Source organism: Triturus cristatus, chromosome 3_2 (assembly GCF_964204655.1).
Source record: "Triturus cristatus chromosome 3_2, aTriCri1.1, whole genome shotgun sequence".
Classification (NCBI taxonomy): domain Eukaryota; kingdom Metazoa; phylum Chordata; class Amphibia; order Caudata; family Salamandridae; genus Triturus; species Triturus cristatus.
In genome coordinates this window covers 843171263-843459620 of record NC_140584.1, presented here as the reverse complement: position 1 = coordinate 843459620, position 288358 = coordinate 843171263, and the positions used below count along the sequence as shown (strand labels likewise).

The following is a 288358-nucleotide window of genomic DNA, read 5'->3' as shown; positions in this document are numbered from 1 at the left end:
TAAGAACCCAAAGAAATCAATCAAAGAACCAAACTTGTGGGCGCGACCCACGAAAATACTTACCTAAGGATGTCTTCTTCCACCAACAGAGGCCCGTCTATCGTCTCGCCTTACCATACATCATCAAAGGAAGGGCCAAAGCAGGACGGCAGTCAGGGCAGCGGTCGTCAGTAGCCGTCAGGAAGGAGTAACCGCGCTGCAAAAGACCTTCGGACCACTTTCGACATACAGGGGTCGCTTAGTGTGGCTCGCGAATCCTCCGGAATTTTCTTGCGGGGTTCCTCACGACCTTCGAGCAGAACCGGTACCACTGAAGCCGCCCCACATGGGCGCCAGTTGAAGAACCAGAACCTTTTGGGCCTGGCGGCGCAGGGTACGCCCAAAGTCTCTGGAGTTCACCTGCTTCGCTACATAGAGACACGGGACACTCTGTCGGCGTTAGAAGATCAGATTTATTTAGCTGCAGCTAGTACAGTTATCCTAGAAGTACACAGAGTAGGTTCTCAGGAGACTGCCACTTCACTCTGTGGCGCACAGGGTTTTATACTGTATGAAGTTCGCACACTTTGTTCAAAAGCACTCCCAAAACACACAGAAAGAGCCAATAAGAAAAGTTAGAAAACAGAGTGGAACCAATGGGAAAGGTTGGAAAACAAAAGTGTCAGATGACTCGAAGAGACCTCTCCTCCAACTATGTTTGTCACCCCACCCTCAAACTAATTTAATAACAGATTCATAACTAACTTGCAGGTGGCGAGATACGTTTGTGTGTGTTGGAGGACAGTTGTGAAACGAGAGAATGCTAGCAGGAGACAGTGAAGGCCAGTTGATAAGATAAGGTCAGGAAAGAATAGTGTGAATCAACAGATAGTTGAGACGGGGATTAGGAAAGCCAGACAGGGATTAGTGTACTCGGCTAGTTCTAACACCAGCTTTGCAAATAGAGGCAGAAGGCGTATTTCGACACCAGGCTACAGAAAAAGCAGAATAGACTTTGTTCGCCGTGCTGCCTGAGTGATGGCAACACAAAATGGCGGCGGGCCACAAAATGGCGGGTCGATTCGATCGCGATCAAAAAACGAAGTTCCTCAACCCCAGAAGGAGGGCGACATCAGAGGCCCTGCCAAGGTTGGAAAATCCAAACGATTGACCAGGGCGGGTGCCGAACGAAAGAAGAATAATGATGGAACCTCCAAAGATACCCTGTACTCTGATGACCTGGTTTCGGACTTTGGTCATATTGGCAGTACACACATAGATACGGAATATCCAGCATGGGTGGCGAACTTGTTGGTGGGGTTACAGGACCAGATTAGATCTATGGTGACCGAAGAGCTTACCCCCCTGGTAGTACGTATAGGTAAAATGGTTGAAAGTTTTGAAAATAGGGCCGGAAAGTGTAGTGAAAGGCATGTCTTGGCCACAGCAGGGGGAATAAAAGATAGTTGCCAGACAGACAAAAGTATCACAATGTTCTCACCTTGGCGAGATTTACTATGTGCCCAAGTTAACACCCCCAACACTAACACCGACAATATTAACCATGTGGACAAGAGTTGTGTTCCAGCACAATCCAACATGGCTATCAAGAGTCATTGCACGCATTAACTTGGGCCTACGGACAGCAGGGAGGGGTTGGGGAAGGAGACAGGGGTGATCTACCCGTTATTAATTTATACCCTGCATCCTCCCTGTATGTCGTTGCACTAACAGGTATACCTGAGATTAAAGCAGGCCAGAGGGAAACTCAGTATAAATGAAATAACAAATGTTTGTTTTGGCTGGCCAGATATAGGCAGTTTGCCTTTGAAAAAGCTGTGGAGATTCTTATGACTCGTAGGGTCAGCTGGGTAGGCAATAGACAAAAAGATTTGCAAGGGGATTGTGTAGTGAATGATTCATTTCAGAAACCGAATGATTGTCCACAGCCTTTTGCACACTAATCATTTCAACCAGGATGCAGGCATGGTGATAAGGCCTCTTCCGCTCTGTTATTTTTACAAACCATGCCAAGCGATATTAACTCGGGCACATAATAGCCCTTTGAAGGGCCTGTGGAACCAAAATCATCAACACCTGGGACAGTGGCATCAACCACCTAGACCCAAGAGGTTTGGGGTTTTAGAAGAGCTAGATTGACTGACGATTTCAAAATCCCGATCAGGAGTTCAACTGCCAAGGGGAATTTAGGGTGAAGGTTACTCCAATCAGAGGGCTGCACAGTTCAAATACTACTCTTGACACGGGGAAAGAAAGAGTGAAGATACATTCTGAAATAAAACTAATAGTTATGGACAAGGGAGAAACTTGTGAAGGGCCAACAGTCAAGTATTAGTATAAAAATGATGATTTAATTGATCCATCTTTAAGATCCCTTAAACTCTGGATCAAGGTATCTCTTCAGGAGCATCGGAAGGCCTATGTCCTTTAGGTAACATCGTCTACCATAGTTGCGCCCAATTAAGGCCTGGGGAAGAGCTTTTGTGATCCGCAGAGGGAGAACCTGTCCCTTAACACTGATATCCAGATAGTTAACCTAGATAAACATAAAGCACCAACCTTGTTGAGGGTATTATCCTGGAACGTTGCTGTTCCTAAAAATAAAATGGACTCCCCTGATTGGGGGTCCTTTGTGGACCAACATAATGTATGTATGTTCCAGGAAACATGGGCGAGGGAGGTTGTACTAAGGGTGGGGTTTGCGTCTTATACAATAGCTGCCACGTCTAGGGGGAACGGGCAGGCCATATGGTGGTGTTTGTATATGGGTAGGCACACATCTGGGTTGTACGGCTAAGCTGTTGGAAGTCCTCATCCAATGACTTCCAGTGTATTTTTCTTATTTTTCCTCCAAAGTTTAAAATAGCACTGGTTAATGTCTATTCTAGACCTGTAAGTACTGGTCAAGAATCTCTGACTATTGACCAATTGGCCCTTTTTATTTCTACTATTACTGAAAACTCCCTGATGGTTATAGGTGGTGATTTCAACTGCCAATTTGAACCCCTGATTAATCTCAGTGGTGCAGCCTCTTGTGAAGAAGATCTGCTTTGGGCAATCCCTGAGCCAAACATTCAGCTAATCATGGCCTGGCTCTCCAGATTAAATCCCGCACTCTAAATCATTCACTGAGAGCCTGTAACAGACGTATGAAATCTGATTCTCCAGGGAAGCATACTGTGAGAAGTTGACCTGGTATATGCTGTCCACTAGTTATAGTGGGCACCTTGCACCAATCCAAACAACCCCTTATTGATGATAGGTTAAAGACAACCTTTATTGAAAGCTATCCTAGTGGTAGCTATGGAGAGCAGCCTTCAGGCTAAGTCTCGAAGGAATGTATAGCCGCTTGTTTTACCAGTCTATAATTTCTTGAATTACCACATGAAAGGGAACCACACCAGGTATATATATAAAATATATGTATTTATTACTAAACACACCCCTCTAGTCTCTTTATGAGGCTAGAAGCAAAAGCACATAAGTTACACTTCAAATATTACAGTAAAATAGCATAAATAGACGTTAGGCCCTAGGTGAGAGCCAGACCATGTACTAAAAAAGTGGTATAAGAACCACGACTTAACTAGACACAAGGACACATGGCCTAGAGCCTGTAGAATCGCTGGGACACCAAGGAACAACCCAAGGTAGTGACACAGGGGACCCACGGGGGCCGTGTGCAGTGTGAGAACACTGACTCGAGCTCCTGTTAGCTTCTATGGGGAAAGTCACGGTTAGATTTTTAAAGATAAAGGACACTTAGAATGGGACTAGGACCAAACCCTCTTGGACTTAGTCAGTTCTATGGTCAACACCCACGGAAGTACTGGAGTACTCGAGTTACCTCACCCAGGGAAGACGGGTGCATAGGTGTCAAGTGGTGTCGGTCGCGTTGTTGTTTTCAATGGAAGCTGGCGAAGAAGTGCTGCTGCCGGGAAGATGCGAAGTGTCCGAAGAGATCCAAGCCTGGATCAAAGATGTGAAGAACCTGAAAGCAGAGGGTACAGAGTCTGGGTCACTTGTCAGTGACTAGGGGCACGATAGACGAATTCCCACCGATGTCGGGTGTTTCAGGTGAAGAAGGTGAATATTGACTCTTCAACCACGAGGACCAGGAGGCGTTGAGGACAACCAGGAGCTGGATTCGAGCTGTCCCATAAAGGATGTCGAGTGCTGCGGTGTCAGTGCCCGGATTGGACCCAACAAGCCTTGGCAACAGCAACCCATGCAGAAAGGAATAAGATGCTTTGGTGCAGACCAGCAAGGTCTGAGGGACTCACCACATGGTGGGGAGTCAGGGCACTTCTGGAGCAACCAGGGAAGCTCAAGGAAAATCAGAGTTGCCTTCACAGGGACCCACCAGTCGACGGACCAAGGATCGCGTAGGAGCCTCAAGCGGAAATGCAAGAAGCGGGCTCACGGAACACTCGTGGAGTGTAGTTCCACAATTTTCTGTGCTGAAGTTGCTCGAGGCATTGGCTAAAAGTAACCCAAAGCACAACTTCAAGAGATGTTGAGAAGTCAATGCACTTGCAAATGAGCACGGTGTCCAGGGGTTCCGGTTCCACGTCACTCACGAGGGCTGCGGGTCTCAGCTTTGCTGGAGACTCGCGTCGGCCTCTGAGAAGTCTGGAAATCCTCTTCCTGGGCTGCAGATACTTTGGAGTCCGTCAGGAGCTTCGGAGATGCAGACCGGCAATTGCTTCATTGGTGCCGGCCAAGCAGGGGAGTCACTCCTTGACCCCAAGGGAGACTTCTTCAGTCCTCTAGTCTTGAGTAGAGCGTCGAAGTTCCAGGATTCAGTTGCAGAGTTTCGTTCAGGGATATCTGTAGTCCTGTTGCCAGGGGTTACTTACTTATACCTAAGAAAGGGGTTTGACTAACTCAGGGGACCCACCTATGGGAGGGCTTGGAAAGAGGGGTGGCTACACCCATTTCCTTTGTCCAGTTTCATGCCAGAGCAGGGGCTGGTAGCCCCTGCGGCCGGTTTGCACTGGACTATGCGCAGGGGACACCAAATGCGTCGCCAGTGCAGACTTCAAAGCACTCTTGGAGTGCTCCCAGCCAGCCCTAATACACTAAAGCCTGTCTGGGAGGTGGTTACACCTCCCTGTGACAGGAAAACTAATGTCCATGCCTCCCCTGCCTGAGTTTCGGTCAGCAGCAGGAGGCCAGACTCGTGTCTGTGGCTGCAGAATCCATTTTGTGATGCCAGGGCTCTATTAAGTTGGAACCGGGTACACTGGTGCTGTCATGTCTCTCCCTCTAGAAGGGTGGGATCATACTCCCACACCAGTTACTGGTGTGGGGGTATGATTCCAAGGTGTTTGACACCAAACACAACATGTTTCTGTGCAGCCAGACCAAAGTTAGCATTTACCGTTTAGTTATAATGCACTTATGAGTATATGGTCAGGCTGCACTACTGACAACCCCAGGGGATAGATTCTGAAGTCTGCAGAAGGGCTCAGCTCATGCCTGGGCACCCTCTCACATATAACCAAGCACCCTGCCTTCGGGATTGATAAGGCCTGCCATAGGGGTGACTGATAGGTTTCTATGTGCAGTGATAAGTGAGATATAGTGAACCTATATCTCTATAAGGGGTGCATGCACCACCTTACCCAGGCTGCAGTAACAGACCTGTGGTGCCGTTTTGGAGGCCTTCCCAGGGGTGGCATAATACATGCTTCAGCCCCTGGTAGGCCTCTGGGGTACCTATGCCCTGGGTACCAGTATACCATATACTAGGAACTTATAAGGGCACCTCAGAATCCAATCTGTGGTGTACCTAAGTTTCTAGGAATCAATTTAGAGAGGAAGCAGCTAGGCTGGGGTCCTGAATAGCAGGGCCCCAGCCGGAGTAAGGTCGCAAAACAGTGAAACATCAGCAAAAAGTGGGGGTAACCATAAGAGGCAGATCCTAATCTCCTACACATACCCTTAATAGAGTTGGCCAATCATCTATTTTAGATTACATCCTGGTAGAAATCAGGATGTGGCATAGGGTTGGTGATTTTGCTCTGATTGTGGAGGTGGAGGTGGAGCTGTCGTTTCCCTGGAAGAACTCTGTACCAAAAATACTGCCAGACGATAGATTAATACTTACTAACAAGGAGAAGAATACGGTGGCAGGTAATATAACAATCAACCTGGTAGGTTGGCTTCTTTATATGAGACCATCATCCCGATCCTATAGTAAGTGAATAAGTATATAACCTCAGTAGGTACTTTTACCTCTTTAACCTCTTTAACCGGGGTTGCAAAGTCTCATCAATCAATCAATCAATCATGCATTTGTAAAGCGCGCTACATACCTGAGATGGTCTCAAGGCGCTGGGGAGGGGGGGGGGTTCCTACTGGTCGAAGAGCCGGGTCTTGAGGAGTCTTCAGAAGGCCGGCAGGTCCTGGGTCTGATGCAGGGTGGTGGGGAGAGTGTTCCAGGTCTTGGCGGCGAGGTAGGAGAAGGATCTGCCGCCGGCGGTGGTTTTTCGGATGCGGGGGACTGTGGCGAGGGCGAGGTTGGCTGAGCGGAGGCTTCGGATGGGGGTGTGGAAGCTGAGTCGGTTGTTGAGGTAGGTGGGTCCGGTGTTGTGCAGTGCTTTGTGTGCGTGGATGAGGAGCTTGAAGGTGATCCTTTTGTTGACGGGGAGCCAGTGCAGGCCTCTCAGATGGAGTGTGATGTGGCTGCGGCGGGGGACGTCGAGGATGAGTCGGGCCGAGGCGTTCTGGATGCGTTGGAGTCGTCTCAGGAGCTTGTTTGTGGTTCCTGAGTAGGGGGCGTTCCCGTAGTCGAGTCTGTTGGTGATGAGGGCCTGGGTGACGGTTTTTCTCGTGTCGAGGGGGATCCATTTGAAGATCCTGTGGAGCATACGGAGGGTGTTGAAGCAGGACGCGGAGACAGCATTGACTTGCCTGGTCATGGAAAGAGTGGAGTCGAGGATGACCCCCAGGTTGCATGCGTGGTCCGTGGGTTCCGGGGCTGTGCCTAGCGATGTGGGCCACCAAGAGTCGTCCCAGGCTGATGGGGTGGGTCCGAGAATGAGGACCTCCGTCTTGTCTGAGTTCAGCTTCAGTCTGCTGTCCTTCATCCAGTCGGCTACGGCCTTCATTCCTTTGTGGAGGTTAGCTTTGGCGGTGTGGGGATCTTCGGTGAGAGATAAGATCAGCTGGGTGTCGTCGGTGGAGGAGATGATGTTGAGGTTGTGTTTTCGTGCGACGTGGGCGAGAGGAGCCATGTAGATATTGAACAGCGTAGGGCTGAGGGAGGATCCCTGTGGGACACCGCAGATGATCTCGGTGGTTTTGGAGCGGAAGGGTGGGAGGCGGACGCTCTGGGTTCTGCCGGAGAGGAAGGATGTGGTCCAGGCCAGGGCCTTCTCTTGGCGTCATGGAGGCCTTCTGATAGGGTGCAGTGGCAGCCCGTGTCAAAGGCTGCTGATAGGTCCAAGAGGATGAGGGCGGCTGTTTCTCCTTTGTCCATCAGAGTCCGGATGTCGTCAGTGGGGGCGATGAGGGCGGTATCGGTGCTGTGGTTGCTGTGAAAACCGGATTGGGAAGGGTCGAGGATGTTGTTGACTTCGAGGTAGCGGGTCAGCTGTTTGTTGACAATCTTCTTAGTCACTTTTGCCGGGAAAGGGATTAGGGAGATGGGCCGGAAATTCTTGAGGTCCTTGGGGTCCGCATTGGGCTTCTTTAGAAGGGCGTTGATCTCGGCGTGCTTCCAGCTTTCTGGGAAGGTTGCTGTCTCGAAGGAACAGTTGATTGTTTTCCGGAGGTGGGGCGCGATGGTTGTGCTGGCTTTGTTGAAGACGTGGTGAGGGCAGGGGTCCGATGGGGATCCGGAGTGGATGGAGTTCATGGTTTTGATGGTGTCCTCATCGCTGATGCTGGACCAGATGGTCAGGCGATTGGTGCAAGTGGTAGTCGCCGGGGTGGTGGACTCGGTGGTGGGTGCAGGGGGGCTGGAGTTGAAGCTGTCATGGATGTCGGTGATCTTGCGGTGGAAGAAGGTGGCCAGGGAGTCGCACAGGTCTTGAGATGGTGGGATGTCGTTGGTGTTGGAGCTGGGGTTGGAGAGTTCTTTCACAATGCTGAAGAGCTCTTTGGTGTTGTGTGCGTTGTTGTCTAGGCGATCCTTGAAGGCGGTCTTCTTGGCGGTCCTGATGAGTTGGTGGTGTCTACGGGTTGCGCTCTTGAGGGCTGTGTGGTTGTCTGGTGTTCGGTCATGGAGCCATTTCTTCTCCAGCTTCCGACAGGTGTGCTTGGAGATCCGGAGGTCCTCAGTGAACCAGGCGGTTTTCTTGTTGGTGTGGTTAGTTGTAGAGGTTTTGAGGGGGGCAAGGGTGTTGGCGCAGTCGTTGATCCACTGAGCGAGGTTGGTCGCGGCGGTGTCTGGGTCGGTGGGGTCGGTGGGTGGTCTCAGGGCAAGGGGGGTAGTAAGTTGGTCCTCGGTGATCTTGCCCCAGCGGCGGCGTGGTAGCTGTTGGGTGCGGTGGTGTGTGGTGAGTTTTCTGAAGGTGAAGTGGACGCATCTGTGGTCGGTCCAGTGTGGTTCGGTGGTGTGGTTGAAGGAGACGTGGGGGCTTGCGGAAAAGATGGGGTCGAGCGTGTGTCCGGCGGCGTGAGTAGGTGTCGTTACGAGCTGTTTGAGTCCGAGGTTGGCGAGGCTGTCGATCAGGGCGGTGGAGTTGGCGTCGTTGTCTCATGAAGCGTTGACTTCCAAACTGGCTGATATATTTTTCCCAACAGAATTTTTTAGTGGTACAAAAAAAGGCCAAGCATACCTGGTTTGACCATAGTTGTCGGTAGGTCAGGCTGGCACTGATAGACACCATCAAATCTAGGGATAGGAACCAAATTAAAATAAAGAGGGCAGCATGCAGAAAAACACATTGCTTTAGCAAACAAAAACATGGGAGATGGATAAATGGGATTCTCTGAGAAGGGCCCTATCAACCAATGATATGAAGGCCTTGTGGAACACAGTTAATACAGGCTGCAGTGAAGGGAGACAGGCTCTCGTGCCTAATATAGCGGCAAACATCTGGAAGGGACATTTTCAGGCTCTATACCCCATTCCGGAGGCTGTGGGCACCACTATAGTTCTAGCTAAAAGCCCACAGCAGAATACATTTAGAGAGACCCCATAGATAACCCTGAGAGAAATAGCTACTGCTATAAGCAAAATAGCCCCGTCTAAAGCACCTGGGCTAGATACCGGGGGACCTTTTTCATGCAGAACCAACAACCTCACTTGTGGGCTTTATTTAATGCTGTAATGCAGGGAATGGCGATCTCCACTACCTGTGCTGGTGCTGAAATTCTCCCAGTATATAACAAGGATTCACCTCTTTTGCCTGTTATTTACAGACCTATTAGCTTAATTGATGTAACTCAGAAAATCTTTGCCCAGGTAATGTTGGCACGTCTTCCGGACTGGACAAACATAATATCCTGAGTCCATTCCAAGCTGGTTTAAGGAAAAACACCTCCACCATTGATCAAATATTCAGGCTCCAACTTCTTTATTGGAAAACGGTGTCGATAGAGGGTGACAGTCTTTAGCTAATATTTGTCGATTTAAAAAACGCATTTGACCTAGTACCCAGGGATAAATTATGGTCTGTTTTAAGTGATATTGGGGTCCCTTCTTATCTCTGGCACATGCTTAGGAGACTGCATGAAGGCAATTATGTTCAAATCAGGTATGGGAAACATGGTGATCACACCTCACCTATTGTAGTTAATAGAGGAGTCAGACAGGTTTGTGTGCTAGCCCCTACCTTGTTTTGTTTATATATCAATGCATTGGTCCACATATTGATCGAGGAGAAAGACATCGATGCCCTGAAGATAGCAAATAGCAAAATATTGGCAATGATGTTTGCTGATGATACTCTCCTGCTCTCTAAGTCACCAATGGGCATTCAGAGAATACTTGTTTGCTATGATGCTTTTTGTAAACATAGGGGGCTGGAGATTAAGATCCAGAAGACCAAATATATGGTCTTCAATACAGTAAGAATGTATGACGTTACATCGCATACATTCACAACACGGTAGTTTACATCACACGTTACAACGCAAGTCGTTACAACTTAGGATAAGATTTACTATTCCAACTCCAGTGTGTGGAACTGTAGGGAAGATGTTGGAATAGTACACCATATTATTCCTTAGTATAGAGCACCAACCAGCGCAAGTCATTGTCACGACTTGCGTTGTAATGACCGCGTTGTAAAGCTATTGCGGTGTAACGACCGCGTTGTAAAGGTCGTTCTCCATACAGTAAGCATGACACGTCCTAATCCTTGTCTGAATGGGATCCCGCTCGAGAGGGTATCAGTATTTGAATATCTGGATGTTACCCTAACAGTAAAAATGGACTGGGGACCTCAAACAGACAAAACAAGTCTTAAGCTAGCCAGTGCTTTAAATGGGAAAAAATAAGTGTAGGTATTCACTAAAATAGAGGTGTGGCAAGTGGGCGGGGCTAGTGGTGGGTCTAAGGGCAAGATATGATTATACATTATGACTTCTGTACCATTTGCAGCACATATCAAAGCACACGACAAATGCGTTTATGTAACTAAAACAGATTAACTCATTACAAGCTCCTCGGAAGCAGAGCTGCATCTGCCCTGCACTGGAAGAGAAACCTAATCTGCGCCTGCCGTGCTGATCATGGTACCGGTACTCTCTCTGGCTACAGAGAAGTCCGGTACTGACGGCAAAATAAATCGGAGGTGCCGGTACTCAGTACCGGTGAGTACCGGCCCATTTAAAGCACTGAAGCTAGCACAGACCACGGTGGGTTGACCAAGCTATTCAGGAATTCTTTCCACAAACCTGTTGGCCCAATAACTGAGATCTACAAAGTGCAAACAAGGGATGCCACATTGTATGGGGCTGTACTCTGGGGGCACTGTCCTTTAAGAAATATTACTAAGTCGGAGAACAACTTTATTAGGCAGCTATTTGGTCTCCCTCTTAGTACTCCATTTGTTCCTCTGCATGCAGACCTAGGGGCGTGTGTCGCAGAAAAAATAGGTCTCAGACCGTTAATCTTTTGGCGTCACCTATGTGTGACCCGGGAATTGGCTGCATACAGGTCGGAGCTGAAGGAGGTAATGGGCCTACCGGGTGCTGGGAAAATAGAAAGATTGAGTCTATGGAAAAATCCAGAGGTAGCATGCTCTGCAATCAGATGACATGAACTGGCCAGGAGTTATAGGGAAGGTAAACTTGCTCCGTTACAGGAGAGCTCAACATTAGGTTCCCTAACAGTTACCTAATGAGAATCAAAGATCGTTATGTTCTTGAGTCTTTCCTGGATTATATACAGCCAGCACTAGGAAGGAAACTATATATTCAGTTTAGACATGAGACTCTTCCTCTGCGCTCATTTGCTAACAAAAGGGCTGTCACCCTTCCTTAGGGTGTCCGGCCTGTAGTAATGAGGTGGAGACCGAATTTCATATATTTTTCTCTTGTTCTGGCAATAAAAAAGCCAGACATAGATGGTTGACCCAATCGTGCAGAAATTTGGGGACCAAGCATTGTGCAGATATATTTAGGCTCCTGAAATGCAACACTAAAAAAACAATTGTTTTTGCTGTTTCGAGCTTCCTATTTTCCATGTGGTGTATGAGCAAATCGCTTTTAGGGTCAAATTTTTAGACTTAAGTCGATGCAATTATTTATATGGGATATGTCCCATTCCAATGTATAAAAACCATCCATGTCTCAATTATTTTTTTTGTTTAGTTAAATCTTATATTTGAGGGACCATTGAATACTAGCTTTATACATATATTAACAGGGGTCATTTTTACATTGCAGGTAGTCGTGGTGCATTAGAGGGTATGATGTTTTATTGTTGGTGGTGGGCAATTGCATATGTAATTACGGACTTTATTGGGCCATCTGACTGTGTACTTCGGCAGAGCCTATTCTTTTACACTGTATGTTTCTAGCATATTTTATCAGGGCTCATCTTATTTTGTGTGTTCCTTTTTGTATATTTTATAGGGCGATGGCCCACTTACAGTATTCGCTGGTTATTTGAATGTGTATTTTTATAATGATTGTTTTTATGAACTGTATGATTTTATAGCATTTGCACTTTTTTGGTCCATCGACCGAAATAAAGTATTCGAAACTAAATGACAATAACTGTTACAGCTTTTTATTAAGGAATATCAAGAACTTTGTGCTATTTAACATAAAGAACTATCAGTCTGAACTTTGCTCTCTTAATGGACACAATCTGCTCTCTTAACCCGTTCCGTGCTCATGACGGAACCACTCCGTCATGAGCCTCGGGCGCCGTGTGCTCATGACGGAGTGGTTCCGTCATGCTGCGGCTGTTGGCGGCCGCTCTGCCCACGCGGCGCTAATTCCCCGCCTGTGCGGGCGATTAGCGCAGTGGGCGGAGTCGTGACGGAACCACTCCATCATGAGCACAGCTCGCCCATGACTCATGACGGAGTGGTTCCGTCACGAGCACGGCGGCACCGCAACTGCCCCCAAACCCCCCCAGCGCCGCGGCGGAATTCCTGCCGCGGCGAAGGGGTTGATGGACACAATCAACCTTTTTCTTGTGTGAAACGTAAAAACAATTCTTCATGAAAGTAGAACTAAGAATTAGTGCAGTACCCACCCTAACTTCCCTTCCTCTCGTTTGGCCACATCGATACTCTGGTGAAATATAAAACTCAGAGTCGATGCTGCCAGAAGGAGGGCATCCTGAGAGCATCACTTCTGAGGAACCGGGCCTGACAGTGAGATGCGCGTGTCTGGAGACAATACTACTAACCAGCCTTCCAATCCTGCTGAACTATAGACTTAATGTGAGGTCTAGCAAGCCCCATTGCAACCTATGTTACTCGCTTTACACCAACAGCTGCATTTGAAGACTGGCGTAATGTGCGATGAAAAAGGAAGGGGCATGGAGCGGCAATTTAGGTTGGCATTCTCTTTTGTGAGCCATTTAACACATTCAGAGCCTCATTTATCAGATAGAATGATCTCTCATGCAATGAGATTAAATTACTGCTAGTATGGCAGTGGTTGGCCCTCCATGTGTCAGCTGTTTTGCAAATTTGTTGCTTGTCTTTGGAGTCACAATGACTGAAATGTAACAATACTTATTTCTTTTGTTTAGTCCCCTTTAGGCGGGACCCACACCAAATGTTAGAATGGTGCAACACCGAAACAAGAAAACACTTGTTTTGCTAAATATATTGGTATATTGAAAAAATCATATGTTTGAACACTCTATTAAACCAAACAAATATCCGACATACAAAACAAACATAGGTGATAATCTACATTATTAACATACACTGGTGTTAGATTGTGACTGTACACATCACGACATTAAAGAATATTACACAGACAACAGAAAATCCTCATTTGATCTATCCAAATTCACTGTAATCCTAGCAACAGGAAACACCCTATCAAAACCTCCTTTTCTTTAACGGGTCTTGTTGGGAAAAGTTGCTGGACCATTAAAGTCGACGTTTTGACCCCTGTTACATGTGTACATATCAACAACATCACTGTGAGGTCTTCTTCAGGACCAAAAACAGTTGTGTATGCCCATTCTGAGATAAGGTAAAGAAGCCCAGCCGGGCTTATCAGGAATTTTCAATAGACGGTAAAATTCTTCCTCCTTTAGACCCGTGCCGCAAGAGTTCAATAAAGGTTCCACTGTCCAAAATGAATGTTTGAAAATACAAAGGGTAACAGGGGCAACTCAACTGCTCCCAGTGAGCCTCCTTGAAAGTAGGCTCGGATAGCGAAAAAATGACAAAGCTTTTAAAAGTCCATCTTATTACAACCAGAAATATCCAGTGTCAGTCAAGACCCAATTGTTTTCGAGGTATTATCTCTGGTACCAGCTTGGAGTTCATACTCAAGATGGTTAATTGTTTGGTTCAATAGAAGTGTTCAAACATTTGATTTTTCAATATACCAATATATTTTGCAAAACAATTGTCTTTGTGTTTCAGTGTTGTGCCATTCTAACATTTAGGGCCTCATGTAGGTAAATAAATTTTACCGGTTCATAAATACCGAGCCGTACCGAATCGGTAAATTAGAACCGGTAAGTTATATGTAGGTAAAAATTCGGTAACAGTTACCGATTCGGTAACAGTCGGTAAATACGAATCGGAATTCACCGAATCGGTAAATACCGAGGTGGTATCCACCGAATCGGTAAATACCGAGGTGGTATTTAGCGAATCGGAAAATACCGAGGATACTACTACCTTCCCTTAACTAAGTAGCCAATATCACAATCATGTCATTACAGAAGGTCACTCAGGCTTGAATAGGGGACCCCATACCACAAAGATCAGCTTAGTGAAATCACATCACAGGAGCATCAGGAGTCTCCTCGCAGGAAGGCTCGTCTTCGGTCTGAATAATAAACATGATGTCTGAGCTATGAAAAGCACCAACTGTCAGGTATGTGCAGCTGCGCGTGTGCCATGGCTAAATCGTGGGTCGAACAACCTAGAGTGGAAAACATGCATTGTGTAACATTCCAGACTGTGTGTCACAGCATGTACAGACCAAGGTCGCTGCGCAGAGCTTGGGATGGGAACAACAGAATGCACTCGTCTGAAGGAAGTCTCGAGTCAGCAGTTTATTCAAGAAAGAACATGTAAACGCAGTGTCGTGTGCAAAGACACAAATATGGCTACATAACATTCAACTTGGTTATGCCAACTGAACAATGCATGTACGTATTCAGGGAGAACTCACTACACGCCCCCTTGAGCGTAGCAATATGTAATAGGCAAGAAAAGAGAGAACGCAGAGTTCAGTGTCGTCAGAGCAGAACAGGGCGTAACCAATGCAGCGCCAAAGTCCTACAGTCCAATCAATTGCAGCATACAATTCCAAAAAACACAATGCAAGTATAGTAAAAAACTCAAGCAGACCATCAGGAAGAGAAAAACGAGAAATTAAAGAAATAAATGTTGCGCCAGGGTGCTGTCCAGTAGCACAGGCGCAATGGACGACAATCCAGTTAATCCATGAATGTATAGGCAGCATATGTGGCCACGGCTTCCAACAACCAATCGTTTCCAGGGCCACTAAAAGTCTCAGCCATCCAATTGAGTAAAGAAAAGGAACATACGTGTTCTCCAACCAACGGAGCCTCCAGCACAATCAGAGGGCACCCGGAATGTTCCTCCAAATAGCTCATGGACAAGAAGTCGTAGGCTGCCGCTGAGATGTCCCAATGACCCAGGATACCATGCGCCGCTCCACACGCCATGATCCGGACACCAGAACAGGACAACTCGTGAGACACTAAGGGCCGCATCAGTCGATCGAAATCCGGCACCGGAGACACCATGTTGGTCAAGCACAAATCCAGAGGCCATTCAAAGGGACAATCCAGGCAGTGTAATACAGGTTGTACGCAGGTGAAGTAGGAATACCTGAAGGATAATCCATAAGCCAGGCTCAAAGTCGCCAATGGCAAAGTACCATAGAAGTCAAGCATCCTATCACGAAGAAGATGCAGACGGGACAGGTGCTCGTGTGGCACATAAGGAGCAGCCATTCCGGAGTATGAAGAGTAAAAGCAGCACACCTGCCACCAGCGCCAGAAGCAGCGGAACACCTCCAAAGATGCTCGAGAACAGTGAATGAACAAATGCCGGAATTACACCAAAAATAGTTTGGAAAGAGGTCACGAGACCCGAGCCCCACATGTTAAAAAAAATTGAGCCAGGCCGGTCGTGGAGGAGGCATTGATAATACTTTGGATCAAAGAGACGAAATGCAGGGGGAGGTCAGTATTCAGAGGCGCCTGTTCCTCAGTGCGCGTAGTAGCAACGTGAAGGACAAATATTTCACGAGAGGAAGTCAAAGGCATCTCTTTGTGGGACAATGGCGCTCTATTCTGCTCAACTTGTTGGACTCTGCTTTCAAGGTTGGAATCGAAGGCCAGATGGAAACATCCCGCCGCCCATGCGGGGGTGGAAAAAGAACAGTATAGCAGCAGACAACTTCATGCGAGACAGTTATGTACGGGATTACCACTCACATCCCGCAGCAGACTTCATTAATCATAATTAAATGAATACCGTTTGCAAGCACAGTGAAAGAAGGTGCAATCACAGGCACTGGGATACCTCGTAGGACGCACGCCAAAATCGGGGCTTGTACATTGCATGCGCCGTGTACTTGCATGTGCCTATTGTCTCATGTATGAATCCTAGAAGTGAGAGTGCTAGAGCTAATATCTATAACGGCTTAGGCCTTCTCCATGTTTGCTTGGTCAATAGCTCTCAGTCTGGAAGCCGCCTCACTGTGCGACAACTTGCAGACCTCGTTGTAAATAGCATACGCGCACCTTTTGGTTCTGCCACCCACGGGACCATTCACAACATCATTCCATTCGGTATGCACATTGATGGAGTGGGTGGACTTCCTGATCCTGTAGATGTGCTCTGTGTCAGCTGGTGGACAGAGTGGGATGTGTGTCCCATCAATGCAGCCAATATAATGGTGGTAGAAATTCCTGAAGGAACGGGACAGGCAACTCTGGGATACACCACCCACCGCAGCTGTCACCACCTGAGTAATGCCGGATGCCAGCAGATGTGGGCTGCAGAGCACCTGCACATGTGGGGGTATGGCGTGCGCCCTTCTTATTGGCTGGTCCAGGAGTGGGTGCGGGTCCCTGATTGAGTCCATGATGGTTTCGGGGTGTAGCCTGTGCCTCTCATGTATCTCTGCATCAGTCAGCTGGAATAGTGTGATGCGCTGTCTGTGGATGCGTTCCTTCCGTCGCCAAACCCTCAGTCCTGCTGCCTGGAGACGTAGGCGCCTTGCAATGACGTACATAGCTGCCAGGGTGTCCACGCTGTTGCATTTTGGGATTGCTTAGCTGCACTGTTGTTGGTTACCACCTGCTTTCAATCCGTGTTAATTACCGACTCTTATTTACCGATTTTCTTGGATTTCTTAATTACCGAGTGCTCCTACATGTCATTTTAATTTTTTCCACTTCATATTTACCACTTCATATTTGCCGATTCGTTAATTATGTATTCGGTAACTATGAATCGGTATTTACCGCCTCATATTTACCGAACAGTGGTTTTTGGACTCCTACATCTCACTTGTCTGAATACCGGTCGGTAACGGCATATTTACCGAAAATCGGCCGTTACCGACCGGTATTTCGCTACCTACATGAGGCCCTTAGTGTGGGTCCTGCCTAAAGGGGACAAAACAAAAGGAATAAGTGTTGAGGTAGCAGAACCACTGTTCTTATACCGTACTAATCCCCAGGTTCTGTGCATTACTGGGTTACCCCATTGAGATTAATGGTTGAAATGTAACAATAGCGGAGTCCTATGTTGAAAAATGCTTTAAATATAATCAACTGTGCCGAGGGATAAGATGGAGCACCCCAGGGCTCCTTAACCAGTGGTCTATGAAAACTACCTATGACATATGCAAAGTTGCCAGAATACACAATTGCCCGGTTCACACAACAGAAAGACAGGTAACAAAAAGCAGCCTTGAGGGAGCAGAGCCTAAATGGGCAGCAAGTTGGCTGCTCTGTAGAGAGGCTCTACTGGCCGAAACTAAAATTCGTCACCTATCCTGCACCATTGGGCTCATATACTGCAGCTACATTGCAGTCTTCCCCTTGCAACTGCAGAGTGCCTCCATACATGATTAGCAGACCCCTGCCTATATCTGAGAACCCCATATCGTGGCCAGCCTCATTTTAGTCCGTGCTGTTCCTGGGTGCTGCAGGCCAGACATGGCGGTGGGAGCCGCATTCCTTTATGCTGGCTGTGCGGAGCTGGCCCCGCTAACATTCGCTTTGCTCTAGCGTGGTTTTGCCAATGCAAGGGGGCGCGACTGGAGCACCTTTGTCACCATTTGACCCCAGAGCCTGCCGGCCGGTGACAAGGGCTTGGCGCATAGCGCCCGAGACTGCGGGCCTTGCCGAGATGCTGTGAGTTAGCTGGTGCTGCAGTCATCCCCCCGGCACACCCACTGCATGCAGTGAGGGCAGAGACAGGCTTATGGACTGATCTGGGCAGTTAAGCGGTGAGTGCATGTCATATTTTACCCCATACTGATGCTGGGGCCCAGGTCTGATGGGTGAGGAGGAGCCCCATATGAATATGTCCATCCCCATGTGCTTCCAAACCCTGGGTCTGGCTGCACGGCGAGTCTTGCTCCTTCTAATGCACATGAGCATACCACTATGCATCTACTGTCTTTGTCCAGCTCATAGATGCAAGGCACAGCTCAGGTGTGGGTGCCCCCAAGCTTCAGCTCAGCCACCATGTGAAGTGCCCCTAGGGACTAGCAGTTCTGACCAGCTTGGCTCTCACTGGAGCTCTACGCCCCTTATGCGACTATCTGGACTGAGGTTCCCTCGGACAAGCCATTTTCCAACCTTGGTCTGCTCGTGCCACCCATGACTGGCGTGCTGCATGGGGTTTAAGGGGACCTGGATGCACAATGCCTTTGCCTTTTCCTGCTGATGATTTTCCTGGCCTGACCGCCCTGCTACATCGGCCCTGTGGGACCCTTTGGTCTTGCATTGCAGTGTCTGGCCTTTATCCTCATCACATCCACAGACCTGCGGTTTGCACCACACTCAGAGACGCAATGGGCCAACAGGATACAGGCCAATTTAAGCTTTCATTTGAGGGCAAGAGACACTCTGGACAAACAGATTAGGACTCGCAGCACGATGAGCTCTCTGATTCCTCCCACTGGGCCTCCGGACACAATAGTGACCTCAAAGAAATCCTAATGGAAGTTAAATCTAGCCTGCGAGCAATTGATGCCAAATTGGAGCACATGGCAGGTTGCTTAGACCGCATGAAGGAGCAGGTCAATAAACACGAACACCGGCTGGAGCACCTTGAAACAAGAGTATCTGACATAGATGACGCTCACGCTATGACTAGTGAACACCTCCTACTGACGGCTAAAGTCCTTGACCTCATCAAAGCAAAAAACGAAGATCTTGAAGAGCACTAGTGACGCAATAACCTTCGCATTACCGGAGTTCCGGAGTCCAAGGCCATCAATAAAATGGAGGACAATGTCGAATACACCGTGCAAGAGCAATTCGGGAGGCCTCATCTCCGGTCTTCATCGTGGAATAAGCCCATCGCACCCTTGGACAACGACTACCGTTGGTCACTCCTGTCCATCCTATAGTCGCACTGCTACTTAACTACAAAGACCGGGATGCAGTCCTTCGCCAGGCCAATGAACGCCATTTAGTGCAATACCAAGGCAATGCACTCTCCTTCTACAGTGCAGGCTGCCCGGAGAAAGTTTATGCCCTCAAAGAGACTCCTGCAGAAAGCGAACATCAACTATGCTCTCCTCTATCCCGCCAAACTACGCATCCCTCACGAGAGGAAATCTTACAATTTCATTGACACAAAAGTTGCTCTCATATTTGCCAAACATATCACAGCTGGGGCGATTTTTCCTCAAGCATCCCCGCAGCACCAGGCTAGGGCCTGCCTAGATGAAAAGGATTGAGCCTGTTAGTTCTGTGGTTCACCATTGCAGTGATCTCATCCTCCCTTCCGAAAGGGTGATGTTTTTGCGCTCCAGAGAGCTGAATTTACAAACTGGCCATGCAGTATTCATCCGTTACCAGGACAACTGACTCCTCTAAACCACAGCATGCGCCCTTGGACACCAACCTGGGTACCCTCTGCCTCTTCGACCACCCAGCCAGTTCTTTACTGGGGAGTTTGCCTTGCTCGACACTGTCCTTAGGGGTGATTCCTGTGTTCTCTGGTGTTTTCTTGTCAGGGTGCAGGGGTGGGGGCCTGGATTGTTCTTCTCAACCATGTTCAGAGTGGGAGATGGGTGGGTTAGGTTAGTACATTTTTGCTTGTTGTTTGATGTTGTCTTTTTCCCTTTTCCATTCTGTGCAGCGATATGCCATCCTGATGCCACTGCACAACATGACAACCACAAAATGCCTCACTTGGAAAATTCCCGTACTCAATGACCACAGGAAAGCCTGCTTAGTCCATGCATATCTCACCAGATACAAATAGACATATGATTCCTACAGGAGCTACACCTTACCTTACACACCCATCTGCTCTGGGGCTACACACCAGATAAAGTGGTGAAACGTACACCTCAATGTACTTCAACTACTCCCGGTGAGTTGCTATTCTTTGGCGTAAGGGGCTACCCTGTCACTAGTCTTGCAACGTTGATAACAGGGATGGACGCTACATTATACTTGCTGGCACACTAGAGACAACCAGTGGTCCTAGTAGATGTTTATGGCCCGAAAACACTGATGACCCTGCCTTTTTTTTCTCCAAACTCTGGTGGCAGGTGTCTGGTCTTGGATCAGGGACTATACTATGGGGTGGGGATTACAACGTGATACTGGACGATCGGATTGATCGCTCTGGGATCTGTAGGCACCCACATCCTAGCGCAGCACTCACACAAAACACAATTATTCATGATAATTGCCTACAAGATATTTGGTGACACACTCACGCAGAAAGTCTGAGGGGTACCTGTCTCACAACACAACGCAATGCTTGGTCTAGAATCAACTACTGGCTTATTTATCTGGATGTCCAAACATGGATCACCAAAGTGTCACACCTGCCCCACACTCTCTGCCCATGCAGTAGTGGAATTAATGATTCCGCATTTGGCCACCCGAGCATTCTTCTGTCACTTACCCCCGGGAGCACTAAAAGATGTGGTGTTCCATGAGGAGGTTCTCATCGCAATTGAGGAATATTTCGCACACAATAAGGGCTCAGTGAAATCACCATCCACACTGTGGGAAGCCTTCAAGGTGGTAATACACAGGACATGCATCGCTAAACAATACGAAGTACTGAGGGACATACGTGAGAGACTGGCACAGTTATAACGAGATGTACATGTCCTGGAAATAGACTACTTTCACTCAAGTTGTGTGGCCACGCTTGTAGCCATTCACAATAAATTGTTTACCGAACAAGCTGTTCAGGAGACAAATTATATGCAATGCGACGCACAAACCTGTCATTATGGTGAGCGGGACCGTACGGGCATGACGCTTGTGGGATTGCTCTGCGTACCATGTGCAGCCACACATATGGTGGAATTGCTTGATGATGACTCAGATCTTCAGTCCACCCTCGCAGGGCTCCTGACCACAAAAACGACCTAACCACCGCCTTCTATAAAGATTTTGCAACCGTGCTGGTGCCCCACCTATTGGCTATGTTTGAGGAATTACTGGATAACGGTTTCCTGCCTCCCTCGCTTTAAGAGGCTGTCATTGTGATGTTTCTCAAGCCTGATAAACCAACCTCCCACTGTGACTCCTTCAGGCCACTCTCCCTGATTAATGTAGAGAATAGGATATTTACGAAAATACTTGCTAAACTTCCTTCTACCATTGCTACCCAAAACTTTAGGCCCTCATCAGTCCCACAACCTTTGAACTATATTTGTGGTCAGGCACCGCCTTTACCCCTATTTCTCTGCGGTTTCTGCCTCACTTGATGCCATGAAGGCATTTGACTCTCTGGAATGGGCATATCTCTTCCCACTACTTACACCCCTCGGATTCAGCTCGAACTTCACTCAGCAGATACTACTCCTTCACACACTTCCAAATGCTCAAGTGCGAATTAATGGGATGCTATCCGATCATTTTCATATCACCGACGGCACGCGACAAGGATGCCCTTTGTTACCAGTCCACTTTGCTATAGCAATGGAGCCTGTGCCACCAAGACTCAGGCAACATCAGCAAACCAAGGCATTGGCTTCACGACCAGGGGGCTAGTTGTCTCATTATATGCAGATAACTTCACACTTTATGCCTGCACCCCCTGGAAAACCTAGGCCCCATAGTGAGTGAGGTGGTACGATTCAGCAGGTACTGAGGTATCTAGATCAACTTCCGTTCTGTTCCCCCTCACCAACAGTGCACAGCGCTTCCGTACGGAATACCCTCTGAATTGGTCAGGAAGACCCTGTTTGCTATTTGAGTATATGGCTCAGCCACAATCCAGATGAACTATGGAAAGCCAACTACACACGCGCTAATATATGCCTAGAAGACAGGATACAGATATAGTCCAGGTTGCCACTGTCCTGTGCTGGTTGAATAGCGTAGTCAAAATGGTTATCCTCCTCAAATTTCTTTACTTATTCCTTAATATACCCATTCCACTCACAGCTCAGATTCTGCTGTGCCTGTGGTCCACTCTTGTGTCCCTGGTGTAGGCTGGTAAACAGCCTCGAGTATCGTGGGATCTCCTCACATTGCCTCTTAATCAGGGCAGGATGGGAGCACCAGACATGACATTATATGCCCCATGCACTCAGGCACAGTTTTTACTCTATTGGGTCCATCCGACACCCTTTCAGCCCTACATCGCTGTATAAAAAGACCGTGCAGCCCCATTGCCCCTATCCACAGCAAATTAACCTGCCATACAAAGCACCAAGGGTGGAGATAGACACTGTGCAGTGTGTACAATGGGCGTGGGATGACATGAGGAAACGTGCTAAATTACTTTGCCTGTGTGCTCTTTGAATCCCTCTTAGGCGCAACCCTCAGATTCCACATCTGCAAGACCGGGACACCGTGTTGCAGGCATGTGGCCACAACATTACCACTTTCTCTGATCTATACCCTGAGGATAGATTTATATTGCCCTTTGACACTACCACAAATCCAGCTCCCATCACACTCAACACCGTTTTATACTATCAACTTGGGGCCACTTGCAGGGCACTACACAACTCGTTCCAGGCCCCTCCACAGACACTCCAAGCACTAGAACATGTGCTCACCACCACATCGTCCCGCAAACTGATTACCTGCCTATCTTCAACAATGCAGTCCTCAGCGCCTATTAGGATGCCGATGGTATGCACTGCATGGGCATTTGAACAGCCCCCCCTCCCCCCCACCCCAGTAACAGACAAACAAAGGTCCCTCTGCAGCGGGCAGCCGAAGACACTCCAAACACTAGAACATGAGCTCAACACCACATCGTCCCGCAAACTGATTACCCGGCTATCCTCAGTCCTCAGCGCCTATAATGATGCCGACGGCATGCACTGCATGGGCAGTTGATACGGGACCCTCCCAGTAACAGACAAACAATGGACCTTCTGCTGCGGGCAGCTGGAGGCACTCTCACCCAATTACAGATTACACCTGATACACTTTAAGTTTCTACACCGCCTCTATCACACCCCCATGCAACTCTTCAGAATGGGCATGGTACTAGAACCCAGTTGCCTCAGATATGCTTCACCCCAAGCCTCATTCATCCACCTGGCATGGCAGCGCCTGAGGGTTGCGATCTTCTGGGAGGGTGTATTTTCTTCCATTCACGAGGTCATAGGATAGACACTTCCCTTCAGCCTTTTAGTGGACCTATTAGGATATGTTGGGGACATACCCGCTAGCGATCGCCGCCTCACTATGTTACTTCTCCTGGCCAAATGATGGGTAGTGGTGCATTGGGGCAGGAAACCCGCCCCAACCGTGAAGGCATGGCTGGGAACTGATACTTGGGAATCCTTCATGGCATTCCTACCTCCCTACCAACATCCGTAGCCATGAGCCCTGTGGTCGAACCTGCCCCTACTGAAAATTGAATGTCTATTCTGCTGTATAGTGTGAGGTTTCCGTAGTTGAACTTTGACAACTGTTATGTCTGCATAGGCTTGTGTGACATCCTCTGTGTCTCTATGGTATGCAGCACAATGCGGTTGTCTTGTTGCCGTTGGGTTTGAGTTGCGCCTGGCCTTTTTTTTCTTCTAGGATAACACAAATGGGAATGGCAGGCATGACAGCTCTGCTATTCTACAATACGTAACTATTGTGGCATCCCCTCCCCCACCCTTCTTTCCTATCCCCAACATCCCTTATGTACGATTAGGATCATTGTAAGGTTTTCCTTACTGGCATGTATGCCAATAAATGTTTTTAATTAAAAGCAGCCTTCAAGCAGAAGTTAGTGTCTCCGGCAACTAATAACCTTTTGAAAGCACCCAGAGGCAAGTATGATGTGGCGTCACAGAATTTTCATATTAAGTCACTACGTACCAACCTGTGGAAAAGCCGATATTTACAGCTTCCCCTGTGCCAAAGGCACGTAGTGAAATGACTGACCATATGTCGGACAGGTGAAGCGTTTATTTTGAGAAACTGAAGGCTGCAGCCATAGGGACTTTCCAATTAATAAGTAGCGGGTAGATTGAAGCAGTCTGTACAATCCAGGCGCTGGCTTCCAATTTGGTAATTACAAAGTAATTGATCACCAAAGCTGCATGATGTCTCATGGAGTAGCCATGGAATAATGTAACATTCACTTAGGCAATAAGGCCCACATTATCAATATTTCAAGCATCGCAGTACACCCCCTTGGCGCACTGCGCTGCGTGAAAGGGAGAGGGTAGGCATGCACTGTATTTAACATGATACGCCATTCCTGCTCTCTGCCTGCGCTGGTGCCCTAACTGCTGCCTAGCAAATACACAGGCACCCGTGCACTATGCTGCAAGGATCCCTGCGTTGTAGGCAGGATTGTTTTTGTGCAGAAAGGCATGAAGGGGCACCTTAATGCATTTAAAACATGCCTCAGAGGCGTTTTCCTCTTTCTATGTGTGATGCAGAATGCAGCACTCGCGATGCAGAATGCAGCACACATAGAAAGAGAAAAAAATGAGGAGAAATTCTGCAGCACACTTAGAGGAAACAACGAATAGAAATAAAGAGATTTCGCCTCGTTTCGCCTCTGCTGGGGAGGCTTACAATTCTGATGCATTCCCACGTCTACCAGTATTGGTAAATCTGGAAAAGTGTCAGAATGCATGGGTGGATGCATGGGAACACAGACACTCTACCTGTGGCACACCTCCCTGCTGTAGAGTAACACAAAGCAGCGATTCGCGTTGCCTTGCATTACTCTAGATTTATCAAGCCACGCAGGGTGACGCAACGTAGCCTTGCGTGGTAAATCTCATATTAGGTTTTTTGCCTCGCCCTTGCATCCCCTTGAGTGGTTCAAGGTTGACACTAAACCTTGATAAATGTGGGCCCAAATCTGTGAGGTCTATGGCTGCCCTGGCGGTGTCGGAAGTTCTAGCCATAGAGGACCTGTAACAGTTGTTCAACATGTTGCATTGCCAGATACTCACAGAGTAAGTGGCTTGGGTACCATAAACGTACTTGTTGCTTCCCATTTGCTTCAAGCTAATCAATGGTATGATGTCTCTTGATACTTGCTGTGGACTTTCTCCATATTGTCTATCATGGGCCTATCATCATTGATGGGTGTAATGCCAAAGCTGCCGCCCAAAAAGAGAGTCAGTTTTGGGAGTAGGTCCACTTATAAGGTAAATGTGTCACCCCTTCCCCTGTGTCACAGGATTGAGTGAAGAAATTAAGTTGACTTCTTACTGGTCCCGGCAGCGAAAACCAAGCAAGGATCATCTGCTGAAATCATCAACTAAAGAGTCAGGAAAAGGCGCCCTCTGCAATAATGCAACACAAGTCTACAGGGCTTACCATCTGCCCCATGACTGGTCCTCTGCAACCTTATTCACGCCTAAAAAAGCCAGAGTTCCCCGCTACAGGGCGGAAGCGTTGCTCAGCAGTAAAGAATAATTCGCTGACACACAAATCTGCTTCATAATGAGCTGTGAAAGTGATGACTGTGCCATTGAAGGAGGAGTTAACTACGCTTCTCAGATAAGATCACTCTGCCCTGGTGCACTTCACCCTCTCGAGCTGCAGCCCCTGGATGTAGAAGCCTGAAAGTGCTGACTCGTGCTGGGTTTTCTCACGCCCTAGTCATCACAGGAATGATGCTGTATTGCTTCATGGAAGCCTTTCACCCTCATCTCAGAAACCCTTACAATGGCTTCTTACAGCGAGACATGTTATCAGAAACTCATATATATTAGTAAACCGCCTGGAGGTGAGCGGCCAGGACCCACTTATGCTGCCTTGTGGACACAACAGAGTGCTGTCATGCATGCTTACATACATGTAAGTGGAATGAGGAAAGGAAGGCTAAAGTAAGGGGGAGGAGATAAATGCAAATTGGCGTGATTAACAGCTGCAGGTTAATGCTATCTGCCTGGTTCAGGTTAATGCTATCTGCCTGGTTCATCTTCTGAAATGGAGTCAGTGGTCTAGGAGAAGGAGCGGGTGTAGTAGGGGCAGAACAGCATTGGGGCACAATGATCCCTGTCTAGTTGCCCAAGTAGTCTTGGCTAAATCCCCTTCTGCAATTGTCATAATTTTGTCAAATGTTTTCTTCCAGATTTGGGTCCAGATTTAATATGATTTTGCATTGGGGTTGCATCATTTTTGTTCCACTGTCCTGACGCAAAAAGATTCTTTACATTTACTAAGCCTTCCGAAGCCACTTTGCTTCAGGTAGGTGCTATAGGGTGGAGCTTGGGCATTCCAAAGCATCCACCCATGTATTTTGATGCAACACCTGATTAACAAAAACGTGTAAACCTGGGTTTGCACCACAATGGTACGCCTATCCTTCAGAGGCGGAATGAGGAGAAATACCTTTATTTCTCCTTGTTACTTCCTCTTTCCATGTGTGATGCAGAATTTTGCCTGTAGCACAGGCACTCTTGCACTATGGTGGAAGGGTGGAGTATTAGTGCTAGGCAGCGCGCCAGCACAACAAGAGTAGAAATGCTTCACACCTTTGTAAATATGAAGCATTTCTGCTCTATCCCTTTCACGCAGCTTAGCACAGCCAATTTCGTGTGTGCATTAGGTTGCATGAAATAATAATTATGTCCATTGGTTTTTAGCATTTTTCTGAATGAGAGGTATTTTGAGTGATTTCTTGAGTTTGGGTTAAGGGTTTTCCAAAGGAGTTTGTACACCCTGTCTCCCGCCCCCCCCCCCCGCCCCCGCCCCCGCCCCCCTGTTTTTGTTGGCAAATGGTCTGCCTTTTTGGTTGCCTGGAGGGACTTAGCTGAGACAAAGTGTGGATTCAGGAACATGGATCCAGTGGCAGACGCTGCATTGTTTACATAAAGGGTGTAATTGGGCTTTGCATGCAAAACTTGAACTAGACACTTTTGTTCAATATTAAACGTATAACTGATGTCTCAAGAAGAGACATATGTAACAAACAAGCATGCGTAGGCAATACCTATATCTTTAGGGGTGCCAGAAAAGAAATATTGTATCTTACTGATTCCACCAGCACTGTCCTTCTATGGAGAATGTCCCGCCCCCATCTAACTGTGGCCAGCCTTCTTGTTTAAGGGAAGCTGAGGTGTCTAGTTCAGGGCGGACTGGCTATTGTGCCACAGTTTCCCTATGGGCGGCAGGTTAAGGTGTGCTTTCTGAGGTGGATGGACTGCCATAAGTCAGCCAAGAATGACCCCACAGCCCGAGTCTAGTTGCTGCTTCATGCAGCAGAGGCTCATTTGAGCCATTTTTGCCTGGGCTGTTTTGGTTTCTAGTCCAGCACTGGTATGGTTGCCTAATGGTGACGAATATGCATTGAATTTTTATATGAGCAATGATCACATCTAGCATTACTGAGCTCCATTTAAGGCTTCAAAGCCAATTACTCAGACTTGGTCAGCAGTAATAAACGCTTGCCACGGGTAATTTCATTTGCAGTGTTTCTGCCGCTCTAAATACTCGCTCTCAGCTGTATCTGTGTACTTAATATGTTTAGTGAGTGAAGAGTCATACTTCAGGTGAAGAAGGCTCAGGAAGAGATACTTGGAGCCCATTCTCCTCTACTCTACAGATGTAGACAACACCTTGGGATTAAATCCCAGCGGACCAAAGTGTAACACCTTGTGGTCTTGGCAGAGCGGTCCATAGTGAAAATCAGCAACCCAGGAGCACAAATCCCCTAATCAGCTAGATGCTGTTATGGAGACTATGGGTAAAGTCTTACAGTTTAGGAGGTGAAAAGAGGTTTGTCAGAGGCTTAAAGTGAGTCTTTTTAACAGCAGCCACAGACTGTAAAATCTTAGACCAGAAAAAGTGGCAGCAAGGCCAAACCTTCAATGGAAAACCACAGAAGGTGTTTAGAGGCAAAGAAAGCAGTAAAGGCTCCACCGCCACATGCAAAGTAGATACGTCTAGAATAAAGCCATATTCAATGAACTTCATTACCCTTACCATTGATCACTAGGAGACCTAGTGAACAATGGCAGAGAATGGCATCCATGCTTCAAGCTCTATCAGATGAGAACTTGGAGCAAAACCTAGCAAGTTGAGCATCCGCCAGAGAAACTAAAAGATCCAGGAACCCCTTCGACAGCCAGAAGAACTAGGGAGTTAGGAAAACTCAGCATAGTCTATTTACCTTCACATTGTCCTCTCTTCAGATGCGGAAAGCAGACAATAAGATCAGATGTCTTCTGCACAATGTCCAGTCTCAAAGGCTAACTTTGACAACCATCCAGCCCTTGATAGGAACTACGAATCCCTTGAAGACTGAAAGGCCCATCAGCAACTCCTTCCAATTTGATAATTGCATCCTGACTGGTGTGGACCCGAGACAATGAATTAACATGTCGCCATGGAACCACGCCCCAGCCGTAATCAGACAAATCAATCACTAGTATTAGAAGAGCAGGGACAACCACAGGAAAACCCTGCACAGCATGGGCTGTAAGCAACCACTTCCACACTGGATATGTGATTTTCTGCAGAAACTAGCTTCCGCGCCCCGTGTCTTTGTGAAGTTAAATACTGCTGCTGCCTATTGTGACCGAGAAGACCTTCTTTCCCTGATCCAGGCTGCCTAGCTACTCATGGAGCCTGTGACTCCATATGCCGAGCCACCACAGTCTTAAAGAGATATGCCTCACAGGTGTTCTCGTAGTTAACCTCAAACTCCCAGATACCCTGCTGATTAAAGACATCTCTGTATTAATTACATTGTTATGTCGAGAACATAAATCAAATATAATGCATAAAGAATTAAAAGTACGTATTGCCAATTGTTTGCGAAACCCACATTTGTTCAATGAGAACAGGCAAAACGCACATAGGGCACAGAAGTGCATTCATAATTACTGTGAAAGGGACATGCTTTAAGCATTGTGGAATAATCAGTAACAGTAACATTGGTACAAGTAAAATGGATCTCATGGGGGATGTGGTTAACACTGTGCATTATCTAGATTCAAAGTTCCGGCTGGTATGTATATAGAAATGAATTAAGTGCAGGCCAATCAGGGGCCTTTGGGAGCAATGTTATGGATTGTGTCAATGAATTTTTCATAAATGCCCTTTTTTTTGCTGCTGCATGTTTTCTTGAGGGTAAATTGGTAGTCCTCCTGATTGTATTGATCTTTTTAGGTCGAGCATTTGAGACCTCTTGTATATACTTTAGAATATACTTATTATATACTTATATGTGTATATACTTTGTGGGCTTTGGAGATCAGCCCTAGGACTTGTCTGCTTCCGCTTAGGGACTTTTTTTTCTGTTCAACTGCCTCTATTTAACTGTCTTGATGAAAAAGGACCAGCAGAGGTCAGTAAAATACCAGAATTGCTTTCTGCTGAGGGACTTTCTGTTTTTTAATTTTTCTGGCAACTGCCTCTATTTAACTTTCTTGATAGAAAACGACCAGCAGAGGTCAGTGAAATACCAGAATCACTTTAGCATTCTCTAGATTCCAGTCCATAGAAATAGTCTTCTACGAGCACCCGTAGACAATAATATTTTTTTCAAATCTTGTATTTTCTGTGATATGACCACCGAAGACCCTGGTTTTATATTAAAAACAAAGCTTTGGACTATACCATTTCCCGCTGAAAGGCAATATTTTTCTCCATGTGTTCCCATACCTGGCGTGTCACGCAGTTTGGTGCTTACTTCCCCTCCATGTTAAAGAACAGTAGATGTTTGAGCACCCAGGCTAATGTGCTGCAGAGCTAAATACCATAAAGTTCCAAAGGCAAGAATGATTGTCTTGCAAATGCTTGTTGTATTCTGACATGGGGGAATGTTTTTGGGGCCTTTGTCAGGAGAGGCCCAGAGTTCTGTAGAGTAGAGAGGTAAGTGAATGTGAAATGGCATTGAGCATCGCTACTATGAGTAGCTACTTATTTGCATTCATTTGGTACCAATATCTGGGGTTTCGACTTTTCTATGTTCAAGAGGCAAAGTGGATAAGTCAGGTGGCACGGTGGACAGGACACTTCAGTATGGGAGGCTCATGGCATTTACCAAGTGACTTGTGAATGAGCTTGAGGAACTAGGTTACTGTGTGAAAACAGACTTGGCTAACAGTCTCTGACAGGATTTTGCCCGTATTAAGATGCACAGTGGATGGAAGCGTACTTGATGTTACCTTAGATTACTTCTTATATCTCTGCAGGCAAAACATCTTCAGGGAAAGTAAAGAATTTATTTTAAACATTGTTCCGAACGCACCCGCTAAGGGTTCTTAAATCACGCACTGGTTGCGTAGAACAACCATATACCAATTGCACCCACAATCAAAGGTTAAGGCTCATCATCTTTAATTCTTTTGAGGTTGTTGCACTGTCTAAGTACGACCAGTATATAGCACTATACGCGTCATAGGGGGTGGAGTGGCAGACAAGAGAGGCTCGAGTCTTTAAATGGCTTCGTTTCAGTGCAATGAAACAGGCAGCCCTGGTTCGGAAACATAACAGAATCATTCAGTCGACACAAATCGAGCAGTCAACTTTAATTTGTTACAGTCGCGTGGACAACAGCACGTGTGTCTGACATTGGGCTATGCAGGATGGTGGTTCAATGACTGACACACTCATTTCACTCAGCGGCTTATATTTAAATGATTCATAGTCCTGAACTGTTAAAAAAAAGTATAAAAGAGTATATACTATATGCCACACACAACCTATGTTTTCAAGAATTCCCAAAAGAACAGAACTTAACCTCAAAATCAATCTTTCCCTGGCTGTAGGACAGTATGCTTCCATCTCCACTCTGCTTCCGAAAAACAAACTTTTGAAACACTATAAATAAACTTTAGTAAATAATTAGGGAATTGTTGAGTACCTCTGTTTGGATAAAGATATTTGTTTTTATCACTCATACGCCCTATCGGTTGGGGTTTAAGTCTTCTAAAATGGTTTAATAGATACAATGGTGAGATTTCAGGCAGCTGAAGGCAGTGCTTGGGTGGGTGCCGATCTGTTACCTCCCCCAGGCCTCTAGGATTCTGAAGGATGTGGTGGAACAGCCATGACAGTCTGCCTTCTTCTGCATTTATCCCCCCCTACAAACCCGAGGGAGGAGGAGGTGGGGGATCGTGACGCTCTGGTCTGTGAAAAGTTGCGGCTGATTGGGAATTTCCCGTCATGCCTTGCTCAGCGCCGAAAGAGCTGTTGCGTGAACCGTGACTGCGCACTTCGAATGATGAGAAACGGTGGGGCAGATTTATGTTTCCTGGCGCATCCCTGCAAATCAGCAAGGATGCGCCAGGAATGATGCGTCACGCAAGTTTACCCTTGCGCCACACATGATGCGCCGCATTTACAATGCGGCGCATCATGGCGCAGGAATAAACAGATGCGTGACGCATCCGATGGCGTAAGGTTGGCGCAGTGCTTCAGTTGCGTCGCAAGCGCGACGCAACTCCAGCACTGTTCCAACCTACCCTATCCCTAACATGGTGCGTCAAGCCTTACGCCTGCTTCAAGCAGGCGCAGGGTTTTGGCGCATCAGCGTTGGGAAAGTGACTCAGTCAAATCTTATAGATTTGACTGAGTCACTTTTCAGGGGCGTTCCTGCGACGGAACGCCCCCCCCCTCTGTCGACACGCCCACGTGAAACCTTTCGCAGGTTTTACGTGGCGCAGGGCTTTACATCGTGACGCATCTCCATAGATGCGTCACGATGTAAATATGGCGCAACGTGGCGCAGGGTTTACACCGCCGCTGCGTCACAAAAGTGACGCAACGGCGGCGTAAAAGTGGCGCATCTCCAATATAGATCTGCCCCGGTGTGCTGGTTCAGGGAACAAGGAGGACAGTGCCTTATCTGAAAAATAACACGTGTTGGTGACAAATCTTTTCACAGATGGCAGTAGCCGGCACTGACGAATGTTGGGATTGTATCCCATGCCTCTTTAGTCCACCACCATATACTCCCCTGCAGGTTCTTTTTCATCCCTGCAATCCCCCTTTGTCACTCTTATTCAGTTCTTCCCTTCCTGCTCCATTCCTCCCTATGGGGCAGATTTATGTTTGACTTGGTCTCATTTACGCCGCCGTTGCGTCACTTTTGTGACGCAGCAGCGGCGCAACTCCTGCGCCATGGTGCGGGGTATTTACAACGTGACGCATCTGGGAGATGCGTCACGTTGTAAAGCCCTGCGCCACATGTAGGCGTTTCAGGGCAGGTGGGGGCGTTCCGGCGCAGGAACGCCTCCTAAAAGTGGCTGAGTGAAATCTACAAGATTTCACTCAGTCACTTTTGAGCCCATGCTGCGTCAAAACCCTGCGCCTGCTTGAAGCAGGCGTAAGGATTGACGCGGCATTGTGAAGATAGTGCCCCCCAGAGCATTGCTGGAGCTGCGTCGCGCTTGCGACGCAACTCCAGCAATGCGCCACTTTTACGGCACAGATGCGTGACGCATCTGTGCCGTTTTTGCCCCATGGTGCGCCGCATTATAAATGCGGCGCATCCATGGTGGCGGAGCTGGGGCGCAAAATAACTGGCGCATCCCTGCTGATATGCAGGGATGCGTCAGTTATTATAAATATGCCCCAAAGTGTTTTGTCTTTCTTGCTCTATTTCCATGTCTGTTGAGATAAAATAGGGGCCGGTGTGCAATACCCCCCTGCAAACATTGGATCAAATTAAGCACTGACTGAGGATAAGGTGGTGGAAGATGGAAGAAAACTAATTGTCATTGTCCATTTTGTGTGGGAGGGAGGCAGGAACCCAGGCAATCAGTTTGATTGAGGTGACGGCCATTGGGAGGTGGAAGAAGTTGGCAAGATGGCAGAATTTTTTGAAATCATTTATGGAAGAAAGACGAGCACCTCAGAGGAGTGTGCGGTGCTAAGGGACAGATGTACAAAGATTTCATTTTTTTGAGTCTCTAATTTTGAGTCTCTAATTGCGATTTTTGTGGCCTCGCAATTAGAGACTGTCAAATTGAAATGTACTAATATGTCTCAGACACGTTAGCTATTCCCAACTGGGTTGCAAATGACCTGCCTCATCAATATTCATGAGGCAGGTCGCAATTTGCGACCCATTGGGAATGGGCAATAACACAGGGATAGTGGCCTGCTAGGGACAGCAGACCCCCATGTCTATGTTTGCTTATTAAGAAACCAACTTTTCTTTTTTTTTTTAAATGCAACTTGTTTTCCTTAAAGGAAAAAGGGATGCTTTCCAAAAAGAAAAAGTAAATGTTTCTGTTTCATTTTTAGATCTCTTCTAGGAAGCGCTTGTGCTGTCTCTTAGAGACATGGGGGCAGATTTACAAGCACCATGCGCCACTTTAGTGTCACTTTTAACATGGGAAAAGTGACGCAAAAGTGGTGCAAGGGGCTTGTAAATCTGCCTCATGCTGTTTTCAGGTATGGACTTGAAGCTCGCACATTTTCCACCCATCTCTTCAATTGGCTCCTGTTACTGTGGTTTGTAAATGGTGGCTTTTGATTCGTAAATAGGCTTAATGGTCCCTCCTTAGTACCTTCATCTCTCCTGTTGTTACCTCCCATGAGGACTGCCCCTGTAACATGATATATTTTAGTTGCAGTCTGTCAGCACTATTTTCTTTTTTTTTTTTTTTTTTTTTTTTAAATTTTTATTGAACAATAATTCGGTTACACGCACGGGCCTACAACCACCAGGGCCGGCCGCTAGGTACAGAATGAAATATACATTTATCATGGCTGCAGTCAAGTCCCGGGGCGCAGCCCCGTAGTGGCTCCGGATAGTTCTAAAGGAACAGGAGACTTAAGTCCAACAGACACAAAAACTAAAAAAAAAAAACAAAAGGCGAGGCATAAGGGCAAACAGTGCGGATCAGGCTTCCTCCGGGGAACTCCAGTGCAGACCATTAAGCAGCCGGCAAAAGGAAGGAGTACCGGGAGGCTGGGGACGGGGGGGGGGGTCAAGGGAGATGAACGTCCATATGTAGTTATTCCAAAAGGTGCCAGGAACCATCAGGGGTCAGGGGGACATGGCGATATCGGTGTCCACCAGGGGGGGCGTACAGATACCCCCGCGATACGCATTCCATTGCCCCCAGATTCTACCCCATGCCCCCGGCTTACCACGGGCCACATACACAGTCTTCTCCCTGAACATACAGCAGTCCATATTCTCCTTCCATACTGACACGGTGGGCGGCCGTTGGGCGCCCCAAAGCTGCGCTATATCTCTCTTGGCAATCATGTTCCCTAGGGCCGCCCACCGAGTCTGAGCCGCGCTGTAATCATTGGGCTCCCACACATTCAGGACACAGCGACGCACCTCCGGCAGCAGCACAACCCCAGCGACCTGTCCCATAACCATATGGACCCGGCGCCAGTAGTCCGCCACCTCGCGGCACTCCCACAGGATATGGAGAAAGGTGGCGCTGAGCCCACAACCCCGCTTACAGAGCCCGTCGTCGGAAAATCCCATCGAGACCAAGCGAGGACCCGTCACATACACCCGGTGAAGAATCTTGAGCTGTACCAACCGGAGACGGGCCGGAATGGCGACCTCCTTGGGGGACGACAGTGCAGACTGCCAGTCCTCGTCATCCAATTCCACCCCGTCCCCCGTCCAAGCCTCCCGGAGGCGCACAAAGAGGTCAGCCCGATGATTAATCAGTTTTTTATAAGTTAAAGAAATAGTACTGTCAGGGACATGTCCGTCAAGTATGCGGTCCTCGAGGGGCGAGGAAACCGGGATCTTGGTCCCCTCCCCAAAGACCGAGAGCAGGGCGTGTCGAACCTGGGCATAGCGGAAGAACTCCCTGTCCGTAAGCTCGTATTCGGCCTGGAGCACCGCGAAAGTCTTAACCGTGCCCTTATGCCACAGGTCTCCCACTTTGCTGATACCAATCGTATCCCACTGGTCAAACCCCTTCGTAGTCCAGAGTAGGCCTGGGCGGTAAATTCCGTTCCGTTCGCGGAATTTGCGAAATTTGGGTAATTTCGCGTTCCGCGGAGAACGCCAAATTGCCCAAAAATCTGCGTTCCGCGACTTCGCGAAATTTTTTGCTTGTTCGCGTTCTCAATATGCGTGTTCACGAGATATTTCACCCCGAGCACGCAAACAGCGATCGCGAACAGGAAAAAAGTATCGCGAACAAGCAATTCCGCGTGTTCGCGAAATTTTTGCGTGTTCGCGGAGATTTTTTACCATTTCGCGGAGATTTGCGTAACGCGATTACGCAAATTCCGCCCACCCCTAGTCCAGAGGCTGCCCAGGCGGTCGGAGGCAAACAAAGGAGTAGCACATGTTAGTCGCTCACTCCAGCCCGTGGCCGCAGTGGCAGCCCTCCAGGTCCGCACCGCAATCTTAGTAGGACCCGTAAGGGTCCGGCCAGCCGAGCGGGAGTAAAGTGCCCTGTTATAGTTCCCGCCGGGAAGCAGGAACTTGTCCATCTCATACGCCGGATTCAAGCCAGGCGCATACGTGGCATGGTTAATGGCCGCTAGCTGCGAGGCCCAATAGTACCTGCGAATGTCAGGAAGCGCGATGCCCCCGTCGTACCAGGGGAGAGTAAGCTTAGCAAGAGCAATACGCGCCCGCCCGTCCCACACCAGTCTCCTCTGCAGGCTCTCCACCTCCCGAAAGTAGGCCACTGGGATAACGTCGAAGGAGTTCTGGAGTGCATAGAGGAACCTGGGAAGGGACATCATTTTGAACAGCGCGGCCCGACCCAGCGGGGACAGGGGCAGCCTGCACCACCGGGCCGTGTCCTCCCGCAATCGCCGGAGTGGACGCAGGAGATTCTGCTCATAGCGAGCCACCGGGTCCAGCGAAACGTATATCCCCAGGTACTTAAAGCCGCTCAGAGATATTTGGATCGGAAGCCGAGGCGGCAGGAGAGGAGGACCACCAGAGATAGGATAGACGCAGGATTTAGACCAATTGATCGTGAGACCCGAATTGTACCCAAAGGAAGTCAGAACGTCAAAGAGGACGTTGAGCGACTGCCGCGGTGAGGTGAGATACAGGAGAATATCGTCCGCATACAGCGAGACCCGATCTTCGAAGCCCGGGGCCCACCGGATCCCTCTAAGCGAGGGCTCCCAGCGGAGCCAAGCAGCGAGTGGCTCCAGGGCGAGAGCAAAGAGCAAAGGGGACAACGGGCACCCCTGCCTCGTGCCCCTGCCGAGGGCAAAGGGCCGAAAGACCCGCCCATTCACCACCACCTGAGCCATGGGTCCCGTGTAAAGGAGCTTCACCCAGCCAATAAATCCTTCCCCAAAGCCAAATTTAGCCAAGACAGCCCAGAGGAATGGCCACTCGATGGTGTCAAAAGCCATCGTGGCATCCAAAGAAACCAGCACGGCCGGTTCGGAGAGGAGCTCCGCCCTGGCCAGGGCGCCGTGAAGACGCCGCAAGTTAAGAGCGGTGTTGCGATGCGGGATGAAGCCGCATTGGTCCGGATGAATAAGATCGCACACGACGCTCAACAAACGATTGGCAAGGACTTTCGCCAGAATTTTAGGCTCTGCATTTAGCAGTGAAATAGGCCGGTAAGAAGTACAACGGTCTCGCGGCTTGCCCTCCTTGGGGATCACGACTATCGTAGCCAAACGCTGGTCAGCCGGAAGGGAACCCGCCGCAAGAGACTCATGGAACATGCGACTGAGGAAGGGCGCAAGCTTATCAGGGCGCAATTTATATAGCTCAATGGGCAGACCGTTGGGACCCATAGCCTTGCCCGAGCGAAGGGAGCGGATCGCGGTCGCTATTTCATCCGCCGACAAGGGGGCGTCCAGCCGCTCACGGTCCTCAACGGACAGGCCGGGCAAGGCAATATCCCTCAGTAGAAGGCGAGAGTCGTCCTCATCTCTGTCAGTCACTGGGGAGTACACAGCCCGGAGGTGGTCGGCGAAACAGTCCACAATCTCATCCGGCTCAGTCACACACACACCATCCGCAGCACGCAACTCCGGGACCACACGATTCACTCTCTCCTTTTTGTCCAGCCACGCAATCAACTTTCCCGCCTTGTCCCCGGCGTCGTACAGTCGACCCTGCTGCTCCCTATACATAGTTTTGGCCGCGTCAGTGACCAGGGACCTATATTCAAACTGTTTCAGGCTAAGGGCATGGAGCCCGTCCGGAGTGACATTCGCCTCCAAGGCCGACTCCAGCCCCGAGATGTCAGTCTCCAGCCTCACCACTGCCTCACTCTTGACCTTCTTAGCCACCACTATCTGGGAGAGGGCGTGTCCGCGGATCACGGTTTTAAAGGCTTCCCACAGGGACATTGCAGACGACACCGACCCCTCGTTATCAAGGAAGTATTGGTCCATAGCCTTAACCAGGCTGTCGCGAGTCGTAGGGTCTCGCAGGTACCATGGGTTAATGGGAGCGATCCGCCCTGCAGACCGCGACCCGGTGTCAAAAAGAAGCCACAGCGGAGAATGGTCGGAGATACCCCGCGCCAGGTGCCTGACCTCTCTAATCCGACCAGTCTGCGCCGCGGGCATAAGGAAGTAGTCTAGCCTAGAGAGACTCCCATGCGCCCCCGAGTGAAAGGTGAACTGACATTGGGTCGGATGCATTAATCTCCAGCTATCCACCAGGCCGAAGGTCTCCAACATCCCACCCAGCCATGCCTGGGCAGCGGGGAGGGTCCTTGGTGGGTGACGATCTAGTTCACCCGAAACCACAGAGTTAAAGTCCCCGCCCATGAGCAGGAGGCCGTCCGGAAGGTCAAGCAGCATTCGACCCAAGTCAGTGAAGGTGGAGTTCTGGAGGCCCGGGGGGACGTAAACTGAAACCAGGGTAAGGGGCTGCCCCTCCCACCTCCCAATCAAACACACATAGCGCCCTCTGTCATCCGAGACTATCTTAGTGATCTCCACCGGAAGGGAGGTTCGCAGGAGAATGCCCACCCCCCTGGAACCAGTTGTGAAACCAGAATGGGCTACGAGGCGATATCCCCCCCTGTTCATTGCATGACAAACATTGCCAACCAGATGCGTCTCCTGGAGAAACACCACATCAGGAGTCAAACGACGCAAATATTGCAGCACTACACCCCGCTTGATACGGTCCCCCAACCCATTGACGTTCCATGACATAAGCCTCAACCCGTCCCCCCCCATCCCCCCCAATAAATCAAGGGTCCCCCAGCCTGCAGCACAGTTCCCAGATGTGGACAAAAATCAATACCCCGCCCTGTAAACAAAAAACACACAACAAAACAACCCCTCCTCCCCCCCAACCCCACCCCAAGTCCAACTCCCCCCACCCTGCACCCCTGCGGGCCAAAAAACCCCCCCAACTTGCAGTGTGCCTGTCGCCCCACTAACCCCATTCTACGAAAAGACCCCGGAGGAGGAAAGGGACCCGTCCCCGCCCGCCCCCCTCACAGGTCCTAATGAAACACAATATACAAAAGAAGTAAGACCCAACTGAACAGTACAAAACGGCAAAATCAAGGACCAAAAGTGATTCTAAAGGGGACCCGTCACCTGCGGTGCCCGCAGAGGGTCCGGGACGGCCACCTCCGTCCGGCAGCGAGTCTAGCCAGTCACTTGCGGCCACAGGAGAGTCAAAAAAGGCTGTCCGATCCCCATGTTCCACTCGGAGTTTTGCAGGGTAGAGCATCGAATACTTTAGGCCCAGCTCGCGGAGACGACGCTTCACCCCTTGGAATCCCATCCGCTGTTTCTGGACCAGTTGCGTGAAGTCCGGGTAAAAATTGATGGTCGAGTTCTCATGACGAACCGGGCCGTGGGTCCGTGAGGCCTGCAGAATAGCGTCGCGGTCCCTGTAGTGGAATAGTTTGGCCACGATAGGCCTCGGGGGGGCCCCCGGCCGTGGCCGACCGCCCGGAACTCGATGGGCCCGCTCCACGGCAAAGAACTTACTTAGGCCAGCCGGGGACAACTGTTGCAGGATAAGTTCCTCGACCACGAGGTCAACCGGGCGGCCGTCGGAGGACTCCGGTACACCTATGACGCGGATGTTGTTGCGTCGGGCCCGTCCCTCGAAGTCCTCAAGCCGCCGGGCCATATGATCGTTGACCACCCTGATGTCTCCAAGCGCGGCCCGCAAATCCGACACCTCCGCACCGAGGGTGGAGGTCCGTGTATCGAGGGCCTGGACCCTCTCGTTTGTTTTGGAGAGGTCGGCCCGGATCAGGGTGACATCAACCGCGACGGTGTCGATCTTACGGGCCAGGGCCTCGTATTGCGTGGCGATGGTTTCCCTGATGCCAGCAATGGCGCCCATAATGTCCTGCAGGGAAAGTTCCGTAGAGACGTTCGTGCCTCCCCCTGCAGCGTCCGGGGGGAGGCCAGCAGCGCCAGGGGACCCTCTGCCCTGGGTGTAGCGGTCCATGTTGTTGCTCTGGACCGCTCCCCCGCGGAGGGAGGCCTTGGTCTTGCGCCCCTCGGGACCCCCTTTGCCCCCCATGTGAACACGGCCACTCAAGGGGACCTCCAACCAAGAGGTGTAAGGGCGCCAGCAAGAAGACCTCAAAATGTCTGTATAGGGGGTCCGAGGCTATAGGCACTCTAGTGGCAGGTGGAGGAAAACCTCGTGCAGAGGCCCAGGAAGCACCTCTCCACCCCGAGCGCACCCGCCAGCTGGTCTCCTGAAGTCCAAAACCGAAACCGAAAGTGGTGGATCGGCAACTGGTACCGCGCTGAAGCCGCTGTTGTTCAATTGCAGCCCGGCCCCACGGGTCACCTTCACCCCGGTCACCTCCGTCGGGTGGGTCCCAAAAGTTCCGACGACGACAACTCAGGATTCCCAGGTCCGAATTGATTTTTGAAAAGAGATATGTGTTCAGCTGGTCTTCATCTCCCAGATTCCATAAACCACATCAGGATATTCTCAGGATAAATTCCGAGGAGCAGAAAGGGTCCGGGGAGCCCTGTGCTCACGCGACCATCTTGGATGCGCGCTAGGCTCCTCCTCCCAGCACTATTTTCTTAAATGAATTTCTCCTTTTGCAGGGACGACATGCTCTCCTGCAGCTCCCCTTCAGCCGCTTGTCTTTTTTTAAGCAGCGCTTCAACAATGGCAGCTGTGCCTTTAACGCCGCACACACACAAATATATTATTTTTAAAGCAGCTTGACACTTCTGGCTTACTCGTATTTTTTTTTTAAAGACGCACTTTTGTTTTCAACGATTCGGTGTCAACAATGGGGGCTACGCATTTCTTTTCTTATGCGCACCTTGCCGAGGTGCACTGCACCCTACTGACTCCTGGCCACAAAGCCCCCCTCACCCACCACCAGTAAGAGGCTGCTCAGCATTAGCAGTATGTGCAGGAGTTCCAGGCTAGGCTCTGCATGGATTCTGGTCATGGCTTTTCTGCTCGGCTATTAGAGCTAACAGCTGTTCCCCCACCCTCCTGGTGAGCAGGGCGGAAACAACCGGCACCCACACACTCGAACACCCCATTCTACAGCTAACGTGCCCCGCTAAGCTCTTTGCATGCCCGCACGTTCACTTGCTAGCTTGCCAGGATAGTAGCATAATTTCACTCAGAAGGGGGACTTGGGGGGGTAGATGACCGCAGGGAGGTCTCCCCCCGGGCAGTTTGGGAGGGGCCGGGGAGCACAATTGCACATGCTTCGAGTACTGCATGGCTGGTGACTAGAGTGTGCTGCTTTTTGAGGACGATCAAGAGATCACGACATTAGGGCACGAGGCATCCTGAACTTTTTTTATCTTTTTCTCAAAGTTGCTGGTAATATGCGTGGAGAATGCTTTGAGTGCTAGCCCTGGGGAAGTGGTGTGCTGAGGCCATTGGGACACTGCTGTATTGACACTCACGGCCCACCTGATTCGGATTACTAGCTACTGGTGCACCGGGGGACCCAGGATCGTCTGGTGTACGGCACGCTGGCAGGGGGTGTCTTGGTGTTCCTTCTGTATTGATGTCCAACCTCGATCTGGCCCTTGCTGGATTCCGGGTGCACTACCCCGTCTCCCTATTGAAACACAGGCAGTGGTGTAGACCATCAGGCCGAGAGTGCCACATCCTCGCGGCGCCATGGGCAAGTCAGATAACCGTCAACCCAAGCTGAGCTTCGAGACGGTGAAGCGGAATGCTCGGGGCCCGCAGGAAAACCAGGGGATGGACAACAGCGAGGAGGCCCAGAGCGGTGCAGGTATGCCGGCCACAGATGTGCAGAGCATTCTTCAGGAGGTCCGGCAGGGGTTCGCCACCATCGTGGACAAGGTTGACAGAATGTCATCACGTATCGACGCTATCGCGCATAAATTAGACGGACACGAAGATCGAATAAAAGAGATGGAGAGACGCATTTCGGACACTGAGGATGCTACTACTCGGGTAACTGCGCAGGTCACCCACATGGATAAATTGCTGAAAATCGTCTCCGCAAAGAACGAGGTCTTGAAAGCGCGCAGTCGGCGCAACAACATTCACGTTTTAGGTATTCTTGAGTCCACCAATACTGGGAGAATGGAGGAATATGTGGAAAAGTTGCTGTTGACCTCTGTCGGAGCGGACGCGTTCTCCAGCCAGTTCATAGTTGAACGTGCACATCGCACATTGGGGCCGCGCCCACCCCCCTGGGGCACACCTCGTCCCATTATAGCGAGACTTCTAAACTATAGGGACCAGGATGCCGCTCTTCGCACTTCGAACGTTGCAAGTTCACGGAGGTCAAGAACAAACTGCGGCTAGCTCAAATCGACTATGCGCTGCTGTATCCCGCACGCCTCCGTGTGACCCATCAGGGTAAGCAGCGATTTTTTACCAAGCCACAGCAGGTGGAGGACTTCCTTAAACATTTGAAACGGACAGGTCACAATATTGGCGCATCAGCTGCATCGCCGCGATCTTTGGCACTGGAAGCGGACGACGACTCACAGTAATGCTTCTTATTGATATATTCTTTTTTTGTTCAGGTTCGCTCTGGGCTACAGTAGGGACATTAAGACAGTTGCGATGGCTGGATAGATGGAAGTCTGATGCTCATTGAATATACTGTTCGGCTGACCGGCCACTCTAAGTCCTTTGATAGACATGCTGGACACCCTTGGCTCCATTAGGGTCCAGCCCTCACCATCTGTGGCGGACTGTCGGAGCGGGGAGTATTAGTGTTGCCGCCTAAGGAGACCCCCATGGGTATTCCCCCAAGGTTGAGCGCTGCATGGCCTGTGCCATGTGTGCTGGTCTCTTTTCTATCGAGTGTTTTTTTTTTCTCTTTTCCTTTTTTTCTGTTTTTCGCGGGAGCGGGGTGGTGATTACCTCTGGCAAATTGGGGCTGCTTCAGTGGGAGGGGGAGGGATCTCGGGCGGGATGTTCACGTTTATACTTTGATTTTACATGTACTGAAAATGACAGGTGATTTCATTTTTGAGCGCTTGGCACACGATACAGTACTGCAGTATATACACTTTCAAATTGAGGTATTCAAGTTATTATGGTATGATAGCGCAGTATATCTAATGACCGTATGCTTAGACATGGTACATTCGAAGGATCGAAATCCCCTTTTCGTTTAGCCTGACGAAAGGGCCGAGAACCAAACTGCCTCCATTTTGGATTGCGGCTCTTTCGCTTAGGAGTCACGTGGCCCTCTTACACACCATCTGCCTTTCCTTTTCACGGTAATTATTAGGAGACAGACAGAGTTGCTGAGAAGCAAGGTCACATCTGCGAAAAGGGAGTATCAAGCGAATTCCTCCAGACCTGGGACGAGAAGGGAGTCACCCTTCCGACCTTCTCTGTAAAGATAGTAACCCTTTGTATGTGTAACCGAAACTAGAAATAGGCATGAGCTCATTAGGGGCGCCAGGGCTAACTGGTACTTTTCCACATATAAGGTTTTGTATGCTGTGCTGATAATGTATAAAAGTGTGTTGCTGTCAAGGAGCCAGCAGTCTTCCTCGGCGCACCTGAAGGGTGAGGATCGACGAGGCTCCTCTATATAGAGATCTATGGTGATTAATAAACGTTTGAACCTTCCACGTTGCCAACTGCTCCTTATTTAATGGATATTGCGGGCCAATGGTAAGTGTGGCCCTTGGAATAATTATTTTGACACAACAGTTGGCGACCACGAAGGGACCCCGTGACAGGGTCAATCCCCCCCCCGTATTCGGGTGGTGGGATTGGGGGCGTCCTGGCCGGTCGACGGGAGAGGGAGCCTGGAGAGTTCTCCCACCCTGCGCGACTTTTCGGTACGTCCCCTGCTGCTAGTGACCCTTCACCGGGGTCCTACGGGCTTAACCCAGGGAATGCACTAAGTTGGTCAGGAGGAGTTGGCAGCGGAGAACGAACATTCGTATCTGGGTGCACCCGGTGAGTATAGATTGATTTGATTTGATTTGACGCACGCGTTGTAAACGGTGCATTATGTTTTGTTGAAGCACGCGTCGAGGACGGTGTGCTAATTGATTGATTTGAAAACATTCGTTGAGAACGATGCATTCGTCTTGACTTGAGCACTGGTTGCATTTGTTTGAAGCTCGCGCTGGACAGCGGTTCATTGATTCGAAGACACGCACCGGAGAGTGGTGTCTTGTTTGATTAGGTTTGCATTACAGTGGTTTGACTCGAAGTACGTACAGATGATACTGGTTTGATTAGAAATAGCGCGCCGGAGTAATATAGGCAGATTGCACGTGGAAGGACCGGTGACCTGGACTGGGTAACCACAGGCCATACTCCCGACGAGGCAAGTCCTTGTTGGAGGAGGGGTTGGTCTTAGTGGTGAGCCAGGAGGGTAACCGGAATCCCTGTGTGCAGTTTGAAGCCTGGACCCTGAACCAGAGTCGACGGGCTTGGTTCTCTGATATTGATTGTATGTTGTGTCTGATTGTTGTTTTATATGTACATGTCTAAAAACTAACCAAAATGTCTTGTTTCAGTAAATTGAATTGTTTTGGCTGCTGCTGCCGCACAAGTGACTCTAGATTAGCTGAGAGCCAACCCGCCCCACCGGAGGGCAGTCCGAGCCACTTTATGTATGTCAAGCATGGGATCTCTCCTTTACTGTTTTGCACTCTATGGCATAAGTATACTAAGGGTAATGAAGAATTACGGTGGCCCAAGACTGGTTCATTTGATGAAAAGAAAATTGCGTTCCTACAAGAACAATTGTTTTCTAGGCGAAGTAGGCAAGCCATGTTTGATGCTCTAATTGCGTGGCAGAAGGAGGCCAAACAACGGCGAATAAAAGAAGAGAAAGTGGCTAGAGCTAAGGCGGGACAGAATGTTACTCAGAAGGCTATGGCCTATGACCGAGAAAGAGTAGAGAAAGGATTGGATTGCATGAATCGCGATTTTAGACTAAAAATTGATAAAAGTTATGTGACCCGCCCAAATGCGGACGATGAAATAGAAGATCTGTTGGACACCAGGCCACCGCCCCCTTATGTGCCCCAGAAACTATACCCCGAGGTGTCAAGGGCCACAGCCCCGACACCCGATACGTCCCTGGGAGCCTCGGCTCCGGCTCCCCCGGCCAATGCTGCCTCTCCCTCCCTGCCTAACCTCTCCCAGTTGTCGGCATCTGTGTCCGACGTTATAGCCCTGTTACCTAATTTATTTCCGACAGCTGCTGCCGGGACCCCTCAGCTGCCGACGGGGTCAATGTCTTCCCCTTCTGTTCTACCCTCCTCCTCCGCTAGCACAACACCAGTAGCAGCTGTAACCACTCCGGTACATCCGGCCAGTCTAACAGAGGGAAGGAGGTTGTTCACTCGTTCTGCTTTGGGAACAGAAGAAAGGGCAGCTATTGCCACACAAGCATCCCAGTGGATGCGACATTCTATTTATACTCTTGCTGATATCTGGAGTACCATGAGGGACTACGAGCCGGTAATGCAACAGCATGCCCTGGAGCATATGGCCAACCGTCTCATCTCTATATGGGAACAGGTACACCAGGAGGGGAGAGCTCCGGCCATATTATATGATATTCTTGATCAGGCTCATAGATCCAGATTGACACCTGAAGACGTGTATGGGAAGGTGCAGACTTTGGTCTCTTATAGAACTCGTCTGGAGTCCGCCCTTCCCGCCGGATCATCCCAATTCCCTATGCGGGAGGTACACCCTATCTTCCATCCGGAAGTTGCCGCGGTGGTGGATGGTAACGGTGTCGTTACCCGTCCGGGAATAGACGCCCGGTTCCAGGAACAATGGATCTATACCCCTTGGAAGCGGAGTGAGGTATTATCCTTGAAAAGCCAGTTGCCCGACCCTCGAAAGAACCCCACTGCCTATTATAAGGAACTGACCGAAGCCGCCTCGTCAGCAGTGATGACGCTGGCGGATATCGAATTATTCTTCGCCCTACTAGTACCGGTAGATATTTGGCGCCAAGTACATGACCAGGACCATGTCACGGAATTTGGGGGGACATGGGACCAACTGAGAAACTGGGATAGAGATCGCAAACCGGGGAATAAGCCCCGAGCTGAGATATTGGCTCTACCCGAGAGAATAATAACATATATGCATTCATTGATCCCGCCCAGAAAGGTAGATTGGGACAAGTTGACGGCCTGTAAACAAAAGAAGGATGAGAGTGTATCTGATTTCTTCACAAGGTTTGAGGGAGTATTCATTGATTTCAGCGGGCAGGACCTGGCTACGGAGGGAGGTGTACGTTTATTTGTTAATAGATTTGTGACAAATTTGCTACCCGAGGTATCGGCTCGGCTACAGGCAGCCGAGAGTACCTGGACGACCACCACGCCTTCCACGATATTAAGCATGGCCCAGTATTATGAGCATCGGGAAAATGAGAGCAAGGATAAGACAGAAAGAAAGTCGAAGGATTTGAAGACACGAGTATTGTTACAGCAAGTGGAGAGGGGTAGAGGAAGAGGGAGAGGGTTGCAGAATTTCGTTCCGAGAGGGGCGGGGCCCGTGCACTCGACTGGACGAACGGATCTTGGCATAAATCAATGTGCTTTCTGCAAGGAGGAGGGGCATTGGAGAGCTCAATGCCCGTTATTGCATGAGCAGAACGCTGCTTCTAGGGGACGTGGAAGGGGTAGAGTAAGTGGACATCGAGGTGGATACACGAGGCAAGAACAGGCGGTCAGAGGTGAGAACAGTCAAAATTATTTCGATCAGAGTCAGGGTAAACAATACTACCATGACGGACGTGTGACGGATGAGGATATTGGGTACACTCAAGCATAGGATAGCCAAGGGCAGAGTAAGGGGCATGTGTCAATTCCGATAGATCAGGCTGGACCTTATGTCCATGCACAATTGCTGGAGGCATCAGGTAAGTTTTTGGTTGACACAGGGGCTATGAACAGTTCTGTTTCACGTGCCTTGGTCCCGGGGGCTGCTCTGTCTGGCCAGACTAATGTGTCCGTGGGGTTCTCTGGAACTCCGGTGGTAAGCCCCATTTCGAAACCACTTTCCCTTACTGTGGGACCAGTAACGATTGAACCACCCTTTCTCCTCACCTCTCAGTGTGGGGAAAATCTCCTGGGTATGGATATACTAAAAAGATTGCATGCACGCATCTTTTGCTCCCCCGATGGAGTTTACCTAACTATTAGGAATCCCTCTGTCCCCTCCATCCAATGTTTTGCTAAAACCGACTCCTTACCCCCTGAGCTCGCGACACTCCCGAAAGATCTTTGGGCCCTGGGGGACACTGATGTGGGGTACTTACCAATTCCACCGGTGTCCATCACTTTAAAACAGAATGCTCAGCTGCCAAGGATTCCGCAATACAAAATAGCCCCCGAAGGTGAACGTGCCTTACTGGCCATTATTTCCGACTTAATTAAAACAGGGGTGGTGGAAGAAACGGCGTCCAATACCTGTAACAGTCCGATTCTCCCGATTCTTAAACGAGCCCCTGTACCCCAGTCCCCTGATTATGCTAATACCTATCGATTTGTGGTTGACCTACGAGAAATCAATAAAATTGTGGTACCCCAGTATCCTGTGGTGCCGGACATCAATTCTATCTTAACAATGATTCCTCCCACTGCCACATTTTTTTCGGTGATTGATTTAAAGAATGCGTTCTTTAGTATTCCCATTCATCCGGATAGTAGACATTTGTTCGGTTTCTCATTAGGAGGCCGCAGTTTCAGATTCTGTCGCGCTCCCCAGGGGTACACTGAAAGTCCTAGTATTTATAGCCAAGCCCTGAAGAGGGTATTGGACTCTTTGCAATTGCCCCCAGGTAATGTCCTGCTGCAGTATGTGGATGACCTTCTTGTGGCTTCTGATACAGAACAGGGTTGCCGCGATGCCACGGTTACCCTGCTACGACATCTGGCCACTCACGGTAACAAGGTGTCACTCTCTAAATTTCAATATTGTCGACCGGAGGTGACCTATCTCGGTCATCTCCTGTCGAAGGAGGGACGACGGTTAACTGCTGAACGTATTGCAACCATAACTAACATGCCTGTTCCTCGCACGCAACGTGATGTCCGCGCTTTGCTTGGCATAACCTCCTACTGTCGCCAATGGATTGCTAACTATTCTCTCTTGACTAAACCTTTCCTGTATTTAACTACGAAGGATGTGCATGAACCTTTACCTTGGACTGACGAATGCCAGACCACTTTTTCCGCTCTGAAAACTGCTCTTTGCTCTGCTCCTGTGCTTGGCACCCCTGACTACCGGAAACCTTTTGTGCTCTATGTGCATGAGGTGGACGGTTGTTCTCTTTCAGTGTTGACACAAGACTTTGGTGGTAAGCAAAGGCCTTGTGCATATTTCTCGGCGGTTTTGGACAACGTCGCCAGAGCGCTTCCCAGTTGCCTGAGGGCTGTAGCGGCAGTTGCCATAGCCATCAGACAATCGGAAGGGCTAGTCCTGAATACGGATCTGACAGTGATGGTGCCTCATGCTGTGGACGTATTATTAAACAGGACACAGACACAGCACTTAACTAGTGCGCGTCTTACGGGGTACGAATTGACCCTGTTTTCACCTCACATAACGATCAAAAGATGTGTTTATTTGAACCCTGCCACGTTGTTACCCCTCCCTTCGGAGGGCGGTGGACAAGGCATGCATGATTGTATCTTTCGAACTGAAGAAGAAACCAAGGGTCGGATAGACCTAACTGACACCCCACTCTCTGATGCCCAAGGGGAATTATATGTAGATGGGTCATGTTTCAGATTACCGGATGGTAAGACAGCTGAGGCCTATGTGATCACTACTCTACAAACGGTAGTCGAGGCAGCGAAGATACCATACCGGTCAGCCCAGGCAGCCGAATTGGTTGCATTATTCAGGGCTTGCGAGCTAGGAAAAGGCATCAAGCTGAACGTCTACACCGACAGCCAGTATGCGTTCGGTGTAGCGCACAGCTTCGGGAGGTTGTGGGCAGAAAGAGGATTCTTGACATCTCACGGTGAGAGAATAAAGAATGGGCCACTAGTTGAACGATTATTAGCCGCGTTAACATTGCCCAAGACCCTGGCTATAGTCAAATGCAGTGCACACAAAACTATAACTGATGATGTGGGGAGGGGAAATGCCTTTGCAGACCAGATCGCAAAAGAAACAGCCCGGTCTGACACCACTTCCATGCTTGTAGTGACAAAAATGATAGAAGCAGAGGTTTTTAATAACACCATAGATAGTGTGAAAGAGCTACAGAAAGAGGCGACCTCGGAAGAACTGATATACTGGCAAGAGCAAGTGGGGAGGCTTGATGAGAATGGGTGTTGGACCGACCTGTCAGAAAGGTGCAGATGGTTGCTACCGAACGCCTTTGTTAATGCAGTGGTAACTATGGCACACGGACCTTCGCATGTAGGAGTTCAGGCCATCTGTGCCATATTGGATTCTGTCTGGTATAATGTCAATATCCCCAAGACAGCTAGGAACTTGGTCCAACATTGTATAATTTGTCTCCAGCATAATCCTGGGGTTAGTATCCCCGTCCTAGCAGGTAGTTTTGCACCACCCACCTTGCCTTTCGAAGTACTCCAAATGGATTACATACAGCTAGAACGAGTTAACAATCTGAAATATGTGCTGGTGGTGATTTGTGCCTTTAGCAAATGGGTAGAAGCGTATCCCACGAAGGAGAACACTGCATTGGCAACGGCGAAAGCCCTGGTAAAAGAGTTCTTTCCTCGATATGGGTTGCCAAGGGTGATTTGGAGTGACAATGGGACCCATTTTAATGCTAACTTAGTTAAGTATGTATGCAAGGGCCTGTCCATCCGGCAGAAGTTTCATGCCGCTCGACATCCCCAGTCAGCGGGTCTAGTTGAAAAATATAACGGAATCTTAAAACTGCGATTGGCTAAGCTCCAGGACACGACGGGATTAAAATGGCCCGATCTCCTCCCCCTGGCCCTGTTGTCCGTAAGAACTACTCCCCATTCCCGGAGTGGTATCTCCCCTTACGAAGTCATTTTTGGCAGACCTGCCAACGTATGGGGAGTACCCCGGCCCAAGTCTTTCAGGGACATTGAATATCCTATGTTGACTGATTACTTGTATGCTCTGACTAAAGATCTTCGTTCCATTCATCAACAGATATCTGCCACACTGCAGCCCTTGCCGGAGGGTCCTGGACACGGCGTAGAACCAGGACAGTGGGTCCTGGTCCGAAACTACCAACGGAAATCGAGTTTGGATCCGCGCTGGTCCCGGCCTTATCAGGTGCTCCTGGCCACGCGAACAGCGGTGAAAGTCGAAGGGAAGCAGCACTGGATCCATATCTCCCATCTTAAGCGAGTTCCTCTCCCATTGCCAAGGGAGCAACTGGACCAGGAGGAAGGTCAGCCGACTCAGGGTGAGCCCAGCGCAGAAGAGTCACTTTCCCCGGACACCCGCAGAGAGGTTGACGGGCGAGGGGAGAGTGCTGAGGGCATTGAAACCCCTTTTTGTCGCCACCCAATCGTCCAAAGTGAAGAATCTGGTTGGGAGCCCAGCTCCTCATCTGACCCCACTGTGCCCACCTTGTTCACGAATCCTGAAACCCCTGGTCGGGATCGATATCACCTGCGGCCCCGAAAATAAACGAGTCCCAGGTCTAGCCCCGGCAAGTGCAGCTGGAGGCCGCTGCAGAGACCTGAGGATTGTCGGAACACTGGACTGAACTCGTTGAGAGCATGGAACTTTAAGTAAAGCTCTGTTCAGAAGGAAGATAGAGACATTGATGAGACGAAAAGGGGAAAAGGTGGAGATCTCTTTTCAACACGAGTTGCGTCAAGAGTGACTCCAACGCGAGAAGTTTTTGCTTTTTCTTTTTTTTGTTTTTCTGAACAATAGGAGTCTGCCTGTGAGGCTCTGAACGGACACAGGAAAGAAGCACCCTCCGGCAGGTCGGACTGCTTGTAGACCCCCCTTGTTGCCCGAGATTATATTGGACTTTTAGTGAGGAAAATGTACCCCTTTGCTCGTTTTGTCCCTGAAGACGGGCGTCCCCTAGCACCCCGTGCTGTTCCCCCGCATTTGCCAATGTTCTCTTCATGGAGCTTGCGTGTCAAAGTTGTTTTCATTTTTAGACTGATGGTATCATTTGTACTATGTTTAGGTTTGTTCATATATTTGGAATTTCGTCATCCTGTGCACACCCTGATAATGTCTACTCCTGCCCCTAAAGAACATCATTTCCAGACTTTCGCTCCTCATAAAGAAAGACATCGACAGACATATGTCCATAATGCCTTTATCGAAATGCTGCACCAGACTCATAGTTCTACAAATGTTACTGATTGTTGGGTCTGTGGGCTTCTCCCGTCAGTGATGCATAAGCAAGACTTGTTTATATCAGTGCCTTTTTCTTACCTAGGTAGTTGTGAAGCCTGGTTTAAAATGTTATCCATGTTGTACGAACACTATGCTATAGATGAACGTCGATTCTCAGAGAAGGATTATGCCTTGATTTTAGCATACATAGAGACACACCAAGGTTTCACCCCTAATGCTGAGGGAACGGATGGTACCCTTGACCCCACCGCCTGTATGAACGTGTATACTGATCATGAAAATGATACCTGGTTGAGGGATGAAATACTGGATTTCATGACTTTTAACTTTACTGAATATTTCAAATACTTCCAAGAGCGAAATGTCTCAAATGAAAAAATCATTCCGGTCCCGGTGTTGAATACATCCTCCTCTTTCTGTGTGCAGGGGATGGGGCATTTGTTCGTAGGATATAGCAGATGTAATTACACTTATAAACTACAGACATACAGTAGCCCCCCTACACTTACCCCTCCCAATGTTTATTTCGTATGTGGTGAAAACGCCTATACCTGGTTGCCCAGAGGGTGGATGGGTAGGTGTTACTTGTCTTTCCTTTACCCCCCGGTGTACATAGCTCCTTCTGACTATCATAAGTCTCATACTTTAAATCGACGAAGCCTAACAGCTGTAGGCGCCAGTAATGATGCCACTGACCAAACCGACACTCCAGCGCAACATTTTGTTGATATTATAAAAGGAGCGTTGCCCATATGGGGACCCATCCTAAATAGTAAGGAGGTTAGGAGGTTATCCAGAGTGGTGGAGGGGGTGATTAACACTACGGCAGGGATATTGACTAATATCACCGTGGAGCTCCAGGCGACCCGGCTCGTGACCCTTCAAAATCGTCTTGTTTTAGACGTTATCCTAGCTGATCGAGGTGGAGCTTGTAGGGTCATCGGCAGTTCCTGTTGTGTATATATACCTGACTCCGCCCCTTCCGTTCATCTAGCTATCCAGAAACTGCATCGACTAGCCTCTGAAATTCACACCGACACTGGTACTTGGTCATTGTCCGGGTGGTTCTGGGGTTTGGTGACCGCCTGGGGATGGAAGTTATTTATGATTCTCCTGGGGGCAGTAGGATTCCTTTTTACCTGTTGCATTTGCCTGCAATGCAGGCCGGCCTGTTGTGCATATTGTGCTACTCAGGTTCGCCGATCCATTCCTAAGCCCACGTCCAACCAAACCAGGATCGATGCTCAACGGACCCAGAAAGAGACGCATGATTTAATGCAGATTGATGAGGGTATTTTCGAAGACTGACTTTGTTATTAGCTATGCTGCGCTAAAGGGCCGTTCTGAGGTATTCAAGTTATTATGGTATGATAGCGCAGTATATCTAATGACGGTATGCTTAGACATGGTACATTCGAAGGATCGAAATCCCCTTTTCGTTTAGCCTGACGAAAGGGCCGAGAACCAAACTGCCTCCATTTTGGATTGCGGCTCTTTCGCTTAGGAGTCACGTGACCCTCTTACACACCATCTGCCTTTCCTTTTCACGGTAATTATTAGGAGACAGACAGAGTTGCTGAGAAGCAAGGTCACATCTGCGAAAAGGGAGTATCAAGCGAATTCCTCCAGACCTGGGACGAGAAGGGAGTCACCCTTCCGACCTTCTCTGTAAAGATAGTAACCCTTTGTATGTGTAACCGAAACTATAAATAGGCATGAGCTCATTAGGGGCGCCAGGGCTAACTGGTACTTTTCCACATATAAGGTTTTATATGCTGTGCTGATAATGTATAAAAGTGTGTTGCTGTCAAGGAGCCAGCAGTCTTCCTCGGCGCACCTGAAGGGTGAGGATCGACGAGGCTCCTCTATATAGAGATCTATGGTGATTAATAAACGTTTGAACCTTCCACGTTGCCAACTGCTCCTTATTTAATGGATATTGCGGGCCAATGGTAAGTGTGGCCCTTGGAATAATTATTTTGACACAACAAAATCTTGAGCTGTGTTCATTGGGCACGGACCTTTTTATCATTGATGAATGCATATACACCTGATTGACATGGAGTCCGAGAAGCTGAATATTGTCACTTGGAACGTCAGAGGGTTGGGAGATGCACGTAAAAAGCAACACATACTAGCCTACCTAAACCGGCATTAGGTACACATAGCCATGTTGCAAGAGACACATTTTAATCCCCGTAGCCTTAACACCTTTGCAAGTAAATGGGCAGAACATCAAATTTTTTCCTCTTATTCCTCCTATGCACGGGGCACAGCCATACTTATAAAGAAACGCACGCCCTTTCAGCTGGCTGGGGCTACATGGGACGCACAGGGGAGGTATTGCCTGGCTTGGGGTAGGCTGGGTTCTGATTCCGTCACCCTGGCTTGCTGCTATGGCCGAATGTGGACGCCCCAGACTTTTATTCTGAATTGTGGGCTCGGATCTTTGATGTAGGCTCTAATCATATAATTTGGGGGGGGGGGCCTTCAATGTCGCATGTAACCCAGAGGTTGATAGGTCAAACCCTGCCCCTCATCATTACACAAAAGCTCGAGCTATCCTGCAAAGCACACTCAGTACTTATCATTTAATTGATGCCTGGCGGCACTCTCACCCCCACAAGCTGGAAGGCACACACTTCACAGTGCAGGCGGCGTCCTGGGCGAGACTGGATTATTTATTTGTGACCCGCGGATTGGGCCCTGCCATAACTCAGGTACAGAATCTGGCCCACATGTATTCGGACCACGCCCCAGTCAAACTTACACTATCGTTGGCAGATTATGGTCCCCCACGCAATAGCTGGCGACTCCGCGCTCCCATTCTGTTGGACCCGGTCTTTCAGGAGGAGCTAGGGGAGGAGGTGCGCGATTTCTTTGTAAGGAACAAAGACTCAGTAAAGAATGTTGAGACCATTTGGGAGGCATTCAAGGTTACGCTCAGGGGTTATTGCATATATAAGGGATCAGGAGTACTCAAAGACATTATGGGCACACTGCAGAAGCTGGATAGCGAACTCAAGGTCCTTGAGACGAAATTGGCCTCGCACCCGGATGGTCCCACCCAACTAAAATTTAGAGAGGTGCTTACAGAATATATGGAGTCGGCACGGTGAGAGGCGCACTTTCAGGGTAGATAGTGGATAGCTAGGCATTATGGTGAGGGTGAAAGGCCAGGCAAGGCGCTGGCGGACACGATTCGGAAACCACATTATTCCAACTATGTGCTGGAACTTGAGGGTCCAGGGGAGGTGGTATACAGAGATACTGCCAGTATCCCCAATGCCTTTGCCACGCATTATGCTCAATTGTATGCCACGCATAGGGTGGATGAATTGGATCTGGATAGCTATTTGAAAGATGTGACATTGGGATGGCTGAGTGACAGGCAGCGAGAGTTTCTATGTGCCCCGTTTGAGCTTGATGAAGTCAGGGACGCAATTATGCATCTGCAATCGGGGAAGGCCACTGGCACGGATGGCATACCTGTAGAATTCTATAAAATGTATTTAGATCAGATGGCCCCCATACTTCGTGAAGTCTATGAGGATGCCCTAGAGGTCGGGCACCTTCCCCCCTCAATGAGAGAGGTCCTAATTGTTTCGCTATTAAAGCCTGGGAATGCGCCTCGTCAATGAGATTCTCACAGGCCGTTGTCGCTCCTTAATTGTGACGTTAAAATACTGGCCAAGCTCATCGCCAACCGACTTCGCCTGTTGTTGGAGAACTTAATATTGCCTGATCAGTCTGGTTTTGTGCCCGGCCGCGCTACCTCTCATAATTTGAAAACTCTTTTCACGGTGTTGAATAACGTCTCTTCTGAATTGCCTTTGGCGGCAGTATTTCTCGATGCCATAAAGGCTTTTGATTCAATTGAATGGGACTATATATTTGGGGTGATGCTGCGTATGGGCTTTTCCCCCCTTTTTCTCTCATGGATTAAACTATTGTACTGCTCGCCAGTTGCTAAGGTGCTCATCAATGGTCGTACGTCCTGGGCGTTCCCGGTCACAAGGGGTACCCGGCAGGGATGCCCCCTATCCCCATTACTTTTTGCGCTAGCGGTCGAACCTCTAGCAGAGAAACTGCAGCAGCATCATAGAGGCAAAGCGCTACTGTGCAACATGAGGCAAATATTAATATCCTTATATGCGGATGATATCACTCTTTACATTCGCGACCCGCAAACTAATTTGAATCAAATCCTTAGAGAGTTCATCATGTTCGGGAAACTCACCGGGATCCAAATTAACTGGGGCAAATCCTGTATTTTCCCTTTGACGGCTGCAACTGTCCGCTTCCCGCTAGATTATCCCTTGGAGTGGTGGGAGGACAAATTGCGGTATTTGGGCGTTTGTGTCACCAGGGATAAAGATGCATTAATGTGCCTCAATTATGGAACAGCTCTGACGCGTTTAACGTTTAAGGGTTTTGGGGTAAAATTTGAAAATGTAAGTTTTTCTTGGGGTAAAATATGAAAAATGGGGTGTTTGTTGGGGTAAAATATGAAAAATCAGGTGTTTTTTGGGGGTAAAATATGAAAAATGGGGTGTTTGTTGAGGTAAAATATGAAAAATTGGGTGTTTGTGGGGGTGAAATATGAAAAATCTGGTGTTTTTCGGGGTAAATTATGTAAAATGGGGTGTGCATTTGTCTCAAATGTGATTTTTGTGTGTGTACTGGGGGCTCAAAAAAGGAATTCCAGGGTTCATGGTTGGGTTTGTGGTCCAAAGGTTAGTTTTGGGTTGCACTCACTGAAGTGGGAACAGTGATCTTTATATCTCCGCTATGCAACACCCACTCTACTGTTGCAATGTGCCTATTATTAGTATGCATTGGAATGGAATGCGAGGTGATGGCATGTGTCGCAACAACGTGTGTGCCTTTGGCACACGAGTGGTATGCCCGCTGTGCATGGGTGCACAGCGGCCACCATTCAGAAGTGTGGGGTGTGCTGGACAGCTGTGAGGTAGTAAACAACGGAAATAACACTGGATGGTGCGTGGACGCGGGGATGTTTGTGTGAACGTGTGTTGTTAAAAATTTATTGAGGAAAGTCTTACCTCGAAGCTGTGTCCAGTGTCTTTGTAGCTCCTGCTCTCCTGCGTCTGCTTCCAGGAAAAGGAAGTAGGCAGCCAGGCTCCCTCCCCTGAGTCAATCACAATGCTGCGATGCAGTGGTGGGATTGGTAATCGGCAACGGGTCAAGTCATGCAGCCAGGGGTCGGAGGGGTGGCCATGTTCTCCATGCAGACTGTAATGCAGCTTGCATTGCGAACAGGGAAGTGCGCATGACTGCTTTGGGCGGCCTGAGTGGGCCGACCAAACAGTCATTGCGCACTTGAGTGGGCATCCCAATCCGCCCATGCCCTGCTCTGTATTTTGAGCAGTCCTACCCACCCTCCCACCCCGTAGGATACATAGCATGATTACATCAGTTAGTTATCCCTTGTTTTTAACTTGTGATCTGTTTTTTTCGCTTCTCGGAGCCCACACTTCCCACTTCCTGCTGCCCCTGTGGCCCGCACCCATGTCCTAGCCCACTGCCGCCTCCCAGCTGATCGCTCCACCCCCGTTCTAAATGGCGGGCGCTGTGCGGTTGCGCAGCGGAGGTGCGCCGCTGGCGCGACTAAGCCAAGCCTGTCTGCCTCTGTCTGTGACCTGACCGTGACCAGCACCAGGAACCCAAGAGCCAGCCACTGCTACAGCTCAGCCACCCTCCACGGAAAACTCAGAGACTGACAACAGGCCTCGCCAAACAGGACCCACGGCAAGGTCTCCTGCCTACACTGCGCCAGACCTTAACCACCACCCCGGCCTCCAACACATCCGACGCGAGCTTCAACATGGATCTCCAACTGCGCCTACAAGCTCGCCCCGCTATGCAAGTCTGACAAACAATGCCCCAGGAAAGCCGCCTGGTTCACCACCGATCTCCAAGAAGCAAGACGCACCTGCAGATGCCTGGAGGAGAACTGGAGAAACACCAAGATACCTGAAATCTACACCACCTACAAGGACGCCAGGACGGACTACCACAACCAAATCCTCAACAACTCAACCAACTCCAGGGAACTCTTCAAGGTCATTCATGAATTCACCAAGCCTAGCAGCGAAGACACGAACATCATCCCTTCCCAAGACCTCTGCGATAAACTTGGAACCTACTTCCATTCAAGATCAAAAATGCTCCACAACAACTTTGCCGACTATCCACCAGACGCCACAGTCGGCCTCCCGCCCCAACACACCAGCCAGCCCACCATCTCCACCTGGTCACAGCCGAATACACCACCATGAAAGGCATCCACTCGGGGGGCCCCCACCAACCTCTGCCCTCCTCACATCTACTAAAGCACCAAGAACGCCCTACTCGCCTCCACTGACGGCATCCACACCCTCCTGGAGCAAGGCCACTCTGCAGCTCTCATCCTACTCAACCATTCAGTGTCCTTCAACACCGTCTCCCACCACACACTAGTCGCCCGACTACACGACGCTGGCATACAAGGAACAGCCCTATACTGGATCCGATCATTCCTCACCGGAATAGGCCAAAGGATCTGACTGCCACCCTTCCTCTCTGATCCCATGTAAATCACCTGCGGAGTCCAACAGGGGTCATCTCTGAGCCTGACCCTCTTCAACATCTACATGGCCCCCCTCGCCACCATCGTCCGACAACACGGCCTCAACATCGTATCCCACGCTGATGACACCCAGCTCATCCTCTCCCTCAACAAAGACCCCACCACCGCCAAACTCAACTTCCAGAAAGGAATGCATGACGGCAAAGTCTGGATGACGATCAGCTGCCTGTAGCTCAATGCCGAGAAGACATTTGCCCTCATCCTTGGAACCACCCCTTCAGCATGGGACAACAACTGGTGTCTGCTGCCCTCAGAAGCCCACCTACCCCCTCGGACCACGCCAAAAACCTCAGCATCATACTCGACCCATCCCTCAACATGAACCGACAGGTCTACGCCGTCACCTCCAGCTGCTTCAACACCCTCTGTATCCTCCGCAAGACCTTCAAATGGAGCCCCCCGGAGTCAAGGAAGACAGTCACCCAAGCACTCATCACCAGCAGACTGGACTATGGAAACGCACTCTACGCCGGCATTTACAAGTCCCTACTCCGCAAACTTCAGACATTACAGTGCACCGCCGCCAGACTCGTCCTCGGCATCCCCCGGCACGGACACATCAGCCAACACCTAGGTAGACTCCATTGGCTCCCCGTGGAGAGAAGAGTCACCTTCAAAATTCTCACTCACGCCTACAAATGCCTACACAACAACATAACCAAATACCTCAATGACAGAATCTGCTTCCACATACCCAAATGAGACATCCGATCTAACAACCTCGCACCTGCCAAAACCCCACGCATCCACAGAGCCAGAGCAGGCGGAAGATCCTTCTCCCACATTGCATCCAAGACCTGGAACGAGCTACCGGCATACATCAGAGGTGCACCCTCCCTTAACACTTTCAGGAAGACCCTCAATACCTGGCTCTTCGGCTAACAGATCTGCGGCCACTCCCTCAGTGCGTTGAGACCTTGGCGGGTAAGTAGCACGCTTAAAATTTCCATGATTGACTGATAGATTGAGTTATCATCATGTGATGATTGTTCCTCTACTGCACTGCTTGAGGCGGTGGGCAAAGCTCTTCCGTCATATCAGTAGTGCCGCTACTGGGGGTGCATCATCTACGTGTGATAGGCATGAGTGACTCACCCCCCCCCCGGCCCTCCTGCGCTACGCGTCCCACCTTCTCCTTACCTGGACATTGACCCCGTGGCGCAATCCACTGCACTCTCTCCAAATCTGTGACTCAGCCAGCAGGAGCCTGAGCCAGGTGTGATTTCACTGGGCTGGGTACATCAGTCACCGCGTAGTCCACTGGGGGACCTCCCGATGCAGTTGATGCAGCAGGGCTCACTTAGGCGTGTAGTTGCAGCACTCAGACAACACAAGTTGGGCGTAGCACAGGGGCCTCACCCTCCAGAGTGTCTGGCCATCCCAACATCATCCATCCTGTGATGCAGGGAGACGGCACCCACTATTGGTAATCCACTCTGTGCATCCCGGTGTAGTGGTAGATTGTAGTATGCGATGCGGACCTCACTACGTTGGTGCACAGCAGTGTCTCTACCATTGACTGCTCCAAGGTGCGCACGGCGGACTTCTCACATAGGTCAGCAACATGTCTCCATGCGCCCTGCCAGACTTCACCACCAGGTACGGGCGATCGTCGCACATCAATGTCTCCCGCCATGGGTCATCGACTCCACAGCTACTCCATATCCCATTCCAGGCTCCAGGCGCAAGTCCAGTGAGGCATCCAGGCGCAAGACGCAAGTCCAGCGAGGCACCCAGGCTCCAGGCGCAAGTCCAGCAGGCATCCAGGCACCAGATGCAACTCCAGAAAGGCATCCAGGAGCAAGACGCAAGTCCAGCGAGGCATCCAGGCTCCAGTCCAGAGAGGCATCCAGGCGCAAGATGCAAGTCCAGCGAGGCATCCAGGCTTCAGGCGCAAGTCCAGCGGGGCATCCAGGCTCTCATCCTGGTAAACCTGGATGTTGGGGGGCTTGAGGGGGTTGTTGATGTGTGCTGCACTTGGCCCTGGGTGCTCAAATCTGCACGTAACATTTTTTTTGTACATCTTTTCTATGGTAGGTGGACTGATAGGCTACTTTTTCAAAGTCCACACTTGCGGGTTAGTGTACGTTTTAATATCGCTAAAAGCTTATTGCTGGATTCTGCCGGCTATCGCCAGTTTACCTATCGCCATCGCACAGCAGTTAGCGGCAGTTTTCATGGAAGCTATCGCCTGCTAGCAACGTGTTGATAATACGTCGCTAACAAGGCGGATTAAAAAGGCGATAGATGGCGATAAAAAAATTAACGCTAACCTAGGTTAGTGATAGTCATCGCCAGTTCTTGATAATATCCCCCACTATCTTTATTCTTCTTCTTTATGATGTGATTTGGGGCTCCTTATTGGAAAACAACTGCATTATTGAAAGCTAAGCTTTTATAACTCTTAATATGTTTTTGATCCGGCTAATGACTGCTCTTGGGCACACACTTTACCTTAAACTGTACCCACCATCCCACCCCATGTCACGTCAACCTCACAAGTAATAACACAGGACACACACATTTTGTACAGTTTACAGTTAGGCTTTTAAGTTTATAAGGTGGTTTTGGACATCAGTTTGTCAGGATATTAAAAGTGACACAAACGTTCCTGATCGCTACCACTTATAATATTGTATATAATATACTTTAAAGGCAACTAGGAAAGATTTGTCCACCTGCTACATGAGTCGGTAGAGCAGGACTAAGAGAGAAGGTAGAAGACGACGTGTTAAAAGCACTGACTGATTCAGCAGGAAAAGAACACTGTCTGGTGCAGGATTAGCAAGCCATAGGCACAGCTTGGTGCACTTGAAGAACAGTGGGATAAGAGCACAGTCTGGTTACAAGCAGGATAAGGGCACCGTCTGGTTATCTATACACTAGTCTTTAAAAAAGCATCTAATTTGCAATAAAACAGGTATTATAAGAGAAAAACGTCTCTGCATGCTGATTCATTAGTAGTTAATCCTTTTCTGGACCTGAAAACAGTTACAGCACAAAATGGCTCCTCCCTTACCTGAGCATTGCTCAAGGTCACTGGGAGGGGAAAAGTCAGCAAATCTGAAAATTCCTTACAGGGGAGTGTGGCCTTCTCAGCGATATCTGAACTAAATGCTTTTCAATCACCTGGTTTAAATAACGCACCGTGCCAACACAGTGGCCAAGTGGACATCAAGCAGTGAACAAGGAGATATGTATTTTTGGTTCCAGAAATGAACAAACGTTTTCTGTACCTTTATTAATTCTGTGGTGCTAAAAAAAACGTCAATTGTTCCAAACATTATTTTGCCCCGCTATCTGTTTTTCTGAAAATGAAACAAATTTTCGGGAGAGGAGTTGGCCTAACAGCTAGGGCGGTCAACCTCAAATCTGCGGAACCGGGTTCGAGTCTCAGCAAGGACGGGCAACATCCTGTTATTCTTGGCAAATCACTTAAACTCCCTGTGCCTAACAAAACTGAATGTGTCCTTATGTAACGCAACTGGTGCTTGTGTAAATCGCTCTGATACCCAATACCTTCGGGTCAAGTTTGCGCTGTATAAAACTGCATAAAATTTTTTTTTGTGAATAGTTTTGTCTGACTAGAAGACAAAGGTTAGGTTAAATAAACTTTACTTATTGATGCTGCACCCTGAAGTTATTGTCAGGCAGGACGTTTTCAGATTTGCATTTTATGTCAGTGAAATATAATAACTATCACTGCATGCTATGTACCAGACATGGTAAGTGAGCTTAAGTTACTCCCTTTGTAATGAGGATTTCTGGAAGCTACACTTTTTTTCCCAGAGCTCCACCCCTTAAACCTGAGATTAAAGTAGAGGGATGGAATGGGGAGAGAGCCTCAGCTAATAATAGAGAGGTTTATGCAATTTGGGCTAACCTTTCCCAGGAAATGAATGAAGATGCAGACTTCCAAGGTCAACAGTATTATTACAGAGAACAGTAATACTGACTTCCAAAAGACACATTAAGAAACATGCAGCAGTCAATGTAGATATCTGGCATTTCACAGGTTGCACTGGACCCCAGCTAGAATGCAGACTTCTAGACTTGTTTAGTAGAAGAAAAGGTGAAACTTTAAATAAATCACTGACGATCTTGCACACAATTGGCCTGATTCACAAAGTTAACTTCTCAATAATTTACTCCCTGGAGTAATTATATTAGTTTTTGCATTTTCACAAAATTAGAGTGTAAATTACCACTAAAACATTAGTAAGCCCAGCAGCACACATGGCCAGCCACTGGCACTGCAACACTCTCAAATATTAAATAACAGCGAAAGGGAATTAAATAATAAAACCCCATCTGCAATGAGATTAAAGTCATCTATTTAAAAAAGTTAAACATATACATAAATATAACTTAATATCAAAAATATTATTCATTATTTAATTATAAAATATGTTAATATCCTATCTTGAATTTAAAAATGAATATAACAAAAAATACTCGTACATTTCAATTAATCAAAAGTATAAGTTACCTTTGTGAATTAGGCCTGATTCGCATATGTAACTTACACTTTGAGTAATTCACACTTTTGAGTAAGTTTACTACTTTTTGCTTATTCACAAAATGGAAGTGTAAGATACTACTAAAACCCACACATGGCCAACCACTGGTACTGCAATACTGTACCATTGATTAAAATAGAGGTCTGGAATTAAAATAAGACCCTGTAGGATATTTTAAATTAGAGTCAATAATTTTAAATAGTTACAAATATAAAAAAATGGTAAACAACCATTACAACAAATCTTTTACCCCGCATACCATCACCGTGCATACCATGAAAACGCAAATACCATTACTCCATTATGCCATTGCAATGCATGGCATTACATTTTATATGCTTTTACCAAGCATGCTTTTCCAACGAAATTCATTGTAAATGCATGAATGGTAAAATCATATGTTTTTTATATGTAGGTATAAGGTAAGTAAACGGTTTGGGGTTTGGGGTGTAGGGGTATATGTTTTAGGGGTTCAGGGGTAATTTTAGGGTTTAGGGTGGGTTTAAGTTTTGGGGTATTGGGATAATTTTAGGGTGGGTTTAGGGTGTTGGGGTGCTGGGGTATTTTTAGGAGGTATTTTTAGGGTTCAGGGTGCATTTAGGTTTGGGGTGTTGGGGTATTTTTAGGGGTCAGGGTGGGTTAGGTTTTTGGGGTGTTGGGGTATTTTTAGGGATCAGGGTGGGTTAGGGTTTTGGGGTGCAGAGGGAATTTTTAGGGTTTAGGGTGGCTTTAGGGTTTTGGGGTGCTGGGGTATTTTTAGGGGTCAGGATGGGTTAGGGTTTTGGGGTGCAGGGGGTATTTCTAGGGGTCAGGGAGGGTTAGGGTTTTGGCGTGCTGGGGTATTTTTAGGGGTCATGGTGGGTTAGGGTGTGTTGGGGTATTTTTAGGGATCAGGGTGGGTTTAGGTTTTGGGGTGCTGGGTTATTTTTGGGGTTCAGGGTGCGTTTAGGTTTTGGGGTGCTGGGGTATTTTTAGGGTTCAGTGTACATTTAGGTTTTGGGGTGCTGAGGTATTTTTGGGGTTCAAGGTGCGTTTAGGTTTTGGGGCGCTGAGGTTTTTTAGGGGTCAGGGTGCGATAGGGTTTTGGGTGTAGGGGGTAATTTTAGGGTTCAAGGTGTGTTTAGGTTTTGGGGTGCTGGGGTATTTTAGGGGTCAGGGTGGGATAGGGTTTTGGGGTATAGGGGTATTTTTAGGGTTCAGGGTGTGTGTAGGTTTTGGGGTGCTGGGGTATTTTTGGGGTTCAGGGTGTGTTTAGATTTTGGGGTGCCGGGGTATTTTGGAGATTCAGGGTGCGTTTAGGTTTAGGGGTGCTGGGGTATTTTTGGGGTTCAGGGAGCGTTTAGGTTTTGGGGTGCTAGGGTATTTTTAGGAATCAGGGTGGGATAGGGTTTTGGGGTGCAGGGGGTATTTTTAGAGATCAGGGTGGGTTTGGGTTTTGGGGTGTGCAGGGTAATTTTAGGGTAAAGGGTGGTTTTGGGGTGCCTCAGTTTGACCGGAATCCAGCACGGTACGTAAATGTTCCGTCATCGCAAGGAGAGCCGTCTCCGTACTGTGGCCCGCTCGAAAGCCGTTCTGTGAGGGATCTAAGATGTTAGCGGTCTGAAGATGTTGGATTAAGATACTATTAACGTGCGCCTCCGCGACCTTGGCAGCCCAAGGGAGGAGGGATATTGGACGGTAGTTTTCCAATTTAAGGGGATCCAAAGCGGCTTTTTTCAGAATGGGAGTGACATAAGCTTGTTTCCACTTGGTAGGTACCATCCCTGAGCACAATGAAAGATTAATCAGTTGGCGCACAGGGGGGAAGCAAAGGGCAGCCGACTCTCTGAACTGAGCGGGTCTGAGCGGATCTGCAGGGGTCCCGGAATTAACTCTAATTGCCAACCTATTAAACTCACCCTCTGAGATTTCCGGGAGAGTGAGTAGAACCACATTGGGGGAAGCAGAAAGTCTCTGTCCTTCACACAGAGGGGCAGTATTGGAGAAGGAGCGATAGATGGCATGCACCTTATCCAGGAAAAAATTGGCTAATTTATCACAGTGAGATGCGGAGCATACCTCAGCTGCTGAGGCTCTTTTAGCCGTCAGATCTTTAAGGACTTTAAAAATCAATTTTACGGGATTAGGACTATGTTTAAACTCCTGGGAGTAATATGCTGCGCGCGCTCTGCAGATGGCTCTATGATATGATTTAAGCTTAGCGAGATACGATCGTTTTTTCTCGGCATCATAAGTTTTGCGCCAGTCTCTTTCTGCTTGTTTACAGGATTTTTTGACACGCAGTAAAAGCTTCATCATACCATGGGCTAGGTTCAAAAGAGCGACATTTACTCCATGTGGCAGGAATCAACAAGTCAAGTGCGCGAGAGACCCAGTCGCAAAAAAGATCATAACCAGACTCTACGTCCTGAAAAAAGTCCAGAGGGTGTTTATTGAGTACCCGATGAAAGTCCTCAAGCATAAGTTTCCTCCAAGGGCGTTTGAAAACAGACCTGTCTGATTTTATACAAGGAGGATTTTTAATCACAAGGTTAAATTCCACCAGGAAATGGTCTGTCCAAGCTACCGGAACTGGAGGTAAAACCTTGGCCGCGGACAGATTCGAAAAAATGGGGTCCAGGATGTGGCCGCCAACATGTGTAGGGAGGGAGACCATCTGACTCAGTTGCAGCGCCTCCAGATCTGCAAGCGGACTATTAATGGCGGGGATGTGGCCAAGGTCGAATTGGAGGTTGAAATCGCCAAGGACTGTGAAATTAGCCGAGCCTATCGCGAGAGAGCTCACTACTTCTGGAAGAATCTTCCTAAAGGCTATATCATTGCCAGGAGGTCTGTAGATCAATAGACCCGAGAACGTAAAATGGTGATTGATAGATACACAGAAGTGCGCACTCTCGCAGCCGTTTATGGCCATAATATTCCACTTACAAGGGTAGCAGGATTTGGCTACCATTGCAATGCCCCCACCCCTGGAATTGCGGTTGTGAGTGAAAATAGAGTAATGTTGCGGGATTGCCAGATTCAAATCCGCCATGGCCTCGCCCTGAAGCCAAGTCTCTGTCATAAAAAAGATATCAGGGCCCTCAGCAGAAATAAGGTCATAGATCTCAGAATGGTGTTTGACCAGTGACCTAACATTGAGGTTCCAAATCTTAAGGGTCCGGGGGGTAGAAGACATCGTGGACCGAGATGACATGAGAGAGGGCTCATGCAGAGCTCTAATGGGGATGGGGGAACCGAGATTAAAGTGGCCACAAGGGCAACGGTACGGACCACAGAGCGGATTAAGGGGGGTATGCTCACAAGGAGTTTGGGTCGGCCGCAGGCTACATAGAACCTCTCTCGTATAGGGTCTGGTAGCGTGACGATACGACACCTTAGATCTTGTGCCTAGCGCCTCCTTAGCGCTGACGGGCGCAGACGGGCAGGACTCTGGCACGACTCCGGCGCAGATACGGTGCGTCCGCTGATAGCGTCCGCTGCGCGGAGCCATGACCGTCCCCTTAAATACGCAGCTAGAACGCGACCCAACAGTATCCCAACCCAATATGGCCGCCGTCTCCCACTCGTCCCACGAAGCCGGTCTCTCAGCGTCAATGCTCAGCTGAGAGTGGCCCGGCAACGAGGGGAGGGAGAGGTCTCTGCAGGTACCAAGGCAAGTGTCACCCAAGAGCAGTAACAAGCCCGTGCACTCACACACAACACGAGTCTCAGTGGCAGCTGAAAATGGTAGATAAAAAGCACAGTGCTAATAAAGTTAAAGGAAGGTCTCCCGGCTTCCGCCTCAGGAGAGGAAAGAGTCAGACTGCTTAGACGGATCATGAGAAACTAGCCAACAGACAGTGGGTTCACCAAATTGGTGAGCCTCAACAATTTAGAAAACAAAATGCTCTTCTAGAGTCCCTTCACTCACCCAGGGTTGCCCCTAGGTGACATGCTTCATCATTGGGGCCATCCCAAGCATCTACTGCTTGGGGGGTGCTACGACTTGCGAGATTTACGTAGGAGCACTTTTTTGTGTGAAACTATGTGTTGTGCAGTGTTGGGGGAGTGGTGTTTGTGTTAGTTAAAAATACCTAACTAGTGAGTTAACAATGTATTCCTACTCCTAGCTGGTAAGATAAAAAGGGGTTAATAACAGTAAAAATATAACTGTTATGTGGTTATATTGCCTATTATTTTGTCAACATGTTTCGAGGTATCCCCTAACCTCTTCTTCAGGACAGCATGGGATCCAGCCCCACGTATATGCAGAAACCTAAATTAAGGTGAAAAATTAGACTAATAACGTGCACCTATTGAGCGCACTTGGTTATATACATACTGTTATTGATGAACACGTAGTATTGATATGGTAGCACTAATATGCCCCATGGTCTGTCTGGGTGGAGGGGCCTGTAGGACCTGTTCTCGGCATCCCTCCGTCAGTGTGACCTGTAAGTCCCAGGCTCGACCGCATATTTGAAAGGCACCGCCGTGGGACCGCAGAGCTGACTGCCTGCCAGACTACAAAACAACTTATAATCTGGAGGCGGCGGTCTACTTTGGTGGTCTAGGAGCAAGGTGCTGGCGTGGCAGCCCGCTCTCAGACCACCAAAGTCGTAATCAGGCCCTTCATACTCTTTTGAGTATTTTTATTCATCACTTTTAATATTTATTAATGCATATTAAAATGTTTATATTTAGGTGGGAATTTATATTTTTCAATTAAACTTTAGAAAGTACGTTTCATTTATTTCCATTAATTAAAGATTTAACTATGTGGAGTTATTCTCCTAGACCATGGAGTCTCATTATCATAAAGTAAATGGAAAAATAAAAAAGTTTATTTAATTTGAAACTCATTATTAAACATATTTTTATATTAAATAATTATGTACATTCATTTTATACATGTATATATATCTATTTTAAATGTAGAACAAAATAAAAAATGTTATGGCACTATTAACTTAGGGTCTGATTACTATGTCGGGCGGACTGCCACTGACAGGCTGTCAGTCCACCTGAGAGACAGGCCATTGGTCCGATCGCTGTATTACAAAGCAGGTGGTAGGACTGCAGAGGGCAGGGGAAAGACCGGCGCCTCTGACAAGATCATCTGATCCAGACGGGGTGGTGGTCGGAATCATAGTCCTGATAAGAGGCGGTGCTGAGGCAGGCACAACCATTGAGATTATGATGTCCCCCATTCCTCATGGGCCTACACACACATTGATGCAACGTTTGCCATGCACAACATGGTGCATGGCACACAGTGCATGGATGTGCAGAAAGTGCTCATTCACACTGCCGCTTGTGCAGTGTAAATGAGCACTTTTCGACAACCACCATGGGGGTCATATGGTAAATGGGCGGTCAGACCGCCAACTGCTTGTCGGGTTGTCTCCTGACCTCCGAAATAGCAGAGGGTGGTCCGACTGCCCGATATCGTAATCGGGCCCTTCATTTCGAAATGGATCTTCAATTAATGGAAATATATTAAATTAAAGTTATTTTTCTTAAGTTAAAATAAATTTAAAAACAAACAGCCAAAGAAAAACAATTTTTTTAGAATGCATTGAAAATTATTATAAGTGATGTATAAAATGTATAGAAAAAATACAATTAATGTAGTTATATTTTTATAAGTATTGACACATTCATTTTTTAAGTGAAAATAGGGTATTACACATTGTAGATTTAAATAATAAATGTGCATAATTTTAAATAATATCATTTAATTTAACATTATTTCTTAAGGGATTTTATTTTAATTCCTTACATCCATTATTTTCCATAGGCGGATGTTGCAGTACTAGTGGTTGGCCATGTGTCGTGCTGTGTCTCGGAGGATTCCTCAAGCACCAAGATGAGCTGTGGAACATGGGGCATGTATCAGGGCAGTTTCTGAACTGAAGTGTTCAGTTTGCAAAAACAAAAGTGCTGAGGCCCAAAGTTTTGCTCAGAAGCACGCTTCCGGCGCTACAGAATGTCAGCCTTACTAATGCCAAGGCTGCACAGACTTGATTCCACTTCATGCCTCTTTAATCCACCACCACACTATCCCTGCTCCTTTATCTCACTTGTTCATGTTCCTGCTTTCCGACTTTGACGTGTTTTTCCAGCCTTTCTCTTCCTCCTTCATTCCCCGTTGTGTGTTTTTCACTCTCTTCCTCTAGGCCAAAGTCTGAGGAGGAAAAATAAGTGCTGGCCCCCACAAAAGGAGCACTGGTGGACCCCACCTGCAACTACTGTTTCAAAAAAAGCACTACTGCAGTGCGGCCAAGTGGTAGATGTGGAAGTTTCTCTGGGGAATATCTCCAAACTGAGTAAAGATGTCTAAATAAATGAGCAAATCTAGGGAATACCTGATCCCTGATATGTCTAAGGTTTCCGCTATCACTAAAGTGAGTTGTGGAAAAGGATCACTATTTCTGAAGGGTTTTTGAAATGCAGTAAGGTGGTTGAGAGTGTCAAAAAACTATTTGCAGACCGAGTAGATGCACAGAAAAGGAAAGGAGAATCTTGGAAGTTTCTGAACTGACTGGTAGACTTGGAGGTGAGTCTGGGCATCTCCAAGAGTTCAGGTGCAATATGTCTGGGGAGTTTCTAAACTGAGGGACAAGTGGTAGAATCAGAGGTGTTTTGAGTAATTCTCCAAGTATTCAAGTGATCCAGGTAAGAGGATAAGTTCATCTGGTGAGAGTCCGAACCAACGGTAGAGCAGTAGTCATGGATATATATATGGAGATTCACCAAGAATTTAGGTGAGTTGTGGAACAAGATGAGTATTTGGGGGATGTTTTAAACTGCAGACAGGTGGTAGTGAGTGTCTAGGAATTCCCTGTAGACTAAGTAAAAGTGTACTGGAGGAGATAAGAATCTGAGGAGTTTGTGAATTGAGGAGTAGACTTGAACGATTGTTTGGCTTGAACGATTGTTTGGGCACAGTATTCAGGTGAGTGGTGGAATAAAATGTGTATGTATGGACTTTTTCACCAGAGGGTACAGTAGTAGACTCGGATGTATGTCTGAGCATTTGCCATATATTTAGATAAGCTGTGGCACAGGATGAGTCTGAAGAGTTTCTGGACTGAAGCTATAGCAATAGACATGGAGGAGTGTCAATGGATTCTCTGAACATTGAGGTGAGTTGTGGAACAGGATGAATATACCTGAGGAGGTGATGGACTGCTTTCAGGTTGAGTCCCCCTCCAGTCATGTACTGGAAGGAGCAAAGAAATGAAATACTTTTTAGCTACAGCAAGAACAAAGGATCAATAATACAGTATTTCTTGTTTTATATATCTAGGTCACCTTGTCAGCCAGGAAAGGAATAGGTGTAAGGAAGAGAAATGCATCAATTTGTGGCACCCTTGAGTTTTACAGCCAGCAGCACCAATGTCCTCAACCACTACAGAAGCAGTAAGCAGTCTGAGTAGGGCTTGATCCTGCTCCTCAGACCCAGAACTTTGACAAATACAGGCCTCCTAAAGTAAAGTACAAACACTTTCAAGGGATACTGCACTTAAACTGATGCTTCTACTACAGATTTTTCAAGTCTCCTGCAGTTAGAAGCTGCATACTTTAGTATAGGTGAAGCCTGGCATGAAGTGTCACTAACTGGGCTCTATGATGCATCTCTCAAAACACCCACGCAATATCAGGGTAGCTCTGCAGGGTTAGGATTACACAAGGCCCTTCTTTTATTTCCCTTAAACCAACAATAATATTTCTTCATCTGAGTCAATGTGGTTGAGGAGAAATTGGAGGACACCGACTGCTTTATTACAGCAGGTTTTCCCTTTCTCTGAACACTGTGGCCAAAATTCTCAGACCAATGGAAAAGAAACATGTCCCTTTGCCAAAAACCATTGCCACAAGGGCCAATCATGGGTTCTTTGGGCCTCCTTAGAACATCTGCAACAGCCTAGAAACAACAGCAACGTCATTGAAACATCAAGTGACGGAAGAATGTAATCCGCTAATGTCAATCATTACATTAACCACATTCTGAGTTCTTACACTGACAGGCAGGGTGGAATTGAAGTAGAGGGGTTCTACGGATCATGTTAACCAGTTTACCACATTTCCTGTAGTCCAAGTCCTCTTTCTCATGCCTTGCATACCATGCTCAATGCACCTTTGTTCCTGCAGAGCTAAAATTAGCTACAAAGATGCAAGAGGGTCTGTGGGCCTGGAGTGACAAGAAGGTTAAGGTTCCTTCAGGAAAGAGCTATATGTACAGGGCATGCCGGAGCAGGAAGCCCAGAAGTGACTCTAGATTTGTCCAAGAGTTGGAGTGCCATCCATGCTATTTTCAGAGCCTGCTGAGGAATCACGGGAGGAGCGCCCCTGCAGGAAGCGGATGATCTTCTCGATAGTGGCATCCTGGTATTCATGGGACCATCTAGAGTACAGAACAAAAGAAAAGAAGCAAAGGTTGAGAACCAATGGTTGTGAGAAACAGAGAGGAAGCATGTGCTAAAAAAATACACAGTACCCTCGAGTCATCAGCAGAGGTCATGCAAATCTCTACAGCCTCTATGAAGATGTCAAAGAAACAGAGGGATGTCCCCTAAGCAGGCATGACCACTATTTATTCAGTCATTGTAAGTATATTCTCAAAACTTCTTCTCTCGTTCCTTATTTTCCAACTATTTTTTGCTCTATCTCCTTCTTTTCCTTTACTTCTAAAGTTTTGGAACACATGGTCTACAAACAACACTGTTTTGAAAATATTCTCTTCTGTCCACCTTTGGTGTATCTTACGGCCAGACTATTGTATGTAAAGTGCCCTCTATACAGTCATTAAACACTCATCTCTCCTTATATTTCTGGACACTTCTGATATGGTTGATCATGTGCTTTTCTATTAAGATAATTTGATTACTCCTTTTATATAGCTATCCTCGGGCCTCTCTTCATATTTGCAATTTTAACTTTCATGTTAATTTTACAAAAAATGATTCACAGGTTTTACATCTGTCTTCATGTTTCTCAACCATAAACTTGCAACCTCATAATACGGCCTCCCCTTTACCTCTGGCCTTTCAGTCTTGGATGACATTACATACCTTGCACTTAATGCCAAATATGGAAGATGTTCTTTTCTTTTCTGCTTCTTCTCCTTACACCTGCCCTCTATAGTATTCTATTTTCTTTCCCCCTACCTCTCTTCTAGTCTTTTCCTAATCATGGTGCCACCTTTAGCCCCTCTCTTTCATTTTCTACTTGTCTTAATCATCTACACCAGCTGTTATTAGTTTTTCAACATGTGTAAGATTTGATCCTTCCTAACCTTTCAGTCCACTAAAACCCTCTATTTTTCTCTTGCATTTTTCAAACTTGGCCACAGATTCTCACCTTTTGCCGGATTCTCTGAGTATGTTCTTTACCTCCTCTGACTGATCTGTAAGATTACCATTCCTCCGTTCCAGACTTTATTCTGTTGCTTCCATTACTCTGTATCATACACCTCTTCATTGGATCCCTTTTCCTGCTCAAATCTTTTCTCAGTCTTATCTACAATGTGTCCATTGTCTTCATTCCTATCTTTATTAATTCATTCTTGTTTACTCTGTTGACCTTCAGTTAGCAGCTTCATTTCTTCTTTCCATTTTTCTTCTTCCTTGCACAGCTTCTTGTTACTCAACTTGAGACTTCTCTTCTCTCCTTTCATACTGCTCCTACGCTGTCCATTATCTGTTTGGGAATGTAGGAACATCTGCGAGCATCTGCCTGATGGCTTCCTTGGTATCTTGTCTCTGTATAGTTGCCTAATTTTCTGTTATATTTCACTACTAGTTAAAGTTTTGTATAGTGATTTGGCAGAAGTGCCTTAAAATTCAACAATTGTTTTCTTATATCGCATTCTATAGACAGTATGGTTAGTAACTTTAGGAGGAGCAGTGATTTCGCATACCTTCTTTAAAAAATCCGTAATTAAGATGCTGGTCAGTTCGACACCTTAGGCTAGAATCTCCCCACTTTTTTTTGAAAGATGGCATCTACCTTTGGGGTCAATTTCTTCTCATGTATTCTAGCATGCCTTATAATTGTGCTCGCTGCCAATTTTGCTTGTTTTTGATTTTGAATTAATTTGTACATTATTTTTCTTTTAGTTCTCACCCACTGAGGTAAAGTGCAGTTAAGAGTGTTCTCTGTCCTTGCTAAGATGGCCGAGCATGCAGAATCGGTATTTCAGTGGTGTTCACCTTTGGATTATCTATAAAGGCATTTACAATTTTAAAGGACCTGTTGTTTGAAATGAAAGAGGAATGCAATGGCAAGCAGCTTTGTGATTCTTGTGGTTTTCAAGTGAGTGTTTCGTTTTACCTGACAACTCTCACTTTGGGTCAATAGGTCTGCATGCAAGGCGTGCCGCCAATGTTCTTTCTCTCAGTTAGACCCACAGTTTCTCTCAACCCCACAAAGCAAAGCTGAAGAGAAATCCAAGTGTATATACATGGCTATTTCTTTTAGCATATTTGTGGATTAAATGTAGGAACACAAAGAAATGGTAAACTGTTGACAGACTGATTCAAAACAAGCCCTGAACTGTTTTCAAAGAACCAGACCCAGCCCAGCAACTCCTTCAGGATGGAATTGCTATGGATATTTACGGCTGCTGTTAATTAGGAAGAACAGATAATAGGAGCATACATCTCTTGCTGACCTAATTTGGAAGACTACGGTGATGGCACCAACACTCATGAATGACTTGCATGCTGTGAAAGCACTGAAGCATTTTTCAGTACGAATATGTACCATGAATGTTGATATTTGAACATTTCAGGTGGCTCCATGCAGTAGCCTTAGACTTTTTCTTGAAGATATATCACTGTTGGGACAGAGAAATGTCTCCTTCATGGGTAGAAAGACCATTTGCAGCTGCCCAGAGTTCATTATATATGTATATTTAGACTACTTCAACACACAAGAGGATCATGAACGTATAGTAGGGCAAGTGTGATGTGCATTGAGAGTGGGACTTTGTACACCCCCCTCACTGTGCATGACTACTGTCAGCTCACCAGGCTGGAGAGGACTGACATTGGAGGCAGAAAAAATACTTATAGAGGTAAGGCAGGCCTTTCTACCTGATCCTGTCTGTGAGATATGCCTACTGGTCTCTCCCATATTTTTATTTTTATTTTGTTCTAAAGATTTTATTGAGATTTTTTGAGAAAATACAAAAGAACATACAAATCTAAGATTACAGTCTGGTGCAGTAGGGTGCCTGAAGAAGCATGGGAGTACCATTGTTTCCAAAGAAGTTAATACAGCAAGATAAGTTCATGTAATATTATCCATTGTAAGTAGACTTCCAATCCAATAAAATGAACTTTAGAGTGATGGTGAGCAGTCAGTCAAAAAGAGAGAGATCTTATTTATTTAGAGTTTTATAGAGCGAAAACGTAACACATTAGGGTATCAAAGCGCTTTACAGAGATAACAAGCTAAATTCAAAGATTAGGAGCAAACGATCATGAATATACTTGAGGGAGAAAATACAGACAGGAGCAAGGGAGGACTGCACAACATCGACATCTGCCCAATAAATTTACAGAGAGTTACGAATTATGCAATATGCTAAACATTGTCCATGATACCAGAATTGCGTACATTTTTTAAAACATTTTTTTTTAGAGTCTCATATAGCGCGAAACTAGACCCGAGAAATCGGGTATCAGAGCGCTTTACATGAGCACCAGTTTCGTTACAGAAGGACACATTCATTTTTGTTCGGCACGGGGAGATTAAGTGATTTACCCAGAATCACAGGATGTTTTAGCGTCGTTGATGAGACTCGAACACAGTTCCCCAGCTTTGAGGTCGACCGCTCTAGCCGTAAGTCTACATCCTCTCCCCAGTTACATCTAAGTTACATCTGCAAATTCTAGTGAAGCTTAAAACGGGTGGTGTGCATATAAATAGAAGTCCCGCATCGCCGCAAGTCTTCCTTGGTGATTTGCTGTTGGTTTCTTCTCCTGTCACCACCTAAGGAGGGGGTCGTTCGTTTCTTTGCTGCGCCTGGAGGCGCCAACGCGGGTCAAGGAACTACACGGGACTCCGTATCCCAGGAGCCCGTGTGGAGCAGCACCTGTGCTTCGTCCCGCCCACCAGCCCCTGACCGATGAAAAGACCTCGCGGAACCCGCTGGCGCGGGTCCCGCATCGCCGCAAGTCTTCCTTGGTGATTTGCTGTTGGTTTCTTCTCCTGTCACCACCTAAGGAGGGGGTCGTTTGTTTCTTTGCTGCGCCTGGAGGCGCCAACGCGGGTCAAGGAACTACACGGGACTCCGTATCCCAGGAGCCCGTGTGGAGCAGCACCTGTGCTTCGTCCCGCCCACCAGCCCCTGACCGCTGAAAAGACCTCGCGGAACCCGCTGGCGCGGGTCCCGCATCGCCGCAAGTCTTCCTTGGTGATTTGCTGTTGGTTTCTTCTCCTGTCACCACCTAAGGAGGGGGTCGTTCGTTTCTTTGCTGCGCCTGGAGGCGCCAACGCGGGTCAAGGAACTACACGGGACTCCGTATCCCAGGAGCCCGTGTGGAGCAGCACCTGTGCTTCGTCCCGCCCACCAGCCCCTGACCGCTGAAAAACGCCCTACTTAAGTGATACCGCCATCCGCTACGCGGTACGCGAGCGGGACGCGCCGGACGAAGCCCGGACAAAGGGCGGACAGTCTGTGACAGTCCGGGACTGTCTGAGGCTGGGCTGGGCCATACCCCTTACAGTCGTGCTCAGGATCATTAGGGCCGTGAAGTCATCTACTCCGGTAAATGTGTTAATTTGGTATATTGCACAGTACTGTTACCAAACTAGTGTTTAACCCGCTGCTATTGATAGTAGTAATTCTGTTTTGCTTTTAAAATGTCCATAACCCATAAGGAACTAAGTGCTTCAGGGATTGGTCCTCTCGACAATTACCTTGTGAAAAAGATTAACAAAATCAATAGTGATCGTAGGGCCTCACTGGGGATGGATAGTCCCCAAGATAGTCCCCAAAACCCTTCAAATGCAGTGACGGGTACGCCGGACAAAGGTACTTGTGACCCCCCCCCCTCCTGTCAACGCCACGGTCAAGACCACCGTTCAGGTTCATATGGATCCTTTGGCCTCAGACTTAAATATGGCGAGTGAAGATATTGACGAGGTTTCTTCTGCTTCAAGACCCGTCAGGAATTGTAGAAAGCAACAAAGTAAAAAGGGGGGAGCTTATATAAAGGACAAAAAAAAGGGTTGAGATTATGGAAAAAGTACAGACTGATTTAGACGAGCCTATAAACAGCAGCTGCACTGTAAAGACCCTATTATCCCCTGACCAAATTTCTCTATTACTCAGCTCCATTGAGGTTTTACTCGACACTAAACTAGAATTACTTATGCAACCTTTAGTACAGAAACTTGACAAGGTCGCCGATGAAGTTAAGAGGTTGGGAGTATTAATAACAAATCATTCTAATTGGGTAGACAATAATAAAAGGAAGGGCCAGAGTGTAGCAGGAAAAAAGACCATAGACAGAGCTGACTCTCAACAGTTACCATCTCAGCCCCCTATTACCAACGATACAGTCACGCCAATTCTCCCAGTGACCACTCTAGCCTCAAATCCAGTAATCCCTGTAGAAAAGGAGTCGGTCCCGATGTATAAAGATGAGGTGGAAATGAAAAGAAGAACCATAAATCTACCCCCGGCATGCTCTCCTTATGTCGTGATCCTAACCAACGTTCCACCCCAGGACAGGCATCTAGTCCCTTTGCAAAAGGAATCGCATGACTCCCTCAAGCAAAAAGCAGTCTCGTGGTTACATAGGAAGTGTGGGTTCCCTCTCAATTTTGCTAATGATATCTTAAGTACTCGAAGAGTAAATTGGATCGGGCCTTCCATAAAAACATCTATTGGTGAGTGTGTCATAGTCAATTTTAGACACACCCAACATGTGGCTACCGTCCTACTGAGGGCTGCATCCTTGCCACAAGACGCAAACAGCATCCAGGCGCGTCCTCTGGGCTACTTTTACCCCCACCCCCCACCTAGAAATAGTTTTCACCTGATAAACCAGAGAAACCACTTTCCAGTGACAGAACTGGCGCCGTTTCCCCTTCAGGGTGTAGGAGCTGATTATCAGTTTATGGGTGGGTTTAATATTCCTACGCGTAACCGATTTGAGGCACATTCTCTATTGGATACGTGTGATTGACAGGAGGTGGGTAGTAGTGGGGGGGACGTGTTATCCTCCGTTCAGGTCTCTCATGAGGATACTCAAACTCTTGTTCCCCCTGTATGTATTAATGTAAATCACTTGATTGTTGACAATTGCAGGGGGGTTCAATCAAAATGCTAACGTGGAATATTGCGGGCTTACGCTCCAAGAGAGACAATACATCCTGGTTAACTTTTTTGAAAGATTATGACATTCTGGCTTTTCAAGAGACCTGGGAAACTGAATGTGATTTTTGGTTAGACGGTTATACATCCTATTTTGTGCCAGCACTGAAATCAACAGCTGGAAGGGCTATAGGGGGTTTAATGATTTTGCTTTCGGTGACACTAAAAGGAACAGTTAGCAGGATAACTTGCTCATGTAACAATTTCTTAATTCTGGAATTTAAACTTACCAATAACACTAAGTTACTAATGGTAAACTGTTATAATTCTCAGCAAGGGGATTCGCCGAATGTTCACCTGTTATGGCTGGCGGATTTTTTAAATACTTATAATTTGAAGCAAACCACTTTCTGTCACACTATTTTGTTAGGTGATTTTAATGTACACTTATGTAGTCATGACTGTTGCTTAAACGACATTGATGGTTCAGATCTGACATCCCCCCAACATTTTGAGCACTCTAGTAAGGGGGAAGCACTGGAACAACTTTTATCCGAAAATCAGTTGTATGAGCCAGGCTTCTATGATCTAAACTCACGGGTTCCCACCTTTATAGGAAGGGACAGTAACACAATAATTGATTACATATTTCTTTCTTCCGGTCTTTTAAAATATGTTTGTTTTTATAACGCTTTACAGTCTTTATTCAGCGATCATAATCCAGTGGTAATTGAACTGTTAGATGGTTTTTCCTTTCTAAACACCTCAACCCCACATATGACGGACATTGAAGTTAAGGCAAAGGATCAGGGGAGGAGGCTAAACTGGTCTAAGGTAACTCCGGAGGAGTTTTTTGAATCACTTAGGCTTGAGGCGGCCCCGGACCTGGAAATCTGTGGTGACCAACATTCCACGGGGAAGAAAGTTATTTCCGCGTTTTAAGCTATTTGCTCCATAGTGGCTAAGGACCTGACTAGCAAAAGTAGACCAGCTCCTAAGAATGTAGTTTCTGGCTGGTTTGACCATAATTGTAGCAAAGCTCATAATAATCTCAAGATGGCGCTTCTGGCCTTCCCGAGGAATAAAACCTTGGTATCGTAGTTAAGAAGCGACTATAAAAAAGCACTGCTGGCCCGGAAAAAAGAAATTAAACAAAATGCCTGGGCCGATCTTATGGACAAAGCAACCTTAAAAGACAGTGCGAAATTCTGGTCAATTATTAACACTCCTCTTTTTTCCAACGTTAATAATAATGTGTTGGAAACTAACATTGCAGAGGAGGACTGGTTGAGTCATTTTAAAAATATATATGGTAGCCACCTCGATTTGGAAATCTTTTCTGGGCAAGCCTCGGTCTCCTCCCTGACTCCAGTCAGGTTTCACATAGGAGAGGTCACTAAAGCAATTGAAGACTCGGCTGGAAAGAAGGCTCCTGGCCCTGACGGAGTTCCCACCGATTTGTACAAGGCCAATCCGGTTTTCTGGGCCAACATACTGACTAATGTATTTAACACCTCGGCAAGCGTGGGTTTTCCTAAATCCTGGTCTCGTTCTATTATAATACCGGTATTCAAGAAAGGCCAACGAGCTGACCCTAGATGCTATAGGCCCATATCCCTGATAGACTCCTCCGTAAAAATCTTGGGGAAGGTTATACTTGCTCGGATAACGAACTGGGCTTCTGATAATAACATTCTGTCTGACGCACAATATGGGTTTAGAGCCGGAGCACGGAGGATCAATGTTTGAACCTCCTTTTAATTACAGCTAAATACACTAGGGCGACTGGGGGTTCCATTTATCTGGGATTTATGGACTTGTCCACGGCTTTTGATCTTGTCAATAGGTCAAAGCTGTGGTCAATGCTCCTAGAGATGGGACTTGACCCACCCCTTGTGTATTTTCTCTCAGAGCTCCACAACGATCTGAATGCCTCGATAAGGATGACGACCGAAGGGAAGTGTACGTCCAGCTTTAAGTCTAGCAGAGGGGTACGTCAGGGTTGCATTTTAGCTCCCATGCTGTTTACCCTGTACATAAATGCCTTGGAGCAAGACTTGCTGACAGCTACACAGGATGTTCCGCGCATGGGAGGTACCCCGATTCCAGTCCTCCTTTACGCGGATGATGCTGTCTTGTTGGCCAGGACCCCCCTGGCTTTGCAACGATTGCTGGACTCATTTGGGGACTTTATGCACAGCTTGGACTTGGTGGTTAATAACGGCAAATCCCATGTCATGTCGTTAGGACAAGCTAAAAATAAAATAAAGCCTTTTTTCTGTAGGGGAGCTGTAATCTCAAGAGTGAAGGTTTTCACCTACTTGGGAGTTGTCTTTGATGACAAAGGCTCATGGACCCCCCAGCTCTCCATTAAGGTAAACTCCGTGAGAAATTCTTCTGCGGCAGTACTTGGCTTTGCTAAAAGGCTGGGAGGAAAGCCAATAGAGGCAATAATAACAATCTATAAAGCTAAAACTATTTCTATTGTAAGGTATGGGGCGTCAATCTGGGGTTACATTAAGCACGACGTGATCCAAACGGAGGAAAACAAATTTCTGCGCTCCCTCCTTGGCCTCCCTCAATCAACCGCTTCTTATTCAGTCCATACGGAACTTGGGATTGGCTACATAGCAGACATGATTAAATTAGCCCCTTTGCTGCTATGGATTAAAATATGGCTAAACCCACACCTTACTTTAAATCATAAAATCTTAAAGGACTGTACTCGACTTGACAACATGAATAAAATTCTATGGTTGTCTAATATAGAGTCGTTATCTGCCTACATTGGGAGACCAGAAATCTTTTCAAACCCTGAAACTCTATGTAAGGCAGATCTTGAGTGGGTAAAATCCAATTTCACGAAACTCAGGGAGGCCAAGCGGGAGGAAGATGAACTCCATAAATCCTCAGTAAGGGAACATGTCCTGATATCCCAGTCTTCAGGTTTGTCAACATATCTTACAATAGTAACCAACCCTTTTCATAGATGGCTGTTGACCAAATTGCGGTTCAACCAGCTACATTTAGTTCTTAGGGATGTGGTTGGCTGGCATAGATTAGAAGACGTTGCCCCTTGTAAGTGTGACGACCTTTCTCCACAAGACACTACGTACTTTATGCTTTTTTGTCCGTTTTTTAAACCTGCCAGGAAAAAGTTTATTATTCCATTGTTAAACTGTAGGAATTTTACTCAGTATAAGCCAGCTTTACTGTTTTTACGCCTGCTTGAATGTCCATTAATCATGTTTTGTGTTGCTAGTTTTTTAGTAGCCGCTATTAGAGAGAGAAGGGCTAGACTAAAATTATCACAAGATGTGGATCTTTTTCAACTCTAGGAAACTGATTCTGCTTTTCGTAACCAAGTGGTTTATGGTCGATCATGAAATTTTATTGAAATGTTTTTAACTGCATAATTGTGATTTGTGAGATTTTATATATTTATCTGTTTTAGCATACTTTTATGATTTTAATTAATCGAATAAAGTGGTTTTGACTTGACTTGACTTGAAATAGCAGTAAAGTGTCGCTAAGCCGCTGATTCCATAAATGCTCTGAGAGAGGTTATGGCAGGAATTTGCCCATTAGAAAAGTCTTAGCTTCCTTCTTGAATCTTGACAAAGATGTTATTCTTCTGATGATTGGTGGCAGCAAGTTCCAGATTCTAGATGCAGCCCCAGAGAAACCTCTATTGTAAGTTTTCTTCTTCCGGAAGAAGGGAGGTTACAGCGTAAGATCCCTGGCACTCCAGGAGTGCATGCCTCCTCCGGATAACTACATTTTGTGAGCACGATACGAACGTGATTTAAAGTGTAGCACTTTGTGCGTAATACAGGCCAGTTTGAGTTGAATTCTGGCTTCGTAAGGAAGCCAATTCAGGGCCTTCAGGTGCGGTCGAGGTTTTTTGAGCCTGTTAAGAGTCTTGCGGAAAGCGTCGAGACAGGCTTTTAGGGGAGCCGTTGAGATCTTGGGCAGACCAGAGAGGGTTGCGCATCCGTATTCGATCCTAGAGATAACTAATGCCTGTACTGCCATTTTAAGGTCAGATGTATCGAAGAATGGTTTTAGCTTTCTAAGGTAGCTCAGGTGAAACCTGGCGTTTTTGGCCAGTGTGTTGATGTGGGCTAGCATGTTCAAATTCGTGTCCAGTGTGATTCCTGGTGATTTGGCTGAGTCCACTATAATCGGGGTGCAGTTCAGCGCGGAGATCGATCTGATCCATTCCAGTATGTCAGTGGAGCTTTTCGGAGGGGAAATTAGTAAGAATTCAGTTTTTTGTGCATTAAATTAGAGCTGGTTGCTAGATAGCCATTGCACAGTCAACTTTAGAACCTCATTCATTGTTTTGATCTCTTCTGGGTATGAAACTTTGATGTATGTCATCTGCATATGTATGGAAAGAGATGTTGGCGTTACTAAGAATTTCAGTTAAAGGTTCCAGATAGAGTTAAAAAGAGTTGGGGAGGGAGCTGAGCCTTGTGTGACTCCGATCGCAATCGGGGAAGGAGAGGATAGATTTCGATTAACTAAGAATCTTTGAGAACGGTTCAGTAAGAAGGATTTAAACCATTCGAGAACGGTTCCCCCTAAACCCATCCTGTTTTCGAGCCGATCAAGTAACTTCTCATGGCTAACTGTACTGAATGCAGATGAAAGGTTCAGAAGAATTAAGAGGCACATTTTGTTATGGTCTAGGGTTTTGAAGTGGGTATTTTATTTTAAGGACGATAGAATTTTCGAGATGTTGTGGTCATCATAACGATTGAAGGTGGTCCAGTGGGCTTCATTTTTGGGTGCTACCTGATGGGTGTGCTCATTTCCCAACGAGAGGATTTTGGCTGAGAGGAAGGAAGAGAACTCATCACAGGTTATTATGGATTTTGTTGTTTCTTTAGAGGATTTGGCCAGTTTGTTCAATTGTTGTTTTACCATTTCAAAGAGCTTACGAGGTCTGTTCTTAGAGTTCTCCAGTTCCAAACTAAAGAATTATATTTTAGATTTGGGATCGCTTATGTTGTACGTATTCCTGGTCTTTCTAAGAAGTTTTAGCTGGGGGGAGGAGGGGTTTTGTCTCCATTTCCATTCCGTTAGTCGCAGATTTCTCCTTTCATTGTTTAGGGACCCATTAAACAAGGGATTGTTATCTTTAACCTGGATTCTTTTCAGTTTTAAAAGGGCTAGAGAGTCAATTATATCACACATTGTTGCATGGTAATGCTCAACATGTTCGCTGACATTTGATAGCTTGGGGGGTGAGGGGAAATCCTTTACACAACATGCTGCCAGTTTTTCGAGGTCTAGGCTTTTTGTGTCCCTAAGCCATAGTTTCGGTTTCACTGGTTGCGCTGGTCTTTTCTTAAGTGTACCCGGTATTAGGAATGGTATAGCGTGGTGGTCTGACCAGTCACAAGGAGCAATCAAAATTAGCCTGACCGCCTTTTCCTTAGAGATAATCCAATGGAGTGTAGAGCCTTTTGTGTGAGTTGGCAGGGTGCAGGTTTGAGTGAGTGTTTGGTCATCCAGGAAATCTTTAAATATGTTGACCAGATTGTCATTAAGGTCGTTCCAATGAAGGTTAAAGTCCCATAGGAATATATCATAGGAGTGGAGGGAGACATTTGCCGTGATGATTTCCGGAGGGTGGTAGAAGAGATGCAGTTTACACAATTGGTTAGTCTTTGCTTATGGAAAGTGCGAGGTATTCGCAGGAGTCAAGAGGATCAGAGTGAAGTTGGATAATGGTGAGGTCGAAGCGGTGGATGCAAGCGATACCACCCCCTTTTTTAATTTGTCTGTCTCGCCTTAAGATGTTGTAATTTGGAGGAACCAAACAATCCATGCAGGGTGATGATGCTTCATTGAGCCATGATTCAGTTAATACTGCCACATCTACAGCTTGATTTAAGGTGAGTTCAGCTATGTCAGAGGCATGCTTCACTGCTGATCAGCATTTAAGTATAAGACGAGAGAGCTGTGACGCGTAGTTCCCCGGGAGCTTGTGTTAGGAGTTGAGGTGGGTAGGGGGACTTGTTTTAAGTTGTTGCTGTTTACCCCTCTGTTTCTGAATGAGGAGGCTATATTTGCGTTGCTTGTGATCGTATGGATTTTGTTTTCATCTTTCTTGTCGGGGGGACTGGAAGAAGCATGTGTTGACTCATAGGATAATAGAAGAGCAAGAGTTTTGTCCTTTGATAAATAGTTAAGTTGTATGCGAGGGGGATATTGTCTATTTGCCAGCGACAAGGGTTGATGGTTTGGCTTGTTTTGAATGTTGAGTACTGATTTTTTTTAATGCGTTTGATTCTAGAGAGAGTGTAATCCGTGAGGTGTAAATGCTCTTAATTTCTAGAATAGCATTATGGATGCTCTGAGATATGCTGACTGTTTGTTGCTTCAGAGATTCTAGGTCCGTTAGTGTAGACTGTGAGGCGATGGATCCCGGAGATCAGGGCTTGATTTACTGTTGCTCTCGGTGCTCCTGGTGTAGGGGCTGGATTTCAAATTCTCTGAGGTTGCTTTTCTGTACGTAGAGGTGAACACGGGAACTGATTTACTCAGAGGGGTGGCCAAAATGCCTTTTGGCGGGGGTGGGGGGGTAAGCGACGGTCTTTTGCTGACCTGTATGGATATGGGACGGGGATAATGAATGGGTGATGAGGTTGCAGGTGTTGCATTATTGAGAGGTTGAGAGAGCTGGGATGGTAGAACTCTAATAGACTTAGGGGAGATGCTGCCTGGTGCACCGTGCTGTAAGGACAACACACTGGGGAGATCAGTGTCAGTCCTGTCTAAGGAGGAGGGTGTTAGGAGGTTAAGGAGGTAGCTTCTGCCTTGGTATCTGTAAGTGGGCAGCCCTGACCCAAAGAGGTTAGCTTAGGACTGGTGTGGACACTGCTCCAATGAGTGTTAGATTGAGAAAGAGGGCTTTGGGGGTGTATTGAAGGAATGTAGCCAGGCACCTGCTCTTTTAGGGTGGTGAAGTGGTCATCGAATTTTTTAAGATCCTGTCTGTTGCTTGGATCATAAAAATGCCATTTTTATAAATTTTTACGTTAAGGTTAGCTCTTACGTTTTGTGATGGAGCAATCAGTATTTTGGTGCCATACAGAATGTTTTTAGCTTCAAGAACGTGTAATAGGTTTAAAATGGCTGCTCGTCATATTGCTATTTTCCTGGTGAAGAATATAAGTTCATTTACAATGATGCCCTTTTCCATGTTGTAGTACCGGTCGGAGATCAAAGTCTCTGGGTGTCTTCTCAGAAGTTTGAATGTTTTTGAGGCATTCTTGGATAGGTTGGGGGGGGTGTGCAAGTGTAGGAGTTACATCCTTCTGGTTTCAGGCACAAACCTGCCATAATGGTGAGAGAGAGAATGCAGGTTATGCAGAATAGAAGTTACTTATCCTTGACCTGTGACAGGGCCTTTGAATTGGAATGATGTTTTAGTGGGTGCATTAATCAGAGAGTAAAATTAGGGGTAATGTGGTTGTGATTTTGTATGTTCCCTAACCAGTGTTGCAGGACATTTCAGCGAGATCACTTAATTGTATGGAGTAAGCTCACAAGTCCAGAGAGAAAGAAAAAAATCTGAGTCTGGGAGCTCAATCGGGAGAATTGCTGCACAGGTGCCAACCCTATTCGTTGGAAAACTTAAGGACATGGAGGTGTTGAAGTTGTTTCTCCATTGAGCAGAAACCCCTTCCCAGAAGGACTTAAAACATGTACATGAGAAGAACATATGTTCTTGGTCATCTCATGCTGTTTTACATGACCAACATAGGTTGGAGTCAGTTAGCTTTATTTTAAAAAGTATAGTAGGGATCCAGTATAGAAAATGTGATGCAAAGAGATTTTGTTTAAATGACTGAAGAGATAAGTTTGTTTCAGAATAAGAGGGGGCACATTTTTGCCCATGCCTGAGCTTGTAGGGATAAGATACCTTTAGAAGAGAAGCATGACCACTTGGACTGCAAATGTGGGGGCCGAGGAGGAGTACTGCTTCCGAGTAATTTATCAATTTTGCACTCTATGTGGCACTCAGATTGCAGTTGTTTGAGGGAGGAGAAGAGAGTTGTCTTAAGGAGAAGTCCTAATTTGGAAAGTTTTACTTTGATTTTTAGGAAATCATAGAAATCTAGATTGGACAGCCCATGCGTCCTTTGAATGGTAAAGAATGTTAGAGGTTTGGAATCTTTTTTTTTAATTTTTTTTTTTAGTTTTTTAAAATCATTTTATTACAGTTTTCTGCGATTAACACAACAAACGTATAAGCATACCAAAGATACCATAGGTACATGGGATTAAGCGCACAGTCGGTCGTATTATACATCAACACGTTTCATGACCTTAAACATGCAATGAGCGGGCAACAGGCAGATGATGAGTTAGTACAAGATTTGTTACTCAGTACTCAGCTGTGTGTCTAGGCTGCCCGTTGCCTCGCCCTAGGTAAATTCCATAGTGGCTCAGCCAGGGACCCCCTATCTTGGTAAATTTTCTCGGGCACCCTCTAGTCTTATATATAACTTTCTCAGCAAGAGGTTTGGAATCTTTGATAAAATCTGCCATTATAGATGCCCCTGCTAGGCCATCTCGGACCATCGTGGGAGAAATTGCAGGCTAAAGTTTCTTATTATTCCATACCGAAAGGAAGTCGGATTTCTTTAAATTAGAGTTGTGAGCCCTGTCCACTGACAATAAGGCTGCAATTTCATCTTTAAAAATCTTGTTAGGGTAGGAGGCAAGATGGTGTCCGCAAGCTCAGACGTGTGAGCTGGTCGCTCCTGGGTTACCCCGTATCCACGCTTCTTATGGCTTTATCGTATCTTAAAGGTTGATGAAATGTGTTAGAAGCGCTGCTGAAACACTACCAGGGTGCTATATTTAAAACTTACGGTTGCACTTGGGAGTTCTGGCATCTCTGTGGACGATCCAGGGCGGCTTTGGAACACAGCGTTGATCGAAACGCTGCTGATGCCTGTATCTGATCCCCTGCTGTAATGGACCTTACTCGCTCGGCATTGCTGTTGAAGACCGCTGGTGAGCCGTTGAGAGGAAACCCAGACGCGAGGCAAGAGAGGCTTCTGAAAGCTTAGTGAGAACGAGCTCGTAGGAGGACGCAAACATTGCACACGATGGCTTCAGGGTGGCCCCTGTGGTATTCTGATTATGTGGGTTGCAACAGTATCAGCGGGATTGTGGCGACTTCAGAGGAGGTACTGGAGTATTGGACAATATCATCGTTGGAGCACTCTCACAGCATTAACAATCTACAGTGGACGGTTAAATAAGCTCTGCAGTGTTTGGGATGCCTCCCAAGGCTGCGAGAGGGTGAGTTTTCCCTCTGGTTGATTCAACCGGTACTGGTGCTGTGGTGGTGAACAGGAGAACAGGAGAATCTCTGCAAACTCGAGTCTCTGTAGCAAGATAAATAAAGTGAATATTGTGTTACCGGTTACATCTGCTGGGAAAATGTCTAAGGATTCTAAGGATTCCGGTAAGCGCACTGTTCCTCTTCTGTTTTCGGGGGTAAAGGAAAGGAAGAAGGCTTTACAATTTTCTCAAACAGAGCCTCCAGGGATTCAGGATATGAAAATTTCTGACACCACTGACGGGCAACAAGCAGGGAAAGTAGACGTTATTGATGGTAATGTCAAGCGGACATGGCACTTTCTGCATTACCCAGTCCTGATATAATGGTTGCAGGTGCTCTAGGGGTGCTTACCCAATCTGCTAGTGTGTTAAGTATATCTCCTCCTGAAGAGGGATAAAAGTAAATACAGTAAATACAGTAAACGAAAATGCAGTGAATATAGGTAATTCAGAACTGGATATAAAAAGGGGCTCACAGAGGCTAAAATCACCTCGGAAAGAAGCAGACTCTGGTGACCATTTTTATTCTCTTTCAGATCACTCTGACTCCTCCAGCAATGAGCTAGAGTTAGGCTCAAAATCTCAAAATGAACTACCTGGGGCCGGTGGCATCTGGAGGATACAGGAGGGGATACTTCGGAAGACAGTCCTCGCACGGTAAGAAAGGAACAAGATTGTAGAGAGGGTCCTGAACTATTAGATGGTTGCAATGGTGGCAATGGTGGCTATGTTCTGCAGTGGGACTATTCCTTTACAACCGATACTGACATGGGCGCTGAGGCAGCTAAAGGAGATACATCAGGTCCGCCGGAAGAGATATCACTTGCCCTGATCTACCAAACTTTAATGACTCATAGGGAGGAGACATGTTCAGACAGTCAGAGGGTACAGAGCTCTTGTCCTAAGCTTCAGAACTCGTTGTGCCACATTGCCAAGACCTACACGGAATTTACCACTAGATTTAGCAGAGCCGAGGCACAGATTTCTTCCTTAGAAGACGAACTTTTAGCAGAGAAGGCTATTACAACATTTCTGCGATCTTTAAAGAGGACACTCAGTGGAAATTAACGGACCTTGAAAATCGTTCCCATAGAAACAATCTTAGAGTACTGCAGGTCCCGGAAGGCATTGAGGGGCAAGATCCTCGCAAGTTTATCATTAAATTACTCACCGAAGCCTTCCCTGAACTGGGTCTGGCACAGAGAAGTGAAGAGGGCGCATCGCTTCCCCTTTTCTATCCGTCCTAGTCCCGGTCAAGGCACAACAAGACCCAGAGCAATTGTAATATCCCTCAATAACTTTTTGACAAGTGAAGCGGTGTACGAGCTGGCTCGCCCCGATAGAAAGAGGGCTGGCAAAGGGTTGGAGTTTTTTGTGCGCCTTGATTATTGTCACTATACTGTAGAAAAGCGCTGGCAGCTTCGCCATCTTATTTCTTCATTTCAGGCAAAAGGGGCTCAAGCTTTTTTACTTAACCCTGCAAAGCTAAAAGTGTTATATAAGGATCTTACCAGATTTTTTGTTTCTGAGGTCCAAGCCAAAGAGTATCTACAATCTTTGTAATGTCCAATAAGTAGTCTTGGAGCTATTTGGTGAAAGGGAGTTTTTTTTTTGTTTCTTTCTCCATTTTATGTCTTATAGCACCTTGGGGTTTTGTATTTGTGCATTAGTGTAGAAAATCAGCTATAGCACTGGACATTATCAAGTGCCCTGTGCTATGAAGAGTTGATGTCTTTTTCTTGCTCTACTTTATGGCAGGTCTTTAGCACATAAGGATGTATATTGGTGTGGGCGGGGTTACCTGGGTGGCGGGAGCTTATCATCACTGGGAACTTGGTTCCTATTGCCTCATTGAAGGGTGGGGGCAGGGGACAGAGGGAGGGGGGGTCTGGGGAGTTGGGTTGGTTTAGGGTTAAGGTTTCGATGGGGGAGGTAATTGGGGGTAAAAAAAGAAAAATAATGCACAGTATTGTTAAGTTTGTGAAATCTAGAGATATTAAATTCTACTCAAGAGAATCAAGCAAGGGATGGTACCCATTTCTACCTTATGGCTAAACTAGGGCTCTGAATATGTTCGCTCAATGTCTGTGGGCTTAACAACTATAATAAAAGGCAAAGAGTTACTGCAGAGGTCAGTGTGATTCACCCAGACCTAGTATGCATTCAGGAGACTCACATATTGTGGGGAAAATACAAGGTTCTTTCGGAGCTGGGTTTTGCAGTTCTAGCCACTTCACAGCAGACAACTATGAATCGGGGGTTGCTGTGTTGGCTAAATCGACTATGCAAACTTCTGGACGCATAGCTGTAGACAGCCAAGGGCGATTGGCAATCGTGGAATGCATTTCAGAGGGCTCCAGATTTACGGTATGTACAGTATATGGTTCCAATTTGGACGAAGCCCCTGTCCTTGAACATCTAAATCTCGAACTTGCATCATGGCCCACACCTCTTGTGCTATGTGGGGATTTTAATATCAATCTGGGACAGGGCGAACTACAAGCCGGCACTCAGAGTTGTAGTGGTAGGAAACCTAGGGTGTTTAAGGCCCTGAGGCCCATATTCTCAAGGAGCTATCGCCGAGTTAACAACACTTTATCCCAGCCAAAGTCGCAATAAATTTATCACCCCATTCACAAGCTGGTGTAAACAGCCCATAACACCAGTTTATCCGCGATAGCAGCCGCCAAAAACATCGCCACAGATGACCCCGGCAACTATCGCTAATGAGATGCAGAGTAGGCGTTCCCGTGCAAAAAGCCATGACAACACCACTCCTCAACATTCTCATCGACCAGCCACATTTGCGAAAAGACCACGAAACATGCGATAATGAGCATTAGCGGCAGAAAATTAACACCTGCTCTGACCTGGTGTAAATTCGGACGACAACCGGCAGCCGCCAAGGGAGCACAGCCCAAAGCCAAACATGAAGAACAACAGATGCCCCCGAGCAACTGAACATGCAGCCCAGCGCCCCAATAGGGCAACAACACCCACCGCCACCCCACCCAGGACCACAACACCCCCGGAACCTCCCACAGAAGCAGCACGGACAAAGACAGCGGACCCACAGGAAACACACCAGCCTCACAGACTTAACACCTGGGAATGTCATTGCCCACCACAGGCTCAAAAGGACAACAATCCTACGCATCCTGACCACCATTGCTCACAGGCCGACGGTACCAACACAGCGGACAACCAAAATCCCTCCGCAGACAAAGCTGCTGGCTGTGCCGCACCTGTTGGCCTCTGGGACCTGCCAACCAACAACCGCCAGAGTCCAAGGAGTCTCACAGCCAGCCACGTCCAAGAACCCCCAACTGTCTTGGATGCCATCATCATCTTGGTACCACAATACCTATCACTCCCCCACACTGCGCAGGAACAGCTATAGACCAAGCAAGGTGTCAAAGACATAGCTGGATTCCCTCACGTGTCAGAGGGCAATTGAATGCACACATGTCCTACTTGTGCCCCCTGGTGACACTGCATACAATATCTGCAACCCAAAGCACACGCATACCAATACTGTGCAGGCAATAGTAGACCACCTGGGAATCTCCACCGACCTCAACGCCAACCACCCATTCCGAGTGCATGAGTCTTACATCTTCCGACAGCCCATTATCACCCAGCGCCTCTTGGCTGGCACTAACGTAAATGCGCTGCTCGTTGGCAAGTACCAAATAAACACATCACACACCTCACCTCCACAACCATGCAACTCACAACACTGGGAATGCACATGCCACAAACTCACATACAACATGCCAAACAACATGCCCACCCACCAGACACAACAGCACAACTCACTCTGGCAACCTGGGCCAGCCATTCACATAAACCATCAACTGCATGGCACCTCAGCCCCACAATAGCAGAATGTAGGAAGAAGTGGGGACCTGGCATGTGCGAAGGAGGCAACTGACCGATGAATGACAATGTACACAATGCCAAGTGTGGCGTTGAAGCGATGGCCAGACTGAAGTATGCAGACCACACACATATTTGCTGGTGTATGGAGTGCAGTGGACAGTGGACACAACCATGTCACCCCAGGAATTGGGGAATATCCCGGCCCAGCGTATGCCAGGCCAGCATAGGGGTGTGAATAAAAAGCACATAGCTCTGGGCGTGGTTCTCTTCCGGAATGCCCAACGACTCTGCCAGGGTGGCGCCCCTCACACCGCCACGAGGCCAACGCCATTGCCTTGAGCGGTGTTGTATGTGTTCCTGTGCGCCTGCTGTACCTCAGGCCGCAGGGCCCCGTACCAATCCTGCCAGGCCCGGCGCACCCAGGCCTCAATGCACACCTGCCGACACCGGCGTGTGTCGATGAGGACCCACCACGTGCCGGTGCAAGCTCCAAGCCAGAGTGCCACAAACCTGGCAGCCTCCTCAAACCATCACGGCCTCCACGACACCAGCCCGCTGTACTCCCTTCTCGTTGACGTACTCAGCCTACATGCACAGCGGAAAAGTAGGTCACACATTTGGAACTGAGTCTTGGTTACACTATTACAGAGAACATCAAGTATGGCAGATTTAACTCACTATACTCCCTTCGATGTGGTGATACCAAGTCTGTGCATAGCATTCCATCCACAGGTGTCCGTGGGCCCACGCGGACTACTGCCCTCGGGCCACGCTGCGTTCGAGTCGTTCGCACATGTGGGACTGAGTCTCGATTTGTCAATGGCAGAGTACATATCATTGCACGCAAGGAGAGGTGTTACAGGATGATGAGTTTCAGTCCGGAGGATAAAAGGATCATCATCACGGAGATGATCGAACACTACCGACAACTGTCCTGCTGTCACTAACTCTGTGCACCATAAGACAACGACACGTGGCTCTGGGCCCTTGCTGACCGCTGCCTACGGCCTACGCTGCGGGTGAGTAGGTCACACATTTGGAGCTGAGTCTTGATCATACATTGTCCGAGAACGCACATTTATGCAGAGTTTACATCACTGTACTCCCTTTGATGTGGTGACACCAAGTATGTGCCTGGCATCCCAACCCCACGTGTCTGTGGGCCCTTGATGACTACGCCGTCGGCCTACACTGCGGTCCAGCAGGCCCCACGCCAATCCAATCCAGTCCGTACCTGGCAGTACACGTCATCCTCGCTGACTGAACACCCGTCGGCTCTGTTGCTTTTGCCTCCGTCAACCACAAGTCACCCCCAAATGTCATGTCATGTCAACGTCGTGTGTTAAGAGTTCCAGGAGGAGCTCGCGAACCGTGTCTGGCCCGTGCAGACCGCTGCCTCAGGCCTCCACCGCAGTCGAGTAGGTCACAATAGTTGAATTTAGTCTTGATTTATTTATGGCTGGCTTGATGTCATTGTACAGGCCTCAACACACACTACATCCCCTTTCAGCCCCGGTGCCACTAAGTCTGTTCCCCGAGACCCATGGACACTTTCTGGTTGAACTTAGGTGGCGACTGAGTCCATGGGGTTGTCGTCACCATCATGTTGGTGATACTGACTTTGTGGCTAAAACGATGCAGGGGCATTCCACTCCTCCATTTGCTACTTCTGGACAGCTTCCACCCTCTGCATCATGCCCTGGAGGACACCTTTGACTGTCCCCCGCAACCCTCCGCCACATACACCTCGGACATTGATGAGGACCTGCTCAGCTCACGTGGCTCATTTGACTGCACCGCAAGTCACCGTCCCGTGATGGGGTGCCTGTGCCGGCCGCAGTGCATCCGGGGCCATTAACTCTGTGCTGGTCAGGTCCAGGACCCCTTCTTCTGAGATGCTGAATGGCCTCTGAGGCGATGGCTTTAGGGACATCAACGCTATGTGTCTGTGGCCCTGCGCTGCCCGCTGCCTATGGCCTCAAATGCGGTCCACCAGGGCTCAAACATCAAATCAAGTCCTGACCGGCCCGGACGTCGCATCACCGCAGGAGGCACACGCCACCACCACCAGGACCAACTCTAACTGCCAGTGTCAAAACGGTCGTATTGGCAAACTGACAGAGTTGCCCGCATCTATAGTTGATGCCTTCTTCTGCCTGATCTCCTGCTCAGCACTCCAGGTGCCACTAGCTCCACGCACCATGAATCATCGTCCATTACTGTTTTGGTTATGTGCTGTGGAGAGCTCATGCAGCAATGTCACCTCAGGCAGTGTGTGAGACCTAGGACGGCAACGAGGAAGATGATGCAGGTGTGACACCCCACCACTGCAGCTGCATCAGGAATATCCAGAGGGGACACACTCTTAGACATTTTCTGCACATGAGCACGCTCAGCTCTGGGGACCCAACCGCAGCGCACTGCAACTCACGGACCCTCCTGTTTGTATATTGGGTGACCACTGTACTTGCTCCGGCTCCCTCCATGTTGCTCAGCGGTTGACTCTGTTATGCAGGTGTTTTCTGTTTCCATTGCACTGGTGTCCACTGTTCAAGTTGTTGCCAGCACCAAGCAATCCGTGCGGGCTGGCTTATACTCACCCCACACACATCCAGCGCAGGCGTCACTGTACATGTGGCCCTGCCAATAAAGGGGCCGAGCGCACGTGCTCGTAGCCAGTTCAACATGATATCTGCATGTGTCCCTGTCGTCTTGTTGTATGCATGAGGGCCCTAGGACATTACATTGTGCTGTGTACAGCGGATGCAGACATGTCACCGCAGGCAGTGGGTTAGAGCTTGGACATATAGCTTTGTCGTCACCCACACAATTCGTAAGGGCAGTGGACTGTGCCGTCCTACACAGAGCCAATGTGGGTGTGTGACTGATATGTGCGTGCCCCAGGGCATTGTTCTGTACTGGGAATGTGCATCTGCATGTATCTCTATGGCAGTGTGGGCCTCCTTTGTGGGGTGAAGGTGGTCCCTGAAGGGTAATAGACACCTACGTATGTGATCTAGTTCGCCTTCCATGGGTTCGGAACACGACCGCACCTGTTGGGCCACCTCCTTTTGGCGTTCTGACACCTGGCATTGGGGGGCCATGTGTGGGTCGGTGAAGTGTTGTGAGCCTGCCGTGCTTGCAGGTGCTTCATGCTGTGTGTTCTGTTGCAGGGGTGGGTTATTCTCGCAGTAGCTTGGCTGCCCTGCTTCTGGGGGTGGGTTGCGTGGGATGTCCATGGGCTGTTGTAGGGCGCCGTGTCGAAGGTATTTTGGTCCTCTCTGGCATATCACTGATGGGTTGTCTGGTCTGCCCTGCTGGAGGTGTTGTTTGTCCCTCTGCAATGTGAAGTGGAGATGCATGTTGACATTGTGTTGACATGTGTGTTGGCGCATTGTTCTTGTTTACATGCAGACTGTATGACAATGTACATTGTGACTGTTTTGGAGGTGCAGGATTTAGATGCAGGACAGTGTACATTTGGACTACATGACGGGTGTGAGGTTTTACTCATACATTTCTATTTCAACGTTTCCAGCTCTGCCAGATGTAGTAGGCCTGTTTCTGCGTGTGTGCGGAGCCAGTTGTGTCCTCTGTTCTGCAGTGTCGGGGTTGCACATTGTAACACATTGTCGTCAAAGTGGATGTGCTGTTATTGCTATGTGTGTGTGCTGCAGTGTGCCACGGGGATGAGGGACATGATCCAGGGTCATTGCGGGTGTGCAGTGTGCTCTGCTTATTTGTGCATGTGTGCCACTGTGCCCATTTCCACCCGACCCTCAGTTCCTGGTCTTTACTCACCCTGTTGATGTTGTGTCAGGTCATCCTGAGCTGTGTCCGCTCTTGTTTTGCGCTTTATATATATCCTTTCCTGGATATGCTTGTGCGGAGAGCTAGGATAAAACCATTCATAGTGGGGCAAGATCAGTTTTGTGTATTTGCATATGCCAATGATATTGCCATAGTAACATCTGATATAGTGATGGCGCTACCCGAAATAAAACATCTTGCATATAAATTCGGCTGTTTGGCTGTCTATAAACTCAATACGTCCAATACCCAGATTCTTTGTACTAATAAAATCACCAATAACGATCCTAGAATTTTTAAGGAGGTCACTTATCTGGGTATCCGGATACGAGTTTGTTTCAAAGACCTGGTTGATGCTAATTGGGGGTCCATCATTGGAAATATTAAACAAGCTCTTGAGAGATGGCAATGTCTCCATCTGTCCTTGGTTGGTTGAGCCAATGTTCTTAAAATGAATATCTTACCAAAAGTTCTATACTACTTTATATCAGTACCTTTGGAAATATCTCGCTTGCAGCTATTACAACTACAATCTCTGTGCTCTAGATTTCTGTGGGCTCCGAGGAAACCACGTAGAGCGGCACGATTCATGACTCTACCCAGAGACAGAGGGGGATGGTCTGTGCCTGATTTGATGGTATATTACTATGCTTGTATCTTAGCTAATATCTGACTTTTGTTAACTGGAGAGGAAGTTGATAATCCTGCTGAGGCCCCACCGATATATCAGATGGTGCTTGGAACTGAGGCTAAAAATTGTTTGTTTCAAAGAACTGATGGCAGCTATTACAAGAGAACACATTTTAAGATCTTAGGGGCAGTCTATAAGGTCTGGAAGGCAGTCCAAAAGAATCTGCAAATAGAGGAGCTCTCATTCTACACTCCTTTATCAGCTTTAGGGAGTCTCCCATCGATATTCCATGACTATGTGACTGGGAAATGGAGACTCTCCGGTATCACACAATTGGGACATTTTACGGAGGTAGGGGGGTTGTATCTCCCCTTCAATAATTTAGCGGATAAGTATCACCTTCCCAAAGGCCAATTTTTTATATACCTGCAGATACGTGATTTCCTAAATAAGCATGTCTTGACGTTAAAGCCGCATAAGATAGTTGAAGCTATCAGATCTCAGGAAAGGATTGGGGTTCTCTATAAAGTATTACAAGCTTCCAAAATTAACGATCTTGAGAAACACAATCTTAAGTGGGGGAATTCCGTAGGAGTGCAAGGTGTGTACTTAGAGGATTCAATCGATTTGGCAGGAAAGATCTTTATGGCTGCAAACTTAAAAACACAGCATTATAAAACAATATTTAATTTATACCACACACCCGCAAAGATGAAGAAATGGGGGGGTTTGTATGATGGCAAATGCATCCGCTATGGTGTAGACGATGCCGATATTCTAGTGCACTCAATTGGCTATGTATATACAACACATAGAGAGGTTTCTGTATCACCAGAGTGGCTATAGAGATTTCTGCCACCGTCATGTTACTGGGTATTGGGGAGAATTTGTCTCAAGAGATAGCGTTGCATAAACATAGGTATCTTATTTTTGTTGCTATGGGGGTAGCACGGTTATGTATCGCGTCCACATGGCTTCACCCAGTGCCTCCTTCCTTTGAAATGTGGCGGGGGAGGTTTTATAATATATATAACCTAGAATTTAGTCTGTACTCTGTACTCAGTTAAAGGTTCAAGAAAGCGAGAGCTGGGAATGCAAATATGGGGCTCTACGATTGATCATTTGACCTTTTGATAGTTGCTTTGCAGAACGGAATGTGTGTATCATTGGATTTTGATTTATGATTTTGTATGAAATGGTTTAATACTGTTTTTTCAATACTGTGGATTCTTCATAAATAAAAAGAACAAAAAATCTTGTTAGAGTGAGGAAAAGAGTGGTGAGACATGATCAAAATGGCTTCTATGGTAAATGGGTAAAAATATTTTGCTTAATGTCAAGACAGGCAGGCATTTTAATGGGATCCACTTCAAACCACCATGCACTCTGCTGCTATGAACGCTGTTTGATAGTTAACCCAGATTTGGAAGAGTGCAGCCACCATCAATTGAGTTAGCTATGAGTTTTTTTTAAACTGCTTCTGCGTTTCTTTCTATTCCAGAGAAAGTCAAATGTATTTTCATCAATGGTTGCAAAGAAAGTCTGTGAGAGGTGAATAGGAAGCATGCTAGCCTGAAAACTGATTAAGTGGGGACACCATCATTTTAACAGCCTCTAATCTCCACCACCAAAAAATGTGCTTAGGTGACCATGCTGACAAAAGATCTTCGATCTTCTTAATTATTTTGAATTTGTTCTGTGCTATGGATTCCAATAGATCTTTGCTAAACCACACACCTAGATACTTGATGAATTTCGATTGCCATTTAAAGTTTGAGTACCCAACACATTAGGGGTGACAATGTATATTTATTCCAGGAGTATTCCAGAAATGCTACAGGTAGGGTGTCTGGCATCTGAGTCTAGACATTGCTGCTCTTTGGTGATTTCTATGTGGGTGTTGCGTGTATTGATGGGGGAACACTGAGTTTTTCACTATCTTGAGAATTTCACTATTAAAAAAAATATTTTTTTAGATTAACTTACGCTGTCCTATGAGCTGTTTGCACATGTTTAAGTGCCCGCTCGGGTTTTTTTCTTCTTTTACCCGGCCACCATTTTTTAGGTCGAATTCTCTGCTCTGTCAGCGGTCTAGTTTTTGAGCTAATTAACAGTGCTTAGCTATAGCCACAGCGCGAGTGGGCGTGCCACCAGTGCACCAAAGGCAAGCCCGTCTGTGCCTGTTCGCGCCAAAATGGGTCCAGGGGCCTAACAAAGTCTCAAACTCAACTGAGCAGCTAAGAGTATTTTAGCCCCTATGCTTAGTGAGATGTCAAGGGTCCCTCGGCCTGCTGAGGGATTCCAACAAATGTAAAAACTGTTTGTTTTCTATCCAGCCACAGGAACGTGTGCAGTCACTTCCTAATAGTGCTACTTCTGATATCTCGCAATGTGGCAAAGTCCCCGTGCCGGACATTAGACAAGAAACTGAGTATCTCTTTTTCAATCTTAATGAATGATCACTACCATGCCCTCAACAACATCTTTTTCATTTCTTAGAAGATCATGTTCCGGATGCCCTGTTCATCATGGAAACCTGGCTTCAAGAGGCTTCTACATCGGATGTGATTGCAGCTTTTCACCCAAACTCTTCCATTGTAAGGAGGGATAGAGTAGATAGATTGGGAGGTGGAATAGCTATACTATTCAAAGACACATCTAAATGTAAAATGCAAGCCTTACCAATCCCTTCCTGCGAAGCCGTGTCCTTCACGCTGGAACTCTCACCTAAATTTACCCTTTTTAGGGCTTTGATCAACCGCCCTCCTGGTTCCGCAAGGTAGCTGCACTAAGTCATTATCTGACTTCCTAGCACCCCTAATTTTTAGATTGTCCAGTTTTGTAGTGCTGGGGGACCTGAATATCCATTTAGAGTATCTGCTAGGCAGGTCTGGCCAGACTCTTATTGAAGATTTACAGGAACTGAATCTTCATAACTATTCTGCCACTCATCAAGCAGGGCACCTGTTAGAAACAATTTCCTCTAATATAGAAAATCTCCTCTCTCTTCCTTTGGTATAACTTGAGTGATTGGATCATCTTGCTGTCCCTTTCAGTGTACCTACTTCCCCTAGCATTATCAGGGAAAGGAACATACCTCAGACTAACTCTAGGGCCTGCTCAAAGTTGAACATCCGTGTTCTTAATAGTCAACTGAGGAATTCAATCCCTAAGTTAGAGATGTTAAGCTTGACCAGCCTCGAATGGATGTGTGGCAGCGCAACTCCTTGGATCACATTCTGCCTTTAAAAATGCACTGCTCTGCCAGGCTGCATCCTCCTGACGCATTTTATCGATGAGGAACTACAGGCAATGAAAACAGGCTGTAATAGGCTGGAGAGGGTGTGGGGCCTTAGCTATGACGACACTTCTAAGCTTAAAATATAAATTTGCTCCGAAGCATTACCATACCTGTTGTAGAATGCCTCGTGCCACTTTCTTCTCGGATCAGATCATCTCAGCTCCTAACTGTCCCCAAACTCTTTTCAGAATTGTTAATGAGCTCTCTGATCATAGCAAAATCGTTTCTGCATCTCTGTTATCCCAGGTTCAATGTGAGGAACTGCAGTTTTTCTTTCTGAGTAAAGTGCAAGATAGTGAACAATCTCTGTTGAGAGGACGAGGAGATTTTTCTGACTATCACCTCAACGTCTCGCTCTGATTTCGATAATTCGGTTCCTGCTGATTCTTCTCTTATTCGCCAGGCACGGGACAAATGGGATACTTTGGATCTACCTTGGATGGATTTAGGCCCAGATCTCTGTACTGAGGGTGAGTGTTTGACATTGTTCAGCATTCTGTCCATCCTTTGTTCTTTTTGCATTTGTTGCCCTAAGTGGGACAGGTATGCCCAGACATGGGTCCCGTGCTCACCATGCCACCAGAGTCAGGCTATCCTGGCAGATGAGGGGGTGATACCCTGAAACCGATCTTAGGATGCTTATTTCTGGTCCAGGGAGGACCAGATGTGATCAGTTTGATCGCATTTAAAACTTCAGACCTCTTGATGGATTTATTTAGCGTAAGAGATTCATGCGTAGAGATGGTTTTCATAGGGAGGCTTTAAAGAAATTGTAGACATATTTCTTTAGAAATGGTTACAGAAGGGGTATGAATCCCAGTGTGGAATCTCTGAAAAGCATTGAGAATATCCTTGGTGGTGTTTAATTTTGGAAATAAGGGAGGAATTTCTTTTAAACTTCAGGAAGCTTATCTGCTATCTGCCAGTATTGTCCTGCTCTGCGGAAATAATCGATAGACCACAGTTATGTGAGATTAAGGTAATCACACCATTCTTTTTAGAAATTGCTGCAGAGCAGGATAGATCAAACACCCAGCCATTATGCAGAAATAAGGCCTATTGGTAGCCAATCCTAGTTTCTTGGTGGAAATGGAGTGGCAATATTCAGACATCTTCCTACGCTTTACTGGGTGATTAAGACCTTTAGTGTTGAAGGAAATTACTTTCAAAATTGATGCATGCTTATCATTCATTATATTAGGAGCTAGTATTCTGTATGAGGTGTAGGAGCGAGCAACCCCTCTTGCAGGAGAAAAAGTAGTGAAAGAAGTATCACATGGCTCAGAAGGAAGAAAAAGGAGGGACAGTGCAAACAGAGTAAAAAGTAAAAATATTACAAAATAACCAGACCTAGACAAGGGGAAGAAGCCTGTAAGAGGCAAGGTACAAGAAACAGGCTGTAGGAGTTAAGCACTATGTAGTATCTTGGTATAGTGTTGTTCTTGCCATTCACTTCTCCATCAGTGGAACACTGAGGAGATGATGTAATGTGGAATGTTCATCTATGAAACCCACAGTTGGAGAAGGGCTGAGCGCCTTGCTGGCTGCTCCTGGTGGGGCTGAATTACAGCTGATTTACAACTAATCTTCTGCTGAATACTACTGAACTTACATCTTGTAACCAACTTGAATAAATCTACTTGAAACTACATTCTGGATGTGAACTTGGTTACAACACACATCAAGAGGGAGAACAAGAGTCCTTCACATAGGAAGTTCATTGGTTGTAAAAAGAGCAGAGTGTAGGACTCTAAAGGGGGAGTTGGCCTACTGCAGGCAATCAAAGCGAGCAAACTAGAAACATTGGAACTTCGCATGTACCTGGCCACACCAGAATCAGATACTTGTTAGCGGGTGCTGTGAGCCACTGTAGGAGCGTATGTATGTTATACTGCAAACAAGAGGGGCTCCCTACTGTATGAGATATACTATACACTGGAAACCCGCCATACAAACAACCAGCTATCTTTGGGCAGAGAAATGCTCAGAGTGGTGATGACGCAAAGATTTGAAGATTAACTCTTGGGGAGTAGCAGTGTTCCTGGATTTGAAGGTGGGGATTCTGTGGGCATGATCAAGTTCAAAGTCTTTTGTGAGGGTAATGCCTAGATCTGCAGGGATCGAGGATTCCAGGAAGGTGACAACTAAGAGGGCCTGATCTTTGGATCCTTCTGGTAGACCGAAGATTCTAAGATTGCTATGCCGATTACGATCCTCCAGCTTGGTGACCTCATGTTTGAGCGAGGTATGCATTGAGTCGTTTTTAAGCAGGTGTTTAGATTGCACTAAAAACAATCTTCTGCCATGCTAATTCTACTTTCGGCATTCGACCTTCGACATTCTACGGTTAAGCTCTTTGAGATCTCATTTTATACTGCCCACTTCCATTTGTAGCAGGTCTGTATTTGCATTTGTGATTCGAGCAATATCATGAACAAAATTTAGTTTTTTTAGCCTTCTTATACTGGCCACTTCCACTTGTGGCAGGTCTGTATTTGTATTTGTGCTTTGCGCAATATCATGAACATCATTTAGGTTTTTGAGGATCGCTTCTAGAATGTCAGAATGATCTTGGTTTTCCTTGATATGGGAGTCAGGGTACCTTGGCTCCTGTTTTGTTCTTTTAAGATTGCCTTTCCCATATTTCCTCTTGTGTTTCTTGGATTCTGCCATCACCAGCAGCTGCAGAGAAAGCTAATAGTGTTAAGTCAGTGATACTGTAGTAACATGGGTACCTTCTTTAAACAATGTGGAGGGCCCGTGTCAGGAATCAAAAGTGATCGTAATCGTGTCCGTATGAGTCAGAGCCGTCCACAATTTACAATGTCAGGCTCTGCTACTGGAGAGCCTAAAACCCGTGGTACCCAAGAGCCGCTATAGAGAGGATACACCATCCAGAACCAACGCAGATATAAGGTGCTCAGTAATAGATGCTCAGCATGAGATGCTCCAGCTGCACAGAATCAATAATATATTAGAGATTCACCCTGCTAGGGGAGGTGACAGGCCCCAAGGTGTAGGCAATTACTCCTCTGCGACTGTCCTCAGCAGAAAAGAAGTGAGCGCAGTATTGGTTAAGAGGCATGAAATAAAATGGTGAGGTACCTGCTGGAAATATAGGTGTGATTTGGTTTTACTCCACCAACAAGCCGGCCATGTGGTTAATGGACCAAATATCTACAAGTAACCGACATTTTGCAAACTGCGTGGTGAGTCTCCAAATGAGCAACCACTTAGTGGTGGGAGCCGAGGATAGAAAGCAGTTGGCAATGTCTGTGCTGGATTCCTAGCCTTCTGAAGGCTGTAGATTAGGACAGGAGTGCCCTAGAATCATGTTTCAGAGGCTCTAAAGCTCCCAGCACAGCACCAAGGCACCACCATGTTGCCGAAGTATGGCGCTTCAGAGAGGCCACGATTGGAGGAAACGGACTTCCTCTGGGGAGCAGAACAGAGCTCTAGGTCGCAGAGGGCATTTTCAGCTTGGCCCACGGTCTCCAGGGATGAGACAGTCCCACATGGCCATTGTTAGCATGGCGCTATGCAGCAGGCTCACAGAGCTCAGCAGTGAACCACCATTTTGTGCAGATGCTAGTTACGCCCCCTCTCACCCTCACTATTTCTAAAGTGGTCTGCCAGCCCCCTACAACAGGGTCCTTCACCGATACATGTGGGACATGGATGTTGCATGTGTATACATGTATGCAATCCATAAAATCATCACACAGCACTGCGGAAGGAGGAAGCAATTGATATGCTCACAAGCTGGTAGCTGCTGTAAACACATGCACATTCGGCACAACTGCAGCAATCACAGTAAATCTATTTCAAGCATGTTACGAGTTGTTACAGAGCCGTGAATTGTAAATTTGTGACACAAGACTCATGATGTTGGGTCGCATTTTTATTTTTTGCACTGTTTATATAGCACAAACTTGGCACAAGGATATTAGAGTACTTTTCATGAGCACCAGATTACATTACACAAGGTAATTTTGTTTTTGCTTATAAGCTGTTCTGTCTCCTACACAAAGAACCTTCTTTTGTAATACCTAACCTTTCACAACTAATCATCTGGTAGGATGGGGTCAGTGAGACGTGCTGAACCCGCCCCACCCATTAACAACTTAGGGGCATATCATCAAGGCAATGCGATAATTATCGCTCAGCGCTCTTAGTGCAAGGATAATTATCGCCGGGCAACTCTGAATTTTATCGCGGAGATAGCGTGCTATCAGCAAAGCTTATCTCCAAAGCGATAAAATTCAGAGCGCAAACTGTCAATTGTGCGATTATCGCTGGAAATACAGCGATAATCGCACAAGATTTGGCGAAAGCTTGCTGATAGGGCAAGGCATTCTTAGCCATGATACCCACCTTACATAGGATATCATGGCTAAGTCAGTTTTGAAGCAGGCGTAAGGAAAGTAGTGATAACAGAGGTTATCGCTACTTTGCTTGTTGCTCTGCAGGTTAGCGTGCCCATTGATAATTGAAGAAATGTCGCTTAGCGACATTTCTCCAGTTATGTCAGGGCAGGAACGCCCACTTTGCATCTGATTAGAGATGCAAAGATGGGCGCTGGGGGAAAGGGCGATAATGCAAGGATTCACACGATAGCGTGACCTTGCTGATTAGGCGATAAAACTATCGCCGCTTTCCGTCCGAAAACGGATGCTAAAGCGGCGATAATTTTATCTCCATGGCTTGATAATATGCCCCTTAATTCCTCAGTGATTGGCATGTAGCACCGGACAGTACAGAGCAGAAGCCAGAAGGTCCAGGGCTGTCTTAGAAATCAATGCTGCTGCATGTCATCTGAGTTTGGTCCCTGAAGCCCCTCTAGAATGGCAGGCCTGGGCTGGAAATAAGTAATCCCTTAGCCTAGCAAATCCACAATGTCTGGCACATGCACATTAGCTCATGTGCCTGTGAAAAGTCTCTTCATGCCTGATGTACACTCAAGTGAGGGTCAGAAAGAAGGCACTGAATTGCCATTATTGTATTTCTAATTTTTCAATCAGTGTGATACAGGAAATAGAAGGGGTGGAACCCCAACGCCTTAAGTAACCTGCTGCCACTGTATACTTATGTAGGTTTGCAGAGGATGCGTGTGGAGTGTGTTGACACATGTGGCGATAGCCACACTGGAATCCATTTTTTATTTGCTATATTCACGTACCTACTTAGAATAAAGGTTTGGAGAGAGAGAGAGAGACAGTCGATGTGAATTGCATGATTACTTCAGGGCATTCCAGGCATCGTTTGTAATGGATCAGACTTTTGCGTGTGGAGATGAAGAGAAAAAGTGACAAGGTAAAGCTTAGTCAGTGTTCCCTGCCCTTTCCTGACCCATCCTTCAATGGAAAGGCTACCCCTGACAAGTTCACATGTAGTTAACTGGGGCAGTCTCTCAGTTTTTTGCACCCTGGTTTCGGGTTTCTCTTAACAGGTGACTCTAAACTACACACCACCTTCCTGCTAGCACCTTGCAATAATGAATTTGGCCGAACAAATCTGAGTGGAATAAGCAAAACGGGCAGAACTACCAAGAATCAGTCTTAGAGCAGACTGCTGGAATACACAACTACTGTTTGCAACCTAATTATAATGGTGGGGCAGAAACCTCCGGTGCCAAGATTTCTGTACCAGGAACCCAGGATCCCACACCAGTGGCAACTGCGGAACTCTTCAGTGCTCCAGGCTTGGGGTATCCACCGCTATCTCCACTTGCTAGGTTCGGACCAGAACCTGGGAACTAACAGGAAGAAAGGAGAAGCTGCCTTGGAGGTTGTATTGAAGGAAGGAGCTTCCCAACAGCCAACATAGGGCATTGGAGGTGCCCTTGAATGAAGAAGATTGTGCTTAGAAAAGGGAGAACAGAGAGAGAGCCAAGGAGGTAGTGAAATGTGATGGCTTCTGCAGCCTGGGGAGGGCCTGCACCACTCCCAACAAGGAGTGAGTTCTGGGCGACCCGAGTGTGCCTGATGCATGTGCTGTACAGTGAAAGTGCACAAGACTGAGGGGCGTTCCCGAAGATTTTCTAGGTTCTACAGGGAAATCCCACAAAAAGATGCTAATGTCTAGAAGCAAGACTTTCCCAACAACTTAGGACCACAGTCAGCAGTTGCACCGAAATGAGCTGTGACAGCAAGGGAGGCAACTGTTCACAGATGAGGACATCAGATGTCATCTCACTCACCATTACAACTGGAGTGGGTTTCTAGATTTAACTGGACCTGAGGAAGATCCAGATGAGCAAGACTCACCTGACAGCGAGCAGCGTAACAGCCACTCAGCAGCTTCGCTACTGGTACTGGCGATGCCTAAAGTCCCCTGACCGAGCGCATGCTGGCGTGTCTACCTTGAACCTCAGCCAACATCAGTTTGGCTGGGGAGAAGAAGCAAGTCAAGACCCAATCAGCCAATGTATCCTCCATGCTACATTGAACTCCCTCCCACAAATTGTATGGATATGGTCTCAACATTCATAAAATTCCTTCTAAGTCTCATCCTTCAGTGAACACACCAGCAAACGTGCAATACAGTAAAACCATTTTCAATGGCCAAAACTTGCAGCTGCAGGCCATTGACCTTTTCTGCTCCACACACCCTTTATTTCTTATCTACTACCCCACCTGCAGTGAATAAATCTCTCCTCATTTACCTTCTACAGTGAATCCCACTTCATTTTCTCAGTGAATGCCCCCAACCATTATTAAGATCTCCTCACCACCTCCCCCCCCTCCCTGTACGTGGAGGATTCTCAATCCTGGCCTACAGATGTCAATAGTGTACACATAGCATGCATTTTAAAAATTTCCTAGCATACACACTTGATGCCATTGAACTTGAGAACGGCCCTCATGTCATCTGGGAGACTCAGCGGATCCGGCCACTCAAAATGGTCAGTCACAGGAACAATATTCTTCCCACATTCCAAGGCAGTGGCAATTTCCTGAAAAAGATTAACCAAACATGATACTATTATTTGTTATGGTATGTGTTATAGCTCAAAAGTTAACCAAGAGGGCATCCTGGTGCAGAAGCAGTAGCTCATGGGTCAAGCCAGGGTTGGGGCTAGGTCAAGAGTCAGTTCTTCAGTTACCTGCTGAATTCAAGAATTGAAGAGGTGGCTCTGATGAGGTGGGTCGGATAAAGATTTCACATTTCCTTTGCATGATCATTAATGTCTCTCTCCAGAGAAACCCCACCTCCCAGATTCCAATTTCCAACCAATTGAAATCATAGGTTGACTTATCCAGACAAGGGCTGGCTTCAAACCCAAAAATATATAGCAGTCTCATTATCCTGAGGACATATACAGGAACCTCTTGGGCCTTGGCACGGAGAAAAGCACTCCCAGTCACTAAACTTGAAAATATATCTTCCCTGGCCTCATTAATCTGAGGGTCAAACCACTGACAAATTAACTCAAACACGGGAAATGCCTACAAACCTGTATGTACATGCAAACTCTGGAAAAGACCTATATACACCCCTCAACCAATGGCCTGGGCACAAAACCCTGGTACATTGTATATGCTACCATAAGCACTGACAGACCAATGCGTGTCAGACAGAGTATACATGCCACCTGAACAGGCAGATATCCACAAACTTTGACCCTGTGGATGTGATCTCTGGGTCCCTAGCTTAAATCCCATCATGGTCAACTCAGCCATTTGCCATACCAAGTTTGATAACTGAGTACCATGAAATTGAGTAATGGCAAAACGCATTACTTAATGATCGTAGAAAAAGAAAAACAGCAGTATTATGTGCTGGTTGAAAATACGTTCTGATGTTTTGTTATTATTAAACAATTAAATACCTACAAACACTCTTACACATGCAATGACATGTCAGACAAAACTCTAGAAAACCAAATGCGAGGTATGCAATCCATAACCACTGACCAACATTAACACAAACTTAATACAGGTTACACTCCCACAAGTATCTCCCAAAATATCCAGTACATTGTAAACATCCCTTGAGTACTGTCAGACTCAAAAATACCATGGCACATTTTATACATTCAATCAAACATTAGCAGACCTCTATAATTTTTGGAAAGTGTTATAAAATCTCTGAAGCAGTGGACAAAACTTCAGATGTCTTGAGATAAGGTATTTATCCCTCAAGAATTAGCAGAGGTTGGCGAGATCTGACTTAGGGAACACACTATCAAATAATGGCAGAGTTCCCCCCAATAATATATATATATATATATATATATATATATATATATGGTTGGAGTGTTATATATCTCCTCCTACTGGCAATCGCTAGTAGGTAGTTATAGTTGGGATCATGTTTCCATAGGAAAAGCATTTTGCCTATATCTTTGGTGCCGTTTGATGAATCTTCACGAAATGTTCCCCAAAAAAGTGCGCCAGTCATTCTAATTGTGCTTGGAACATTTTAGGGGGATCCATCAAGCGGGGGCAGAGAAAAAGGGGTGGTGGGCAAAAAAAGTATATTTCCCATGTTAATTCCCATAGGGGCTTTGAACATGACTACAGGCCAAACAACTGGTAAGAATTACACTGAATTTGGCAGAAAGGTAGCTTTTGTTGCGCAGATCGCACTTTCAGGTATTTGGTGTAAATCCGTTCAGTAATTTTCAAGAAATTAAAGGAAATTCAAATTTGTATCTCTACGACCGCAAAGCCTATGCAGAAAAGGAGGAACTTGTGCAGAGATCTGCAGAGCTCTGATTGGCTGCCAACACTTCAACCAAGAAGTGTTGGCAGCTATTTTGGGGCTCGGCACAACAAAGGAAGGGGGACCCATCCTGGAGCCATATATGACCCTAGGGATGACCATGCCCCAGGGCTGGCTCCTGCTATGTCCCGGGGCGCCCAGCTGCTGTTTGCTTTTCCTTGGCGGGAGCTTTGACAGCTCTTGCCAAGCAAAAGCTGTCAAACCGCTCCCACTTGCTGGAAGCGGAGTTTTCATCTCTTTCCCTGCCTGCAGTAATGCTGGCAGGGAAATAGATAAAACTATTGCTCTCACATGCAGGGATCTGCAGTTCCAGCAGCTTCCTGTGTGCAACAGCAATGCTGGCTCCCACTAGGGGTGGGCAGAATTTGCGAAATTGCCAAAACGGCAAAAAATCTCCGCAAACACGCGAAATTTCGCGTGCTCGTGGAGCTTTTGGGCAGATTAATGCATTACTGAATTTGACCTTCAACTCGGGCACCTGCTTTATTTATATCTGTAAGTGCGTCCTGTTGAGGTTTAATTTTTGTGACAGGAGCATCTTGCCAGAAGGAATCCTGCCCTGCATATTTATCCAAGAAGATGTCACCGTTTTGTGCAATACCTCTACTCAACTGGAGTACTTTCTACTGGCTAATCAGTAAGTGCTACCTCGGTGGGTAAATGTATAGTGCTTTTCCTACACTACAGCTGCGTAAAGGGCCAGAAGAGTTGTCTCCAGCGACCATGTGTGTCTGTAACTTTTGCCACCGCGCCGATGGGCGCCGGGGTTCCTCGAGTGAGCTGTCCATCATAGTGGGGAAAGGGCGGGAAGACTTTGCACACTGCTGGTGTGAGGGCTGGGGCCAAACGGGCAGGGCTTCTATGCAGTTCACATGCCTCTTGTTTATAAAGGGTCAGAGACCGACCAGAGCAGCAGATGAGGAGACAGAACCTCCTGGTGTCAGGAACTACACGGGGATTGCGCTCGGGAAACTCATGGATGCACAGACCTCCATCAAGGATTACAGCAAATTGTTGACGGTAGATATGGGGAAAGCACACCTGCCTAGCCTCCACCGTGCTCACGAAGCTTTTGTGCTGATTAATGCGTTACTGAATTTGAGCTTCAACTGGGGCACCTGCTTTATTTATATCTGTAAGTGCTTCCTGTTGAGGTTTAATGACAGGAGCATCGTGCCAGAATTAATCCTTCCCTGCATATTTCTTTACCTCCACGGATCGCTGAAGTTTGAACATTTTCGCATTCTGCGCGGAACGCAAAAACGTCAAAATTTCGCAAGTTCCGCGAGCTGAACGGAAATTGTCGCCCACCCTTCGCTCCCACAGGAGACAGAGAGCCAGCTTGGACCACAGGGGCCTTGATGCTCCCCCCTTGGTCCCCATCCTGCACACTGGGTGCCCTGTGTGAACTCCAGGGCATCCAGGAGACATGGCTGGGCCCCAGGGGATAGGGAACCTGGGGCCAAAATCGGCCCAGGGAGAGGGACCATGCAGCTCCCTCCTCATTGAATTATATAGCTGGGCCCCGGAGGATGGGTCCCCGGAGCCAAAATCGGTCATAGAAGGGGGACTGCGCAGTCCCCCTCCCCAATTGAATTGTGACTGTTCCCTGGGAGATGGGCTCCCTGGGGCCGAAATCAGCCCAGGAAGGGAGGGTTGTGCAGTCCAACTCCCCCATCGAATTGTGGCTGGGCCCCGGGGATGGGGTCCCCATAGCCAGAATCAGCCCGGGGAGGGGGGCTGTGAGGAATCCTTCCCCCATTAAGTTTTTGCAATGCCGTTTTGGCGCTAAAGCTAATTTAAAGAAATTAAACCTCAAAGTGAGGCACTTACAAATATAACCATAGCAGGTGCCTCCGTTGAAGCTCCACTTCTTTAAAGGGAAAGCCATCCTAACTCCTGGGGTTGCAATAGGCAAAGCAAGTGTGTTTTCTCAGCTATTCCATATTGAAAAATGATCTGACATCCTTTGTGGAGGTGACTGCATCTATTGGAGCGCAATCTGTACGTCACTGTGATGAGTAGATGCTTTTTTGTCCTGTCCTGGTGAGAGCAGAGTTCATGGTTCTCCCTTCAAATTACTACAAGTATGTAAATGTGCAAATCACTTGGAAGCTTCGCCCTTTTGGCCCCTGCCCAACTTAGTAGTATGCAAAGGTCTTCCTGTCTCTTGCCAGGATGATGCACAGCTTAACAAGGGGCCCCCCAGCATGTTTCCCGCCGATTTTGGTGAGCAGTTGTTGATGCCGGGGAATATGAGGAAGAACTTACTTCATATAGTTAATAGAAAGACCCTTGTTTTGTGAAGATTTACCTCTTTGTAGTCTTGTTGTCTTCTCTATAGGATGACTGATGTTATCACATATTTCTGGATAAAGATGCACCAGGAACAATCACATTGTCAAAACGCACACAGGGTCACTGGTGATATTTCCTCATGCTCCAATTCGCAGCTGTATTGTAGAATATGTACTGGACATTTACACAAGGAGGTAGCGCTAACTAACCAGTAGAAAGTAATCCACTTGGGTAGGAATTTTGTGCGAAACTGTGGACTCTTGTTGGATAAAAGGGCATGTGCGTTTCTTTTGTGTCTGAGTCACTCACAAGAGCTATTGATACACCCAGACAGACATTTAGACATCCACTCACACACTCAGGCAGTCACACGCCCACTGACAGATGCACTCAGACACTGATACACCCACTCACAATCCCACTCAGATACTCACACACCCACTCACAGATGCACTCAGACACTCATGCACCCCCTTAGGCATTCATGCACCCACTCACAGATCCATACACTCACTCAGCCACTCACAAACCCATTCAGATATTCATGCACCCACTAACAGACCCTCATACATGTACATCCACTCACAAACCAATACAGCGACTCAGATCTACTCAGAGACTCACACACCCACTCGCAGACCAATTCAGAGACTAACACACACACTCACAGACCCAATCAGACCCTCATGCACTCACTGACAAACTGACTCACACACTCATGGAGGCACTTGCAATCCCACCGAGACACTCTCACGCCCACTCACAGACCCACTGGGATGCTGACTTAGACACTCATGCACCCACTCACAAACCTACTCAGACACTCACATACCCACTCACGCACCCAGTGAGACACTTATGCAACCATGCCCAGACCCATACAGACACTCATACACCCACTCAAACACCCATTGAGAAACTCACACACTCACTCACACACCCACTGATATACTCATGCACTCACTCACATACTCAGTCTCAAAGGTTACAGGTTACAGTTAGGAAATAGAATTGAAAAAATCCTTAGAAATTAACTTAAAAAACAAAGGTTACAGGGACGTTATAGTTAGGAAATAAAATTTAAAAAAGCTTAGAAATTCACTGAGAAGCCAAAGGTTACATGGATGTTAGGCTCAGATTTCAGTTGTACAAAACCATAGATATTCATCAGTTATAGTTACCAGAGCTACCTATAGCTTATGTCCTGCAATGCACTGTGCAGAATTTCTATGGTTTTGTACGAGCGAAATCTGAGCCTAACTATAACGTCCCTGTAGCCTTTATTTTTTTCAGTGAAAAAATATATATATACATATATATATATATATATATATATATATATATATATATATATATATATATATATATATATATATACATATATATATATATATATATATATATATATATGTCCTCCAAACTGGTTCCTGTTAGCCGGTTTGTGCAGCGCTCGTTGTGGGTGCGTTCCCCTGCGGTTGAACCACACCGCTCCTTAATTTGCACACAATCTTCCCAGCCAGGAAGAAAAACGGGCCGCACTCCCAAAGTTACAATTCACGCAGTTGTTTATTGCTTTACATTAGGGCTTAGCAGAGCTTGAGCTACGCGTTTCGATGCCTCCTGACACCTTGCTCACGATCAACCAGCTCACTGACAGAGTCTCGTTAAAAAGCAAACAAATTGCTGTGATGTCATTTCCTGTCTTGTTACTGTCCCTTTGCCTTCTGGTCAATGTAGTTGTCAGCGATATCTTTGAAGAGAATGATTTCCTTTTCGCATTTCGTTCCACCTTAACCATATATGGATCTAGTAATTGTTCAATTACATGTTATTTGTAGGGTACAGATAATCTTTGTAATTGCAAATCATTTCTTACGGCAACCATTATGTGAAGTTTTTTTGGTTTTTATTTTAAATGTCATTTTTCAGTTTTTCAATAAAGTTACTTCTTCTTCTTTTTTTCATTATACCCTTTGCTGTTCCTTTGTTGTTATACTCTCATACTTCGTGGTTGTTTTATTTTTTCACATATTGTTCCCAAGCCGTATTTCCTTCAATGTATCCCACATTCTTTATGTTATTGCTGTAAATAGTTTAAAGATGGATGTATAACTCCTCAGATTGATTCAGGCCGTGGGGACTAAGAGTTCTCAGGTTTATGATGTAGCGCGATTCCTTCTGGTGCAACAACTTCTCCCGATCTCCACCGCGTTCTCTTTTTGGAATTGTCTCTATTCCAAAAAATCTTAATTTCTTCCAATCTCCTTGGTGAACCTGTTCCATGTGTTTTGATACCGCATTGGTTCGATCTTTGTGGATGGTTGCCCTCACATGCTCCATTATTCTTTTCTTTAGTTCACAAATGGTACTTCCCACGTACCTGAGTGGGCATGGGCATTCCATCACGTATACTGTGTATTGCGTCTTGCAGGTAATTAGTTGACGAATTTCCCAGACTTTATTGTTGGCCAATTTCACTTCTTTGCTTGGTTTGGCTATTTGGCACATCTTGCATGCATGGCATTTTACAAACCCTTTTGTTTTCAACCATGTGTCTTCCTTTTTTTTGGCTCTGAAGTGACTGTGAATCAAATGATCCTTCAGGTTTTTTGCTCTTCTGTAGGTCACCGTGGGATGGCTGCCCACTATGTCTTTGACCGTACTGTCAAGTTGCAGAATCTTCCAATTTTTTCTCAATATTTTTGTGATTTGGTTACTTTCCTGTGCATAATCCATGATCATCCGTATCGGTTCCGTTTTTTCATTTTCATTGATTTGTTTCGCCGCCAGGCACTCCTCTCGAGTTCTTTCATTGGTTCTTTTCAGGCATTGGGTTATTATTCCTGATTTATATTGCCTCCTCATGAAGCGTTTAGCTGTTCTCTCGCTATGAATTTGCCATTCTGTTTCCTCACTGCAAATCCTGCGGATCCTTAGGGATTCTCCGTATGGGATGCTGGAAATAAGGGAACTTTGATGAAAGCTGGTCACTTGCAGGGTGGCATTTGTTGCTGTTGTTTTTCTGTGTAGCATCGTATGGATCTCATTGTTCTTGATATAAATTTCCGTATCCAGGAAAATGACCCTTTCCTTACTTATGGTGTAAGTGAATTTCAAATCTTTTGTGCAGTTGTTAATCACATTGAAATATTCCTGGAATTCCGTCGCTGTGCCATCCCAGATTATTAGCAAATCGTCAATATATCTTTTCCAACTGACGATTTTGTTTACTGCTTGATCGTTCATTGTGTTCCACGCATGTTCTTGTTCCCACCATCCCATGGCTAGGCAGGCATAACTCGGACTGAAGGAAAATCCCATGGCGGTCCCGCTGACGGAATATTTCTTCACCAAACACGAAGATGTTTTGATTGAGGCAAATGGATATCATTTCCAACAACATCTTGTTGTGGTTGCTGTACATGATGTTTCTGTCCTGAAGGAAAAAATTGCATGCTTTCATGCCCATGTCATTCCCTATGTTGGTATATAGGGCTATGACGTCCATCGTTACCAGTTGGTACGATGCTTGCCACGGTGTATTTTGTAACGATCTAAGAAGATCCGTAGTACCTTGTATAAATGAGCTTAGTTGCGTCACATATGGCCTCAGGAAATGATCTATGAAATTCGCCAAAGGCTCCAACAAAGATCCCTTTGCTGATAATATAGGTCTTCCCGGAGGTTTCCTCTGATCTTTATGCAGCTTAGGCAGGAAGTAAATTGTTGATGTTATTGGATGTGTCACCGTGAGGAATTTTCTCTCCTCTTCATCAATTAAGCCACTTAGTACCCATTCCGAAAGTTTCTAATCCACCATTTTTTTAATTGCTACGGTAGGATTATTAGTTAGTTTTTCATAGCGAGAGAACAGCTAAACGCTTCATGAGGAGGCAATATAAATCAGGAATAATAACCCAATGCCTGAAAAGAACCAATGAAAGAACTCGAGAGGAGTGCCTGGCGGCGAAACAAATCAATGAAAATGAAAAAACGGAACCGATACGGATGATCATGGATTATGCACAGGAAAGTAACCAAATCACAAAAATATTGAGAAAAAATTGGAAGATTCTGCAATTTGACAGTACGGTCAAAGACATAGTGGGCAGCCATCCCACGGTGACCTACAGAAGAGCAAAAAACCTGAAGGATCATTTGATTCACAGTCACTTCAGAGCCAAAAAAGAGGAAGACACATGGTTGAAAACAAAAGGGTTTGTAAAATGCCATGCATGCAAGATGTGCCAAATAGCCAAACCAAGCAAAGAAGTGAAATTGGCCAACAATAAAGTCTGGGAAATTCGTCAACTAATTACCTGCAAAACGCAATACACAGTATACCTGATGGTATGCCCATGCCCACTCAGGTACGTGGTAAGTACCATTTGTGAACTAAAGAAAAGAATAATGGAGCATGTGAGGGCAACCATCCACAAAGATCGAACCAATGCGGTATCAAAACACATGGAACAGGTTCACCAAGGAGATTGGAAGAAATTAAGATTTTTTGGAATAGAGACAATTCCAAAAAGAGAACGCGGTGGAGATCGGGAGAAGTTGTTGCGCCAGAAGGAATCGCGCTACATCATAAACCTGAGAACTCTTAGTCCCCACGGCCTGAATCAATCTGAGGAGTTATACATCCATCTTTAAACTATTTACAGCAATAACATAAAGAATGTGGGATACATTGAAGGAAATACGGCTTGGGAACAATATGTGAAAAAATAAAACAACCACGAAGTATGAGAGGATAACAACAAAGGAACAGCAAAAGGTATAATGAAAAAAGAAGAAGAAGTAACTTTATTGAAAAACTGAAAAATGACATTTAAAATAAAAACCAAAAATCTTTGCATAATGATTGCCGTAAGAAATGATTTGCAATTACAAAGATTATCTGTACCCTACAAATAACATGTAATGGAACAATTACTAGATCCATATATGGTTAAGGTGGAACGAAATGCGAAAAGGAAATCGTTCTCTTCAAAGATATCGCTGACAACTACATTGACCAGAAGGGAAAGGGCCAGTAACAAGACAGGAAATGACATCACAGCAATTTGTTTGCTTTTTAACGAGACTCTGTCAGTGAGCTGGTTGATCGTGAGCAAGGTGTCAGGAGGCATCGAAACGCGTAGATCAAGCTCTGCTAAGCCCTAATGTAAAGCAATAAACAACTGCGTGAATTGTATCTTTGGGAGTGCGGCCCGTTTTTCTTCCTGGCTGGGAAGATTGTGTGCAAAATATATATATATATATATATATATATATATATATATATATACATATATATATATATATATCAAAAAGGCATGCCTCCCTCCATGAAAGGAAGTGCAGAACTGCACTCAAAGTTTGCGAGTCAAATGATTTTAGTGCCGCAATAAAATCGTTTGACTTGGAAACTTCGAGTACGGTTCACCGCTTCCTTTCATCGAGGGAGGCGTGCCTTTTAGATTATTTACACGTATCCGTGACTCCGCACCAGCCCCGCCAGGTGGATGTGACCGGCGCTTTAGGGACAACTCTTAAGGCACTGTTAGACCATATAGTCAGTGCATATACTTCCCTGCACAGCCAACTCACTGCAAAACCTGCCACACGGGTAGGGTGTGTGTGTGTGTGTGTGTGTGTGTGCGTGCATGCGCGTGTGTGTGTGTGTGTGTGTGTATATATATATACATATATGAACATCTGGACCCTACAGAGGCTCAGACACAGCTAAAGGCCCACTTCTGAACTATCAGGTACAGGATGAAATATCTCCTCCACAAGCACTGACACACAGTATACACCTCATCAGTCAATGGAAGAACCCACAAGCCCAGAGAGCATACACATCCCTCAGGCACTGGAAGGCTTCAACCAACAAACTAACCTTCAAACTCTGGCAGACTTTCAAAAGTCCGCACAGAAAGCACAAAGATCCACCAAGCGTTATTAGGCTCCACAAGTCTGAGGTATACTTCCTTAAAGCAGTCTTAGACCCCACAAGGTGCACCATAGGTTTAAGGTGGTTTGTACTGTGATCCATGGAATGGTTTGTGGCACGGTCTGTGCTTCTCACCTTATGAACCCAGTCCTTGCAGTCTGTGTCCCCCATGCACTTATCCAGAGCGCCAACTGAGAGGACTAGGATGAAATTCCTGGCACTGATCACACTCTGGATCAACTTATCCTCAAACTTCCCAGCTTCCAGCTTCTCCACGTCAATGAAGGCAGTGAAGCCGTGGAGCTGCAGGTGCACCTTCAGGAGACTTCAGAGAGAAAGGAAAAAGGAAGAGGGTAGGTAAGGGTTAATGGAAGAGGAAGTGCAGATAGGACAGTAAGAAGAGAATAGAACAGAGAAGAGGGCAGATATCAAGATCGTGGCACAGGAGAAAGAAGGAGGTAAGATATGAGAGAATAGACAAATGAGAAATTACTGCACGTTTTATTTAAATACATGAATGATTTTAGCTAGAGAGCAGTGACAAAGAATGGGCATTTTATTGTTTCCTCTCTGAACAACTTTGGGGTGCTTCAGAAAATAGAAGGGGTAGTTTTTACATAGAGAGAAAAAGACAGAAAAAGAGATAGTGATGAAGAAAGTGAGAAAGAGAAAGAAAAAACTGCCTGGGGTATCAGTAGTATTACATGCCAGAGAACAGAGAGCGCATAATACAGGTGCCTTTTTTCAAGTTTTTTAAAAATGTATTTCACTGGCGATGCATAGTGGCTGATCTGTTCTTAATTTTGAACGTAATCGACTCGTTGAGTTTCGGAGTTTTAGTCAGCAAAAACCCAAGTCTTTTTCAGACTAGATATATATGACAGATCTCCTGGCAAAACATGGGCAACAAAGTGAGAGACTGGATAAGATTCTTCCATGTCAACAATTACTATTGTTTTAGAGGAGCGGAGAATCTGAGAGATGCGATTGGAATAATGTCTTCTAGCCGTAAACAGATAGATGAAAAAAGCTGGTAGCGGTTGTATGTGATTTCATGGGAAAAGTATTTAATGGAATACCATTACTAAGAAACCATTTCATCTAAACTGTTTAATGGAACTTTTCAGAATAAACAGCATTGAAATCAATTCATAGAATAACTTTATGTATGAAATTTACTTTTGCATGCTTACTTTCAAAGGTGTAAATGCACTGGTTGCAGGTCTAACTTTAAGAAACAGTTTTGTTGGAGGAATTTATTTCAGTGCTGTACTTCAGGGGACCTCATTTAGGATTTATATCTTTAACATTGTCAAATGATTACTTCAGATACTTTTAATTTATTTTCTGAACCCTTACCACCACTAAATACCATCCATTTTGACCCCTCACAACCATACATCCCTGCCCCTAAATACCCCTCACCATGCCTAAACCATACCTATCCCTGAACCGTAAAAGCCCTTTCTACCCCTAAACTCCACCAATCCCAGATACCTAAAAATCCCCTTACTGTACCTACAGTACACATATTCCTGAACCCTAAACTACACCCATCCCTGAACCCTTAAGGCTCTTTTTACCCCTACACTCCACCCATCCCTGAACCTTAAAACCCCTCACTACCTCTAAATTCTACCCGTTCCTGAATCCTACAAGTCCTTTTCAATACCTAAACCACACCCGTCCCTGATCCCTTAAAGTCCCTCGCCACCCCCGGACTCCACCCATCCTGAATCTTTAAAAAAAACTCACCACCCTTAAACACCACTCACCACCCCTAAGCTCTACCCATCCCTTAACCCTAGAAACCCCTTTCTACCTCTAAACTCCACTCATCCCTAAATCCTTAAAAACCCTCCCCACTCCAATCTTCACCCAATCCTGAACCCTAAAAACTTGTCAACTCCCCTAACCTCTACCCATCAACGAACCTTAAAAACATTCACCAGCCCTAAACTCCCCCTATCCATGAACCCTAAAAATCCCTCAACACCCCTACACTCCACCCATCCCTGAACCCTAAACTCACATCACCACCCCTAAATTCCACTCCTCCCTGAACCCTAAAAACCCCTTTCTATACCTGAACTTCACCCATTCATAGTCCCTAAATACTCCTCATTTCCCGCAAACATTACCCATTCCTGAAACGAAAAATCATTCACTAATTCTAAACTCCACCCAAGTTTAATGTAATTTTGTTTTTTTTCCTTATAATGATCTTTTCTTTAAAATGTTTCCTCTAATTTCTGATTAATTTGTATTTCCTTAAAATTGTCTTTCGTTAACATTGGTTTTCCCTGATTTAGTTTCTATCAATGTGGCTTCACAGTTTTTGTTTTTGCATTAATTCACATACTTCCCTGGGAGCAGGCAATAGAAAAGAATAAGTAGCAGAAAACCTAAACAGCGTTAGAGTGATAATGTGCAGATATAGGCGATGGGGCCAATAACAGGAAGATAAAGTTGGAAAGGAACACGTTTTGGGCTGTGGCTCCTATGCATGGAGGGATTTAGGAAGGAGGTGGGAGAAAAGTGCAAAGGATCTCTTTGATAGGAAGCCTGTGAAGGTTTTTGAGATTGGCTTAATGTGGTCCTATCTGTGAGAGTTAGAAATTATTCTTGCAACTGAATTCTGCAGAACCTGAGGTTTTGTTGATGAGGTTCTTTTGCAACCTTCTCAGATGACGCTACAATAGTCTAGTTTTGGGGTAAACAGAGACTGGGTGACATTGTCCAGGTAAGATGGTAACCACTCGATATCTAGGCCAGAAACCATAGCTACTGACTAAAGGTGAAAGGTGTTGACCAGAGCAACACATTTTGCCAATAATTCATTGAGGGTTAGAACTGCAGGACTGTTGGCATCCCTCAGATGTATGAGGTCATCAGCCATTGCTATCTTAGCTGCCCTGGCATCCTCATGATGTATAAGCTATTCAGCCATTGCTACTATAGCTGCCCTGGCATCCCTGAGATGTACAAGGCAATCAGCCATTGCTACTATAGCTGAACTGGTTTCAATGAAGGGTGCAACATGACAGCAGGGGGTGGTACAGGAGGATGATGTAACATTTTGGTGAAGCAAAAATGTGACCATGGAATCCAGGAACACTGAGACGAATGGGATAGGAATTGTTAACACCTGCTTCAAGTAGATGTTTGTTTGACACAAAGCCTGGTCTGGCTATCTTAGTAGAAAAGGCTTTGGTGCCGATTACGATCCTGGAAAAAAATTCCCCGTACGACTTGTATCCGGTCTTTTTACCGTACGAATCGTACAAGTAGCGTACAAACTGCCAAGTACGATTCGGATGGGAAAAAGACCATACGAATCGCATTCGGAAAATTTCCCCACACGTCCTCGGGTCGGAAAAAGTGTCTGACACATCCCCGGACGATTTTACGTACAAATGTGAAAAGTGAAGTCCGAGCGCGCAAGTACGATCCATCCCGTGCGTCCGACGTCACAACCGTATGAAAAATGCACCGTACGGACCGAACTCCCATAGCAACCATGTAGACATGTGCCCGCATATGCGCCGAACCCCCCCCAGCCCCCGTGAGTACGCGCCGGACCCCCCGTGTATGTACACCCGTGTACGTACGAGTCGAACCCCCCGTGTATGTACAACCGTGTACGAGTCGAACCCCCGTGTATGTACACCCGTGTATGTACGAGTCGAACCCCCGTGTATGTACACCCGTGTACAAGTCGAAACCCCGTGTATGTACACCCGTGTACGTACGAGTCGAACCCCCCGTGTATGTACACCCGTGTACGTACGAGTCGAACCCCCCGTTTATGTACACCCGTGTACGAGTCGAACCCCCCGTGTATGTACACCTGTGTACATACGAGTCGAACCCCCGTGTATGTACACCCGTGTACGTATGAGTCGAACCCCCACCCGTGTATGTACGGTGCGCTGGGGGTATGCACCGTACATACACGGGGGGTTCGACTCGTACGTACACGGGTGTACATACACGGGGGTTCGACTCGTACGTACACGGGTGTACATACACGGGGGGTTCGACTTGTACACGGGTGTACATACACGGGGGGTTCGACTCGTACGTACACGGGTGTACATATACGGGGGTTCGGCTTGTACGTACACGGGTGTACATACACGGGGGTTCGACTTGTACACGGGTGTACATACACGGGGGGTTCGACTCGTACGTACACGGGTGTACATATACGGGGGTTCGGCTTGTACGTACACGGGTGTACATACATGGGGGTTCGGCTCGTACGCACACGGGTGTACATACACGGGGGGGTTCGACTCGTACGTACACGGGTGTACATACACGGGGGGTTCGGCGCGTACTCACGGGGGCTGGGGGGGGTACAGCGCGTACCGGGCCCCCTAATCTGGTCGTTTCGCGGCGTACTTCGCTTTTCCGGCACTTTTTGGGTGCCGTGAAAATATTGCCGTCCGGACTGCTGTCGGTTCGAATCGTACTTCCTGGGTCGTGAAACGCTGCCTGAAAGCGTCCCGACGTCACGTCGGAGCATTCCCGGATCACATTCTTATGTATATTTTCGTTGGTCGGTGTTTTTTACGATTCGTACAGAAATGGTGTTTCCGTGCAAATCGTACTTCCATGTTTGTAAAGTTTTACAACCGGGTACGAGTCGGATGGAGAAAACGCTCCGACCGACGGTTCGTACCCGGTTTTTCCAGGATCGTAATTGGCACCTTTGTGTCAAAACCTACAGTTTCCCTAGTAATGTGACTTTGAGGCAAAGCACTGCACAGAGAAAAAAATGCACTTAAAGCAAAAGAAAAATTCTGCGCTGGATCATAAATGCACTGAGCTGTTTTGCTTCACTTTGCATCACTATGAGCCAGGGCAAAGCCTTGGACAACCTGGGACCCTTTCCCCTTTGAGAATTAAAAAAATATATATTTTTTAAGATGGCAGTGGTCCATCGTAAATAGTCCTAAAGAACATTAACAGTCACCAGAGAAGGTATTTTTGAGAAAAGTATGGCAAAATTATACATTTCCAGTACAATTTCCTTCTTTTCCCTAACAAAAAAATACACATTTCATCTTGCCATTTTGCTATTAAATACACATTTTTCATTATGGAAAAATTAAGTCTAACCCACAAATCATCAAAATAATATTGTTTTCAAGTACCGGTTAGTAATACTGCCACATATGGATTCAGCATGTCCTGCATGTCAATATACCACCATCTCATGCCATGGAAGCACAATTTATTCTAAGAGTGATCACTGTTTTACTAGGAGCAGCAGCATTCCAACACTGGGTATCATCATGCCACAGATGTCCACAATAGGCAGGATTCTGTCACCTTTGGACCGAGGGTGGGCATGGGCATTGGCGCCCATCTTCTGCCATGCATTACCATCAATATGCAATGTCCAGCAATAGCAAGAGTAGGCACGATCACGTCAGCATTTACATTTTTAAAGAAACAAAGTTAAAATTAGGAAATGGTCTGTTTTTTTCTGCTGAAGGTACATAGGCCACTATCTCCCTATTCAGGGTTCTCGCAGTGAAGGTTCCCCTTCTCCTTGGGTAGTCTTTGACCAACATGCACACACTGCAGCATCACAGGGAAGGCAATGGGGCGTTGAGGTGTACTGTGAGGATGGCCTCAGAGCTACAAAGTAGGTGGGAATATTTCAGTCTGGGCAGTAGAACCAACATGGCATGCTGCTGAAGGCCTGCTTTCTCTGTATAGACATCTTGTCATTAGCTGCAGGAGGACTGCATGGACAGATACAGTGTTGGCAGAGGTAAGTTTCCAGATGCAGCCTTGGGCCTTCGACTTTATTAACTGATGGCCTCCTACAGGCGCTAAGACTAAAAGTTGAGCTGTGGGGATCTGATTACAGGTGCAGCGTAGGTGAGCTGCTATTACAAAATTTTCTTTCTGGTTAAAAGTAGGTTTTCCGCGCTCCACGGTATGCAGAGCTCGTGGAGTTCCACAAAGCTTTCTTCCTCGCTTGTGCTCATCAACATGAAGTTTGTGAGCATGAGTGAGGAAAATCCACCTTCTGGCGAGACTTATCCTCGTTTGCGATTGTCAATGTCAAGTTGGCGAGTGTGAGCGTGGAAAATCAACCTCCCGGCAACATTTCTCAACGGGGCGGTTGGATCTCTCATTGCGAGTGGTCACGTATGCTTGTGACCACTCGCGTTGAGAAACCGTCCGTTCACGTTGAGAAAGCTGCCGCTTAAGTAAAAAATCTACTCAAGCGGCAGAAAGGAAGCAGTGTCCGCTTGCGCTTTGCATGATGCCGTTCATGATGATTGTACAGTGTGGACAAACACCTGGCACAGAAAATCACCGCGAACTGCATCTATCTAACGCACTCTGACGCTTGTGGAGCTCCGCGGACCACAGCAGAGTTTTTTTTGCACTTCGCAGAGTTCCACGTAGCGGAACTCTGTGGACTCCGCCCAGGATTAGTTAAAGGTTACTTTGAAAAGCTGCATGGAGTTGGCAATAAAAGACTTATGAATAATGCTAGCCTGCAGTCTTAACATGAAATCAGAGTATCACTAAACTAAACTATTGTAGTCATGTTGGACTGGAGGGGCACCCAAAGCGTTACCCTCATGGTGGTGGAAGGCTACTGCCTTCACCAGGAGCGCTGCAGTATGAGCGCAGAGGTATCAGCATACCGTGTAGTGATCAGTAGCAGTGAACAGGTCCTTTTTAACCTTTGAGTGATGCCTAAATGCTCACTCAATTCTAAAGTTCCGCTGCTGTGTGCTTAACTCAAGCTTGCCCTATATCAGATTGGTGTAAAGTGCTGCGCAACGCAGAGGTGGTGCATACGCACTAGGTGTATGTGTGCTTGGGAAGGGTACGATACAGGAATAATGCAGTACCACTTGTAAGCATTGATATATATATATATATATTATCTACTGGCGGTCGCCAGTAGATAGTTATAGTTAGGACCGTGTTTCCATAGGAAATCCGCAACATTCTATTTGGAATAACTTTGGCGCCGGTTGACGAATCCTCGCGAATTTTTCAAAACTAATGGGGCGCTACGCTCCGCTCCTACCCTGAAAGTCTCGGGGGGATTCGTCAAGCGGGGGCTGAGAAAAAAGGGGGGTCCCAAAACACGTTTTCCCCATGCATTTTCCCATAGGACCTTTAGTCCGAGCTACAGCCCGAACGGCTGAACAGAATTACTTGAAATTGGGCACAGAGGTAGTCCTCAGGTCAGGGATGTGCCTTTTGCAGGTCTGGTGTAAATCTGTTCAGTAGGTCCTGAGAAAATAGCATTTAAATCAATATATATATCTATAGGCGCGCTCCGTGTGCTTACGGTAAGCTTACCGTACGCGTAAGGTGCCGTGCGCGAGCTCAATTCTGATTGGTGGTTACATGACTGTAAACATTCGAATCGGTCGAAATCAGAAAGTATCGGCCGCCATTTTCTGTCTCTCGCACTGAAAAACAAAGGTTGATAACATGAAAAGGGGGCAACGAAGAGAGTTGCAGACCCCCTAGCGTTCGTCAGGGGGTTCACGAAGGACCAAAAAGTATGAAAAATAAATTTAATAATTTAAAAAAAAAATCGCGGATTGCGCGTACGGTAAGCTTACCGTACGCGTACGGTAAAAAAAAAAAAGAATTAACAATCACATTTAATATATAAATCTAAGGACCCCCAAGGGAGAAAAAAACAATTGATATTTTGTAAAAAATGGCGAGGCGTGCACGGTACGAAATGCGCAACGTGGGCGCTCAGCTCGCGCACGTAATAAATACATAACTTAGCATTTAAAAAACCGTACAAATTCACTGAAAAAACCATAGGTTTCACACACGTTATAGTTAGGAATTAGCATTTAAAAAACCTTGCAAATTCACTTAAAAAACCATAGGTTTCACACAAGTTATAGTTAGCTGTACATTTCACTCGTAAAAAACCAATGAAATTCCACGTTATAGTTAGATCAGGTAACTATAACTTGCGCGACCGCAATGCACAATGTGTCATTTCAGATGTCATCATTGATGTCATGAGTGATGTCACTGACCATGTCATAAGTGATGTAATATGTGACGTCATCAGCAGTGCATTGCGGGGGCGCGAGTTATAGTTACCTGATCTAACTATAACGTGGAATTTCATTGGTTTTTTACGAGTGAAATGTACAGCTAACTATAACTTGTGTGAAACCTATGGTTTTTTAAGTGAATTAATATATATATATATACACACATACATATATACATACATATACATACATACACACACAAACACATATAGATATATGCTTACAAGTGGTACAGTGCTTGAAGGATGTAGCACTGTGCACTGCAAGCATTAGAAGTGCATATTATGGGTGTATATGTACCTGTGAGTGGTAGAATACATGAAGGATGCAGCGTGTTTATGATAAGTGCACTTGCTGGGTGTATGTCTACCTGCGAGTGGTAGAATTCATGAAGAGTGCACTGAGTGCATGTTAAATGCATATGCTGGATGTTTGTGCGCCTACGAGTGGTATAGTATATGAAGGATACCTACTCATATACATCGATCTATCGATCTACCCATCATCCATGCATCTTAACCCATTCAATCACTCTTATCTGTAAATTTTTTCATCGATTCATCTCATATCCAGCTATTATACATCCATCCATCTACTCATATTTATCCATACTTGCCTATATTTATAACTCACCCCATCACATTCTCATCTACTCATCTACTCACATAAGGGAAAGTCCTTTGTTCTTTTTGTATATGCATTAATATGTGTGCATGCACTTGTGACTCTATGAGTGTCAGTGTACAAGTGTATGCGTGTGCATTTGCATCTATGGCTAATGGGTATATATGTCTATATATATTGGTTTACTGAAAAATGTCGAAACCACAAATAATGTGAAAATAAATATTGTGTAAAAAATATCTAGCACAAAAATATCGTTATTCTATACTTATAATGTGATTAACAAAAATATTGAACAAAAATATCGTTATACTCTAATATTGAGCACAAAAATATAGTTTTTTAATATAAACATATTTAAACATAGTAAACATTAAATATATTAACATTAAACAGTAAAATAATGTAAATTAAATATATTTAAATAATTTACAATTATATATCAATTTTTTACTTAGAAAAACAACTCATATATATGTGTACGTTTCTTTAAACATATATAGCTTAAAACTATTATTAAAATAATTTATGTTACAATTGACCAGTTTGTTGTAAAGTTTAAAGAAATAACAAATAAATATATATATGTGTGTGTGTGTGTGTATATATATATATATACACATACATATATAAATACATTTATATATATTTGTATCTATATATATACATACACATATAAATTAATATATATATTTGTATATATGTATATATACATATACATACATATATATATATACATAAACACAATAAATTACAAACATATCAAATTAATAACACATAAAACAGTCAACAAAATAAGAAAATTGCATTTTACTAAAACTATATTAAAACATTAAATAAAATGATGTTAAATATGCATAAACATCATATTAATATAAATCTAAACGAAATAAACACAATTATAAAATTGTAGAAATAATATATATACTATCCGCACTCAAACCTCTGCAACAGTAGGGAAATTAATGGATTCAGGAGGGCTAACATTGACTATTCTCACTCCACTCTGTGCAACAGTAAGGAAAGGGTTGGATTGCAGAGGGGAAAAAGTCACTATTATTTCCACTCCAGTTTGTGCAACAGTAGGGAAAGTGTTGGATTGCGAAGAGGTAAAATGTACTATTCTCACTCCAGTTTTTGCAACAGTAAGGAAAGGGTTGGATTGCAGAGGGGAAAAAACACTATTATTCCCACTCCAGTCTGTGCAACAGTAGAGAAAGCATTGCACAGCTGAGGAGTAGCCTTCTGCTTGGTCTAAAGCCTGATGGCTATAGCCTGTGAGCAAGTTACAAATATTCCTGTACTTATATTGTTGCAGTCTTCCCAAGAGCTCTCTGCAGAAAGGGGAAGTTGAAAACTGCCCTGTCAATTTCGGGTTCTGATGGGTCGATATTGTATTTTTTTTAAATAAAAGTTCTATCAAGGTTCTTGTCAGCATAAGATCTGTAGCTTCTCCTTAAGAACAAGTTACTTACCTTTAGTAACGCTTTTCTGGTGAATACAGTATCTGCCTGTGGATTCCTCACCTTTTGAATTACCCTCTTGCGCAGCATTCCACAGAAACTTTTTTCATAGCTCTCCCACGTCGACGAGGATGTCACAATAGCACGGCTCCGCTCGCGACTCCGCATGACATCATAGGAGTCATAAGAAGACCTCATCAGCATGCTGACATCAGTTCCACCCATTTTTTCGGGCCTTCGAGGCAAACGGGTGAACTGATAACATTTCACAAGTATATACAGAATACAAAATATGCACATACTATTCAAGTAGAAAGGAAACTGGAAATTATAAAACATAGACATTCTCTAGCAACAAGCATCATATATCTCCAATGCCAATGAACACAAGACTCTCATACCCAAAATTTATTTTCTGTATAAGTAGGTAGACAACGAGGTGGCGGGTGGGTCAGTGAGGAATCCACAGGCTGATACTATATCCACCAGAAAAAGCATTACCGAAGGTAAGTAACTTTTTCATCTGATGGAAACATCTGCCTGTGGATTCCTCACCTTTTGAATTGAATCCCCAAGCAGTCCCGCTCCCGGATGAGGGTGTCCCCCTAGCTATACCAAAAAATCCTGCAGCACAGAACGTGCAAAATGGCCATCCCTCCTCAACTCCGAATCTAAGCAGTAATGCTTCGCAAAAGTGTGGAGGGAGGCCCAAGTTGCCACCTTGCAGATGTCTACAACAGGGACACCTCTAGCCAAACCCAAAGAAGAAGACTTAGCTCTAGTAGAACAATATCTAATATCTTGAGGCGGCTCCTTCTTGGCCAAGGCGTAGCAGATCTTGATGCACAAGGTGTTCCACCTGGACAGTGTTCACTTATTGACAGCCTTGCCCTTCATTTTTCCCACGTAACCAATGAAGAGCTGGTCGTCCAGCCTGAAGTCCTTATATCTGTCCAGGTAGAAGCTGACTTCCCTCTTAGGGTCCAGGCAGTGAAGTCTCTCCTCCTCCTTAGAAGGATGAGGGGGATGATAGAAAGTGGGTAAAGTGATGGACTGCCCAGATGAAAAGGAGTAACCACCTTAGGCAGGAAAGCATTTCTGGTCCTGAGAACCATCTTATCTGCATGGATAGAGGTGAAAGGAGGCTTAGAACTAAGAGACTGCAGCTCACTAACCCTCCTGGCAGAGATAACCACAAACAGAATTTTTTTTTTAATAAGAGAAGCCTAAACGGACAACTATGTAGAGGCTCAAAAGGAGACCCCATCAGGAAAGTAAGAACTAAATTTAAATTCCACTGAGGCATAATAAAAGGAGTGGGAGGAAATCTATTAGTGAGACCCTTAATAAATCTCATGACTATGGGGGACATAAACAATGATGGTTGGTCTGGCAAATGAAGAAAGGCTGACAAGTAGCCCTGAACAGTTGCTACAGTACAATCCTGCTAAAGATTGAAAAAAAAACTAAGACTATCAGACAAACGGGCCTTTAAAGGATCAACTGAACTGTCTCCACACCATTTACAAACCTGGCCCACCTACTGGAATAGACAGATTTGGTGGAGTGTCTTCTGGCCGATAAAATAACATCCACTACATCCGGAAGGTTGCCCCGTTCATTCTCCAGGCATGAAGGTGTAGAGTCCGGAGGTGGGGGTGTAGAACCTGCCACTGCGATTGCGAGAGGAGGTCTGCCTTGAGAGGGAGACGGAGCGAAGGGTGCAATGAGAGGTGAAGAAGGTCTGTGTATCACACCCTTCTTGGCCAATCTGGGGCGATCAATATGACTTGGCCCGGTCGTGGCGAATTTTCCTCAGAACCCGAGGAATCAAGGGGATGGGAGGGAACCTGTAAAGAAGCTGTGAGACTCAATCTAACTGAAACACGTCCCCCTGCGCTCCCGCATCAGATACTGGAGACTGCAGTGTGCGTTCTCGTGAGTGGAAAACAGGCCAAAATGAGGAAATCCCCACATCCTGAAAACGTGATGGACCTCCTCCGGATGAAGATGCCACTCGTGATTGGCCGAGTATTGCCGACTTGGGGACTGTCCGCACGCACATTCAGCACCCCGGCCACATGATTTGCAATCACACAAATCTGATGGTCCTGAGCCCAGGACCAGAGTAGCAGAGCCTCTCTGCAGAGATGATAAGACCCTATTCCTCTCTGTTTGTTGATGTACCAATCGCAGTAGTGTTGTCCATCAGGACCAGAACTGACTGACCGTGAAGGGAGGGAAGAAAAGCCTTGAGGGCCAAACATATCACCGGCAATTCCCGAAGATTTATTTGAAGCAATCTCTCCTCTGGAGACCAAAGACCCTTGATCTCCAGATCCCCACAATGAGCACCCCACCCAAGAGTGGAGGCATTGGTTATCACTGTGGCCACCGAAGAAGGAGGTGAAAATGGCTTCCCTTGAGACAGGTTGCCTGGAACACTCCACCATAACAGATCTGCTGCAGTGTCTCTGGAGATTCTGACCACTTCCCTGAGGTCCCCATTGTGTTGAAACCACTGCCTGCGGAGGCACCACTGGAGTGTCCTCATGTGCCAGCGTGCATAGTTGACCAACAGTATGTAGGAAGAGAAGAGACCGAGCAGGCGCAAAACTTTCAGGACTCGAACAGCTGCTCCATCTTGAAACATTGGGATCATAGCTTGGATGTCTATCAATCCCCTGAGTGGGCGGGAAAGTACGACTCAGAGTAGTATGGAGTACTGCCCCTATGAACAGGTTGCACTGAGAGCGCACCAGCTGAGATTTGGGTACATTTACTGAAAAACCCAAGTCGAACAACAGTCAAGTTCTTACTTGCCGATGATAAAGCACCATCTCTGGCGACCTTGCTTTGAGCAGCCAGTCATCCAGATAGGTGAAAACAGGAATCCCCGACCTTTTGAGATGTGCTGCCACCACTGCCATCACCTTCGTGAAAACCCGTGGCGCGGATGTAAGACTGCAAACTGATAATGTTGACATCCCACCGTAAAACGGAGATACCTCCGATGCGACTTCAGGATGGGAATGTGAAAATAAGCATCCTGTAAATCGATCAACACCATCCAGTCTTCCTGCTGCATTGCCAGAAGAACCTGAGATAGGGTCAACATCTTGAAATTCTCCTGCTTGAGATAAAAATTCAAGACCCTGAGGTCTAGGATCGGCCTCAATCGCCCGTCCTTTTTGGGGATCAGGAAATACCAGGAGTAGCATCCCTGACACCTTTCCTGCTCCGGAACAACCTCTATCGCACCCTTCTGTAACAAGGACAGGACTTCTTGTTGCAGAAGCAACAGATGGTCCTCCGGACACCAACCCTGGTGAGGAGGGTAAGAAGGGGGAAACTCCCTGAAAGGAAGGGCGTACCCATTTTCTACAAGATTCAAAACCCAAAGATCTGATGTAACAGATTTCCAATTTTGTAGAAAATGGGACACCCAACCTCCCACGGGTCCAACATGCTTCAAGATGGGGGATCTAGAGCTGCTTCCCTGTAGAGCCAGTGGTGGGTGCAGGGGAGGAGGAGGAGGAGACCTGTTGGCAAGTAGACTCTCGCAGACGACCTCTTCCCTACCCTCTGTATGATCTATACAGTGGGTTCTGTTATTGCTGTTGTTTCTGCTGCTGTCAGCACCGAAATGCAGCAACCTTCCCAACGCCCGAAATCTCTGGTAACCGAAACCCCTAGGCTGGAATTGCAAGCCTAAGGATCTAGCAGTAGCTCTGCTATCCTTAAATCGATGTACAGCTGAGTCAGCCTTGCTCCCAAAGAGTCTAAAATCATCAATGGGAAGATCCAACAGCGTGGCCTGGACGTCCGGAGGGAATCCTGACCCTCTCAACCAGGCATGCCTCCTAGTTGCCACCGAGGAGCCCATTACCCTGGCAACAGAGTCAGCCATATTGAGCCTGGTCTGGATCACCTGATGGGTTGCAGCCTGCGTGTTTGATAGTATCTCAGCGAAGTGACCCCAGACATCTTCTGGCAGCTTAGGTATCACCTCCTTAGCTGAGACCATCAATGCATGGATGTAATGCCTCAACAGGCACTTGGCATTAGTTGACTTCAATGCCATGCTGGCTGATGAAAACACCTTTTTTTAGCAGATTGTTCCAACTTCTTGGAGTCTCTGTCCTCCGGAGTGGAGGGGAAGGAACCTGTGAATTGCTTAGAGGAACAAGACGCTTGAACCACCAAGCTTTCAGGCAAACGGTGTGATGATAAAAATGCTGGATCCCTAGGCCCAACCTCATAACGCCTTGCCACTGTTCTCAACACAGCTGGGGCAGACATTGGCTTCTGCCAAACTTCCAGGATTGGATCTGCCAAGGCTTTGTTGAATGGAAGCAACGGTTCCACCACTGCTGAAGGGGAGTGCAATACCTCCGCTAAAATGTTAGACTTGACCTATGCAGTTGGCAACTGCAAATCCAGAAGGTCAGCTGCCTGTCCACCTCCTGAGAAGGAAGAGCTTTGGGTGACGAGAGTTCCCGCTCTGGTGATGTGTCCAGCCCACTGGCTTCTTGAAGACGTTCGAAGTCATCCACAGGATCCAGTATCTTACCCTTATCAGCTTGCTCCTGCTGCTCCTGGAATTCCTCCTTTTCCAGAAGCCTCTTAGCTTCCCTACTTGATCGCATCTTCGGAATCGGCATCAGCAGCTCCTGACGCGGCACCAGTGACTTCGGAGCCAGCGTTAATTGATGTCCTTCAGTAGCAGTCAGCAGCACCATACGAAGAGGAGACGGCGCCGGAGAAAAGTCCATCCTTCCCTCCTGGGACGGGATCGGCTTTGAGTACCTCAGCATCGGTACAGGTCAAGACAGAGTCATTGGCATGAATGGCATGAATGATGCCTGGGCATAATGTTGGGGAACGCCTAAATTATAGGAAAGTGGCCCCACGGGCCAGCCGGCATGCCGGATGGGTTAACCGCCCTGGCAAACATGCCATACATTGCATTAGGAAAATGCGATGGATCCTCACTTGGAGCCGGAAAAGGCGGGTATGGATCCGGAGCCTCCTGGTCTGGAATAGGCCGAGGTCGTAAAGCTGGTTCTGACTGTGGCACCGGAGACAACGGATCTGGTATTGGAGAAACCGGCGGCACAGTAGACGCTTCCCTGGGTGCCGGAGAGTCTCTCGGCGTCGGAGAGTGCACCGGAGTCACCTGTGGTGAATGAGAAGGCAAGATGTCATCTTTCCTATGATGCAGCTGGACGGGGGGGACAGACTTCAATGACTTGTCCTTCGAAGAGCGACGCTTGGACCCATGACGCCGCTTCTTCTTATGCTTTTTGGACGACCTCGAGGTGTGCAGAGTCAGCGACTTCGACCTCGACTTAGTCCTTTTCCGACCTCTATTCTCCTTCCTCACCCGGGCTATAAACAACTTCGCTTCCCTCTCTTTAAGGGCCTTTGGAATGGATTCATCTGACGACACGACGAGCATCCCTCGACATCGTGGTCAGACAACAGGCACCAAAGCCAATCTTCTTGGGGGTCTGTGACAGACATATTGCCCCCACATTCTCTACAGGGTGTAACACCAGGCTTCTTCTGAGTAGCCATCAAACAGAAACAGTTTACAGACAATTGCAACAAAGTAGACTACAAAGAAATGGAGAGTCCTAGAAAAACCGCTCTGCGTCAACGGGGCGGAAGAAAGGGAACTGACATCAGCACGCTGACGAGGTCATCTTATGGCTCTGATGACGTCATGCGGAGTCGCGAGTGGAGCCGTGCTATTGTGATGTCCTCGTAGATGTGGGAGAGCTATGAAGAAAGTTTTGTGGACTGCTGAGCAATTCAAAAGGTGAGGAATCCACAAGCAGATGTATCCATCACAACGATTTGTTTGTGAACTGAGCTATCAGGTTTGCTAGCTTAGAGTTATGTGACTTATTGTCTATGGATCATTAAGTTAATGGCATGAGGTAAAGGCTTTTTTAAGGTTTACCTAAATAATTATGAAGTAACATGCCTAAATGAAAATCCATCGATACCCTCTATCATACTCAGATTTATTATTTATCTTACCTTTTTCCTCTGTTGGACACCTCAAACTAGTTTCCTCAACAATGTTTTACATCATTTGACACTATTTTCTCATGAGGGGGCAGGGTCCTTACATCTAGCAACTGGGTTGGCTATTGCCTTTTTTTCTTTTTAAATAAGTCACACACACTTGACCACTCACTGTTATTAGTGATGCCTCCTGCTTTGCATCTTGCATAGCAATTGTGTATTCTGTCCTAATTGCCTTTAATGATGAAAGGGTCTTTTCATCTGCATTTCTTTTTTGGCCAGGCTTGCTGTACTCTTTGGGGTCGAGCTTTTTGATTTTTTAAATAGTCAATGGACTAGTCATTTAGGTTCTGTTGATTTATTTTATTCATACTTGCAACTGAGGGCCACAAATACCATGAAAGGAGGTTAGAACCCCGTATGTGTGGTCCATCAGGTGAGACACAAGAGGCCTAGCATCAGAAATGTCTTAAATATGGCAGATTATTAGATTTTATTACAAGACCGGAGGCTACCATTATGCAATAATCTTTTATTGCTGCCGCAACATGCAGCCCTTTAAAGAACAATAATACATCATAAACATTGGAATGTTCATGAAGGAGTGTAAGTATTCATTGCACAAAGACATCTTCCTCTTTTATTAGCTGCTCCTCAACAAGTATAGTATATACATATTCTTACCTGCTTTAATAACTAGTACAAATCTACCAATAGCGTGATTACCATGTAATTCTCAACTTCTAATATGCTTGCTGAAAAACAGATTGTCAGATTGTGAGACTAGAGCTTAATATGTTTTGGAAAAACAGATCGTCTTTTACAATAGATTGTCAGAATTTTTTTAATTTTTTAGTTAAAACTCTTTTTATTGAAAATAAGGCATGTTACATATATAGTACTGTTGCAAGCGAGTTGGCAATAAAGGTACACACTGAATGGTTCCCTAAAACATACATATCACAAAGTAAAGTTGACATTTCTAATTGTACAGACTTAGGTCCCACAGGTAATATACTCTCTGGATCACAGAGCTTCACAAGTTTCTCCCCTGTGGACATTCCACTGCCCCCATATTTACGTCCAACTTGTTCGGGCACCCCCTGGCTTCGTAAATGGATTTTTCAGTAACCATACACCAAACCATATCTTTGCTCTAGTCTGCTGTATTCGGTGGGTTCTGAGCCCTCCACAACCGGGCAATACTTCTTTTAGCAACCATCAGCCCCAATTTGACCCACGTTTGTTCCCTAGAGTTCAAGTCGGTAGGGTCCCATATGTTCAACAAAGCCAACTTAATACTACAGTGGATCTGTTGCCCCAGTGCTCCCTTCCAGTAGCTCCGGATCACTGCACACTCCCAAAGAATATGAATAAAAGTTCCCTCCTGGCCACATTCCCGCACACAGCCACCATCCAGAGTGTAACCCATGCTGACCATCAGGGGCCCGACAAGTAAGATCTGTGGAGAATTTTTAACTGCACCGGGAGGAGCCAAGAGGAGATGGCCACATCCCGAGGGGAGGACACCGCCGCCTGCCACTCTTCATCATCTAAGCCCGCCACATCGTGATCCCACTTATCTCTCAAGTGGGTCAGGGGATCCGCCATGTTGTTAATGAGCTTTTTATAAATGAGTGATATGGCTTTCTCCGGTAGCTCGCTGTCTTCGAGTGGGGGGGATTTAGGGAGCACGCTACCCCTAGGAAGCACAGCAAGCAAAGCATGCCTAATTTGGAGATATCTGAAATATTCAGACTGGGCTAGCTCGTATTCTTGCTGCAACCGGGGAAAGGGACCACCTCACCCAACTTTCATAAGTCACCCACCTTGGGGATCCCTATGAGGTTCCATCTATCAAAGCCCTTTGAGCGGATCAGCCTACCTAATTGTTCGCAGTGCCAGAGAGGCGTGGCCTGTGTGAGTTTGCCCTCCCAGCCCAGACTCCTGGTAGCCACCCTCCACACATGCACAGCGTGGCTGGTCAGGCCGGTCAGTGCAGTCCTCAAAGATTGCACGTATAAAGCACCCTCGAATCCGCCCCCTGGAAGGAGCCACCTGTCGATCTGAAAGCCGGATCCCCCTGCGGTCTGTACATGCATTGGTTGATTGCTGCGAGTTGCGAAGCCCAATAGTACCGCTTGATATCCGGGAGCCCGATGCCCCCATCAAACCACCCTAGCGTGAGTTTATGTGTTGCAATACGAGGTGGTTTGCCCTCCCACAGCAAGTCCCGGATGATGCAGTCGAGTTCCTTGAAATAAGAGGTGGCGACCGGGAGCGGGGTGTTTTGTGGCGCATATAAGAGTCTGGGAAGGGACATCATCTTGAATAGGGCTGCGCGCCCCAAAAGGGTCAACGGAAGTGGTTTCCAGTGTTGAACGTCTGGTTTAAGACGCTCTAGAGGCGGCAGGAGATTATAATTGTAGAATTTAGATAGATCTTTAGAGACCCAGATCCCCAAATATTTGAAGCCATCGGCTGCTTCTGCCAATTGGCAGCCCCGAGGGAGCGAAGGCCATTTGCCGTAGAGGACATAGAGCACTGATTTAGACCAGTTGATCGTGTACCCCGCAAACCCACCAAACACACAGAATATGTCCAGGAACACATTGAGGGATGCCGCCGGGGAGGCCAAATAAAGCTAGATATCATTTGCATATAGCAAGATGCGGTCCTCCAAGCCTGACGTCCATTTAAGGCCCCTGATGACCGGGTCCTGACAGACCGATGTTGCCTACTACTCCAGGGCCAAGGCGAAGAGAAGCGGTGACAAGGTGCAACCCTGTCTGGTGCCCCTGCCGAGACTGAAAACGGGAGATTTTCTATTGTTGACGACTACTTGGGAAAGTGGTTGATAGTATAAAAGCCGCACCCAGTTGATAAATTCCAGCCCAAAACCCAGTTTGTGGAGCACTGCGAACATGTAGGGCGATTTGATGGTGTCGAATGCCGATGCATCATCAAGGGATACCACAACAGCGTCTTCCCTGATCGTGTCAACCCAGCACAGCACTCATGGAGCCTGTGCAGGTTGAGGGAGGTATTCCTAGCGCGCATAAATCCCGACTGGTCAGGATGGACCAGGCGGGTTAGGACCCGGAACCTTCGCTAGAATTTTTGCTTCACAGTCAAGCAACAAAATGGGCCTATAGGATGAACACTTGTTGACTGGCTTACCCACTTAATGGATGACTACAATGTGGGCGAGTCTCTGATCCTCAGGAAGGATACCCCCTTTTTAGGTCGAGGACCGTCCGGTCTGTCGAAGGCAGAACCGGAAGTCGGAGATTTAATGTTTCTGAGAGTGGCTCTTTAGCCCGCCTCTCTTTTTGCCTCTCCTCCATTGGCTGGCTTCCTAAACGGAGGCCAGCCATTGGAGGAGAGAGCCGTCCCTCCAAATAGGCTCCGTCTTTTTCAGATTCGGGGGCGTGTTCCGTGCTGTTCTTTCCACTTTTTAGCCACGCCCCGAATCTGAAACCACCGCTGCGTTTCTCCGAGGCATTTCTGCTTCGCCTCGGAGAAAGGCAGTGGTGTAAAGGCAGTGCTGTGCTTGTTTTACATTCCCAATCATGTCTCTCAAAAATCTCTCGTGGGTAATAATACACTTCACACGGATTTTGACCCTGTCCCTATTTGGTGTACCATGTGCCCGGTGCTCCACACTGTACTCTCCTTAGATGTAAATGGAAAGCATTGCGCTTTCTGGGCATCGTGTCCGCGACAGCAGCACTGTGCCCGCTCTGCACAATGCCTTGCCATTCAAAGCCCGGTGTAATCTTGAAATCCGATCCTGGCTTTTCAGAATCTGATTGATTCGTTCGGCTCTGGGAAGATGTGTACTTCGGTGTGTTGGTTCGAATGATGCGCATCAGTGTGCGACGGTTAGACTCCTTGTGTCGCGCGCTGGTCCTTAGCTGGCACTCCACGCAATGACAGGTGACGTCTCGGCAGCATCCCCGCAACCACTGAAACTTTGCAAGGGATGCTACTTTGTGTCACCTCATTGTGTTTGATTGTGGAGCATGTTTGTGAGCTGTGAGTGTGCCGCTGGTTGTCTCGGTGCTTCTAACATCCATTGCTACCCACCACCACTGTCCCGGCCTCACTCGATCCACACCGCTGCCCCTATATCTCAGGGTGTCGGGGGTGTATTTGCGGATGAGGTTGGTGTGGGCGCAGTTTTGCACTTCTGTGGTTTAAGATGTTGGCTCTGCTACGCTTTCACGCGTGAGTTTTGTTGGAAGGTGGCAGGGAGATCTGGTGTGCTGTGTGAGACGCGACCACATCTGCCGTTTGTTCTGTCACTGTGTTTGTTGATTGGCATGGTTTGTTCTGTCACTGCGTTTGTTGGTTGGCAGTTCGTGTTCCTTGATCTTCACGATGTGACACCGAACACTCAGTGCATGCCTCTCTTAGCTGGGGTGAATTGTGGTACTACACACGTGACGTCAGCGTGTGACACAGTTCCTTTCACATCCCATGCCCCCTCTGTTGAGGGATTTGTGAGTTCCAGTTGTTTGGGAGTCTGGCAGGTGGTGGGGAAGACCAGCCTGCGTGAATGTTCTTATAATTTGCATCCTGTGGAAAATGTCATGAATTTCTCCTGTAGATTCGAGGTATAACACACAGACCCCAGACACCAGCTGTGTTAAGTGTGTTACTGATGGAATGGTATTGTCTCCTTCGACCTCTCTATGCTGTAAACCCATCTTTTATGTAGTGGATGGTACTGGCAGGTGGTTACTTAGGTACCCATAGGTGTGAGAGATCCTGTGAAACCGGTGTTTAGTGGGACGTGCCACGGCGGTGCTGTTTGCTCGTTTCCCGTCTGTACTGTAGTGCTAAGAGGGTCAGAGGAGTAAAGTGACACGGACAGTAGACCTCCCTGGACGGTTATGAAAGGCTCGGTGGCGTTAAGTCGGTGAAGGGTGACATTTTAAGTCTTATCCGGAAATAATACCGCTTTGTACCGTTACCGGCAGTGCAGCGGTGTGATAGGTGAACCCATGAAGGGGGTTGTTATTAACAGTACCATTTTCGGTACAGCCTCAGAAGGTCCGTCGGCGCTAAGTTAGTAAATGATGACAGTGTCTGTTTTCTAAGTATATACCGCTGTGCGCCGTTACCGTTAGACTCGTGGTGCGTGTTACCGCTGTGTACAGTGCCCTGAGGGTCAGCGGTGTGAGGACGGTGAAGGGTGATATTGACAGCGCTGTTTGCTTATACCGCTGTGTACAGGGACAGGGTGATCGGCGACGTGAAGGTGTAGAAGGGTGATATGAATTACACCGTTTCCTTATATCGTTCCGGAGTGGCGTGCTACTCGCCGACAAAGCGCTTCGACTTCTCGTCAAGGGTAGTAAGCGCTATATAAATGCAATTACAATACAATACAGTGACGGGAGGATCAGGGTGTGTAGGCGAAAAAGGGAGGTATGGACAATGCTAGTTGCTTACACCAAGCAGCACAGGTAGTGAATGGTCGGCTTTGTTAAAGCAGGTCAGGGGGGACTGACAGCGCTGTTTTCTTAAAGCGCTCTATACAGACAGGTGAATCGTTTGTGTCTTGTGCGCGCTTTTCGTTGGGAGCTTGTGGAACTGTGGCCCTCTGTTCCCGGCTGCCACATAAATAACTTTAAACTGAAGAGGTCTTGAACGAAGAAGCGCTGTTCTCTGCGAACACTTCAAGAATGTTCTTTGGCGCTATACATGCAGATACGTGAACTCAGATGACGTGCTCTACAATACTGATTAAGTCGTCAACAACTACGTTAAAAATCCTTATGGCCATCTAAGTCCACGCTGCAGGTCCCATTTATATTTATCTTCACCTTAGATAATTTGTGTTTTCCATAACTCTCTCTACCTCACTACTCCACTCTATCTCACTACCTCACTATCTCACAACTTCTCTCTCTCAAAACATCACTACCTCACTCTCTAGCTCACAACCTCACAACTTCACTCTCTCTCACTCACTAACTCAATCACTCTCTATCTCACTATCTCACTCTTTCTATCTCACTAACTCACTTTCACTCTCTCTTTCACTACCTCTCTCTCTATCTCACTACATCACAACATCACTCTATGCTTATATATCACTACCTCACAACATCCCTCTCCCTCACTACCTCACTCTTTCACTACCTCACACTCTCACTACCTCACTCTCTCTATCTCACTACCTCACTCTCTATCTACCTCACTCTCTATCTCACTACCTCACTCTCTATCTACCTCACTCTCTCTCACTACCTCACTCTCTATTTCAATACCTCACTCTCTCTCTATCTCACTACCTCACTCTCTCTCTGCTAATGCAATAGGTATCACATATGCAAAAAAAAAAAGCTAATGCCAATAGAAATGACAATGCCATTTATTTAGGGATACAAAAATGATAAAAAAAATAATGAGCAATACCAATAGCTCTACCTATAATATTGCCGAGACCATTGCATTGTAAATGCTTGTTTGCTTTTGTGGTACATTTCGGTAAGATAGGGCGTCTTGCTCGCTGTGAGTTTGAACAACTCAATGGGCAGACCATTAGGTCCCTAAGCTTTCCCTCCACGCAGATCGTGAATGACTTTTTCAACCTCCGCAACTGTAATATCGAGATCGAGGTCGGAGCACTCCTCCTCGGTAAGGGATGGCATCGAGATATTGCGCAAAAGCGAGGAAGCCTCTTCCTCTGTATGTATCATGTGGGATGTGTAAAGAGATTGGTAGTGTTGGCCAAACACGTCCGCTATGTCTTGTGGTGCAGTGAGGCGAGATTGTGAGTCTGTTTCTATCTCAACCATGACGCGCTGAGCCCTATCCCTGCGTTCTAGCCAAGCCAGTAATTTGCCTGCGTTATCGCCTACGTTGTAGATTCCGCTGAGGGTGGCCCTATAGTGCGTCTTGGCAGCCTCGCAGCAAGGTCGGAGAACTCCTTGACTTTTATGCAGTTTCTGACGTGCCTCCGCCGAGTCTTGTATCCAGACCTCGTTCTCTAAGTCTAAGATTTCCCCCTCTAAACGCACCATGTCAGCTCCCTTCTCTCTGCGCTGTCCGGCAATCTGGGCCAATACCACCCTCCTTATAACGACCTTGTAGGCCTCCCAAAGTGTATTTACCGAGTCAACCGACACTTCTTTTTCCTGAAAATAAAGATCCGACTCACTCAAGACCTTATCCCTGATCTGAGGAGTCGTGAGGTACCAGGAGTTAATCGGGGCAACACGGCGGACTGTGGGCTCGCCCACCTCTAGGTGACACTGTATGGGTGAATGATCGGAGATCTCCTTAGCCAGGTGTTGTATATATCTGACAGTGTGGAGGTGATGCATTAGCGTCAACACATAATCTATACGGGACATACTGCCATGATGCCCAGAGAGATAGGTGTATTGGTGGTCAGTTGGGTGCAGGCTCCTCCAGACATCCACCAGGCCCATCGCACCCAGAAAGCTATGGATCCACCTACGGGAGGGCGGCAGGGCTCTCTGGGGCCATCGGTCGAGGGAGTCAGAAACAATAGAATTGAAATCGCCCCCGACTAACAATCTGCCATCCTGTAAATCCAGAAGGAGATCCCCAAGATCCATAAAGGTCTGAGTGTGTAATCCCAACGGTACGTAGACAGAGACGAGATTGAGTGTGCACCCCTCCCAGGTCCCAGAGACAGCCACAAATCTACCTAGGACGTCAGTGCGGACCGAGTCAACCGTCATGGGAAATGACTTCCAGACCAGTATACCCACACCCCGGGAGCCAGAACCGAAAGCTGTGTGTGCCACCAGCTGGAAACCCCATCACGACAAGCCCTTGCAGCCATTCCCAAGCAAGTGGGTCTCCTGTAGGAGAACAACATCTGGGGAATAACATTTTAAAGATTGGAGAACAAAATCCCGCTTAATCTTGTCTCCCACTCCGTTGACAATCCACGACAGCAAATTAAGCTCCTGTCTAATTGTTGTGCCCATCACTCTTTCCCAGGGGTACCCTCAGTCACGAAGGGAACCTCCCGGAGAGGCCCCCAGGAGGAGACAGTCCCGTAGACCCTTGTCCCTTCATAAATATATTTACCAGAAGCATGGAACCTGTATCTGCCATTACATGACGGCAGTCAAATATGCCATACCTAAACAACAAAGAAACTACAATACAAATTAAAACAAACCCCTCCCAACCCTCGCAAGAACCCAGAAAACGCTCACCGAAACCCCCTTCCCTGCCTCCCTGCATGGTGGTGTCAAAACCTCCCGCCCACCCAAACTTGCAGAGTACCTATCGCCCACCCCTCAAACTGATGGGTGCGTGTATCCAACCGGGCACCTGTCCCTGAAATGAAACCAACTGGTAATCACACATTGTAATTAAAGATAGTCCGGTGGCGCCATTCAAAACCAAAGCACATTGTGTCCATCACAGTCAAATCTGGGAATCATGGAAAATCACAGGTAGCCCGCCCTGAAACAGTCCCAAAAACAAGTCTCAGAGCAGTTGCGAGGTCGGCCACCCCGAGGGGTGCCGGGACTCCGACACAGACCCAGACCCCCAGCAAGTATACAAGTCCACCACCCATGAGAAGATAAACATACAGACCAGTTATTCGGACCCTCCTGTTGCCGCCTCTTGCTCATCCGGCGGCGGACCTCTGCCGGAGCCTCCGGCGTCATCCTCCACTCTCGCTCTCCGGGCGTGATTATTCTTCCGGCCTGCCGTGCGCCAACCGTCCAACCAGTTCCAAGCTACCTCGGAGGTGGTAATGAACCAGGTTTTCCCTTCGGACTCCACCCTCAGCTTGCCCGGGAAGAGCATGGCGTATTTCAACCTTGAGAGTGAAACCCGGGAAAAGTTGATGCGGCTGTTCTGAAATTCCAACGGGTGCGCCGATCGAGCTGATTGCAGGATGACATCCCTGTCCCATAAGTTAAAAATCCTAGCCAACAAGGGCCGCTGGAGGCCCCAGGCCGGCACTCAATGCTCTCTTTCAACGGAAAAGAAGTTGGAGAGCCCTTTCAGTTTGAGATAGGTGGTGATCAAGTTCTCTACGAACAGGTCCGCTGTTGGCCCTTCCACTCCTTCCGACACCCCCAGTATGCGGACATTATTGCACATAGACCGCCCTTCATATTCGTCCAATTGCACTTCTATTTTGATGGTTTGGACCTGCATGTCGTCCATCCTGCGCTGGAGTTCGCTTTGACCTCCACATCCTTTAAACCCGATTCATAGAGCGCATGTCCGCCCGGAAATGGGATACCTCTGTGGACACAGAGTCAATGCGCGATTCCAACGACGTGTGCACGTTCGTGATGGCTTTGAGAATGTCTTGCAACATCGGTTCCCTCTTCTTCTCACCTGACTGCTGCATCTCTTGCGCGGCGGGAGCCCCCTTCGGGCTCGCCCTGGGGCCCCCATCCCATGCGAATTTGTTTAATTTGGCTTGGACTGCCGCTTTAGAGCTGCAACTTCCAGCCATGGCGTAGACAGTTCCGTCAGTGCGAGCTCCAGGAGAAAGGGGCAAGGCTGCCCTGCACAGGCGGGGGCCCTCTCAAGTCACCGACTGAGCTATATCTGCGAGGGCCTGGCGCAATGCTGCAGGCCTGAATACACTGTTGTTCGGGCACCTATGACAGGTCTGGTGGCTGCCCCTCCAGGGGCAGAGTGTCGAGCCCTCCGCTAGTCCGTAGGCCAACTAAGACGATCCACTGAGGTGGCCGGGCGCTCTACAGGTCTACAGAGGTGATGACGCCCAGCACCCCCCCTTCCTCAGCGTCCTGTCGCAATGTTCCCTGAGCCCAGGATGGCAGCGATGATTATTGACTCCTGCCCCAACCACTTGAGGGGTGTCAGAACCCCTACTATTCACCACTGCTGCCCTGGAGTCATCTAACAGCCAGCGGTCAGGGCTGGGGCTGGCCGGGAATGCGTTATGCGGGGTAGAGAGGTTAAGGAGCCGGGGGGGGGGGCGTGTCACCTCAGCCATCCCTTCTCACCAACGGTGGGCAGCGCCCAGATCTATTTTGGCTCAGTATGTCTTAGGCCGCCATCTACCCCGGGGCACAGGAGGCGGCGTCTGAACTCCCTCTCCAGTTTCGCGAGGTAGTTCGCTGCTTCCCTCCGTGATCCCTGGTTCTCAGCGCCGCTGACGGCTACCCCGCAGCCGGAGCCTGTTGGGCCGCCAGAGATGTTCCCGGGCCCCCACCGTCACGGAGTCCCACAACTTGCGGCACACAGCAGCGAGCCCCATGCCCCGGTCAGTCTCTCGTGGCCCTTGATCCGCTGCCGATCCAATGCGGCACCGCAAGAGGACAAAGACGCCGCTGTCCTGCTGGGCCGGAACCATGGTCCATGCCCAGGCCACTCCACTCGGCCGCGAAGTACATCAGGCAGCCGACCACCGGAACCGCCAGCCAGAATTAGCTGTGACCCAGCTATCTTGATGCACGGGGTACTCTGGTGTCTCACCGTTTTTGGTTATACCAGCTACCGGATGTTTAGATGTGGATTTTAATCGTGGACGGGCGCGCTCAGACGGAGCCGCCGTAGAAAGCGGACATTGCTCTCGGCGGTTGGCTACGCCCCCCTAGATTGTCAGAATTAATTAATGTCAGGAATTCGCTTAACATCCAATTTATGGTTGGCTCAGGTAAATACCAATACCCTTATTAGTTGGGGAAACGATTTGTAGATGTTAAAAGCTAGTTTCTGGCTACTGCCGACATTGCCAAGTGCCTAGTAACAGATTTAAAAAACAAACTACCATGTATTTTGAATAGCGAGGACGTGACCACCTGCCGCAAGCGCCGTCGCTTCCTCCATACACGTCTTTTGTAAATTACTATTTGAAGAAAAAATTGAGCCGTACCCAGTTTACATGGTAACGAGACGACGGCGCACGAGATTCCCCCGAACTAAAAACCATCGCACCTTTTGACGCCGCACTCAAACGCCAACAAAGGAAGAACAGTGACAATCCTTCCTTTTTGTTGACATCCACTTTCATTACCAGGCGTGTAACCTTGATGACAGCTCCTCGCTCAAGCTGCAATGGCTGCGTTGACCTGAGTCAATACAGGAGGCTCAGGTAAGGCCTATTTTTTCTCCTGTACAAAATAAATAAACGTTGCTTTACACCCATCTACTGGCAACAAAGAATTGAGGCCAGGGGAATTTCAGCCAAACCAGTACAGACAATATCAATCGTGAGCAGCGTGAGTAGCTTGACTCAAATTTTTATATATCTATTGATTAGACTCTCCATCTGAGAGTGAAAAATATTAAAGTAATATAAATATTAATAGGATTGTTAATAAACAATAAAAAAGAGGAAAAATTGAGAGTACCAATCCCCAGACCAAAGCAGCTCCTGAGCTCTTGGGGGATCGTATTAAAAAATTCTTAGAGGAGGAATTAAGATCCTCTGTAAGAGAGGTGGTGGATGCCGCACTAAAAAGGAGGAAGAAGGAATCCCCTGTAGAGGAGAACTCGTATTCACTCTCAGATGGAGAGTCCCCTACTACCACAGACCTCCAGCAAGGGGGGAATGTTTCTCAAAAGAGGAAACAGATAGAAAGGCATTTAACCACGCCAATGGCACTGGTAGCCCCCAAGCTACAACAGAGAAAATGGTAATACTATTGGACCACATTACCAACTACCAAACTTACTGGGTAAGAAAACCCCTAGACTGAGAAACTCGCAATCTACTTAGAAACGAGTGCACAAGACCCTCAACTGGAGATAAGGTGTGTATACACCTAACTTGGACCCGGAACTGATAATCTTTTTATTTAAGTTCAGAAAAGATCCAAGAAAGGGTATAAAAAAATGTCTTAAGCAATGTTAAGACAAACTCCTTGCCATACTGGGTCCACTCACATGCATCCTAGACATGGCCGAAGATGCAAGAGGGAAAACGTCCATGTAAATACTGACCTCGTAAGGGGTTGGGCCCAAAGGGCATTATGCATGCTAGCCTATGCCAACAAAATAATGGAGAGATGAAAGGCAGTCCTGATGAGGATGAACCCTAAACTAGCAGATTTATCATCCAGAGAAGACACGGGTGACACTAAGGGCCTCCCCTTCAGAGATAATTTCATAACGTCACTGGGAAAATACATTTCCACCTTTACAGATTTCAACAAGGCGCAAACAAATATGCGTAGAGTCTTTGGCTCATGCGCCCTTTTGGCCGGGCTGACGGGAGGGGACTGGCTGTCAGCCACGGATCATCTATATCCCAGCTCTACCCACAAGAACATTCAGGTTTCCCTAGCTATGGAAGGAGCTACCGCCAGAGCTCAAACTTCTACCCCCAAAGAGGGAGAACCCTGACAAACCATGGGGGAAGACCCAGATCCTCAAACAAAGGATATCAAGGTGAGCAAGATTACTTCTTCTACCTTAAAGGTAGGGGGAAGCCTAAAACTGTTAGTTCAGAATTTGGAAAGAATAACTCACGACCCTTGGGTGTTGGAAACACTTGGAGGTTTCAAAATAGATTTTTAGAAGTACTCAAATCAATTAACAAAACCCAGAGAGTTCGTTTTAGACATAGAAAAGATGACTCTCATAGAGCAGGAGGTGACTCAAATGCTAGAAAAAGGAGCCTTAACCCAAGCGACAGAAGGACTGGAAAAGACAGGGGTATTTGTAAATATAATCTTCTTGGTGAAAAAGAAAGGCAAAGGCAAGCGACCAGTCAAAAACCTGAGGGAATTAAACAAATTCCTAAATTACAGACTCTTCAAGATGGAGGGTATCCATCTCTTGAGGGACTTTTTGTGAGCCAAGGATTGGCTAGTAAAAATTAGACCTCAAGGACGCCGACTTCACGATAGCCATGGAGGAAGACAGACAGAAATATCTCCACTGCCCTTTTAGGGGCGTGCTCTACCAATTTCTTTGTCCAAGCCTTTGAACTGTCCTCAGCCCCATGATGTTTCATCAGAGTGCTTTGCCCGGTAGTCAGTTACCTCAGGGAAAGAGGAGTCCGCCTGATTATATACCTAGATGACATACTCATTGTGTGACAGGACAGTTTGAATCTTGTAAAGCATCTATCCTGGGCAACAGAATGCTTAGAAAGCATAGGGTTTGTAATAAATACAGAGAAGTGCGTCATGATTCCTACACAAAAAATAGAATTTCTGGGTTTTCAACTGGACTCCATCGTTTCCCAACTAGTCCTCCCACACAAAAAGGTGGTAAAGATAAAACAAGATGTGAGAGTGGTCTTATGCAAAGATTCATTATTACTCAAGGGAGGACCTGGTTTGGTGGCTAAAAAACCTCGAAGCATGGAATGTCAAGGCCATTTTCAGGAATGTCCCGGATTTCGTCCTAGAATCAGATGCGAGCAATTAAGGTTGGGGAGCTCGGATAGGGTTCTGCCAAACTCGAAATGAGTGCCCATGTGCAATAATTGACCAAGAAATTCTTAAGCAGCATTTCGATATATGGACAGGGTTATGCTACAGTCGGCTTTTCATTTTGGTGTTTAAAGTTCTCACATATAGAAACGGAGTTGATTTCAATCTTCTGCCTTCCAGGCCACTCACAGTATGTCACCATGCCCAAACATGCCTGATTTACCATAGGATATATGCGATGCACTTCCAAAAATAAAAGCTTGTAGTATGTGTACATACAGATCTAGATTGATACAATTGATTACATCATTAATTTGAGATGTAAACCATATCATGAGATGGTTTTATGAGCCCACCGGTCTACTTCTGTCTTGACCTTGAATTCTCAACCATTTAGTAGGCTCACCTTGCCAGCTGGGATCCTGTGTTGCGTCGGTAGCTAATGAATACGTCAGGACCCTCGGCACTGGACTTCCCGATGCTCATTGGTAAGGGAGAGTGCAGCATCTCTGTGAGGATATAAGCAGCAACAGGAGTAACAAATCAGATACAATGCTAGATTAGTTTAGAGCCAGACTGTTTGTGACTAAATGTTATGCACCTATACTTTTATACAATAATATAACTACCATAACCATTTGCACTGGCTAGATCCTTTTTCCACCATCACAGGAGAAGCCAACGTCTGAACTGTAGAACTGTGGAGATGTGGGTTCTAAAGTCCAGACCTTGGAGGGTCAGCTGGCACCACAGGGCATGTACCTTCATTTCAACATAATAATGGTTCAAGCCGGATTGAGGAGGGTAAAATAAGATAAGGCAAAGAGGAGTAATCATAGTGTAAAAGCAAAGATCCTGCAATGATCACCGGGGCACATCTAAGAAAGACCAGGGGTACAAATCAATCAACCATATTAACAAAGTTGTGAACCAATTCAGCATATCTCGTGAGGACAGAAGACTACACTGCACAGCTGTACAATAGATGTAATCTGCTACTAATATTGCACACATGACCAAGACCTCAGAGCTATGCTGCCAAACTCACCAATACTTCAGGTCGCTAATACACAAAGACCTGATGCCAACAGTACACAGCTGGCCACAAATGTAAACTAATGCTGTACAACTCACCACAATTGGAGATGAGTGCTACAAAACTCCCAGAACTGAAGAGCATGGAAAAATAACTCAGTGAGACCAGGACACAATGCTGCCAAACTACCAAAGACTAACACAGTGCACCACAGCAAAACTAGAGCTCTATGCTTCACAGCTTACCAGGACTACAGACTCTGATCGTGCAAAACTCAAAAAGGGACAAGTCCAATGCTACATCTCTCAAGAATACTGGAGACTAAAGTTACACAGATGATTATGTCTATAGACCAGTCCAGCACAACACAACTCAATAGAACTAGGAGTCATTTAAAGTTTGACAGTGCAGAAGCCCCTTCGTAAACTGACAGATCTCCTGCTCCGCCAAACTCATGATTACCTCAGATCATTTATAGGTGGGGCAACTGCTAGGGTTCTGACAATTGAAACATTTGACCTGGTGTGCCATGCACCACATGGCCAACGGGTCTATGAATCAGAAGTCTCCTTCCGAAGTTGTGATACATATTTTTCCTGTCCAGGATTGCCACGCGAAGCCTTCAAATGCAGATTGAAAGCTAACTGTGCCTGAGGGCCATTGATCAGCTCTGAAGACAAATATATTACTCATATCAAAATACTGATGAATATAATGAGTGAGAAGTGTGTTGAAGGAATACGCCCCTTCTTCCAACAAATGCAATTGCCTCTATCAAGTGCCTGTCCAGAATAAGCCACACTGAAAAAACACACAATGCTAAGATTGGAGACCAATGCTACCCAACCCACCAAGATGTGAACTTAATATATGTAGGTCAACGTGGTTGAATTTTCATATTACGCTGCTCAAAAAGACCAGATGCCAATGCTACACAAAACACCATATGGAGATCAAAGCTACATAAGTCCATGATACAAAGCTCATAAAAAATTAAGACCTATGTTGCAAGAATAATGAAGGTTGAAGGTCTCTACAAGATAAAAAGATTGGAGCCTATCATTTAGAACTTAAAGTAACTGAAGACCAATGCTGAACCACTCATGAAGACTGGCAACCAATCCCACAGAGTTCAATGCCTAACAACCCATTCAGACTTGAGAAAAATACTGTTTAATTAACTCAACCTGAGGACACCCAATTTTTACTGCAGCCAAATGACAGTCATACACCTCCTTCCTTAACAGCGGAATATCCAACATAACTGTACTGGTATCTAGCTGCTCTGCCAAATGTGGATTCCCTTGTGTAAGGATGCAGCTGAGTGCAGGAACAGTCTGTATCGTCCTTTTCAAGACAGCTGGGAGGGTCCCTAATGGTCCAGTTGGATTATCCCACCGCAGCACCCAGAAGAGTCAGGAGCCTTTGAGATTTCAACAGGCTATTCCATGAACCCCACATTAGATGTTTAACCATACTATATGTGAAGTTTACTGCCCCTATATCTTTTTGATAGAGTGAGGGTAATTTTTTTCCAAAGCCTTTCCACCTACCTCTTTTGCCAATGCCTTTCCACCTACCTCTTGCTGCAGACAGTATGCGCACCCGGTGGAATCCGACCTCCACTCGGCAATCCTCCTCTAATTGCTGTTCGGTGACACGATGCAGGAAATTCCGGTCAATGCCGCAGTTCACGAGGTTGTAGGTGTACTGTCGAAACTTGGGGTCAATACTGCCCAGCCAGTCTGCAAGGTTACTCCTGTCACAGGTCGAGTAGTTAGCAAAGGACTTCAACTCTGTGAGATCCCGGAGAAACCTGGGACATAAACCAGGATAAGCTGGAACATTGATAAATTACAATGACAGATACACAAGATAACTCTCAGATAGAGGCTTAAGGATCAATCCATTAAAAGATACAGACTTATTAATGAATATGTACAGCAATTAACCAACATGCTGAATATAATACAATTTAACACACTGTCAGCACAGCTCTGCCAATGAACACACTTTCACCTACAGGCTCATTGATTAAAGATGATGACACAAGTTTACTAAGGTACACTTTGAGAGGTAAAGATGCTCTGAAAAACATGTTTTCAAACAGAGGTCGAACACACAATTTGTTGCCAAACACCAAGATAGTGATCAATACAAATAGTAACTTTCTCGAATACAAATAAAGACCAATTAATACATAAACAGACATAGGCATATCTACCAAAATATGGTCAGATAAATGGGTACTGATACATTTGAAGTCATAGATTGACATATTAATCAAAACGCTGAATAGCATAGATATAACAGTATTGTCTGGTTTTGACCTACCATCAATAAGCTGAAAGAAACAGAACTTTCAGTTAGTATTCTGAAACAGGGACCTCATTGATGAAAATACTGGCAGATGCATTAATTTACCCATTAAATTAGCAGGATGCTATTGATCACTATAATGTGAGAGATGGGCCAGTTAATTGATACACCAACATATGCAGGGGTTAACTGACATTCTGACACACCAGCAGAGATCTACCACTCAATATATTTACTGATACCAACCAAGACAAGATACCAATTAATACCTTGTCCGCAACATGCCTATTGGAAAATAAAGTGACAGATGCTGGCCTAGTGATCAATAAATGCACTTTCTGATAACGGTCTATGTAAAAATATTCAGGCCATGTGTTTATTAAAACATTGCCAGATGTATTCCTCAGAGGGCTCAATAAATGCCCTAGCACAAATCACATATGTTATGACTACTAAATACCACATGTGTCCTATAACATAAGAGACCAGAGAGCTGATGAAACACCAGCATTACAGAGGATCTAACAGCAGAGAAATGGGGACTGATGATATACTGACCAATCAGAAACCATTAAAAACCAAAACAGGAGCATTGATGACACAATGACATTTCTAATACACCCTAGGCTTAGAGACAGGAGGACAGCTAACAAACCGTATGAGCAGATATATATGGCAGATGATATACTGACAACAACGGTACACTCTAAGCTCAGTAACAGCGGGACAGATGATACACCGCCACTGCAAATACCCTCTACTCAGGAATGAACAGGATATGTGGACAGATGCAATTACACTCTAGGACAAGAAACCATCAAAAGTCAATGATCAGAAACAGATGATATATGATAGATTGACACCACAAATACATTTTATAATCAGACACAGAAAAACTGATGGCACAGCTCAATACAAATCCACTCTAGGATTAGAGACAAGAGGGCCGGCTATACATTGACACTACAAGCACTCTCTAGAATCAAAGACACAAGGCAAGACGATAGATTGACAACAGAAACACACTCTTGGGTCAGAGACAGGTAAGCTAATTCCACACTGACGATATAAATACACTTTAGGATCAGAAATAGAAGGACGGATGACGCATTTACAATACACATCCACTCTAGGATCAGAGACACTGCGGGGCGGTGATACACTGCCACCACAAATACCCTCTGGAATCAAAGGAAGATGATACATTGACATTACAAATATACTTTAGGATCAGAGACAGGTAAACTGATCACACACTAAAAATATAAATACATTGTAGGATCAGAAATAGAAAGACGGATGGTGCATTGACAATGCAATTACACCCTAGGATCAGAGACAGGAGGACGATTGTACACTGTTAATAAAAATGCACTCCTGGACCACAGGCATTAGGAGTGGTGATACACTGATCACTCTCAAGTTATGGGAATCAAGAATGGAGTTAAGGGGATACAATTAAATTACATGTGCACTCTAACTTGAAGGAGGATGCAGACACAGTAACATTATAGGAAGTTTAAGCTCAAAAACATGAGAACTGAGGCTACACTGATTTTATAAAGGTCCTCTGGGATCAAAAGCATGAGGGACGATGAAACACTGACACCACACGCACTCTTTGGGATCAGAGACAGGCTGATGATGCACTAACAATGTACATACATTGTAGAATCAGAAGCAGGGAGGCTGACATTGTAGTGGGACAATCAGATCAGAGACTGGAGGACTGACACACCAACACTACCAGGCTACTCCAAGATTTGGGAAACACGCTCACCTTTTTCGAGTGATACTTGATGTCATGCCGAGGTCTTCTCTTAGATCTGTGTCTGTCAGCTTCAACAGAAGATCTCCATCCACCTGGTGCTCCTGCACAAGAGCGTGCACAGTTAACTTTACGCAGTTTCCTTCTGAACGTAACACACTTGGTTTTATATATATCATGAAACACACATGCAAGGGATTCCGAAATGCGTAAGACATGGAGGCTGTGTACATACAGAAAACTAAGCATTAGACACCAAACACACAAAAGACCCTAAATATGCACTCTTGTCTGTACGTGACACAGTTGAATCATACATTAACACAAACATAAACACACTTTACACACTACTGAAACACGCCATCTTACTTGTGCCACTACAGAGAAATGCAAACACATCCAAGGGAATGTTTCTGTATATTGCCCAAAATTACACATCAGAAGCCCAGTGTCCCCATGTTCCTAGCCTCACACTGTTGTCTGTCTGTGTACTGCATTTATCCACACTGACATGTTCTGCATTTCATGACGTGGATACCACAGGTGTAAAAATGTTTGTTAATGTGTGAATGAATGTTTGTATACTCCGGCATTACAACATACTCTCTAGATTGAATTGAACTATGTGTGCTATGTAAGGCGCACCCCATTATCAGACATATAGTATAACTGAGCCGAACCTACAGGAGACTTATGCTGTCTTCCAGCTCTCCTCTCCCTGCACATCAGCTCGTCACTAGCTGTCCCTCCCTGGCGACAACATGAGACTTACGTAACTCTCCACTGACTTCTCTTTCCACATCTTGAAGGAGGAATTAACCTGTCATGTGACCTAAGTGAATCTCAGCTGCTTTATCACTTCACATTGGGGGAACCTCACATGAAATATTCCCCTGAGTTACTCCGGTGCCCCTTTATTCCCATCTGTCCTCTCTTTTCATCTGCCCACAAACTGGCCCTGGGTGATGACCTGCAGAAATGAGGACTGAGTGATTTCCACCTGCCCTTCACTCATATTTGGGTAGAACTGAGTAGGGATCAGTGGCCTCAGTCATTTCAATCCTCTGATTCACTCACATCTGGGTAAAACGGACAACTGATCAGTGGATTGAGTGATTCTCATCCGCCCCTTCACTCACAGTTCAGTGAACCTGACAAGCCAACTCAAGTCTCATGAAGTCCCAGCTTTCCTCTTCCCATAGGGTTGGCCCCGACCAGGCACCTATAGCCGAAATAATTCTTAACTTCTCCTTCATTCTAGCGGAGAGACCTGACGAGCGAACTGATTTTTGCCCATTTGTCAGCTGCTGGTTCACTCACAGCTTGGTGGTGGCGACCAGAAAAAGGAGGTGTGAATGCTCCCGAAATGGACCTGACATGTTAGCTAAGGCCTCGGTAATTCCCAGATGCCACCACTCTAAAATATGTGTATCTGACAAGAGAACTTTGACTTGAGTAACTCTCAACTGTTCTCTAAGTTCTCAATGAGTGGACCAGTTTAGCAAACTCCACCCCAAGTCCTTGTGAGCTCGCTCTTGACTCACATGTGAATAGTAATGATAAGGAATCAGTACCCCCTTTAATTCTCATATATGGGAACCTGTAAGGTAGCAGCACACCTCCGGATGTGCTTTACAAGGTACGAGGTAAACTACGCCAGCCATCTCATTGAGGTTTTGCTAGTACATGGCTCGAGCTGCTTGTGACTTCGGGCAACCACAATCCATCGGCAGCAGTGTCCCTCTCTGGTCGGTGGAGGGAGGTGGGGGGGGCAGTGGTAGAGGGCTGGTGGGACAAGTTCCACACCTGTACATTTCCTATCCTCAGTTTTGCCCCATCACCAGTGATAGCTGCAGCTAGCAAAAACAGACACTGCCCCGTTAACCAGGGAAGAGCAATCTTGTTCCAGTTTATATTTCAAGTTTTACTTATTCTTGCATTTCCTAGGAGTGTTTTCTTTTTTCCTGGATGGTGTGTTTCTATAGGTTTTCATGGAAAATATTACTTATTTTGGGTGAAAAGAATCACTCTTATGTAGCTTCGTGAGCTCAGGTTGTGGGTGGGCCACGATTTAGAGCTTTGGAGTTCAGGCTGAACGCAGCACCCATGTCTCAGTGCCTGTCAGTGGGTCATAATGGGTTTGGAATAAATGCTTATTCAATCCTTGGCCTCTCTGCAGAGCACACAGGACAGTGGTCAGAAGTGCCAATTGTGATTATATGCGAAAGTGTGTGAATGAGGCACACAGCTGTCAAAACATTGACAGGGCAAAATTAAAGAAAATGCAGCACATACAGGGGAGTGGGTGTGTTGTGTGTATGGGGGGATTGGTGAAGTGGAGGAAATGCAAAGTACAAGCAGGAGAAATTAAACAGAGGTGCTGAAGAGATGAGTTCTGAGATGTGCAGATTGAGTGTCTGAAAAAGAATTGATGAGAAAAAGAGCATACATGTCTATCAAAGAGACTGTAGAACACAGTGATATGAAGTGGAGAAAAGGACTGATTGACACACTCCGAAGACCTAGCTCTTTTCACAGACTACAGTAATCTTTAATTTGCAGTCTGATCAAAAAGTTGAAATAAATTACTTCATATAAATAATATAAAAGGTTGCCCTCGAATGGAGACGCAGTCCCTGGTAGGTTTTTCATTTCTTTTAATGGAGACTGCAGCGAGGCCAGCAGGAGGCATTCAATCAATTCAAAAGCGGCCTGACGCGTTTTGGGCTGCACGTCCTTGTTCACAGGCAAAATCGGAGTGCTCAACAGCAATTTGCAGTCACCTGATATGCATTTAAATATTAAGTCCATCCCCAGTGGGCGTTCTGCAAGTGCAAAGCATTATGATATAGGTCCATCACGTTCCAAACACATGTCGCGCAGCAAAGAAAGCGCAGAAAACTCTGCTTTTTTATCCAAAATTCAATTTTTTTCTCCTTTGTTTATCCATATTAAATTCAACAATTCCTCAGGCTGCCTGGGGCTACGTAATCCCACATGCTAGTAATAAGGCCTGGATAGGCATGGTATAAGCATTAGAAGAATATGGGATTCACAGAGTTTCAATTTGAATAATGGAAAAAAGAGGTGATGAAGTTGTGGAATTTAATATAGATAAACAAAGGATTAATAAATGGAATATTGGATAAAAAGCGGAGTTTTCTGCACTTTTTTTTCTGTGCGACATGTGTTTGGAACGTATTGTACGCTCCATTTGTTTTTAAATCATATGTCTGCCATATACTACAACTTAGTTAACCTCATCTATTGCTAATTATTGATACATTTATTAGCTATAAAATTATAACATAACTTTTTTAATAATACGTGATAAATTGCCATTATTGTGGGGTACATGTCTACTAAATATCACATACGTCTACAAACAGCCTTTTGCTCTGTACATGCGATAAAAAAAATATACCTTTGATTATTATGGCTTCTTCGTTGTAAATCCTGCACTAAAGTCTTAAATTGTCTCATAGCCCTACTAAAAGATGAGTGGGGCATATTTACAAGCCACTATCGCCACCACACTTTTAGTGAAGTTGTGATGGCAATAGGGGCCTAGCCTTATTTACAAGGCACCCTTTCACACTATATTCAGCGTGAAAGGGGAGGGAAATGGGTGTTGCGGTGGGCGGTCCACCGCAACACCTATTAATGTTGATGCTGCCCCCTATTTACAAGGGCAGCGTAAATAAGAGCCAGTGCCAAAATTAAGACCAGGGAAAACCTGGTCTTAAACATGCGAAACAAGGAGAAATGCTTTATTTCGTCTCTTTTTGCTGTTTCCATGTGTGCTGCCTTGTGCATAGAGCATTCACAGTCAAAGAGACGTACCTGAGGGTGCAGAACACACTGAACAGAGGTTTCACAATGCAGGACTGACACGACACAAACAAGTCCTATACTTTGTAAGTGGTGACTCTGGAAACATGTCTATTAACTAAAGTCCTGGTGGATGACTCCTCTTTCTTGTTCAAAAGTAACAACCATTACTCAAAGATGGGTGAGACTAAAAGAATGGCAACCCTTCATCTGGTGGTTGATTTTACTCAGCAGGAATCATGCAAAGTTTAGGGAGAAATTGAGGTTTATCAGAAGGAAAGTGAGATCTGGAGGTATCCACTTTGGCAGTGTCCCCATACTATCACATGTAAGAGTGAAATGTTTCCAGTTGCTGCCTGCATAGTAGGAACACATAAACGCTTAGAATTAGCCCACAGTCAGGTGCAATATAGAATATAACCTGGTAAGTGCCTTAAAGATCAGTCAGGATATAAAATGGCAAAAGGCTAAACAAAGCACCTTTATTAGATACAATCATTATTTTTCATTACTGCTTTCTACAGTTGTGCCACTATCAAACAGGGCTTAGAAATGCATAGATACACTTGCTTGGGCGCATAGGGGTATGGCTCAGACTAAGCAAAGTCTCAGTGGCGGCTGGTAGGAAACAGTGGCAGGGGATCTGTGGGGCTAGAAAAAAGAAGACTAAAAAGAAGACTTACCTGCTGGTTGCCGGTCACCACCCGCCGCCTTTCCTCTGTCCTAACTGTTTTCCTGGCTCCTGTCAGCACCCAGGCTCCCAGACTACCCTAGACAATCACAAAGCTGCTGTCAACAGCATTACAGCAGCGCCGTGATTGGTCTGAATGGCCTGGTTCAGCGCTCAGACAGGAAGTGGGAGCCTGTGTATGTTCTTCTCCCAGGCTGTGCAATACCGGCCGGCCAAACCGCCATGAGCACTTATGGTGCACCAACTACCTCGCCCTCTGACGCGAGTCCAGCCCCGCCCTGACCTGGCTCCATTATACTAAAAATAAAATGATAATAACGTTCTGTTATTATCATTTTATTTTTCCTTTGCACCGCTCATAGAGCAGTGGGGTGACACTCCTCCACCTTAGCAGAGGAGCCGCCTCTGGTACATCTGTAAGGTGAGCGGGTGATGAAAACCATACATGTACTAGATGGATGACATGTTTTCACAAGATGTCTAAATATATGCACATTTATTTGTTTATGATCTTGTGGCTTCGCCCCAAATACGTACAAGGAATGTTTCGCAGTATTTGTTGAACCCAATCTGCTGCAGCCAGATCTGCACTTCCAGTGGCTTCCAGTTGGGAACTGTTCGCACAATTTGGCGGGGTACTTCCTCGCCCATCATCTGCAGTGCCTTCTTTGCTAGGGCTGAGACTGTGCCATCGGTTGAATAACACACTATCCTCTTCAGACTTTGAGTGGCACCAATTTCATTAAACATCTGGAAAATAGAAAAGAGGATAATAGGTAATTGGCCTTTTCTCACGAAATGCCGACCTAAGGGAGTGAGATCCACTACTGAAGGATACGAGGCTGCGGTATGCAGAATGAAACAGTCATAGAGGTGGAAATGCTGCTGCAGCATTTGGACAAAATATTGAGTTAAAAATATCGGGAGATAGAAACATTGTAAATTAAATATTGTGGCACGCAACTATAGTGATGCACACACATCGTGGACAAGAATATCATTTTTGAGGTAACATTGTTGTAAAAAATATTTATATTTTTTTAATATCATTTTTAATATGGTGGTTAAAAATAATTATTTTAATGTGTTTTAATTGACGTTATTTTTATATCTTACTATTGTTTATATGAATGTTATTACTGTTTTTTAAATATGGCTTGCAATTTTAAGGGATTTAGATTTTTTTTTTGATAAACAAGTTTTTATTGGTTTTAAAGACACCACAAACAAAACATTGAGCCTGTCAAGCCACCCATGTACAGTCTTACGGGATGAGGGATTTAGATTTTTTAATAAAAATTTTAATTGTAATTTATAGTGTCATGGGTTGCTGGGTTTGTAGGGGGCTAGGTTAGGAAGTTAATTAGGTAATAATTAATTAAGAATTATTTAGTACATTTTATTCAATTATATGATTAATATTTATTTATTAACTTATGTAATACTGATTTATTTTCATTTTAAGTTATTTGCAGGATGTTAGTTTTGTAATGGTAAAGGGTGGGAAGTAAACCAATAATTAACAATTGTTTATTAATTGTTAATTATTTGACTGATTTTTAATTATGCAATTTATGGAATCCTTATTTATTTGACGTATATATTTTTAATTGCAGGCTGCTAGGTTTGTAGAGGTGTAGGGTGAGAAGATAATTAGGTAATGATTAATTAACATTGTAGTATCAATTGTTAATTAATTATTTATTTATTTTTATTTATATAAAATATGGAATACTGGTTTATTTTACTTATATTTTAATTACCGGTTGCTAGGTTTGCAGGGGTATAGGGTGGGAACTTAATTAAGTAATAGATAATGAACTATTAGTTAATATTTATGAATTCATTATTTAATTGAATTTTAAACAAGTAAATTGTGTAATACTTATACTCCAATAGTTTTCATAACATTGGTTAAATAGAGTTTATAGCATTAATGGTTTTATTTTCAATATTTTATAATATGTGTTTTTACTTGTAAACTTATTTTACATTATTAATCAAAATATTTATTTTACATTATATCAATTTTATTAATATTTTAAATGTCTACTATGAATATATACATATATATATTATATATTTTCATATGAATATATTTGTTCTCTTTGAAAATTAATATTGTTATTATTTCTCTCTCTCTCTCTCTCTATATATATATATATATTCATATTAATATATTTGTTCTCTGAAAAAATTATATTGTTATTAATTCTCTTTCTCTCTCTCTCTCTCTCTCTATATATATATATATATATATATATATATATATATATATATATATATATATATATATATATCACAAAACCAATCCAGCACCGCCTGACTGACAGCCAACAGGCGGGAAGAACGCTGGCAGGGACCTCTACGATGTGCTCACGCTGATAAGTATAGGCAGGAATCCGGAATCGGTGCAAGAATTCATTTATTTAGGCAAAGGCAAGTGTAAGTCCATTGCAATCGTCGGACATAGTGTCCACCATGACGCGTTTCGCTCGCATCCCCATATATATGTGTATGTATATACTGGTGATACATTTAAAAAATATGCAAAATTAATAAAAGGTAAAATAGATATTTGCAATATTTATGTTACTACATACATATTATAATGTGTCAGTGATCCACTGCTGCAGTAGCTCCAAGTACATTGGCAGTGCAGGCAACAACTAAGCGATAAAGTGCAAGGATCAGGTACCAATGACAGTGCTTCATAAGGCATTCATGCTAAAAAGTGGCCGCCAATAACAATATTATGCAATACTAAACAAGTTTATAAGTAAATAAATAAAGACACCACAGCACGTCTAATGCTGTGTACAGAAAGACTGTGAGCTATACATGGGTGGCTGCTCTATCACTGTTTATAGTGCCAGGGGTAGAACTAACAGATACATTGGAGAAAAAGGGTGAGTGCTAATACATGGAAAATGAATTGACAACTGGTGAAACGAATAAGTAGTAGAGCGGTGGTAGAGTTTACAGTGGATAGAAATGTGCATGATTACACTAAAGACAGCACATGGGGGCTTTGATCATAGGCTATGCCTGGGGTATCAGTTTGTATGGTTGGCAAGAGACACACTTTAGTGCCAGCACTGTGACATTGACATGTGATATGAATGCGCCTATGACATGCAGAGGGAGGAGTCCTTACAAAGATGACCATCAGAGGTGGGGGAGCAGAAGTATGTAGGTGCATGATTTATAAAGTGGAACTCTAGCTGTAGGAAGGTAGGTGTTCACAACAGAGGATTGGGGCATAACAGTGGGGGTACAGAGGAGATCCGGTTAAAGGGAATTTAAAGCAGAGGTCGGAAGACAAGGTTTACAAATATGAACCTCTTCAGGAACTGTCCAGTAATCTGGCTGTCATAATGCATTGAATATTGTTTGAAGAGATGGGTCTTCTGCTCCTTTTAAAGAGGAGAAGGAATGGGGCCTGCCAGATCCAGACCACACTGGGGCACCAGACCATTGGTGCATAGAGGAGAAGGCCTGATATCTCCTCTTGCACTTTTCCATTACCTTGTCAGGCTCAGTCTCCAGAACCTTGAACTCCCTGCCACCTGAGATTCGCATTAACCTATCTGCTGTTACTATTAAAAGGGAGGGTAAAGCAATTGTGATGAACAGATTCTTCCCACAATGACCCTCCGTCAGCTCTGAGGTCATCCATGGCTGTCGTTGACCCTGGGACCTCTGTCCAGTGAGTTACCGTTCATTCTTTTACCTGTATTAAGTTACTGTTCTATCAGTAGCTACAATTTCTGACACATATTATGTTATTACCTTTACTTTATCCATTGCATTATTATTAAAAAAATAAGTTACTTACCTGCAAATGTAGTTCTCCAGTATTGGAATCTTTCACAGAGTCACATGCTTGAATCATTCCCCATTGTCGAGATGGGAGCACCCGACACATATAATAGTAAGACAAAGTTAAAGATAGTGCATGAAGGCCCAAGGCCTTTTGCAACCTATCATAGTATATTTAAATAAGAGACCAAACTTATACCTCAGCCAATCAGGCTGCCCTGCCCTCTAGACCACTCCTTAGAGAGTTCCACGTCCTCAGATTTTCCATAGCACGAGTGCCAAACAACATCTGAAAGGTAGGAAAGGTGAGAATCTCAGAGAAGGAGGGTGGGTCACATGTGAATCTATGAAAGATTCCAATACCAGAGAACTACAGTTATAGGAAAGTAGCTTATTTTCTTACTCCAGTATTGGAACTTTCATAAATTCATATGCTTGAATCAGAGTATAAAGCAGTAGTGAGGCACATTGCAATGTGAGTGACAAAAGATACAATTGCACAGGAATAACCCTTGCAGAGGATATCTCATAATATAACATAAACAGAGATATAAGCATAGTTATTTAGACATATATATTGAATTATATATCATATAGGCTGTGAGAAAAAACATGCTGAAATCATCGAGTATGATGTGCATAAGAAAAAACATATATTACTTTAAATAATGTGCAGAGGTAGTAAAATGGACTGTGGGAAGACAGAGATAGTTCACCTTTACCGGAAAAGATGTCTCAGGACCGCTTGCCCTACTGCCACATCCCCTTGAGGAGTAGAATTGAGACAGTAGTGTTGATTAAAGGTATGCAGAGACTCCCAGGTACCTGCTCTGCAAATGTCCTGGACTGGCACACCAGCAAACAGCGCAGTTGATGAAGTAATAGCTCTTGTTGAATGGGCATGCACCGTAGTCTTCAGTGGCCTTCCTGCTGATTGGTGCCAGAATTGCAGCTGATATCCTTTCTGAGGTGCACTGTAAGCCACAAATAATTGGCTGGATTTTTGAAAATATTTGGTTCTATCCATGTAAAACGTGATCCATCTTTTTAGGTCCAAAGAATGAAGTGCTCTTTCCGCCGTTGTTGAAGGATTTGGAAAGAAGGTCTTCCATATGAGAGGCTCAATGATGTGAAAGTCAGAAGGTACTTTAGGGATAAACTTTGGTTTTCTATGCAGGATTACCCTGTCATCTCTGAATTGTAAAAAAGGCTCTTGGATAGTGAGGGCCTGGATCTCACTAACTCGCCTGGCAGATGTTAGGGCTACAAGAAGAACAACTTTCCAGGATAGGTGTTTTAGATTTGCGCTGTGAATGGGCTCAAAAGGGACCTTCATGAGCTGTGAGAGCACATGTTTAGATGCCAAGCGGGAGGAAGAGGTCTTACTGGAGAAAAAACCCTAAATAAGTTCTTAAGTTTTTGCTTTATTATCCTTGACGTGGTGACTTTGATGATATCATTGAAGGAACCAGTGACCTGAATCCACTGAGCGCCGAGATCCTACTGAAGTCGTTGCATTCGTAATCGGCAATAAGGAACCAGAGAGATGTATGATGACATAATCCCTAATAACGACTTGTAGAGGTGTACTAAAAGAGACTTTTTTCTTTATGTCATCTTTGTCAATGATATTAGTTTGAGTTGTCTCTCTGGCACGGGATACGCCTTGTTGAGTTCAGGGTTCAACCTTGCTCCTAAGAAGATAATGATTTTTGATGGTAGAAAGACTGATTTTTGCGATTCAGCGTGAGTCCTGGGTCTTCGAACAGATTTATGCAGGCTGTTGTTGATCTTTGTTCTTCTCGATTGGACAGCGCTTTGACTAGCCAGTCATCCAAGTACGGGAATACCTTGTGCTTTTCTCTTCTTAAAAAAGCTGCTACTGGAGCTAAATATTTTATGAATATCTGGGGTGCCGATTTCAGGTCAAAAGGAAGAATAGAGAACTGATAATGATTGCCGGCTACTGAGTATCTTAGGTACTTTCGGTGGGAAGGATGGATGGAGATGTGAAAATTTGCATCCTGAAGGTCGAGGGTTGACAGATGTTCTCCATGATTTAGAAGCAAACAGATATCCTGCAAGGTGACCAAGTAGAAAGTTTTGAGGTAGCTGCTGAGATCTCTGAGACGCAGTATTGTCCGCCATTCCTCTTCTTTCGAACCAAGAAGAAGCAGGAGTAGAATCCCTTTCCTCGCTTGGAAATGGGAACTCTCTCTAAGTCACCCTCCTGGAGCATGGTCTTGATCTCCAATTTGAGAAATCGTAAGTGCTTTGGAATTGAGAGGTGAGGAAGATTTGATAGTGGGGTATGGATAATTTCTAGAGTGTGACCAAATTGCACAAGGTCTAGGACCCATAGGTCTGATGTTATCTTTTGCCAACTTTGGTGGTGAGGAGAAATGCCTCTTCCTAGCCTGAATATGGAAATTGAAGGAATAGCCAGAATCTTTGAATGGTCATTGGCAGCGACCGGTGTCTTTTCCTTGATGTCCGGTTCTGCCTCTAGGCATGGTTCTGTTATAAGCTGGTTGAGGTGGCTGCCTATGTGAGTACTGTGGACAAAACTGTTGGGTGGTAGAGAAGTAGGAAGAATATCGATATTGTAGATAATTTCCTCTGAATGATGGGAGCTGTCTCCCTCTGGAAACCCAAAAGAGCATTTTTTTATATTGGAGGGTGCCTAGCGATATGACGGTGTCAGTCTTTATCTTTATGGTTTGTAGGGCTTCATCATCGTGCTTCCCAAATAGAGCTTCCCATTGAATGGGGGATCCAGTATTTTGTGTTGTACCTCTGGCCTAAAAGAGGTAGCTTTAAGCCAACCTTGTCTCCTGAATACAGCAGAATCTGCCAGCTGTCTCAAAGTGGTTGTGGCGATATCCATTGCACAATCTATGACCCCCGCAGATGTGCACTACCCCTCCTGTAAAATCTTCTTAGCTTCAGAGCTAACATCCTCTAGTAGTTGATCCAAATATGGAGCATTGTCAGCACACAGCTGATGATCATATCTGCCTAGGACAGCTAGTGAACTGGCTGCACTGACAGTAAGCGCCAACACCGATTAGAACCGCTTGCCAATGTTATCAAGGTGCCTACCCTCCTAGTCCGGAGGTGGCGATATTGGGGCCGATGGGTTCTTAGATATGCTTTGAGCAGCTTGTGTGATGACCGAATCCGGATTTGGATGGCCAGTGAGACATGCTGGAGCATCCTCTGGGGGTTTTATATTTTTTGTCTAACTGCAGAAGAACCGCTATAATGTTTGCACTGGTTCTATAATGCTGTTCTCGCCAGCACTGCCTGAAATGTATTACCTGTTCCTCCTCCACGCCTTCTATGTATCAATCATGATGATTTTGTGTACTCTTTGTCGCTCTTTGGAATACAGCTGTATGTTTTTGCTCTAAAGTTTCTAAAATAAAATAAAAAATAAAAAAAGAACCGCTATAATGGTAGCTGGGTTTCTCACAACCTTAAGACACTCTTACCAAATGCAGCCGACGATAGGCATGGATACATCACTTTTTTGTTATGACTCTTTGAAGTCATAGAGAAAACAGTACATTTACTCAGTAGGCACCGGAAGCACAAATCTTTTCGCTAACCTTTCTAGCAGGTTGTGAAAAACCCCAATGTCCTCAGGTGGGGAATCGATTGGGGCAGGAGATGTAGAAGAAGGTGAGGTATGAGATAATCATCCCATTCAGTATTGGTGTCACGGAGCTCACCATCCTCTCTGTCTTCATTATCAAAGGTTGCCAAATGCTGAAAAAGAGCTGTGTGCGGAGTATGTTTTGCCAATGTTGGCAACAGTAATGACGTTGGTCTTGGTGTGGAAGGGGGAGCAGTAGGAGGTTGCGTGACGTGATCTTCTGTATACGTTGACATTTATGGTGCTGTAACTGGAGTGGGAGAAAAACATTTTCTATAGTCGTGAAGCAATATTTGTTAATCAAATACCAGAGACCTAGGTAAACCTACTATTTACTTTAAATAGGAATCATGTTAATGAGTATCATCATCTGGATACCCTTCATAATCATGGTCATCTTCCTGACACTTTACATGTAACTGGGATGGGCTGCTGACCACCCAAAAAGGCCCCTCCTAGTTCAAATCGTCTTCTTCTAACAGGTGAGCTGGGAGCAATGGTGAAAGTTTGCTGAGAGAAGAGCTAGCAGGAGTTAAATACCTTCTTTCCTCATTTTTGTCGGTTTTCTCCATGGTCAAAGGTGTTGTCGACGAGGTCGACGGCGGGGTCGCCGTCGAGGTAACCAGAGTAGATGCGTGAGTCCTCCCCCGACAGAGAAGTTGTCATCGGTGTTATTATCGTCATCGGCGAACGAATGGACGTCGACAAAAGACCCATTGTCACTGCCGTCGACGACTAGGTGAAAGTTTGCTGAGAGAAGAGCTAGCAGGAGTTAAATACCTTCTTTCCTCATTTTTGTCGGTTTCTCCATGGTCAAAGGTGTTGTCGACGAGGTCGACGGCGGGGTCGCCGTTGAGGTAACCAGAGTAGATGCGTGAGTCCTCCCCCGACAGAGAAGTTGTCATCGGTGTTATTATCGTCATCGGCGAACGAATGGACGTCGACAAAAGACCCATTGTCACTGCCGTCGACGACTAGACCATTTTAATCTTAATCGTCGACGGTCTGGATTGAGCAGCCGCTAAAGACAAAGTCATAGTTGAGGAAGAATAAATACTGGATAGCACTGAAACAGTGCCCGTCGTCAAATTTATCAATGCCGGCCATGTAAGTTCTCATTGTCGATGGTGCCAATGACAAGGTCTTCATCGATGGGGAAATGCTCATCGACGGTTTGCAAGAAGACGGTTTTTTAAAAGAAAGACCAACCAGAGGAGGTGGTGTAGATTATTCAGCTGATATTTTCTTAGACCTTTGTGAGGAAAGATGTGGTCCCTTTCTCTCTTTTTGTTTGGAAGAAGAGTGAGAGCCCTAAGAGGATTTAGAAGGACTGAGGCCTTTGAGTAGTCTTCTTTTAAAGCCTTTTTTGGCTGTTCCATGTTGGAATGGGAATCGGGGTGACCAGTCCCTTTTTTTGAACATTCTAGAGGAGGTCAGCGATTACCCACTGTCAGAATCAGAGAGTGGTTCCTTCCTGGATTGAGCTTCTTGAGCCATAAGAGCAGCCTCCCTTCCCTGTACTTTAGAGTCTTTGAAGAAAAGGTATGACATACCTTACAATCTGCACCTGTATGGTTGTGATAAAGGCAGTATATGCAGTCCTGCTGAGGGTCCTCTGAATGAAGCCTCTTCTTTCCACAGGTACTGCAAGCTCTGAAAATACTTTTCTTCTCTTTATCTGACATGATGTATACAAATATTTTGTAGAAATATATAAAGGTTTCAAATATATATCAATGTGTAGATACAGCTGAGCAAAGCAAAGCTCAGAGGAGACATGACATGCGGTTGAAAATCTGAGGAAATTGAACTCTTTCAGGAGTGGTCTAGAGGGCAGAGCCTGATTGACTGAGGTATAAGTTTTGTCTCTTTTTAAAATAGACTATGATAGGTTGCAAAATTGAAGGTCCTAGGCCTCCATGCACTATCTTTAACATTGTATTACTATTCTATGGTACTGGGGGCTCCCACCTCGACAACAGGAAATCATTCAAGCATGTGAATCTATGAAAGTTTCAATAGTGGAGTAATATTTTTATACTGTGTAATTTTTTTCGCCGTACATCACTGTGATACCCCTGGGTCATTTTAGCGCTTTACAAAACTCTTTAAATAACTAATAAATAAATAAAATCTCAAGTCGGGTGTGGGTGCAGCTTTGCATTGCGAGAACTGCCAAAGATCTTATACATAGCTGTCAGATACAGTGGAGTACTGGAATAGAACACATTGCTGACAATGAAGCAGGTCTTCAATGTGATGCAGGCAGACACAGGGAGCCAATGGAGTTCTCTGAACATTAGAAGTGGCTCTGTCATATTTCTGAAGACCTTTGATAAGACAAGCTGCAGCATGACAGCCCCTCGTCTAAAGTGTCAAGTGTGTCTGAGGAACGATGAGATGAGGGTGTTTACTACAACAAGATGGACAGGACCAGTCCTTGGACAGCAGTTTGAAATCTGATGCCACTGGAAAGGTCTTCACTATGTGCAGCAAAGATAGTTGATGCCAGGTGTTTGTCTTCTTGTGAATCTCGAAGCAGAGGTTGGTGCCTATCTACGAACCCAAGGATTTAGTCCAACTGGCAAGTCGTGGTGTGAAATGATATTCGATGTTGAGAGCGAACATCAACTTCATGTTGATAGTGGTATCAAGCACAACTGGCATTAAGTGCAATGAGTGTCATATAGGCTTCTAACATCCATGCTTGAGTTGCAGTAAGGCAGCTTCCTCAGCCAGAGACCTGGGTGTCATCCGCACACTGAAGGAATATTAATTTTTACTTGTTGGCCAGAAGATTCCAAGCGGCTCCTTAATGTAGCTTAGAGATCACCAAATAGAGGATGGAGTCTCAGGAAATACAACCAGATTTGGAGATGGGTTTGATCTGTAAGAACCAATCTGGACAGGCTTGGTTCTCTGGTTCAGCTACGATATGAACCATTGCAGGTAAGTGATGTCTGAGCCCACTGTCGAGTTCTGTTCAAGGCTTCGTGAACAACTGACACAAGGGTTCAAACCGTGTCAGGCTGATGGTGATGGGATTGCAGATAAGCACCAAGTAAAAGACAACTATAGAAAACAAAGAAAGTGCTACCAGTGTAGTTCTTTGCACGATCACCATAAAAAGCATGCTTCTATTTAAATTTTTGGAAGCTCAAGCTGCTGTGATGAAAGAAAGTAACTTTACAAATAGGAAAAACAAGTGTAGGTACAACATCAAACAGGGCTAACAAGTTGAAAACTTAAGGAGAGGAGGTCATAGCTCAATCAAGCAGGTATGGTGCAAAGCTGAAGAAAGTGTGACAGTGAGCCCTGGATGACAGTGATTTCACACTAGTAATATTCGACAGCGAAGGGCCTCTGTGTGATTGGAAGGCGGGATCTAAAGTACAAGTCTTTCCTTAAAGCTGGCCAGAACAAGCTTTGTCCAGAACCGATGACACTTATGCGGGAACAGCGAAGGTGTTGCTCAAATCACTTAGAGATCAGCTCTAAATGGTGATGAAAATGATGCTTGGAGGTACTCCCTGCAGGTACAGCCATGACACTTTGGTCTTTTGCATAACCACTGGAGCAAAATATGCATCAAAAGGCATCACCGGTGAAATTATGTCACCCTTCAGGGATGCATATGAACATCAGCAAGTCAGGGTAATTTTCAATGCTTGTGTAAAATGTTTACACAGACCACTTCCCAGGGCACGAGTTGTTGTAATGGGTAGTAGGCTGAAGACAAGACGTCACCAGTATATTCTGAGTCAATCCTCTATTCTCTACTACAATTTCTGTAGTATTCTCAGTTGTGTTAGGGCAGGCACCATAAGATTGGAATACAATTCCAGAGCCGAGGCCCATTTCCTTAACTGATTCTCTGGCGGCTGGCTGGGGTGGGACTCGGTCCCCCAGTATTCCACATAGTGCGGGAGGCAGGGACAGCCCTCCAGTTGCCATAAAGGCATATCACTACTCCGGCAGTGCGGGATGCACACGGGCGTGCACGGGCAAAGCCTGGGCCAAGGGTGGGCTAGTCTGCAACCCGTCCGCGGCCGTTCAAGGTCGGGCCGGGCTCACACTCTTGGTTTTTCCTTGGAACTTATTTAAAAGTGAATGCAGACAACCTAACGTACTGTGGTTTTTACCCAGCTGCATTAAGAATTCACTTTTATTTTTTTGTGGGGTACTACCTGGTACGTTTGTATTGATTTGTTGGAATGGGGAAACATAAGCCATACCCTGCCCCCTCGACTCTGGAACCACTCTTGATGGGTTCCTCCAATGGGCTGTTGGAGCCATAAAAAAAGAAATTGAGGTGGCTGAACGTAGGCTCTTTCGTCACTTCCACCGCTCCCTATATCGATAGAAGGGGTGAGATTCTGCAGGGAAGTCAATTGGCTTCGGTAGCCCCATCCTCTTCAATTGCTTGTTGCAGTCAACCTGTTGGCCAACCTCAGTAATCGCTTTGAATATAGAGGAAACTGAGAGTATGAAAACCAAAATAGGAAAGAGGAAAAGAATGGAGCCTGTAACAACTTCCGAGAAACAATGTTCTGCTCCTATGCAACGCACTCAAAGTGTTGATCAGCAGGTCATCCCTCTGGAAAATCCATTGGCTGATGATAGGTTTCAATATTTTTTGGATGGTTTCTATCCTAGGTTAACAAATTTTATGGGGGATGTTCTGAAACCTATTTTGGCATGCTTGGCAAAGATCGAGGACAAACTTTTGTCTTTTATGGAATCTGTTAGGCTTGATTGTCGATTAAATCTCAAACGTGTGAATCGAGAGTTTGGCTACTCGGAGACCAGCAAATTGGCTCAATGATGCAGCTTGTATTCCTGGGTTGCTTACCACTGATGCGGGTCAACCTCTCCCAATATCTGCCTCTCATAGAGGTATTAATAGGGGTTTTAGTGATCAAAAATCACAGGATGGTGGATCAGTCATTTTGTTGGGGTGCCCCCAGGATACTGCAGCTCTACATTCTTCAGAAATGGTGAATGCTGGAAAGTATACGAAACCTGCCTATGGTACAGTTTCACAGGGCCCAACTGATTCTGATCATTTGCATCTCACTCCAGAATGTACTCCTTATACAATGATTTTAATGGGAGTTCCACCTTTAGTTGAAGGAACTTAGGATTCCTAACATAGTCTTATTAATAAAGCTGGTCTCTGATGTAGGAGCAATGCAGACTGTAACCCAGCTGCTATTGAGCAAATTATAATGGTTCGTAGTGTTAAATCGGTTAGCCCCACCGTGAAATCTGTTGAAGGAGATTGCATAGTCCTTAAGTTTTAGGGACCCTTGGTGGGTATGTTTTCTGTTATCCCGTTTGACATCTGTCAACCTAGTTCCCAGTAAACTAAGAGTTACCCCATTTGTCTCAGAATTAAATTTTTGCTTCTAAGTTTTGATCTTGCTCAAGAATTGTTTGGAAGTGAAAAGGATATTAGGCTTGATTCCGTACCTATTGATGAAGGTAGTTGATTGATCTTATTAGTCTCCCTACTGTTATTACAGCTATCCAGCCTGCAGCAAACAATAAGGCTCCAGGCCCCGACGGGGTACCAATTGATCTTTTTAAGCACAACATCGATCTTTGGGCCCCTTTTTTAACAAATGTTTTGAGGGCTGCGGTGAGGGGTAACCTAATTGAGTGATGGAGAGAGGCCACTATGATCCCAATCTATAAAAAGGGTAATAGGAATCAGCCGGCCTGCTACATACCAATTTCACTAATTGATTGTACTACCAACATTTGGGGGAGGGTTATTTTGGAAAAATTAGGGGAATGGGCTGAACTTACATCCTTTTTCTCACTCTTCCAATATGGTTTTCAACCTTGTTTAGGAATGGTGGATCAGGCCCTTAATCTACATCTTATCTGGGGAAAATATGTCAAGGCCAGGAGAGGTGCCCTCCATATAGCATTTATGGACCTCCCCTGTGCCTGTGACTCTGCAGACAGGAAGAAATTAGGTGTTTTATTGCTTCACGCGGGAGTAGATCCTAGTTTGCTAGATCTAATTAAGTAACTGCATTGGGACACATCCCTTGAAGTGCGTTATTCATACACAGAGGATTGTACAAAACCTATTAAGGTGACTAAATGAGTAAGACAAGGCTGTTTTTTGGCCCCATTTTTGTTTTTAATCTATATCAATTCTCTTGATAGATTTTTGGGGGCATGTAGTAAAGATATTCCACAAATTGGCTCCCGTGTAGTTCCGGTTTGCCATTTATTGATACAGTTGTAGGATGAACACATATATTAGTGATCGCTTCACATAGTATAGCTATATAAAGTGTAATCAAAGATATTCGATCTCATCTGCATAGGCAATTACTTACAAAAATTAGGTTACCAAAATGACATACATACTAACCAAGTTCGTGTGTTATCTGGTATAGTTGACGATTCGCATCATTGCAATTGTATATAATCAAGCCTGTGAAACCTCCCCTTCTGGCTCACCAGTCTCCTTACCTAACAGGTATGTATGGTAAATTTCCCATATATTCTTCGGTCTGTTCCGCAGGGAGAGCAATTCGTTATATGCTTCGGATTGAGTATTACGGTAGATCATAACTCTATGCCACTTTCCCAATGCGGGTGTCGGGCCTCTGGCCCTTCTCAACGGCACTCGCCATTTTGCTAATAAGTGTCCTATAGCTATCAATTTGCGGTGTGCTTTCCCAAACCTTTTGGTGTACCCCAATATGGCCATGAATGGTTTCACCTCTAATGTGGTGCAGGGTAAGTGTTCTAGTTCCTGAATAATCGCCCACCAGAAGGTGAACACCCCAGGACAGTATTAGGGGACATATATAAAGTTAGCTGTCTATTCTGAGCATCTGGAGCATACAGCTGAATCGTTAAGCCCATACCTGTGCAAACTCTCCGGGGTATAATATGTCCAATTAATCTATTTAAACTGAATTAGCTTGTGTCTGCCATCTTGTGATATATCCTTAATCATGTAACAGCAGTATCTCTAACTTCCGTCATCTATGACTATTCCCAGCTCTCACTACCAGTCCTGTCTCGCCTTCGTCATGGATGGCTAGCGAGCTTCTTGTGCGAGGGAGTAGAAACTGCAGCTCAACATGTATTGTGTTACGGCACCAGGGTTAGTGTAGGACATTCATGAGTAATCCCCACTATGAAGTGAGAAGGAGCCCTTGCATGTAGTTGAGGACGGAAGATACATTGCCGCATTTGTGTGTTTCAGAATGAGGGGCATCACTTGTAAGTGCTTCCCCGAATAACAGGTGCACTTATATAGTATGGAAGCCAGCCATATGTACACATGTGATATTGTTACCAGTATGACTCACATGAAGGGTTTCCTGGGTGACACTGACCAAAATGGAGACACCATGAGTATTCTTAAATAAAAGTGATTTATGTCCCTTAACTAAATATTTCATACCAAATGAGGAAATTAGCCCACTTCTGTGCATGTTAGTGCCACATAAGCAACATATATGTCAAATGAGAGGTTAGTTTGCACAAATATAGAGAAAGGAGGACTACAATAACTATACGGCCATATCTTAAACACTTTTCACTTCCAATATTTACACATATGGAATCCCAGGAGGCTAAGCCCACCCAGATGCTGGTTCATGGTCTTACCTTGGTTTTCTTTTGCATGGATTTAATGGTGGCTTCTACACACAGATAGAAAACAGCAATGCACTGGGCTTCCAGGCGTGAACTGTCCAGAAGAGGCACCAGGCGCTGCAGATCACCAGCAGTCCGGCCCTGCATATTATCACTGCTGTCTAGCAACTTATGGGCAAACTCTTGAGGGTCCAATGAAGCAATGAAAGGCTCCACTAACTCCAGGGTGCCTGCCCGCTCCACCTCTTTCTCTATCTCCTTGTTGGTGGCCAACACAGTTATGGCCAGGCAAGCATGGAAGCGGATCTGTTCGTCTTCTTTGGAGAACACTAAGGGAAAGAGCCACTCAGCTGTCTTTTTCTCAATCATAAGCCGCTGGTTGGCAGGTCCACTGTACATGGCACAGTTGGCCAAGGCCATGGCACAATGTCGCAACACAACGGCGTCAGTCCAGCGGCACCAATAAAGGATAGCATCAAGACCACCGTCTGAGATGAGCTGGTGGCAAGTTTCCTCAGTGTGTTTGAACATGTGTTCCAGGATGCCGGAGACACTCCGTGCCAGCTTCATGTCTTCTCGCTCTCTGGAGATATTCAGGATCACTCCCAGGCCAATACGAGCGATTCGATCTCTGGTGGCAGATATGAGAGGGAATAGAGAAAAAACAAATTGATCATGTTGAAAAATTATTTTACCTTGTGCAATAAAATTAGGTGCTTCGAGTATGACGCAACTCTACTGAGTAGTATGACTGCTAATCCCCTGAAAGCACCTGCCCTGCCCCTGCCAGACATGGTCTTAGTAGATATCTATATCTATATCTATATATATATAGATTTTTTACCATTTATCCAGATGTAATTTTAGGGTAAATCCAGAGTATTGTGTTGTGTTTATCAATAGGTTTATAGTGAATGCTTTGCATATTTTGCACATTATTTTGCGGATTTGTACATTGAGCTGTATTTGCACATTTATTATGAAGGTTGCTAGATTTGCACATTAATTTTGCAGATTTGCACATCTTGCTGTATTTGCACAGATATTACCATCTTGCTTATTTTGCACATATTTTGCGTTATTTGCACATCATTGGTGAGGAATATCTTCCCATTTATGGGATTATTTTCTACCCAATACATCTATTTTACTACAGTGTAGTACTGGCACTTTATGTACATCTCTGTTACAAGTATAATATAGAAATAAGCGCTAAGCATTAAGCAAGTTACTTTGTCAACTGTACTCTTACTTGAATTGAAAACAAACAGATACACCTATTGGTATACTGTATTTCTGGATATGTTGGACATATATGCAAACGGGATTGGTCCCTGTAATTGTATATGAGTGAGAATCTCAGCCGAGTGAAAGTATTTTATCTATGTCTATACGCAATGTGTTACACTATACCTCTAAAAGAATCCCGTTCAGTTCGTGCTAACCATGTGACCAAGACCGCTGTGTCGGTCGAAACGCGTCAGAGCCGAATGAAGTTTGTGGAAAAATAAACCTAGCACTTTATTTTGCACCAGCATGTTTGTGTCCGTGTCTTTTGGTAGCACCGGCTGGTGCTACGGAAGGAGGATTTGATATATGTAGATATATATATATATATATATATATATATATATATATATATATATATATCACTACGAAAAACCTCCGAATGGGGAGCCCCTGACCCTACAGGGCGGCCTCTTTCAGACGGGCACGGAGAGTCCCGACAAATATATATATATAGATGTAGATATATATAAATATAGATATATATATATCATAGGCTGAAATAGTTCAGGGTTCCCGCCATCACACAATCAATAATTAACTGCCTTCCAATAGGCTGCTCAAATGAGATTTATCCCTCGTTGCATCATGGGATTTGTAGTGTGTGATCGGCGCTATCTTCCCGATAATGTTACCCCAATGGGTTTCTGGGCGCTGGTCCGTTCAAATCCCCAAGGACTGCTGCTCCATAAGTGAGGCTTGGCAGATTCCAAACCCCATGGCCCCGTTCACATCCATCGGGTGGTGCGCTCTCCACGGCCCAAGCTGCCGAGAATACATCAATAACGTTTTGCTTAGCAAAATGAGAGCGCACTCACACAGCAGCTGACCACAAAGAGTCTTTATTCTCCACAAACGGATATTCAGCACTCTGAATTTCAATTGGCCTGACGCGTTTCGGAGTTCTTAATCTCCTTCCTCATAGGCTGAAATAGTTCAGGGTTCCCGCCATCACACAATCAATAATTAACTGCCTTCCAATAGGCTGCTCAAATGAGCTTTATCCCTCGTTGCATCATGGGATTTGTAGTGTGTGTTCGGCGCTATCTTCCCGATAATGTTACCCCAATGGGTTTCTGGGCGCTGGTCCGTTCAAATCCCCAAGGACTGCTGCTCCATAAGTGAGGCTTGGCAGATTCCAAACCCCATGGCCCCGTTCACATTCTCGGCAGCTTGGGCCGTGGAGAGCGCACCACCCGATGGATGTGAACGGGGCCATGGGGTTTGGAATCTGCCAAGCCTCACTTATGGAGCAGCAGTCCTTGGGGATTTGAACGGACCAGCGCCCAGAAACCCATTGGGGTAACATTATCGGGAAGATAGCGCCGATCACACACTACAAATCCCATGATGCAACGAGGGATAAAGCTCATCTGAGCAGCCTATTGGAAGGCAGTTAATTATTGATTGTGTGATGGCGGGAACCCTGAACTATTTCAGCCTATGAGGAAGGAGATTAAGAACTCCGAAACGCGTCAGGCCAATTGAAATTCAGAGTGCTGAATATCCGTTTGTGGAGAATAAAGACTCTTTGTGGTCAGCTGCTGTGTGAGTGCGCTCTCATTTTGCTCAGCAAAACGTTATTGATGTATTCTCGGCAGCTTGGGCCGTGGAGAGCGCACCACCCGATGGATGTGAACGGGGCCATGGGGTTTGGAATCTGCCAAGCCTCACTTATGGAGCAGCAGTCCTTGGGGATTTGAACGGACCAGCGCCCAGAACCCCATTGGGGTAACATTATCGGGAAGATAGCGCCGATCACACACTACAAATCCCATGATGCAACGAGGGATAAAGCTCATCTGAGCAGCCTATTGGAAGGCAGTTAATTATTGATTGTGTGATGGCGGGAACCCTGATCTATTTCAGCCTATGAGGAAGGAGATTAAGAACTCCGAAACGCGTCAGGCCAATTGAAATTCAGAGTGCTGAATATCCGTTTGTGGAGAATAAAGACTCTTTGTGGTCAGCTGCTGTGTGAGTGCGCTCTCATTTTGTTAAGCAAAACGTTATTGATGTATTCTCGGCAGCTTGGGCCGTGGAGAGCGCACCACCCGATGGATGTGAACGGGGCCATGGGGTTTGGAATCTGCCAAGCCTCACTTATGGAGCAGCAGTCCTTGGGGATTTGAACGGACCAGCGCCCAGAAACCCATTGGGGTAACATTATCGGGAAGATAGCGCCGATCACACACTACAAATCCCATGATGCAACGAGGGATGAAGCTCATCTGAGCAGCCTATTGGAAGGCAGTTAATTATTGATTGTGTGATGGCGGGAACCCTGAACTATTTCAGCCTATGAGGAAGGAGATTAAGAACTCCGAAACGCGTCAGGCCAATTGAAATTCAGAGTGCTGAATATCCGTTTGTGGAGAATAAAGACTCTTTGTGGTCAGCTGCTGTGTGAGTGCGCTCTCATTTTGCTAAGCAAAACGTTATTGATGTATTCTCGGCAGCTTGGGCCGTGGAGAGCGCACCACCCGATGGATGTGAACGGGGCCATGGGGTTTGGAATCTGCCAAGCCTCACTTATGGAGCAGCAGTCCTTGGGGATTTGAACGGACCAGCGCCCAGAAACCCATTGGGGTAACATTATCGGGAAGATAGCGCCGATCACACACTACAAATCCCATGATGCAACGAGGGATAAAGCTCATCTGAGCAGCCTATTGGAAGGCAGTTAATTATTGATTGTGTGATGGCGGGAACCCTGAACTATTTCAGCCTATGAGGAAGGAGATTAAGAACTCCGAAACGCGTCAGGCCAATTGAAATTCAGAGTGTTGAATATCCGTTTGTGGAGAATAAAGACTCTTTGTGGTCAGCTGCTGTGTGAGTGCGCTCTCATTTTGCTAAGCAAAACGTTATTGATATATATATATATATATATATATATATTTTGCGCCGGGTTATTAAAAAAACACACCAATGGATAAGTAAACATACAAGAAGCCACACAAAGTGCAAGAGACACACACGCACAAACTAAACTATGCATACATAGTTATACAGTGAATATTTATTGGACATCAAGTACAGCTGGTCAGGGTTGGCAAATGGTAACTCTGGCACAGTCGGCGGTTGCTACCCCTGGTCTAGGGGTTCATGAACGCAGCAACTAGAACAGAAACTGAACATTGGCAAAGCCCTATTTATTCAATAGTTTCCATTTCATTGTCTTCCCCTAACTCCTCAGCACTGAGGAAGAGTTGGTGGTCTCACTTCAACGACCCCTAGAATTTTGAGAATCAGCGTTTGTGGATTGTGTTACAAAGCACCCTAAGATCGAAACATATAGGGTTTTTGTTCACACTTACTGCCGGGCACTCAGCCTGGAAGTCCTCAATACTGTCACTTAAGTTCAAAGTTCAGTATGCCAGCCACAATTGGAATTTACTCCAGTCAAAATGAGAAGGAGTCGTGTTTTGAAATGTGACAATGAGCACAATGCTCTGGAGTCAAGATATATTTCGGCTGCTTCAGGTAGGCCTCACAAGAGTGGTGGTGTCAGGTCTCATGTCAGGTGATGACTTCCTATGGCAGATACATGTGAGTGAAACCTATGCGTACAATCTATCCTGAGGAGCAGTGCTTATTCAAAGGGAATGCATATTTCAAATGACTCATTGATAAAATATCTGCGCCATCATATATAAACTTAGGTGAACAACTTTAAAGCCCACACGAGGAGAAACAATCAGATGTACAAGATCCAAATATATTTTTTCTCCATTGAAGTCGAAAGATTTCCAAGCTATGTTCCCTCGTCTTCTTTGGAAAGCATTTTCTTTTAATAGGGAGGGCCGGCCCCAATTCGTTCGCCTATTCCATTTATTCCATCACAAAGCCTGCAGATCACCTACAGTAAACCTGAGCTGTGCTGAAGAAAAGTAACACAATGTTAATCTTGTCCATAAATCCCCATTTACCTCCTCCGTCGCTGCATCTTTCTGATCACACCACTGCCTAAAAGCTCCTCCCTTTCTTGCACTTTGCATGCTCCTTGGCAGAACTTCTCGCAGGGGCAGCTCCTCCTTTATGGCAAAGGAGCCTTACTTCTCTAAAAAAATAAAATGGTAATAAAACCACTTTATTATCATTTTATTTTTCATTACTGCCAGCCGAGGTTAGGGCGGGGCTATCCTGGCTAGGGTCACGCTACAGCGGAGAGTGTTGGGCACTTGTAAGTGCGCATGTCAGTTTGGTCGACCGTCTGAGTCCTTGGGGAGAGAAGTTGGCCTAACGGCTAGGGCGTTCGACCTCAAATCTGGGGGACGCACAACATCCTGTGATTCTGGGAAAATCACTTAATCTCCACGTGCCTAACAAAAATGAATGCGTCCTCATGGGACGTAACTGGTGCTCGTGTAAAGCGCTCTGATACCCGATACTTTCGGCTCAAGTTCGCACTATATAAAACTCCACAAAATAAAATAATAAATAAATAAATAAATGTTTCTCCAACCCAGCTGTGTTTCAACAGCCAGGTTGTAGAAAAGCCCCAGGCTCCCTGGGCCTGAGCGAGCGTCAAGTCAGCCCACTCAAGCCAAGCACGGTGCTGCCCTCACGCTGGCACTAGCATGAGAGCAGTGCTGTCATACCCCCCTGGGAAACTGTGCAGCGTGACCAACATCGGGAGAGGAGCACAGAGGTGGCGGGTGCAGGAGCAGGTAAGTGTTTTAAAAAAACATTATTTTCCCCTCACCTCTAGCCCCACACCCGCTTTGAACCACCACCCCAAAATTGGAGCAGCCACCACAGACTTCTCAAGCACTATGAAAAACTTTCAAATATCCACAGACAATACATATATCAATTTCCATCTTAACAACAACCTAAACATACTGCTGACATCTCTTCCGCTTAGTCAGATTCCTGCTCTGGTTGAAAGGGAGATTCCTCTGCATGCACAAAATCAAGGCTCAGCTCATCGGGGAGGCGGGGAGGCGGGGTGGAGGGGGGCTGCAAAGTAAGCCCGTTTCACTACACTTTGGCTTTCAGGTCCCACCTCCACAGCCTCTCAATGTAGAAACATTAGGCGTTCGAGGATTCATTTTCAGCTAGCACCACTCTACAAAACACTATTTTTACTTCAAAGTAATCCTGACCCAGATCCGTGGTCATGTACCACCCGGACTTCGACAAGCCAAACTGAATGTGCTCACCTCTCTACACCAGGCTTCAATGAGACTTGGTAGTTTTTAAATCCCATTTTGTGTTCTAATGTAACTGAAAAGTTATACGTTGTGCCTTAAAAAACGATTAAGTAAATTTATTGAAGTTCACAACTCATTAGTAGGCAACTCTTGCTAATTCAACCACTTTTGTTTCTTTGGCAGTATGACTACCAGATGGTTGCCAAGTCAAATAAGATAGCCTATTCCATGAAGTACCAGCCCTGGTAGTTCCAGGAAATATTGCATGTTTGATATTGCAAACTAGTAGTAAATTCAGTAATTCCGATTTTTTTTAAGTGACTGATTAAAGCTATTGAATATCAATTAATCTGGAAAGTATTTCACGAAGGGATAGTTAAACAGTAAGCCGTGTGCCATATTACACTGCAGGAAAGGCAAACAAAATTAGGTGTTTTTACGTCATACACAGGCGTGGCCCATGCAGGTTAGAGCGGTGGGGCGAGGGTAGTCGACAGACAACAACGAGGGACACAAATTTAAAAAAAGAAAACCACTTACCTTGCGCTCGCCGACTCGCTGGCGCAGCAGGAGCAAGGTAAGTAGTTTTATCTTTATTTTTTTTATTTAAGTTTCTCTCGGTGTTGTCCATCGACTCCCCCCATCTACCCCCGCCCCACTGCTCTTACCTGCACGGGCTGCACCTGGCCAAACATAGTACTTTTTATAATGCATTTTGTACTAAAGGGTTAGGAAACAGTTTTAACAGTGAGACTGTCTTGGGGATTTGAACCAGTGCTTAAATAGTGCTGTTGTTTTCTGGTGCTCGGCATAGGAACTTAGGGCCACATGTATGACCATTTCTAGAGTTTGCAGATAGCAAAGTGGGCCGTTTGCGACCGCTAAAACTGCCTGTAGCATGTATCAACCCTATTTTGCGAGTCAGTGACTGACTCGCAAGATCGGGTTTGCAAGTCACTATTAAAAAAGGAGCTCGCCAACGGCATCTCTTTCAAATAGCGAGCCGCAGGGGGGTGTACAATTGTTTTGCGACCGGAATGCGGTTGCAAAACTATTGCAGTTTACCACCCACTTCAAGTAAGGGGTAAGCCAGTCGCAAACAGGTAGGGGTTCTGAGGGGATCCCTTCCCGTTTGTTGGCAGCAAAAGCGTTTTTCAAGAGCACAGACCACTGCCTACTCTTAAACAAGCATTGGCATAGCCAATAGGTCTCGCCTTTGGGACCTTATAAGTGTTTAGCCATGCAACACTTGATGTTGTTGCACCAAGGATATTGTGCTGGATAACTAAACACTTATAAGGTCCCAAAGGCGAAACCTATTGGTGATGCCAATGCTTGTGTTAACATACGTCGGCGCGTGGGCAGCATTTCTTTCTGCAAGAGAAGTGCATGATGCGCTCTCAGTACAAAGCAAAAGGACAACATATGAATGCTGACGTCTGATGACATAAGCCAGAGCAAACACTGTAGTTTATTACATAAGTCTCGAAACTTCCAACTCTGCTGCCAATTCCTTGGTGTCTTCGACAATTTAAATTAAGAGTGAAATCAGTTCAATTAAATAAATGCATTTTCTCTACAATTTAGCTCTGCTGCTTTCCACATTCCACAAATGAAATAATTTCTGTGGCAATGCAACAGACGAAGCTGTTAAAATGTAAACTGCTTGGGTTCGAGGTGCCTTGTAAAATATCCAAAAATGTGCACACGATGATTGTTCCCTCAATTCTCCAGACTGATCTGCAGAATAATGGAAATAAAATCATGTCAGACTTTGTTGCGAATGAGGGAGCGAGAGTGCGCTTTTCATTGCTGTAATATCATGTGGCAGGAAAAATGTTTGTTGCAACTGCCAGAATTACTTACCTAGCTTCATTCATACAACCGAAACAACAAGATGTTCTGCTATGTGGTATGCAGCGAAGGTTACGATTGCAAAATCGAAATAAAATACTCAGTTTTTCCTTTTAAAAGGCTGAAACCGTTTGAGGATGGCAGCGTTTGTTCATACTCCGGGGATGGCAGAACACGCTTGAATACGTCCAACGAGATTATTACCAGTCTCTGACCAGTTCCGCACTGAACTGCCTACTAATGTTACTGTGTACTGCCCCGCCCTGACCCCTCGTCCTCACATGAAAGAGCCCGAGAGATGCCGAGTGAGCGAGAGAATGAGACCCAGGGGCTAAGGCGGAGAAGGGAAGAACGCACAAGAGAGAGATGTGAAAACGAAGGGAAAAGTTGGGGATAGAGGCACAAAACAGTTAAGATGACAGTAACAAAGAAAGTATGAAGAAGAGAGACGGAAAAGTGGGAGAAACGATGTGAAGCGAGAGTTGGGAAGAAGAGAGGCAGAGACGGGACTGAGGATGAGAGGGACATCAAAGCAGCCACGCAGCCGGGAAAGTGATCGCGATCGTGATCAAGCGCTGAGAGCGATGCACTTAATGAGCATGACGAGGAAAGCCATATGGCACCTCTGCTCATAAGCGCCCGCCCACGCACATGCACGTAAGCTGTAGGCCGGGCATAGTAGCATTTTTTGAAGCCCTTACTAAAAGTCTCGCCCCAGACCAGTGCATGCGCTGGGTTAGGCGAGACCTAAAAATGAAACCGAAACGTTTCATTTTTAATTTTTAAATGCATCCCATTGTCCTTTATGGAAAATAGGCTGCATTTCAAAAAACACAAAAACTGCTTTGTTGAAAAAGCAGTTACAGACATGATAGTCTGCTGACCCCAGCAGGCCACCATTGCTGTGAGTGCCGTTCGTTTCCCAATGGGTCGCAAAGTGCTACCTGCCACATGAATTTTAATGAGGCAAGTCAGTTGTGACCCATTTGGGAATCGCAAACAGTGTCTGAAACACTGTTGTACATTTCATTTTGTGACTCGCTAATTGTGAATCTAAAAAAAAAACGCAATTTGTGAGTCGCAAAATGAAATGATCATACATGTGGCCCTAAATGCCTAACTCCAACACTTTTTATGACAGTCTGTCACATGGTGGTGATGTACACCTACTTTCAATAGAGCACATCAGTTTAGCAAATCAATATACACATAATAATAATAGAGCACCTCCAGGCCAATAGTAGTGTCATTTTTGTAGCACTGGCAGGGGCAGTGGAGGAGTGCAAACTGCAGTGGTTTCTGAAGTGGTACCTTGGGACCTGCCACTTATTTTTGAAGGAATTAAGCACTGGTTTGAAAATATAACCACAAATGTCGATTCTGCACATGTCATATGTGAGTGTACAGGCTTCCAAGGGCCAGGTTTCAACAAGAAACGCTGTTTTAAACTCCGTAGAACTTAAAATGAAATGCAGGCTAAAAAACAAAATGAAAATCAGACCAAAGACAGACGAGTGACTGCAGAAGAAAGTGCTAACGAAGGGGATAGGTCTGGCTCTGGTATTGGGGATATACTGACAGAAAGCATATTGAGAAAAGACAGGTACACAAGCCACCATTACAGGCAAGGCCAGCATTAGGGTAATGCAACCGGTGCAGTTGAACCTGACCCTGACCTTAATTGGGGGGAGGGGGCTGTGTAATGTAATAACTTATGGGTTTAAAAGCTCCTGATGCAGAGTTTCTTGATTGTCCTGCAGTTTTCAGACATTAATGACAATGTCAAGATAACGCTGGTTAATAATGGAACAGAGTTCAGAGAGAGAGAGAGCGTGTTTCCATACTTCTGGGAAAGTGGCCAAGGTGAAGAATGTGTTGAAGATGGCGGTAAGCTTGTTGTTGATAACCCATGTGAGGACAGGGGTTCATGGGTACTTCTGAGTGGATGGAATGCATGATGGCTGAGGTGCTCTGTGTGGTGAGCTGATCCCACACGGAGGTCCTTTGGTTGGAGCTTTTGTCTGCGGGAGCAAGGAGGCTGAGGATGTCGGAGGTGGAAGGTTTGGGGTTCGAAGTGTTTGAAAATGGTGGAGATCTTGTCATGGAAGAAGTCCGCTAGGGTTTCGCAGAGCTCTTGGTAAGGGGTGATGATGTTTTCAATTGCTGAGGTGTTAGAGAACTCCTTGTTGATGCTGAAGAGTTCTTTGCTGTGGTTGGGGCTGGCTTCCATGCTGTTAGCAAGGGCATTCTTCCTTATCTCTTTCAGGAGTTGGTGGTAGTGGTTGAGCGATGTATTGAAGGTGGTGCAGTCTGTGGGCTCCTTGCTGGTGCACCATTTCCTTTTTACTTGCCGACAGATGCAATCTCAGTTCTGAGGCGTACCTACTGACACATTTGGTGGATCTCCTGAGTTTGGAGGGTTTGGTGGGGGCAACTATGTTGGCGCAGTCAGTAATCCAGGTGGTGAAGTTCTTGACAGCTTGATCAAGGCCGGTTGGTGTGTCAGGGTGGGAGGTGTTTAGGGCGTTGGTCCATTGGCTTTCAGATATTTTGTTCCAGCTGCGTCGTGATGTGCTGGACAGCTTGGTGGCAGTGCTGGGGGCTCCTGTGATAGTTAAGTGGACGACTGAGTGTTCCATACAGGTGAGCTCAGTGGCATGGCTTTACTTGACTCCGTCACTGGCTGTAAAAATAGGGTTGAGCATGTGTTCTGTGTTGTGTGTGGGGCTGGTGACTAGTTAAGTGAGGCTAATGTTTCCTGTTTTCAAGGAGGTTGGCTGTATTGGCGTAGTTAGGGTCAGCGAGGTGGAAACTGAGGTCTCCGCGGAAGACGTAGTGTTTGGTGATGATTGCTTGTGGTGTAATAAATTTAGGGATGGTGTTGCAGAAGCTGGGGCGTGGTCCTGGAGGTCTGTAGGCAATGGTACCTCTCATGGCGGTTTTGGAAGTTGAGGTGTTCCATAAACGGGGTGGTGTCATCTGCAGCAGTGGAGCATTTAATGGTTTCTTTGTGTTGATTCAGTTCCGGTGTGCTATCTTGTATCCCTTGGGCGTGGCCTTGATGATGCTGGGCGCGGATGAAGGTTGAGCCAGGTTTCGGTGAGGAAGACGCTGTCGGAATGAGGGAGGTAATGGTATCCTATATCTCAGTGGCATACTTGCAGAGTGATTGAGCATGGGGCAGTGGAGATGTCCAGGTGTATTCGTGGCTAGGCATGGTGGTGGCAGTTGTAAGTGCTGGTGCTCCAGTGTTTGCATGAGAAGAGACAGTGGCGGCAAGAGAAAAGTCCTACTGTGGGGCATGGAGAGGTGCGGCAGCAGTTGTTATTGCGGAGTCCTGGGGCCAATGCTATGGGGTCGGCGCCAGTGTAGCTTCTGGTGTCAGGAGATCCAGGGTTCCTGGCACTGGGAACAGTCCAGGCGTGGGCAGGCACAGACTGGCTTGCCTTTGGCGAGCTGGTGGTGCTGCTGTGCTGCGCCCTTCATAAGTAGGTCTTATCAGGAGGGGTGCTGGATGGGTTTAGCAGGAGGCATTAAGCAGGAGGGAAAAAACTGTGCCTATGGCAGGAAAATGAGCGGGCGGCGGGACAGTGATAAACAGTACAGCAGTAATTGAAATTAAATAAGTTAAGGTTACAAAATAAGGAATATAGAAAGAGCAGAACAGTATTAGAAATACAATAAACCAAGGCTATCAGAGTAACTGGCAAGGAATGATGGAAACGAAAGATTAGAGATAAGAGATCAGTGAGAGAATAACAACAACATCACAGTGGCGTAACAGAAGCCCCTGAAGCCCCCGAGATGCTGGTGGTGCCCTGAGCTCCAGGGCGCCCCTTCAGCAAAACTGGTAGGTGATGGTCCTGGGAGGAGGGGACCTCTCCTTTTTAGGTCTCGCCTGATCCAGCGCTTGCGCTGATCTGGCCGAGACATTTTTCTCGCCTGATCCAGCGCTTGCGCTGATCTGGCCGAGACATTTTGTATACAGGCTTTTCAAAGTGCTGCCGTGGCCTGAAGCTTCAGTGCACGTGAACGTGCACGCGCGCAGCGCCATGTGTCTTTCCTCCGTAGCACGCGATCGGAATCGCGATCGCGATCACTTTCACTTTCGCGGCCGCGTTGCCAAAGCTTGTTATCCACATGCCCCTGGGTCCAGCCTCCTTGCTCACCCCCCTACACTGAGTGCATCCACCTGTGCCCGTCTTCTGACCCTGCCCTCAGTAACGTCCTTCTGCCCTGCTGACCGCGGTGCGCGTGCTTCCACCGCTCCCGCGTCCTGCCCTTGCCGAGCCGCCGCCCCATGAAGTGGCTCAACACACTGAGACATCAAATAATTGACAATTTTATCAAAACTACCAAAAAGACCTACCAGTTTTAAGACTCTTCATTTTCAAAGCCCGCCATCTAGCTCTGCGCCTCGAGGCCTAATGTTGGATGGAACAAGAAGAATGAAAACCCACCTCGTCCATCTCCCACCTACTTACAAACCAGTGACTCCACACACATAGTCGCGGTCTCAAAGTCTGCACGGCTTGAGATATGCTCCGCCTCTGCAACCACGACCCACAAAGCACTGAGGTAGCCTCGCGATCCCATGAGGCTGCATACACACAAATGACTAAGGGCCTCATGTAGGTAGCGAAATACCGGTCGGTAACGGCCCAATTTCGGTAAATATTCCGTTACCGACCGGTATTCAGACAAGTGAGATGTAGGAGACCAAAAACCACTTTTCGGTAAATATGAGGCGGCAAATACCGATTCATATTTACCGAATACACAATTAACGAATCGGTAAATATGAAGTGGTAAATATGAAGTGGTAAAAAGTTAAAATGACATGTAGGAGCACTCGGTAATTAAGAAATCCAAGAAAATCGGTAAATAAGAGTCGGTAATTAACACGGATTGAAAGCAGGTGGTAACCAACAACAGTGCAGCTAAGCAATCCCAAAATGCAACAGCGTGGACACCCTGGCAGCTATGTACGTCATTGCAATGCGCCTACGTCTAGAGGCAGCAGGACTGAGGGTTTGGCGACGGAAGGAACGCATCCACAGACAGCGCATCACACTATTCCAGCTGACTGATGCAGAGATACATGAGAGGTACAGGCTACACCCCGAAACCATCATGGACTCAATCAGGGACCCGCACCCACTCCTGGACCAGCCAATGAGAAGGGCGCACGCCATACCCCCACATGTGCAGGTGCTCTGCAGCCCACATCTGCTGGCATCCGGCATTTCTCAGGTGGTGACAGCTGCGGTGGGTGGTGTATCCCAGAGTTGCCTGTCCCGTTCCTTCAGGAATTACTTCCCCCATTATATTGGCTGCATTGATGGGACACACATCCCACTCTGTCCACCAGCTGACACAGAGCACATCTACAGGATCAGGAAGTCCACCCACTCCATCAATGTGCATACCGAATGGAATGATATTGTGAATGGTCCCGTGGGTGGCAGAACCAAAAGGTGCGCGTATGCTATTTACAACGAGGTCTGCAAGTTGCCGCACAGTGAGGCGGCTTCCAGACTGAGAGCTATTGACCAAGCAAACATGGAGAAGGCCTAAGCCGTTATAGATATTAGCTCTAGCACTCTCACTTCTAGGATTCATACATGAGACAATAGGCACATGCAAGTACACGGCGCATGCAATGTACAAGCCCCGATTTTGGCGTGCGTCCTACGAGGTATCCCAGTGCCTGTGATTACACCTTCTTTCACTGTGCTTGCAAACGGTATTCATTTAATAATGATTAATGAAGTTTGCTGCGGGATGTGAGTGGTAATCCCGTACATAACTGTCTCGCATGAAGTTGTCTGCTGCAATACTGTTCTTTTTCCACCCCCGCATGGGCGGCGGGATGTTTCCATCTGGCCTTCGATTCCAACCTTGAAAGCAGAGTCCAACAAGTTGAGCAGAATAGAGCGCCATTGTCCCACAAAGAGGTGCCTTTGACTTCCTCTCGTTAAAATATTTGTCCTTCACGTTGCTACTACGCGCACTGAGGAACAGGCGCCTCTGAATACTGACCTCCCCCTGCATTTCGGCTCTTTGATCCAAAGTATTATCAATGCCTCGTCCACGACCGGCCTGGCTCAATTTTTTCTAACATGTGGGGCTCGGGTCTCGTGACCTCTTTCCAAACAATTTGTGGTGTAATTCCGGCATTTGTTCATTCACTGTTCTCGAGCATCTTTGGAGGTGTTCCGCTGCTTCTGGCGCTGGTGGCAGGTGTGCTGCTTTTACTTTTCATACTACGGAATGGCTGCTCCTTCTGTGCCACACGAGCACCTGTCCCGTCTGCATCTTCTTCGTGATAGGATGCTTGACTTCTATGGTACTTTGCCATTGGCGACTTTGAGCCTGGCTTATGGATTATCCTTCAGGTATTCCTACTTCACCTGCGTACAACCTGTATTACACTGCCTGGATTGTCCCTTTGAATGGCCTCTGGATTTGTGCTTGACCAACATGGTGTCTCCGGTGCCGGATTTCGATCGACTGATGAGGCCCTTAGTGTCTCACGAGTTGTCCTGTTCTGGTGTCCGGATCATGGCGTGTGGAGCGGCGCATGGTATCCTGGGTAATTGGGACATCTCAGCGGCAGCCTACGACTTCTTGTCCATGAGCTATTTGGAGGAACATTCCGGGTGCCCTCTGATTGTGCTAGAGGCTCCGTTGGTTGGAGAACACGTATGTTCCTTTTCTTTACTCAATTGGATGGCTGAGACTTTTAGTGGCCCTGAAAACGATTGCTTGTTGGAAGCCGTGGCCACATATGCTGCCTATACATTCATGGATTAACTGGATTGTCGTCCATTGCGCCTGTGCTACTGGACAGCACCCTGGCGCAACATTTATTTCTTTTAGTTCTCGTTTTTCTCTTCCTGATGGTCTGCTTGAGTTTTTTACTATACTTGCATTGTGTTTTTGGAATTGTATGCTGCAATTAATTGGACTGTAGGACTTTGGCGCTGCATTGGTTACGCCCTGTTCTGCTCTGACGAAACTGAACTCTGCGTTCTCTCTTTTCGTGCCTATTACATATTGCTTCGCTCAAGGGGGCGTGTAGTGAGTTCTCCCTGAATACGTACATGCATTGTTCAGTTGGCATTACCACGTTGAATGTTATGTAGCCATATTTGTGTCTTTGCACACGACACTGCGTTTACATGTTCTTTCTTGAATAAACTGCTGACTCGAGACTTCCTTCAGACGAGTGCATTCTGTTGTTCCCATCCCAAGCTCTGCGCAGCGACCTTGGTCTGTACATGCTGTGACACACAGTCTGGAATTTTACACAATGCTTGTTTTCCACTCTAGGTTGTTCGACCCACGATTTAGCCATGGCACACGCGCAGCTGCACATACCTGACAGTTGGTGCTTTTCATATCTCAGACGTCATGTTTATTATTCAGACCGAAGACGAGCCTTCCTGCGAGGAGACTCCTGATGCTCCTGTGATGTGATTTCACTAAGCTGATCTTTGAGGTATGGGGTCCCCTATTCAAGCCTGAGAGACCCTCTATAATGACATGATTGTGATATTGGCTACTTAGTTAAGGGAAGGTGGTAGTGTCCTCGGTATTTTCCGATTCGCTAAATACCACCTCGGTATTTACCGATTCGGTGGATACCACCTCGGTATTTACCGATTCGGTGGATACCACCTCGGTATTTACCGATTCGGTGACTTCCGATTCGTATTTACCGAATGTTACCGAATCGGTAACTGTTACCGAATTTTTACCTACATATAACTTACCGGTTCTAATTTACCGATTCGGTACGGCTCGGTATTTATGAACCGGTAAAATTTATTTACCTACATGAGGCCCTAAGAGAACATAATTATTGTTTGCTGTGAAGCGTTTGAGTTCAATCCGTTCTGATCAAAAGTCATTGGGCACTGTTTTACCTGTTCTTCCGTTTTCCTTTTGTTAAACCACGCTCGGCCAACTTAAAATACAAAATGGTCTTGTCAAGATTATTTAGAAACAAGCTTATTGGGGAGTACGACATGAATACATTGAAAAAGGTTTCTCTCTCTGGCTGGAATTTGACAGTCTGCTTAAGTGGCCAGCGGTGGGAACGGACAGACCGGAAGCCCGTCCAAGTCCCGCCTCTCTCGTTTGGGTTCCTTAGACTTGCTAGATTTCTGATTCTCTGTGGTATGCTGTTTTGGGAATTACTCTTGCATTATTAAAGTTATCCATGTTATATAGAGGAAAATTTGGGGTGACGAAGTCTACTCCAGGAAGACCTTAAATTCCACCTCTGAAGTTCCTCGTGCACCGACCTATAACCCCGGTGGACCTATGGGAAAATCCCCAAACGGTAGAAGACACCTCATTCAAATTACGAACACGCCCATTCTTCAGTAATCAGATGATGAATGTTTTCACTTGTTTTTCTGTGTATCTACTCCACGACTGTTTGTGCCTATCTGTTTATTGCACTCCGTGCACCACCCACCTTCTTCCCACCAAAAATTCTGTCAGCCATGACAATCGTCTGAATAATTAATAGCTAATAGTAATTTTTATCTCTAATGATTGCCGGGTGCAAGGTCCGAGTGAACTCTTCCCAGGTAAGGGAGTCATTAGCTACCCGTAGGTGGTCTTTGAGAGGCGACAGAGCAAGCGCCAGGGATACCATGGACTAGACAAGACACGCCCAGCAGGAACAAACCCCCCCAAAAAGCACTGTCTCGTGGCATGTGGATTAGCACAGCGAGCATAGCAACCGCGTCTGCAGCTCGACTGTTGGCCGTGAGAGAATGTATATATTGCTGTTGTCTCGGAGACACAGCGCCAACAGTGAGGGCGGCATCACTTTCTTAATCGGCTCCCAGGCCTTCTGTTTCCCCTATCACCCAGGAGAAGGACTTTCAAATGTACGTCTACTAAAAGGACCGGCTTTAAGGTGGTCAAAATACAGATGTATTCAGCAATCACCTAAAATACACACCGATTAATTTGTGCCGGTGTTTTCAGGTGGTGGGCACCGGCACTCACTTTTGAGTACTGAGGCATGTTTTTCATCATCATACTTTGCGCTTGAGCCTGACAAGGAAATTGCATCTTTCTATAGCGCAAACCAAGTCAATGTTTTGCCAATGAGAGGCAACTGTAGGCTTGAAAAGTTACACAAATGTAACCTGGAAATTGAGCCACTGTTCATTTACAGGTTACATTTGGATGAAATGCATATTGAATACACACCAACTCATGAGTGACCCACTGTGCCCTCACAGTCGGTCGCTCCTTACCTCTGCTCCGCTCTGACGCCGCCTGCTGCCTGCTGCCTGCTGCCGCTGCCTCTCTCCCTCAGGTGGGAACACCTCCTGCTCCCCGCCGGACGCTAAGCTTCTTGGCGCCTTTTCCCGCCGCCGCTGCCCCTGGTGAGTCGCTCCTCCCGCCGCTGACCCCAGACCCGCTTCCCCTCGCCTCCCATTGGTCGCCCAGCCTCCCGCCTCCCAGCCGACCTTCCCACCCGGCTACCTACTTATGACGCCCCCTCAGCGACCGCGCAGTGGACGCGCGCAGCGGGAGCGCCGACTGAGCGCCGAAGGTGCGCCAAAGGTAAGCCCGTCTGCGCCTGGACCGCGCCCAGCGCCATACCCCCTGGCCCCCGCGTCCGCCAGCCCCCCCGCAGGACCTACTATGCCGCCGCACTCATCGCACTCAACACCGCACGAGCCCCCGGGTGCCACCGAGCATCACCGCGATGCACCCATGGACCCTTCGCCTGCCGATCCTGCAATTTCTCCTGCCTCCGACCCGGCACCGCACCCATCAGGACGAACAACAGCAACCACCTCAAGTGCATCCTGCTCAACACCCGCTCCGTCCACAGACACGCCGTGGAACTCTGGAACCTCCTCGACACAGCATCTCCAGACGTCGCCTTCCTCACGGAAACCTGGATGAACGACTCCTCAGCCCCCGACATCGCCATAGCCATCCCGGACGGCTACAAGATCATCAGGAAGGATCGCGTCAACCAGACTGGAGGAGGTATCGCCATCGTACACAAGAGCACCATTCGCATCTCGACTGACTCCATCGACGTTTTCAACGCCGCCGAATACCTGCACTTCCAGATCCACACCGACCCCAAGACTACCCTCAGAGGCACCCTCATCTACAGACCCCCGGGACCACGCGCACAATTCTGCGAGGACATCACGGACTTCATCAGCCCTCACGCCCTCCCCTCCGCCGACTACATCCTCCTCGGGGACCTCAACTTCCACCTGGAGAACAACAATGACCGCAACACCACCGCCCTGCTGGACAACCTCGCCAACCTCGGACTCCAGCAACTGGCCAACACCCCCACCCACTACGCCGGCCACACGCTCGACCCCCTCTTCTCATCCAGCAAACACGTCACCTTCAGCCACTCCACCGGACTTCACTGGACTGACCACAGCTGCGTCCACTTCAGCTTCAGAAAGAACACGGTCCACCATCACCCGAAGCAGGTTCCCCACAGAAACTGGAGCAAGATCACCGCCGACCAGCTCGCCACCTCCCTCAGCCAGAGCCCACCTGTCAGGACTACGGACCCTAACACAGCAGCCCTTGACCTCACGCAGTGGCTGACCTCCTGTGCCGACGACCTCGCCCCACTGAAGAACCCACTCACCAGGCCCAGAAGCAAGAAGGCCCCCTGGTTCACCGATGAACTTAAGGACTCCAAGAAGGCCTGCCGCACCTTCAAGAAGGCCTGGCTCCTCAACAAGACCGCCGACAACATGACCGCACTCAAACTCGCCACTCGCAGACATCACCAGCTCATCCGCACCACCAAGAAGAAATCTCTGAAGGAACGACTAGACAAGAACGCCCATGACAGCAAGGAGTTCTCCAACCCCAGCACCGGCAACAACGACATCACTCCCTCACAGGACCTCTGCGACTCCCTCGCCTCGTACTTCCACCGCAAGATCGCCGACATCCACAACAGCTTCGGCATTCCACCCCCGCACCCATCGGTCGAACCTACGCACCCCGCCGCCTCCCTCCAGACATGGACCGAGGTGACCCCCGAAGACACGTCACGCATGATGAACACCATCCACTCCGGATCTCCGACCGACCCATGCCCCCATCATGTCTTCAACAAGGCCGCCTCTACCATCGCACCCCACCTCCGAGACATCATCAACACCTCCTTCAACACAGCCACCTTCCCGGAGAGCTGGAAGCACGCCGAGCTCAGCGCTCTGCTGAAGAAACCAACAGCGGACCCGACCGACCTCAAGAACTTCCGCCCCATCTCGCTCCTTCCTTTCCCTGCCAAAGTCATCGAGAAGGTCGTCAACAAGCAACTGGCAGCCTTCCTCGAGACGAACGGATCCCTCGACCCATCGCAGTCCGGATTCAGAGCCAACCACAGCACCGAGACCGCCCTCATCGCAGCCACCGACGACATCCGAGCCCTGCTCGACAACGGTGAAACAGCGGCACTCATCCTCCTAGACCTCTCCGCAGCATTTGACACTGTCTGCCACCGCACACTAGTCCAACGCCTCAACGACACCGGCATCCAAGGGAAGGCTCTGGAATGGATCATCTCATACCTCTCCGGAAGAACACAGAGAGTACGCCTCCCTCCGTTCCGCTCCGAGGCCACCGAAGTCATCTGCGGCGTCCCGCAAGGATCGTCGCTCAGCCCCACTCTCTTCAACATCTACATGAAACCCCTCGCTGCCATCGCACGCCAACACAACCTCAACATCATTTCCTACGCCGATGACACCCAGCTGATTCTCTCCCTCTCCAGAGACCCCGACACCGCCAAAGCCAGCCTACACGAAGGGATGACAGACGTCGCTGAATGGATGAACATCAGCCGCCTGAAATTGAACACGGACAAGACAGAAGTCCTCATCCTGGGACCATCGCCCTCCGCATGGGACGACTCCTGGTGGCCTCCGGCACTAGGCACCGCCCCCATTCAACGGACCACGCACGCTACTTGGGCGTCATCCTGGACTCCTCCCTATCGATGGCCAGACAAGTCAACGCCGTCTCCTCAGCTTGCTTCCACAACCTCCGCATGCTCCGGAAGATCTTCCGATGGATCCCGACCGAGACCAGGAAGACGGTCACCAGCAGACTAGACTACGGAAACACCCTCTACGCCGGTACAACAGCCAAGCTTCAGAAAAGACTTCAGCGTATCCAGAACGCCTCCGCCCGACTCATCCTGGACGTCCCCCGACGCAGCCACATCTCGTGCCACCTGAGAGACCTGCACTGGCTCCCTGTCAACAAGAGGATCACGTTCAGACTCCTCACCCACGCACACAAATCCCTCCACGACCTGGGCCCAGGGTACCTCAACGACCGCCTCTCCTTCTACACGCCCACCCGCCAGCTACGTTCCGCGAACCTCGCTCTCGCCGTCGTCCCTCGCATCCAGAGAGCCACCGACGGAGGAAGATCCTTCTCCTACCTGGCGGCTAAGACTTGGAACTCCCTACCCGTCCACCTGCGGCTGACCCAGGACCACCTGGCCTTCAGGAAACAGCTCAAGACCTGACTGTTCGAGCAGTAGCAGACCCCCTTCCCCAAGCGCCTTGAGACCCTTCCGGGTGAGTAGTGCGCGATATAAATTCCATGATTGATTGATTGATTGATGAGTAGCCTGATACCCGCGAAAAAGCGCTTCGGCGCCTCCTCAGGGGTAGTAAGCGCTATGAAAATGCAATTACAATGCAATACAATTAGCATTTAATTCCCGTGTCGTGACCTCGGCTGAACTAACCAGGCAACATATGCTTTTGTTAGCTGGTGAGCTCGGTACAAACACTTCTCTGCCACGTAAGTGGGAAGCAATTTATTAAAACTCGTTGGCAAAGATTAAACAAGCATTTGCAATGCAATAGGTCTCGCATTTACGTGAGTTTGAGCTATTGACATTGCAAATGACAATGCCTTTTATTTTTGTTTTTGTTTAAAAAAAAAAAAAAAAAGGCATTGTTATTTACAATGCCAATAACTTAAACTCACGTAAATGCGAGACCTATTGCATTGCAAATGCTTGTTTTCTTTACAGCGGGGTCCTCTCAAGTTTCGTTACGCCACTGCAACATCAGCAACAGACGAGCAAGAGAATAAAAACAAAAATAGTAACAGAAGAACAAGAGAATAACAACAACGTAAAAGGAAACACGTACAATAATGGGGAGCACAAGCGAGGATGAGGCATCAGGGGAGCTGGCACGGGGGCCAAATAAAACCCACTGCTTAATTTACTTCAGAATATCTCTTGTAACTTCAATTCCAGATTCATTTTTACTTAAATAACTCACTGGGTTAATGAAGTTGCTGCTAAAATATCTGTGTAAACTGATTCTCATCAAGATGGGTAACTGACTTTATTATCTTGAGTCTGCAGCACCTTCATCCTGGGCTGACTCTCGGGGCTGGATGTATTACATCCTGGTGAGGATGAAGTGTTGACTCGGTCTCCAGATAAGAGTGTGACCTAATCATGATGATTTACACGTCGTACTGTAGTTACCGAAGATAAAGTGCCATAAAATGCATGCTCAAATGCCACACATCTCAATAGTCAGCTGTACGCACATGAGGCTGCCTAACATTCCAACATGTCCACTAAAAATGTATTTCAAACCGTCGCAGTGCAAGCACTAAACTGCACTCCACGCAACTGATCACAGAGTAAACAGGGGTAAGTTAAATAATGAGCGTACTTCTGATGCATCTACTTCAAGAAAAACAAGCATTTGCAATGCAATAGGTCTCGCATTTACACCAGTTTGAACTATTGACATTGTAAATGACAATGGCTTTTATTTTTATTTTCATTATTAAAACATAAATAAAAGGTATTGTCATTTATATTGCGAATAGCTTAAACTCTCGTATACCGAACACGTAGGAATTCTATACATGTGCAGTGAAAGTGATCTCACACCTATATCTGCAGTGATGGTGATCTCACACCTATATCTGCACAAAATGGTGATCTCACACCTATATCTGCAGTGATAGTGATCTCACGCCTATATCTGCAGTGATAGTGATTTCACACCTATATCTGCAGTGATGGTGATCTCACACCAATATCTACAGTGATAGAGATCTCACACCTATATCTGCAGTGATAGTGATCTCACACCTATATCTGCAGTGAGAGTGATCTCACACCTATACCACCAGAAATTGTGATCTCACACCTATATCTGCAGTGATAGTGATCTCACACCTATATCTGCAGTGATGGTAATCTCACACATATATCTTCAATAATAGTGATCTCACACTTATATCTGCAGTGATAGGGATCTCAAACCTATATCTGCAGTGATGGTGATCTCACACCTATATCTGAAGTAATATCTGCAGTGATAGTGATCTCAAACCTATATCTGCAGTGACAGTGATCTCACACCTATACCTCCAGAAATTGTGATCTCACACCTATATCTGTAGTGATAGTAATCTCACACCTATATCTGCAGTGATGGTGATCTCACACCAATATCTACAGTGATAGAGATCTCACACCTATATATGCAGTGATAGTGATCTCACACCTATTTCTGCAGTGACAGTGATCTCACACCTATACCTCCAGAAATTGTAATCTCACACCTATATCTGCAGTGATAGTGATCTCACAGCTATATCTGCAGTGATGGTGATCTCACAAATATATCTACAGTTATAGAGATTTCACACCTATATCTGCAGTGATAGTGATCTCACATCAATATCTGCAGTGATGGTGATCTCACACCTATATCTGCAGTGATGGCGATCTCACATATATCTGCAGTGATAGTGATCTCACACCTATATCTGAAGTAACATCTGCAGTGATAGTGATCTCACACCTATATGTGCAGTGATAGTGATCTCACACCAATATCTGCAGTGATGGTGATCTCATACCAATATCTACAGTAATAGAGATCTCACACCTATCTCTGCAGTGATAGTGATCTCACACCTATATCTGCAGTGATGGTGATCTCACACCTATATCTGCAGTAATATTTGCAGTGATAGTGATCTCACACCTATATCTGCAGTGATAGTGATCGCACACCAATATCTGCAGTGATGATGCTCTCACACCAATATCTACAGTGATAGTGATCTCACGCCTAAACCTGCAGTGATAGTGATCTCACACCTATATCTGCAGTGATGGTGATCTCACACCTATATCTGCAGTGATAGTGATCTCACACGTATATCTGCAGTGATGGTGATCTCACAAATGTATCTGCAGTGATAGTGATCTCACACATAACATATATCTGCAATAATAGCGATCTCACACTTATATCTGCAGTGATAGTGATCTCACACCTATATCTGCAGTGATGGTGATCTCACCTATATCTGCAGTGATAGGGATCTCACACCTATATCTGCAGTGATGGTGATCTCACCTATGTCTACAGTGATAGTGATCTCACACCTATATCTGAAGTAATATCTGCAGTGATAGTGATCTCAAACCTATATCTGCAGTGATAGCGATTTCGCACCAACATCTACAGTGATCGAGATCTCACACCTGTATCTGCAGTGATAGTGATCTCACACCAATATTTGCAGTGATAGTGACTATATCTGCAGTGATGGTGATCTCACTTACATCTGCAGTGATAGTGATCTCACACCTATATCTGAAGTAACATCTGCAGTGATAGTGATGTCACACCTATATGTGCAGTGATAGGGATCTCACATCAATATCTGCAGTGATGATGATCTCACACCAATATCTACAGTAATATTGATCTCACACCTATCTCTGCAGTGCTCACACCTATTGTCAGAAGCTGTGTCGGAATTCCCACGGAGGCAGAACGCTGCTAGCTCCCAATGCCCACCTCCCGGAACGCACTGTTGAATACAATGGCTCCAGGCAGGGGGAAAGGGGAATGGGACAAGAAGAGACACTCAAGCTTTTCTGGACTCCTTTTCTTTCTGTTCTTGATATTGTTGTCTGGAGTACCTAATGCACAGAGGGAGAAATCACTTACCTCTTATGGACTCTAAATACCTGACTGCTTGTGTTCTCGCTTGTTGTTACCTTCCCTACCCAGGTTTGCTGGAGTTTGAGCTCCTCTTCTGATTCAGCTGACTACTTCTGACATGTGTTTCTATCAACCTAATGCACAAAGAAATATTATTCAGTCAGGTGATTACCTATTCCCTCCTCAGGTCTCTTACTCCTTCGCCTCCCCTTCTATTCTCTTACCTTGTGTAGTCTGACTGAATGAGTATCAAGGGGGTTCTATAATTAGCGAAGACTGCTCTGCTCTTGGTGCTTAGTAGGATGATCGCAGAGTCTAAATGGACTATAGTTCTGCTTCTGGTGATGTAATCCACAGGCAATTCTTGGCATTCAAATGGAAGCGCGCAAAAAGGTAAGTAAAAGGAAAGTTTGGGAGGAGAGAATAGGGAAGAACGCAAGCGGGGGATTCGAAGGGGGGAAGTTCGCCTGGCAGCGTGGTCTCTTACTTTCAGCAAATGAGTACAAGTTCTAGTCTTTTTACAGCTGACCTTACTTGTTTCTGGAAGTCTGGACTTGAATACTTAAACTCCCTCAAACTCGACGACTTTCCGCAGAGCAGGAGGGCTGCTAAGTTCTTCTGGAAATATTACTGCTTCTTTCTCTTCAATCACTGAAGATTCTCGGACGCACTGTGAAGGAATATTCCTATATGACTGGAACTCGGAATTTCCCTCTTCACAATGCCTCTTCTGAGTTTACGAAAGAATTCGCCACTACCTGTGACGCACACTGGAATTCACTCAAAAACTACGGAGTTCACCCAAAACACAACTTCTCTCACTGAGGACTAAATTGAAGTGCGCATGAGAACGCTCTTCGCTGACGCACGAAACCTCATATCTCGCGAGATACCGTGCGTCAAACAGTACTTAAATTGTTCTGATGAGTCAAGCGGCCATCTTGAAATGGTGCGCTTGATCTCTAATAGGCATTTGTCCAAACATTACAGCAGGAGGGTTTAACCGTCACTCGAGATCTTTTCTGAGGCAAATTGAGGGTAGCGACGGTTCTTGCTTCCCTGACACCTATATCTGCAGTGATGGTGATCTCACAACTATATTTCCAGTGATAGTGATCTCACACCTATTTCTAAAGTAATATCTGCAGTGATAGTGATCTCACACCTATATCTGCACTGATAGTGATCTCACACCAATATCTGCAGTGATGGTGATCTCACACCTATATCTGCAGTGATAGCGATCTCACACGTATATGTGCAGTAATAGTGATCTCACACCTATATTCGAAGTGATAGTGATCTCACACCTATATCTGCAGTGATGGTAATCTCAACTATATCTGCAGTGATAGTGATCTCACACGTATATCTGAAGTAATATCTGCAGTGATAGTGATCTCACACATATATCTGTAGTGATATTGATCTCACACCAATATCTGCAGTGATGGTGATCTCATACCAATATTTACAGTAATAGAGATCTCACACCAATATCTGCAGTGATGGTAATCTCACACCTATATCTGCAATGATAGTGATCTCACACCTATATCTGCAGTAATAGTGATCTCACACCTTTATCTACAGTGATAGTGATCTCACACCTGTATCTGAAGTAATATCTGCAGTGATAGTGATCTCACACCTATATCTGAAGTGATAGTGATCTCACACCAATATCTGCAGTGATGGTGATGTCACACCAATATCTACAGTGATAGAGATCTCACACCTATATCAGCAGTGATAGTGATTTCACACCTATATCTGCAGTGATGATGATCTCACCTATATCTGCAGTAATAGTGATCTTACACCTATATCTGCAGTGATAGTGATCTCACACCAATATCTGCAGTGATGGTGATCTCACACCAATATCTACAGTAATAGAGATCTTACACCTATATCTGGAGTTATAGTGATCTCACACCAATATCTGCAGTGACAGTGGTCTCACGCCTAAACCTGCAGTGATAGTGATCTCACACCTATATCTGCAGTGATAGTGATCTCACACCTATATCTGCAGTGATGGTGATCTCACCTATATCTGCAGTGATAGTGATCTCACACCTTTATCTGAAGTAATATCTGCAGTGATAGTGATCTCAGACCTATATCTGCAGTGATAGAGATTTCACACCTATATCTGCAGTGATAGTGATCTCAAACCAATATCTGCAGTGATGGTGATATCACGCCTATAATGGCAGTGATAGTTGTCTCACACCTATATCTGCAGTAATAGTGATCTCACACCTATATCTGCAGTGATAGTGATCTCACACCTATATCTGCAGTGATAGTGATCTCTCGCCTTTATCTGAAGTAATATCTGCAGTGATAGTGATCTCAGACCTATAGCTGCAGTGATAGAGATCTCACTCCTATATCTGCAGTGATAGTGATCTCACACCTATTTCTGAAGTAATATCTGCAGTGATGGTGATCTCACACCTATATCTGCAGTAATAGTGATCTCACACCTATATCTGCAGTGATGGTGATCTTACCTATATCTGCAGTGATAGAGATTTTACAACTATAGCTGAAGTAATATCTGCAGTGATAGTGATCTCACACCTATATCTACAGTGATGCTGATCTCACCTATATCTGCAGTGATAGTGATTTTACAACTATATCTGAAGTAATATCTGCAGTGATAGTGATCTCACACCTATATCTGCAGTGATAGTGAACTCACACCAATATCTGCAGTGATGGTGATCTCACATCTATATCTGCAGTGATAGTGATCTCACACCTTTATCTGAAGTAATATCTGCAGTGATAGTGATCTCAGACCTATATCTGCAGTGATAGAGATATCACACCTATATCTGCAGTGATAGTGATCTCAAACCAGTATCTGCAGTGATGGTGACCTCACACCTATAATGGCAGTGATAGTTATCTCACACCTATATCTGCAGTAATAGTGATCTCACACCTATATCTGCAGTGATAGTGATCTCACACCTATATCTGCAGTGATAGTGATCTCACGCCTATTTCTGAAGTAATATCTGCAGTGATGGTGATCTCACACCTATATCAGCAATGATAGCAATCTCACAAATATATCTGCAGTAATAGTGATCTCACACCTATATCTGCAGTGATAGTGATCTCACACCTATATCTGCAGTGATGGTGATCTTACCTATATCTGCAGTGATAGAGATTTTACAACTATAGCTGAAGTAATATCTGCAGTGATAGTGATCTCACACCTATATCTACAGTGATAGTGATCTCACACCTATATCTACAGTGATGCTGATCTCACCTATATCTGCAGTGATAGTGATCCCACACCTATATCTGCAGTGATAGTGAACTCACACCAATATCTGCAGTGATGGTGATCTCACATCTATATCTGCAGTGATAGTGATCTCACACATATATATGCAATAATAGTGATCTCACATCTATATCTGCAGTGATAGTGATCTCACACCTATATCTGCAGTGACAGTGATCTCACACCTATATGTGCAGTGATGGTGATCTCACAAATATATCGACAGTGACAGAGATCTCACACCTATATCTGCAGTGATAGTGATCTCACATCAATATCTGCAGTGATGGTGATCTCCCACCTATATCTGCTGTGATGGTGATCTCACATATATCTGCAGTGATACTGATCTCACACCTATATCTGAAGTAACATCTGCAGTGATAGTGATCTCACACCTATATCTGCAGTGATGGTGATCTCACACCTATATCTGCAGTAATAGTGATCTCACACCTATATTCGAAGTGATAGTGATCTCACACCTATATCTGCAGTGATGGTGATCTCACACCTATATCTGCAGTGATGGTGATCTCATACCTATATCTGCAGTAATATTTGCAGTGATAGTGATCTCACACCAATATCTGCAGTGATGGTGATCTCACACCTATATCTGCAGTGATAGAGATCTCACACCTATATCTGAAGTAATGGTGATCTCACACCTATATCTTAAGTAATAGTGATCTCACTCCTACATCTGCAGTGATGGTGATCTCACACCAATATCTATAGTGATAGAGATCTCACACCTATATCTGAAGTAATGGTGATCTCACACCTATATCTGAAGTAATAGTGATCTCACACCTACATCTGCAGTGATGGTGATCTCACACCCATATATGCAGTGATAGTGATCTCACAGCTATATCTGCAGTGATGGTGATCTCACACCAATATCTACAGTGATAGTGATCTCACACCTATATCTGCAGTTATAGTGATCTCACACCTATATGTGCAGTGATTGTGATCTCACACCAATATCTACAGTGATAGAGATCTCACACCTATATCTGAAGTAATGGTGATCTCACACCTATATCTGAAGTAATAGTGATCTCACTCCTACATCTGCAGTGATGGTGATCTCACACCAATATCTATAGTGATAGAGATCTCACACCTATATCTGAAGTAATGGTGATCTCACACCTATATCTAAAGTAATAGTGATCTCACACCTACATCTGCAGTGATGGTGATCTCACACCTATATCTGCAGTGATGGTGATCTCATACCTATATCTGCAGTAATATTTGCAGTGATAGTGATCTCACACCAATATCTGCAGTGATAGTGATCTCACACCTATATCTGCAGTGATAGAGATCTCACACCTATATCTGAAGTAATGGTGATCTCACTTCTATATCTTAAGTAATAGTGATCTCACTCCTACATCTGCAGTGATGGTGATCTCACACCAATATCTATAGTGATAGAGATCTCACACCTATATCTGAAGTAATGGTGATCTCACACCTATATCTGAAGTAATAGTGATCTCACACCTACATCTGCAGTGATGGTGATCTCACACCCATATATGCAGTGATAGTGATCTCTGCAGTGATGGTGATCTCACACCAATATCTACAGTGATAGTGATCTCACACCTATATCTGCAGTTATAGTGATCTCACACCTATATGTGCAGTGATTGTGATCTCACACCAATATCTACAGTGATAGAGATCTCACACCTATATCTGAAGTAATGGTGATCTCACACCTATATCTGAAGTAATAGTGATCTCACTCCTACATCTGCAGTGATGGTGATCTCACACCAATATCTATAGTGATAGAGATCTCACACCTATATCTGAAGTAATGGTGATCTCACACCTATATCTAAAGTAATAGTGATCTCACACCTACATCTGCAGTGATGGTGATCTCACACCCATATATGCAGTGATAGTGATCTCACACCTATATCTGAAGTAATGGTGATCGCACACCTATAGCTGCAGTGACAGTGATCTGACACCTATATCTGGAGTGATGGTGATTCCACACCTATATCTGCAGTGATAGTGATCTCATACTTATATCTGAAGTAATGGTGATCTCACACCTATATCTACAGTGATAGTGATCTCAAACCTTTATGTGCAGTGATGGTGATCTCACACCAATATCTACAGTGATAGAGATCTCACACCAGTATCTGCAGTGATGGTGATCTCACACCTATATCTGCAGTGATAGTGATCTCACAGCTATATCTGCAGTGATGGTGATCTCACACCTTTTTACTTTTAGCACATCACCACAGCAAGGTCAAGCTAACGGAGCCCCTTGGGCGTGAAGGGGCATCTTGAGACCTCAATAAACAACAAAGGAAGGCTGGACTCTGGTGTTGAGCAGTGACTGGTTGAAGATTTTAAGGGAGCCTCGGCGGCTGGCAGAGGGGGTAAATGGTGCACACGAGTGCTCTGGAGGCAGAGGGGTACGATGGTGTATGAATATCAGCACAGAAATCTGTTTAAACTAAACATTATATTTAGGATGAGGAGACATACAGTAGTGTAAACGTTTTAATTCGGTGTAGACTGTGCACAGTGCTGTTTTGTAATGTGGTCACTGGCAGGCATAATCACATTTAGAAGAAAAAACAGACTTCGGAAACATGATCCGTCACTACACGCCTCAAATAGATAAGAAATACCCTCACGACAGCCGTTAAGCAAACGACCCAGTCCGGATGGGCCGTCCCAAAAGGAGACAGGGGAGTAACAAAGAAGTCTCATTTTCAATCGGAGGCCACCGTTTAGCATAAACGATGACGCCAGCCAATGGAAGTGATGGGCGGGGCTTCAAGTCCCCTTCTGAAATCTCCTCTACTACACTATGTCTCGCAGAGTGAGGCGCGCATGCGCGCTGCAACACTAGGCGAGACCTAAAAATGAAACATGGACCGTTCCATACAATCGCTGCCTCCTATACTGAAAATGATATGCTTTCCAAGTCAGCAAACATCTGCACAACACAAAGGAATCAGAGCATATAATGACACGCCTCCCTGTGTGGAATCATGTCACTGCTGCTCCAATGACATGGCAATGTGCCCTAGTGCTCTGGAGACTCCATACATCTTGAAATATGATTGCAGTCATCCAGTGGCTGAAAGGAATGCGACAAATGTCACATTGCAGATATGGTGGTAGTTGTTGTAACTTGTAATGTTGCTTTGCATCCTTTCCCTTAGCTATGTGATGTGTGTGGAATGCTGGAATGCTTGGTGAGGTAGTGGAATACTGGAGTGCCTGGTGTGGTTGACAGTGTGTGGGCTGAGGAGCAAGGATGCTGCTCCTGGTGGGGCTGAACTGCTGAACCTATTATCCTACTTACCATCCTGTAACTAAGCTTAATAAACCTCTTACCTTCAACCTACTTAATGGCTGGACTTCTTATGCTGCTCCTGGTGGGGCTGAACTGCTGAACCTATTATCCTACTTACCATCCTGTAACTAAGCTTAATAAACCTCTTACCTACAACCTACTTAATGGCTGGACTTCTTATGGATTACATCAGTAGTTCTTGCCCTTCAGGCCACCATGTCATGGCAGCCTGGTAACATTTTCTGTTTTTTTCCTTTTTAGAAACCAACTACACAAATGTGGGCTTCGTTACTGAGTTTTATCTCAGCACATGGGGATAATTTTTCTATTTTAACTTTTTGGTACCAACCATGTCTTGCACAGCGGTCCAAACAGGAACAATCTGCGTTGGGTAGGCCCGAGTAAAGTGCAAAGTAAAAGGAAACTGTAAATGAAGCAGGTGAGTTGCTGGAAGGCCTGTGGAGGCAATGTCCTCCCACTGGCTTGTAGACCCTAAACCTCTGTCTTCAAAGTCATCCAAATCAAAACATTCACCAGACAATGACATAGAATATGTTATTGAACACTATATGCAATAAAATCTCTACGGAAATTTGGTTCTAAAACAACTAAACTGGAATCTTGGAATTATCGATTTCACCAAGTTATTAACTTGTTATGGAATACCCAAAGGACAAAACAAGAGGCAAAGTCGTTGCAATCTAAAAAGCTGGACTTTCACGCAAAAGAATAAATGAGAACCAGCAACGTCTTTGTGTATTTATTTAGTGAATATGCTTTCTGCCCAACTCCCTTAATTTCCTACAACATTATTTGCTGATGATCCAGCTATGGTACCACCTTCTTGACGAGCTCCTCCAGTGAGTATCATCCCTAAAACCATGTATCACAGAACACACATTACAGATGCCTTGAACCTGTGGGTGTAAGATAGAAAGAAGAAAAATGCTGTTGGACAGCCTAAGTACATAGAGCTTTTAGTGTTTGATCCCACACGGAAAACAAGCCACGCACTGAACTTTATAATATCTCAAAATATTATCATAAGTAACACAGAATTCATGTCCATCTTGTGGTCCGCTCATTTCCTGACATCTCCCCACAACAAATCAGTGAGCAAAAGACACCCAGTCCAATATGCACTCCCAACATAAAAGTTACACAAGTGGATTTAATCTCACATTCTGTTGGATCTGCTTTCCCCCGAAGCAGATACATTGCAGTCATCACTTACACAAACATCCATTAGAGAGGCTACTAGGATTCAACCAGGTATGAAAGAAATCCTATTTCACAAATAGTATCCTCAGGGCCGAAAGCTGTTAAAACAAGCCCCAAAGCTCAGCCTAGAAACAAGAGGTCCAGATCATCTAAAAACAACACCTCCAACACCAGATACACACTGCAACAATTTAAAATTCTTTTTACTTCATAAGTTGCAAAGATCTGTGTTAAAGTAAGAGACAACCAGTAAACTTCAGAGTTTCCCTGACTACCCTACCCACATAAACGCCTCCTTTGCTGCCCTGAAACCTATCAACCCTTCCAAAGTTGAGTGTGTACCAGGATAAATTGAAGCATCTAACTTGAAGAAAGAACCGCGTGCTGCATCAAGTACTTAGAAGATCACCAGAACATGAATCATTCACTGATTGATGCATCTCTTTGCCGTTTCAGAGTCCTGTTTACCCTAAAACGTCAAAATATAACTCTGAGACTAAAAACACCCTCTGCTGACTTAGACTCAGTCAACTGCTGCCCAGTTTCAACCACAGCTCCTACTTTTTTATTTAATTATTTTTATTAGTTTGTGCTCAGAAAGTAAACTTGGTAGAGTACATTATGCATTTCAAAAGTTTGAGTCACTCATTGGTTACAGGAGGATGAATAAACCCGGAGAATATCTGAATATCTGAATAGATACACACAGTGAATTAAGTGGGAACCCCCCCTCCCTCTCCCATGCCTACAGTCCTCGGTAAACCCTCCAAAGGCCCCATATCTTCCCCCATTTCCGTGTACAACCTCTAGCTTTATATACAGTCTGTTCTGCTTGTTGGCACCAATCCAAGTCAGATTTCCACTCCGCCAATTTAGGACCTTGTATTGCTCCCCAATATTTATATTTTGCTCTATTACGCTTAGCAACCACAGCCGCCGGTGTCAACCATGTTCTCGTATATCTGGACCATTCCTCATATCTAGAAATGCTCCTCCAAAAAATGATTCACAAGGAGGTAATCAAACAACGAATGTGGATGCAACTCACATCTTCCAAGTCTCCCAATTGGGTGTAGGGACCTGCAATGAAGGACATCAAAGAGGAGCACCTGCTGGTTTTAGACAAAGATCTTTCATCCATTTTAATACACCTTGGTCTGTCAGCCACCTAGAACATGGCAGATCCTTTTCGAAGTTATCTGTGGATGTATGGTAATAACTGGGTTGAATCTTTTCTTGAAACTTGAACACAAGTTCGAGTTGAACTGAATTGTATTCTACAATGTACACAGTGTGCCAAACATGGCATACTTTAACCTCTTTGACCTCATATGTGGGGACCTGGTCCACAGTGCTAGCTACTATGACTTTAGTGAGACAGAGCAATTCATTCAATTGTACCATTACAGTTCTAAGTATATGCAGTTTATTCCCTGATCCATCTCAGAACGGGCGATGTACTAGGAAATTAGAGTAACATTTCTGAATGACACACATCCAGCTTTGATGAGGGACACTGACTTTGTCTGAATGAATCAAACATGGAAGTAGTAATGATTGAAAGAAAAAAAAACTTGAACACCATTCAGAAAGCCACAATTATTGGGGATGACCACCTAGTGGGCAAAGTTAAGCCCTGGGTATTGTGATTGAGTTGAAGTAATTCTTAATAACCAGGCCAATGCAATGGCCAAGAGTGTGAGCCCTGAACCAAAATCACTATAGAAGGTACTCCGACTACTGAACTCTGGATGTTGAATTGAACATGCTAGATACTTGATCCTCTTGAGCCAATGGACTGAAACACTGGATCTCCTCAGATCCCAAATATCAAAACTGCACAGACTAGAAATCAAGCAATCTGGGTAAGGTGTTCAACTCACTACGCTGCCACCTGAACAATCCGCTCCAACCGTGCCAACAAGAGCAATAGAATGGTGAAAAGATATTAAGCTTGATTGGGCAACTTGGACTTCTCTTTCAGGACACAAGAGAATCAGAGACAGTTTTAAAAAAACTTTAAAACATTCCTTTTCAGGAAGTTTTTCAGCTGCTAAGGGAACAGCAATACTGCTCTGTCATTGCCAGTCTTCGAGACTGGGCTTTACCATTCATACACACATTGCTTTTCTAATGAGGCGCATCTGCACTTTCCAGACTCAGACACCTGACCTACATCACCAAGAGGCAGTACAACTATGCCCAGCTACAAGGGTACAAAGAGATTTAATCTAAAGCATTTTTTTCCATACGGGATTAGTGTACAAGGGACACTGATACCAAGAAGATTCATGCTGGGTTTCACAAGACTTTTAAACCCATACATAAATAAACAGAAATCAGTGTTGAGCTTGAGGGATGTGTCCATGGAGGAGGGTAGTCAAAGTAGAAGAATGAGGGAATGTTTCATAGCAGCCAAAAATTGAGAAAAAGCATGGCAAAATTATCACCACGTCTGTGGGGACAGGCACAGTGATCAGAATATCATAATTCCCAGTAGAATACTGAAACTTTAATAAACAGAATGGAATTCGAGTTAGGAAACTGATATGTCAAACAAAAAGCACAATTTAACAACTTCTAATCTTAATTTATCTCAGTATTGCAGGTCCCAAATAAAGGTTTAGCTCTGTTAAGTGCATAAAAGAAAAATAACAAAGATCAGGTTCTCACCATAAGCAGTTTCCAGCAACTACAAAGTTGTGAAAGCAGGATCTCCTAGAAGTCTAACCTCCGAATCTTTTATTTACAGCTTCCACTCTGTCCCTGAAATCTTTGCCATCAACGATGACTGTACATGGGCACATGGTAAGGCCAAGTATCCCATGCCCATTCACCAATGTTCCTAATTTGTTACAGAACTAGGCTTCCCGCCTCCAAAAATAAGGCTGGGCCACTGACAAGACCACAGATAGTGGTTGCCTCTTGCCTCGATATGGTGGTAGTCATGGAGGTGTCCTTCTTCCCACTTCTCATTTTTTTTCTCAGTTTGCTCCAAGTCAGAGGTTTGTCTTAATTCATGAAGTGTTAAAGACCCCGGGCACTTAAGCCTTGTGTGGAGGTCTGAAAAGGTGAGTATGCTCAGAAGTTCAGCCGCTGCCATTTCACCATTACTTATATGGTTTAAAAATCATTATCACACTACAAATTTGTATCCTACGCATAGCAAGTGAATCAAACTTACATATATTTATATTGTGACTATGCGACAAACATGGCTAGGCATTTAATAATTAAAATCTACTATGAAGAAACCTATTTTGGGGTTCGCCAGAGAGCTGCGCAGCAAGATGGCCACTGTTTAATGGGTTTCTGCCAGCTGAGAAAATAATCTGGCAGAATCTGCTTGCCTGAGCAACCATGATCCCCCATCCAAAGGTGGATTCACATAAGGAGGGTGCTCTGGCCCTGACGGGCTTGCAGTGATCCTCTCCGGGGTCCCCACCTAATGAATGGCTGCCGGCGAGGTGACCTGCTGGGGCCTGGATGTGTTGCGGCATGACCTGCTTTGGGGCCGCACCATAGTTAATTACTGACCACCTTACACATGCTCCTGCTGCTATCCTGAGCCCTTCCAGCAGCAGGCAACTTTCAGATGTACCTGGTGAGTCGGGAGGTGCTTGCTGGAGGGACTGACAGGGTTGGCTAACTAGCAGTGCAGCGACTGCTGCACCGTAGGAGGAATCCTGGCTGGGCCTAATGCCCAGGACCTATGTGGGTCTTTGCTGGGGCTGGGGCTGCATCCCTCCCTCCTCTTGTGACCTGAGACCAACTTCTGGGGCTACCTGGATGCTTGTCAATTCCCAGGCTGATCAGCTCCCAGGCAACAGCCCGCCGGGGTAGGGAACAACATTGCTTGCTCTTGGGCAGGTGTGCTTGAAGCGCCACTGGGGGGAGGTGTGCTTGAAGAACTGCTATGGGGAGGCTGTGACTGGGGGTGCCCTGGGGTGACCTGCGAGGAGCCCAGATCACTGCTTTGGCCCATGCTGCTGTAGGGTGATCATCGTTGATGAACCAGAGGGCCCTTTGTCTGCTTGTGCTCCCCTCACTGCCACAGAGGTGAGTTGGGTCCCAGGGCTGACTACTTGGGACACTTGTGATTGCTGGTCCCTGCGCCAGGAAACTTGATGGGCAAGCATGATCCTAAACAATCTAAGTTGTCCTTCCAGACCCAAAGGGGTGGAAGTGTGGAAGTGCTGTCACCTGATTCTCTGCAGTGGGAGGCCCAGCTAGGGCACCATTCCCTGCTTGACCAGGATGTTAAAGGAATGTTCGCAGAGCTACAACACAGCCTTCATGCTATAGATTTTCAAACTCGACACACTCACTGCTAGACTTGATCATATAAAGGAGAGATTGGATGAACACAGTGGGCGCATCGATCAGCTTGGAACAAAAGTATCAGAGGTGAAAGATTTGCACACCGTCTCTAACCAGCACCTACTGAAGATAGAGAAAGTCCTGCAGGTAATGTAAAGCAAAAATAAAGATATAATGGCAAGGTCCCAGTGCAATAATCTATGTATCAAGGGAATACTGGAACCCACTGCCATGGACGGAATAGACACATACGTTGAGAATATGCCCCGATCCCTATTTGGCGATGCTCTGTCTCCGAAGTTTGCAGTTGAGCGTGCCCACCTCTCGCTAAACCCTCACAATCCTACAGGGGCTCCGGCACGCCAGCTCATACTCCGCCTATTGATCTATAAAGAAAGAGACACAATCCTGAAGCTGGCCAAGGAGTATTTGAGTGTACAATACCAGGGAAACTCGATTTTCCTTTACACCTATTTCATGCATGTGGCATAGGCTGCCTGCAGTAAGTTACTTTAGGCCACAGTCTACTCTGGAAAGCTAATGTGACATATTCATTGCTGTATCCTGCCAAGCTCTGCATATTCCACTAAGGCAAGAACAGTTTGTCCACGGACCCCAAGGCGAAACTGAAATTTGCATGCAAATTACCTCCGTAGACACTGCATTGATGGCAAACAACCATTACAACACACTACATTTACAACACAGTCATTACAACGCAACTGCCTTTACATCGCATGCCATTACAACGCAGCCATTACAACGCAGCCATTACAACGCATGTCACTACAACGCATGCCATTACAACGCATGTCACTACAATGCATGTCACTACAACGCATGCCATTACAACGCATTATAAGGTATGCAATGGGGAATAGTAATTTTTAACCCTACACTATCCAACACTTAGCCTACTGTTGCACTCACTGGAGTGGGAACAGTGATTTTTCCCCTACGCTATCCAACACTTACCCTACTGTTGCACTCACTGGAGTGGGAAAAGTAATTTTTACCCCCACACTATCCAACACTTACCCTACTGTTGCCCTTAAAGTATTATGCGTTGTAAGGGTGTGCATTGTAATTGTATGCATTGTAATCGAATTTCTAAAAATGTGTTCTGATGGCATGCGTTGTAAAATCATGCGTAGTAATGGATGTTGCGATGTAAAAACCGCGTTGTAAAGGTATGCGTTGTAAATGTTTGCGTTGTAACGTGTCCTATTCGCATTGATATTTCCTACTTGCAGGAACTTCACTTGACTAGCGCCTCACATCCTAGGCTGCATGCTGGTTGGCTCACTAAATCACACAAAGCAGTCTATTCTAATTACGCATGTGGTGGCCATACTTATCTGCAAGAGCCTTCAGTGGAGCACAGACACATCCATATGCGACATAGAGGGCAGGCACGTGATTCTCCAAGGTACACTCATCGGCCGCTCCTTAACACTAGCTTCTCTATACAGGCCCAATATAGACTGCCAAGACCTTCACATAGAACTCTGGGAAAAGATTTGAAATGTTGGTCTGATCACTAACTTGTGGGGAGTGATTTTATAGTGGTGCTTGATCATACCCATGATAGCTCTAGTGATACCAAAAAATCACACCTGCTCGCAGCGGCTCAATTACATCTCCTAAGGAATTACCATGGGCTTGTCGATCTGTGGAGACACCAGCACCCCCAAGACAGAGAGGGAACCTGCAGGGGAACCACACACAACACACAGTCCAGAATAGACTATTGGTTGGCCACAAAAGATGTGGTCCCCTGGTTGTCTGCTATTAAGCAGCTCCTGGGAAAACTCACGGACCATACGCTGGTCTTTCTTGAGTTGGCCTTACCTGGCATTCAAGCTCAGGTATACACCTGGCGCCATACCCCAATTCCCTCCACAACTCCATTAGGCAGAAGCTAAGCATAAACCATGAGAAGGCAGCCCGTGAAACACACAGTGGCGTGTTGATATGGCAAAGGGGACAGAGCAGGACAGGTGCTGGTTAGTATGATCCACCGGCCCTGAGCCACTGACTGTTACGGAGTTACTTGATAACTGGCAAATCTCACAATCTGACCCAGAGGGCATCAAGGGCATCATGACTACCTTTTACACAGATTATACAGCTCTACCATGCCTAGAGACCCAGTACGATTAAGTGACTATCTAGACTCTGCCCAACTTTTCTGGCTCGAGAATGCCCATCGGCAATATTTTGATTCCCCATTCACTGTTGAGGACATCCTTCAGACAACCCAAAGTATGCCTGGTGACAGGGCTCCGGGACTGGACGGTTTGACTGCTGCCTTCTATTAGGAGTATGCCCAAATCCTTGTCCCTTACCTTTTACTTGTCTATGATGATGCTCTCCAGTTGGGACGCCACCCCCCTACGATGCAGGAGTCATTGATCATTACCATTTTGAAACCGGGGAAGCCCCACAATTTTTGTGATTACCATCGCCAGGTCAATGGTTAACATAGCCAAATAAGATCTTAGCCAAACTGTTTGCAACTCGGTTGATGCCTCTCTTGCCTGACATTATACGCCCTGATCAATAAGGGTTTGTGCCTGGCCATAACACCTTACATAACTTGCACACAATGTTTACAAAATGTTCACACTCATGTATTCCATAGATCACCAGCTAAAGGCTGCAGTGATATTGCTCGACGCCACAAAGGCATTTGATTCCCTGGAGCGGCACTTCCTACTCCCATTGTTATGGAGATTGGGCTTTAGTCTCTTTTTTATTATTTGGATAAAACTGCCCTATTGGTCCTCATGCGCCAGCCTGCGCATCAATGGTGAGGTCACTGCCCCTTTCCCAATCTCTAGGAGTACCTGGCAAGGATGCCTCCTCTCACCTTTGCTTTTAGCTATGGAGCCCTTTGTGGCCCGTCTGCACCAGCATCACTCCGATATGGGCCTTGCCTTTTATAACAGAAGCATTCTAGTCTCCATGTACACAGATGATGTTACCCTCACATCAACATATCTGCTGTAGTATGTGAGGTTGTTCGTTTTGTGGACCTCAATGGCATTTATATAAGCTAGTCAATGCCTGCCCTTTTTCCCCTCACTTCCGTGATGGACAGGTTCATTTATGAATACCCACCTCAGTGGGCTGAGGGCCAGTCCATTATCCGGGAATATGGTTTATCAGAAATATTGATGATCGATGGAGCGATAATTATGGCATCTTGATTATCTGGGTGGAGGGCCGAATACCGTCTTACTCAAAATTGAGATTTTCCATGGAATGGGCGAAAAGCGATTGCAACGATACTGATCCCCGCCAAAATCTTATATTTATTTATCAACATACCTATAACCCTCCCAACATATTTATTCAGAAACTCCGCACACATCTTGCCATGCTGACTTGAACTGGCAAACAGCCTCAACTATCTTGGGATATCCTGACCCTCCCCTTTGAGCAGGGTGGCCTTTATGCCCCAGACATGGAGCTATACTATTAGTACACTCAGGCGCACTTTGCGCACTACTGGATCCATCCACCACCCTTCCAGCCACACCTAGCTGTCAAGGCAGATAAGGGTTGCCCCTGCCCATTGGCGGCGGCACTTTGTGGATCAGTTCACAGCCAGCAGGCTGAAATTGATACGCCACCTATATGACCTGGGAGTGGGATAGACTTTGCCTTCATGCTCGATTGGACCACTTGTATCTCTCTCAGAAGACACCCACTACTCCCCAATACCAAGCCCGGCTGTTTCTCTACACGATGGGAGATCTATATTCAGATGGAACATTTCTCTCAGTGCAATGTATTGCTGGCCTCCTGCACCACAATCTACTTGACATCTTTGCATACTTTCAGCTCCAGACGGCACTCCACACCCAGCAAGCTACATTCCCCATAACCCCCTTTATTGCCTGCACTTCACTTGTTTTTAATTTATTACTAATTTTCAGCTAAGTCAGACCTCATGACTCCAAATAATATTGAATTATTTGTTAAACTTGCAGACATAGGAGCACGTTCATGCAGCCAAAAGCTCTAGCATTCGAAAAGTACCAAAAGAAAGCTGAACAAGTATTGATGAAGAAAAAGATTTCCTTTTCTGGTTGAGTCCGGATGTGTTTGACTCGCAACAACTTAGGGCCTATATGTCGTCGGTGGGACCTACATCGACGACAAGTCGGTGTAAATCCCAACAACATCTGCCCCTGCGGTTTGCCTGCCACATTGCGATGCGGCGGGTGGAAGCATCAGATGGAGGGACCATCCGCTGGTGTTCCGACAGGCTCCTTGAGCCTATTGGATCATCAAAAATGCTCATGATCGGTTAATGACGGCGGCTCCGCTGTTTGGATCATGATGTCATTTTCTGACAGCCTTTCCATGTTGGCCTTTCCGACATTGAAAGGCTGTCGGAAAATAACTTTGGGGGGCCCTTGACCCTCATCTATAGGGACTGGGGGGCAGCTATGATGCCCTCATAAACATCCCTGCACCGTGTGGCAGGCACCACATGTTTGCAGGGATGTTCACAAACATCCATTCAATGGAAGCTTGAACTGTGGGCCTTTTCCGCCCGCCGCACAATCTTCCACTGAAAAATTGATGTTTACGACTGCTTTATGGGCTGTCGCATCCTAATCCTGAGGTCGGAACTGCCGACCTAAGGTCGGGTGGTTCCAGACTGATATGATGACGGCAATCGCAAGTCCACCAAATATCGTAATCAGCCCCATAGTGTTTAACCAGGTTGTTCTTTCCATTTTAGGAAAATCATGACAATGGTGAATTTGTGGATGTTTACTGGCCATGTGTACAAAATGCATTCAATGCTTGAAATTGTAGCTTTAATAGCTCGATATTCGTAATCACAAATAAAATCCTTTCCACCATTGGCATTCTTGCTTCAAAGAGAAAATCACAACAATGCTATGAGGATTTTTATCATTCCATCAGGTGAAATGTGTTATTATTTTCCTTAATTCTCTCCACTGCATCGTGCCACCTCTTCTCTTTCTCCGTGCACGTTTCTGGCAGGATTTTACCCCAACTCTGTTGAGTAAGAGAGATGGCAGTGGGAAGGAGACGAGAGGAGGAGAGTGGGGTAGTGAGAATAGCACAGTGCGCTCTATTAGTGGAATCTGGAGCTTGGCTTCTATGGCTGCAGATTGCTATTCTGCACACCAGTTCAATTTACGTGCGCAAACCAGTTTGCGAAGACAGAGCAGAACACAAATATCTAATTCACGTTCTAGTAGAAAGTGATTTCGAAGACGAAACTATAAAGCGTGCTTATAGGTTTAATAATAGCATAGATATTTGAAATCTAGATACTGCAAGCATCACAACATCTACATAAGTGGCTTCAGGAAAGCTTCCGTCTTCCTTTCATCAGCAGCCAGACGAGGCCAGGGATATTTCTGTTGATGGCTACTCACCTACAACCTCTTTTCGAGTGCGCTCAATGCGAGATGCGTTGTTGTTTATCCTGAACCCCATGAGTTAGCACTGTCTGAGGCTCTATTTTCGAGTCTGTTGTATTACCAGTTACATCAGAATTAAAAGGAAACTTGAAATGAGGCCCTTAGTATAAGGCACGATTTTATCACAGGCTAATGAAGATACAGCATTCCCTTCAAACACATAACCTAAATATAACACATGCTTGTGTCACGCTACAGTTATAATCATATGGCAAACAGTTCATAGAGGCCCTTCAGAGGCCATCAACAGCCAACCTCACACGTGCTATGGCCCCGGCTTGCATTAGCAAAACACAGTTTCCTCTGTAACATAAATGTGATCTATATATGACATGCCACAGACTTAAAAATGAAATATTGTCGTGAATGTCCACTAACATTCTGCCTTTTATAGGTTTCAGATGATTGAGAGAATGGACAAAGGAGGAAAACAGGGTCTTTGGCCTTATACAGGGCTCTGCTCCCTTTTGACAAGGTTTGCACTACAGAAACATCCTATGCATACATACATACATCCATCCACAGTGGACTCGCGCAGTAATGATTTCTTATTGAATTACCCTGCAGTGATTAGACCATGATGTTTTTAAAGAAGGTTTGGTTCAGCTTTGCACTCAGATGCAGAGGTCCACCTCCCACAGTATAAGTAAAACCTGCTCTGGATTCAAATCTTTTGATTGGAAGTGTAGGTGCTCTTTGATTCTGGACTATTTAAACAAGCTCTCCCTTAAGACAGAAAACTTCTTCTACACCAGAGCAATCTTCCATAATGGAGGTAATTGTGAGTTACACTTCTTACAAAGAAATTCCTGAAAAGACTCTAGTATGTCACCTCGCGTAATTATGGGCTGTTCGCAGCAAAAGTTTATTACAAGGTCCTGGGACCAAAGCTGCTTGTTGCAGTGATTTGTGTTTTCCGTGGTGTTTTTTAGCATGAAATGCATCCTAATGGACAAGATGATGCATTTTTCAATAAAATGTAGTACCAAATGCTGGCTTTGTATTTCGTGTAATTTTGCAAACAGCACTGCCATGTCATAGCACACTTTTTTTTTCTTCCAGTCATGTTGCACAGCAGCAGCGCTATTGACCAAATTGGCTAAATAAACATTAACAAAGCCAACAGCTTTCATACGGGAGGCTAATTGGCTTTGCCAATGCTTGTTATTGTTTACATCTTTTATCATGGCAAGGTGTCAGCACCGATTTTCGAGTGAGACTCATACAATGTGTCAGTGCTAAATATTGGTCAGGCTCATACAGTGTCAGTGCTGTTACTGGAGTAACCGAAGATTTGATATGGTGTTAACACTGATTCTAGGGCGGGTGTGCAATGATCACAAATGTGCCACTGCTGTATCTTGGGCAACAGGGAATCGGACTAGGTAGCTGCACTAATTCTAGGATTCTTATCGCACAATGTGTCAGTGCTCAATTTGAACATGGCTAACGCAATGTGTCAGAGCTAATTCTACAGTAATTGAGAATTGGATATGGTGTCAGCACTGATTTTAGGGTGAGTATCCCAAAATGTGTTGAGAGTCGCACAAAGTGCCATTGCTAATTCTGGAGTTAGGGAGGATCGGACAAATTGATTGCTGTAATTCACAGGTAAGTGTAGGTCAAAGAATGTATTGGCATATATTCAATCATAAACGAAGATAACACAAGGAAATGCCAGTGATTCTGTAGTATTTGAGGGTGATACATGTGTCTTCAAAAAGTCTGGTGTAAATGAGGATAGAAAAATTGACAGTGATGATTTTGGAGTGAGGATCACACAATGTATCAACTCTGACTAGGGATAAGTAATATTCATGCACGCTGTCAGACCTGAATCTGCTTTTCAAAGAGAACAAGGAGCGTTGGGGAGAAGAGTAGAAAAAGCACACATAGAAGATAAATGGCAAAAACATGTACTCTAGTGGAGTGATTCAACAAAAAGAATAAAATAGCTCCCAAAACGCGAACATTGGAAGTATTTCGGCCTTGCTCCAGGGGTGGGCCAAACACAAATAGAAGTGAAGCGAGAAGCAAGCAAATTCAAGTGATGATGAAGTCAGCCAAGAATAAGTAATGGGTGGGCTCTAATTCCACTGTAAATTTACAAAATGTCTCGCAAGCAACAGTGCATGCACTGTCTCAAGCGAGACCAAGAAAGTAGCAAAAAACACAATTGCTATTATTATACAATGCCTCTATGAGTTAAAGATTTTCATTTTATATGCCTTCTATAGAGGTATAGAGAAATCGGAACTCTATATTGTGGTGATGAGCCCACCGATATTGGGGCATGGAAGCCGAAATGCATTTTGTGATTAGAGGAATGTTAAGTGTTTTATTTACTGATTGCGCAATTTTCAGACGTTTATGATTTAACACCCTTTTGCCAGTGTTTGAAAGGTTTTCTGGCTTGACTTCGCCCATGCATTTTTTCTCTGCATAAGGAGATATTGTGCCTGTAATGGATCTCAGACAATCTGAACACGACCGAAGAACAGTGATTCATGCATCATGTTCTGCTGCTGGAAAATGCATGCAGACGTTTTCTCTGCAAAACTAACATTTTGATGAGTTTTCAATGTTTAATGACATTTACGAGAAGAATAACACTGTATTCTGATAAGTATCTCTTTTTAGAACAATTTTTAGCATTAAACAAGGTTGTATGCGATAAACTGCTGGAAATGTCCTGTTCTAAATACTGATGTGTCTAAACGGAAAACCGTCCAAACTACACGGAGTTGCATATTTTACCTTAAGTCTATGTGAAGACTAAAAAAAATCACTAGTTCATATATTACCTGTTATGTGGTTCCAATACGCCCCTTCTAGAAGTAATTCACGGGTTGTCCTCTATGAACGCCTGGATGGAACTAGATTAAATATATCCGCTAGGTTTCACAAGAAAAACTCTTACACGATTTCGAGTTGACTTCTAATCAAAACCCATATGATGGTTTTGTATGACATGGGACAGTGGGCTATCCCACACTGCAGAGATTAAACATTTAGGAAAAAGTCAAATGATAGAGCCAGCCCTTTGCATAACGCTTGGAACAGGAAATGGCTCATATTAAAGTGACGTGGTTTCCTGGACTTCATCCTCACAATCCTCCAGCAGTCTGCTGGTCCGGGCACAGGCAGCTGATAGAGCCCACGGCTCGTTGGCAATTCTTTCGGGCTCTTCAGTAACAGCCTATAATTAGCAGCCGCCCAAAGCCCTGGACAGCATCACGCATGTTGGAGCCAGGCGCAAGACGTCATCAACACTGAACGGATTATGTACATTTAACCACACTATGTGATTGAACCGGATGCTGCCAAAAGGCCTGTTTCCAGCACTGGTATAATAGGTATGGTTCGAACAGCAGCTGCCCCACACACCCTAAATACAAACTGCAGCCACAACACGGCCAGTGCTGACCTGCTGCCGCTGCTCCGGGCCCGGTCCAGGATGCAGCCCGTGAAACAGCCACGACACCCATCTTCTGGACAGATCATCACTGCGTCCTCCAGGGCTTGTGCCTGGTTTGTTCTCTAGGGAACGAACATGGGGGCATATCAACAAGCAGGCGATATAAAATTATTGCCGCTTTTGCGACCGTTTTCAGCCGAAAAGCGGCGATAATTTTATCGCCTAATCAGCAATGCCACGCTAATGCGTGAAACCTTGCGTTAGCGTCAGGATTCCTAACACCCAGCTTTGCATCTCTAATGAGATGCAAAGTGGGCGTTCCTGACCTGGCATGACAGGAGAAATGTCGCTAAGCGACATTACTCCTATCAGCAAGCCTAACGCTATGAAGCATAGCGGCAGGAAAAGTAGCGATAACACCTGTTATCGCTGCTTTCCTTACGCCTGCTTCAGGACTGACTTAGCCATGATATCCTATGGAAGGTGGATATCATGGCTAAGTTTGTGAGTCCCTATCAACTAGCTAACGTGAGAATATCGCTGGGTTTCCAGCGATAATCTCACGTTAGCCAGTTAGCGCTAGGATTTTTATCGCTGATGAGATAAGCGTTGCTAATAGCACGCTATCTCAGCGATAAAAATCGGCGCTAGCCGGCGATAATTATCCGAGCGCTAAGTGCGCTCAGCAATAATTATCGCCGGTTGTTGTTGATATGCCCCATGGTAACTCATAAGGATTTGCCTGTGAGGTACAGGGCCGGCTTTAGCGCTGGTGGTGCCCCTGCGACAATCTGTGTTTTTAGCGCGCCCCATGACCTCCTCCTCAGACTCCCTCACTACCACCTGGCAAGAGGGCCCCTCACCTCTCCATAACCAAGGTGCCCCGGATTTGCTGGGATATCCCGGTTGTCACCAGCTGTCCCGGCAGATTCTGGGACAATTAGCTCATGTTCCGGTTTTAGAGAGGGTTCACTGAAAACGCAGGCAGGTTCCTTTTTATGTTTTCCATAGCAGGGAGGGATATTTCGTAGTTGTTACAAGAAAGCAGCTTAATTAACAGGCATGGTACTACTGGCTTTAAAAATTGCATTGTATGATCCATCTGTCCCTTCTGTAATTCTGTGCTGATGAGCGCTTTCATTCTGTGAGCTCAGTTAACCCCTTCAGTGCCCGCCCCTTTCCCCGCCCAGTGCCGGCCGTTGCATTAGCGGGCGGGGTCTATGACGAGCTGGACTCGTCATGGGCACAGCGCCACCGCGGCCCATGACGAGTCCAGCTCGTCATGGGCACTGAAGGGGTTAAAGTAAAATTGCAGTCCTTGTTCTAATCTTTGTGAAATGTCTCGGTTTTTGGTTTAATTCTGGTCACCCCATCTATAGCCTCTCCCGCATACATTTCATTTGTTTTAAAGTGGTGGAGAAGGCTGGCTTTACTGATCCACTCAGCCATCCACTTTTAATACAGATCTATTTTTCACAGCAGGCGTATAAACCCTCTGCGCTACTTTATGGGGAGTCAAAACTGCCACTAGACAAAACTTTCATCTCTCTCTCTCTATCACAAACATTAATCACAAGAGTTATCCTGACATTTTTATTGCTGCATGAAATCTGGACCATGGAACTCTGCATCAGCTGCTTTTAAATCCTAAGTTATTGCTAAACACAGCATCCCACCTGAGGCCAGTGCCCCTCTCCAGGTCAGCGCCCAGTGCAGCCACACAGATCAAACTGCCCTAAAGCTGGCCCTGTGGAGATATGTTCAATTCAAATGAATTCCAATAAACAGGATAGAGCAAGAAATAAAAGTACACAAACATTAAGAAAGGTGGTGAACGATTCTAAAACTTGCAACGTTGATAATGCTGGGCCTGATGTGGCAGGGTCATTATCCAAACATCTGCATAGGTGGCATTTCATGACCACAGGTCAGAGCAACAGAAAGAGATTCAGCTGAGTGATTTGTTGGATTCTAATCCAGCAAAAGCACAAAATGCAAACTGTAAGGAAAAAAGAATTGGGGCAACTATATTTAGAATCCAGATGATTACCCAGCAGCAAGAACGGAATAAGCCCAGCAAAGCATCATACCCAAGGTCAAGCAGATGGGCAAAGGGTGCCTAAGCGGTGGATGGATTCCTCTGAGACGCCGTGGTGAGGGTATCCGTGAGGGGGTGGGGGTGCCTGAGAGTCACTGGGCCTTTGGAAGGATCTTAGTCTCCTAGTGATGCTGCCACTGTTCTCCAAGCAGCAGGGAGAGCAAACAGAAGGCCCCCTCTCAGGACTCAGAGTGCGGGCAGCATGCTGAATCTGCCACAGGGCACAGGGCAAGGGAAATAAAGAAGCCATGTTCACTAACACTATCTTAGGATAAAATAAAAAGTTAGCTAACATATCAAAAGAACCAGGGAGCAGGGTTCTGGTCTTTCTGGTAAAACCAGGAATCAGGAAAGGAGGGGTTAAGAAGGCAGGGGTTTAAATGGAATGGAAAAACTAGGGGGGTCTCTCAAAGGGGCGTGGCCGATGTAATTAAGAGCGTGGCTTAAAAACACACACACTAAAAATCTGTGCATAGCATAGTGTGCTGCCTGACTAGTATTTTTCTGCCTCTGTCATTGCATCCAGATATATAATACAAGTAACATTACAGCTACAACAACCCAGGACGCTTGGCTTTGTCAATGCTTGTTAGTTGCATAGGCTACATAAGCAACGATGGCTTCATTGTATATAACATTGAAAATGCTTCAGTTACGACATGGTGAGACTGTGAAAGAAACATAACCAGTATCTTTGAAGTTACATCAGAGGCAGTGAAGGGTGTTAATGCTGCAGAATTAAGATTGTTTTGTCACGCTGAGGGTGAGGGCAAAAACGGAGGGCCCGATAGGGAGGGACCCGTCTCAGCATCTGCTTTCCAGAACTGCCAGGTGCTGAGCACCGACAGGACCCGGCCCACTTAAAGCCCTGTAAGAAGATATATGTTGTAGAGTGACGCAGGGGCGTAGGAGACACTAAAATTCTGGGGGGGACAGGGACAACCTTGTGCACTTTCCAGTGACCCTATACAAATCACCGCCCGTTAAACAAATACAATTGCATACTTTCGAAGTGAAATATTGAGAAAAGCAGGCATGTAGTCACAGTTTGCATGTATGCTTTATTGTTATTTACATTCATATAGTAATGAGACTTAATGTTTAAAAAAAACATATATATGAATCTTGCATCTTAATGCACAAAGCAAACAAAGGCCGCTGACTTAGGGTGGGGGCATCGTGTTTGCAAGTGCATTATGGTTTGAAAAGTACCTGCTGCTGCATTCCTGGTCTCCCGCAATTTTCAGGCAACAATAAAAATGTGAAGATAACTTTGGTGATTAATGTTCTTTTTTTGAGAGAGATCGAAGGCTTGTCTAGTGAAAGTTTTAATTCAAAAGGTCAGTGAGTTACTGCTTTTGTCTGAGATATTCTTTTGGTATTTGAAGTTTATAAGTTAAAATCCTAACATTGAACAGTGAGCTATTAACCGTCATCAAAGAGCTGCATAAAAACGTCAATGTATAGATTAGAACGTTATGATTTTTCCCCAGTCTTTCCCTATCCTAATGTTGGAAAATGGGTTCATTAGGATAGAAATCAATTCTGATTATTGAAGAGAACCCCCCAACCATGGTGTTATGTTTTACATTCTGAGTTTGTGTTTCTCTAGTGTTGCAAAGCCGCCCTAGGCACTCCCCAACTTTTTGCTGACTGGTACTGGTGGTACCTGACTGACTGACCCTGGCCTCTGCCTAAACAGCCAGTGCTATTCTGAAAGAGGCACTTAAAAATACAGTGAAAACACCTACATACACTAGGGTGCACTATGGGTTAGGGTACCCCTATGATTGGCATGACCTCTCCTATAAGGCCCTAGTACATAATAGGGCAGGGGGATAAGAACTACTTTTAAGTCCCTAGAATATAATAAGGCATGGCAGTTTAGAGGCCAGCAGCCCTTTCTGCGCTTGCATGTGTGCACTGCTGAAGCCTGAGGTCAGTTTAAAAGTAGCCCTGTGTTATAGGGCTGCTTTTAAAATGCAAATTGTGCCCAAACTCGACTTTTGGGTTTGGGTAACTTACAAATTGATCAACTACAATGTTGGGGCAAAATTAAGTGGAAAAATGTTTTCCACTTAACTATGGCTGTATCATATTTGCCACATAATACATCATCTGCTGCATAATCTAACGATTTCCTCCAAAACAATTTTGTAGCTCAAACGGATCCCAAATTACTAAAAGAAATGTGACTTGTGTTGCTGTGAAGTTTAGGGCCCTTTGCAAAGGTTAGTAAAGAAAACAATTCCTAAGAAAACAATTGGTCCCAGACACTCCTAATGACACTCAAATTAATACCTGTTAAGAGAGTGTAGTATGCAATCAATTCATACAACCGAAAATGTATAATGTAAAGGCACATTCAACAGGGAAATCTCATAGATAAGAGGCCAACCAAAGTCAATTAAATTGCAAACATCAATTTATTTCCCGCTGAATCATATTCATAAAATGCAAACTTAGGGGCTGACTACGATGGCAGGCGGACTTCAGTACCACCGCCATCGAATCCGGGAATGGGACCGCTGGCCTTCAAGGTGGAGGCTCCACAATAGGCATTACAATGCGACTGCCACTACGGTGTTCGCAGTGCCTATCTTATACATTGCAGCAGGTGCTACTGGCTGCATCATCCGCCGCAAAGTAAAAAAAAAAAAGGAACATGTTAAATATATCGGTGACCCATGTCTGGGGGCCAGGGGTAAAGAAACCTGCTACGGGCCCCCAATGTCCCTTTCGCCAGCATTTCCATGGCAGGTGAACCGCTATTGATAAGCTGGCGGGTAAGGGACATCGTAATCCCTGCTGCGGAGCATGGTAGGCACCACCAGCATTGTAGGAACCACGAGCCCCTCCACCACACCGGCGGGCTCAAGAAGCCCGTCGGGTGCATGGTGGTTGGTCTTTCCGACCGCCAGGTAACCACCCGCCATTGTAAATATGGCGGGCTGTGATGCAGTCACCAATGGCGGTGGGACCGCCACCGACGGGGTGACGTGACGGTCCCAGTGCCATTATAATCACCCCCTAAGTTTGGTGTGCATGCAAATCCTACATTGCCAACCCCTGGCAAGTTGCACTGCTAGTGCTGGAAAAAGGCCAATGGAGGTACCAATGGGTGAGGTGGACTGGCCTCAAGGGTCTTGTGACCTCAGTGACAGATTCACTGTCGATCTAGGATGTGCTTCTTCATATGCCTGCCCGTAAGACTGGAAGTGAACTGCAGTATGGATTGTGGTGGACAGGTCCACCTGCGGGTGCTAAGACACCTGGGCTTCTAAGGTCTATCGGGCCTTCTAAGGTGTAGCATCGGAATAAGTTCCATCAGGAGTGTGGTATGGTGAACTGGTCATGAAGGTCTGAACATGGTTCTCCAGTTCCAAATTCAGCAGCTCTGGCCAGAGTGCCACATTCTCTCCCACACTGAACACCATACTGCCCCACTGAGAGAAACTCGCACTGCCTTCAGCACAACTCAATTGTGCTGCGACTAAATTCAAATTATGCACTAGACAAAAGTAAAATGCTGCCGGAAAAAAATGAATAACACCCTGGAAAAAGCAAACACGTATAGGGAATGCAAGAATAAGCAAAACATGTGAACTGTAATCAGAAAAAAACATGGTTACCTTAACGGTTTTAAACTCATTATTCAGAAATCAGTAAGTGATTTTGCCTGAAAAGTTCAAGACATGGCTACAGGACCAGGAAGGGACCCCTTTCAATGTCCATTGCTTATATCCTTTCAAAATGTATGCAATTTGGTTTAAAAAAGACCACATCCCCAAACACAAGAGCCGCATTTTATAAGCTAAAATAATTAAAAAGTTGAAAACTATCATATTAAACGTTTCCACTCTACCCATCAACCAGGTATTGCAGTCCCTTTAGGAATGGCGCACTTACCCACCCTGGGAAAACAATGTTGTTCAAAGAAAGAAGATAAAAAGAAAGTAGCGCTTTCACTGGCAAACTCTGTAAAGTGGCGCATATGTGTGTGGGTGTAAATAACAGTCTGGCCTGTCTGCTGTCCACTCTGTACTGCTTTATTTAGGTATTTAACTATTTTTTCTCTCCATTCCGAGGTTTTTCTTTTCAATAGAAAACGGTCAGAAAATGAGGACATTTACAGCCAAAGTGTTCAGCCTTTTTTGGATCAATTTCACAGGGGAACAAATAAAGAAAAGGAGAGGCAAGAGAGAGTACCTTAAGAGCTGCCTCTTGAAATCAGCACGTAAGCAGGAGCGAGACAGAGACAGAAAGAGATGGAGGAATAAAGAGAGGAGGGCAGCCGCCAGAGGCAGATCAGGAGTAGTGGACACGGTCCTTGCCATGAAGGAAAAGAGACAGCGTTTATTTTTTCTCCGTTCTCTGCCCTTCACAGAACGGCTGAGCCTTCCTGCAGCATAACAAAAGGCAGAGGGCGGGTGGCCTCTGACTCCAGGCAGGTCAAGTGCAGGGCCATTAGGTAGCGCTTTCGCGTGCTAATGGCCCTGTGATCCTTGTCCCCCGTGTCCCCCCCCACTCCAAAATCTGGGGGGGATATATCCCCCGCGTCCCCCACACTTCCTACGCCCATGGAGTGACGGGGTGACTATTACAGCGTCAACTGATAAACAATATTTATAACCAAGAAGCCGGAGAACTGAACACTTTTCTGTACAGCAGAAAATGGAGCCTTTGTACGGAGTGCTACAGAATGAAACGAGGCTTTGTGTAAGGTTCTTCTATACACGGTTCAGTTTTGGGGTTCTACGAGGGCTCCCCTCCCACAGGATTAGTATGCTGTGAATGACGAAGTGTGTGGGCATTGCCTGGCACAGAACTTCACGTGTGGTTTTTAAGGCATCGATCTTCTTCCTCCTCTGCTTGGAATACTTCCTCTTCCTCCCGCTGCTGCCTCTGCATCACCGCCCGGAAGTACTTCTTCGAGTTCATGGCTCAGAAATGTTCCACTGCGTTGTTTCCAGTCATTACATCCCTGGATGCCCTCGAAATAGGACTTGGTAGCATAAACTGCATGTGACCTTCCAGGCATTGACTTTCTTCTTCCCTGCAGGGTGTATACACATTTTTCTTGGCTTTGTCCGATGTGTTTGGATGCCATTATGCCAGCACCTGAATTTTCCTTCACGTACTGTATGTATGAGAGCAAAGAGAAAATGGTGGACTTCAAGAGTGAGTTCCTTGTTTCTAGACGCTGTGGGCTGGCTTTTTAGGTAGTATGGATTATTCTTTTTGTGTGAGTGTTTTCAGATCCGCGGTTCTTTATGGCGCTAAAAGAAACAAAGCTATAGTGTTCTGACTCTCTCAAGATCAGGCAGGCAGGACTTCCTTTTTGAGTGTTGAAAATCCAAAACAGGAGTTGCAAATTCTACTTTTTTTATATAGCAGAGTTTGATAAGAAAACGTATTTTTTATTGTTAGAGACTAGGGGGTTGCTCATTGCAATTTAAAACTAACAACTGTAGTGGTACATTTCAAAATGTCTATGTTTTAAGCCTTTTTAGTGTCGCAGGGCCAGGAAATGAGCTCCAGGGGTGCCATTGGAGCCATGGAACATTTGCAAACCCTTGGAGATAATGAAAGATATGCTGTTGGTTCCTGTGAATGTAGGCATTACACATTCAATTTGCACATATCATTACATTCCTTGTCGTAGAAGAGCTCTACAACAAAGGAGACTACCTATCTTTTTGCTGTGCTTTTCTTTTTGGGGATTTAAACTCTTTTGTACTTCAGCCCTGGCTTCTGGGCAGGATCAGCAGTAGACGGGACCTCCAGAGGAACCTGCTCAGGAGAGCAATGAAGAACAGGAAGATGTCCACAGTGAGGTTTCCAGATCACTATCTGATTCCATTGTGTGGAAGTTCTTCGCATTGCCATCTGGAGAAAAAAACATATGTGACATGCACATTATGCTTGAAGAATATGAGCTTGGGAAGCTCAGGTAAATACAGGTTTGCGCCGCTGGCGCGCAAGAGCATTTCTCGCAAGAAATGCGCATGTGCAAAGATGCGCGCATGCGCAGTTTTCGCAATGATCACCCAGAGACAGCGAGGAAGAGGAGGAGGGTAGCCCGGGGATGACGCAGTACAGGTAAGTGTTTTTTGTTTTAGTTTTAATTAATGTCTGATTAATCGTTAATAGGGGGTGGAGGCGGGTGGTGGAGCGGAGCGGAGTTCCACGGAGTTTGTTGGCAACTTCGTGGACCTCCGCGTAGTCCCGCAATGCCAGCTCCGACCCAGGGTTAGTTATATCTCTGTAGCTTGAACTGGAAGTCAGCCTTATGGTCATTGGAGTCCACTTCTTTGTCCTAGGTACAAGAGGAAGAAGGTCCAGCCCTTCGTGGCTGTTCTCTGGTCACAGAGGGTCCAGTACTCTTCTGCTCTTTCACAGGTCCAGGAAGTGTTCTGAGGAGGGCACTAGAGAAGCCACATGTATGTTTGTCTTCAGCTTGTGGTTGGGGTTGATCCTGGCTCCTCTCTAACCAATGAGGTAAACGTTTACAGAGGTAACACTACCCACTTTTGCATCATTTCCTATGTGCCCTACTACAACCAATCCCACAGTATCCCTCACTGCCTAAATCCAAGATGGTTAACCCCTTTGCCACTTGTGCAGAGCCCGTGTGCCCACCCGAAAGGTGTGGCCATGGAAATGAGCAACCCTCCCCCCCTCTTTGGTCACCCCAAACGAGTTCTGGGGACAGCTCCCTACCCACTGGGGTTGGTGCCGGCCTGACTTGGGAACAGAAGAATGGGCCTATCCAGGTATCACCTGACATCTGCCTTTGACAGAGGAGGCCCCCTTGAAGTGAATTAAGTTTCTCTGCAATGTCCAAATAGTCAATCTGCCAGAGGAATAAACCACCTCCCCACACCTAGGCCTTTGCCTCTGCCCTGGGAGAGGTTTTCACATCTCATTCAGGGTTGGAGTACTCAGAGAGCTGCAGCTAGGGATAATGCAAATTAGCATCCCGAGGTTTTAGGCAAGGAAAAGGTAACTTTAAAAAAGTACCCTTTCCTTAACGAAATTCAAATTTTGCCAGTGCATTGGGCTTTTAATAAATATTACGGAGTCCAAGAATTACATTTCTGGGTGTTTTCTAGCCAATGCTCCTATTATTAAATGTAATAGTTCATCCCAGTGTTTCTCTATGGAACAAGCAGCCTTGCCACAGTGAAAATAGCTAAATGTAGAACATCAACTTTCTAAATATCGTACTTTTAAAAACCAATCAGCCTGCCTTATAGACTATCAGCCCTACTTTGGGACATTCAAAACAAAGGATTAGACCAGTCAAAAGAGTTTATTTTTTGACAGGTCAAATTACAGTTTTTATATCGCTACAGTCAGGCTACAATGGTAGGCCGGAAGTCATATTTACAATGCCACTGTAGTGGATTGCACAATAGGTGCTGCAGTCTACTATTGGCACTTAACTTACAGGCTCAGGAACTTATAGCTAAGTTAAATATGCCAATTTTGAATATAAAAATTCAAACATGTTAAAAGAGGGTGCACAGGCACTACTGGTTAGGAGGGGTAAAGTGCATAGATCTCTACAGCCAGAAAAAAAGGTTCAGCAAAAAGGTGAAAAATCCAAGGTGACCATGCAGAAAAGGTGAATTTTCTACATCTGGGTGTTGGAAACCCATACCTGATTTTTCTGGCAAGTAATTCTGACTTGAAAACTTATATGAGGTTTTGGCTGCAGCAGCATCAAACTCTCATTCCCCATTTTTAGGTCTCGCTGGCGTTGCAGCGCAAAGCGCTGCTCGCTGGGCAAGAGATATTGTAAGAGAGTAGATTTGAGAAGGGTACTTGAAGCCCCGCCCCTCATTTTCATTGGCTGGTGTCACCGTTTATGGCAAACGGTGGCCTGCCATTGGAAATTAGGTTTTTTTGGTGATGCCCTTTTGCCTTTTCGTCCGGCCGATCCAGACAGGGTCGTCTGCTTTGCTGCTGTCGCAAAGCAAATTCTTATCTTTTTGGGGGCCATCTGTTTTCACTCAGCACCGTGTTTATTTTTGCATGGCGCTTTCACTTAAAGTGAAAGAGCGATGCAAATATAAACACGCAGCTGAGTGAAAACAGATGGCCCCCTGCCTTCCCGCAATGTCCTCTCTTTGAGCAACGCAAGTTTTCTTTTTATATTTTTTGTTTCCGTCTTGTTAATCAACATCGCCGTCCGTTGCACGCCCCTCATTTATTCTTTGTGCGTTGTTTGTGTTTTCGGCAATATGGTAATTTTTTTTTTTTTTTTTTGCTTGTTTTACATTAAAAAAAACATTTGTAAAAGCTCTTGTTGGGAGTAAAGCTAATGTACTAATAGACGCAAAGCCACAGTCGTCTTTGTGCTAAATACTTTCGTGCACCCGGAAGATTTAAAAGGAGTATCCGCCGATATCTGTAGCTGTTCTGTACACACTGATGCTTTTATGTCTCTAATCCAGGTTCCATCGCGTAATATTATTTATTGTGTCCGTGCTGATGACATACTTGAATACTGCCGATTTTGTAGGGAAATAATACTGCTACTGCACCAGCACATTTATTAGAAATGTTTAAATACAAAAACCCCAAGCATAGATTATGGGAGCGCACGCAAGTGCTGCATCACATTACGTGCCTGCCACTGACCTCACTGCTGACTCAAGCCCGAAGATTTTGGAACATGTCTCCTATTAAAAGATCGCCACAGCAGGTGCATTCTTTATTCAAGCTACCTTGGTAGGTTCCTTCTAGAGACCAGTACACCCCTTAAGCTGTGATCCCCCATCTGCGAGGGGGTGGGGAAGGGGCCGATCCGGCTCATTATAGCGCAGTTCAAACCATCATCGTTTAGCAGTGAGACTCCCTCTCTCGGCACGGGGTGGCTCAATGGCGGGACGTCATTAGCAGTCCGTCGTTCGCAGCTCTTGAAGAGGGCGACACCCTGCCCAGACTCCCCCCACCGTAGGCGGGGCCAGCACTACGAGTTTGTTGGCAAAGATAACCACTGTTTGATACTGGACCCGCTACTGCTGGACCTGCTGCTGTTGTGAGCTGGGGCTGCTGTCGTGCACGGCGCACCGTGTGATCCCAGGACACTGTGACTCTGGTTCTGCTGCCGTTGCACTGTGTGATCCTAGGCTTCTTTGAAGATAATGCAGGAAATTTCCATCACGGTGGCCTACGATGCACACGTTTTCAGCCAGCTGTACGAGGAAGACTTCTTTGCCCGGCTCGTGGTGTTGAGCAAACCCAAGGCCATGGTAAGTGATGTGCATCACGGGTGATGTGCCATGTAGGAGTGATGTGTGTGCAGTGGAACACTTTGTGGTGACGTGAGGGGTACGGTTCACTTTGTCAAGGAAACACAATGCATTCTATAGCACATGTGCACCCTTAATATTCGTGGAATGTCAACAAAATGTTAACAGCTGGTCCATATAACTGGTACCATCTTACCAGCATGATTGATTGTTCGCCTCTTTACTTTTTGTTTGTCTACTTTAAGCAAGTTATTTCTCTGCACCCCCAAGCTCGTTTTTTTTTTGTAGCTTGGCCATGAAGATTCTCTCTCCGAAGCATAATATCTGTCTAATTGTGTTTTTCTAGATGGGGTGGGTGTGGAAGACCAGGTGTAGCCCTTGGATCTGTGTGAGGTGCTTAGAAAAGTGGGTGCACGCACCTACAGCAGATCCCTGCGTCAGTCACGGGCTTAAGCGGGACTTCATCTTTCCTTCTCAACCCAGAAGACAAATATGTGCCTTAATGAGTCAGCACCGGACCTCCACAGGAGTCTTGTTGTACTCGTGATGCGACAGTGCAAGCAGTGCCCCGTTGTGGAAATGACCAGTGCAGGCACTGACCAGGTGGGCAGATATATGTTTAATGAAATATGAATAGCCTACCCAGCTGAGGTGGTACACACGTCATGTGTACAGTGCCAGTGCTATCCTGCACTGCAGATATACATTTACTAAGGCAGCGCCAGTACTGCCGGGCAGTGGGGATGCATGTTTGATGATACAGCGCCAGCACTGCCCAGCAGGGATGCTACACTTGAACCAGGGACACTGCAAGCACCACCCGGCAGTGGAGATAGACATTAATGAGCAGGGCTGCTAAACATGGAATGGGACAATGCACCACTACCAAGCATCAGTTACACGACTCTCCGCATGTCACAACCCTGTCAATTCTCATTTGTTAGCCGCTGTGGGCATCTTCATCGACCTTACTTTTTGTGCGTGCAGTTTGAGCATGATCCAGCCCAATGTTATTCACCCTTTCTCCCTCCACCTCCTTTAGTCATGTAGCAAGAGGGCCAGGGGCCCTAATTCAATGAGTGAATACCTCCTTCACCCCGGGTTGGATAGTAATGATTGAGGCTTAATGGGCTTCTTACACCCTTTCACCCTGCTGCACCAACGACACACCATCCCTACCATTGGTGTCTCTATGTATTAGTGTGTCTGTCTCACAGGGTGCGTGTGTTTCTCAGCATGTGCATGCATGTGTGCCCGTTTGTAGTGCGATTTCTATGTATGTCTGTATGGGGGGATCAACAGTGGGTAAAATACATTGCCATTTACAATGCCATAACTTGATTAATGCTTCACGAAGGAAAAAAAAAACAATGACATTTTCAATGCCAATAGCTCAAAACAATGTCATTGCGAGACCGATTGCATTGTAAATGCTTGTTTTATATGAGGGACCTGCTAGAAAAAGCTTCTTCCTTCTCTACTTCACCTGGATCACTGAAATAATATCGTTGCATACAATATCGAAAAACAAAAATATCGGAAATTAAATATCAATAACCAAAATATAGACTTCCTATACTTAACTAGTAAAACCACTAATATTGAGAACACAAAAATTGATTTTTAGCTATATCGAAAACAACAATATCAAAAACTAAAATATTGTTACCTTTAAAAAAATATATAAAATGTAAACAATATCGATTCACACAATGTCGACTACAATATTATCATCAAAATAATTGAATAATCCTTAATAAATATATCAAAAAACACTTTTCACATAAAACAATGACTTCAAATAAACACAAAACTTGTATACTCATATTCAAATTAAATCAAAATATTTAAATCAACAAAATATTTAATATTTACCCTAATAATTTGTATAACTAAAATATCACCAATAGAACCCACCCAAAAAAATTAGCATTAAGTACAAACATTAAAGCACCAACCTAAATAAATATATATACACAAACACATGTACATATACATATACATACATATACATATATATATATATTACCTTCTGGCGGTCACCAGTAGGTAGATATAGTTAGGAACAAAGGCCTGATTACAATGGTGGGGAGACCGCCACCGACAGCCTGTCGGTGGCAGTCTCCCCGCCATTTTCACCAACTTCACCGCTCGCCACATTTGAATGGCAGGCGGCTGTGTGGCAGTCGGAAAGACCAACCGCCATGGATCTGAGAGGCTCAAGGAGCCTGTCGGTCCAATGGAGGCAGAGTAATGCCTACAATGGTGACAGTGCCTAGCAGGCACTGCCATAGGCATTACGATGTTCCTTTCTGCTGACCCTTTCATGGCGGTAATCCCGCCATGAAAAGGCTGGCGGAAATGGACAATGGAGGGCCCCTAGTGAGCCCCCCTTACACCCTGGCCCACAGACACGGGACCTGGGGGGCACCTACAGTGCCCCCCTACATATCCCTGCACCATGTGGTAGGCACCGTATGGTGCCTGCAACGTAGTGCAGGGATATATGTGGGGTGTCTGTTTTGTATTGCGGTGCGTGCTGCAGAGTGCAGCACACGCCGCAATACAAAACATGGGCAATCATTATTAGCCCTGTGGGACCGCCGCCTTGTAGGCGGGCAGCCCCAAATGTGAAACAATGGCGGACGGACTGAAGTCCGTCCGCCACCGTAGTCAGGCACAAAATTTCCATAGGAAAAGTGTTTTTTGTTTTGCCAATAACTTTGCCGCCAGTTGACGAATTTCCATTATATTTTTACAGAACTTCCCCTTTTTGGTTTAGCTACTGTGTTGAAAGTTTCTGGGTTATCAGACAAGTGGGGGCCGAAAAAAGGGGGGTCCCAATACGCATTTTCTCCATGTTAAGTTTATGGGGATTTTTCATTTTTTTAACACGACTACAGCCTGAACAGCTAAATGGAATTACACCAAGTTTGGCAGAAAGCTAGATGTTTAACCAATAAAATCAAACACACAATTAAAAGAATAATATAAAAGGCACACTAATTTAAACAACTGACTACTTCAATAACGACAAATGCTGCAAGATGAGGAAACTCTACAGGATTCTTTCACCAGCCCATTAAAGAAGAAATATATACTTCTAAACAACTACTTAACCAATTAAACCTTATATTTAAACTAAAATGTTATTGTTATTAAACTTGAAAATGTAAAATAGCTCATAAATATTAAAACACTCTCCAACTTCTATCTTTTTACATAAACTTCCTAAAGGAAAAAACTACTACTTGAAAAATCAATAAACTGCCAAAAAATTAAAACTAGACAAACCAGCAAAAAAGATACAAGAAAGTAAGTATTAATAAATTAATCAAAAACTATAAACTCACCCAAATAGCAGACAAAAATAAACCTAACAATATCAACCTCTCTCTTCAAACTACCACCAAATTACCATTTAAAATGAAACTTACGTTTTTTACTTCATCCAACAAAAAAAGCACCTGCTCCACATTAGAACGCCCCCAACCGATAAGATGCAAAATCGTGTGAAACATCTAAACAGAACATGCATGTAAGTATACAAAATAGAAGTCATCGCATTTATTTACATGTAAATAACAAACGTACAGACTGTATATTATTATATATATTTATACTATTCAGGGAGCTGGGTTCTTGTTGCAGTACCCCTTCACTTTTTGCCTGGTATTTAATGCAACTTTGATTGAAGGGTATTGGGTTCCTGCTAACCAAGTCCCCAGTGGCAGTGCTCTTTCCCTAAAAATGTTCAATTGTTTCCACCAATTGGTAAAACTTTTAGCACCCGCTGTAAGTCCCTAGTAAATGGTACCCCTGGTACATACGGCCTGAGGTACCAAAGAAGGTCCCTAAGGGCAGTCGCACAAATTTTGTCGCAGTAAGAGACCCCTCAGCAAGCACATGCAAGGCTGGCATTGCAGGCTGCATGTCATGTCCCCTAACACTGCATGTAATATTTGTAAGTCCCCCTACAGCAGGTCTGGGAGCCCTAAGACAGGTTGCTGAATACTACATGTGAGGGCAAAACCTTCATGAGCGGATATGCCCCAGTGTTGGTCAGTCTTATTACTGCCAGTACAAGTGACTAGGAAAGCCATTTTAAAACATATGCTGCTCAATGGTGAAAACGAGTTCCCCAGGTACATGATGGCTTCACAGACAATAGGATGTTTGGTATCAAAAATCTTGTATTGATAAACCCATGCTGATTCCAGGGATGGATTTGCCAATACATGCATACAGAGGGCACCTTAGAGGGGCTCCCTGAAAACCTACCAGCCTCTGGTGTGGTCCCTGACTAGTTTCGGCCAGCCTGTCACCCGAGACACTGTTCTGACCTCCTAGGGTGGGAGCATTTGCCTCAGGAGACCCAGAACAAAAGCCTGTCTGGATAGAGGGTGTCACACCACCTCCCACAAGATGACCTTCTGATTAGTTTTTCGAGGCCTGCAAGCTTCAAAGAACGGACGCCTTTGAAATGTGAATCTGGCTTCCCCTCACAGAAGAGGAACCTGACCGCCTGGTCCGGGGGCCCTTAGGCACCGGGACAGGAGGTAAAATTAGCTAGTTAGGTAGGCATGCCACCCCCAGGCTTGTACCACCCCTAAGGTGGGCTAAACTGAGTTGGACATGATTTTTCAGAAGTAGCCATCTTTGTGATGGCATACTTAGGAATTCTGGGACAGGGTTATGCCCACTTCCAACAGCAAGTGGACATATAGGGGTTTTAGTGACCCCAAGATTAAATAGCCCATTGGCTACTACCCTACACTTCTCAATGCCCATAAATTTAGTATTTAGGGGAGCCCCTGGCACCAAAAAGCAGATCCAGATGACCTAAGAAGGGAGAGGACACCAAAGAGCCGCAAAAGCAGATAAAAAAAGCAGCTGACCTGGTACCAAACCTGCCAACCTGCCTGCCTCCCTCGCTGAAAACTGCACCAAAGTTGACTCGTCCTGCAGCTGTTGATTCCAGAACCTTGGGAGGACTGCCTGCCTTCGATAAAGACCAGGACCTCCTGAAGAACAGCGGAACTGTTCGCTGAACCCTGTAGGAACTCCAAAAGCAAAGACTCTGAGGGCTTCAGAAATGCCAAAACCTGACACCTGAAGCCACAACTGCAGCCGTTGGCTCCAGCCGGAGTTGAAGTGGGCCACCAGTGTCAACAAGGTCCCCCAGCCCTTTACAGTTCAATTCTATTGTGGTTTCACCAATCGTGGACTCCCCAACATGACCTGCAGCCTTTGCACGCAGGCACCCTCGACCACGACTGCTCCCAGTAAGAAAACCCGACACCTAAAGCCACCTTTGCATCCATCGCCCTGGGCCTTTGAGAAGAGGGCCCCAGGTGTCCCTGTGTCCCCGAGCATCACATGCCTTGAACTGCCCTGTGGTTCATCCCGACTGGCCTTCCAGCAGAGCCTTGCAGTCAGAGCCTGCAGCCTCTTTCCAAATGTGTCCAATCTCCATAAAAACCTATTGGGTTCTTGGCACTGTTTTGCACCCTGCACCCGGCTGCCCTCATACCGCTGGTGGTATTCGGTGCTGCCTTGGACCTTGCCCACCACTCACTTCAACTCCTGTAGATTGGTCTTGTAAGTTGTTGAACTATACCTATTTGCAGAACTTGTTCTTTTTTGTATAGGATAACACTGCAGAACTCAAAAATTGCAGTGTCCACTTTTTAAAGTGAAAATAATTTATATTTTAAAACATACTTACTCTGATGCCTAAACATATAAATATACTTGGTATTTTTATAAATTGGAGTGGATCTCCTAATTAAGTCGTGAGTGGCGTTTATTGATCATTGTGTGTATTTGCAAATATCTTGCAGTCCTCTGTCCACTCATAAGGGTACCCCTGGACTCTACATTGTATATCAGGTTCTTGATATATCACATAAAGAGCCAGCTTCCTACACTATGAGACTTCTCTCAGATACAATGACAGAGGCTGCAAAGTATATAACTTCACAGGAAGGAAAGCAGTTACTAAATCACATGGGCTACACCTAGAGCCAAGAAAGGGCATCATCAGAAGATATAAACTGGAAATGTACTAAATATCAATCTAATGCATGCTATGAGAGGGAAATTACAAAAGATGATGGTGTAATTAACGTAAGAGAGCACAACTACCCCCCAAATGTCACAGAAATAGAAGTAAGGAAGTTATGGCAGGATAAAAGAGAGGCAAGCACTAGCTTCCAGGAACCCACAACCAAAACCCTTAAAGATATACTACCTAAAGTCCCTGAAGACTTATCAGGCCAACAACCACCTATACCCACTTTAAACCGCTTAATTGCACAAGCTAAAACAAGCCATCAGCGATACCCCATCTGCCCCTAGAAGATACCAAGACATACACATACCTACAAATTTTACCTATCTTTTTACATGACAACTGAAATAATGAGAAACACATCCTAATCTTCTCTTTGGCAGCAGTAAAACGTAGCCACCATCAAACATGGATGATGGACGAGGCGCTGCTTTGTTTTCAACACCAGGAGTATTTATCCAACTGAACGATAACCCTTTGACCTGCATGTCACCACAGGCCTGCACACGTGTATGCACCACAGCTCAAAACACACAAACCTCACCAGCTACGTCATGAGCAACACACACAAAAGGCTCCACTGACAGACACCATACAAAGGAGAGGCCACAGAAATGTAGCCACACACATACCCCACACAAAAACCTCACAGACATCTCACTATCACCGATGTATTGTATGGCCACATTTATATAGAGCTTCATACCACTATATGAGATGTCAACCCGCCCGGGAGGAGGAATCGCCCTCATCCACAAATCCACCCTCCGGCTGAGCATACTCCCCGACAAGCCCACAGACCTGATGGAACACCTACACTTCAAGATACAGGCCAGCCCTACCACCACCCTCCAAGGAACTCTCATCTACCGACCCCCCTGGACCCTGAGGACCTTTCACCAACTCCATCACGGACATCATCTCCCCGCAAGCCATCGCATCCACCAACTACACCCTGCTGGGAGACCTCAACTTCCACCTCGACAACCAACTAGACCCCAACACCACATCCCTTCTGGACAACCTCCACAACATTGGACTCCACAAGATTATGACCGAACCCATGCACTCAGCAGGGCACACCCTCGACCCCCTCTTCACAAAAGGAAAATACACCACTTTTAACCACACCACCGAACTCCCGTGGACAGACCATCGATGCATCCACTTCACTTTCAGAACACCCACCATCCACAGACACCAGCACCTGCTCCCACGAAGAAACTGGACCAAAATCACTGACGACCAGCTCACCTCCTCACTCGGCAACTCCACCTGAACCACCGCGAAAGACGACAGCCCCAACACTGCAGCCTGAACTCTGCACAGATGGATCAACATCATAGTCCACCTCAAGAAGAACTACAGCACACACGCCAAGAAAGCCAGATGGTTTACCACCGAACTTCAGGAGTCCAGACACACATACCGCCGCCTCGAAAAGGCCTGGAGGAACTCCAAATCCACAGAAGCCTACAACAACTTCAGAGCCGCCACCAACGCCCACCGCCAACTCATCAGAAATACGAGAAAAACAGCGATCGAAGACAGAATCTTCACATACCGGCACAACAGCAAAGAACTCTTCAGCATCAGCAAGGAGTTTGCCCAACCCACCAGCGAGGCTACTGACATTCCTGCCTCACAAAACCTCTGCAACAAACTCAGCACCTTCTTCCACCACAAAATCAAGAACATTTACAACAACTTTGACAAAGATAACCAACACACTGAACCCTCACCAGCAACCCCCGACACCCTGAAGCCAACAATTAACAGCTGGACAGCCCTCACCACCGAAGACACACTGAAGACGATGAAGACAACCCACTCTGGGGCCCCCAAGGACCCCTGCCCTCACCACATCTTCAACAGAGCTGCCAATACCAGCGCACCCATACTTCGCCACACCATCAACCGCTCCCTGGCGAACGCCTCCTTCCCCGAAGACTGGAAACACGCCGAGATCAACCCCCTCATAAAGAAGCCCTCGGCGGACCCCACAGACCTAAAAAACTACAGACCCATCTTTTTGCTCCCGTTCCCAGCAAAAAGTCATCGAGAAAGCCATCAACAGCCAACTTGCCACCTTCATCGAAGAGTACAACATCCTCGACTCCTCCCAATCCGGCTTCAGAAAAAAACACAGCACAGAAACCTCCCTCCTCGCCGCAACATACAACATCTGCTCCCTCCTGGACAGAGGAGAAACAGTAGCCCTCATTCTCCTCGACCTCTCAGCGGCCTTCAACACAGTCTCCCACTGCACCCTAACATGCAGATTCCACGACGCAGGGATCCTGGACAAGGCCCTCATCTGGATCCACTCTTTCCTCTCTGGCAGAACGCAGCGGGTCAGACTCCCTCCTTTCCTCTCGGACCCTACACCAAACACCTTCGGAGTCCCCCAGGGGTCCTCCCTCAGCCCCACGCTCTCCAACGTCTACATGACTCCGTCTGCCCCATCATCAGAACGCACGGACTCAACATTGTTTCACACGCAGACTACACCCAAGTCATCCTCTCCCTATCCAATGAACCCAACGCAGCCAAACACAACTTTCAAGAAGGCATGGAAGCTGTCACCAAATGGATGAAAAGCAGCTGCCTACAACTCAACACTGACAAAACAGAAGTACTCATCATGGTCCCACACCCCGACGCCTGGAACAACACCTAGTGGCCCCCCGCCCTCGGAAGCCCACCCACCCCCACGGACCACGCACGCAACCTTGGAATCATCCTGGACTTCGAGCTCAAAATGGACCGCCAGATCAACTCTGTCGCATCCTCCTGCTTTCACACCCTCCGCCTCCTATGTAAGACCTTCAAATGGATCCCCCCTCGAGCACAGAAAGACCGTCACTCGCGCCCTCGTCACCAGCAGACTCGACTATGGCAATGCACTCTAAGCCAGAATAAACAAAAACCTCTCCCGCAAGCTACAAAACATCCAGAACGCCGCCGCAAGATTGGTCCTCAACCTGTCAAGGCACTGCCATTTCTCCCAGCACCTCTGCACACTCCACTGGCTCTCCATCGAGGCTAGAATCACCTTCAAGATTCTCACCCACGCACATAAAGCCCTCCACAACACCAGACCAGCATACCTGAACAACCGACTCAAATTCCACGCACCCCAAAGGACCCTACGATCAGCCTAGCTCTCCTACGCCGTGGTCCCATGCGCCAGAAAGACCATATCGGGAGGCCGCTCCTTCTCCTTCCTCGCGGCCAGAGCCTGGAACGCCCTAACGCTCCACCTCAGACAACATCACTCCCCATCTTCACGAGAAACCTCAAAACTTGACTCTTTGACTGACCCCCTCCTTGATGGACTGGAACCTGCACCTTCCCTCCTACCCAGCGCCTGGAGACCCTTATGGGTGAGTTGTTGCGCTTAACAAACACATGATTGATTGTCTCTACAATGATCATGAGTAAATATAGAACATAAAAAATATGAAAATGTAGGTATGTCTCGACATGTCTCCCTCTCATCCCGGTCCATCCCCACCCCCTGTGTAGGCAATGTGAGATGCTCCGTTTACTTCTTGCAATGATTTAGTACGACTGGGCTGTATGTGTGTGCCCTTTATAGGTGCCTGTCTCATGTCCAGCAATTTGGTTAGGTTTATTCCAGGAGTGATCGTGATCCCTCAAGAAGCTGCCCATGTTCCCCATCATTAACCACCTGCTTAAAGCACCTTACTTCTTTCCCTGTTTTTCACATCTGGATACAGAGAGCTTTAGCTGTCTGTTGCAAAACTCTAAATTCAATGAATATTCATACAGTGTGCAGGCATATTTTGGATGGTTAAGAAGTTTACAAAGTGTGTCACCAAATTTACATTATGACTTTTTACTGTGGCACCAAGAAGTGCCTATAATTTAAGATACATGGATTAATGCTGTCATCATGTGGCATAATGTGTGTATTGCAGTTATCCAATAAGAATGCAAGCCAGACAAGTTATGTTTACTAATGCTTGACTACATCTGGATGCCAAATCTTTTAAAATTTGCTTCCCTGTTTGTGGTGGCTTCCCCCCCCCCTCCTTTCACACTATAGCTTTATAGTCCTCTGCCAAGGGCTATACAGGTTGTTAAAGGCTCTGAAACCGAGTTATAACGAGGGAGAGGGCCTTTAACAACTGGTATAGTTATCGGCAAACGGGCTATAAGGCTATTAGAATATTCCACCCACTAAGGGTAGAAAGGGAGAAACATGAAGACGAACATTGGAATGTTGGAGCACCGGTTTTATTCCAGCCTTTATAAGCCCGTAGCTACTCCATTGTCTTCAATGGAGCTCTCAACATTACAATGTTCTAATTTCTCTTGGCTCCTCGTATCTTTTTTATGTCTTTTACCTCAACATTGTCCTCCCTTTCAGGTTTTGTTTCTTTAAACTAAACAGTGCTAAACTTTGGAACCCCTTTCACTTGCTATTAGTTAGCATCTTCTATACCAATATTTAAGATGAATGCCTTTGATCTGTAACCTGTTTTGTATTCACTCCCCTCCTGCATTTTCTTGGGATTGCGTTTGCTCTTACTACCAGCTACGAGCTGGTGGTAGAAGTGAGTGCAAACCATGAGTGTGCGCTTTTTTGCTATCAAGGGTCACATTTATTAAAAAATCATGCAGCACAGCCAGCCACTTTGCTGCACTCTGCCGTGTGATAGGGAAAGGGCAGGAATGCCCTGTATTTAACAGTATGTGGTGCATTCTTGTCTTTTCCCTGCACTGGAGCACTGTGTGGAGCCTAGTGCCAATACCGGCACCCTTGTACCATGGTGCAAGGGTGCCTCCGTTGCAAGCAGGATTGTTTTTGTGCAGGAAGCGACACATTCCTGCACAAAACCGATCATGCGAGGCATTTTCCTCTTTCTATGTGTGCTATTCCGCAGAACACATAGAAAGGAAAAAACGAGGAGAAATAAAGATTTTTCTCCTCATTATGCCTCACCTGTAAATCTGACTTGATTGATTGACCTGGAGAGGCATAGCGTTTTGGTGCATTTCCAGGTCCAGCAGTAATGGTAAATCTGGGAATTCGCCAAAATTCTTGGGTGGATGTGTGTGAACACCCGCGCTCCACCCATGGTACGCCTCCTTGAGGCAGAGTAATGCAACGTAGTGATTTACACTGTGTTGCATTACTCTAGATTTATCGAGCTCCTCAGTGCTTACGTGGCCTTACTTGACTTGATAAATCTTAGTTGCGTCACCCTTGCATGGCACAAGTGTGACACAATTGCATGATAAATATGACCCCAAGTCTAAATTTGCGCCGCACTAAAAACGAGAGGAAACACCATCTTCGTACATTTTTGCCCTGCTTGGATATCTAAATATTTAATATTCCTCAAATCAGGCGCAAAAACTTGGCGATGACGCCGAATAAATATTAATCTTGCCAGGTAGTTTTGCGCAACGCTTATCTCCAACATCTATAAATGTCTCTGAGTATCCCGCAGGCCGCGACACACTACTCTGTTGCACAGCACTGCATCCACACAAATCCGGTGGGTGCATCAGAGTTCTCTCTTCGCTAATGCAGATGCCTGACTATTGGACGCAGCAGACAAGAAGGGAAAAGCTCTTTCTAACGGTTAAAAATAGTTTCTCTCCATAAAGCGCGGCCCCAGTGTGATCGGATCCATCCTGAAAGTGCTTTTCCGCGCTCGGCGCGGCGCGCGCCAGTACAGCCATTCCTCTCCATAGAGCTGGACAGTGTGTACTTTTGTCAAGGCCACAGCGTCGATCAATAGGAGGACGTCATCAGAACGACAGGCCAGCGCGCGCTCTCTGTTCATCCTGTAACCCAACTCCTTGACTTCCCGGCACGAGGCGCTGCTTTGTGTTCAACACCAGGAATATTTACCTAACTGAACGATAACCCTTTGACCTGCATGTCATCACAGGCCTGCACACGCGTATGCACCGCAGCTCAAAACACATAAACCTCACCAGCTACGTCATGAGCAACACACACCACAAAAGGCTCCACCGACAGACACCACACAAAGGAGAGGCCACAGAAATGTAGCCACACACACCCTACACAAAAACCTCACAGACATCTCACTATCACCGATGTATTGTATGGCCACATTTATATAGAGCTTCATACCACTATACGAGATGTCAAAGCGTAGTTTCAGGTGGTTAGCAGCCCAAATAGGGAAGTGTAAGGCTGGCATAAGGCTGTACTTGTTTTGATCTTATGTAGGAAGCAAGAAGCATTTTGGTGTCATGCATGAGTAATCCATATAGAACATGGGCAAGGTAGAGATGATGTCAATGAGTAAAAATGATGGCCAATGGACAACAATGAGAGGTGGTGACATGAGCAGGAGCCATGCAGCTTTTTAAACACAAGGATAGCGCCTCCTGCTGTACAAATACAACTCATGAGCGAGGAAAGAGGATGCAGATCAAGGTTGGCAATGTGAGCAGCGACTATCCTATCATTAAAAGGTCCGTATTTCAACGACTCCTGCTAGCCAAACAAAGACATTTAGAGCAAGTATTTGTGCCGCTAAACTCCTAATGAGGTCCTAAATAGTATGATACAGTGTTTTATTAATCACCTGGTGGTGGTCGTCATCTGTCAACACATGTACAACCCTTTGTAGCAGTCGCAAACAGGAAATTAGGCCCCTTTGAGACTGCTAAAAAGGGTTGTGATATGTACAAACAATATTCTGCTAGTCGGTAACCTGTTACCGACTCGCAAAATAGGGTTTGTGAGTCACTATTAGGAAGGGGCGTGCCAAGGGCGTCCCTTCCTAATAGTGAGTTGCACTAGTATGTATGATTGTTTTGCGATGGCGAATGCGGTCGCAAAACAATCGCAGTTACCAGTAACTTCAAGTAGGTGGTAAATCAGTCACAAATGGGAAGGGGTCCATGGTGGTCTGCTGTCCCCAGCAGGCCATCATCCCTGTGATATGTGAGATTACTAAGGGGTCGCAAATTGCAACCCACCTCATTCATATTAATGAGGTAGGTCTTTAGCGACCCCCAAAATGAATCGCAAACAATATCTAAGACACTGTTGTACATTCCATTTTGCGAGTCACAAAAATGTACAATTTGCGACTCACAAATTGGAATGGTCCTACATCTGGCCCTAAGGGCCTGATTATGGGTTTGGTGGAGCAAAGGACCACCAAACCCACGGAGGCGGTGTTCACCGGTGGTCCTACCGCCCTATTACAGATAGGGAGGTCGGACCTCCATGGGGCTGATTATGGATCCCTGGTGGACTTGCAGTGGTCGGAGGCCCCTTATTTGCTGGTGGTGCCACTGCGACACCGCCAAGCTTATTAGGAGTTTCCTCACTACCACAGTTTTCATGGCGGTGAGGGCCCCCGTTTGCTTCTGTGCCAGGGGATGCATGCAGGGGTGCACATGGTGCCCCCCCTGTATGCATGCACCCCCAGTTCCTGCAGGGCATTGCCATGGGCCCACCAAAGAACCGCCAACAAAAAGTCATGACCTGGGGGGAATTTGGCAGTGCGAGTCGGTCCCGCTCCCGCACTGCCAAACTCATAATAAGGCCCAACGCATTTTGCCATGAAACTATGATAAAACCATATATTAAAGAAAAACACTCCTGAATAAGTCCTTGCTGCTTTCCTCTTTTCAGATAGTTTTGGAGTACTCACATAATGACAGATAAGGAAAATGAAACCCTAGGGAAAACTTATTTACCCAAGATCAAGCAACCTGTTTAAATAGGAAAACTGAAATTTAAATAAAAGACTGTTTGCTACAGTATATTGGTGGTAGACTGTGATTGAACGTTGTCCCATTCAGGGTGATGTCCCAAGTGTGTTGTGTTTTTTTTTGGGAATGACTTTAACTGGACTGCATTAAGGACAGCAGTAGTTTATTGTATTTAGTTATTGCAACACGTTACAATTATACCAGCAAAAGTTTATGTAAAGGCAGTAAAACTACATTTCAGTAATTGCAACAAGAAGTTGCAACAAGTGTTCTTTTTAGGTTTTTTAGCCTAACATAATTAACATGTGAAAATCTAATAACAGTGAAAGAATTTATCGTCACTTTTCCTATGTTTTAAAAGTTTCTGCATATTAATTAGAAACGCAACATCTTTTGGCAAATTTGAGTATCAGAACTTGAATAACAATAAATAAAATCCTCTCTGGGTGTTCAAAAGTTAAAGTTGCAGAATTCCCTTATTCTAATATTCCCTTAAAGGCTTTGGGCATTGGTCTGCTTGTTCTGGGAAACTTCACTGCAGTTTTTAACATTTATCCTCATTAGCATTTCTAGAGGTAAATGTGCTTATAAAGTTGCCATCTGTGCTGAAGCTCCTCCCTCTCATATACACTTCTAATACAAACACTGGGCCTTCACAGAATGACCTCATCAGGCCACTCAAGGCTCCCCAGTGTGAAAAATGTAAGCACACTGCCATATGTTAGTGTGACGATAGTGCTGCAGCCACGTTTTCTTGCTCATGCTAACTTTGCCTACAAATGTGCCTATTTCTTAGACTTTGATGTGTTGAACCTCGGGACCTGAGATGAGAAATTTGCAAACCAGCTTGCTCAGCCAAAACATTTTTAACCTTTGTTACTTGTTACGGCAATCTATTCATTTGCATGGGCCCAGACAGGCACCTGTTTTTATTCTTGGTGAAAATTTAGTCACATGATTGATACTAGAAACTGTGTGTAGTGTTTATTTGGGACTTGACTTCCTTCAGGGAACTTAACTCCATTGCTGATGTATGAGGATTCTCCTGTCAGTAATTATATATAAACATATATAAATATACAAATATATATATATATATCAAAAACAGGTGCCCTCTGCACAGAAGCGCACTCGAGACAGCGCCGGTTTGTGGTAACCTTTATCCTGGAAAGAGCAGGATACATGGCGTGAGTCAATATGTCCAGTTGCTGCTTAAAATCACGACGCGTTTCGGGCGGAACGCCCTTCTTCCTGGTGCTCAACAGCATCACTCAGCATCACGCAGCTGTTCCATTCGGACCAATTTCCTGCCCACAGCTGGAACATATCGGTGGGGCCCATCCAGGGCTTAATTCCATCCATTTGGCAGCAAGAAGATTGTGGCAATGGGATTGACACGCACTGCAGGTCCCAGAATGCACCTGGGGCGGACCTCTTATATGATCGGCCTATCTGTGGGCAGGAAATTGGTCCGAATGGAACAGCTGCGTGATGCTGAGTGGGCGTTCCGCCCGAAACGCGTCGTGATTTTAAGCAGCAACTGGACATATTGACTCACGCTATGTATCCTGCTCTTTCCAGAATAAAGGTTACCACAAACCGGCGCTGTCTCGAGTGCGCTTCTGTGCAGAGGACACCTGTTTTTTGATGTTATTCGCGGCCGCCCAGCCGTGGGAAGAGGCACCACCCCTAGGATTGTGAAAAGGGGGCCGGAGGACTGGGTATTTACCGGGTTCTATGGAGCAGCGTTTGGGTGTATTACGAGCTGGAACGTATCAGTGGGGCCCATCCAGGGCTTAATTCCATCCATTTGGCAGCAAGAAGATTGTGGCAATGAGATTGACACGCACTGCAGGTCCCAGAATGCATCTGGGGCGAACCTCCTATATGATCGGCCCATCTGTGGGCAGGAAATTGGTCCGAATGGAACAGCTGCGTGATGCTGAGTGTTGCTGTTGAGCACCAGGAAGAAGGGCGTTCCGCCCGAAACACGTCGTGATTTTAAGCAGCAACTGGACATATTGACTCACGCTATGTATCCTGCTCTTTCCAGAATAAAGGTTACCACAAACCGGCGCTGTCTCAAGTGCGCTTCTGTGCAGAGGACACCTGTTTTTTTATGTTATTCGCGGCCGCCCAGCCGCGGGAAGAGGCACCACCCCTAGGATTGTGAAAAGGGGGCCGGAGGACTGGGTATTTACCGGGTTCTATGGAGCAGCGTTTGGGTGTATTACGAGCTGGAACATATCGGTGGGGCCCATCCAGGGCTTAATTCCATCCATTTGGCAGCAAGAAGATTGTGGCAATGGGATTGACACGCCCTGCAGGTCCCAGAATGCATCTGGGGCGGACCTCCTATATGATCGGCCCATCTGTGGGCAGGAAATTGGTCCGAATGGAACAGCTGCGTGATGCTGAGTGTTGCTGGTAAGCACCAGGAAGAAGGGCGTTCCGCCCGAAACGCGTCGTGATTTTAAGCAGCAACTGGACATATTGACTCACGCTATGTATCCTGCTCTTTCCAGAATAAAGGTTACCACAAACCGGCGCTGTCTCGAGTGCGCTTCTGTGCAGAAGGCACCTGTTTTTTGATGTTATTCGCGGCCGCCCAGCCGCGGGAAGAGGCACCACCCCTAGGATTGTGAAAAGGGGGCCGGAGGACTGGGTATTTACCGGGTTCTATGGAGCAGCGTTTGGGTGTATTACGAGCTGGAACATATCGGTGGGGCCCATCCAGGGCTTAATTCCATCCATTTGGCAGCAAGAAGATTGTGGCAATGGGATTGACACGCACTGCAGGTCCCAGAATGCATCTGGGGCAGACCTCCTATATGATCGGCCCATCTGTGGGCAGGAAATTGGTCCGAATGGAACAGCTGCGTGATGCTGAGTGTTGCTGTTGAGCACCAGGAAGAAGGGCGTTCTGCCCGAAACGCGTCGTGATTTTAAGCAGCAACTGGACATATTGACTCACGCTATGTATCCTGCTCTTTCCAGAATAAAGGTTACCACAAACCGGCGCTGTCTCGAGTGCGCTTCTGTGCAGAGGGCACCTGTTTTTTGATATATATATATATATATATACACATATATATATTATCTACTGGCGGTCGCCAGTAGATAGTTATAGTTAGGACCGTGTTTCCATAGGAAATCTTAAAATTCTATTTTGAATAACTTTGGCGCCGTTTGACGAATCTTCGCGAAATTTTCAAAACTAATGGGGCGCTACGCTCCGCTCCTACCCTGAAAGTCTCGGGGTGATTCGTCAAGCGGGGGCTGAGAAAAAGGGGGGGTCCCAAAACACGTTTTCCCCATGCATTTTTCGATAGGGACTTTAGTCGCAGCTACAGCCCGAACGGCTGAACAGAATTACGTGAAATTTGGCAGAGAGGTAGCCATAAGGTCCGTTTGGTGCCTTTTGCAGGTTTGGTGTAAATCTGTTTAGTATTTTCTGAGAAAATAGCATTTAAATCAATATATATATCTGTACGCACGCTCGGTGCGCGCTGGGTGCGCGCACTCGGCAGTCCGCGAGCGCACTTCTGATTGGTTGTTACATCTTAGTAAACATTCGAATCGGTCGAAACCAGGAAGTGTCGGCCGCCATTTTGTCTCTCGCATTGAGAGGGGGGTGAAACAGAAAGGAGAAAAACATGTAAAGGGGGCAGGCTGGACAGTTCCTGCCCCCCTAGCAGGGGTCAACAGGTCCCATGCGGTCCCCCAAGAGTAATTAAAACATTTTAATTTTTTTATGTAAAATCGGCGAGTGCGCGTAGGGTGCGCGCACTATTGAAATAAAAAAAATATCCACTAGGTTCGCGCAGCGTGCGCGCACCCCAAAAATATCCCCCCAAAAAATTGCAATATCATTCACCCCGTGTGCGCAAGCTGCGCTTAGCGCCGCTTGCGTGCATGGCATAGCAAATGAAACAAATTTATGGCAAAACCCTTAAAAATCATGTGCATCATGTATACTCCGTGTGCAGACGGTGCGCGAAGCGCACCGCGCGTACATGGCCTAAAACGCGTAACGTGGGCACGCGGTGCGCGTAGCGCACCGCGTGCCCACCGTGCGTGCACGGTGCGCAATGTGCACCGTGCGCGCAAAGTGCACCGTGCGTGCACGGCACTAACTGCGTGAAGTGGGCACGCGGTGCGCGAAGCGCACCGCGTGCCCACCGTGCGTGCACGGCACGAACGGCGTAAAGTAACTTAGCATTTAAAAAACCGTACAAATTCACTGAAAAAACCATAGGTTTCACACACGTTATAGTTAGGAATTAGCATTTAAAAAACCTTGCAAATTCACTTAAAAAACCATAGGTTTCACACATGTTATAGTTAGCTGGGCATTTTCCTCGTAAAAAACCAATGAAATTCCCCTGTTATAGTTAGTGCAGGCTACTATAACTCACGCGACCGTAATCCGCTGATGATGACGTCAGATATTACATCACTGATGACATATGTGTCTTTCTGAAAAAAAAAAAAAATTATATGTATAGCTAAAAAAAAAGGAAGAAGACATGGCTATATAAATGTGTAAATACAGTGATGTAATATCTGACGTCATCATCAGCGGATTACGGTCGCGTGAGTTATAGTAGCCTGCACTAACTATAACAGGGGAATTTCATTGGTTTTTTACGAGGAAAATGCCCAGCTAACTATAACATGTGTGAAACCTATGGTTTTTTAAGTGAATATATATATGTATATATAAATATATAAATAACCTACTGGCGGTTGCCAGTAGGTAGTTATAGTTAGGACCTCGTTTCTATTAAAAAGTGTTTTTTGTTTTCCCAATAACTTTGGCACCGGTTGACGAATCTTCGCAAAATTTTCAAAACTAGTGGGGCGCTCCTGTCAGCTCCTGTCTTGAAAGCTTTCGGGTAAATCGTCAAGCGGGGGAAGAGAAAAAAGGGGTTCCCAAAATGCGTTTTCCTATGTTGTTTTCCATAGAAAACTTTAGACAAAGCTACAGCCGGAACTGCTCAACGGAATTACACCAAATTTGGCAAAAAGGTAGCCCTTGGTTCAGAAAGAGCCCTTTTTGTTAAATGGTGCAAATCTGTTCAGTAGTTCCAGAGAAATTAGAAAAAGAAAAATGTTCAATATCTGAGGCTGCGGCGGATTCACGAACCCTCCCAGGCACGAGCTTCACTTTGCCAACACTCCAAACCAGGAAGTGTTGGCAGCAATCTTGTGACTCGGTAGAACCGAGTCACAAGAAAACAGTAAAACAACAGTTAAAAAACAAGAAAAGGGGGCAGGGTAGAAACACACTGACCCCTAGGCCTGCTCTGGGGGTCCCACTAGGCTCCCCAGGGCCCAAAAAAGCATTTTTTTTTAAATGGAAGAATTTGCATTGTACTTAAGCCCCCGGGTGGGCCAGGTCCCAGGGGCATGAGTAAATGAGTTGCGGCCACCTCCCCTGGGCTTCATTTATGAGTTGCGGGGGCACGCAGCCCCCACACAGTCCCGGGGACCACCACCTCCCCGGCTCTTAATTTAATAAAAAGAAAATGTGGGGGGCTCGATCACCCACACATGCTGCGGGGACCACCATCTTCCTGGGGCTTTTCAAATGTAATGCGGGGGCACTTGGCCCCCCCGTAGCTCCAGGGACCGCCACCTCCCCGGGGCTCAGTTTAAAAAAAATAAACAAATGTTTGGGGAGGGCATGATATTACAAGTGTGCAAACACACCCCCTGGCGCATTGTAAATTGGGGAATTAAGTCCCCTTAAATGAAGGGCCCCTAGGGGCCCACCAGGTACCTCCAGGAAGCACCACAGAGCTGTGTTGCAGAGAGGTGGTCCGGATCCATGCCCCTTTTTACACCTCTCTGCAACGCAGCTCTGTGGCGCTTACTGGAGGTACCAGGTGGGCTAGTTGGCCCCCAGGGACCCTGAGGATTCAAGGGGGCATAATACCCCAACTTACAACATGCCAGAGGGCGCGTTTGCACAGTGGTGCAGGGAGGGGGCGGGGCCTGATATTACAAGTGTGCAAACACACCCCCTGGCGCATTGTAAATTGGGGGATTAAGTCCCCTTGAATCCTGAGGGTCCCTGGGGGCCAACGAGCCCACCAGGTACCTCCAGTAAGCGCCACAGAGCTGCATTGCAGAAAGGTGGTCCAAGGCCACGCCCCTTTTTACACCACTCTGCAAACGCGGCTTCTGGTGCACTACTGGTGGGGTGATGAGGTCCTCTTGTGTCCTGAGGATCTCAGGACACAAGTGGACTTCATCGTCCGAGCAGCAGTGCACCAGAAGCCGTGTTTGCAGCATGGTGTAAAAAGGGGCGTGGCCTAGTAACACCTCTCTGCAACGCAGCTCTATGGCGCTTACTGGAGGTACCTGGTGGGCTACTTGGCCACCAGGCACCTTCAGGATTGAAGGGGACTTAATAGGGATGTTATAGTTCGGAATTAGCATTTATAAAACCTTAGAAATTAGCTAAATAAAACATAGGTTAGAGGCACATTATAATTAGAAATTTTCATTTAAAAAACCATTGAAATTCACTGAAAAAACCATAGGTTACAGGGACGTTATATTTAGAAATTAGCATTTACAAAAAACATTGAAATTCACTGAAAAAACCATAGGTTTCAGGCATGTTATAGTTAGAAAATAGCATTTAAAAAACCTTAGAAATTCACTGAAAAAACCAGTGAATTTGCAAGGTTTTTTAAATGCTAATTCCTAACTATAACGTGTGTGAAACCTATGGTTTTTTCAGTGAATATATATATATATATTATATACACACACTCACACAGTGTATAAAGGAACTGGGTGGTATGGGTGGCCTAGGGTTTTGGGGTAGGGAAGGGTATAGGGTAGTAAGGGTGTTTTAGGTTTAGGAGTGGGCAACGGCGGTTTCAGCTAGAGGGCATCGGGGCTCTACCCACTTTACTTTCACCCCAAGGGCATGTCAAAATAAAAGCACTGTGTTCAAATATAACTCTTTTTTTTTAAATAAAACGTGCACACACTTTTTGCTGGCTGGCTGAAGGGCTGATGCACCCTGCAACTCACCGTGCTTGCTTCCATGACAGACAGAGATGCATTACTTAAAGTACTGCCCCTGGGCGCGCACAGAGGTCTAGAGTATTTCCCAGGCTGACACTCTCAGAGTCCTGTGGCCTGTGAGGTCATCAGCTCGGCAAAGACATAGCTTTGTGGACCAGTCTCCACTCCCTGATGCCGTGGGAGTAAAATTAGCCCCGGGCATTTTACAATGAAGCCCTGTATCTTTGGAGCTTCCCCTCAAACAGGAAGTGGAGAGGACGGTCAACCCACCCTTTCCCAGCTCATCACAGGGCGAGGTGGGCCCTGCCCTGTGAAGTGTTAGGAAAGGGTGTAGTTAAAGCTGCAGGCAGCCAGGAGGACAAGAAATCGAATCTGCACAGTTTGTCTTCATGAATTTTGAAGACACATTTCGTAGACTCGAGGTTTCTGCTTTCTGTGCTGCAGTTATTTCAGGACGCAATTTTTAGGTCCGGCATAGTCGTGGCTTGGAGCGAAGGTGTGCATTACAGATGTTATGTGTAGTCTCAGATTAAAAAAACGTTCCTCGCTTGTAACTTCACTCCAGTCAGTCCAGACTCTCAGCTCCCAACCCGGTGAGTGGATTAGCAGCTAAATAGAAAAAAACTTTGCAGCTGGGGAAATGAGAAAGTGACTCACTCGGGCATGGGGGGGTATTCGTTTGAGGCAAAACAAACAATTCAAGCAAAGGTCACTGCTGTGGTATGAGGATCTCAGAAAAATGTATAATTGTATTGTATTTGGCTGTTGGGCACATCGTCTTGATACTTTCTTTTTAGGATCGGGAGGGAGGAATTTTTATTGTATAAATGTTTGAAATACAGGGAGGAAAGTATTTGCAATTGTTTAGAGTTCAATATGGAGTGCTATTTTAAGTGGTTCATGTTGTCCTTGTAAAAAATTATCCAGTGAGGTGTCTTTGTGAAAACTGTTATGACTGGCATGCTTCATTTACGGGGAGAGCATGTGACTACTGCCAGAGCTGCCGACTTTGGAGTGGGGAACCAGGATCGCGTCCCGGTCTTAGCTCAACATCTTGTGAATCTGGAAAAATAATTTATTCTCACCATGCTTATAGCTGAATGTGTCCTTGTTTAGTGTAACTGGTGCTCATGTAAAGTGCACCAATACCTTCAGTCGAGTTTGTGCTATATAAAAGCTGCATAAAATCCCTAAAAAAATATAGGGTGAGAATGTCAGAGCTGACGCATTTACTGTTCATTTTTCACCACATCCAGATAGTCCTTCACAACTGATTTGAGGGTCATACAACTAGATCTAAACTCTGGAAGGCACCGAATGAATTAGCTTTGCGGAGGTTCCTCCTCTTTTTGAGCAAATAACTGTTGTGTTCAGTTTCTCCACAAAGTAGCTTTGATTAATCATGAAATTAATTTACACATCTCTGTTGAAGCTTATACCTATGCCACACGCAGTGCCGAGCATGCAGGATAGTTTTCTTTTCAACATGCACTGCCATCTCAGAAGGATGGTGGTACCTAGCTGTTTAAACAGTCACCACCTTAAAAATGCCCAAAGTGGGTAGGGTAGCCCTGGGAACTATACCCCACTGGTTACGGCATGCCCAGGAGCCATTCTCACCTACAAGCTCATGACAGACAAAAATGTGGCACCTCCATGCATCCTCTTCAGAACACTCCTGGACCTGAGGTAAATCAGAAGAGGACTAAATCTGCAGTCTGTGACCTGAGAAGTGTTCTGATGGACTGGTCCAGCTCTATTTTGTACCCAGGACATAGAAGTGGACTCTGAGGTTCATAAGGCTACCACCAGTTAAAGCTACAGTGACACAAAAAGCTATAAATGCGTTTTCCTGTAAAACCCAGTTGACCAATGGCAACTGTACCTTGGCTAGACCCTGCTGTTTGGCCATTGCCTGACATCCTTTGAGTTGTTAAGTACCTTCACTGAGGTTCTGCGGGGGCTTTAAAAGTGTACTCCTGTAGTGGATTGGAACTTTAAGGCCTAAAGTCATAAGGTAAAATCTTTAACCAGGATGAACCTGGTTCGTGTATCTGACCTGCGCTTCATTGCGGTCAGGGTCAATTTGCACCTAGAGCCCGGTTTACCGTAACCTATGATTATCATTAGCACCTAATGCTTTTTGACGCTACTCCTACTTAATACTTTAAAATTCATATCTCCGGTTCCCTTTATTAGATTTCTGTCACTTTGTTTTCATTTTGTTTATTGCATTTTAATCTGTTCTAGTTTGCTTTGGAGTTTTTATTATTTTGCATATCGACTTTATTACTGTTTTGGTGTTGCATAAATACTTTTCACATTGCACTAAATTGAAACTGTCTGTTCAGTGTCATAACTACCAGGGGGTTGAGCTCAGCTTAATTTAATGACTTTGAGGGTTCATCCTGACAAGGGCTGTGATTATTCCTTCAGGTGAGTAGTAACCTGCCCCAAATAATAGCACCATTTTACAAATAGCAACTATGGGACTTAAATAAACATTAAAGTATGTAACATACAGCTATATACAAATTATACCATTTGAGTATAATCTGTGCAATACAAGCTCTCTTTTTTAGCAGAAGCAACTGCTCAATCAATTCGTTCATCTCAATCAAGTCATGTAGGGAGGAGGATCAGCATGTGGGCAGAGCCCTTAGCTCAGTAATTCTTCTTAAAGCTCTTTTAGAAGAATCCCATAGGGTTTGGAAGACCTGAGAATTCAAGCAGACTTAAAATTATTATGGACGAAATGAGAGTCAAATTCACTGAGTAATAAAATAAAATACACACATTTCACCTCAGTCTTTTTTCCTTTGCTTATAATATAATCTCTATTGTTCGGTTCTAAATACGTCCTACCGAACTGCCTCATTCACAGTACCCAACGCGTTGATAACACTGCAGCCAGGATTTGTTTAAAATCCAATGAGCACATCCCGCAGTTCCTGAATGTCCTATATTGGCTGTTACTTTATCAAAAATTATCAATCAAAACCATATGCATTACCAACAGGTCAGTTCTCAAAACTGGCAGAGAGTCGCACCTGTGTTCTTTGGAGCACTTAGAAGCATCATAAGTGCAGTATGTTCCACTCTCTAAAACAAAGGTATAGTTATTATTATCCAATCTAGCTTCTTATTAAACCACACTGCCTTTGTCATTTTATTATTTTGTGTGGGAGTGTGTGAAGTTGCAAAATCAGTGGACTCTCAACTTCAATTTAAAAACCAAGGGGCATATTATCAAAAACGGCGTTAAAAATTATCGCCGGTTTAGCAGCAGAAAAATGCCGCTAAAGCGGCGATAATGGGCTTGATAATATGCCCTGGAGAATTCCAACAGAAGTCCATGTTCTGGTGTGAACATGGGCTTCTATTGGAATTCTCCAGGGCATATTATCAAGCCCATAATCGCCGCTTTAGCGGCAGTTTTCTGCCGCTAAACCGGCGATAATTTTAACGCCGTTCTTGATAATATGCCCCCAAGGGGCAGATTTACAAGCCCCTTGCGTCACTTTTCCCATGTTAAAAGTGACACAAACATAGCGCAAGGGGCTTGTAAATCTGCCCCCAAAATGTTTGAGAGCTTTGCAAAGCCCCAGAAGTTTTCTTTTTTTTTTCTAATAAAAAAGATGGACAGCATCAGCGGAGGGGGATGGCGGGGTTGGGGAGGCAGGGGGAGTTTGGCTGGTGCCATTCAGTAAAAGGCCACCATCGGTTTCTAAGAGTTGGCTTGATCACTGAATACCAGATGGCACCGACTTGAACCCCAGCCTCACCATTGCTGGTACTTTCCTGTGCTGTACAGCCCTGTCTGCACGCACTATGGACAGTTCCACCAGCACCACCTTACCTCCACGCACTACAAGGTTTCCTACTGCCATCCTCCCTGGACTCTTAGCGCAGTAGGGCCTGGTCTTCACGATTCCCTGCTCCAGGATGTTTCACATACATGACATTCTGAACCTAGGAGTGGTAATAGGGGAAGAAGAATAGGGCTACATAGGGCTACATCTATATGTCTAACTCACAATTTATGTTAGCTATCCAACAACAACAACAACTTCCCTCGTCCACCCCCCTTGATTAAATCACAATTTGGATGGGGGTTGAATAGGTGGGCAGAAATTCCTCTGTGGCCATCTCTACCGCTTGGGCCTGTTGGGGTCTGGGGCCTTACACAACAGTAAAAGTAGGCTGGGGGCGTCAGATCGCAGTAGGCACTGCTGGCCTGAGGTTTTGGCAGAAGCGCTATTATGATAAACAGCAATAATGTCAATTACTATTTTCCTTTGGATCTGGGGGTTCTGGAGCAAAGATCCAGTATATCAAGGCACGCGGGATGTGATAGAGCCACCGGACCCCGGTTTTTATTCATGGACGTCATTTGGGGGAGTCAGGGGTCACAGCTGCGACCTCTAGCATGCTCCCTGCTTCTCCTGGCCTTTTCTTTACGACCTCTGCCATCAGAAGAGACAACATGCTTGCCTCCTCTGAGGCCAGGGCAGTGGCGCTCGCTGCACACCAAAGGTGGGGGAGGTGGGAAGGGGTAGAGGATGGGTGGGGGGGATTGAGGTTAAAAATAAAATATAAAAAAACCTTACCTCTTACTGTCAGGGCGCCAACGGGCATCTTAGTGCTTCACTCCCGGTAGCCTCTGGGAAGGCACAGGCTGCCCAGCCAAGCCAGACACTGCTCTCATGCTATGAGAGCCACACCACGATTGGTCTGAGAGTCCTACTCAGCAGGTCAAAGAATGGCTGGGATCCTGCGTCTTTTCTACAACTCAGTTGTAAACACAGCCGGGTTGGAGAAATAAAAGTGCGCATGTCTGTTTGACCAATCTGAGACAGCCAGCCAAACTTACATGCGCACTTCTAAGTGCCTAATCCTACGTGTTATGGCCCGGCCCCACCCTCCACGCATGCATGCATGCACACACGGTCAGCCAGAGCCTGTCACAGAAAAATAAAATGATATTATTTTAATATAATTTTATTTTACTGTGACAGACTCTGACCAGTGGGGCAACGCTTCTGGGCCATGAGTCGGAAAGGAAGTGCCAGGAGTAGCAGTGAGCATGCTAGGGGTTGCAGCTGCGACCCCTGACTACCACCAAATGACATCCATCCTTCTATTCATGGAGGACCTGTCACAACCTGTTAACTTGAGTCATGGATTTTGTTGCATACAGCCTGATTCTTACAAGGGTGTCTGCATTCACAACATCTGCAACAGGTTTATCTAGCACACTGCTGCCAAGTTATCACTTTGCTGTTTTGTGGCATTTCCATGAATTCAATTGACGCAGGGATGACATTCTACTGTCAAGCATGTGACACTTAGGGTCTGATTACGAGTCTGGCATGGTGGTGGCAGTCCAGCCACTGCCGCACTGGCTGTCCGACTGCCCCATTACAATTACGGGGGTCAGACTGCCCTGGGACCGCCGATGTTGCCAGGGAAGTGCCATTTCCTGGAGGTGGTGCGGCAGTCAGATGCCGCAATATGCTTGGCATAGCATGTGCCCCCCTGTGTGCATGTACAACAGTTTCTGCATGGCATGGACTTTTCAGTCCATACCGTATAGGAACCATGTGAAGCATTTCGATTGCGGTGCCTTTTCCAAAGGCACCATGGTCTTTAAAAGAGGCACCGCCCTGGGAATGCCATGCCGTCCATCCGCCAGACTACAAATAATTTGTAATTTGGCAGGTAGGTTGCGGCAAGTCTCGGTCGTGCAGGGGCACGGCGGTGGAGTACAGGCCAGCCTTACACCGTCAAAACTCGTAATTGGGCCCTCAGAGTGACACTTTCTGACAAGTGTTTGAGTTCCTCTCTGTGGGTTTTCTATTGCTGCAACCAGACATATCATACAACAAAGAACATACGCCTAAAACAAGCCAAACCTATTTGTGTTGCCAATGCATGTAAACAGTATCAAATCTATGAGTAATAACAATGATTTTGCTATGAATAAATAGAATGGAAATGTTCAAATTCTCTAAATATTAGTACATTTAATATTACTCGGTGTATGGACCTCTGTCTCTCTTCCACTCTCTCTGCCTCCCCGACCCTCTCCCCTCTTAAGATAACGCATTTCCTTTTCTTGAGTTTGGTGCTGTCAGTATTTCAGCAGTGTACCTTCTCCATACAAAATTATAATTTGAATTGCCAAATTTGACTGCAGTTTGGTTGAACATGTATCAAACATCTTTATGACCCAGCCATGGCCAATTTGAGAAACTCTTATTGACTTCAGTAAAAGTAAACCATTTAGCAGGGTCTGGGCCGAATTCCAGGGCAACTCCTCCACCCTGGCCCAACTCATAATATGTGCCTGGAGCCGCACAGGAAGCATGCAGGCTATTGATTTTGTCTAATCCCACATAGCTACAGTGCCTGTTTGCGCACAATTATGCATGGAATTAGCATTTAGTGCAGTGATGGGGACACCAGCACTAAAACGCGTTAGTCTAACCCCTGAAGCATGGTACTTGGCAGGGCTGCTAGCACTGATTTCCTCAACTACAGTAGGTAGTTACTGCACGAGCCTCGCCTGGGTGGGGGAGACATTACCAGGAATCTAGTGCATCCCTTCCTATTCTCTCTTGAACCCACTTCATTTTGTTTGACCCTTCTCCTCACCCTCGCAGCCTTCTACAAGCCATGGACATATATGGCTGGCATACTGGCACTCTTCATATACTCTGCAACAATTACATAGCTTTAGAATTCTCTGCTTATGGTGGGTGTGCTAAACAAATCAGAAACTTTGGTAGGGCTGGGACCCAAAACGTCTACAGGCCTCTATTATGTTTGAGATCCCTGAAGCTGCTCGTAATTAAGAGAACTACGCTAGTAAAAGTAAAAACGCAGGGTCTGATTCACAAAGTTAACTTACACTTTGGAGTAATGAAAACTTTTAATTAAGTGCGCTACATTTTTGCTATTTACAAATGCCAAGTGTAAATTTACTCCAAAAATGTAACTTCATGTCGCCACCAAATTAAAGGGCCTGGGGACGATTCACAAACTGCAAGGGCTATTCACAAAGGTAACTTACACTTTTGAGTGATTTACTGATGTAATTTATTCTTACACTTTTCAGATACTTTACACTTGGATTCTGTGCATATCCAAAAGTAGTATAGTTACTCATAGGCGTAAATTACACAAAAGTGTAAGTTACATTGGTGAATCAGCTAGCCTGCCAATGACAGCATCATGCAGACAGGGCAGTACTGCTCCTGACCTTATGGCAGGGCCGAGAGGCAGTCAAGCTGCAGCGAAGCTGACCAGATTTTCAAAAACGAAAACCAGGACACAGTGTGTTGTATTAATTGCCAGATGACTAGACACACATCAAATAAATCAAATAAATTGTATGTTTAGAATGTGCTAAACGTACTGCTTACCAGTGTGATCCAATATTTGAGGGATTTGAACAGCTAAGAAAGAAGCAGTCTCTTTCCTGATGGGTTCTTGCTTCTCAGAGAATACGGAGAATTTTGTCCCATTTTAAAGAAAACAATTTTGCGCAGTCCTCTCTTTTGGATAAGCTGATAACTAAATATTCCCTATACTGCCCCCAACTCACCTTTGAGTCCCATCTTTTTGAGCCTTGATAATTATAGGTTTATTATATAGTTCTTCTTGGTGCACTGCTGCCTTTTCTAAGTGCTGTAAATGACAGATGTTACTGCTACTCATTTGACCGTAGAAGGATGGGAGGCTGGGTTGGCCATGCTGGATTGTGGACTTGAGACCTGCAGTTATCAACTGCAAGTGTTAACTCACTGGACCTTCTTACTGCCTCTGCTTGCGATAGCTCATGGGGCATATATAAGAGAGGGGGTAACAGGGAATTGAGGTTACGCCAATGCGAGGCACGTTGGATTTCTAGACTACGTGCAGTTGAACTCGGTATTAATGTTGATCACGAATTACACTACTTTTTGGATATATGAATAGAAGTTATCTGTGGTACATCTAAGTTCTCTCTGTTTTTGCCATTCAACCTTATGTCATCTGGCCTGGACCATCTGTTTCAATATAGAACTGATGACTGACCAAAATAACAATGACAATACCATGTGATATGTATGTAATAATACATGATACTGGGGTATTCTATAATGAAGGCTTGTATTGCTTTTCTGTCTACACACTGGGTATTAGTAAGATAGTACACTCTGTTATTGTTTCTTTCTTCAAAACTTTTTATTTGTAATAAGTGTGTGTTTATGCTGCTGGTTTTGTAACAATTGTTTTGGACCATGACATCGACATCTGATCCTATTGTTATTATTATTCTGTATTCAGATTTATGAAAAGTGTTATAGGTTTTATTATGATCACTCATGGTTGACCACTGCAGTCTGTATTATGATATCTCTTTTTCTCCTTTTCTTGAAGGATTTTCATGATATGCCCATTTTCTCCTCTGGGACGTTTTGGTTCTACTATACACTTAATCTTAAATATAGGTAGTTTCCCCTTCTTTTAAATATCAATTTCTCTTCTTTTCCTTTTTTGGTTATTTCATTGGTTGTTCTTTGCGATCTGTTTGACGACGTCTGATGTCGTTTTGATATACATTCTTGCGTATTGCATTACGACTCAAGTTGTGTGTTTACTGGATCGTGTCTGTCTTGACGATCCATTTTTTCTCATGATCGAGATATTTTTAACATAATGGATTTTTAGTAATCTGAAATTTATTTTTGTAATTATTTTTGTAACTTAACACTATATGTTTTCAATATAATTGGAGTTTCTTTATGTCCAGCACCCTTTCAAGATGGCGACTCCTACAATACACGTTTCGTGTGAGAGTCCGTTTTCTAACTAATTATTAGTGACGTAGACGCTGGGGCCAGTCCGTATATATCTGGGATTATCATGGCGCCCGCTTACTCGCACTCGACTTTAAAAACATATCGGAGTACTCTCCTTCACCAGGTATGATATTTGGACTTTAGATTGGTTCGTTTTCGTTACTCTTGTTTAGTTGTCTCGCTTTGATTTGGAGTTTCCCATTATCGGTAATGCGACTTAATGTGCTCTGATTTTGTGAACACTTGCTTACCTAATAACGAGATACTGTCATTTTATTCAATGACGAATTACTGGGTCCCAGATAGAGGGCACCCTACATCCGAATAACGAAACACTGTTGTTCATGGCCCGTATAGGACTGTTTATGGTAGTATTAAGTATGTTCCCTTTGGGTTATTGACGACAACATTATTTTCACTTCTTGTTCACAGACTTTTTACTGTTTCGCTGACTACATACATTGACTGGGATATACTCCTGAAGTCATACTAGAGGTAACTTCTACTATTTAGATTTGTACCTGATGTACTTTGCCTCAAGATAAGCTCCATGTAGCCTAGTTTATTAGAGGCATTACTCTGAATGGGTTTCTCAACATAATCGTGGAATGTCTTTGAAATTTCTTGAGAAGCCTATCTGCATATATGGTTGCTCTTTAAATATGCTGTACCAATATTAGTCTTTATTATTATTTATATTTTCAGATATTTGTTTCGGTTTTAAACATCACTATTGCTGAATCATGACTGAATTATTTTTGCTATCTGTGACGACGACCTTTTGTACCACACGCTATTAAGCAAATTATACATCTTTTATGGTGAGTGTTATTTGCTACTCACATTTAGTTTGTGTTTTGTTTTTGGATATCTTATATACTCTACTTATTCAAGATCCACCTGACTATGGGGTATTGGAGTCGTCATTCTTAGAATCCCTATATATAGTCGGATCATTTAATCTGTTACTGTGTCGTTTAGACATTATGAGTGTCACATTATTGTGGGGGTTTTACAATTTGGGTCTGTGACGTGTTTCTGAGACCCCTGGCCTTTCTCTTTTTCCTCTTTCCGGTTCATATTCTTATGGTCTACACTATTATATATATCTTATGTACTTTTGAATGCACTACTGAATCCATAGTGTTTCTCACAAGGTGATGATCTTATTTTCATTTTCATTTTTCTGGGTCTTTCTGTGCTAATGCGTGAACACTTACTCTTTGGTGATGTTGTGAACTAGTTTTTTATATGATTAATAACAATACACTGTCTTATTAGTTTATCTTTTGTTATTATTTTGTAGCCCTGAGGAAGTCGTTTGGGCTACTTGCCCTTAGACGAAACACGTGTTGGCTGCAAACATCCTTGGTCTGTTTGTGATATATGATGCAAATCCTATGAAGGGAGATCTTAACAACCAAGATAATACAGACGAGCATCTCTATATCCATGGATTGGACTCTATTTTCATTTAATTGTTATTCTCATTTTGGACACTGAATTTCTCTTGCTCGGGAAGGATCTTTTGTTCTTGCATTTATCTTCAGTTGCTCTGTGCAACGGAGGATTTTGGGACTCTAAGTGGCTGCTTCCCTTTCGTTCCCTGGAGCATCTTGTCTATCCACTTTTGCATTTTAATGAATATTGATTTATGCGCAAATGTAACCTAGCCACGTCTCTAGGCTTTATCATATTTAAGAGAAGACTTGCGTCGCGCTTGCACCACACAACACAATGCAAGTGCGACGCAAGCCCAAAATGAAATTTATGAAGCCACACAAGGCCACCTTGTGTGGCCCTTCATAAATCTGGAGTAACGCGACACAGCACAAGTCACTGCGTTGCTTTACTTGGGAAACAACCTTTACAACGCGGACATTACACCGCGAAACCTTTACAATGCGGTTGTTACAACGACCGCGTTGTTACAACGCAGTACCATTAAAACGCAAGTTGTTACAACAACTTCCTCTAGATAGCGCTCTAAACTAAGGAATAGTATAATTTACTATTCCAACACCTTCCCTACTGTTGCACGCACTGGAGTTGGAATAGTAAATGATACTATTCCTAAGTCCAGCACACCATCTAGAGCAAGTTGTTGTAACGACTTGCGTTGTAATGGTACTGCGTTGTAACAACGCGGTCGTTTTTATGACCGCGTTGTAAAAGCACGCGATGTAATGACACTCGTTGTAAAGAGTATTCGCATTACTCTTGTCAAGGAAGTCGTTCCATGGGTGTTGCGGGGGTGTTCCCAAGCAACTCCCATGGTTTTTGATGCATTCACAGATTCACCAAAAGTGATAGACTTGGGAATGTGCTCAAAAGATACACCTTCCCCGGTGAGGCATAAAAAGCAGAAATATCTTTATTTCTCCTTGTTACGTCCTGTATCTATGTGTGCTGCATCCTGCAGGACACATAGAAAGAAGAAAATGCCTCAAGGGGGTGTTTTGTGCAGGAAGGTGCTGCAGCACAATCTAATAAATATACCCTCAGTGTTAAGGAAGAGATAAGAGAGTGAAGAGCTTTCGGAAATGGAGACACAATCAAATGAGAGTGAAACAACTTAGAGGAAAAAGATGAAAAAATGTGTGATGAACTGAAGCAACAGTAGAGAGGGAGGAAATGAGAATAGTAGAAGGACTAGCAGCTGTATATGGGAGACCACAGATGAGTGAACCAGTGGAGAAAGGTGAGAAAACCAAGGGATGGCGAGGAAAGAGTACTAAAGAAGGGGGAAGGACAAGATGCACACACTGAAGGAGGAAGGTACAAGGTTATTCCTTTCTACTTGTTTTCTGCATCCCTCATCGTTTATTACAAGTTTCGCACTGAGCTCAACTCAGACACAGTGTCGCTTTTGATTGTGAATGTTGGGGAAACTGTGGTATATGGCAAAAACCTTCAAGCACCCTTTTTTGTCATTATATCAAACCGTTTTCATCAATGTATTGCAAATTGAATCTGGGTGACCCCCTCAGTATAACCAATTGGCTCTAATACCCACATCATTCTTGGATTACTCTATTGCGCAGATGTGGCATCTGCAAGTGCTTTACATGTTTATCTCTTTCTGCCTGGGTTGGCTGTATATGGCACCCCTCTGATTGCAATCAATGTCAATGTTTACATAATTTCTGCCTCATTTGCCACTGCTGTTCTAAGCTGTCAGAAACCCTTATTTTCACCCTTCCTCCTCAGCCTACCCTCTCTTTAAGTGACTCTAAACAATTGCTGTCCACCTACTCAACTCCTCAGTTCTTTGAAGGGTATCTACAGTCCCCTCGCTAAGGAGTTGAAGAACATTGGGGGCCATGGCCCACTCTGTTACAGGGCATGAATGCATGGTGTGACCCAAGGTACTGTTTCTTCAGCTTTTGGCTTCTGTGGACACACACTTAATCATTACTGGAACCCCGGGGATCACCACTGAATCCTTATTGAATTATGGGACACCTCCACTGAGTCATTACTGGAATCCGGGAAACCCATCCTATGCAATTTTGATCCGCAAAAACAATACACAAACATACCGAAACAAGCATTCATCACACAAATACACACATTCTGAAATATGTTTTTTAATTCACACAAAACAATTTAAAAAGAAATCTTTATTTTAAAGGGGACGGTTGGAGCTTTTCTATTTTCAATTAAGGCCAATCCATTGTCTATACTATATTCTGTTTGATGCAATTGCACTGCTCTCACGAACCAATCTGAGGATATCAACTTAATTTTTAGGTTCCAGTTTCAAATTCATTTACAAGATGTTTCAAAATTTTCAATTTACATTTAGATTTTTCATTTATATTCATTTTATTAATCTTTTAATATTAATGAATTTTCTAAGCAGTCGTCGACCCCCTGAGTAGGTTACGTGGGCCCTCAGGCGTCCCCGAAGCACAGGTTTACAACCGCTGGCCTTTGGGGAAGAGCTCTGCTGAGACTTTGCAGACGGGGACAAGACTACCATGAAATACCTAGTGGCTCACCTCACGTGCCCTCTTCTCATGTGAGAGGGCAGGGTACGTGACATTTACTTATTCAATATGTTACCTGTTGGACCCTGCCCTTTTTGCAGGGTCATCCCTAAACTTTTTGCCTTCCTCCTGTATTTTTTCTGACCTGTTGTTGGCTGTTTTATGACTCTGGGCACCTTACCACTGCTGACCAGTGCTAAGGTGCATATGCTCTCCCTATGGTAAAATGTTGATGTTCATTGGATTCCATGATTGGCTTATTTGGTTTATTATCAGCCCCTAGTAAAGTGCACCAGGAGTGCCAGGGCTTGTAAATGCAAATGCTGCTGGTGGGCTTGCAGCACTGGTTGTGCCACCCACAGAAGCGGCCTAGTAAAATGTGTCTAGGGTCTGCCATTGCAGAACCTGCGTGCAGTCTGGTACTGTTGCGCTGATTGCGCAAGTGCACCTACTTGCCAGTCCCCAAACCTTCACTTAACTACATAATAGTCACCCCTCTGGTAGGCCCAAGGGCAGGGTGCATTGTAGGTATAAGGTAGGACATGCCCTGATGTGTGTGGCATGTCCTAATAGTGAATTACAGCCATTTTCGTTTTTCACTATTGAAGGCTACCTGCTCTCCATCGGCCAGAATGGGCTGCTGGAATTACTACACGCTGTAATCCCAGTGGACTCATAGAGCATAGTAGAAAGTCAAGTTTAGTATGCCTGAACTCAGAATAATAAAATACTTCTTTTAGTAAAGTTTATTTTAATATCCTGTGTTTGTAAATACTACTTTTAGAAAGTTAGTATTTACTGACCTGGCCATTTCAGTCCGCCTCTGCTGTGTGTGTGTGTGCTGCCTAGTTTCAGTGGGGAGCAGGGCTGGGGAATTCCAGGAGACAGGCTGGCTGCCAGGTGGTGAGTAGAGAGATTAGACCAGGATGGGTGGGAGGAGTACACCTTGACTCTGAATAGACCTGTGCTCTGCCACCACAATGCCGGCTCAGCCCCCTGTGGAGCGGCTGATGTCTCTGCCCTGCTGCTGAAAGGAAAGAGCAGAGTCACCACAACAAAGTGCTCCAAAACCGGACTGAGCCAGGCCCAGGCCCCCTGGCGACAAAGAACAAAAGAATTGCTGTATAAAAGAAGGAGCCCTGCTCCTAAGAAATCAGATCCTGTTTGCGCCTTAGAAGAAACTCTGCCTGAAGAGAAGGACCTGGGAAAGCTGCATGGAGGAGTACTGTCTCTAAGCCTGAGAGACTGGCCTGTGGTGGGTGCCTTGCTGCTGGAAGGAGAGGAAAAGACTGAAGAAAAGACTTTTATTCAACTTGTGCTTTACAAACAATCTCCAAGGGCTTGCTTGTGAACTTGCCCCCTGAACTGCGCCCCAGGAACAGTGGGCGCTACCTTTCCCCTGGAAGAAGAGGAAGCTGCTGTGGGTGACCCTGCAACGCTGACCCCAGAGAACCTGTGTGCCCCATCTCACTGAGCACCGCGACTTCTGGCTGCCCGGGCTGCTGTGAGCACCGTGAAAACCAGCCCGCCTGGTCTGATCAAAGCAAGCATCTGCCCCCTCGAGCCGTAGCTCACAAAGTGAGGAGAGACGACTGGTGTCCAAGCGCCGAGCCTCTGCGACCCTGCGCCGCCGAGACCACTGTGAGGACCCAAAGCACCTTGTTCGTCATCTGGCCGAAGCCGACAGCGCTGCGCCGCTGAGGATTACCCCTGAGCTGCCCCTCCTGCTTCTGACCCCTTCGTTGTGTGCTGAGACGTCCCCGAGCGCCCCACGAAGCATCGCCGTCCGCTGAAGAGCCGGGACTGCAACGCGACGTGGGACGCCCTTTACGGGACTGCTGAGGCCGCCACGAACATTGCCCCCAAAGAACCAGGTACTGTGTGTTGAAGCGCCCCTGTACGAAGCTTCCTTCGCTTTGTACGGGTTTTGTACGGTGCCAGCGTCGCGCTACGTCACTCACACGTGAAGCGTGAGCTTTGGTACGGTTCGTACCAGCTGTGCGAAGCGTCCCAACGAAGGTACGGTCCGTACCAGTGAAAATATATAGGCGTTGCTCACGCGGGAAGCGTGAGGTTCGGCAAGAGGCGTACTGGACTTGTACGACGCGTACCTACAAGGGTACGGTCCGTACGTCTTCAGTCCAGCGTACGCGTGCTCACGCGTGAAGCGTGAGAAACGGCACGATGCGCCTAAAACATCGTACAAAACGTACCGAAGGCGCTACGAAGCGCACAGACCCCAAAAGAAGCCTATTTTAACCTGAAAAGTACCTTTTAAGAACTGTGGACTCTTTTAAAAAGTATTGCAAGTAACTGGAACCCCATTTGGAGTAAAGAACTGTATTTTTGAAAGCCTGCTTAAAGAAACCTTTTATATAAAGAGTATATTTTTACAAAAGTACAGCCTTGTGTCTCTGTGTGGTGGGTTGGTGGTTATTGTGTGGTACATCTTGATTGCTTAACCTAATGCCCTCTGGAACCTAGCCTGACTGCTCGCGCCACGTTACCTTGAGGGTGAGCAGGGGTTATTTTCGCAGAGTAATCCTTCGCCCTGACTTAGAGGAAAGGGTCCCTGCTTGTCGCAAGTGCATACCTGCGCCAACCAGAGACCCCGGATTCTAACATTACCAATGTTTTGATCCTAGCTAAATGACTGCTATAGGATTTCCACATCTGCAATTGTGAGGCTTGCGTGCATTGTTTTTTCTCTATGCTTTCCTTGCATGGGACAACTCATTAACCAAAAGGTTATTTTCAGTAGAGCATTTCACATAGAGCCAACACAGCGCAGAAATGTCTAAACAAACACACTAAAATCAGTCCATCTCCCCTCGAGTTAATATGAACTTCCAGAACATATACATCAAAATCTGCTATATTTTCTCTTGGTCTTAAATTCAACAGTACACATTAGACACGCCCAATGAAGCAGCATCTGTGCAACAAGACAACCAAGCCGTATAGGTGACTAAGAGTTACCACCTCAACTTCACTGATCAAACACATTAGACTCATCCCCTGGCACTATGCCAAACACAACACCGCTGCATTACAACAGCACTCTATATCAGCTGACTAACCTATATTTCAACCATTCAGAGAAAGTTAACTTAAATATACCACACCTAAAGATGGCTGGACTGCGAACTGAGAGCAACCCTGGCAAAAGTATTCCAACCAGCTCCTGCAAAAGTGTCTCCCTTAATCTCTTCCTCTGTTTATTTCTCTTTTTTCCTTGCTGTGCCTGCTACATTAAATTCTGAGGGGCTTGAGAAGTAAGAAGCATCCCTCGACTTTCGAAAACCGGACCCTAATGGCTCTAGACCTCTGGAGGTATGCCTGGTAGAATAAATGGCCAATCTGGCCCTGCACACAATGAAGACAAAGTTGCTTTAAAGTCAAATAAGCAACTAAAGATACCTCTTACCTGAAAATGGACCCCAACTAGAGCAATGGGTAACTGTGTGTCCCAGCAAAATGAAAATTAATCTGGAACTCATATCCATATACAGGATTCACTACTTAGTTTAAAAACACGAGCGAGCCGGCCATCTGTAATTTAAGTGTATAATGTTTAATACTATCCTAACTAAACACTATATGATAATGATTGTTGGTAATGGACGTGCACTCCTGCCCTGAGTGCCCAACTGTACTGATGTCTGGATCCCTAATTCTGAATCCTGTTGTCATAGGCAAACACACGTGTGCGCCACGACATAGGCCTGTCTTACAGATTACGGTCTTGTTGAACCCGGAGAGGCACCCAAAGCTTTACCCTCATAGTGGTGGAAGGTGGCTGTCTTCACCAGGAGTTATTCAGCACAAGCGCAGTGGTGATAGCATGCCATGTAGGGATTAGTAGGAGTGAACAAGTCCTGTTTAACTGGTGTACATGTACCTGCGATGAGTTCAGTACATGAAGGGTGTGGTGTTGTGCAGCATGCACATGGTCGTGCGTGCTGGGTGTATGTGTGCCTGCAAGCAGCACAATACAGAAAGACTACAGCACTGTACAGTGAACACAAAGGAAATGTTTGTGCTGAGTGTATGTGTGCCTGTGGGGGCACAATACATGCAGGTAACTGTTCTGGACAGTGAGTGTGCTATTTCCATGCACTGGGTGTATGTGTGCCTGCGGTGCTATAATACATGGAGGGCCCTGGGTTCTATTTTGGGCGATCTATGCCTGCCTGGTGAAGACATGAGGAGGTAGGGAAATCCCCCCAAAGTTGTGTATTGCTGCATTCCTGTGAGCTGGGTGGGACACTCTGGGAAGGAGAGAGCAAAGCACCACCTGTACATTTCCAATGCTGTCTTTGATTCTGTGGGAGATCACAAGAACAGGGTCTGAACACATCCCAGGAAGGAGATGAGGCTGATAAGGGAATCATAAAGAGGAGGGTTGGGAGCCCAAAATTAACCTTTTGGTGCACATATCCCTTTCGCTGCCATATAGGTGTGAACTCTAGTCATCTCTATGGCCTATGTTGTGGGACTATCAGCTTTGGAGTCTCTCCTAATGTGACAGATGGTTTTTCAAGCGGAAGAAATCAGAACCCCAGCATAAAACTTCAAAGACCCAGACCCTATATCACATTTGGTGTCTGGAAATGGACTATAAGAAGGGGAGCTTGAGACCCCAAACATTGTAATCTGCCATGCAGCTAGATGGGCTGTGTGAGGAGCGGAAACTCTGCAAGAATTCTGCCTGTGACCAGGACTGGGGGCTAAGGCCTGCTAGTCTCCCTATTGGGTGAGGTGACATCACCCAGGTAAACCAAGACTACCTGCCCTGGAGCCTGGTGCACCAGCACCTGCCTTCTTATCAAACCCAGTGTGCCCTGTGAGGAAGAGGCAGAGGAAGGGGAGAGCGTTGGAGGGAGAAGGGTCCAGTGGGGAACCTTGTCGAGTGGAATTCTGGTGCGTAATGTGAGGGAGCAGCTGCTGCACCGATCGGGTTGTTGCCTGTGTGCAGAACTGATTTGGTGACCCTCTTGGTATGCAAAGAGAGGGTTGTGAAGATAGTCATGAAAACGATTGCTGTGCAGTAAAGGCAGAAGCCTGCATGGCAACATTGGGGTGACCCCATGTGTCCGGAGTGACCCCCGTGGAAAAGACTGCCTTGCGGAGAAGGGCCAAAGCCTGCGCAACGCTGTTACAGGAACACCATATACCAGGAGGGGCCGCTGTGGTAAAGATTGCCATGCAGTAAGGGTTGAGGCCTTGCGTGACAGCTGTGCAGAAACCCTGTGTGCCAGGAGTGGCTGTGGAGAATACTTGTGTCAGGTTGATCAGGCAGGATTCCGTAAACTGTGAGCAGTTGTGACCCATAGGTTACCGTGAGCAACAACGACTGTAAATGACCCAACATCACAGAATGATTGAAGACGCCGAGGCAGCATTACCACTCTGGCTCAGAATTGAGAACAGGAGCATCGGAATCATCCTCCACCCCTTTTCAAGTGCGTGGAATCTTACTCCCAGGAAGGGTGCGGGAAAACCTCTGATTGCTGCAGGAGCATGACCATGAGGGAGAGAGAGAGAATCTGCGTCTGCGGAGTGTAGTGTCCGGCGTGCGCGAGGCGTTCTAGCCTTCCGCGCCGACGGGACGCGCTAGCGCTGACGCGTGACGTCAGACGCTAGCGAGGTTAAAAATAAAGGGGCGTGGCCTCGACGAGGCAGTCGGGAGCCGCGTGCATACACACCACATGTCGGCTCCGGTGTCTTCTTAAGCGCTTATGCGCTGCTATGCAAATTAGGCCTCTAAAGGCATTACACTGGCGACGAGGGTCTTTTGAGCCCTGATGTGCTGTTTGGGCCCCACAATTCCCCTTCTGGCCTCCCAGTTGTCCTGAGCCTGTGTGTGCAGGCCCCCCTCCTGGTGTCCTGGTGGAGCCTGCTATGAGGCCTGGTGAGGATCACTGCAAGTGCCCTGGAGGCCCACCGAGCCGTCGGCGATGCTGCTGTGTGCGCCCTGGTGCCCCAATCCTTGGCTGGTGAGGGGTATGTCTCGCCCAGGTGGTGCCACACCTGCCCCACGTTGTGCCTGACGACGACCGCGCCCTCCTACGGTTCGGGCCCATGCCGGGTGTGCTCGCCCCCACCCGAAGGGGTCCCGCGGATGACGTCTGGAGGTAGGCGCGCCCACCAGTGGGTATAGCCGCGCAAGGGAAGTCTACGCGCCGTGGCTGGAGAGGGTGCACGCCTGGTGGCGTCGACGCAGAGGAGCGGAAGCCGGTTCCACCGCGTGCTGCGCAAGTGCCAAGATGGCGTCCATTCCCGCCATTGAGCCATTTGCCGTTGATGGCGCCCCGTCATCCCTGGCCCCGCGCTGGAGGGATTGGACAGACCGTCTACAGATCTAATTCGAAGGGGCTGGCATCGCGAGGGAACGGCGCAGAGCGTTGCTGCTCCACCTGGGAGGAAAAGACATCCACCGCATCTACAAGACTCTCGTGGAAGCCACGCCGAAGACATACCACACACTGCTGAACGCGCTCAACGCCCACTTCGAGCCCATGGCGAACAGAGACTATGAACGGTTCATCTTCCGTCAGGCCAAACAAGAGGCGGATGGGTCCCTGGATGCGTTCCATGGCAGGCTGAAGGAGTTAGCCAGCACGTGTGGGTTCCGCGACGAACAGGAGGAGATCCGAGGGCAAATCCTACAGGGTTGTTACTCGTCTAAGCTCCGTGTCACGTTCCTCCAGGAAGAAGGAAAGCCCCTGGCGGACATCCTCACCCTCGGACGGTCGAAGGAGCTATCGCAAGCGAGAGCCTCGCATATGGAGGCGGCCCTACATCGCCCTATCAAGACGGAGCAAGTGCAGGTGGCGGAAGCGGTGAACGTAGTGCGGCCAAAAGGAAGGCAAGCCGGAGGGAGACGGCAGCCGGAGGCAAAGAGGAAAGACTGTGGGTACTGTGGCGGCCAACCCCACCGCATGCAAGACTGCCCGGCCAGAGGGGAAAAGTGCGGCGCCTGCGGGTGGATGAACCACTTTGCGGCGGTGTGCCGGTCCACCAGAGCCAAGAAAGAGGCGGCCCATGCGGTACGAGAAGAAGCAGACAGTGAGGACATGGACGATGACACCGAAGAATTCCCAGTCCATTACGTGTTCGCAATCCACCAACCACAGAAGAAGAAGCGCAGACTTCCGAAATGTCGCATCCTAGTACAAAGTCAAGAGGTAAAGGCGACAATTGACACTGGGGCCTCCATCGAGCTGATGGCCGCCAATGTCTAACACCAACTGCGGGTCAAACCCCCGCTGAGAGAGGCGAAGATTCGGGTGTTCGCATACGGCCAGAAGACGCCCATTCCCCTCATTGGGTGCTTCAAAACAGAGCTACAACATGGTGAGAGGAGCGTCAACACCACCGTCTATGTCACGGAAGAGGGCAGCGGGATGCTGCTGAGCGGGCAGTCAGCCGAAGAATTGAGACTGATCACATTCGCCCTGGCAGTCCTGGATACAATCATGGAAGAATTTGGAGAGGTCTTTAACGGCATCGGGTGCCTGAAAGGAAAGGAAGTATCCTTACACATCGACCCATCGGTCCAACCAGTAGCGTTGAGACACCGGAGGATCGCCTTCCACCTGCGGCAGAAGGTCGAGGAGGAGCTGGAGGCCCTGGAGAAACAAGGCATCATCGAGAAGGTCAGTGGGCCAACCCCGTGGGTATCCCCGATCGTCATCGCCAGGAAGCCGAAGCAGCCAGGGCAAGTCCGCATCTGTGTGGACATGCGCCTCCCTAACGCCGCGGTCAAAAGAGAGCGACACCTGACGCCCACCATTGACGACATCTTGGGGGAGCTGAACGGGGCCAGGTGGTTTTCGAAGATGGACCTACGGTCAGGCTACCACCAGTTACCACTTCATCCGGACTCGAGGTACATCACCACGTTTTCCACCCATGTGGGCCTCAGACGGTATCGGCGCCTGAACTTCGGCATCTCGAGTGCCGCCGAGGTATTCCAAAATACCATCAGAGAAGTGCTCAGGGGGCTCCCCGGCGTGCTCAATGTGAGCGACGATCTGCTCATATACGCGTCAACCATAGAGGAACACCACCAGCGGTTGAGAGGAGTCCTCAAGAGGATCCAGGAGTCAGGTTTGACCCTGCACCGGGAGAAGTGTCAGTTCCTACAGAAAAAGATCAGCTTCTTTGGGTACACCTTCTCGGACCAAGGGGTGGCCCCGGACCCGGACAAGGTAAAGGATGTCCAAGATGCCCCAGCTCCGACGAACATCTCGGAGGCCCGGAGTTTCCTGGGCATGGTCAACTTCTGCGGCCGCTTCATCCCGGACCTCTCCAACCTCACCAAACCCCTCAGAGAGTTGACCAAATCGTCCACCACGTGGCAGTGGGGCCAGGAACAGGAACAGGCGTTTCAAGCAACGAAGGCGGCCCTGTCCGCGGACAGGCACAATGGTGACCGCCCAAAGAGGAGCCGAAACGGTCACGCGAGATGTGTCGTTCTTCAAAAAGGTCCACCACGGAACACCTTCCCGTCCCGGGGCCGAGCCAGAGGAGCCGGACCCCGACCAGCCGAGCGGAGATCAGGAGGCGGAGGACGGGCGGAGTGAGGATGGCGGTTCCCCGTCCATCCCAGCCACCCCGGGGGGTAGTCTGCCTGGCGGGTCCCCAGCCAGGGCAGAGCCGAACACCCCAAGGCGCAGAGCCCCTGAGGTGGCCCTTTCCAGAGGCGGTCCGTCCCGCTACAACCTGCGGAAGAACCCGGCACCGTCATCCCAGCTGGCGGACTATATGGTGTAACCTGTAAGGACTGGCAGACTGGTAACAGACTCATCGTTGAATTTTTGGTCCTACGTTTTGTTTAATGTTTATAAAGGTTGGCAGGAATGTAGTGTCCGGCGTGCGCGAGGCGTTCTAGCCTTCCGCGCCGCCGGGACGCGCTAGCGCTGACGCGTGACGTCAGACGCTAGCGAGGTTAAAAATAAAGGGGCGTGGCCTCGACGAGGCAGTCGGGAGCCGCGTGCATACACACCACATGTCGGCTCCGGTGTCTTCTTAAGCGCTTATGCGCTGCTATGCAAATTAGGCCTCTAAAGGCATTACACGGAGTTCAGCGACTGAGTCCTCATGCAGCTGACTCACCTGATCTGGACTGGAGCTGTTGTGAGCACCTATGGATGGGGTGCACTCCAAGACTCTGCACCCTTTACTCAAGCTGGAGTGGGTAAGACTTCTTTCGAGCCTCCAGTCCCCGAAGGGAGTCACTGCTGAAAACGCTGTGGCACTAAGACACTTTTAACATCAATTTTAGAGGCAATGTTGACTCTTGCGATACGACCTGCTTGACGAGCATTGCCTGGATGTGGCCAACCATGAATGGGGAAAACATTTGAATGTAGAGAACTTTTTGCAAAACAATCTTAGCTAGACAGCATCATGCGGAACTTGCGGGAGCTGTGGAACGTGATTTTAGGCACAATTGATGGGGCGGATCTTACAGTGAAGCAATGTAATGCTCTCTGAAGAGCTGAGTTTTCGGATTATTTCTGAATTGCAAGACTGCTGAATGAACTCGGTTCATTGGTTAACCTGTGTGTGAAACTTCTCTAGTACTTTTAAGTACATTGTGCGTTTTAAGGCTTAGGGGATTTAGCTCCCACTTTTCCAATGAAGTTGCACCCATTCCGTCTGGAACCCTCCCTTTTGCTGGAGATGAGGCTTCACTTCCTAAGCCTGCAGCGAAGACCACAGTCCAGGCTCTACTTGGACATGGTGTGTGGGATCCATCAACAGCCCAATCACAAAGGTGATGACACGGGAGGGCGATAGCACGTTCATCTTGACAGTCACTGGATCAGATAGGCTTCATGACATGTCCATCTCGGGTCAATCGATGCTGGGGGTCGAATCCTCGCGCTCCTTCGCAGCATCCTTTGCACCTTGTTTGCAGATAAAGTAGATGTGTCCATATTATCTTATGCGCGTGTATTTTTTTAGAAAGGGTGCGTGTAATGTTATGATTTTTTTTTTAAACTAAATTAAAATACACTTTTAAAAAGATATGACAATAATCGAAAAATATACACTTTTTATTATTTTGCTTTTTTAAACGTCCATTAATGTGCAGCCTGAATGGAAGCTGCTAAGCGAATACTTTAAAACGTTTCCTACTGAATATTATAAATGACGACTTTGTATTCCCGACTTGACAACCATCGAAATGATATTTGAAACTGAGGTGGCACAGGTGATAAACTCTAAAAGACATCTCTCCTCTGCTAAGTACAAAACGAAGTGAAGGAAATAACAAGCAGGTAAAGAGTGCATGCGTTTGATTTATTTGTAGTTTTTGTATAGGACACACTGTATTGAGACTACTCTAACAGGTACCAGAGTAGAGACACTGAACATCTTTGACGGCAAGAGAGTAAAATACCCAGTAACCAGCCCATGAAGCATAAGCGTTAAAGAAACATTGGTAAATGCAATAGGTTTCGCCTATATGACTAATAATATTTGTTGTTGTTGTAAATGTAAGCTTGGGGAGCAGTTGTTCAATATAAGTTACTGAAACTCCGAGATTCTGCTGCTGAGGGTAACCTGCCTGCGTGTCATCTGCAGCACTATAATGCTGTGATGACATGATGGCTTGTTTAAATTACATTTCACGGAGATCGTCTAATACTGAGGGCCCTCTCATACGCACTCCCAATCCAGGCACATTGGGGAACCAAGGTACAAAGAGAAGCAGAAGGTGTGAAACAGTGATGTGCTCAAGATCAAAACAAGCATTTGCAATGCAATCGATCTCGCCTTTGGGACTTTATAAGTATTAACGAAGCTGACATTTGTTGTGCAACGTGATATGCAGGTTCCATGGACAGACAGCGCGAGAAAAGCTGTGCGCCCCTTTCCTTTCAGAAATACTTTCTTAGGCTCCATAAAACGTTATCTAAATGTGACAGCCCTTGATAAAAAGGCATGCAGGTGATGCAGTCTCATCATGTCGAGGCGTTTGGAAAACAGCCTGGCCTGGAGACTGCATGACATTGTCTCAGGGAGGTGAAGGGTAATTGGGGGCACTTTGAGTGGCCTGGTTCTACTTCACTTCTTAAAATTGGCATCCATTCTCGAGTGGGTCGCATGTTCTGTGATCATTGGCACCCAGAACATGGTTAAATAGCAGCTGCGGTAAGAGAGCATTACATGGCTATCTGGCACTGGGTAAAAACATTGTAAATAGTGCTTCAGCCATATCACTGTCATATGCCTTCACCTCCTTGACCATAGCTAGGTACAACTAGGTGGCTTCTGCAGTCACACTTCTATATGTGTGGGACTTCCGCACCAATGGTATGAACGGATGTATGACGTTACAACGTGTGCTGTTACAACGCATGCTGTTACAATGAAACTTTTACAACGCAAGTGGATTTACAACGCATGCCATTACAACGCAAGTCTTTACATCGACTTGCGCTAGATGGCGTGCTAACATTAGAAAAGTGTAATTTACTATTCCAACTCCAGTTCACTGAACAGTAGGGAAGGTGTTGGGATAGTAAACTACACTATTTGTAATGTTAGCACGCCATCTAGCGCAGGTCGATGTAAAAACTTGCGTTGTAATGGCATGCGTTGTAAATCCACTTGCGTTCTAACAGTTTCGTTGTAATGGTAGTGCGTTGTAAAAGTTGCGTTGTAAAGGTTGTTCCCCGTATGAACACCCTACTCAGGCTACCCAGAAGGAGGTAGTGGGTAGCGTAGTATTTTGCCCTTTTCTTTTCACTCTACTATCCTAAATGTGAGTATCAGAAGGGAGAGGAGAGACAGAAGAAAAAGAAAAAGAAAATTAGGGACGAAGCAAGAAAAGGGGAGAGAAACATGAGTTAGAGGGGAAATAATACATTAAACAAGAAGCCACAAGGGGTCATGGCGAGAATCAGGATCTACAAAACATTATCCAAACCGCCACAGGTGGGAACAGGGGCTCTACAACAGTTCATATACAATAGGGGAACAGCAGTCAGGAGTTAACGATTTATCAGAAGATTATTTTTTTTAATTGCATTTATAATCAAGCTACCATTTCTCTGCTTTGGAGATGTGCTCTAGTGCCTCGTTGATCTTCTAGGCCACCATGGCAGGTGCTCGACTAAGTCTCAGACACCGATCGCGGAATTACAGCCAAGAGATGCACTGAATACACAGCTGACAGCACCGGGGACTGGATCGCCAGCCCCGCCCTCCTACCAGCTCTTCGTGTCACTCCACATTGTGCCACCGAAACTGAAAGATGGTGATTCTCTTTGACCAGACAAAGCAAACATGCAGCGGCCATCTTACAATAGAGCGTTATTTCATTAAGTTGAGGCGGTAACATTTCAAAACCTGTTTGACATATTACTCATACGTTTCTAAAATGGAGAACGATCTTTTTTTGTGAAAAAATGCAGTAAGATTTGGATATGAAAAGAAAATAACATTTGAAAGTATCATAGAGTGGGCTCTATTACAACACGTTCTTTTTCGTTATAGGCGAGTATTCTCTAATTACATTTTGCTTATGTACCCAATAGAGAATCATTTGGTTGAGTGGCTGACTTTGGCTTCTGCACAGACACTCTACCATCCTGTGTCATCTCTCTACTCCACCTCAGCACGAACTACTTTAAAAAAAGCCTTTGCAGTGCAATAGGACTAGCATTTACGCGAGACCTATTGCATTTTCAAACAGGAGTGCGGGCAGGCAAAAAGGCATGATCGGGAGTGCAGGGGGGAGGGGTGGTGGGCTGAGAAGTCACGGACTGAGGGCAGGGATGGGGGAGGCACGGGAACAAAATAGTGTTCAAAGTAAAGGGGCCAGTAGTCATTAAAGGATGCAAGTGACGACATGGACGTCAGGAGGAGGGACTAACAAGCCTAAAACCAATGGGAAGGCAGCATTTAGGACCTACGCCAATACAAAAGATGGGCGGATAGTGGGCGAAGCTTCCATGCCAACACTGCAACGCTAGGCTCGACCTAAAAAGAAATTGAGGAGGGGCGGGAGAATGGAGGCACACAGTGAATATTCAAAGGTAGATGGTGATGAGCACAAGATATACAATAGTGAGACATCAACAGGAACCGAGGAAAAAACAGAAGTGGAACCATACCAAATATTCTAAATAACATTGATAAATAGTTCTCTAACTCACATAAAATATAACAAAATCTAAATTTAATGTTAAAGTCTGGTCTCCTACAGCCACTATAGAAGGTACTGTAACACAAATGCTAGTGATGAAAGTGTGAGCGTTAGAACCATGCTCACAATAAAAGCAAATAAGGACAGCCTGTAAACACAAATAAATGCACAATTTAAAGACAGCAAGCAAAGGAGAAAGGGCGTGTATTTCTCGGAGCTCATTAGGAACTTTAAGGACACTAAAAGCACTTCAAGAAGAGACCTAAAAGTGGTGAGGGCCCTTTAGCCTGGTGAAAACGCATACGCTATAGCAGAGTAACGTAACACCCTGTATCAATACCTTTATTTACATCTGATATAGTTAGAACTGGAGACATATGGAGATTAAAATGTAGAGTGTGAGAACATAATAAGAGTAAGACAGATAAACACATAAGATCACAGAGTGTAATGATGGATGAGCAACAGGAGTGGAGAAACAGTGTGACAAACCAATGTGCACAAGATCACAAAGTCTACTCAAGGGATACACAGGGGAACTGAGGCGACAAGAGAAGCAGCACAATGAGCACAAGATCACGCACTTGGGCAAAGTTTGGAATTGGGCATCCTTATGCAGTAGTTTACATTGTAATCCACTCTCCATCTGCTTGCAGTGGCAATAAAGCAATGCTCTAAGGGAGAAGAGTGATGACGAAAGTGTGTGTGGTTTACACAAGAGTCAAATGTGTTGTTTACAGGTCTACTCTTAGCCTAAGCCCCAAGATTTGTTCATGCAAACATTTGCACACTAAAATTGTTGCGGCATGTGCATTAACACATAAATCTATAAGCTGTATGGGTCAGCATACCGGATATAACGTGCTTTCTTGTGTACGTTGTCAAAGGGGATTGGTAAGTGCTGGTAACATGAAACAAGTGTGTCCCACATGAGCCTCGGCCCTCCCTCCCAAATGCTGCTGCTGATGCAAACCTGCCCTGGGCAGCATGTACAGCACAGTACATGCCATGATGATCTCTTTAAGTAACATGCTGTCAGGCTAGCTTAATAGTGAGCACCCGCTTGTATGCACTCTTGGACCTCACATATGTGGGAACTGAGATAAAAAGAGACACGGAATGAGACTGAGATCTGCAGATCACAGAATGTGATCATACCTGAGCAGGGGTAACGGAGGTGCAGAGTGACTGGAGAAAGCAACGTAGAGGCCCCGGTCTGTAAGTGCTTAACCAACTAACACCTACTAATTATCACTGTAATAAACAAACCAGGCTCCTTAAAAATGAGCCGGAAGTCCCTGGTGTTGGAACAGCTGAGAAGAAACAAACGCTCAGCTGAAAGGGGAATAGCCATAATTATTTTAAATATGTACATACGTGCAGAGTCTATAAAGAATATTGGATCTGTCTCTCATCCTTATTCTACATCTGAGTGGGAAAGCCACATTTGCATGAATAGTTGTGTGTTATTTTAAAACGTTCATTGTAAATAGAATAAAAGCCAGACATGGGTGATGTCCATATTTTTAACGGCAGAGCGTGCAACATAAATGTGATGAAAATGAAAAACAGAATTGAAAAAGTGAAGTACACCAAAAGTGTGAGCACTTGCATGTGGCAACAATACAGAACAGGATGGCCGGTGCTGCTTTGGAACTCAGAAATTAAATGCTTTTTGATTGTGCATTCCAAAGTAGTGTCAAATCATTCCAAAGGAGTGTCAGCCATCTATATGGTGAGCTCAGTGTCTACAGAGAGGAGAGACGATGTGGTGAAGGAGCTACAGCGGCTGATCTTGATACTGGGGAACAAGTTTCAAATCTCGGCTAGAGGCTCAAAATCCTGTAATTCTTGGCAAATTAATTAATCTCTCCGTGCCTGGGAATGCATCCTATTGTAAGGCAACTAGTGTGCGAAGCTAAAAAAAATTAAAAACAAGCACCCTTGAAATGTGTGGAGCCATGGAAAGATTAGGTAACGGGCGGAGGACAAACAAAACAAGCGCTGTGCAGGCGAAACCTTAAAATAAGAGTTCCACAAAAGCAGATGAAAATAGTACTTGGACCATGGGACACTGATAAGAGAAACACATGAGGTACAACAGGAAGTAGTATGCTACATCCAATACAAACGGAGGAAAAGTAAGTGGCAAGCACACCAAGCAATGAAAAGTAAAGTTAAGATTTATATTAAATACAATAGATTTCACAAGCACAGCGCAAGCGCTGTGCAGGCAAAACCTAAAAAGGCTGGTTTTACCGCTATTTCTGAACAGTTAGGCCTTCATTTACAAGAGTTTTGCATGTGATGCTACATGGCACAAAAGATAGCCTCAAATTCCTATCCATTGTAAGGGCCCAGATACATAGAGCTAAATTATATTGCTTTGCATGTTTGCCCGTGCAATCTTTGGTAAATGCTAGCTTAGATGAGATTTACAGCGGTGAAGTAAAATTTACATGTAGACACAGAGAATTATTTACGAGCCCTCTGCGCCGCCAGAGCATCACTTTTTGTGACGCTCCAGCAGCGCAGATTACTAAATCATATACATGAGACCACGCAAAGCCACTATGCGTGGTTTTGGATGGCCTCATAGAAATGGGGTAAGGAAAGGCAGCGCAAATCTCACTCTGTGCTCTGGAGGCATTCCATGGGTGTTGCAGTGGGTATTCCCACGCACCACCGGAGGATTTTGACGCTGCACCAGATTTACAAGATCATGTCAACCCAGGGAAGCGCCTAATATTTACGCCCCTCAGAGGTGAAGTGTAAAGAGGAGAAATATTTGTATTTCTCCTCATTTTTTCCTCTTTCTTTGTGTGTTGCATTCTGCAGCACACATAGAAAGAGGAAAACGCTTCTTAGGATTATTTATGTGCAAGAAGGTGCCCCTTCCTGCACAAAAACAATCTTGCCGACAACACATGCACCCTTGCAACATGGCGCAAGGGTGCCTGCGTTGGCGCTAGGCAGCAGAAATGGGAGAAAAGACCGGAATGCACCATACTGCATATATACAGCGCATTCCTGCCGTTTAATTTTGGCGTAGGGCAGCGCAGCAAGATGACTTGCTCCGGTGCCCTATGTGAAATCCCTGTAAATCAGGACCCTAATGTTTAATATGTTGAAGGATATGTGCCAGGGCCCAATTTTTTTCAGCACTACTGACTGTTGGAGTTGCCGAATAGTAAGACTGCCTAGTTTTTTTCCCACCTCGTCGCTTTCTCATCCACCATAAACACTCCCTGTCCCTTTATCTCTCTCTTGCAGTTTCTTTTTCACCCCAGTTTTCTACTCCATCAGTGTTTTTCCGTCTTTCTCCTCCTTCTTCTTTCCCCTTTTTATGCCTTTCTATCTCTAGCTCTGGTTCATAGTTTTGTGATGAAAAACAAGTCCTAGACCTCAAAGATAATTGCTGGTGGGCTCACGTGCAAACACCAGCTCAAATTAAGAATTCTGTGGGCCACACTACTGGCAATGCATATGCATTAAAGCGGAGCCTCAATAACAAATCTCACCGTGGCAGAAACGATCATGGCCATGTTTTGTTGTTTGTAGAGCACACGCCTGCCATTAGTTTGGTTAATTAAGCCGAGTGTGCTGGTTGTTCGCCACAACATGCATGCCAACCGACCCGATTCATGGATGAGACTGTGGTTTTAATGTAGGTGTCTCCTGGCTAAAATCTCTCCGGCTTCTATGTAAGCCAATGGGAAAAATCTATTCCCCAGATTTTTTTTATTCAGAATCTCCCTCTTACCTGGTTCAAAATGTTAGCATGTGTGCCACAATGTTGAAAGGATGAGCACAGCCAATCAAACCGTACTGCTTTTGGACTAGGCTCATACTGCTAGACTGGCTCGTTCAGAAGAGGTGATGGAATGCCGTATAGAGTGCCTATCCCCAGTAGCTTACAAGGCAAGGTATAGGCGGTACAACTTCTCTAACCTAGTACAATGCACTTTTCATTGAGTCTGGAGGAGTGGTGCACAAGACTCTTTTAGGCGGGGGGCAGAGGCAGGTTATAACAGCAGCTGTAGTCCTTGTTCTTTTGGTGTACGCCTGTTCCCAGACAGAAGCAAGACGTCTATGTCATTGCCAATTATCCTACATATAGCAACTTGGCAGAAAAAGCAGCGCAGAAGCAGTGTTTAATTTGTAAACAAATTAGTGCCAGCTCACAATGTCTTTCTAAGGGTAGTGACACCGGTGTTGCTCACTGTCCGCACTTCTTACTGCCACCACTAGCGGCACGACTTTCTTTCCATCCATTTACCTAACCTAGTTACTATGCAAGCCACATTGCTTTGTACAATGCTACATTACTCCCTAACTAGATAGGTAGTGCACCAATGCACACATTGCATTTTGCCATTTTTTCAAACGTGTAGCATTCCTCGTTTAAGCTCTAGATTTGCTCAATTCCAGGCGTGGGTAGTTTCTTTAATGTCGTTTTTTTTCTTTGCAGTGTGGTATTTGTATTTCTGAATTAATAATGAAAAACAAACTACAAGTTCATTGTGAAGGGAAAAAAAACAGAACTACATAGGTTACAAGCCTGCCATTGGACACCCTATCAGCTCCGATTTGTTTTGATGGGATTCTAAATATATATTCAGAAAATGTCAATGCCAGACCTACTAGCCAATGCCATTTCAGGGAATAATTTGGCAGGAGGCACACAATAATTAGAGTACAACTCAATTTCAATAGGAGATGGCCATGTGAAGCTCCCTGCTTGGGTCAGCGTCTAGGCCTGGAAAGCGCTTTGTGCGCCATTGCCACTAGTGCCCCTTTGCGTGCCAGTAGCACCATTCTTGAAACAATCATTGGCAATGCCAAAAGGCGTGGCTTATAACTAACTGAAAGTACCTCTTCAGTCAGTGGTGAGTTTAGGCACTCAATAAGTAATAATACATGCATTGTCACTCATCATTGCAGCCATCCCTACATTCATCCACCAGCTGTCTCATTATTGCATTCCTGTGCTTACCCATCCATAATCAAACACACAAACTCAACTAGAATAGGGAATATAAATTAAAAGAATAAAAGTGGGAAAAAAGAATACTTACTGCCACTTAAATATATGCTCGCAACACCAAAAATAAAATTAAACAAAGCAGTTGTGGTTATCTTGCAATGTTATTGTGCCATTTCAAAGGGATAAAGTTCCAACATAGCTGCCACGTTTAGAAGAAACGTATTAGGAATCATGGAGAAGTAAAAACTATAATACACTATGTACAGAACCATTCCAAAATGGCAGCTCCACAAACATAGCATTGGGTTGCAATCTTCGAATGCTAAAGTGTATTGTGTATCCTTGTTGTACCGATTTAAGGTGGCCGAAATAATGCTTCTAAACATAATGGCCATCTTGGAATTGTGAAAAATAATAAATCATTCCAAGTTGTCTGCCCTGGTTACAACTAGTGGTCGTACAGAGAAACTCCAGAGCACTCTTCCCACATGCACTAGGGGTGAGGCTTCCCTTCCACTTTACTATGGAGACACAGGCCACTCCACCAACGTTGGCATGCAATTGGGAGTCTTCCTTCGACACTGAGCAGGAAGCTTTTGCCTTGCCCCAGGAGATGAAAAACCTGTTCCAGCCTCAGAGCAAGAGCAAGAGCCCTACAGTAACCCCTAAGGAAGGAGTTGACACCAGACCACAAAATAAAGACACAGGACTCTGCAATAAACCCCAGAGTAAAAAGACTGGGTCCAGAGGCATCACCCCCAGAGCAAGGAGACACAGCCCTGATCCAACCACAAAGAATAAAGAGCAAGAGCCCAGATACTCCAGCCCAGAGCAAGGAAACAGAGGCCTCATCCAACAAACCCCAGAACAAAGTGACGGAGCCCCGACAGATCAACCTTGGAGCAAGGACACCTGGTTCTGACCGAATCCTAGAACAAAGTGCTAGAGTAGAGACGCTGGCTCTGTCGCGTTCTGGGGTTGGTGTGTCTATGACACACCAACCCCAGAACAAGAAGAAAAGCTTTGATCTAACTCTAGAACACGGAGGAAGACCCCAGACACATCAATTGTATAGCAAGGAGTGCTAGCCCTAGTTCAACCCCAGAACCTAGGGCCAGAGAAGAGACGTCAATCCCACAACAAAACGACAGGGCCCTGATCCAACCCCAAAACTAAGAGATAGACCCAGTCACACAAACCTAACAGCAAGGAATCCTAGGCCTGATCCAACCTCAGAACATATGACAAGAGGAGCCGGGGCCCTAACACAGCATCTCCACAGAAAGGAGTCAGAAGCAAGGATCCCTGATCTAACCAAGAACAATGAGCCAGATAACTGATGCATCAACCCCAGAACAAAGAGTCAGAGCTCCCATCCGAACCCAGAATACTCAGCCATTGTCCAGACACATCAACCCTACAGCGAGGAGTCCGAAGCAAGGAGTGGAGTCCTGCATCAAACCTAAAGCAAAGGGGTGAACCCGAATCCGCTCCCTCCCAAATCAAAGATACCTCATCCTGTAACCACCTCAGAATAAAACCATTGGGTCCAGAGGCACCAACCCCAGAGCTAGGAGATGGGGCCTTCATCCAACCCCAGAACAGACAATGCCAGACACATCAACCTTGGAGCAAGGAGATCTAGCTCTGAGCCAACACCAAAACTTAGGGCCAGACCAGAAAAAGGAGCCCACATCCAACCAACCCCCAAAACCAAGAGCCAAAGCACTGACACAGTAACCCCACGGCACGGAATCAGACGCAAAAAGCCCTGACCCAACTCCAGAACAATGAGACAAATACTGGAAGCATCAACCCCAGAACAAAGAGCCGGAGCTCTCGTCCCAGATTATTGAACCGAAGCACTGACACATCAACCACAGGGCGAGGAACAAGGGCCCCTGTCTAGAACCAGAGCAAAGAGTCAAAGCTCGCTATCACTTCCGGGGGGAGAGACAGGCCCTTTCTACATGACCAGAGAACAGCCAAGGCCCACTTTCAAGTCTACAGAAAAAGTAGGAAGCATCGCTCGAACCCGAGAACAAAGTACATGCGTCTAAAGAAGCAGTCAGTCCTCACCATCTAACTACTCAAAGGCTGTTTGCTGATAGCAGAAGAAACCCTGTCGTGTCTGCTTTGAGCACAACCCTACTGTGCTATTTTAAGTAAGCGCACACTGTGACTGTCAGCACTTCCTGTGAGCCTGCAGGCGCTGGTGCGCAGAGCACACATACTCTCGGAGCAGCGCTGGGCCCCTCACCTGTTTTCTGCCACCAGAATCTGCTCCACAAGTTGGGATGCCTTGTACTTGATCTCCACCTCGTCCGACTGAAGCAACTTCAAGAGCAGGTCCAAGGCTCCCTCTAGGCGGATGGCATCGCAGAGCTCCTGTGCCACCTCCCTGCCCAGCCGCGGCATGGCCCACGCCTCTTCCACCAGCTGGAAGATCTCCGAGATTCCCTTGCGAATATTCTTCGAGTCCACGGCCTGCTTCAGCTTGGAGATGACCATGTGCAGCTCGGGCAGGATGCGGTTCAATGCCACCTGAACATCGGGGTTGGAACCAGGAGACACGTCTCGCCCTAGCGTCCCCGTGCCAGCCCCCTGCCACCAGCACATGTGCGCCATGTACCCGGGCACTGTCAGTCGGTCCTCTTCCGACATCGTAATATATTTGCAGAGTTTGTAAGCCGACACGAGGAGGGTGAGCACCATGTGCCCAGCTACAGTGGCATCTCAGACTCAGCAGCTCCGGAAGACACACGGCCCTCGGCGGCAGCGGCTCTCGTACAGCTACTCCGGGGGGGAAGTGGGGAGGAAGCCGCAGAGAGTGGGTGGGCCCAGCAGACAGGAGGGACCTGACGGTACCTCTGCTACTTCCTATAAGCCAGCCAGGGTCATTCAGCGTTGCCAGCAGCGCACGACAAGGAGCAGTGAGTCTGGTCACAGGAGTAAAATAAGCAAGTTATGTGGTTGGAGAAAGCTGCGGTTAATGCGGTAGAAGGGTCATGTAAAGGTCACGAAAGCGGGAGATCTGATGGGGTAAGGGAGGAAGGGTAAATCATAGGAAACTACGAGACGGCGAATTTAGAATGAACAATAGGGGTTTGGACATCTAGAGGCAACTTTAAACACAAAGTCCAAATTGGGAGATAAAGGGGTCATTGGCTCAATTGATTATATAAAAGGCAAGGCGGCGGAGAATAACCGGCAACTGCGAGAGGGTAAGACGGTGATATACTGAAGGTGTAATGTGGACGCATGGGCGCTCCCTTCCCTCGCATAAGTTCACAGCCAACGTTTTCGGTGCCTCTCCTCTTCTAACTGATCCGGGTCCTCTTTGTCCGCCTCCCTCAGTCTCGTAGGTGCTGTTCTGCCTGCGTCTCTTTTTGTCGCAGATGCTGGTCCCGGTCCAACTGTGGTCAGCTCCCGGGGAATCAATGTGTTTGTCCCGCTCTGTTTGCTTCCTTTCTTTCTCTTGTCCCGGTCTCGCTCCACCTGTCATTGGCGCCTCGCGCTAAGCATCCTCCTCTCATCCTCAGCCGCAGGGTGACGACACCTCCCAGCGGACCGAGCTGTCTCCACAGCAACAGCATCAGCCAGCCAGTGATGGCGAAGCAGTGACGTCACGCGAGAGGACCGAGATCTACCATGTCTGCATGTAGAGAGGTGGAGCGGGCCATACCAAAAGCGTCCACGTAGATGTATCAACAATGTAAGTGGAGCGCAAGCGTGTTCTTGTGAAAGGAGCGAATACCCATAAATGAGCACCCCACATCATTGCTACCCATGCTATCACCGTTCTTAACTAGGATCACCCTATGAATACTGGGACAGTGGGACTCAACTTCTCCTGTATTTGATTATCCTTTTGCAAAACATTTTCAGGCGGCAATGCAATTTGGTAGACTTAGTCAGAACAGGACTATTCTTCCATAATGCTCCGATTTCCTATTTGAAAACCCAGGTCTGCTCATATTTAAACTACTAAAGTGTGGTGTAACTTGCACACCACAATTGTGCCAATTTGTAGGGTTCAAGTGGTGTGCAATTTATTCCCAGTTACTCATGGGGTACATTGGAATGGGGAACAACAATCTGGCAGTACACGTTATTCTCCCATTTCAGCATGTGTCAACAGTGCACCTGCGCTATTTGTTCCTGGAATTTGTGCAATGTTTTGCCTGGCGCGTGGCGCGTACACAAACAACGGCGATTTATAAAACGCTATAGCAGATTGCCGATCAAAACGGAAATGTAAACTGATCGTGCATAACGTGTCACGATGACATGGAAAATGGGCTACTCTGCTCTTCACTGCCTCCAGGGTCGGCTTTGCTTGGAACGCGCCCTGGAGGGATATTCATTTGGCGCCCTCGTTGCAGCTGGGGCAGCAGGGGGCTCCTTTTGTGTTCACACTCTCAGGCCTTGGCCCATTACACCAGAGCAGTGACTGGCCTCTGAACACAGACTCACCTGTATCATCTACTGCTTAGCTCCCTCACGTGAGGCTAAGTTGTGTATTGCAGAGTTGTTTGTGTGAGGTAGCAGGCAGGGCTTTAAGTGGGCCGGGTCCTGCCATTGCTCAACACCAGCAGTTTTAAAAAGTAGCTGCTTAGACGGGTCTCTATCGGCTCTCATTTTTAGGTCGAGCCTGAGCAGTGCATATGTTGCTCAGTGAGGCATTGAGGTAGGGACTTGAAGCTCCGCCCACTCTCCGCCCACATTTTTCATTGGCTTGTGTCATTGTCCACAGTAAACTGTGGCTGTTCATTGATCAAAAGGCTTATTAGTCCCTCCTTAGTACCGCCTTGTCTCATTTTGTAATCTCCTATGGCGACACCCCCAGTTACGTGTGTTGTTGCTCGGTAGGCTTAATAACAGCCTCCAAGCACTATTATCTCAAATAGCGTTATCTAGCCTGCTTTTGCAGGCAGGACACACACTCTCCTAAAACTTAAAAAAAAAAATTATAGCACACATTTGCTATGAAACAGGTATTGCATTTGCAAGAGTTTAAGCTCTTGGCATTGTAAATGACAATGCCTTTCATTTATCTGTTTTAAAAAAACAACAACACATAAATAAAAGGCATTGTCATTTAAAATGCCAATAGCTCAAACTCTCACAAATGCGACACCAATTGCATTGCAAATGCTTGTTTACCTTGCCCTCAATCTGAAAAAAAATCTTAACTCTGCAGAAGTGCCACCCTTCACTGCCTTTGATCTAACTTCAAAGAGACTCGTTATAGCTCTTTCACAGTCTCGCCATTTCGGAACTGAAGCATTTTCAATATGCTATAAAATGAAGCCATAGTTGTTGCTTATTTATCCTATGCAACTAACATGCACTCACAAAGCCAATAGTACTGGCTTGTTGTAGGTGCAATTTTGCTTGTTGTATTATATATTTGGATGCAATGACAGAAGTTGCAAAATACCAGTTGGGTGGCACACTATGTTAAGTACAGATTATCAGCTTAAGTGTTTTTAAGCCACGTCCTTAATTACATCGACCACATCATTATGAGAGACCCCCCAGTTATTTTTATCCCACTAAAAGCCCAGGTAGCTGGGGGTAAGAGGGAGATGGGAGGGAAAGAAAGGGGGTTTTGGTTTGTTAAAAACAGTGCTTGTGGCATGTTAATGATTATAATCATTGAATCACTGGTGTCAAGTGGCCGGGATGCTGCTCTTTGTATGACCTTAATGCAGAGAGCTCCATGTGCCCCTCTAATGATTGGCACTCTGGTCCCAACCAGGGGAGGCTCCTCCACTGAGGCGGAGGAGAGACACCCCACTGCTCTCAGAGCAGGAAAAATAAAAGGATAATAACAGGGCCAGGGCTAGTGGCACAAGGGGATGAGTGGTTTGAACACTCCAAATGCGCCTGACTGCTTGGCTGGCTGTCTTGGCCCGGCCAAACAGTCATGCGCACTTTGCATGGTCCCCAACAGGCTGCATTACACAGACTGGTGGGGGACATGCCCAATAAAACACACAGGATGATGGACGGAATGTTGCACATTGGCAAAACATTCACCCACAGTCACAGATCTGGGTTTAATCCATCGTTATTTTGCTCACCACGCCACCCCAGTTCAGACATGGGCATATGCAAATCACTCTTGACCCTGTGCCTCATAGGAACAGTCCAGCCCGAACTGCCAAGCCATGTCTTCCCTGGACTGGAATCAAGCATCCTAGGACCGGTTTCGGGGTTTCACCCCTCTTCAGCCAGGATAGCTTGACTCCAGTGGTGTAGTGAGCACGGGACCCACGTCTGGGCATACCCTTCCCATATAGGGCGAACAGCAAAACACACAAGATGATGGACGGAATGTTGCCCATTGGCAAAACATTCACCCCCAGTCACAGATCTGGGTTTAATCCATCGTTATTTTGCTCACCACGCCACCCCAGTGCAGACATGGCCATATGCAAATCAGTCTTGACCCTGTGCCTCATGGGAACAGTCCAGCCCGAACTGCCAAGCCATGTCTTCCCTGGACTGGAATCAAGCATCCTAGGACCGGTTTCGGGGTTTCACCCCTCTTCAGCCAGGATAGCTTGACTCCAGTGGTGTAGTGAGCACGGGACCCACGCCTGGGCATACCCTTCCCACATAGGGCGAACAGCAAAACACACAAGATGATGGACGGAATGTTGCACATTGGCAAAACATTCACCCCCAGTCAAAGATCTGGGTTTAATCCATCTTTATTTTGCTCACCACGCCACCCCAGTTTAGACATGGCCATTTGCAAAGAAGACTTGACCCTGTGCCTCATGGGAACAGTCCAGCCCGAACTGCCAAGCCATGTCTTCCCCGGACCGGAATCAAGCATCCTAGGACCGGTTTCTGGGTTTCACCCCTCTTCAGCCAGGATAGCTTGACTCCAGTGGCGTAGTGAGCACGGGACCCACGTCTGGGCATACCCTTCCCATATAGGGCGAACAGCAAAACACACAAGATGATGGACGGAATGTTGCCCATTGGCAAAACATTCACCCCCAGTCACAGATCTGGGTTTAATCCATCGTTATTTTGCTCACCACGCCACCCCAGTGCAGACATGGCCATATGCAAATCAGTCTTGTCCCTGTGCCTCATGGGAACAGTCCTGCCCGAAATGCCAAGCCATGCCTTCCCTGGACCGGAATCAAGCATCCTAGGACCAGTTTCGGGGTTTCACCCCTCTTCAGCCAGGATAGGTTGACTCCAGTGGCGTAGTGAGCCCCCAGTCCCCATCTGAGCGCTGATCCACAGCTCTCAGACCAATCACAGCACTGCATTGCAGCATTGTGATTGGCTTAGGGGAGCCTGGGTGCTTCCTGGTTCGGGACTGCTGAGAAGGGGAGGAGAGACACGGCCGGCAGAAGAGGTAAGTGGTATTTTATTCTTTTTTGTATTTTGTTCCCCCCGCTACCCGCCCGCCTCCGCCCCTCACCCTCATTCCCTGCTAGCCGTGACTGGACCCAACCCCTCATGCCAAAAGCCTTTACTGCCTCATCACTACTAGGGGTGGGCGGAATTTGCGAAAGCGACTTTCGCAAATTATCGCGAGAATGTTTAAAATCTCCGCAAACACGCGGAAATATCGCGAAGATGCGGAAGTTTTTTTCCCGCCCGTTCGCGGTATTTTCTGCGTGTTCGCGGCTCGCCAACTTACCCATGCGGTTGCTTGCGGGCGCGGCGATCTTGTTTTCACTCTTCTCGTGGTGCATGATCGCGAGAAGAAAGACGTGATTGCGCGATGCATGACGTCACTGCGGGCGCGAACTGTCGCGAGACAGCGCAAATGGCTAAAACAATACAACATCTCATGGAGAACGCGACCGGATCGGGAAAACTTGTTGGCGAACGCGGGGATTCAGGTAAGGCGATCGCGTGGGCGCGAGAATGTATTATTTTACAGCGCGAGCAAGAACCAAATTATCGCAAAGCTGCGGAATGCGGAAATTTGGACATTTCCGCGCTCTCCGCGGAACGCGGAAATGCCAAATTATCGCAAATTCCGCGAACGGAACGGAAATTTTGCCCAGGCATAATCACTACCCCCTTCACTGTACCTCAATGACAGCAGCCTAGTGACTGCCCCATCACTGGACCTATGACCGGGCCATGCCAAACAGTGCCAGCATTCTTGCACCATCTCTACTGCCAATCAATACTCGATCACTGCCCTTCTTTCCGCATTTCTTCAGTCTGGTCTATATTCAATTACTGTTCTATTATTACCATATCACTGCAATTCCATGAATGTCCCACATCAGGCTCATCACTCCCCATCACTCCCCTCATCTTTGCATCCATCATAGTCCTTGTCACTGACCTCCGATCTCTGTCCTTATTCTACTGCCCCTAATTTAGCCATTAATATCAATGTCTTCAACAGCTCCATCACTGCCCTTCTCATTGCCTTTATCATTACTGTCCCCTCACTTTTACATTTGCTGCCTTTATCTTTTTTGCCAGTTGTCCCCTTAGCTAACCCCCACCCCAGATAACATACCCAATACTCAATCTAACTGCACTACTCCTGTCTCACCTTACCTAACCCTGCTGCTACTACCTTCTCCACCTACCTCCTCTTGTAGTCTGTATTTAATGTGAGCCTTTTTTAACGACCAAAACAAGTATATATTGCTTTGTTTTGATGCACCTCATGGTGCCTTTTATAATTATCGTAACTAGTAACTGTTTGTACCTTTATATCTCTTTAAATGAAACCTATTTTGCTGTATAGCATCCTAACACCTTTGGTAATGTCCGTGCTATATAAAAATGCATTCATAGATATCTTTGGGCCAGATGTACGACCATTGGCAATTGTGATTGTCACATTACACCAAATTGCGAGTCGCAATTTGCGAGTCGCAATTGCCAATATACAACAGTGTCAGTCTGAGACAGTTTGCGATTCCCAATGGGGTCACAAATTGCATGCCTCGTGCATATTAATTAGGCTGTTGCAATTTGCGACCCCATTGGGAATGGCTGGCACTCCCAGGGATGGTGGCCTGCTGGGGTCATTAGACCTCCATGTCGGGGACTGCTTTTAAATAAAGCAGTTTTTAATTGAAATGCAGCCCGTTTTCCTTATGAATGGTTTACCACCCTCTTGAAGAGAGTGGTAAACTGCGAGTGTTTTGCGACCACAATTGCGGTCGCAAAACATTCTTAGATAGGGTTCAGACTCATTTTAGAAAGGGATGCCCTTGGAACGCCCCTTCCTAATAGCGAGTCGCTAAACCTATTTTGCGAGACGCTATTTAATTAGCGACTCGCAAAGTAGAGTTAATACATGGACCATAGGTTTCTTGAATGCACAAACCGGTCTAAAACCCATTTGCTCATGCAAAAATCCGTCATACATCTGGCCCTTTGTATCCATTACCACCTCATAAATGGTACTCTTCATTGGCCCCACATAAGTTGCCTTAATGATGTTCCCAACCACTTCCCCTACATCCTCCATGTCAGCCAGGTCCTACGTACAAAACTCATGCAATATAACAACATTACTGTCTTATCCATTGCCCCATCCATACATCCCAATTGTTTGCCCATCACTGCACCCCTTAACCAAGCTCCATAACACCTCCATTAATAAACTGCAGCTATCTCTGTCACCTCACAGCCCATTTTAGGATGTTGAGTCAGTCCTGCCAGGGACCAGGCTGGCTTGTTCATGCACCCCCCAGAACCACCCACCATTATTTGCAATATAAATAGATGTATAGATCTAATACTATTGGTATTTGTTATACTCTAAACTAGTACAGAGTATATGTAGAAAAATAATAGCAAAGATCACATTTATCTTTGTAGTAGCAAATGATTTCGATCAGCGTTCTTCCCTAATATAGAGATGTGTAAGGAGATGCCCTTCAACGTAGTGGGACCAGCACCCTGAGGATTTAAAGTGAGAATGTCCTCATGTAACGGAATGGTAGCATAATATTGGGTGTTTGAACAAAATATCAATGTAAAAATATCATGAGACAGAAATATAAAAACAAAATATAGTGACACACAAATATCGTGATGCACAAGTATCTTGATCCACAAAAATTATTAACAAGAATATCTTTTGAGGTAAATAATATTGTTTTAAATAATACTGATTTTTTAAATATCGTTTTCAATACTATAGTCGTTAAAAATATAGTTTTTAATTATTTGAATGTGTTTTAGTTAATATATTAATTTTAAGTGTTACTATTTTTTATATAACGGGCATTTTTTCAAATATAGCTTGTAATTTTAAGTGATTTCGAATTTGTATTAGTAATTTATAATGTCATAGCAGGTTGTTTGGTTTATAGGGGGATTAGTTAGATAATAATGATTGTGAATTATTTAATACATTCTATATAAGGTTTCATTTTTATTATGAAAATGATGTAATATTGATTTATTTTCAATTTGTGTATTTGCGGGCTGGTAGGTTTGTAGGGGTATAGGGTGGGAAGTTAATTAAGTAATAATAAACAATTCTTTTTTAATTGTTAATTATTTAATTGATTTTAATGATGTAATTTACGGAATACTTATTTATTGTACTTATATTTCAGTTTTGGGCTGTAGGTTTGTAGGAGTCTAGGCTGGGAAGTTAATTAAGTGATCATTAAAGAATCATTTATTAATTTGAAATGATTTAATTGATTTTTGATTGGGTGAAATATGGAGTGCTGATTTATTTTACTGATATTTTAGTTACGGGATGATAGGGTTTTAGTGGTACAAGGTGGGAACTTAACTAATTATTAATTAATTATTATTTGTAAATTAATTATTTAATTGAATTTTAAATATTCAAATAATGCAATACTTATTTATTTTAATGCCATTTTAGCTGCAGGCTGCTAGGTTTGTAGAAGCCTAGGCTGGGAAGTTAATGAAGCATTAATTAATTAATTCATTAATTAATATTAAATATGTAACTTATGAAATACTTATTTTTTAGG

At 46.0% G+C, this 288358-nt stretch overlaps 1 protein-coding gene across 1 annotated transcript; it reads right to left on the bottom strand.

The window, feature by feature from the left end:
* Positions 1–69738: 69738 nt before the first annotated feature.
* Positions 69739–280987, bottom strand: SARM1 (sterile alpha and TIR motif containing 1). Its single transcript, XM_085649108.1, has 9 exons — positions 279643–280987; positions 168713–169331; positions 154126–154338; positions 149079–149170; positions 146560–146795; positions 144350–144452; positions 114502–114691; positions 104234–104355; positions 69739–70479 (listed from the first exon to the last, which is right to left on the bottom strand). The coding sequence occupies exons 1-9, from the start codon at positions 280095–280097 to the stop codon at positions 70350–70352; spliced, it is 2160 nt and encodes a 719-aa protein (XP_085505234.1). The 5' UTR covers positions 280098–280987; the 3' UTR covers positions 69739–70349.
* Positions 280988–288358: the final 7371 nt, after the last annotated feature.

What these genes read in the sequence shown, in the direction of transcription:
- SARM1 (XM_085649108.1), bottom strand. Translation starts at nt 280,097, where the DNA reads ATGGTGCTCACCCTCCTCGTGTCGGCTTACAAACTCTGCAAATATATT. An exon ending in CCATGCAAAAGAAAACCAAG is followed by an intron (nt 154,339 to 168,712) that starts GTAAGACCATGA and finishes TCTATTTTCCAG; the next exon opens with ATGTTTAATGAAATTGGTGC. An exon ending in AATACTGCGAAACATTCCTT is followed by an intron (nt 149,171 to 154,125) that starts GTACGTATTTGG and finishes GCTCTTGTGCAG; the next exon opens with GAGCACCAGGTGGATGGAGA.